This window comes from the organism of the source record quoted next, unplaced genomic scaffold (genome assembly GCF_019419815.1).
Source record: "Pyrus x bretschneideri cultivar Hongxiangsu unplaced genomic scaffold, Pyrus_bretschneideri_v1 Contig21, whole genome shotgun sequence".
Taxonomy (NCBI): domain Eukaryota; kingdom Viridiplantae; phylum Streptophyta; class Magnoliopsida; order Rosales; family Rosaceae; genus Pyrus; species Pyrus x bretschneideri.
Window position 1 is genome coordinate 6,836,457 of NW_025999513.1, and position 269,298 is coordinate 7,105,754.

Here is a 269,298-nt window from a genome sequence, read left to right on the forward strand (position 1 = left end):
GGGTGCTTTCTAATCGGAACGAGTTCATCGTCATTATCTACTATTCTAATCTAATAAAGCATTGTACGTGGATGGAAAGTATAAACAATAATACCTTATTAAATTGAGATATCTCATGACGGTGAACTCATTCCGTAAAATATTTATCAAGCCTGAGAACAATAAGAGCTCTGATGCATTTGCTTTGTCAGTCATATGCTCGTGACACTGATAAATCGAAAGACACTTGATAATTTGGAAATCTGAAAAACTATATGCTTGCTTGCATGTGGATGTCTTTTCCATGAAAATATTCGTTATGTACGCGATAAGCTAAAATGTTCATTGCTTCAACCTTCTTTAGGGCAATTAGGGCCCTTTGTTCACCTGAAGAAACACCTATATGCTAAACACGGTGACAAGTTTAGTCTAATCAGGCAGAAATCTATGAAGGAGAAATTCTTTTATTCTCTCATGTCGCCCTATCACCATGTGATAATTGTTCTAGACAAGTAGCGCATGTTTCAAGCACATGACAGATGTTTATTGAAGTGAGACATGACAAAAGCTAAAATTTAATTGCATGAGAAAATATCTCCAGAAAAAAATCCTGACATGTTCCGGCAACCTATAAAGAGGCGAACTAAACAACCTATCACTAAATCGTTTTGCGACTTTACAGCATAAAACAGAGGAAATGAAAGGCAAGAATCACACCCAAGTGCCTAACTAGAAATCATATACATACAACAACAAAGCCTTGCTTCATTAAGTGGATCGGCTCTATGAATCATAAAACGGCAGTTGCTAGGTTTTGCGCCAAGGCTTCCATTAGTAGTACCTAAAGCACATTGCATCTACCTACAAATTCCTGAACACTCTGCTGTGTGTGTGTGTGTGAGAGAGAGAGAGAGAGAGAGAGAGAGAGAGAGAGAGAGAGAGAGAGAGAGAGATGGAGATTAAACATCAAAGAGTTCATTTGAAAAAATGGGATAATTCATGACAAAATCTAGTAAAATTAAACACCTAGAATTCAAGGTGTAATACATGTCTTTCCCAATTTCTCACACAAGACACCAATAATCCGACGAGTGAACGTCCTCTCCAATACTCAAATTCAACTGTTGATGATCAAAATATTAGGCCGTGCATAAAGAGTTTTCTAGAGCCACCCTAACACATCCATCGTCCAGAACTATCGCCAATTACCCGACATGACCTTCCACCACCAGCAGAAGCAGTAGAGCACTCAGCAAGTATTCTCAGGAAAACCGACGTAAATGCACCACACAAGGAAGCCCAGCCCCAACTTACTGTAAGTATTCTCACACTAGAAAGCCAGCTTCGCAGATTGGATAAGCGAGCCACTTGACTCACAAAAATCGACATAAATGCACCACATAAGGACTGGAAAGAAAGACTCCGTCGACCGCTCTCAGGTTAAATCAATGAGTGATGGGAAGAGTCTCCTCCGCCCTGTGTATCCACTAGCCCCGTTTGCTCAACCACTGGCAGTTCCCCCACGGGCTTGGTGTCTGGATATACATTGACTTGTGTGTCTAGGGACGTAGGAACCATCTCTGGTACAGGTGGAACCACAGATTCGGAACAGGATCCTTCATATCAAATTTTGACACGCGTGGCGGCCTCTCATATCTTTCATAACTGGGGCTCCGACTACGGTTGCGACTATGACTTCGGCTACGACTGTAGCTGCGGCTCCGGCCACGGGACCAGCTCCGGCTACGACTCCGACTCCTACTCCTACTCCAGCTACGGCTGCGGCTTCGACTCCGGCTTCTGCTTCTGTTAATATCCCATGTTCGAACTCTGTCAGGGCTACGGCTATAGTTCCTGCCTCTGCTCCTGTCAGGAAAATCAACTCTATTATCAAATCGTCCCCGTCCACGTCCCCCACGGCCAGCCATACTGTTGTACCGATCTTGCAGGCCACTGCCACTTCTACCCCAACCAACATTACCACCACCAGGACCACCAAATCCTCGGCCCCTGTTTCCAGGCCCAGAAAAGAAATCGCCTCTCCCACCTCGGCCGCTACCAGCACCATCCCTAGGGCCCTCACGACCGCCAAAGTTGCCATCTCGCATGCTGCCACGACCTCCAAAGTTGCCATCTCGCATGCCGCCACGACCACCAAAACCACCATCCCTCATGCCACCACGACCTCCAAAGCCCCCATCCCTCATACGTGCCACGACCACCAAAACCCCCATCCCTCATTCCATCACGGCTACCGGAATCCCAACGTCCAGCAGGACCATTAACAGGCCCACCAGAATCAAAACGGTTCATCAGATTCCTATCCTTGCCAAAACCAGGCCCACCACGTAGAGCAATCTCTCGCACCTCTGGAGGCACTTGCTGGTTAGCTCCCTCCAGAACTTTAATCAAATCAGCTGCAGTATTTCCAGTCTTGCTCAGAGAAAAAGGTGTATGACACCCCAGTTGCGCCAGCCCTCCCAGTTCTTCCAATTCGGTGAACATAGTCTTCAACACCAGTAGGGAAATCATAGTTTACCACCACCCTATAACATGTGAAACTCAACTCTAAGTACAATGTCTTTGAACCAAAGCCAAGGTCTAAATTCTAAGCTCAATCATGATCTTTGTCCCAATGATCGTCGTTATTTTTTCATTCATAAACTGAACATGTTAAATTGGAAATAAAGAAAGTGCATTGAAATGAGATAACCTTATATCTTTGATGTCAAGCCCACGAGCAGCAACGTCAGTGGCAACTAATATTGGGGATTTTCCACTCCGGAACTGATTTAAAACCCAGTCTCGCTCACCTTGAGACTTGTCCCCGTGAATTGCAGCAGCCCCAAAAGTGCGTCCAATACTACGTGCAATCTGATCACACAACCTCTTGGTGGAACAAAAGACAATGATCTTAGAACCTCGTTCTTGGGATCTCAGGATCTGCTCCAAACGCCTTTGCTTCTCCATTTGTGGGACAACTTCAACGTACTGCAGATTTATAAACAAATAATTTTGCGAAGTGAAGCAATAAAAACTAAAAAGGTTCCTACTTCTTTTTTAACATATAAAAAGGTTCCCACTTCACAAACAAGTTAATAGTACAAATGCATTCCACCCTATGTGTGCTTTTGAAAAACCCTCTGCACCAGATGCACATAAAAAAAGGAGATCGACCATCACACTGACCAGTTGTATATAATTATTCCGTGTGGAAGCTTATAGTTGTGAGCCAGAACTGAAGTATACGACAAAGCTTATGGTTCTGTGTTATAATTAGATTTAAGTTTAATAGAAAATATTTTGCATAAGTAAGATTTCTTATGTGAGTACTGTACTGATCAAAACTGAAAATATAAAGCACCTGGTATGAAAATTGTAGTTTCTATGATCATAGCACATTAATATACTAAATTACCTAACTGTTCATCATTGCTTCCATAAATCATAGACATTCTCATCAACTTCATCCCTACTTTCACTAGATAATCCCGCTCACACTAAACTAGTCCTAGCCTACCATCCATGATGCATGTACTAGAAAACCTATGACAAAGCTAGGACTATTTTGCAGGCTAAGTGGCATATGTCCCATATATTAACCATATAAGACAAAGTTCCTCAGATGCAAGGTCTATGAGACTAGCTTTAAATTTATACTTTTTATCATTATCCTAGACTGTGCAATACACAAAGTGATAGACCTTTCTAAAAGTTTCTAATTGGAATTTTAACTAGTTACATTATCCCAGAGTCCGTGCACTAGTCAAAACACAAAAAAAAAAAAAAAAAAAAAAAAAGGAAAAAAGAAAGAAAGAATTACCTGTGTGATAGCCTTGTTTGCAGCAAGCTCATTAACGCTGCCAATATTCACTTGTACAGGATTAACAAGAAGATCACTTGCTATTTTTCTTACTTCTTTGGGCCATGTTGCTGTGTACATAAGAGTTTGTCTGTGCGGGGGTATTTGATCCACGATTTTATGGATTTGAGGTTCAAAACCCATGTCAAGCATTCGATCTGCTTCATCAAGTACAAGTAGAGAAACTTGCCGAAAATCAATTTTCTTCATTTCCAGTATGTCATTAAGACGACCAGGAGTTGCCACAACTATGTCTGCTCCACGATCTAACTCTTTTAGCTGAGGGCCCTTCGGAGCTCCACCATACAAGCACTGGAATCATGACGTTCAATCACAGTGAATAAAACATACAAACCAAAATGAACTGAAAAAATGAAGCTATCGTATCAATAAAGTCAAGCAATGAGCACCCACCGTGCAAGACTACCCTAGAAGCTCGCCCAAATTTCAAAACCTCATCTTGTATCTGTGTTGCAAGCTCCCGTGTTGGGGCCAAAACCAGGACTGTTGGGCCATTCTGAGAATTATTATGGCGTTGTCTAAGAAGAATGAATGCAGGCATCAAATAGCCCAAAGTTTTTCCAGAACCAGTTTTTGCAATTGCAACTATATCCCTACTTTGAAGAGCAATTGGCCATGTTTGTGCCTGAATTGGCGTGGGAGATGCGAAGCCAGCAGCATGAATCTGAACCAATAACATAGGTCTAAGTGATCAGAAAAAAGTTTTAGAATGTCTCGCATAAAGATAGACTACAACCAAACAAATATCAATAAAATTTTGTATTGATAGAAGAGTAAGATGACAAAAAAGCCCATGGGTATATGGTTGCTTACACAAGCAACTTGAGGCAACAAAAGAGGGCATAAAGACATAACAGGTGGAGCCATTAAGCAAGAAATCCCAGTCACATAAGGTGTGATTTGGATGAAGGGCCAACCACCCTTTTAGAAGATGCACAAGAAAGGCTCCAACAGTTCATTTTGCAGCCTCCAAAAATCAGAATAGTTGTTGCATGTGTAAGTGTGCCAATAGCAGTGCAGCGTACGACATATGCTCCTCCTCCGGAGCAAATATCGCACCTGCGATAAGTGAGAACTCATGAGTTCAAAAGTAGAAGACAAATACTAATACAAAAATGGAATGGCATGGATCTCATATTGGATATTTTATATTCAGAGAAAGAACAAGTCTAGGGGAATGTAACTTACCTCTCTCAATATCTCTGGAGGAAAACCAGTGTCTTCAAATGTCATAAATGGTGCAGGTACATTGTCACCCTATGCAATTAAATGCAAAAATTGAGGTCATAAAGAATTAACATTAGTTTAACATACTATTGTGTCTATAATAACTATAAACAATAGAGCACCATCTCTTATCAAAACCAATATCATATCGTACCCATCTCCTCAAAACCATTTTCTGTGCTGTATAAACTAAAATTTACGAGCATTCCTAGATTCCCACAAATAGATCAGAAGCAAACAGAAATACAGACCGATGCAGTAACTTCATGTTGTTGACGATAAACTTCAACAGGTGAGAGACTAGTGAGACTTGTAGGTCTGACATAAGGGGGCTTCACCAAAGAGTTATTTGGGAATGGTGGAGCACCTGTTGCATGACTGTACACGTTATGCATGGAATGACCAGGCATGGTATTCAGGGCATTGGAATGACCAGGTGTAGCATTTTGAAATGGAGGGCCACCACTCATCTCCTGAAAAAAAAATGACATGATGTAATGAGAAATCAGTTAACTTTTGAAGAATGGATTTAAAGTTAAATAACTTACATGGAAACCTAACAGAACATGACAGTGATATAAATTAAGAGATACCTGCTGGCTTTTTGCAATCGGAATAGATGCAAGCTTGGGCTGCTGAGGACCTGTCGTCCCTTCATTGTTACTATTGAAGTAATAGTCATTTCCACCTTGACCGTGGAAATTATTTTCATGACCCATTCTTAATCCAGCAGGAGGCCCATTTGACTGCTGACCGTGTATCATTGCTGGGTCCATTTGACTTTGGAACCTAGAACTATGTTGATGGTGAGCCAAATCAGCCCCTGGTTGCTGCAAGTGACCAAAAGAGGAAGGATGTTGCATGTTTCCCAAAGGGCCGCCAAATTGTTGAGTTGGGCCTTGATGAACAGACCTCTGTGGCATTTGTACTAGATTGGTCCCAGTAGGAAGATTCTGCACAGATGAGGCTCCCGCTTGTTGAAACCGGGATGGAGAAACACCAATTTGATTTCTTTGTTGAAAATCATCTTCCTCCCTCTGGGGGAATGCAGCTTTATATTCTTGTTGATTTGCCAGTGGTTGCGCTTGTGCATTATGCAGAGTTTGCGGTTGTGAACTCTGTTGCCCTTGGGGAGGAATGCTTTGCTGATAAGGCCTATAATGCATCTGCTGATGTGCAAACGGATGCATTTGTGACCCATGACTCTGTGGTGTGTGTTGTCCCAGTTGTTGAAGCCTTTGCTGCCCTTGTGACCCATGACCCTGTGGTGTGTGTTGTCCCAGTTGTTGAGGCATTTGCTGCCCTTGATGCACTTGTGCCTGGGGCATTTGCTGACCCGGATGCTGCATCATTTGCCCATGCTGTTGCATGGGCTGTCCCAATTGTGAACTCTGTTGATGTCCAGGTTGAGCCATTTGTGAACCCTGCTGTTGAGCATATGATGTCAGATTCATCTGTTGTGCCATTAGATGTCCATGCTGTTGAGAAAACTGGCTCACTTGCGACCCGTGCTGTTGTGGAGCTTGCATTATCTGCTGCCCATCCTGAGGCATCACTCCCTTCGGTTGCACTGAATGAGCAACAGGAATTGCAGCCAGCTGTGGCGTGGCAGTAGCAGGAGGCGGGCCTGCTGGCAAGGGCGGAGGCAAAGAAGCCGGTTTTTCATACTGGGTAACGTTAGTTTCAGGATTCCAGTAGTATAACAAACCTGTGCTACCATCAATCAAACCCTTCCACGGATTTGGAAGTGTAGGATCATCTGGCGCATACCGTGGACCAGCCGGCTCCTCTGTTGCCATGCCTAACACTTATCTACAATCAGATATAACCATTCCATCAGTGCATTGACATTATAAACTCTAAATCAAATAGATTCAATCGTCTTGCATATCCCATGGACTAATAAATTGTAAAAGATAACTGTTAACAACCTCAGATCATCCCACAGTTCACTCTCTCCAGCAAATAAAAATATAATTACTTAGTCTTCTGAAACTAAATTAATCTAATTTAGTCTTCAAATTTCTGTTCTTACTTTAGCAACAGTTTCTCACTTCTCATAACCTAAATTTCTAGCATCATAACAAAATTTGAAATTAACAAAACATCATCCTAAACGTTCAACGACCAAGCATATTAAAACTAAGCAAAATTTTAAATACCCAAAATTAAAAAACGAGGACAAATCAAGCAGATAATTCCCAATTCGTAAACCCTAAAAAAATCACGTACCTCCTCGAATATATTGAACAACAGCTTCGAAAAACTTCAATTTCGTTTGCGTAATGATCAATCAGAAAGCGACGCGAGAAAAACAAAAGAGAAATTCCGGGAAAATGTTTGGGGTTTGCTTCTCGTCCTCTGTGGGTCGGACTTCGGAGGACTTGTAGAACTTCCCGAAAACCGAAAGAGAAATTTTCCGGGAAAAAGCGCTAATTATATGAGTTGGGAGGTAAGAGGGCGTGAAATTTTATTGTAGGGTTACGGGGATAAATATCAGCTGCACCTACAGTCCAGAATCAGCGGTGAACCCTGAATCAGACGGCTGTGATTTAATTAGCAATGCTCGTTGTTTTTGGTCGGCGATTTTACCAGATTAGGTTTTTGGTTTGTTTAGGCTTGTTACTATTAATTTTTATTTAGTTTAAATATACATAAGGCCATAATTGGAACATCACGAAAACTAGTTAACTTACACCATTCTCTAAAGTAATAGTGTTTTATACCAACAAGAAAAAGCAAAGTATAAATAAATAAAGAGGTGTGACATCCACATATACTTTTTTAACTTTTGAATGTCAGATCAGATAAATTGAAAAAAAGCAATTGACATAACTTAACAAAGAGTGTGAATAGTACACTCCTATATAAATATAAACCGACATTACCTTAGTTGTCATTGGTCAAAAAAATGTAGTCATTAACGTTTAAATTTAATAATAACGCATTGTTAACAAATGTGTGCACGTCCTATGGCTCCACATTTGATGTGCATTATCCTCTTAAGGTCGAATGCCTTGTGACAGTCATTACACATTGGGCATCCGAACATCATTGCATTCCAAGATGCCAGATTGAATTTAAGTCTATAGCATCAATCTGAGCCGTCAAGGACTTGGCCGGGCATTTTATCAAACAGGCAGCGTACGGATAAAACCGACCCGCATTTGCAATACACGGTGATGTGGTTGTTGGTCAAAAAATGATCTGGCAAGAGGCTAGTGCCTTATGAAACTCGTTCCAATGCTTTTGTAAAAGCACTAGAATATGTGACAAAAGCGTTTATGAACATAAATGTTTTCCGTTGATGCACTGCCTAATGAGCCCGTGTTCCGGTTCTAATAAATTGAGTTTCTAGGCACCGATTGATGACAGGGCAGAAGAAGAGCCCAAGAAACTCAAATATGGATTTCCTCATTGGCCCCCGTTATAAGCAACCGAAGCTCCCCACAAAATAATAGGTAGACCACATACACCAGATCGAAGTTCAAAACCGTGAATGTCTTTTACCACAAACACTTTAGATCACATTTTACAAATGACTTCCCAATAAATTTACCTGAGTTTACGACGCAAAGAAAAATTATCAGTCATTTTCAGGGAAAACAAGGGTCAATAAAATTTACCAAACTTATTGCTGGAAGAACGACCTACATTGAGGGAAAACTTCTAGGAAACTCGAAATCAGCTCCGGTGGAAATGCCTGTCCTTGTATGACTACAGGATGGTATCTCTCCAGAAGTGACGATATAACTCTTTTCAGATCAATTTCCTCTAAGCAGCCTGCAAAAATCAAAATTTCAGCAAACGAATGCAACGAGAAAGAAGACAACTAACTGTAATCAGCTCATATGCTGTCATGATGATGGCAAACTGTACAGCTATAACAAAACATGGACCTTGCTCAAAATCCATTTCCTGGTCTTCATCTTCTAGATCCCCCTCTTCGATAACTGTACCGTTTTCCAAAGCAAGAGCTGCTTCGGCATACCTATTCAGAAACTCTTCCTCAGTCTCTTCATATTCATCATCCTCCGAATCCTGCAAGTAAAAATGCAAGTTTGCTAATATCAGATGCATGAGAGAAAATTCAAGGATAAAAAGCCCAAATCAAATATTATCCATTAACTTTTCAGATGATAAAAGTAAATTTTCATAAAGGGAATAATAACAAAAATTATGTAATATTAGCCAGAGTAACCTATGAAAAAAATAGCCTAAATTTATTGCACATAGCCTTCTGTCATTAATAGGCGGTCCAAAAATGTAGAGAACTTTTAAAAGATGAATCCCGAAACTTGACGATAAACAAAAAACTTGCAAGTTCAAACCTCATCATCATCGTCATCATCATCTTCAATTTCATCATCATCCTCGGTCTCTTCTTCTCCACCTGCTTCCTCTTCTTCCTGCAGTTCTTTCCATCGTATAGATGCTTCCATCAGAGAGGTAAAGCATTCCCGTAACAAAGCACTAGATGACTTTCCAACCACCACCACCCGTTCAACCACTTTTGCCAGTGCCAGCACTGAGATTCATTAACTGTTAGTCATGTCCCAAGTTATCCAATTCATAGGGTTTCAGGAATTTATGCAAAGCAAAAGTAACTAAAATATCATGTCAATCTGTTAGAGGCTGAAACACAATTTCATTTCCCCCATTTTAGTGACCAAGTACTTACCAATCAACTTTATCTCTGACTCTGTAGGTAGCCCCGGTTTGAAAGAGCTAGAGGAAACAGATCCAAGTGCAGACATCCAGGTTTGAAATCCTCCATCTCCATCCTTCTCCAATATACCCTCTACAACTTCGGGACAGCATAAATAGCATGATGATATAGCGAGCAGCAAAGGCTTCCAGAGAGGACCAGGCTTGCTTTTAATTTCTCTGAAACGGGTATATGTTGCCTGACAAAATGCAACTGCCAACGACTGCTTCACGCCTTCTGTCTCAGATGAGTAAATTGGGGCATGTAGTAGTATATGGACACAAGAGCAAATCTTCCACATTGCAGATGGATATTGTAAGGCAGCCTCACTTATAAAAGTACCAATGCCTTGTATTATGGAATGCTGAGGAACAGGTGGAGCTGGAGGAGATGGCATTTGTCCTACAATAAAATTCTTCAACCCATATTTTTTGTGTAGACTGACCGCTTCCTTAATGCACTCAAAGATTGACATATCCTCTGATTCTTCCCAAGCATGCCAGTTGGCAATCAGATCAGCCCAAACTAATAATAACTCTGATACTTTAAGCTCTAGAATTGCATTACTTTCAGTAACAGACAGCATGATGGATCGGAGCAATGTTGATGCATAATCTAAGCAAGAAGAAGGGGGCAAAACCTCGTCTTCCCGTCCCTGATTAAAAACAGAGAAAATAGCACAATGTAACAACCTGAATTCCATATGTATATTGTGAAAATGATTAAAAATGAGTACAGAGGTATTTGTTGTCTAAAGTACAGACGCACAAGAAGTTGGGAGTTTTAAGAACCTAGTATTTAATGGCTCCAATTAAAGACACTAACTTCGGATAGCATATTAAATATGAAATAGTTTATCACAAAAAATAAATGTATATGCATTCTTTGTCTGGAAAGTTTACTAGAAAATAAAAACTAACCATGTGATGTGCTGGTGCAAGCCAAGCCTGTTGCAAGAGAGAAGAGAAAGCTCTACCAATGGTAGCTCGGCTTGATACCCACTTTTCACTCGATTCATTCTCCTCAGATTGTTCAGCCGTAAAACTTTCCCAAGATTGATCTATTGCTGCTAATGCTTCAAAGCCCTTTTCAACCATCTAATATAAACAATGCCAGTTCATCAGTCTTAACACCCTTCCCTTCAGTCATATTCCACTAATAGTTGAAACTGGAAGAAATTTACATTCCAAAAAGAAATCGGTGATTATTTAGAGATTACTTAGAGATCAGTGGAAGAAATTTTCATGCACTGTGGATCAGGTAAACACAAAATATACAGTGAGCGTACAGAACGCAAAAAAAAATCGCAGGGGAAAAAATCTCCATGAATAAACAGTACTAATTTTGGGGCAATCTGATTTCATGGGTCCAAATTGGTCAAGCACACAATGATTCAATTTAGTAAAGCTTATTGGATGAGAAGCCATATACTGTATTATATACACAGCAGTTTCCCTCTCTTTTAGCAGCAGGTGCATCAACCCCTAACTGCTAAACATGATATCCAAAAGGATAGACAAACTACCAGCCTAGCAATAGAAATCTACATATACCTGAGGCCATGGCTCCAGATCAGTGGGAATGCATTTTGAGATTCCAACAACCAATGTTGAAACAATGTAAGGGATATGAACTACAACATTTTCATGTCCTGCCTCCACCACAGAACTGAGAAGATGAAATAAAATTGAGCTTTCTTCCTCATTATTGCCAATCCTACCAATCACAACTTGAAGGAGAGGAAGCCACTCAGGTGGTGGGTAGTCATTCTGGAGACAGAACATCAGATCAGAAAGATTAATAATGTCACTGAAGAAATCACAAGGGATCAACTAAAAGATTGAGTTTGTGACCCACGTCAAGAAGTCCCACAATTGCCGCAGCAGCAGAAACCCGCACAGGATAACAAGAAATATCCCCGTTATCAGGCATAACCAATGCCTTGAGCAATGAGGTATACACATCTGCACTCATCTCCTGAAAACGCGACAAAATTTTTTAATAGTGGGCCTAAAGAAAAGCATGCAGTTTTCAAGGAAGTATAAAATAAAATCAAGCTAACAAAACATCAGATAGCAAGTGATGTGTGGATAAACTTTTCTCATTTTAATTAAATTACAAGAGTAGGAGCTGGTATGGTAAGAAACAGCCTCACTTCAGGTAGGCAGGAAGCAAGCTCTCCAAGAACCCAGTTTGCAGTGGCAACTAAGTACGGTAAGAAGACTGATAATTTATACAATGGTAGCAACCGAGTTTGAACCAGAGTTGTCGCATATGCAGGTTGCTGCTCTCTTAGAAACTGTATTGCATTAAAATAATTATAAATACTCCCTTGCAGGCTCTTAATATACCATAGTAAATCAAATTATGACGGAACTGGAGAAAAAGTCCTTACATCTAACAAGCCACCATATGCCATCAAAACACCAAAATAACTGTGATTGTCACAGTAAGAGAGTCAGGAATAAATTAAAGTATACAAATCAACATGAAAGAAGCATCTACACATGAAAAATTGAAAATGTTGGTGAGTAGGAGGAACAGTTCAACAGTTAACAAGCTGCATAAGGGGAACTATATAAACAAAGAGATAAAAGAAAGAATTACCAGCACAAGAAAATAATCAAATGTTGGACACCACATATATATACATATAGCTACACAGGGCATACCAATTCAATATCAGATAATTTATACAAAGATATGTTTATGTGCTCACTCGTTCTGAATTCTAGTTTGGGATGTATTAGCATCAGAAGGAATTGGAAACTTCGACAGAAATGGAAGCACCAATAGTTCTCCAACTGAAGGATGTTGATTTCTTCTCTTGTTCCTTTCAATCTTTTTACGTTTTGATGATGCTGATATTAGTAGAAGTTCCTACTAGAGGTCCCTGTAGGCATAGAACACCAGCTAAAAAAATATGCTCTTTGGAATACATGTATAGAAATAGTTCACCAAGGACCACAAAAGAGCAACCTTTAACACTGACATAACACCAATTAAATTGATAGCACTTTTTCTGGCCGTAAATAGATCTTCCCTCCAGCCAGAAATTTCTTCCTGTATAAAAACAAGAGGTGATGTTAAAGGTAATTGAGAAGGTAAAAGAATCACATATACGACCATTATAAGCTTTCCATACAATGTCAGATGGAAGATTCTTTCGTATGTACTCATCTGCATCTTCATCCCACTCTACGATATCCTACTTGAAAAATTGCCAGAAAAACAAGAGTTAGTTCAACTTATAACTTCAGATTTCAAAAATATGTGTTTCCCATTTTTTTCTGATAATAAAATTTACCTTTTCGTTCATTACCAATGCTTGAAAGATTGCAGAGTCCAACAGAGATGAAAAATGTGGAGATGAAAAATGTGGAGAAACTATTCTCCATCCCTGATTTACAATTAAGGAAAAAAAAAACAATTAAGGGGAGTGGATTGAATAAGTAACAAATTGTGCAACATCCAAAGTTCCACTTCCTAATGAATGAAGTTGGCAGAATTTTGGTGATCTTTATTCAGTAAAACTTACAAATCAGGAAACTTACAGGCCCTGTTTCAAGAACACGTGAAATCACATCAAAAGCTAATGAAAGAATCCTCTCCGATAAAAAATCAAGCCTCTGCATGTATAATATTACTTTTCAGTTATAAAATGACAACAAAATGAGCAAATGATCAGATTCAGGGAATTAAAGTTTAAATTCTATGTATAGAATCACAAATAAACAAACTGAACATCAACATAAAATAATAATTACAATAAGAAAAATAAAAGTCAGAAGGCTGGAATAAGAATGCAAGTCAAAACTTGGATTCAAGATGCAGACTTAGCAGTCAGACAATTTGGAAAACACAGGCATCACCACTCTAAATGTTGACTGAAATGATTAATAAGTAAGAAATTTTAATACAGAACTTACACCAACATTTTTGGTATATTTTACTATGTTCAGAACGCATTTTATCATGTCCGGCATCAACCTGCAAAAATACATGAATGCAAAACATAAAGAATTTACCACAATAACTCTACTCTAATCAAATTTAATACAAGCATTGTGTTATTACTTATCAGAATGCTTCCGGTGTCGAGTAATGAGAGTACAGAAAATGAGCAAACTTCTTTTCCCAGTCTTCAATCTCATCAGGTACCCATTTTGTGGAGTAACCACGGAATCAAAACTCAAAGAACTAAGAATGGCAATTAGATCATGACAAAATGAAGGTAGAAGAGGAACTAAAGCAGATGGCATATGCGACCTCACCTACAAAAATAGCAATGCCACAAAAACATTGAAAAAAGCAGGGGGAGGGTGGGAGATAAAAGGGACTGAGCATGATACATTTTTATGAATATTCCATAATCATAAACAAGATTGTTACTTACAGTAAAATACATGCATTTGCTGACAACCAGAAGGATATTCTCTGCTTCCACATCTGTTGTACCATGAGCACCCAAAGCCTATTTGATAATCATATAGAATCCATTATTGTAAAAGCTCATAAAAGACTACCTAGGGAAGAAAATGAGCAATGAAGTGTAAAGAAAACAACCTTTTCGACAAATTGATGGAAAACAATTAACAAGGGCACAAGAATGTCTTTCGCAATTAGCTCTAGCTGTGGCGGTATTGGCTCCTTGGCAACTTTAGGATTCAAAAAATACTGCCAGAAACAATTTGAGCCCATTAGTGATACTATTTGAGCAAGGTTTGCAGCACAAGCAATTACATGCCAATATGAGGACTGGAAACAAAATATACAGACAACCGGACACATGTAACCACATGATGAAAGGAAACTTAAAAAATTAAAAACCAATCCTAGGAAAGGGTAAAATTTGGATAGAGATATCATAAACTAGTTTCGCAACAAACAAATTAATTATGCACCGTACACTACTAAGTACCTGAAAGGGCCTAAGGAGAGCGTGAAGAATCATAAGGGCATTGGCTGTGGTCCATTGAGAATTTGCACCATGGCTAATAAGGTTGCTATTTTGAATAGCTGATCGCAAATCAGGTACAAGTTCCGGCCACGAGTTCTGCTTAACAAACTCGGCAACAACAATGATCCGGAACTGCCAGCCAATACATTAAAACAATTATATATCAAAAGCTCGCACCTTTCACTAATGTACTAAAAATTAGGATATTGAACTCCGAAATATGCATACCACTTCAACCAAAATTTTGACAACCGATTGTTCGGCTTGCAGCAATGCCCGCAAAAGCTGGTCCTTGAACTCCTTGCTAACGTTTGATTTCGAATTCGGATTCTCGCAGTCCACATTTCGCCTGGTAAAGTTTTTAAGGTACGCCGCCGCAGCGACTTTCTGACCTCGATCTTCACCTCCTGGTATCGAATTAACACACAAATCGACACAATTTTCCACTAAGAAACCATAAATCGTGTAAAATTAGCATATAATCATGAGTTGCAAGCTTAATTACCGGTGGAGATGGAGAGGAGATAGTAAGGGAATTGGGGGAGCTGCGAGAGACGATCAAGTGCTTCCGTCGCCGTGTGGACGGCGGCGCAGTCTGGGTTGAGAGTCTCGTTCAGCAGCTGAGCTATTTGAGCTGCGACCTCCATAGTTGGTTTCTTGACACCAGAAACCCTAATTTTGAGTGAGCTCAGCCGCGGAGTAAGTAAAGAAAGTGATAGATATTGCGCGGGAACGGAAAGCAATAAAAGCGAAAATAAAATGTAAATTACCAAAAAATTAAAATTAAAAATAAAGGTGAAAATTAAAAAATATTGTTGACTAATTTGCAAATAAATGGAGATACGGGTATCGAACCCCGTACCTCTCGCGTGCAAAGCGAGCGCTCTACCATGTGAGCTACATACCCAACGACTGGGATTCGAATTTGTAAAATAAAAATAATAAAAATTCAACAGATTGTTTTGTTATTAATCCACAAACCAAAGGCCACGTTGGATATAATTAATAGTACGGACCTAGTCGTTTGTACACTTCTGTATTATTAGTACTCGGACTAATTTGTCCGGCCCCACCTGTTTAGTGTAACTCATACCGCCTTCCTTATCCCAAGATCAAATCTTCTGCACTCAAAATGAGTGTGGTCTCTCTGTGGCCCAATGTCTGACACGTATTCATTACCTTAAATTTTCTTAATTTTGTTGTTATAAATTTAAAGGAAAACTAATGAAAAGAGTTTAAAAACTTTGAGTTTTAATGATAATGACAAAATAAAAGTAAAACGAATAGTATTAGGATTGATTTTTTAATGTAAAAATATAATTTTTAATTAAAATAAATATTACCGTAAAATTTTCGTTAAAATCCTTTATTATTTAATATTTTTTGAGCCAATAGTAGGAATAGTCCAGTTTATTAAAATAAGTCCAATTTGTTATATTTAATTATCAATAGTTATCTGTTCAATGATAAGATTTATTATAAAAATCAAATTTCTTCCCAATTATCTCTTTGCTTATTTCTTTTTATTTATCTTTTTGTTATTTCTCGTTCTTCCTCCTACTTTAAACCCCATTTATAGATTTTATTTTTAATTTTTATAATCAACCTATAACACAGGTTAATTATATTTATCTACCTATATGACAGATTTTTTTTTTATAATCAACCTGTCACAGATTAATGTGTCTTACTTGTAGGTATGTTATGTTTTTTCTACATTTTAATTAGGTTTCATATCTCACGTATAGGTATTATATACATTCATATATTTGTTACTTGAGTTAGGGTAGAATGTTTTGTAGATAAATTTATGTTAGTATATTAGTTTTTTTGTTATAAGATATTAAATATATTCTTTTGGAGTTGGAAAATGCATAATATAATAACCACATAGACCACGTCCACTTGGGATGCAGAAGATTTGATCTCCCTTATCCCACCCAAAACCTCGGTATAATTAATCGTGTGAAAAGCTATCAAAACACGGTCATCGTTGGGTTTCGCGAATTTCCTTCGGCTTCAGCAGTTGTCTCGTCTAGGGATTTCCCTCAACCTCCATAGCATGTTCTGCATTCTCCGTCATGCCCGCGATGATGATTTCCTCGGTATCTATGGCGATGGCAGCAGAATCAGAACTCTTTCGTGTTCAAGATTTCAACGATTTTGATTGGTTTTAATCTCTTTTTCAAAATTTCACGAATTTAAGTTTTGGTTGGTTTCAAGAATTGGGTTTTCGTTGGTTTCATCCGGGTTGCACGTTTGACCATTTTCTCCGAAACTAGTTGACTTCCCTTTTTTTCCTAGTTTTCAGTCTGGGTTGCTGAGCATCAGATGAACCAGGAATTGCCGTTGCATTTTTGTTAATTATAACATGTTGAGATGCCATTTGTTTACACAATCCTTGATGCTCGTTAATTTTACCAGATTATGTAGGAAGGTTTCTACAGAAATCAAATTAAATCTAAATTGTTTGCAGACTTAACAGAAGTTTTTAACTTTAAACCATAAATCCTAAGGTAATCCAGTATTTATATGGTTTGAAGTTAATATTTCTTTTATTTTTCATAATCATTAATTTTCTCTTAAAAAATAATAATAGCTTGAAGTTTTCTTATCTGATACTGTATCAAACATATTATAAATAATACGATCAGTACTGTCTAACGATTATTTATCCTATCTGACTAAAATAATTCAGTACAGTTCGAGCGCCAAACGAGACCTACATGTCTCCTTCGTCTTTCCACAATATACAGAGAGTTGCAGTGCAGTTTCAGTTAGCGTCCGTTACCGTTACTACTTGAGAAGATGCCAGGACTCACCATTGGAGACACGATCCCAAACCTTGAAGCTGAAAGCACGCATGGAAAGATCAAGCTCTACGACCAGTTCGGTGACAGCTGGGCCATCATTTTCTCTCACCCCTGGTAATTACAAATTAGTGCCTTAATTAATCATGGAATGTTTCTTCTTAATTTGGTTGAAGATGTCGCAATTATTTGGTTTGCTTATGTATGCACGTATGTATGTATGTGTAGGTGATTTCACGCCGTTTGCACGACCGAGCTCGGGAAGATGGCCGAGTACTCCTGGAAGTTTCCAGAAAAGGGAGTGAAGCTTGTGGTCTATCATGCGACGATTTGCCTTCGCATCTTGAGTGGATTAAGGACATCGAAACCTACAAGCTACAACGTATGTTCTGACTTATATTTTTACTTAACACGATAATTGGGATTAGTGATTTCAGTACTTGTTTTTAGTATTGTGTGCTGACAAGAAAGAACGTTGAATTCGCTATATGCATGAGATGTACACTTTCAAATATGTTGTGTTATGTAGTCCGCGTGCAAGGTGGATTACCCGATTTTGGTACTTTGACATATTTTAATGTTTCGCTCTTTACCTGATATGTTAAATTAAACTATTGTTTTATTACATTATTTTGTGTTCTTAATTTTTGTTTTATATTTTATATTTTACACGTATAAATCATTCATGATAATTGAAACCCAACAAATAACTTCTTTTTTCTGGTTGAACACTAATAAGGACATGATCCTCATCTTTGTTGAACGAATAACTTTTTTCTTGCTTCCAGACGCTGAATCAGAATATGGGTCGGAAAAAATTCGAGGCATGTTCATTGTATGAAGTTCTTTGTTGAACCCAGCACCACGAATGACTTTTTTCTTGCTTCCAGACAACAAAATCTCGTCAGTTTGAACACTGAGCTCTCTCTCTCAGATCAAAAGAAGATCTATCTTTTTTATTCATGTGATCAGAGATGAATTGTCTTCAGAATCTCACAGGGTTTCTCATCTATTCCGTACACACATGTTCCATAAACATTCACCAATTTTCTTTACCAATTAATTAATCTTTTTTCATTTCATTTTTTTTTTTTTCCAAATCTCATATCCTCTATTTTGCCTCTCCCGAGCGTCGGGAGCTAATCCCAGGAGGCCTTCGTTCTCTAATCTCTATTCGCAACTCTATCATTAATTAAAAAAAAGAAAGAAAGAGGCAGGATATGAACAGACTGCACGTTCATTTCAACAATCAACATTTATTATAATAAATGATTAAATTAATTAAAAAACATTTAATAATTAATTAAAAAATATTTGAAGCTGCAATCAAATTTGACAGCAGCCCCCTTTTGGTGTCATTCCATGTCATGCCACATAGGATTTGACATTTCGGTTGAAAACAATTAGTGGCTGTCTTTTTTTACTGTTATAACTTATGTGGACATTTTGACATCTCTATTAGAGATACTCTTAACATGATTGAGTCGGATGTGAAGGACTCTTCGAGAAACCAAGTTCCCTCTCACTCTCTTCATATTGTGGGCCCTGATACGAAGGTACTTTTTAATTTTTTAAAATGATATTATTTACACTAAGCAACTTAACTTTATGATTTAAGGCGTACTGATATGTGTTTTTCTTTTATTATTAAGGAGTTTGGAATATGTGGATTAGGTCTAAATTATGGAAATGATTAACGTGTTTGGTTATAGGTGAAGCTAAGTTTTCTGTACCGGCGAGCACCGGGCGAAACATGGATGAGGTGGTGACGGTGTTGGAGTCGCTGCAGAAGGCGAACAAGCACAAGGTTGCAACCTCGGCGAACTGGAAGTCGGGGGATCCCATGATCATTTCACCCTTGGTGTCTCAGGACAAGGCCAAGAAGATGTTCCCTCAGGGCTACAAGACCATGGACCTCGCATCCAAGAAGGAGTACCTTCGCTTCACAGATGTTTGATATAGTGTTGAACATTGTGGAGAAATATGAAAGAATGAAGCAGTTATGTGTCTTTTGTTTATGACTAGTGTCCATGAATGCTACCCTTTGTGTAATTAAGTACTGCAGTATATGATCAATATATCATGCGTGGATCGATTATTTGTTAAGAATTTTATTTAATAACTATGGATTTTTTATATCAAGTTTAGAGGTGGGCATCGATTAGGTTGGTTGGGTTTGAACGTTATTCCGTTTGATCAACCTTGAGCTAAAATAGTTCAATCTCATTTTCACCAAGAAAATGTGGAAACCAATCCATCCAAACCATTTTTCAAGCGGGTTGGGTGAGTGTCATTGCGGTAAGGAGTAAAAGTGCATTAGCCGGGCCAAGCTCAGAGCCAAGTTAAAATGGAGATTTGATTAAATGATTGTGACGACTTTTGATAAGTAACTTTATATCGAAGTAGCATGAAGCGGGGATAGCTCAGTTGGGAGAGCGTCAGACTGAAGATCTGAAGGTCAGGTGTTCGATCCACCTTCACCGCATTTCTGCTTTTTGTTTTATTTGAGGCGTTGCTTATTTGAGGCTCAAGTGGATTTAAAATTTTCAACATTCTAAAACCCCTAGGCATTCGATTCAGTTAAGGTGGTTTCAATCAAACAAAACCAATCAAATTACATTTTTATTTGATTTGGCTCAAGATTACACGTTTGTAGTGTTAACATTAAAATTAAACCAAATCATTCATATGGATTTGATTTGTCGTTTTGTGTTATGAATGAATCTCTCACTGATGATAAAATAGATATTGCATACGAAAACCAATCAAATTACATTTTTATTCGATTTGGCTCAAGATTACATGTTTCAAGTGTTAAAATTAAAATTGAACCAATCATTCATACGGATTGGATTTGTCGGTTTGTGCTATGAATGAATCTCACATTAATGAGAGAAATGGATCTTGCATAAGCTTATGAGTAGTGGGGTTACTTTTTATATTATCAATTGGTTTTATAGATGAAATTCAACTTCATTAGTTTGAATAGTTCTTATAACACCCTACACGTTGCGCCTTAACCTAAAAGATTTTCATTGTACCAGAAACACAGCTAGATGCATAAGTGTCATAAGTCATAACAAGTGGTTGAATTTTTTTTTTCAAGTTGGGAATAACAACTCTGTTATGAAAGAGCAGGCAGACTACGCCCATTCCTTTTGAGTGGTTTTAGGAGATTAAGGTCCCCCCTTATATTATCCCTCCATTTGCAGAGGTGGGCTACCGACGTCTTCGTAGGGATATCCAGATCATAAGACATTATTACCTTCGCACTACTGGACTATAGTTCTGTTATTTTCAGAGAGTGCGTTAAATAATATCGAAATACTTGAGAAGTCTGTTTTAAATTGGCGAGTTGCAAATATTTAGTTAGAAACCTAATTATGAGTTATTAAATGGTAAAATGAATAAAAACTATAAATTTGAAAGCTGTTCCTAAAGGGCCTAATGAATTATTAATTAGAATTAGAGATCTCTTTTAATTGATTATTTTATCCCATTGTAATACTTTAGATTGTTGAATGTATCCAACTATTTATACAATGACACTTGATTTACCTGACTGACATATTGATCTATCTAAAGAATCAAGGGCCAAACTCAACCTTTCAATATAACCAATCATTATGTTGGTGTACTTAGTTATAAACTGTATCTTAGAAATGGACAAGGATTGTCTGCCCTCCTACTTCTGGTGCCCTCCTGTGCCCTTCTGTTTGTGTGGTCACGGTTAAACCATGTTAACATTTTATATTACTATTCATTATTGTTTTATTATCTCTATAAAAAAAACTATATAAAATGTTGACGTGGCTTAACCGTGACCACACAAAACAGGAGGGCACGGAAGGCGGACAATCCTTGTCCCTTAGAAATATAGTTTAAATGATGGTATAAATAGAGGATAGTGTTATAGAGACTAAAATTTTAAATCAAATTTGCAAACCAAATAATATGTCATCAATAAGAAATAAGAATGTTAATAAATGCTTAAATAATAATTTAATCATCAACAATCATATTATTTAGTTTGTAAATTTAGTTTAAAAAATTTAATCTATTTCGTTTGTAAATTTAATTTAAAAAATTTAGTTTTTTCTACATTACGCATAAATAGATAATAAAGGTAACATTTTGCATTAAAAATCACAACACCTCGGGGAATCCCAAGACTGATATATCACTGGAGCCACTGATTTCTTCCCTGTTTTTCAACTTGTGGATCCCATCACAGCCTGTCTAAAGATCCAAAAGGTGTCCTAAATTATGGAGTAAATTCCGCCCAGTTTATCAATCTCTTTACACATTAGGCCTTCTTACACTGCCACAGTAACTAATTTTTCAGTTCTCACACACAAACATGTGGTGGTCTCAGTCAAAACCACTGATCACCACCGTCAACCTCCTCCTCCTATCTCTCCACCTCCACCTCCTCCCCACCCCCACTCTCTCCCAATGCCGCACCTCCTGCGGCCCCATCCCCATACACTACCCTTTCGCCCTCGATGACGGCTGTGGCGCGCCCCAGTTCCGCCACATGTTCAACTGCTCCACCGACCTCTTCTTCGCCACCCCATCCGGAAACTACAAAGTCCAGTCCATAAACTACGACAAGAAAACCATGGTCGTCTACGACCCCGCCATGTCCACCTGCTCCATCCTCCAGCCCCACCACGACTTCCTCATGACCCCAATCCAGTCCGCCATTATCCCGCCGACCTCCGACACCGTCTTCGCCCTCCTCAACTGCTCCGTCGACTCCCCTGTCCTCAACCACTACAAGTACCTCTGCTTCAACTTCTCCGGCCACTCCTGTGACGAGCTCTACGACTCCTGCAACGCTTTTCGGATTTTCCGTACCGGTTCCGGATTGGCCACTCCTACCCCCAGTCCCGGAGGATTTTTAAGCAACGGTACTACCCCCAGTCCCGGAGGATTTTTAAGCAACGGTACTACCCCCAGTCCCGGAGGATTTCTAACCAACGGTACTCCTCCTCCTCCTGCTACTACGACTACTTCTCCGCCGTGTTGTTTTACGGGGTACGATTCGGTGAAGTTCATGAGCATGAATATATTGGACTGCACGCATTATACTAGCGTGACGAATACGGACGGATTGAAAGGGTTAGGACCGCCGGATTGGGTTTACGGGATTAAGCTGAGCTTCGCGGTGCCGGATACCGGGTGTGAGAGGTGTGCGCAGTCCGGTGGGACTTGTGGGTTTGATACCGAGACTGAAGGGTCTCTCTGCCTCTGCTCAACTTCCTCTAATTTCACTAGACAATGTGATATCAACTTTTATAAATCTCGATATGTTTATATTATTAGACTCTGGATTTGGATCGCTTATTTAGTTAATAATTAATTAGTTGCATGAATTTTTCTTCTTGCGGCTAATTTTGGCTTGATTTTTCAGGTGCAGGCAGTTTTTCAGCGGTAGGACGGGACTGTTCTCCCAATATACTATTCCAAGCATTCTTTGTGATTTTGGGGGCGTTGTTAGTCATTTTTGCATGAGTTTAGGATGCTGAATTTGTGATGGTGTTAGTGTTAATCTTTTGCTTAATTATCTTTGAGATATGTGAACATTTCCTCTTCTTATCTATCTTCATTTGCATGCATGATGCAGCTCATGACCCTTTTGAGGGTTTGTCGACAATGTTCTCCATGCAATCTCTAAATTTTGTGACAAAAGTTAGTCTCCAATTCCAACCTAGTAGTAGTTTGTAATTCTATTTGTTAATTACAAAGTACGACATTTTGTAAGTTGATATAAGAAATCTTTGGTGAAAATATTTAAAGACATCTTAAGCTCGAATATCATTTTTCTTATAAATTAATTGTTTACTCTGACAAAAGAAGAGGCTCACACGGACTCGTATTTGGTTCACATGCATGCAGAAACGACTTTGAAACTTTCTTCTATGTGACACGTAATGAGTTTCAAAATCTTTTAAGCACCGAAGCAAGACATTCATTTTTCAACGCAAGATACTCTTGAGTACAACTCAAATTCACAACCCTAGTAGTCATATGCTTGAATGAAGTTGGATTACTTTGTCATTTGATGGTGAAGGATAAGATGTAAAACAACTAATTTAACGTCAAATTCTAGCTTTTCGAAAACAAAAGAAAAATGAATTGCCTTTGTTTAGTCTTTAGTGCAGAACTGAACATTGAGAATGAGAGATGCTAAGAGTAAGAGGATTTATAAAATATGCTAAGAGGATTTATACTAAGAGCTGAGTGAGATTCTTCATGAGCTAAGAGCTGAGCTAATATTATAAAATATTATGTTAAAAACATAAGGTGGTAGAGAGCCTAAAAACAACCCTACTTTTTGAAAAAGTCACTTTAGCATGTCTCTTGTACATTTCCAAAGGAATTTCTCACATTTGAGTAGCCTTAAACCTCATCGAGACAACAAAATGAGTATGTAATTATAAAATTGCAATACTAATTACACAAAATCCAACATATATATATATATATATATATATATTCTAAGGATTAAGGTGCCATTTCAGGCCGCTCCTCCACTAATCCACTTTCTCTTTTGAGTTTTGATCATCAGACGTTGTTGCTGTTTGAATTCAAATTCCCACCCTAAACTCTTTTCTCTTTAATCATCGTTTTGGCCATAGCTGAATCCCCATCATCATTATGTTCAAATCAAGTCTCAACATCCTTTTTCTACGGACCATCATATTTGGGCACACTTTTTTTGTTACAAACTTCCATGATTTTCCTTAAATTAATTATAGGTTACAAGATAACGCACGACTAATTTACAAGTCAAGTGAACGTTCAAGTTGGGTTATGCCTATTAGTTCTTACAACAAAACTTGGGTTAAACCGTCTAACCAACTAGGTGATTCGATCATTTAATACGAATGAGCAATTCGATAAGTTGTCATTGTAACTTTGTTATTTAATTATTCTATTTAAAAAAACAATGTGACTTCATTTTATTAGCCAATTGGTTAGGCATACTGAACCATGTTTCTCTCAGCTCTTAGTATATTATGGGTATTTATTTTCCTAATGCTAAGAGAGATTTCAAATTCGAATCCTCCATCCTCGTTGGTAAAAAAAAAAAAAAAAAGAAATTAGGGTAATAATTGACTTATAATTCAAAAAAATATAATTCAACATGCATAACTATAACTAAGTTGGCTAGAATAATGTCTTCTTCTTCCAACCAAGTTTGAATAACTTTTGTGACAATATAAATTAGATTAGAATATTTGGTTTATTTAAAAAGATATATATAAGAAAATTTTAAGGGAATGGATACCCATTTTTTTTTTATAAAAATGGGGATTAGTTGTAGGGTCCACACTACATTGAACTTTAACGATCTGAACCGTCTATTTTTCAAGTTACATCTCATATATCATCCTTGCAAAATATTAGCCAAATCGGAAATGTTTAAGATATCTAATTGAGTTCAAAGAAATTAACGAATACTTTGTTATATAAGAAACAATGAAATTTTATCTTGATAATTAAATAAACAAATGATTTCGGATTGAATTGAATTTTTGTAAGGATGATATATAAATCGAGATTTATAAAATAGACTGTTCAGATCATTATAGTTTGATGTGAATTGGAAAAAAATGAGAATTTCTTTACAAAAGCGGCCTGTGTATGTGTGTGTATATATATATTTGGGTTCAATTGAAAAAGACAAAAAGAGATGGAGCGTCCCGTTAACAATTCAAACGGGCGGGGTAATCACTGAGCTTTACCAATTTCAAATTCCCACCACTCTGACACTTTCCACTCAAATCTCAACCCACTTCTCTCCTTCCCACCCCAACGGCCAAAAGCAAACCCAAAACCCCCCCAAAACGTCACCGTATTCTGCGTCTTCTCCGTCGAATCATGGATTCAAAACTCCGTTTCTAATACGGAAACAAACACAACAATCCAACTTGTTTCACTGAAGCTCCGAGCTCCCTCAGCATGTCGAAGGAGAGCTCAACTGTTCGATTCCCAGCCCGAAACGTCGCGAGGAACTCGCAATCCGAACCGAACGAGAACGAATTCGAAACCGCGTCAAATCCAATCCACTTTCCGCCTCCAAGAACGCCTCTTAACAGCATTGCAGATCCAGCCCAGCTGCAGAAGGAACTCCATGAGTTTGATTTCGATTCGCAACCGAAGTTCGAGGCGATTCGATCCGGTCGGTATTCGTTATCGTCGGATAGGAAGATCGAAGCTCAGGAGAAAGCTGGACATGGCGGAGGTCTCAGCTTTGGAACACCCAGGGTTTCGTCAGGTCGCGGAGGGAAGGCGCACTCGGAGCCAAACTCGGCTCAAAGCACCCCGGCGAGGACCGGTAGAGCTTCGATTGGTGGAGCAATGGGAGGTTGTACCGGAAGCAAAGCTCTGCAGTACAATGGAGGCAGAGCAGGGAGTTGTTCTAGAATCTCCCGGGAGGTTTCTGTGGTGAATTCCGCAGTTTTAGCTCAAGTTCCGCATTTTGAGCTAGCGGAGGACTCTTCGTTCTGGACCGATCACAATGTGCAGGTTCGGAGATTGGTTTGGGTTTGGTAATTGGTGCCAAAGTTTTCTGGAGTTTGATTGGTTTGATTGGTTTTGAGTTCAGGTGCTGATTCGAATTCGGCCATTGAGTAGTATGGAGAGAGCTTTGCAAGGGCAAGGCCGGTGTTTGAAGCAGGAAAGCGCGAAAACTCTGGTTTGGCATGGTCATCCGGAAACCAGATTCACATTCGATCACATTGCATGCGAGACAATATCACAGGTAGCTAGGGTTATGTAAAATAATACCTAAAATTTTTCTGTTTTAGTTTTTACTGCTATCTTTAAAGTAATGCTATGTCAAAAAATGGACCTTGATGTTTTATTATTTGGCTTCAATCCATTGGAAACTCATTGAGTGTGTTGATTGAGTTTGTCATAGGAAAAGCTGTTCAGGGTTGCTGGGTTGCCCATGGTGGAGAATTGCTTGTCTGGTTATAATAGCTGCATGTTTGCTTACGGTCAGGTATTTCTTCGGAGAAGTTAATAGTTCGGTGCATGGTGTGGTTTATTTATTTTTGCTGGATAAGTTACACTCTAAGTTTCTTGTTTGCAGACGGGTAGTGGCAAAACATACACAATGATGGGTGAAATATATGAGGTTGAAGGGCAGCTCAATGAAGATTGTGGGCTTACTCCACGCATTTTTGAGTATTTGTTTAAAAGGATCAGACTGGTACGCTGTTTATTGATATCTTAATCTATAGCTAAAATTTATCTTTTATTTGGGTTTGATGTCTTACTATAATTTATTCATGCAGGAAGAGGAAAGCAGGCGGGAGGAACAGCTGAAGTACAGCTGCAAATGTTCCTTTCTCGAGATTTACAATGAGCAGATAACAGATCTCTTGGAACCTACATCAACTAATCTACAAGTAATTAACATCTTTTCAAATGTTCATGTTGCAATTGCCATTTAGCATTGTTTTGTTGAGCAATAAGTAAAAGCATCTTCCATATTGTAGCTCAGGGAGGACTTGAAGAAAGGGGTATATGTTGAAAACCTTACAGAATGCAATGCGAGGAATGTTAATGATGTTGTCAAGCTCCTGTTACAGGTGGGACTTTATGATAAATGTTATCTAATGAATCACTAACTACACATTCGGGTGTGAGTATGATGCTATATATTTGTTTTCTTAGGGTGCTTCAAACAGAAAAATGGCAGCAACGCACATGAACAGTGAGAGCAGCCGATCGCACAGTGTTTTCACATGTATCATAGAAAGCCGTTGGGAAAAGGATTCCATGACCCATTTTAGATTCGCTAGGTTGAACTTAGTAGATCTAGCTGGCTCAGAAAGGTAACTACCATCTTCATAATTTATTCTTTTTTTTGTTTAATATTTTATTCAAGGCTTATCTGCTGGCTGACTTGCTTATTCATTTAGGCAGAAAAGCTCTGGTGCAGAGGGAGATCGTTTGAAAGAAGCAGCAAATATCAACAAATCATTATCAACTCTTGGGTAATTATTTCAAGGACCTGTTTGGTTTTCTATTATACTTTTAAATATTTCCTTCCGTTTTCTGCTTTCACAAGGCCAAATTCAAATGCCAACTTGGTGATTAGTGTAATTTCCAGAAATACATAAAACATGGTGTTTGTTTGCACATGGTTGAATTAGTCGTATATGCCTTTATTGCTAGGCAGACTTTAGTTTGGTTTCAGTTGGTTAACCTATATTACTTTGTGGTTTTAGCTTGGTGATAATGTCTTTGGTCGACTTAGCACATGGGAAACATAGACATGTTCCCTATAGAGATTCAAGGCTTACATTTCTTCTTCAGGTTAGATGCCAAATGCTCTGGAACCTAAGATATTTTACGTCATTTTGTAACACTATGCATACTTGTTCATTTTAGTGCATCTTCATACATAATTGGTCTATGACTTTGGGATGCAGGATTCTCTGGGTGGGAACTCAAAAACAACTATAATATCGAATGTCAGCCCATCAATTTGGTATGTGTTGATTCTTTCATAGTTCTAGATTACTTTATGTTCTTATTCTTCTTTTTGGTTTCCTTAAACTGACCTTGTCTTTCCTTGTAGTTCTGCAAATGAGACACTTAGTACTTTGAAGTTTGCCCAGCGTGCCAAACTCATCCAGAACAATGTACTTACCTCGTGCACTGACACACACACACTTTCATTCTCTTTTTAGTTCTTGACTTTCTTTTCCATATTTTTCCAGGCTAAAGTGAATGAAGATGCTTCAGGTGACACAACTGCACTTCAGCGACAAATCCAACAGCTGAAGGCATGAGTTATATTTGCAATTTTGTGAAAATTTTAACCTTGAACATCTAACAGATGGTATAACTGAAGTATTGAACTGTTACAGGGCCAGTTGTCCATCCTAATGATGCACCATAACCTCTCGAGGTCTTCAACAAGTTGCGTGCCAAGTAGTGAAGAACCTAGATTCAGTGACTTGCCTGAGAAATATGATGACTCTCAAGAAGAAAACATGGCAACTAATAAGTTACCAATCATGCGAAACAAGAAGGTAATTTGATTTTCCACATAGAAGTCATTTCCTTCTAAAGAACAATTGTATGATGCAATGCCACTATGGAAATGCATTCTAACACAAATTTAACAGATGAAAAGCATGGAGACTGTTTTAGTTGGTGCCCTAAGAAGGGAAAAGATGGCAGAACATGAAGTCCAGAAGTTGGTGGCTGAAATTGAACACATGAACAACTTGGTGTGTTTTGCTACAAGTAGTTATATATAGTTTCCTATCTCTGTTAAGTTCTTCACTATTCTGTGTAAAGGTTTTTCATGATTATTAATATCTAAATAGCAGTATGTGATGCGATTTATTAGTGACATGGTATTTCTGCAGGTTTGCCAAAGAGAGGAGGATGTTGGACATACTAAAGTGATGCTAAGGTTTCGGGAGGACAAAATTAAACGACTTGAACTGTTGACGGATGGAATGTTGTCTGCTGAGAATTATCTGATGGAGGAGAACAAGGCTTTACTGGAAGAGATTCAGCTGCTTCAAGCAAGAATTGATAGCAATCCAGAATTGACCCGATATGCTGCGGAGAACTTTAGACTTCTCGAGCAACTTAAATTGTAATTTGTATATTGCTCAATTTTGTAGATGGTTGCTCTTTGTCTTCTTTTTGGGTGGCAATGACTCATTTTGCATTATTCTTCATGCCAGGTACCAAAACTTTCACGAGCATGGAGAGCGAGAAACATTGCTAGCTGAAGTATCAGAATTACGCAATCAGGTCCATAAAATTCTCCTCCTTCCAAAACTGCCTCATGCACTCTAAGGTGGCTATCTAAAACATGTTTTATGTGCAGCTTCTGGATACACTTCAAGGAAAGCTTCCATGCTCGAATGAAAATCAGGTTGGAAAACACCTTTTGGTTAATAATAATACATATGACCTTTTAGAAACTTCCAATTCTTAATGTGCTTTCTTTGAAGAGTGCAGAATAGTGATACCATAAGGGAACTGGAAGATTGCAGGATCATGAATTCTAAACTGATTAGGTATTTTTCTTCATCAAAATACACTTTTTAATGCATTTTGGATCTGCTTTGTTTCTTTTTAATCGATTAATTTCATTGTGTTCTCTAAGTTTCCACTATAATCCTGCTCCTCTCCCTGGCTACCAAAAACATACGGCAGAAAGGAATCTTATCCTTCCTCCACATGATAAACACTGGTCCTGTCACTACTTGACAGCCATATATGTGGACATTCTATTACCATAATTTGTCTAGTTACTTTCTGCTGCTGTTGACACAATTTAAACCTTTCATATTAACCATGTGAAGGCAAATGTCTTTCGCTGTTTTGGTTAAAAATGACATGTCGGCATTGCTCATTATCCTCTTATGATTTTGCGTCCGCAGGGAAGTAGATGAATTACAACTAGAACTGCAAAAGCATATGAACTCCAGTCAGGCTACCTCGGGCTCTGTAAGGATAGCCTATAAATAGTTGGAAAGAAACTGTTGTTTAAACGACGTTATAACCTTTGCATATGTAGTTGATTGACAATCTTTGCATATATGCAGGTCAGATATTCTTTCTCCAAGGAAACTGAGGAATTCAGGCAATCAGATAAATATTCAATGGTAAGTGAGATATATCAATTTGTTTCCAGCCTAGTATCCAATTAGTTTACATCGGTGACCATTCTTCAAATACTGGAGTCATTTTCAATTTTACATGATTTTTTATCTTTGTTGCTATATCCCAGTTCATTTTCTGTGCATTTAAAATTTTAAACAAAAGCTATCCATGCCATGATATCACGTTGTGTTTCACTGTTCTAGCTTGTGCATGGTAAATTTGCCACTTCCATTCTTGCGTACTTCATTTTACTCAAAAGAAAACAGAAAGACTCACTCACGGCAGCGAGAAGAAATTCTGTGGCATGTTATTCATTTTAAATGAGCTAGAAAGCAACTAGTTCTAGACAGATTATAACCTACATAGACATCACGTTGTGTTGCACTTTGCCTTCTTCTCGGAATCAAATTTATGATTGGCAACCACTTTTCAGATTGAAAGCTTGTCTATAAGAAGTGACTCTGGAGATGAAATAGCATCTTACACTCAGGTATGTGATGAGGTTGTACAAAACCATGTGATTCATGTAGGTCTAAATGTAGGTGATGCTACTCAAAAAAGAGTAAATGGATGCTAGATTGTTGCGGTTTCATTTAATAATTATGTTACATCATGTGCAGGAGGAAAGCTGCAGATACATGGAAGTTTCATGCAACAAGGACAGATTAGAAATCCAATCTGAGCTGAAATGTGAAAGTCATTTTCTGAAATCAGGTGATTTACATAAAGAAAACAAGGGCATGATAATGACGATCACTGAAGATGTTGAGAGGAAGGCTTTGCAAGCTAAGCTGGACAAAATGGCTAAGGACCTTGAGGAGGTGAGGTTACTTAATAGCCACTTTCAAGAGGATCAGCTGTTACAGTTGTCTCACCAGAAACAAACCGAAACAGTCTGTGAACAGGTTGAGATGGAGACAGCGAGAACGATTCTTCATTTACAGGAAGAGGTTGCTGCCCTTCAGTTTGAACTTGATGAGAGATTACAGTGCATGATTCAGGAAAATACAATACTGAAAAACACAATTGCAGCAAAAGAGGATCAAATAAGAATACTGAGTGGGGTAGTGGGAAAAGGCAACCTTAGAACTAACAAGATTCCTCCTAGATGGTTCTAGATCCCTCAGAAATGCCTCCAGCCAAATAGAAACTATTGCTTGTTCATTTCCTCAAGCTAACGTTTGTGTCAGTGAAGATGTCCAGAGGGCTGCCAAAGTTTGCATGGAAAAAGAAGAAACAATTGAACTTCTACAGAAGAGTTTGGAAGATGCGCGAATGATGGTAATGGAAATGGAACAGAAGTTAAGTTCCTTGAAAGGAGCAACAATGGCTTTAAGTGAACTCCAGCATTTGGATAATGATGAAAGCACCAAAGAGGCAATTCCCTTCTGCATGCTGTCAGATGAGCAGACCAACATGGTTGAGATGCTAGAGAGAAAAATCATATATAAGGAAAGTAAGTTCAAAGAAGCAGAAAAATGTGCCAATGCTGCGTTCCTTGTAATAAAATGGCTTATGGATCGCAATGCTAGTTATGCAACGGAGAGAAAGATTCCCATCTCAGTTCTAGCTATACCAGCCAGAATGCCCAACCACATAACTAGTGGCACAAATGAAAATGCTTTAAGAGAGCCTTGCAAAATTTCTCAGTCTTGTATGGTTGAACCGCTATCATTAGAAGCATATAAGTATTTGAAATCTGAAAGTCTTTATCACATGCTGCATGAAATAAAGAATCAGCTCAGTGTAGCAAATGGTAGATTGAAAACTACTGAAGATTTCATTTACACAATAAATGAAGATGAAGATAAATGGAGTACTGATAGTTTGACGTCCAGCTGTGATACTTCAACAGAAGGTTCTTGTTCTGTTAACCAATTTTGGGCACTTGAAGGGAAAACGGGGGAACTAAGAGTTGAAGAAGGCTCAGTGCTTCAGTCTGCTGATCATGATCCAGATGAGTCAAAGAAGCTCTTCAAACATTTCATTCACTCTGAAGGAGAATCATTCTGCTTGAAAAAAGAATTAGAGATGACACGTGATGCTTTCCACAAACTCTCTGTTAGGCTAACCGCACTTGTTAGTGAGTTGGACATTGGAGGTAGTTCTCAACCAGCAGGTATATTCTTCAGTGAGTTTAAGTTTTTAAAATAATGACCAGAAGCATATATTGATCGATCAGGGGACTTAATCAGCTCTTATTATTATATGCAGAGTTGAAAGAAATTGTTCCATCGTTTGACTTGAGGATGGAGAATGCTGATGCAGGGTGTCGTATTACAGAAAAGGTACATTAAAAATTCTCTCGATAGTATCCGAAAATAATTGTGATGTGAACTTGTGAGGCAACTATATGTTAAAATGGGTTGTATAATAGCACTTTCATAATCAATATTTTATTAAGAAAAATGCTAGTGAGTAAGATCATTGTGCTGTGATGTGCAGGTAGCTGCTGATAAGAAGAGTGATTTTGCTGGTAGCTTCTTAAGCAAATTTGAAGAAGCGCATGCAATGATAAAAGAAGCCGATGTTATGTTAAATGCCTTGGTGGAAGCAAATGAAAATGCAAAAGAATTGACTGGGCTGTGGAAGCAAGCTGGTGAGGATCTGATGTTAGAAAGAGCAAGCTTTACTGAAGAAGTTGAACATCTCAAATCATCAGTACGTCTAATAGAAAGAGAGAACGAACTACTGCAGGATCAATCTCATTATAATTTGGTGGAGATAGCAAAATCATTGTCTTTGCTTGAAGAGTGTTTTATGCAATTAAAAAGTGATGTGGAGGACAAGTTCAAGGTAATATATGCTGATACTTCATCCATGGGAAGGGAGATACACTGCTTTATTAGCAATTCAAGATCATTGCTTGAAGAACTATGCTCTGAGAGATTGGAGAAAGACTTTTCCACATCTGTCCTTCATCAGTGTCTAATAGGAGAGCTTATCTCCAGAATATCATGTTCTAATGTTGAAATCAGTTTGCATCCATTCAGACAGCAAGAAGGCTGCTCAACAACAAATAAACTGCAAACGATATCGTCAAGTTGTGAGGATGGCATAGTGCGTACTAGTAACATCTCCAAAGATGATGCACATCAAAGAGGAGTCACAAATTTGAAAGCCGGTGACTTCAATTTATCCTGTGATACTTTGATTGATGAGAATTTAGCACTGAAGGAAGAATTGCAACGGAAAGAGATTCTACTAGAGGGCTTGCATTTTGATTTTAGAATGTTGCAGGAATCAGCATCCAGCACAAAGGATATAAAGGATGAAACTGAAAGGCTGATGAAATCTTTGAGCCAAATACAGAATGAACTAGAATTAAAAACATGCCAACTTGATGATATGTTGGCTCAGCATGAAAATCTCGGGGGTCGTCTGACTGACACTGAAAAGGCTCTGCTTGAATCAAATTTTAATCTCGAGCAGGCCACAGAAACAATCAACACTCTTTCAGACCAAAACTGTGAGTTGAAAGAGCTTCTAAAAGATCTCTATCTCAAAAATTCTGAAGCCGAAGAACAACTGGAAGAGCAGAAGGAAGTGGTGAAAGGTTTGGAAGAGGAAATTATTCATTTGACGTCTTCAATGGAAAAAAACTTACTCTGCTCAGTTGAAGGCTTTGAGGATGATTTGAGAAGAGTCATCAGCGAGAGAGACCAACTCCTAGATGAGGTCCATTCCCTGAATGATAAACTTGAGATGTCATATGCAATGGCCGATGAACATGAAGCTATATCTGTCGAAGCTCGCCAGGTATGTGTTTCATGTTTATTCCTATGTCATATATCAAAGTTTGGATGGCAGGTGGATTTATCATGTATTGAACCAATATTGTAGGAATCTGAGGCAAGTAAGATGTATGCCGAACAAAAGGAAGAGGAGGTTAAGATTTTAGAATGCTCTGTTGAGGAGCTTGAATGTACCATCAATGTATTGGAAAAAAAGGTTAGCTCCCTCGGCATTTTTGTCTCTTTATTTAATATGTGAACATCAATGGAGTGCTAGTATCAACAAGTCTTGCTGTCTTACGATTACATTTCTTACAAACATCTGGCCATCTATCAGCTCCGTGCTGTTTGAGGTATTGACATGTTTTGGTTATTGGTTTCAATTCCAAAATTTGTCCCTTCTTTTAGGTATATGAGATGAATGATGAGGTAGAAAGACATCGGTTAATCAGAGATGCACTAGAACTGGAACTCCAAGCTTTAAGACACAGATTGTCTACTGTTGAAAATTTCAGTGAACATATGGATTCAGAAAACATAAACGCTGAACAAGCTGAAGATTTGATATCTAGGTATTGCTTGAATTCTCTGTTAAATTCTAGTTTTTGCCTTAAATTACCTTAAACATGATAAATCGTTTTGATACAGGCAACTGCAGAGTAGGCTACTGGAACTTCATGAGGCTCACAACAAGATAAAGCTTCTTGAAGAGGAAAGGGCAGAGCAGGATAAAGAGGTGAGGTCCCCCTTCTTTGCTGGTGTTTAATTATCTTGTATGTGTGCAATGAATTTTAATTATCTTGTATTTGTTTTCTAAGAACCAAATTTTGACAAATTTTGCATATCATGAAGATCAAACAATGCAAAGAATACATCTCTGAAATCGTGTTGCATGCTGAAGCCCAGACGTCACAGTACCAACAGAAGGTACAAGGACTAAAATTTCTCTCATCATTCAATATATCCTTGAACACATCTTCCAGCACATTCAAAATTCAGATAACTGAATTCTTTTCTGTCAAATAGAGAGAATGAGATGTTTATAATTAACCAAATTTTGACATTAAATAACCTTTTGAACAGTACAAGACTCTTGAGGCCATGGTTTGTGAAGTGAAAGAAGATAACAGAAACTCAACATCAACAGCTGTGGCATCAGACAAATCAGAGAAAATCAGGACGAGGGGTTCCAGCTCGCCATTCAGATGCATTTCAAGTTTGGTTCAGCAGATGAATACGGAGAAGGAACAAGAATTGTCTTTGGCCAGGCTTCAGATTAAGGAACTAGAGAATCTGGCAGCTAGCCGGCAGAAGGAGGTTAAGCACCCCCTTTGCTTAGTTTCCCTTTCTCAAACACTTTTGTAGGCAAAACCGCTAAAATTTGACACAACCGCTAACCATCAGAAGAGTATTGATTTGATTGAAATATGATCTCAGGTATGTTTGCTGAATACTAGGCTGACTGCAGCAGAGAGCATGACACATGATGTCATTCGGGATTTACTTGGTGTCAAATTGGACATGACTAACTATGCAGTAAGTCTCCGTCACTTGTAAGTGTTAAAACTTCATAGCGGCAATTCTCATTTGTTTTGTTTCTTTTGGTATCATCTAGAACTTGATAGACCAGTATCACGTTCAAAAACTAGTAGAAGAGGCTCATCAGCAAACAGAAGAATTCCAAGCAAAGGTGACCATAACTGATTTTGTTTTATTTATTTTACTTTTGTCTTCCTTTTCCCTATTGTCTTGCCTGTAGACCTAGCTAACTGATTTTGGCATCATCTCAGGAGCAAGAAATTCTCAACCTAAGGAAGCAGATAGATGATCTAATGGAGGAAAGACAGAGGTTAGACCCATTTCGATATACCACTTTCAAGTTGCGACCATAATTTTTATCCAATTTTTATAAGTTTCTCTCCTTGTGATTACAACTTCTGTAACCTCCAAAAACCGAACTTATGATTGAATCATTGATGTAATTGCTGTAGGGTTGATCTTTTAACAGAAACTGAAAAAAACCAATAAGCAAACAACAACCTGCAAATGAGTACCGTAGCGGAAAATTGTTCAAATCACTTAAAAATTTCATTTCATTACTGAAATGCCCACATCTGGAACAAGAAAAACAAGAATTATTGTAGTATTCTTGTTTGTCTTTGCTCAAGTTAAAAGCAAAACTTCGTGTTACGACACGAATTCATGCCGCTACGTTCTTCATATTTTCTTATTTGAAATTTTGCTATTGCAGATGCATATCCGAAATAGATAAAAAGGAAGAAGATATGATGACTGCCCGGACGACATTACAACAACTCCAAGACAGAGATCAAATGCTTTCTGCACAGAATGAGATGTTGAAGGTGGATAAGACCAATCTGAAGCGGAGGGTGGCGGAGCTGGATGAGATGGTAAGAACAATTCTTGGAACACCAAAAACACAGCAGCAGCAGCCGCCAATTCACCGAACATCCAAGACCAAGGCATGTTTTTCTCCACGTAAGTGAGTTCTTTACGGCAACGGTAACTTTCAACTAACGTGCCATGGCTTTTCTTGATCAAGCAGAACAGTAGCTCGTTGAAGTTGCATGAGGTTGATTTCGCCAGGAGACTGGAACACTCCGAGAAGCATCTTTCTCGCGTGAATGGTGAACTTGCTCAATACATCAAATCTGGCAGCAGCAGTGGCACCGGTGGTGGACATTCAAGAGACAAGCGTTTCGGACACACGTCGGAAACAGGACTATAGGTGAGTGTTTTGCTGTGCAACAAAAATTAATTCGACTCTTATCATTCTTCAATTTGGTAAAATCCATAATGTTGCTGGCCAACAGAAAGCAGAAGAATTGAGTCTGGATGAAGTCAAATGCCGCAGAATTCACATCATCTGTAAAAGTACATATTTTTGGACAATTGGTGGTGAATTTAAAGGTAAACATTAAAAAAGAAAGAAAAACTCAAATACTTGTTATGTGTGACCATAATTTTCTCTTGGATTATAAATTCACTTTTTAACGGTTAGATATATTTTGTAGATTATTTCAACAGCACATGCGAACAAGTCCCACGCAACCCAGCTTGTGTTTCTTCATTGCTTTATATATGTACATGTATATTTAATTGTGCTACTTAGCAAGTGTGGATAATAAATAAATAAAATTGTTTGATGTGGCATTCTAAGATTCATACAGCTGACTCTACTTAGTAAGACAAGACTTGGTTGTTTGATAGTTCTAAGATTGAAATATTGTTCGATTATTTGTTAACTGAATGCGGATAATGGAAAAAGAATTGAAGTGTAGGCCTAACCTTGAGCTAGGCCGAGTTAGGTAAAGCAGTGTGCTCTCTATAATTTAGAACTGAAGCAGGTGGACGTAATTATACAAAAACTAATGGAAAACCCCTAGGTAACTGTAAAATATATCACCATTGGCAACTGTAAACTTGTCAACTACTATGGTGTTTTGACTATCAACCCTAGAAACTAGGTCACATAAAACTTGACTACTGGTCAAGTAAGGAAAAAGTAAAGTGTGAGCCATATACAATTCTGCCTTCTCCCATTTCTCCTATCCTTCTTGCAATTGACACAATTTCCCAAACAGAAAAAAAACCACGACGGTCGTTACATACAGGCGAAATAATTACGGGTAGGGCAAAGAAATGTCATACAGCCTTTGGTTTACTCCATTCAGTTACTTGACATGGTGGAAGTTGATCATTGACCTTCGTTGCGTGAACGCAGAATTTCATCTATGACTTTTTGGTCGGAACTTTCATTTTGATTCGAGGCCTGGTTCTTCCCGTCAGCCATCTGTTGATAATACAGATATATATGAACTTCGATTAATAGCGAATCACATAAGCAAACAAAAATACCTATAACTCAAAGCAGACGGAAGCTCTTCTAGTTGGATAAATTATTCCTGCAAAAACGGGAGGAAGCTCTTCTAGTTGCCATGAAAATTGTTGATTTATCTATAATTGTGCACGTGCGTGTATATTTATAAATGCATATACGATGAAAAATTACCTCAAGTTTCTCAAAGTTTGAAATTAACCTCGTATACTGTTCACGAGCTTCAGGCTGACGAGCCATGGACTGTACCCTTGCAAGAGCTTTCTCAACCCCAGCAAATTTCTGCTTCCGACCGACACTAAGAAATTCATAGTCATCATTTTTTTTAACCTCTGAGGATGCATCTTCAGTAGGCTTTTCCACCCGAAATCCTCGCAGACCAGTTCCTCTTCGCCTCCAACGCAGTATAACCTTTTCCAATACACCAACAGACCACAAAACCTTTTTGTAATTCTTCCGGACCTGATGTCCCCTCACATGAGCCTAAAAGTTACAAGCAGAATCAACGATAATTTAGAGCATCGACAAAACTCCAGATAAAGTACACCCAAGTCCCACAAACACGAACATTTATATGGTCAAAGTTTTTCAAAGGAAGGACAACTGTGACACGTTGTACTGTTTGTACTGTGAACATGGAGGGCCAAAAGACACATTGTACAGTCCATGCATGTCCACAATTCCACAACATTTGGAAGATAATAAAGTTAGCAATGACATACACATCAAGACTTAAGTATAAAAAAGATTGAGGATACCTGAATTTTAACAATTCGGTCACGAATCTTCAGATAATCCTTTCTTCCCTTCCATCCACGATAGTTTTTTTGAATCTTCAGAGCTGCTGCAACATGCAGATAATCTTCATAATGAGTGAACTTCTGTACTCTCTTCAAGGAACGACGTGCAACAAGGTCCTGAGACTGAACTTCAGAAACATCTGTTCTACTTTTGGTTAACTGTCTCTGACGGAATGAACGAGCACGGAAAGCTTCTTGAATTAGAGCAGCCGCATGAGCTGATTTCCTAACAGCTGCTATAGGGTTTTTGAGAGAATCTTGCTCATCTACTGGATCAGATGCAGCAACTTCTGCAGTCTGATTGGCGTTCTCAGCTGCAATAGTTGTGGTAACATTGTTCATTATGTTCGCATTCATGGTCAACAACACTAGGTGACTGGTTAAATCTGCTTCTGCCAAATATCCAGCAATCCCTTTATGCTCCCTACTCGATGCTAGATCAGCAGCAGTTTGTCCGCCAGGAAATATTGACGTTGGGTCCTCGACGGCTCCTGGAGCGGCACCTAGTTGAAGTAACGTGATGACAGTTTCCTCTCTATAAACGGGTTGAAAAAAACAAGAGACTAGTGTTACATACAAATCCATACATGTTGCATAAATAAAGTATTAAGATGGTGCAGCTGACCCTTTTACTCATCCTCAGAAATGGTAAGATAACATGCACTTAACCTTATATACTAAAGCAACATTAAGAGAAGAATGAGCCTACACATACAGTATTTGAATTTAATACTAATCACTCCGTATAAAGTGCATGCAGATGATGAATATGATTGGATATAAAAGAGAAGAATCTATAACAGCAACCCTACCTTCCAAAATATGATGCCCAGTGAAGCCCTGTTCTGCCGCGAGCATCTCTGAAATTGGGACTGACGCCTGCAGCAATTATAGGACCTATGGCCCACTCGTAACCAAGAGCAGCCGTCAAATGTAGAACACCTTGGCCTTCATTATCCAGAACATGTGGTCCTTTTCCTCCTCCATGAATTTTACAGACTAGCCATTCACAAAGTCTATCCTTCAACAAATTCTGAATCAAGGCATCCCTACGGCTCAAGTGATCACTTTTGCATGACACAGAAGCCCCATCAATTGTTACCCAATCACTTTCACTGTTGCCTCGCATTGAAAATATGGAACTTTTGAGCTTACACTTATCACAATCTGGAACAGCACATATCAACCACTTCCTCTCTGAGCCCAAGCTCAACAATTTTGCTAGTCGTATCTGAAAGCGCAATTCATCATCTTGTAAGTTGTTGATAGCTATTCCAATGGGTTTTTCGCGGTATTCAAACTCCCTGATCTCACTGCAGGCTAACCTATTTCTGCCGGTCACATAGAATGGAACACGCCCAGGAGCATGCAAAGGAGTTTGACATCTAATGGCATTGTTAGATAGAATTTCAGCAGAAACTTCTATTTCACCAAACATGCATCCCCAGTTAGTGTCACCAGAATCCTTCTTGCTTCCCAGAAAACTACCAACTATTAAAACCTGAGAAGGACGAGAGGAAAAAACTGAACAATGTCTACGTATAGCGTACATTTTTCTAGAAAAATAAAATAAAAATAAAAATACAAACTCTATCAGCATGTACACATACCTTGGTTTCAGTTCCTGAATAAGCCCAATCTGGCGAAAAATCAGAAATACTAAATAGTTGTTCTTGGGAAAGAAAGGGGCCCAGTGAATCTATATCCAACTGCATATGGTGTGATAAACTGGATACTTCCTTATCACCACTCTCAGCATCAAATGTACTCCAGTAATTACCAGAGTCAGAAGCCATCAAGGAATCATCACAATCCACAGCAATTTCTTTATCCATCCATCTCCCAAAGCTGTCTAGTTTCTTCAGTTCCACATGCACACCACCATCTCTATAATTCTCTCCGACTTGGTTGGAAGGAGTTACTACAGTCTGAGGATCAGTATAATCTTGAACCTGAGGATGAAACACATCGAAGACATGCTCCTTTGGCACCTGCAAGAAGGTTCAAGTATCGCTAAGGAAATTCCCACTACAAGAAACACTAACGTTAAAAAATGAAGTGCAAAACTTGAATAGAAAAATAAAACAAGAAGAAAAGAAATTCAGACAATCGGATACCTGAGTTTCAAACGTAACAGATTAGTATGGTCAATGTTGAAGAAAGCCTAGGGTCCACCATAAAACCAATTGTCAATATGAGGAGTACCCCAACTCCTTATAAGGTCCCTTCTTTCCCGATCCGGGATTCATACTCTCAACATGAAAATAAATGTTTATACACATATCACTGCATAAAGAGATGGAAAGGAAAAGTGTGGTTGACTGAACTTGTCATCAACGTCATGGACATTCCATAATGCACAAAATAGCATTATATAACAATTTTCCTCATGCATGGATAAGTATGATCTGTGGAATAGGGACAAGTACTCCACTTAGCCGTTAGCCCTGACCATGAACAATCCTGGTAGGCTTAAATCAATTCTCATAACTTCCTTTATTAAAAGTTTTAAGTTCAATAAGATATCTAAATGAAATGATTGGTCACGTTTATCTTCAACAGTGTAGTAGTGTATTGTGGTAACTTATAACACTAAAGGGGGTTCTGAGCATGTGAGTGTCACATTCATATGCACTACCGTTGAAATTTGAATTCTACTCATCAATCTCAAAAATAAAGATGCATATGCATACAGTCTACATCAGAGCACTACCTCATAAAATGAAATATAACTTTTTATAGGAAACTACATAAAATTAGATATGGACAGTGGGAAGGAAAATGTGACTGTAGAAAACAGACCTGATCTTCTCTTTGAGAAGGTGCTGAGACAATTTGGACATCTATGTTAGTGGTCAACCTATCTTCGCAAGTTACATCGTTGACTCCACTACGAACATCCACTCTAGAATCTGTTAGCTTATTAGTTATGAAGTCAACTCTGTTAGGTTCTTCAACAAAAAGGTTTTGGGCATGCATGCTGTGCTTATTTCTCGTTGAGCTATCCACTCCGTGCCAGGCAGATAATCCAGCACCATGATCAAATTTAGGTCCACCATACCACGTACTAGAGGGATCCCTGAATGACTCAGGAAATCCTGAAAAGCACCAGAGACACCTGGTCACATATTTCATTTTTGGAAACTTATTATCGCAAAAGATAAATTAAAATCATTGAAACAAATGACTTTTATATGCGTAAAAAAAGATTACTCTATAAGTTCCGTCTATATAATGGGGAAAAAAAAAATCATAAAATAGGACCTGATAGAGGTCTAGAAGCAGAGTTCAATACAATGGATGATGCATATTACTGTTCAAAGACCAGAGACAGTAAAATGTGCCCAGGGAGCAGAAGGGAAAAATATGTGAAGATATTCTTTTCTTTAAGAGAATGGAACCATGGAATGTCCAGCCGTTCCAGGTAAAAGTAGAAACAAAAAGAGAAATTGCAAGACTTCAAAAACTGTGAAAAACTGATTCAATGAACCAAACACAAATGAAAAGGCATCTGCAGCTATGCATTTTACCTCCAATTTTTTGTGGAAGCAGAGAAGCATTATGAAAAATGGAACCAAGCATCAGTTGCTCAATAGATGAAATTCCTGCATCTCTCCGAGAATCCACATCCTCAAATTCTGTCGATAATGTTTGTCCACTCAAGTCAACTCTGCTTGGACTTGAAGCAAAGGATGTTCGAACTGGACTTGAAGCAAAGGATGTTTGAACTGGACTTGAAGCAAAGGATGTTTGACACATACGGGCAGCGGAATTTGCCTGTGAAGAGCAAGGAAGGACAGCGAGTCTTATTTTTAAACCAAAAGTAATAATAATAATAATAATAACTGTAGGAGCATCTGTATCCTACTGCAACATATGCACAGATCATGTACACACATTTTTAAACCAAAAAAAAAAAAAAAAAAAAACTGGGGTACCTCTTCCACATTTCTGTAATGCACAAGAACGATGTGCTGTAAATGCCTGCAAGCAAAGAAAACAGAGTCTTATATGACTTGTTGATATACAGAGAATGCAGAAATTTTAAACATCAGTTCTTGGGCATGGATGAGTTCTTTTTTCCTGGACAGGTGGTAAACGGAATTTATGCAACCAAATTGAAACCTAATTTATAGCTTCGAACAGAAAATTCACGTGTCAAGCATCCAATAACTCCGCCGTTGAAAATTCGCATTGTCCTCCCCATGGGCATAGTAACAATGAAGTACGTCTACACTGCCAGCCTAAAAAATGTCAAAAACCAACAGAGAGCTAAATATCAAACAATACCAACGGCCATTCCAGCCAAAATAATTGAAGCAACTAACCTCACTAGAGAAAAAAAATTTACCATTTTTCCAATGCACATAAATGGAAAAGGTCAAATCATTGCAAACAATAAAGCCTTGAACTTAAATATTTGGGCACCAGAAGAAACTAATAATCTCTTACATAATCCTATTAAAAGAAGAAATGAAAACAAAAAGGAATGTTTAAACACGCGGATAAAATAACCTAAATGACCATCAGCTTCCAAAGTAGATAAATTAAGAAGTTACCATTTGTGTAACATTTGCAACACCCAGCGCCGGATTTCAGAAAAAAACTGTACTCTTTATAAGTTTTATTTACTTAAAAACTGGATGTTCAAGTAACCCAAAATTAATGTCTATCATAGAGACATTCAATGCTCAAAGAACTCTGGACAGCTGAAAGCAATAATCATAGCATATGACCCATGGATTCTCTGCTTACTTTGATCTTTACAATTACAAACTAGAATGATGAATCACGTCTTAAAACTACAAATAGTCTATTAAAGTGACTAACATTGTTGTACCCACAAAATGTACGATGACACCTACGTATTGATCCATCACAAACTATGACCACCTAAAGACAGAGGATCCAAGTACGGACGACAACAACCAAACAACGACTCACTCTACCTCTTAGAACCAACCCTATAGGTGTACTTACTAATAATAGATTGAACAGCACACCTTCAACTTTTCATGGGCTTCTTTTACAGCCTTTCCATCTTTTTTCTTCCTCCAGCGATGACCGTCTTTACGAAAATATCGAAGTGCTTTTCGATCAAACAGGTACAGAGAACCACCTGGAAAAATGAACATCACTTAGCTTCCCTTTGCATATACCAAGTAAGAATGTCAGTGATCCATCTGAAGTAACAAATGCCCAAATGACCAAAGATCATTTTGGATGATTCTATGCATGGAATGGGAATGGAAGAATCAGATAATTAAATGAAGCAAGTTAAGATACATGTGTGTGTGTGCCTACATTATGTATATGAGAAATAGAAAATACCAGCCCAACTGTTTCACATCTTAACCCGTATTAAATAGTAATAATAATGATAATTAAGCAATTAGTGAGTACTTTAAACATAACTTGGAATTCCTTGTAGAGGGTTTCTTAGGACCCTAACTTTCAAAAGAAAATAACAGAATGGGCAACCCCAGGGAAAACAAAAGGAGAAATGTTTCATCAACCAAAAATGGTTCTTATGGCAGTATCTGGCCTTCTCATAATCTACAAGTAAATGAAGGTCACCTCCCAAGAATTAATAGCACGGTTTTCCAATTTTAGTTAGAAATTAGTAAATCCAAAGAAAAACTATAATAGCCCAACAAACTAAAGTAGAACTTAACAAATTCAGACTTAACACATCGTCATCAAGAAAAACTATCCAAATGTAGCCATTCAGAAAAAGATGCAAGGGCCAACCTGGAGGCCTGACGGGCGGATCTGTGGTCAACTCAAAATTCTGATAGTTGCCAAGTATTTCACAAATTTCAGCTGGACGAAGCCAACGGTTCTTTGATTCTTGCAATATCAGGGAAAGGTCTGTCAAATTCCCAAGGTACCAACAGAATAAAAGATATTAGAAACAAAAATAATATATACGAATACAGGGTCCGATTTAAATTCGGAACAAATACATAGACATAAATTAACACTTTCAGCATCCCCATTCTGTAAATAAACACACTAGATGCACCAGAGTAAATTTGTCACAGAGACGACACAACTCAACGCACTTACAATGCATTACAAGATTACTTCCGGCTTTCAAAATAGCATTCCATCACAAAATTACTGACTCAGTTAGTCCATGCAAACTAACCCTTTCACCAAAGGTGCACTTAGTACTATGGTCTAGTGGTATTCCTCTTCATTTGTAAGCGAGAGGTATTCGGTTTGATTCTCGTGAAAGGCGAATTTGAACCATATTAGCTCATTACGAGGCTAAGACCACCTCCCTCCTCCTCTTTAGTGTAGATATATCATTTGTTCAATTTTTTTTTTTTTTTTTCACCAAATGTGAAAATTTGAGAGTTTTACACGCATGCATGAAGTGTTAATCAATGATCACGCCCAATAATTATTTCAATCACCAAAAAAATCACAGCCATTCTTGAAAATAATTATTATCGAGTGAAAAATTGCAAACAAAATTTGAAAAATCCAAATTTTAATCTAACAAAATAAAGAAAAATGACAGAACAAAACGAGAAATGAAGAAAGAGAAGAGGGAGAGAAAGCTGACCTAGGTGTTGATTGGGGAGGCATCTCCAGGTATCAGCCATGGGCTACCTAATGAGCTCGCATAAACCCTTGATTTCATGTGCGAGAGAAAGAGAGAGAGAGAGAGAGTGTGAGGGACTGTGATTACCACCACCAATCCACACAGAGAACAAAACGCCAACAAAAATACATGTCCAGAAATCGCAGAAACCAATTTTTGCTCTGCTCGCAAACAAAACGGTAACAAAATCGAAAAAGCAAATGCTTTCAGGCAGCCAGTCTCCAGAGAGAGAGAGAGTGGGGAATGAGGTTTGGGTTGAAGGAACGTCCCTTGGCCTTGAGAGTCGAGACACAGAGGGGGGGAAGCGAAGAGTGAAAAGAATTGGAGAGAGAGAGAGGGATTGGAAGTTGATGTGGAATGGCTTTTGCGTTTGCACTAATCCGATGTGTCATATATGGTTCTCATTCCTTTTATGTCCAGCTGGTCTTGACAGCGCGCGTCCCATTTACTTTCGAAACTGATGTCACAGCATTCATTTTTTATTTTTGGTCATCGGTCAAACATAAAGAATGTATCCAAGTATCGACCCCCTCTGTTGGAAAAGGATCCTCCCTGAATTTTTTTTTTTTTTTTTTTACTGATTCGGAGAATTTTGTAATTATATTCGTTCATCGTACAACGTACGATCAGAAATTTTTTAAAATATAAATAGTATTTAAGGAAGCCAACAACTATGTCTCTCGCCCGTAGGCAGAACAATGATCACTAGATGAGCACAAAACATTGAATATACTATTTCCAAACATAAGTACATATATCTCAAAAACATATTCATAGCATATAGTCATCCATCATATATACTATAAAGAGGTGTGTAAAAACATGTTCATAAATAGTATATAGTCATCCATCATATATACTACAAAGAACATTAGTTCAGTAAAATATAGTATTCCAAAATATTCGTGGTAAGCATGATAATCATAAAGTGTAAATCTAATTTACTCCTAAAACGTTTCGTAAAACATAACCATTAAATCATGCTTTTCATGTATGCATTTCTACTATTAAAACATGCATTTTAGAAGGGATCCACTTACAGATACTCCGTCGTTGAAGAACCGTATGAAATAGGAATGACGGAATTGCCGCTAATAATTGCACCTAAGCACATAAAGGGTCCAATTAATAAAGCTCTAATCACTTTAGAAGGAGTCAGCTTCGGCACTCCTTCAGGCGGCCCTTCCTGCTTTTTAAATGTGTCGCCTTCCTATTGGTCCGGGTCTGCTTCTAACGAACTGTGTAGAGGGATGTCGTGTACTAGTTGTCACAAGTTTGTATTTGGGACAATCTTTGACAACATTCCAACATTCTCATTTGGTGAATGATTTGTTTTTGTTGTTCGCATTGTACCACGCTTGTGCTTGAAGTGTATAAAATGTGGGATAAGACATTATTATAAAATGCGGGTGTAATACAAATAAATCAATTAAAATATTGATGTGGGTGGAATACAAATAAATAAATAAAAATATTGTCACTTGATTTGCTAAACTTCTGCCACTACTCATATTAGAGGAAGCTTGAGAGGACTTTTTTCCAACTAGTAAGCGAGTTGTTGAGTTTTTTCCAACGACCTTGAAGACCTTGACTACTTCTTGCGTCTTCTCCAAGCCTCTTGCAAAACACTGTAGTAATTCAACTCCAAAATTCACGCAACGGCATCTCATTATCCGTATGCGGGTCATGAGTAATTTGAATCCAATATTCACACAACGTAACATCTTCGATGACTGTTCAAGTAGCCATTTTTTGCACACAAAATTATATGAAAGCTTTGGTTCAAAGTGTTGAAAATATTGAAATGTGGTGTAAGGTGGAAGATGATGGTTAGGTATTTATTGAAAATAATAATAAATTTTGTTTTATTTTTTTCTGTATTTTAAAATAATTTTTAATAAATTTTTGATAATCTCTACTAATTAATGAAACCCTCTTTGTCAACCAAAAGAGGGTGAAAAGACAAATTAGTCTTCTATCACACAAAAAAAATGATGGGCAATAATGTAATTTCACATGGCCAAATTTTATTGTCTTTTATCGAAGCCTCACTTACAAGTGATGTTAAAATACCTCCAATATTTAAAAAAAAAAAAAAACCAAAAACAAAAACCTCCCACTACCCCACTTTCTCTCTCTCTCTCTCTCTCTCTCTCTCTCATTTTCTAAAAAAATGTGTTCATACACACAAAATGTGTAGGCAAATGCTAGTATTTATTAAGTTAATTAATTTGGATCGTTGGATTTGAAAAAGATTGAAATCCAACGGCCCAGAATTGGACACGTGGCCAACGGTAAGAATTCTGACATTTTATCTTTTTTTTTTAAAGTTTTTTGGCTGAAAATCCTGGACCGTTGATCTAGGAATCAGACGGCCCAGATGTTGCCACATCACTAACCGTTGGGTTTGAAATTCAAAATCTTTTTACCGTTGAAAATCTAACTGTTCAAAAAAATAGTTGTTGAAAATCCAACGGCCAAAGACGTGCCACATGGCCATGTCCCGCGCCCTTTTAGTGCACCTGCATCGGCGGGGCCCACCATTTGGTTGCTATCAGGAATGCAAGTGTGTTTCCCACGCGCTTGATGTAAAAAAAAAAAAAATCTGGCATTCGCTGACATCATGTTGATGCTAGTATGACGTTAGATAGGCCGATTCCTCACTCAATCCATTTTGGGCCGGCCTACAAATTGACTTGGACTTTGGGCTGACCTATTTTTAGGGGTCGAGGGTTTTACACGGTGCCAACCTATTTTGTTAGACTTGGGCCGAGCATATTTTTGTCGGCTGGAGTTGCTCCAAAGCAAAAAACAAACCAACAAGTCACTCTCAATTCCACAAGAAGCTGAAAATTCAACTGCTATTGAAGAAAAGAACAAGCAAAAATACAAGCCCCTGAAAATGCTCTTATCACAAGCTGCGACTGCAAGTTGTAGCAGTTATAGATTAGCTAGGGCCGTCCTAGCTCTGTCCTGGAAACCTCGGCTAAATTTTGAGCATTCCGTTTACTACTGAGCCGGCTCCTCTTTTGTTAACCGACTAGTAAGTACAAAAAGTCATCTCAAGTAAGAAATGAAACTAGCACATAGTATAGCAGGTATAATTATCGGTTTGAAGTTTCAACCCATGCAACAATACAGGTACGGGGAATGATGAACCGTACGAGGTTGAAGATACTTATCTTCCTCAATCGACCGAGGGTTCACGCTTAACGCCTGGCTTTAAAGAATTATCCTGACCAAAAGAAAGGAACTATATGTAATCAAATTGTAGTCAACTTACACACCTCACTCCTATCTGATAAACATGCACTAAATTGCCAAGATAGGAAATTTGTTTCACCAACCTTGGTACAAATGTAAATATAATGAACATCAGGGTTGTTTCCTAGCAATTCCTCCGCTGAGCTTCTTCCATCACCATGCAGCGGAACAGGATTTGTCAGATCCCATATTGGAGGTTCTGGTTTATCTTCACGGGAAAGTTTCCCTGCATACATGGTGATGGCACAGACAGAAATCAACACATATATAACAAAAAAGATCAAATGCCACGAAAAATACGACTCAACCAACCTATCACATGGAGTTTTATCATCCACGAGCTTGACTCTCTCAACAAGCGCAAACGATACAATGGGGCACCATATGTGACCTACAGCAGCATGCAGCATGTTTGGGACAAGTTATGGATACACAAACTGCAAAACAAGAATACGAAAAAAGAGGGCGGGCTGGGCGGGGGAAGGGAGGGTATATCGAAATCATAGGCGGAGAACAAAAGAATCAGCAACATTACCAGAAAGTAGACTCCTTTATCCTTGAGGACCCTACAGGTTGTTATTAACCGCTTTAATATATGGTGGGTGAACAAAATCAAGAAAATAAGCAAAACCAAAAGTTTAGGACAACTGCATTTACTTATTAAAACAGATTTATACCTCCAAACTTCCTCAAGCATCTCGGTAGCATTTTGCCGCGAATTACTTCCACACTAAGCATGAAAAATCGCACAACAAAAGAATCGTAAATAACAAAACGACATAAAAACAAGCACAAGAACATAGCACAAGGGTTATCAGCACTTACCAAAAGAGAATCTAGGGTTCCTGAAAAATAAAAATTCACAATATGAAGTGCATTCCGCAGTTTAGTTTTAGTTGTGCCGGAGAATATAATTAAATAATTACGACGATAATTAAAAATGAAGTACCTTTGTCAACAACAGCATCAAAGGAAGCAGTTTCGAAAGCACTCATATCTCGAACATCCATTTGCAAATCTAATTAATTATTAATAAACAAAATTAGAGCTAATTAACCAAAATACAAATAAATAACTCATAAAAATATCAAATTTAAAATATAAAAAAACATACATTTGAGGTGTGGACGATTCGAGTACTTGCTCTGCATAGTTTGGATGACCACAGATGAAATGTCAATACTAACTACATCCTCGTACCCATCATCAACCATTCCCTCGCTGAACGCTGCGTTTTAGAAACCAATTCCTTTTGAGTTTTGAGTGTGAATCAAATGGGAGATCTGAATCATCTGATCGGGTGAGTGCGGGTGCAGGGAGAAGGCAGAGTACGTACCTGAGTTGCCGCAGCCGACGACAAGGATGCGGTTGTGTTGGTTGGGATGGCGAGGGACGTAGAGATTGATCAGCGGAGCCAAAGATTGGTACTTTTGGTACCAATCGAACGATCCTAATTCGTTGGCGTAGCGGTTGTCCCAGTACCGCGACTCGCCGTACGCCTGCGTCGTCGTTCCCATCGTCATCTCTCTCTCTCTCAGAGTCTTCACCTTCCTTCGTTCTTCAGTCGGTTTCGTTTTTGGGTTTGTCGTTGTTGCGCTCGCCCGTGATGCTATAGTGGCATATGGGCATTAATGTCATTTTGCATGAGTAGATTCCTAGATTGCCACCTGCTGGCGTGTTAAGGCACTTGAATGTGTCTTGCCATATTCTTTTAAGTATCCTTCTGTTTACATATAATTTAAAAAATTTATCTTTTAGAATATCTTTGAACTTTTTAACGTAACAATATGCGATTAATTACGTTGGTGTTGCAAATGTGTGTCTTTCTTTTGAAATAAAATTACAAGGCCAAATCATGATGATATAGTTGTTGGCTCTATGATTGTAATTTCAAAATCCAGAACTTGGAAATACTTTACGAATAAGCACATGACCGAAATAAGATGTTTTTGCTAGCAATTGCTTGCATGACCATACTCACTTTCAGTTTTTTTATTTATTTTACATTACCAAACAATATCAGAAAATCTTTTTGATTTGCAAAAGTTGCTTATTCTCTTAACCATTTTTTCAAACATAACTAGCACTAAGGGTACCCTTAGCAATAATTAGACTTTTTAAGGTGCTGCACATGCCTCTCTAGTGCTAATTCCATTAAAAGAACGGCAAAATTAAACGATTAGGCTTACTATATATTTGTATCATATTTTAATATTATATAATGTACATGTCTAAAAGACACATCAGTGAACAATTTTATTTCATTATATATTGATCGAATGTATGGCATGGCACACTAATTATTTTTATTAAATGTAATACACTCGGTCAAATTTAGTAGGATAGATGTGTAATTAAGGATTCGTTTGTTAAAATGAATAAACATGTATTTGTTGAGATTGATTTTAAATTCCAAAAATAGTTTAAATGTTCTTTAAAAAAAACATCAAATAAGCACTTAAAGTACATTTTCAAAATTTCCTAAACATTAGTATTAAAAATATTTTCACAAAAAAGTATTTTCGATTATTTTAAAAGCATTTTCAAATCATACTTTTTAAAATGATTAAAGATAATAGTTGTACGAATGTAATACACGTAGGAAGCCTACCAATGCCTCTCGAAATTGGACAAAAGGGGGAACGAACCCAGTACGACGTCGTACTAGTTGATATTCTCCTTCAAGCGTTGCTGCTTCCTGTGTTTTGGGGACAAACAGTAGAGTGATGGACGCAATCAGCCAGTTGCAAGAAAAGGTGAACACGATCGCGACAATTGCTTTCACCACCATCGGGACGCTACAACGGGATGCGCCTCCCGTCCGAATCTCCCCAAATTACCCGGAAGCCGGATCCGCACCGACCCCCAATCCCAATCCGAATCCCAACCCGAATCCGACTCCGGAAAGTGACACGGAGTTCGCGAAGCAACCCAAGCTGATGAGTGCTGATCTAGTGAAAGCAGCAAAGCAGGTGGGCTTTGAGTTGGTTGACGTGGCATCTAATTTGTTTTTTTTTTTTTATCAATTAATTTTAATTCCACGATTGCACTTGTGCAGTTTGATGCATTGGTGGCGGCGCTGCCGTTGTCGGAGGGAGGCGAGGAAGCTCAGCTGAGGAGGATTGCTCAGCTTCAGGCCGAGAACGACGCCGTCGGCCAACAACTTGAGAAACAACTGGAAGCTGCAGGTCAGTCAGTGCGTTCAGTCAACTTAACCAGTCACATTTGACCAATAATACGCTAATAGAACCGGTTACAAAATTTTAGTAAAAAATATAAGCCGAGAACATTGAAAATACAGTAATTTGGAACCGAATTATGGTTTATATTCGGCTTATTGTTTGTTCGGTATCTCCTTAATTCTATTTTTATCAAAAGTTTATAGGTACAGTTTCATTTATGTTTCATTTGTTTGCCTGAGTGGTTTTTGATGGTGGCAGAGAGAGAATTGCAAGAGGTCAGAGAGTTGTTTGGAGAAGCAGCGGATCACTGTTTGAACATGAAGAAATCAGATTGAAAAACTAGAGTTGCTTCTTGTTTCTTAGGAAATTTACCACTGTAATTTACGTGTTCTTTTTAAACCGGTTACTGAGAGACTATGGATCTTGTGTAATTGTGGTGCCAGTATTTTAGAGGTTATGCTTTTAATTTTGAGAACTTTAACGAAAAGCTTCAGGTACTGTTCATTTTAATGAAGAATCACATTTTTACACTAAAAAATCAATCATGATACTATTCACTTTACATTTTATTTGTCTTTACCGTTAAAACTCAAAGTTTTCAAGTTATTTTCATTAAATTTTCTTTTAATTTTTTATACGAGCGATATTAGAGAAGAATCAAACTTAGGACATCAAGTTATTGGGAGAGAAGATTCAAACTCAGACATCAGATGTAAGAGAGATGGTAAATCCTAAAGTTATGAGCCTCTAGAGCTAGGGTTCCTTACATGTCAATGAAATGAAAGACAATTCTCCAATCGAAGGGGCGTCTAGCAAAACCTTGAAGAATCCGGCACTACGGACTTTTACTAACCGGTTCACGATGGATACCGTACGGAGAACCGCCGTTTATATCTGGCCGGAGAATGAGACATCATTCGCAACAGATTTGGCAGTCAAGTCACTTCGTTTGTTTTTTGTTTCCATGAATACCAACGGACACGAAAAATGATCTCCAACTTTCCAAAAGGAAAATGTTCTAACAAAACCAAATAAATCATCCTAATCAAACCAAATAAATCATCGTCAAACATGATGGTTGATATTGTCCTGTGTATGCATTCGCAAACTTAAATAAGGTGTACAACAAGAAATGTCTAAGCTGACAATGAGTTACGACAGATTGAAAACTAGGATCCTATTCAACGGGAGCGTGCGGTTTCTGGTAGAGTTCAATGCCAAAGAAAAAGTATGACAATTTGTGAGACTGCAGCGGCAGAGCTATCTCTTTTTCTTTCCATGTTTCCCAGATTTGGCAGGTCCAGCACTTGAAGTGGATGCAGCGGGCTCCTGCTTCTTAGTCCTACCAGGATGCCTAGGAACCATCTCTGCAACTTTCAGCATCAGCTGTTTTCCTGCAATTTAGTCAAAATAAAAACCAAATAATTATATACATGTATTAATCAACAGGCACACGAAAAACAAGGACAAATCTTCATTTTATGTTTAACTAAATAACGCAAACAGTTGAGTTGTAGAATGTGGCGACGCCCTCATAGGATTAATGAGACAACCAGACAAAGGAATCGCTTGCAAACGCTCACTGAAAAAACTTCGAAAACAAAGTCCAGTTGGTAAGACTTATTCTGGCTTTAACTATCTTCGTAAAGGTTGACAATGTTATACATCCGTGGTTCAAAGACGAGAATGGCGAAGAGTGCATATGTCCCACTGTTACAAACAAGGATCTCTGTACCCTTATCTTATTCATTCCCTGTTACCCACCCCAACCCACAGCTTGAGTCACAGATTAGGAGCCTATGATATAAGGTGAGATTAAACTGGGGGGGACTCTAACAGCTAGAAACTGCCAAATATCACAATAGCTTTTGCTTTAGCTATATAGAGAGAGAGTAATTTGACAGGATACCTTTGCTAACACAGTAAGTTTTATCTCAATACCATGGATTACAATAAGCAATAATTAAAGGCCACTGTTTAATGTCCCATCCCGAAATCTTGCATTAACTGATACATTACTTTTGAGAATGTCATAAAATTAAGGGTAAGTGCAATAGTAATAGAGCAATACTTACTGGAAGTAATGTCTGGATTATATGGAGTTCCATCTTCCTTTTTGAGCAAGACCCTCACTCTCCCAATTTGCATGAAATCACGTGGATAAGCCTTGTCTATCTACAAGAGTCAAACACGCCGCATATATTAGTACAAATCACACCCACTACTGGAACTAAACATGCACAAACCTTATGACACAGATGGTGCAAATGTAGCAAAACAAACCTCGATTGCAAATGGGAGTTTAAAATAGCTGCAGCAATCACCAATCTCAGCACAAGTAGGACCCTCGCACGCTTTTGCGACACTGATTCGCCTCCCTTCAGCCACAGTTTTCTTCGAGTTAATATAGACTGGATAAAGAACAACCCACTTCTTTATATTGGGGGTCTCCTTATCCATGTCTCAGCTAATGAATACCTACACGATAAAATTATTTAATTACAACACAAACCCATCACATTTCTTTCCTTCCTAGACACAAATGCACAAAAAAACATTGAAATGTTAAATGGAAAAAGAATATACATTTCAATCAATATGCTCTAAGCAAGACGAAGATCAATCAGAAATCCCAATTACAGCTAAATACTCAATGGCTCAAGATTTCTATATATATATGTATGTATAAACAATACACACACATATATATTCAAGAAAAGCCTGATGATGCAGATCAAAATCAAAGTAATTTAGTACACTATTCTTAATCCCTGACCAACAATCACCCACACAAAAATCAAAGCAAGCACACGCAGATGTAAAAATGCACCAGATCACAGAAACCCTAAAATTCCAGCGACAGAAAGAAAATTCAAGTGGGATTGAATCAATGAACTAACCCAACAAAATAGCAATTGAAGTTTGAGAAATGAGGAGGGGGACGGTGGAAACAAAATGTTCGAGCAATTGAATCGAATCGAAAACGTGATCTGAAGAACTTACCAGAAATTGAAACACAAGCAATGGAGAGTTTGAAGAGCAAGCCGTGATATGCGAGAGACTGAGACTGCAACGGAGATTCGACGACGAAGACCGTCCGCGCGGAAGAAAACATGAGTTTTTACTTTTAACGCCCAATAATTTGGGCTTCACACACTCTTCAAGATTTGAGGCCCGTTTATATTTTTCGGGTTGGGCTTGGCTTTGATCAGCTATAACCCAGCGCATATTCAATAAGGTAGTGCTGTTCATTCATTATTTTTTGCCTCCACCAATATATGACTGTTAAAAAATTAATTCTATTCAAGTAGTCCAATAGCTTAGCAAATATGGTATTGAATTTTTACTCATGCCCAAGTTCACCTTTTTATTATTTTTTAAAAAAATTTATTCAATTATGAGATTCAACAATAAGACCTCTTCTAATTATTGACAAATACTTATATTTTTTTTAATAAACGATATCATTTGCACTAAAGGAAATGATGTGGGTTTAACTTCACAATAGACTAGCAATAATGTAGTTCAAATTCATCTTTGATAAGAATCAAATTTAAAACCTCTAATGTACAAGAAAGAAGGAATATCACTATAAGCGACAAATACAGTTTTTAATTGTGAAAAGGAGAATAGAGTGCTACAATTGATGAAAATCATGAAATTGGTTGTTGAAAATCGTTGGACAAATGAAGAAACTTCCAAAAGTGTGACATAATCAGCCTTGAAGTACCCGTCAAGCTTCCCACAGTTCGCTAACGACCATGTCTAAAGAACACAAGTGGCGAGAAGTGGCACGTGGCAGGCACACTTCAGCAATCTGATTCTTAACCAATCCACTGGCGCGTGTATGTGGTAGGACTATTTCCACGCGTGTGACTTTACAATCTTACCCAACTGTACACACTCATCAGCCGCACCTGCCAACTGCGCACTTCCCGTTCGCAACACAACATCATTTGCCACTCCACTCCACTCCACCGCACCATACCAGACCCGACCCGATTGTTCGTATCCGGCGACGCCAGCGTGATCCGAGAAAATCCGACCCAATGGCCCGGAAGAAGATCAGAGAATACGACTCCAAGAGGCTGCTCAAGCAGCACCTGAAACGACTCACCGGAATCGACCTCCAGATCAACTCAGCTCAGGTGACCGAGTCAACGGACTTCACCGAGTTGGCGAACGAGCTGCCATGGCTGTCGTCGACGCGGCTGGTGGTGAAGCCCGACATGCTTTTCGGAAAGCGCGGAAAGAGCGGCCTCGTCGCCCTAAACTTGGACATGGCGCAGGTCGCCGAGTTCGTCAAGCAGCGACTCGGTAAGGAGGTAATTGAATCCGATTTCGTATAATTTGAATCGTCTTTTGGAAACCCGAGATTTTGAATTAGGATTTTTGGATTTTTTTGTTTGATGGGTTTTGTGTAAATTTTGGAAAAGGTTGAGATGGGAGGATGTAAGGCGCCGATTACGACGTTTATAGTGGAGCCATTCATGCCTCATGATCAAGAATTTTACCTCTCGATTGTGTCTGAAAGGCTCGGATCAACCGTGAGCTTTTCAGAGTGTGGAGGGATCGAAATTGAAGAGAACTGGGACAAGGTAATGAAAATTTGTGTTTGTTTCGAGTGTTTGGAATTAGGATGGTGTTTTCTGCTTGGTTTTGAGGTTGTTAATTTGCTGTGGTGTTTGGTTTTTATGTTGCATAGGTTAAGACTATATTTCTTCCGACCGAGAAGCCTATGACGAATGACGCTTGTGCTCCATTGATTGCCACTCTTCCATTGGAGGTGTGTGTCATAGATCATACTGTTCTTTTTGACGTTTCTCCATGTTAAGCTCGAACTTCAGATCTCGCAAGCAAATGCGTTGTTATAACAATAAACATGAGCATATACATGAGGCTCGCGACATTGACATGGACTGCTCGCGACATGGACTGTTAAACTTTTTTGGCTATATTTCTTGTGAATCCGTTTGATTATCATCATTTTATTATTACTACTATGCTCTGTGTATTCAACTTTTTGGTTGGTTTTGGGACATATGCTTAATGTATTCTGCTGTTACAGGTCAGAGACAAAATTGGGGATTTCATAAAGGGCGTATTTTCTGTATTCCAGGGTACGAACATCCAATATGGATTACTAAAGTATAGAACTGTGTAAAACTGTGATTAGCTATGTAATGATTAGTTAGGTACATGCTCTTGTTGCTGAGGAAGTTTGCATTCCTGATTTTCTTTTGCAGATTTGGATTTTAGTTTCCTGGAAATGAACCCATTTACCTTGGTTGACGGTGAACCTTATCCATTAGATATGAGGGGGGAGCTGGATGACACTGCTGCCTTCAAGAACTTCAATACGTATATTTCTCTTGATGATTTTCCAAACTTTAGTTCTACCTGTTTCTAGTTAACTACTTTTGGTTTGATTTTTCCTTTTGACAATATTTGTAATACTATTCAGATGGGGCAGTGTGGAGTTTCCACTGCCTTTCGGCAGAGTCTTAAGTCCTACAGAAACGTTTATTCATTCTCTGGATGAAAAGGTAAAAACCGAACTGTTCCTTGCGCGGAAAGAAATTTATGATAAGTTTCAATTTACTTTAAGGATCAGCACTTTTTAAGAGTTGTTCAAACTAAGGTTAAACATATATATTGCAGACAAGTGCATCCTTAAAATTCACTGTGTTGAACCCAAAAGGACGCATCTGGACCATGGTAGCTGGAGGGGGTGCAAGTGTTATTTACGCTGATACTGTGAGTAGCCTGAATGCCTGATGTATTGCAACCATATAGCTATACTGTCCCTGTAGCAGCCCTTTCAAAATTTTGGGTCTCCATTTTTGGCTTTAATTCATCATTTCTGATTGAATGTGCACCCATTGCTATTTCTCCCCTCTGTTTCTTTGAACGTTGGGAACCTTTAAATTCCTACCATGGCCTGTTGTAATATTCTGGCATCGTTATGGGATTAGGTTGGAGATTTGGGTTATGCTTCAGAACTTGGAAATTATGCAGAGTATAGTGGAGCTCCTAATGAGGAAGAGGTGTTGCAATATGCAAGAGTTGTTGTCGATGTAAGAAGCTTTTCTTATCTTATGAAAATCTCTTTCTTCTCTCTTGCTCACACACACTTCCACTCGTATTTACTTCGTCTGACTACTCAAGTTGCAACCATTACATGTAGCACACTAACTGCCAATAAAATTCTCATATATTGCAGTGTGCAACGGCTGATCCAGATGGTCGTAAAAGAGCTCTAATAATTGGAGGTGGTATAGCTAATTTCACAGACGTAGCTGCTACATTCAGTGGAATTATTAGAGCCCTAAGGGAGAAGGTACCACCACATTTTGACATTCATATCATATAGATAGATTGGCCTAGTTGGTTTATTTTGTTTTGTATGCTCAAACCGTTTCTCTTTTGCGACATCAAAGGAATCCAAGCTAAAAGCGGCAAGAATGCATATATTTGTGAGAAGGGGCGGTCCAAATTATCAAACTGGTTTGGCAAAGATGCGTGCTTTGGGGGAAGAACTCGGAGTTCCTCTTGAGGTATGCGATGACTTTCTGGTTTTGACATTTGATATCAGTTGTTAACAAGCCTTACTCTTGAAGAACGTTAAAGGGTGAGGTAAAACACAAATAGATTATAAGTCACGGCCTGCAAGCCTGACTGTCATTTCTCTATGCAGGTTTATGGCCCTGAGGCAACAATGACCGGAATATGCAAGCAAGCAATTGAGTGCATCGTGGATGAAGCTTAAGAGTTTCTTATTCGTGGTTCTTTGTATGAGTTTTCAAGCCTCGAAGTGTGTATTATGATTTGGCCAAAAAGGCAAAAAGTGTGAATTGTGAGTTTATCTTGGCAAGATGAGACCGCATAATTTCTTCAGTTTTCCAATCTTTTCAACTATTGTGACTTATTGTGATGAACCATGTTTAAGTGTGTTCTTGTTTTGAAAGGAAATGGTTGCATTGTGTTCTTGTTTTGAAAGTAAATTGTCGCATTACTTTCCTTCCTATCCTTCCGTTTTCTGCCCCTTTGAGTATTTCAAGTTTAAACAAGTAAGAGGTAATAAGCAAAAGAAAATATTTGTCACAAAAATTATACAAATCTTTAAGGAATGAGGAAGTGAGTAATTTTTATTTTTAAACAACGATATTCTACATGTAAGGGGACGGCGATAGTCTACTATGAGGGGAGGGGGTGGATTGGGCTAAAAGAAAATCTAAGATCCATGTGTTTGTTAATTTGAATCTAAGATGTTCGAGTTTATGACTTGTTATCGTTCAATAGAGATTAGAGAATTTGAAATGTCATCATCCAGTTCTGAATGAATGTGTTTTAATTTTTTCATATTTATTACTTTACGACTTTATGGAATTAATTTTCATATCCTTATTTTTCTCCTACACTCTACTTTTAATCTCTCACCTTGTGTTGGATAAATAAAAATAAAGAATCAAATGACAAAGTTGCATTACAAGTTTTTCCTGGCAAATATATATAAAGGTAATTTAGCCAAAGGTGAATAAAAACTTTACTATTAAGCCATATATCAATGACATATTTTTATTTTGGACTTAATCAATGATATATTTTTATTAATTTGGTAAAGGTCAATGATGAATGCCACATAAGTTTTAAGTCATTATAAAATCCATGAAAACACCAAAATACCCTCTGAAGAAAAAGAAAGGAAGAAGAAGACGCTGCTGATTTTTACTTACAATGAGCGAACGACAGAGAGAAAGAGAGAGAGTGATGATGGAGAAAAGAGAGGGATAGGCAAAACCAGAACATAAGGAGAGGAGGAGCAGGTAATGAATCCATGGATAGTGTCGGCCAAAGGTGGCAGGAAAATGGAAGCTGCTAAAGAATCAACTAGTCACTTGTTGACCGCATCCACCACCTCACTGGCCGTCCTCCCCACGTCTTCCTCTGCCGCAGTGTCTTATTTGCCCACAGGTCATTGAATTGTCGAGGAAGGACTCGATTTTGGGCTGCCAGGGTTTGGAATCGGAGGCGGGGCAGGGGGATTTAAAAGGGGTGTTGAGGATCTTGATGACGGAGTCGGGTGACGTAGACATGCTTGAGACGGCAAGGACGTTAGAGTTATTGATGGATCAAACGTTCTGGACGTCGGAGGGAGTGGGGCACGTGGTAGCAAATACGTGAGGAAGACTTTGACGCCGTAAAAGCACATTAACGTAAAAGCACAACATGACATAGACACTACAATGAAGTGTCTAAATTCACAAAACAAGAAACAAATACCGCGTTGCAGTGTCTGAATCCACAAATCTATTTGAATCTCAATGCATAATCACAGAACATGAAACAGACACTGCAACGAAGTGTCTAAATCCACAGAACCAGAAACAGACATTGCGTTGCAGTGTCCGAAAAATGGAGATTGAAGATGGTGGGAGGCTGGGGAGGTTACAGTAATGGAGGTTGAAGGTGGTAGGAGGCGGGGTGGTTGAAGTCTGAAGGTGGTGGGAGGCGCGATTTACAATGAAGGAGATGGAAAAGTTTAGTGTTTTAAATGGTAATGGCATCATTTGTAATTTTAATTTGATTGAGGTGTTTAAATGTATCTTAAAATCTCATTGACCTATGTATAATTCCAATAAATTTGATTGACCTATTGTTAATATCATAACTTTTAATTGATTTTATACAAAATCACCTTATATATAAAATAGGCTTTTTAGCCAAAATAGTCCCTGAGATTTGCATAACTCTTCACTTTGGTCCTTGAGATTTCAAATCAATAGAAGTGATCCCTGAGATTATCCATCATCCATCATTTTGGTCATTTCGTTAAAAACTCTGTTAAGTGTCCCAGAGCTCTTGGCCGGAAGTTTGGGTAATTTTCAAAGCTTCGTAACTCAATCGTATCTTAACCAAATTCAACCCATAATTTATCAAAATGAAGATAGAAAGTGTAGAATAAGATTATACCTATTTGGAAGCCCAATGGTTGCTAGAGATGGTCGGAAAATAGCCTCAAAGTTGACTGGTCTAAAGGAAAACTGGAAAACTTGCCGGAAACTGGGTAAACTTTAGAAGCCCAATGGTTGTCGGAGATGGTCGGAAAATAGCCTCAAAGTTGACTGGTTCGAGGGAAAACTGGAAAACTCGCCAGAAACTGGGTAAACTTTAAACGTTCATAACTTCTTCAATACTCAACGAAATCAAGTGATTCGAAAACGAAAATCATACTTCTCGATGAGACGAAGAGAATGGTACTCATCTTTTGATAATTAATTATATATTAATTAGTACACCCCAAAGCCTAACCCCAAGGGGGAGTCCAATTGTCTCCAAGGCCTATCTCTCCAATTACTTTTTATAAGGGATAAAACCTTCTAAAGTGAGGAAACCTTTTGGGAATGGCCAATGTGGGACAAAGAAATTTCTACTCAAAATTTCCAACATCCCATACTCTGGGGCACCGTAGAAAATCCTTTTTTTTTGTTGATCTTCAATTTGGTAGTTTACGGTGGAAATGTATTGGGACAAGAAAGAAAAATGAGACAATACTGAATTGGTAAATGTTGCATTTATTAAAAGTTGCGAACTTTACAGAATTCACAATGAATCAAATATACAAAGAACATGATAATGGAGAGTGAAGCAAGCCTCACAGGTCCGTTCTGATTGAGAACAAGTTAACAATGAATACTTACAAGTCACTGATATGGACGAGGCGATTAGATAATTAGGGGAGGAGATGGCAAGATTAGCCAAAAGTTTTCTCGCTGCTTGTAACACATATACAGGAAACCGTCATCCTCCTTGTAAGTTTCATAGATGGAATCCAAGCGACTGGCTGTAAATAAATACACACAACAAACTGTTAAAATGGTTCCGAAAACATGATGCAGGCGCTGAAATGTACTGGTGAAATGAATAATAAGCAGCTCTTTACCTGTTTAAGGTAAAGTGTTCTTCACAAAAACAAAAAGAGCTTTCCTTGGGGTCAAGTGAAGCCTGCTGCTTAAGATATGGATAAACTGCCCTGACAGACATATCTCTAGGAACTAGGAATCTAGAAGATACAAGGAAACACGAAATAGAGGTTATTCTCCTCAAAGTGAGAATGCATAAACAGTTAGCTAAAATTGTCAAGGAAGTAAACCAACTAATTTCTACTAATTTTTTGAACTAAACATTCGGATTATACAAAACTGCAGATAAAGGAAATTCATCCAAGCAAAAAAGATTCTCAGAACACAGAGCGAGTTACAGAAGCCAAGCTCTCTGTTATTCAAGAACGAAGAGTTATATAGTCAGGATTCCTATAAGTTGATAAAGTTTGTATCTTGGTGTGTTTTGATTCACTGTTTTGATTAGTTTTCTAGGGATTTGAAATGACAAATGGAATAAGGAATGTTGCAGGTTTTGACGACTACAAGGCTATGCAAGTACATCAGCCATATTTTGATTTGTATAGAGAATGTTGTAGGGTTTTGGTACATTGCCAACTCACAAACTTATTTCTAAATTGTGCTAGGGGATAAACATGTACTATGAGTTACGCCTATTCTTCTCCATATTTAATCCTAGCCTTCATTGGGGTTTTAAGTGCTTTAATCTAGAGTGTACACTTGTCACTCACTTACACAAACAAAAGCTTTTAAATAAAACTAGCTGTTAGAGTCTAAAACCCTTGTTTTCTTCTTTCTTCTTCGATTCAGCAGCAACTCATCCATTGGAGCTTCACTTGTTGCCTTCGATGCTTGGAACCAGAAGCAATTTAGGTTCCAACACTCCCCTCTAAATTGGTTCTGGTTGTCAGGCCAAGCAATCCCCTTAGGTAATTGAAATCTTTCCTTTGGAAGAGCCTTTTTGTTGAAAATGTTCATGCGATTTGATCTTCTGTCTTGTAGTAGTTAATTTGAGGTGGTGGTGTTCCTTTTGCAATGTTTTTTCTCTGATTAAGGTATCTCTCTTTATGTGTTTTGGTTCTCTAATAAAAAAACTAGTTGTTTTTAGTCTGGGCGAGTGTGAGGTGTTTGTCAACACAATGGGTGGGGGCATCAACGTGAAAATTGTGAGTAGTTTATGTAAGTAGGGAATCGTTCTAGACAGGATTACATGGAATGCGAATCACACAAATTAAATACTCAAAAATACTAAACTAGACTCTATAGCTTTAAAGTAACTTAACCCACGTAAAACAGCAACCAACAATAAAAAAGACTCAATTTTAGACTCAACAAGTGTTTTGGACGAAAATAGGACTTGACTTGACTCAAAAGACTCAAGGAAAACAGATTTTGACTCAAATATGAAGACTAAATGAAAGGGGGATTGTTTTTGACGAATTTAAAACTTAAAACAAAAACTTTGTAGAAAACACTTTGTAAAAACGAAATTAGGTGAATTAAATGGGTGAAAGGCTAGTTAGAGGGTCCTTCTCGACACATGATATATGCATATAAACTAATTTCCAGTTATTTTTCCTTTAGACTATGAATGACAACTCCCCAAGTTAGTTGCATCGCACAACTAACCCTCAAGTTTCCTTATTTCATTGAATTGAAGGAAAACGCATTGCAACCAAATTATCTTTTTTAAGTTCTTTATATGAAACGCATAACAAAGATACATATCAAAAGTCATTAAGTTTTGTGAAAACTATAAGCATTGACAAGACATTCATCACTATGAAACGCATGAGACTCATACCAAGGATTTACTTAACGCGATTGTGACTAGCAACCTCCACTACTCGTGAATATAAGGGAATAACAATTACGTGAAACCCCTTATATTCTAGCATCAAATTCATGCATGCAAATTAAGTGTCGACACCCAACCCACATACATAAACCAGTTTTAATAACTTAGATAAGCAAATCACATTCATGCCTTAAGAAACAATAACCGGACGTAATCAATTCATATAAAACATATAATCATGGCTTCGAATTCATCTCCAACTAAAAAGAAATTAGTTCCTCATGTTCATCATAATTGAAAACCAAATTAACATAAACATTAAACTAAGACTAAGGATAGAAAGAACCAAGAAAATGCTCCACACTCCAATGGCATGCACGGCACTCCCTTGGATGGCAGATTGCACAAGTCCTCCTCTCTTCCTTCCTTGCTTGCGGCACTAAGGTGGTGTAGGGTGAATTGTGGTGTTTGATGGCTGAAAGTATGAATGAATGAATGAGTGAGTGGATGAATTGAATGGTGCGGCATAGGGCTGTATTTATAGGCTAATTATGCACACTTAGTGAAGGAAAAGGATTGCACAATTCCATGGGAAAGCTTTAAGTCTAGGCAGAAACCAAAGGGGAATGAGATAGGTAGTGCACGGCTAGATTTAAGGGTCTTGTAGAAGGATAGGTGCGGCACACATGTAGGGAGAAGATAAGGTGTTCTAGAAAGAGTGTTTAGAGCAGATTCCTAAACCTAAAGGGACAAGGACATATGATATAGGTGTAGATGAAGGATTGCAACTCCTAAACCTACAAGGAATGGTCCACATGCGGCAAACAAATGGATAAAGCTTCTAGAAACTGAAATAGGTGTTTAAATGTGTAATTAATCCCTTCTAATTAGCTAAATTTAAGTCCTAACCTGATTTGGATAGGATAGGATAGGATAATGTTAGAGTTAGGAAATGATAAGGTTGGTTAGGATAGGATAAGATAAGGTTGGATAAGATTCTTTATTTCTTGCTACTTCCTTATCTTCTTTGCATTTGGACTTCTTCTCCAGATTTTTAGCCTTTCCTAGCCCTTCTTGACTTCAATTTCGTCCATCCTCTTTGCTCCATGGTTAAGCTATCCAATCCATACCCAAAACTGCTCCATTTAGCTTCAAAATGCCCTTTCTTGCTCCTTTTGCCATTATGGACCTAAAAACATACGAAAATAGCTTAAACGACTAAAATAAATAGTAATTAACTCACTAAATGCAAGGAAACAACATAACTAAGTAGCATAAATATGCTCCTATCAGTGTCTCCTCTGTATTCTTGTTGTAAAACCTCCCAAGCACTCTTTGCAGTTTTTTGATCTGCTATCCTTGGAAAGATGACATTTGAGACAACTCCTTGGATGATTCCAAGTGCTCTAGCATCATCCATTCGATTTTGCTTCAAGATTGCAGTTTGTTTTTCTGTGAGGTCCTCCTCTAAAGCATCAACCTCCACCTCAGGTAGCTCATACCTATACTAGACCATATCCCAGAAGTCATAAGACTTGAAGTTGGTAGTCATCCTTATTCTCCAAAAATCATAGTTTTCCTTATCAAAGACATGAGCTTTTAGCTCATTGCTATTGGATCCCTTCATTTGTAGGCTTAATGTTTGATTCTTATGGTTTGAAACACCATCTGAGTGTTCCCAAAGATATCAAAATCCATAGAAAACGCCTAGAAAATAGAAAGATCAACAACTAGGCTATGAGGCCATGATAAAGTTTGTATCTTGGTGTGTTGTGATCACTGTTTTGATTAGTTTTCTAGGGATTTGAAATGAAAAATGGAATAAGGAATGTTGCAGGTTTTGATGGCAACAAGGCTATGCAAATGCATCAGCCATATTTTGATTTATATAGAGAATGTTTGTAGGGTTTTGGTACATTGCCAACTCACAAACTTATCTCTAAATTGTGCTGGGGAACAAACATGTAGTATGAGTTACACCTATTCTTCTCCAGATTTAATCCTAGCCATTCATTGGGGTTTTAAGTGATCTAATCTAGAGTGTGCATTTGTCACTCACTTACACAAACAGATTAAATAAAACTAGCCATTAGAGTCTAAAACCCTTGTTTTCTTCTTTCTTCTTCGATTCAGCAGCAACTCATCCATTGGAGCTTCACCTACTGCCTTCGATGCTTGGAACCAGAAGCAATTTAGGTTCCAACATAAATATGTCACAGAAACCAGGAAGAAGGACCTAGAGATGGAAACTTTACTGACCAATAAGAATATCGAAATCCTTGATCCTAGAAAGTGTTATTTACAAGTTTCGATCTAAAATTATACAACTCTGATGTCATATGGCATTTAAGTTTGTTCTTGACGAAAGAAACATTGACCTTGTAGAAAATGAAGAGAACTGTGACAAGTAAAACATACTTTTTCTTTTCCATTTCAGGCAGGTGGCCTATCCTGGAATATCTTTCAATGATCACCTGCAGAAAAACATAAAATGAACACCCTAATCAGTTTTGACATCTTATCCGCCCTCGCAACAATGCTTCCAATAAAGTCTAACCGTGTCGCTTGTACTTAAATTAAGCCACTTTAAGATTGCACATGCTTGTGAGGTTTTACGATAAATCTTCCTAAAATAATCACTTCTTCCCGATTGTGTCAGATCTATACAAGCAATGCAATGAAAAAAACATCGATCAACGATACACAACTCTTGCAGATGACAGTGGGAACCATCATGTTAAAACTCAAATTTACTTCTGTGTTTCGAAAGTTTTGAACAAAAAACAAAAATTGCCTGAAAGTGAATCTAAAATCACATGACATAATATCAACTTCATAAAGAAAATGCCAGAGATTCTTCACATACGTAATCGACATGAATTAAAAGTTGTCCTTTTTTCAACACTACAAACCAAAAATTTTCCATTTCAAAGCATGCATCCATCAAAATCTTTCATCCACTTAAACGCTATGATCTCTAAATCGGGTCAATGTCAAATTGTAATAAAATAATAATTAAATCCTTCACAAATATTAAGCAACAAAAACGCGTAAATAAATTAAACAAAGGTAAATCTCAATTTATCACCCTTATGTTTCGTGGTTTTAATATTTAGTACATCAAGTTTTTTTTTGTCGCAGAAGTCATATCTAAAGTATAAATTTTGGGACAGTCTCATACATACGTTAGTCAAATTGTTAAGTCTCTCGTTAACTGATGATGTGGCGCCTACATCAATTGTTTGGGGGGGGGGACTTGAATATTAAAAAAAATTAAATTAAAAAAAAAAATACAAAAAAAAAAATCCCCCCCGGCGTCTCCTACCTTCCCATTCTCCTCCCTCCCTTCCATCTCTCCTCTGCAACCCGCAAAACCTCTACCATTCCTCTCCACACCACCACCTCCTCCACCATTTTTCTCCTAACCCCCACCCTCTTCTTCCTCCTCCTTCTCCTACACCCCAACCCTCGTCGTTGGCGGTCCACCGCCGACCCGTCCCCAAGTCCCGCGAGACCAGAATCTCCCCGACCCTGGAGACAATGCCATTTTCCGTTTTCGTCCAACAATTTCACAAACCCGAGACCCATAATTTTTCTTCTCTCTCTGAGGCCCTCTGCTCGAACCCTAACCCTCAAATTTCTCAGCAAAACCTTCAAATTTCTTCTCTCTCTGAAGCAGTAGCAGTAACAAGCTTTGATGCAGCAGACTTTTCTCCAGCAGCATTCTCGTGTTTTGGAAGTACCGATTCCGTAAGATGGGATTTTCGGGAAATTTCCTTTTGTGGGAAAGTTTTGAATTTTATTGTTTCGGTTTTTGATTGCTTCTGAATCGAAGCACGACTTTCATCCAAAACAACAATAGGAGCACTCCAAGTACTGTAAGAATAGTGCCAATTCATATTCAGATTGCAGGTGACCCCAGAATCAATAACTGCGATTCCGTTGTCTCCCAGCTCGAAATGCAACGAACCCACATCGATTTCATAGATTGTAACGTTGGAGAGCACCATATTAACATTTCCCAGAAATGGGATTCGCTTGGATTTTGAAATTTTGGGGAGCTGGTATGGAATTATGGAGGAAACGGCCAGAGTTACAAGCAAGTCCTTTAGTAAATCGAAACCCTTTTTTTTTTTTTTTTTTTTTTGAAGATGATGACGGATGCGAAGGCTTGGTTGGTGGCTTGGACTTGCAGGTAGGTCGGCGGTGAAAGGAAGAAGGAAGATATGAGATTTTTTTTTTTTTTTTCGGGGGCGATTCTGTTCTCGCGGGGCTTGGGAGAGGAATGGTGGAGGTGTTGTGGGTTGCAGAGGAGAGATGGAAGGGAGGGAGGTGCGGGTTGCAGAGGAAGGAAGGATGGGAGGGGGATGGGGGAGGTAGGAGACCGAGGAGGGGGATTTTTTTTATTTTTTGTATTTTTAAAATTTAAATTTAAAATTTTTTATTTTTTTAATATTCAAGTGGACCCTCTATTAACACGTGGCGCCTGTTGACTTTGTATTTTAGGTAGATCTCTAATTGATATATAATCCCATGTATTCTCTTGTAATTACTTGTAATTAGTTTTCTTTCCATTTATGTTAGGGTTGTACACCTATAAGTACCTCTTATTGAGAAGAATATACACCAATTCAAAGCATTTTCTTCTTAGCACCAGAGCCAGGTTAAGGAAAATTGAAAGAAAAAAAATATTATTTTCGCAAAATTATTCACAATTCTGACGCCGTGCAGCCAGTTGTGCTGCACACCGTGAAATCGGCGAGCGACGCCGTTGTTACTGATTCGAGTCAATTGACAACCACACCAACCACATAGCCAGTTGTGTAGAGTGTCCGTCCGACCAGCGAGCGATGCCGTCGTTGCTGACCGAAGTTCATCGAACCGATCCTTGCATCCACTCGCCACGATCCACTGCTGCATCACGTACCCACGAATTGAAACCCAACTTAGAAATTTTGCTGCTGCAAGAGACGAAACTCTCGAATCCGTCTGCGAACCAACCCAGTTTTTTGACCCATTGTTGTTAAGCCGCTCCTGTTGAAATGTTCTCAGCAACACTAGGTTTGCGATCATCGCCGATTCCTGTCGGTCGAAATCCCGTAGTCCCCGTCTACTAGAAAACCCGATTTCGTTGAACTTGGTTGAAGCGTATCTCCGAGGACTCTTTGCATATTCCTCGTCGCTACTATTGCGGCTGCATAATTGATATCTTTTCTGCAATGCAAGTATGCAACCCTGCACCTTGTTTTTATTATAAAAAAAAAAAAAATAAAAAAAAAAAGAGAGAAGAAAACGAGAAAAAAAAAAAGAAAAGAAAAGAAGAAAAGAAAAATAAAAACGTCGTTTGTTGGGTTTTGGCTACTATTCTTTTTTAGCCCAAGTTACATATTTTTTGTCGGCCTGGGAATTTGGGCCATATCTTTTCCCACTCAAATTACTTGGAGCCGTGGCACTTTGGGCTCATACCACTATGCATCGATCTGATCAAACCGAACAGGAAAGTAGGACCGATCGTGACCGGTTCAAGTCACGTGCATTGGTTGCTGAAGCTCAGGTAGATTCTGACCATACAGGTACTAATTGTACGACTTTCAAAGTTTCTGCATCTGTTATGAATAGTTCATGGATAATTAATTCTAGTTCTAGTGAATATATGAGTTGTGATTCTAGATAGGTACAAACCCTAAAACCATCTACCAATACTATAGTTAGTGTTGCCAATGGTAATGTTGTCCCCATTATTGGGGAAGGTGATATCTCTCTCTGATACCCTGAATCTTAACTCCGTACTTGTTGTTCCTTCCTTTGACTATAATTTATTATCTGTTGCTCAAATAACTGTAACCCTACATTACCTTGTTATTTTTTTTGGCCTTCTTTTTTGTGTTTTTAAGGACATTCAGGACTCGTAAGACGATTGGTTATGGTATTCGGAGGGAAAACTCTACTACTTGGAGCTGACATTGGACAGTTCTCAAAATTTGACTCAAGCTCTTGCCGTGGAAGGATCTCATAGGGAGAGGGATAAAGCTTCAGAGGTTTGGTTGTGGCATTGTCAACTTGGACATGCTTCTTTCGGCTATTTACGAAGGTTGTTTCCTAGCCTATTTGTTAAGCATGACATTTCTAGCTTTAAATGTGGTGTTTGTGAAATGGCTAAAAGTCATTGTACTTTGTTTCCACCAAGTTTGTATAAAAGTTCAATCCCGTTTATGATAATTCATTCTAATGTTTGGAGGACATCTAAAATTGTTACACTTGGTGGTGCTCATTGGTTTGTTACTTTTATTAATGACTGCACACGTATGACTTGGGTTTGTTTGATGAAGTCCAAAAGTGAAGTTACATCTTTGTTTCAACGGTTTTACAAAATGGTACAAGTATAATATAAGTCACAAATACAGGTTCTTAGGAGTGACAATGGCGGCGAATATGTAAACTCTGAACTTCGTGCCTTTCTTGATCATCATGGTATTGTTCATCAGACTACATGTCCATATACTCCACAACAAAATGGTGTTGGAGAACGCTAGAATTGTCAGCTTCTAGAGGTTGTTCGTGCCTCTTTGCTCAAGGCACGTCTCTCGTTATCTTTTTGGGGATAACCTCTCACCTCAGCTGCGTATCTCATGAATCGTGTTCCATCTTGATCAGTCGACTTTCAAACACCGCTCTAGACTCTTTCTTCATATATTGATGCTTCGACAGTTCCTAATCTTCCACCTCAGGTGTTTGGCTGTGTGACATTCTTTCATCTTTATAAACAGCAGCGAAGTAAGCATGAACCTCGGGCCTTACAGTGTGTGTTTGTGGGGTATGCCTCAAATCAAAAGGGGTATCGTTGTTATCACCCTTCGACGAAAAAATTGTTTGTCACTGTGGATGTTGCATTTCATGAGAATGATATGTACATTGCCAATCCCGAGTCCTCACTTCAGGGGGAGAATCAAACCTGAAGTTCAAACTCTTGATTATACTATTCCAGATATAGATAGTGTGAATGATTTGGATTTAAGTGGTGATGTCTTGGAAATAAGTGGTGATCATTCACACAAAAACAATGAAGTGAATGAATTGGAACTAAGTGGTAATGTCTTGGAGACAAGTGGTGATCATTCACATGGAAACAATGTTGAAAACCTTGAAAGGGACGAGTCGACATCGCCAGATAACTCATTGCTTGATAGCTCATTAACAGGTTCCTCACCACCGAACAATCCTATGTCGCCAGCTATCTCGCAGTCGATCTCAAGTCCCAATAACCATAATCAATCATCTTTGATCCCGGATGCACCACCACCACGTCGTCTCCTTGATCACGTCAATCGAGGTATTCCTAAACTTATGAAGCTGACCCTAAATGCAAAACTAGGTATCCGATGAGTAAGCCCAACCCTGAGTCTAATGTGTTATACCCGTTAAGTAATTATGTGTTTACCAGTCACTTGTCAGAATCAAATAGGTCATTTGTGCATCTATTATCTACTGTATCTATTCCTAACTGTGTGCAGGAGGCTTTAGTTGATTCACGTTGGCAAGCAGCAATGAATGAAAAGTTGAAGTCTTTGAAGAAGAATGCTACCTGGGAGATCATAGACTTACCAACAGGCAAGAAACCTAGGGGATGTAAATGGGTTTATACCGTGAAGTATAAAGCTGATGGGACGGTGGATCGCTTCAAGGCAAAACCGGTAGCAAAAGGATACACTAAAAAAAATGGAATTGACTATACATATACATTTGCTCCTGTGGCCAAGATCAACACAGTTCGTGTTTTGTTGTCCTTGGCTGCAAATCTTGATTGGCCGTTACAACAGTTTGATGTGAAGAATGCCTTCTTGCATAGAGATTTGACATAAGAGATTTATATGAATCTTCCACCGAGATGTAATGCTCCAGATAAATACAAAAAGAAAGGTGTGCAAATTGAAGAAATCCTTGGCTTGAAGCAGTCCCCTCGAGCATGGTTTGGAAGATTCACAAAATCTATGGGAGCATTTGGTTACAGACAAAGTAACTTTGATCATACTTTGTTCCTAAAAAGACAAAATGGGAAGCTTACTGCACTTATTGTGTATGTAGATGATATGGTGGTAACAGGTAATGATCCAGAAGAACGTGCGGCCTTGCAAAGATACCTGTCTACAGAATTTGAAATGAAGGACCTTGGATCCCTGAAATATTTTTTAGGGATTAAGGTGTTGAGAAGCAGTTCTAGAATTTTCTTGTCTCAGAAGAAATATATTATTAATTTGTTGCACGAAACTGGCATGTCAGCTTGTCAGCCAGTAGCTACACCATTAGAAGAAGGATTGAAGCTTAGTGTTGATCTTAATCAAGTACCAGTTGACAAAGGAAGATACCAAAGGTTAGTAGGCCGTTTGATGTATTTGGCACACACAAGACTGGACCTTGCTTATGTCTTGAGTGTAGTGAGTCAATACATGCATGATCCTGGAGAACAACATATGAATGCCGTGATGAGAATATTGCGATATTTGAAGGGAAGTTCGGGCAAAGGAATTTTGTTTAAAAGGAATAATCACTTTAGTGTTAAAGGCTATACTGATGCAGACTGAGCAGGTTCCATTGATGATAAGCGCTCAACATCAGGTTACTTTACGTTTGTTGGGGGTAACTTGGTTACAGGGAGAAGTAAGAAACATAATGTGGTTGCTTGTTCCAGTGCAGAAGCCGAATACAGAGGTATGACTTTGGGGATTTGTGAAATTTTGCGGCTTAAGCTTCTGTTAAGCGATTTGGGTATACAACATGATCAGCCCATGAAATTATTTTATGGTAATAAAGCTGCTCGTGACATTGCACATAATCTGATACAACATGATAAAACAAAGCATGTTGAAATTGACTGGTTCTTCATCAAAGAAAAATTAGAAGGAAAAATAATTGAAGTAACGATGATAAGAACAAAAGATCAGTTGGTAGATATCCTCACAAAAACTGTTTCAAGTCACAAAGTTTTCAAGTTTCTTACACAAGTTGGGCATAAGCGATATATATGCACCAACTTGAGGGGGAGTGTTGACTTTGTATTTTAGGTATGATCCCTAATTGATATGGAATCCCATGTATTCTCTTGTAATTACTTGTAATTAGTTCTCTTTCCATTTATGTTAGGGTTGTACACCTATAAGTACCTCTTATTGAGAAGAATATACACCAATTCAAAGCATTTTCTTCTGCGCCCTGTCAATGTCCACATGGGCGCCACGTTATCAGTTAACAGGAGACTTAACAGTTTGACTTACAGATGTATGAAACTGTCCCAAAATTTACACTTTAGGTATGACTCTGGAACGAAAAAAATTTAATGTACCAAATGTTGAAAATTACGAAACATGCGGATAGTAAATTGAGATTTACCCATTAAACAAATTAAGAAATTCTAATCAACCAAAAGATCATAAACAAGGATAGGTTTTCATATTTCCAAATTCCAAGTGCATTATTACCCAGTATCTTGGCATTTCCAAAAACAAAAATCACTGAAAAAAAAAAATTAAAAAACTCACCGCAACTCGATCTGGGTATTTTTCAATTATATTTTTATTTGGTACAGAAGGCCAAAGTCACTGTCATCGGAGCTGCAAAAGCACTGCAGTCTGCTTGTCTTCAGTTTCAATGTTGCTAAAATGATGTTAACTGACTTTCGAATATAAATGAAAGTTCTGCGTCACGATATGGTTTGTACTGAATGTGGCGCTTCAATAGAACTCTAGAGCAGCAATCCTTTCCCACCAAATGACTTGTGGCTGAAAGGCATTTTTATCTTTGAATTTGGGCTCAAGTTTGTGCTTTTGTTTCAAAAATGATTGAAATGCATTTTTCTTTCAAAAATATGGTTGAGCGCCAAATATATTGAGTCCTGACCAGTAATGTCATACGACTAACATCACTTGTGTATAGCTGAAACTTTGTTTTGCTTGTGTAATCTTAACTTCCCTGACAATGCTAAACCGTAACCATTCTACAGTTTAAAAAGAAATAAAATTGCAGAATATGTGTTTTGAAGCACCTAAAATCAGGTGATGGATACCTTTTCAATGAAAAAAAGGCAACCTTTTGAAGCAAAGCATACCTTTCAAAGCAAAGCAAGACGGTTCTATTGTTTTTTTTTTTTTCTTGACAAACAATAGCGTTGCTAGGTTCAATTGTTAGTGTTCAGGGGGAGGGATCGGCCGGTAGAGATCGAACCTGCACTAAGGTGCATAGGCATGATTGCTTTTTGCCACTGCAGTAAAGCGTTATATGCAACATTTATATCCTTTATTTTTCCTTACAAGCAGGTGGTGGATACCTTTCAAATGAAACAATGGCAACACTTTTGAAGCAAAGCATAACATTTCTATCCTTAAAAGCTTTCAAGTTAGGAATAATACACCTTTAACTTTTCCTTATAAGCAGGAAAACATATTTGGTTCTAGAACAGAAAACCGGGTTGAATCCTTTGTAACTTGTATTGAATTATCGGAAAATCAAGTTTGTTGATATGACGAGTCTCAACTTCGATGACCAAGATGGTAAGATACTTTATCTGTTTGCTTGAGTGTGTTGAAGTTGGAAATTAGTAGCTATTGTACACGTTTATTTTCAGGGATACTGAGGACAATTTCGGATGCACCACCAACCCATTACACACTAAAAGTACAATCGATTTCGTTGCTCACCAAACATAACTTGGAGAAATATGAATCTGGGGATTTTGAAGCCGGAGGATACAAATGGTACAATCTTTTCTCTCTATTTCTGAGAACAAGTTCTTACTGTTCCTTTTCTCATAAGCTTTGCGTTAATTGCTATTGTTTCTTCTTTTTTCGGAGCTGCGTTAGAGTACTACAAATTGCTGTTTTGCTGCAGGAAACTGGTTTTCTATCCAAATGGAAACAAGAAGAGGAATGTGAAAGATCACATCTCTCTCTACTTGGTAATGTCTGGAGCAACTGCTCCCCAGATTTCTTCGGAAGTGTATGCTGTTTTCAGGTTGTTTATACTCGATCAGAACAACGGCAATTACTTCGTTCTTCAAGGTACCATTTCTTTCTTTTAACTCACCGAATAAAAAAGGCTTATAGTTCTCATATTTGTGAAGCGTCGTCTCATATCTTTTTAAAATATGCATTGCTCAGAACCAAAGGAAAGGAGGTTTTATGGGATGAAACTCGATTGGGGATTCGATCAATTTCTCTCCCACAAAGATTTCACTGAAGCTTCAAATGGATTTCTCATAGATGACACGTGTGTGTTGGGAGCAGAGGTTTTCCTTTCTAAAGAGAGAAGCAAAGGCAAAGGAGAGCGTCTATCAATGGTAAAGGATCCTGTTATGTACAAGAATACTTGGAGGATTGACAACGTATCAAAGCTAGATGCGGAATCCTACGACTCAAAAACATTCATTGCTGGAGACCAGAAATGGTATATATAACACTAACTTGTTAGATTTCGCTCTTAGTATAAAGAAATTTCTCTCGAAGATATCAAAAACTTAAGCACTGTTTATCTGAAAGTGTTGTAAACGTGTTGGTGGTTGTTGCAGGAAGATGCAGCTCTATCCCAATGGAAAAGGCAATGGAGTTGGAACCCATCTGGCTTTTTATCTGGCGTTAGCCGAACCGAAATCTCTTCCTCCTGGCTGTCAAATATATGCAGAGTTTACCCTACGGATCCTAGACCAGCTGAATGGAAGGCATGACTATGGTAAAGGTAAAGATTTTGCCTAATCCTACTGCTACATAATCATACGAGCAAACAAGGATTAGAACATCTAACAAACATTCCATTAAGGGTGGTTTTATTGCCGCCATCATGCTAAAATTCCCACCATGAACGACGATGAGACTCTAGTTCTTGGAGGTGTTTCAGTCGAGATGGCTTACCATGTTGGTCATACCTATATAGTATTGAACCTGCGTTCAGTGGAAAGCCAATATCGAGAATTTCCGACGGCAACCTACTAAAATTGTTCACAATTTTTGGTTGCTCGTAGAGAAAGATTTTAGGGTTTTAAAATTGTTCACAATTTTTGGTTGCTCGTAGCGAAAGATTTTAGGGTTTAATTCGTTTTGGGATTCGGGTAGCCCAATCAGTTGTCCTCACGGTCCATTTTCTGAAAACATTCGAGTGTTTCTTCAAGAATGTGCTGCAATTTGAAGACTACAGTGTCCGGGGCATGCCCATTTGGTGCACTCTTGAAATGTTGAAACTCATGTTGAACTTCTAGCATTTAGCAGAAAGCAACTGAATGTTTTCAGCAACAGGACAATAAACCGTATATAGTCAACAATTTAATTTGTTTAGTGTCATCCAATTCTATCTTTTACTAAAAGTTCGTAACCAACTCTATTTGCATGTTTTACCCTTGTGGAAATAAATTTTTTACAACGTAAGAGTAAAGCTGCTTACGATAGATGTTCCTTCCCAAGGAGTCCTGTTAGTTTGGATTCACCCTTTAACCCTTTTTTCCAATATACTATTGAACTGAGAATCATTTTTGATGATTGCAGCTAATTACTGGTTTAGTGCCTCAAATTCGGTGAGGGGATGGATGAGATTTATTACTCTAGGATTATTCAAGCAGGCAAACATGGGGTTTGTGTTGAAGGATACTTGCATTGTGGAGGCAGACGTCACTGTCCATGGAATTACTGATGCACTGTAGTCAAATGGTAAAATAGTACAAAATTCTTGCTATATGAAACTGTGGGGGTGTAAAATAGTAAAAATAGTCGAATAATGTGTTAAAAACACATTCATTTCACTTGTGAATACCAATATTGTATCGTTTGTGACTACATGGTGGATGTATTTGCTCTTCATATACCTTTCCTTGTTTTCGGTTTCATTTTTCCTTCTATGGTGCTTGAGAGCATAGAATACTTCGGACTTTTTAATCATTAAATTTTGATTTCTTTATTTTTAAACAAATATCTAAACGGTTAAAGCATCTATAGTATCCCATAAAAATTGCCTGAAAGTGAATCTCAAAACACATAATATAATATCAACTTTTGAACAAAAATGCATTCTTCAAATATGTAATCCACATGAATTAAAATTTGTCACACAAACCAAAAATTTGCCATTTTAGAGCATGCATCCATCAAGATCTGTCAGCTACTAAAACGTCATCATCTCTCAATCGGGTCAATATCTAATTCTAATAAAATAATAATTAAATCTTTAACAAATATTAAGCAACAAAAACACGTAAATAAATTAAACGAATTAGAAATTCTAATTAATTAAGGGTGCGTTTGTTGCACCGGATATTTCAGACTGGACTAAGCTTCAAGGACTAAGCTGGACTAGCGTAGAATAGACTAAGCTGGACTGATTTAGTGAAGCGTTTGGTGCAGTGTCGGACTAAAAACTAGGATAATGAAAAATAGTGAAATTACAAATTTTAACGATAGAATTACATCCAACTCAACTGCAAAATACCCACAGTCAAATCAAATGATAATTACATTAAACTCAACGCAATTGCTTGGAAACGAAAGAAAATATTGAGTTTTTGTGTATTGTAGCATTGCAATTTGCAAAAACAAACAGCGCTTTCCTACAACATAGGAATTCAGAATCAGTACATCAAACTTACTCACTTTTTGGTCTAAAATCCTTCTAATCCTCTAAAATTCAGAAATCTATAAACATTCAGCAACCCAAATGTCCCAAAATTGTTAAAAACTCTAACTTATCAGACCACAAATTTGGAGGAAGAAAATTTCGATTTCTTCTTCACAACCTCCCAAAATCCATGAATAATACCATATTCATTCATCCTAATTTAACATACAATTGTAACATCATTGTATGACTTTTCTATATTTGATAAAGAGACATCCTTTGCACCTTGAGCGTAGCTTTCCATACAAAACAATTGAATTTTACAACTCTTGTTTAACGATTTCGTCCAAAGAATAACTTACAACAATTGAATCAAACAACGGCTACGATATAATATGAACAAGACATTCACGGCACAACCAACACAACAATTACCCCAAAGAAGCAACTCCAAGAATTGTGCTTCTTTGTACACTTACTGAGGATGCTAATTGAAACGTCACCAATGCTACTGCTTTTCTCGAACTTGGTGTATTAGTATAGTCCGCAGACTCCGCACTTCATTCTGGTGCATTTCCTCATCAATGGCAACAAAACATCAGCCCAAAACAAAAGCTAATAAAGGTGAATACCTTCCATTTCTTCGTTGTGGTTCAGCAGGAAGTGTATCTTTCACACAAGTCTTTGTGTCAACTAATATTGGGTTTCGGTTAGTTTCCGTAACAGGCATTTTAATATCATCAATCATGCCCACCATCCATACCCTTCTACAAAACCTATTTTGATATCATAAGAAAGTATAGCCAATCATTAAAGGAAATGAGGTTAAGGAGATCAATGCTCCGATATCATCAATTCTATCAGAGAGAAACAGAGAATTGGCTGTAAAAATAAAGCAAAAGAAAGAGTGTGCTTATTTGACGCACCGATATATAAAGGTAGGATGTTTTTCTAAGACTTTCTCAATAATGTTTCATTTTCAGTACCGATGTTTCAGGTATCTAAAGCATTGTCTCATTAGGTCCCAAAAACTACATTGGATCACCATCAGCAACCAGTTGTGCTTATTTCATATTATTTCAATCAAATACATGACAAGCTTTAGTTAAAGGGCACGATAATCTTACAATCTAGGATTCATGCTTACATCCAACCCATACAAAACTGCCAAACAAAGGAACAGAGCTGCAAACTTAATCCAGACATCACTCCTTACAGATGATATTGATAACCAATTAACTACTTTATGCAACAATTATGATCCATATGACCCATTTATTAATTGATTATAATGCTAAATAAGCCCAAGAAAGCCCTTATCTAACTCATTATGACAAAATTCCCCCAAAGATAAATTAGTAAATAGAAAGATAAACCTTGTACATCGCATAGATTAACAGATACAATATCAAGTAGCTCCATGCAGGAGGTTAAAAGTCACCTAAACAATGTAGTCAAAGACTTAATCAAGAGAAACAGATGAATTAACTTACAGTGGCAACAAATGGAACTTGCAATTTCACAGAAGCAGAAATCAAATCCGTAAAACTACATCATAAAATACCCAGAAGCAGAAATCATTGAAGAACAAGCAATTTCACAGCATAAGACCAACCCAGATTTCACAGAATCAAAGCAATCCGGATTTCACATAATCAAAACAACAAATGAATTTGTAAATGATGAGTGAGAGAGAGACTGACGATTTCTTGGCTGCTCGAGCGAGCGAGCATGGCCGATGAAGTTACTCCAGCGATCAGGATGAGATCGATTAGGACGATCAAGATGAGCATGACAAGTAGGGTGAGCACGACGAACACGAAAAGGCGAGCGAGCAGGAGGATGATGACGGTCTTAGCTAGTCTGCTCGTATTTGAGGGGTCTCGCTAGGACCACCTAACGAAGGAGTTAGTAAAAACGAGTCCCACTTAATACCAGTTAAACTTAGTCCTGGTAGCCAACAAAGAGAGGATTACACTAAAAATTAGTCCAGTCCAGTCCAGGTTAGTGAAGCCAAACAAACGTGCCCCAAAAGATCGTAAACAAGGATAAATTTCCATATTTCCAAATTCCAAGTGCATTATTTCCCGGTATCTTGGCATTTCCAAAAACAAAAAATTACTACAAAAAAAAAATTAATAAAACTCACCGGAACTCGATCTGGTTATTTTGCAATTATATTTTTCGATTCTTCAAGTCGTTCATCAATACCAAAAAAAAAAACAATATTTTGCAATTATATTTTTGTTTGGTCACAGGAAACTAGTGCTCTACCCAAATGGAAACAAGACGAGGAATGTGGCAGGCCAAATCTCTCCCTACTTGGAAATGGCGGATGCTGGTTCCCTACAGACTGGTTGGGAAGTTTATGTTGATTTCGGTTCTTTTTGCTTGATCAGAAGAAAGGGATGTACTTGGTTTTTCAAGGTATTGCATCATCAAGTTTATTTCATCAAGTAGATGTGACGAGTCATTCTTTTTCATATTTTCTTAGTCTTACTTTTAATTTGGTGATCCATTTTTATGTTGCATTTCTTAACTAGATGTCAATGAAAAGGGAAAGTGTTTTCATGGGATTATGCCTTATTCGGGTTTTGATCAATTCATCCCTCTTAAAGCGTTTACTAATGCTTCCAATGGATAGCTCATGGAAGTGTATTTGGAGCGGACGTTTTTGTTTGTAAAGGAAGAAGAATAGGAAAGGGAGAGCGTCTATCAATGATCAAGGATGCTGTTAAGTGCAAGCATGTTTTATTTGGAAGGTTGAGAACTTTTCAATGTTAGATGCTGAGAGTTACTACTCACAACTCTTAATTGCTGAAGACCTGAAATCGTATCTCCAATAGGCTTTCAATTTACTATCTTATCAATACCCACTAGTACAAAAAAAAAAAAACAGTTGCGCGATGTAAGTACTTTCGTCGCGCAAAATAAAAAAAAACGTAGCCTGAAAATTAGGCCAATGAAATCTTCGTCGAAAGCAGGGTTTTCGCAACGAAGAGACAACCTGCATCGCACAAAATGTCTTTGCGCGACGACAATACGTATCTACATCTGTAGGTGACAAAATGGAAAGGTTCAAAGCCATCAAACAATTCTGATCCTCCCAGATTCTGGAGGGGTATGTGTATCTCTTAGAACATCTGTAGGTGACAAAATAGAAAGTTGCAAAGCCATCAAACAATTATGTATACCTAAAAAATTGTCTGAAAATAAGCTAACTTATATAGGTGTTATAGTTTAATTCAGTTTACATCATGTTCAACACAATTTAATAATTATATATGTTAAAGTAATCGATATTAACATGTTAAAGTAATAATTATTCATTTAAATTTTATTTTAACATGCTTACGTGCTTACTGTAGACTGTATCTTTGTAGTTTCAAAATGAACAAGCTTAGAGACTTACCAAAAGTCTTGCCATCGCCGATTTCTCCAGTCCTGGCTTGCAAGGGAGGGATTGCATGATGAAGAGAGATGAAATATTTGTATGATAACTTTAAGAGCAAGGGAGGGATTGGAGAAGGTTTTGAAGAGAGATGGGGGAGGGAGGTAGCTGCTGCAACTAGGTTTGCAGTTTCTGCCTCCCAAACTGCTTTAGTGAAGATGAAAAAGTCGTTGACTTTGCAGCGGCGGAGGTACACTCCCTTCGCGCAAAACAGTTTTGCACAACGGCAATCTTCATTGCGCAAAACAGTTTTGCGCGACGAAGGTGTACCTCTATTGCACAAAACAGTTTTGAGCAACGAATGTATACCTTCGTCACGCAATGTTGGGAAAAAAAAAAAAGCGGTTGAAGTATTGGTTTGGAGCAAAAACTTGTACGACGACGCATATACCGCGCTGCGCAAATAGTCTTTGCGCAATGGTGAAACAAAACGTTGCGCAAAGGACGTTTGCGCGACACTGTCTATGTGTCACGCAAGTTTTTGCCACCAAACCAAGACTTTTACCACTTTTTTTTTCCAACATTGCGCGACGAAGGTACACCTTTGTTGCGCGAAGATGTTTTGTGCGACACACATCTTTATCGCGCAAAGTTGATTTGCACAAAATGTCCATGTGTGACACTTTGTTGTCACCATTGCGCAACACAATTTGCTCCGTTGCGCAAGTTGCTGTCGCGCAAATATGTTTTTGTACTAGTGACCTTTTCTTTGCTGAAGTCAATTTTCATCTAACATAAAAGAGATGGATACACTTTCAGAGGTTTGAACTACACATGCAATTTGCACGTACATAATGTTTACATTATCCCTTAAGGTGTCAAGTTGTAGTTTTGCTTCTAATGTAAAAAACTGCGCCTTTTATTTAAACTTGAAAGGTTAATGGAATCTTGAAATGTTCTCATATACCTCTTGTGATGGTCGCTGGAGGAAGATTCAGCTTTGTCCGAAAGGAAATTATGATGGGAAGGGTACTCATATTTCACTTTACTTGGAATTGGATGGTTCAGAAGACCTTCATGATTCTAAAGTGTTTGCTGAGCTTTCCCTGCGCATTGTAGATAAATCCCTTCCTTGAACAAGTGTTCTGAAGGTAAATTTGGTCGCCTTCAATGTTAAATTATGTATATAGTCCCATATAACATGAGGATTTATTCCGTGTAGCTAATCGCTGGTTCAGTGTCTCGGATTAAAGTGTTGGTTGGCCTTGTTTCATTCCACTGGACACTTTCAAACATGCATAGTGGAGGCCAATGTCACTTTCCTCGGAGCTGCAAAAGCACTGCAGTCTGCTAGTCTTCAGTTTCAATGTTGCTAAAATGATATTAACTGACTTGCGAATATGAATGAAAGTTCTGCGTCTACGATAGGGTTTGTACTAAATGTGGCGCTTCAATAGAACTCTAGAGCAGCAATCCTTTCCCACCAAATGACTTGTGGTTGAAACGCATTTTTATCTTTGAATTTATGTTGGGCTCAAGTTTGTGCTTTTGTTTCAAAAATGATTGAAATGCATTTTTTGTTCAAAAATATGGTTGAGCGCCAAATATATCGAGTCTTGACCAGTAATGTCATACGACTAACATCTCTTGTGTATAGCTGAAACTTTGTTTTGCTTGTGCAATCTTAACTTCCTTGACAATGCTAAACCGTAAAAATTGTTCAGTTGAATAAGAAAGAAAATTGCAGAATATGTGTTTCGAAGCACCTAAAACCAGGTGATGGATACCATTTCAATGAAAAAAAGCCAACCTTTTGAAGCAAAGCATGACGGTTCTATCCTTTCTTTTTCTTGACAAACAATAGCATTGCTAGGATCAATTGTTAGTGTTCGGGGGGAGAGGATCGGTAGAGATCGAACCCGCTCTAAGGTGCATAGGCATGATTACTTTCCACCACTGTCGGTAAAGAGTCATCTGCAACATTTATATCCTTTAAAGCTTTCTAGTTAGGAATAACTCCTATATTTTTCCTTACAAGCAGGTGATGGATACCTTTCAAATGAAACAATGGCAACTCTTTTGAAGCAAAGCACAACATTTCTATATATCCTTAAAAGCTTTCAAGTTAGGAATAATACACTTTAATTTTTCCTTATAAGCAGGAAAACATATTTAGTTCTAGAACAGAAAACCCGGTTGAATTCATTGTAACTTGTATTAAATTATCGGAAAATCAAGTTTGTTGATAAGACGAGTCTCAACTTCGATGACCAAGATGGTAAGATACTTTATCTGTTTGCTTGAGTGTGTTGAAGTTGGAAATTAGTAGCTAATGTACACGTTTCTCTTCAGGGATCCTGAGAACGATTTCGGATGCACCACCAACTCATTACACAGTAAAAATACATTACAATTAATTCCGTTGCTCACCAAACATAACTTGGAGAAATATGAATCTGGCGACTTTGAAGCCAGAGGATACAAATAGTACAATCCTTTCTCTCTATTTCTGAGAACAAGTTCTTACTGTTCCTTTTCTCATAAGCTTTGCAGTTAATTGCTAGTGTCTTCTTCTTTTTTTGGAGCTGCGTTAGAGTACTATAAATTGCTGTTTTGCTGCAGGAAACTGGTTTTCTATCCAAATGGAAACAAGAACAGGAATGTGAAAGGCCACATCTCTCTCTACTTGGTAATGTCTGGAGCAACTGCTCCGGAGATTTCTTTAGAAGTTTATGCCGTTTTCAGGTTGTCTATACTCGATCAGAACAATGGCAATTACTTCGTTCTTCAAGGTACCATTTCTTTCTTTTAACTCAACGATTAAAAAAGGCTTATAGTTCTCGTATTTGGGAAGCTTTGTCTCATTTTCAGATCTTTTTAAATATGCATTGCTCAGAACCAAAGGAAAGGCGGTTTCATGGGATGAAACTCGATTGGGATTTGATCAATTTCTCTCCTACAAAGCTTTCACTCAAGCTTCGAATGGATTTCTTATAGATGACACATGTGTTGGGAGCAGAGGTCTTCGTTTCTAAAGAAAGAAGCACAGGCAAAGGAGAGTGTCTATCATTGGTAAAGGATCCTACTATGTACAAGAATACTTGGAGGATTGACAAATTATCAAAGCTAGACGCGGAATCCTACGACTCAAAAACATTCATTGCTGGAGACCAGAAATGGTATAAACACTAAACTTGTTAGACTTCACTCTTAGTATAAGAAATTTCTCTCGAAGATAATGAAAAACTTAAGCACAGTTTATCTGAAAGTGTTGTAAATGTGGTGGTGGTTGTTACAGGAAGATGCAGCTCTATCCCAAGGGAAAAGACAACGGAGTTGGAACCCATCTGGCTTTTTATCTGACGTTAGCCGAACCGAAATCTCTTCCTCCTGGCTGTCAATTATATGCAGAGTTTACCCTATGAATCCTAGACCAGCTGATTGACAGGCATGACTATGGTAAGGGTAAAGCTTTTGGGATTAGGAAATCTAAAAAACGTTCAATTAACGTTCAATTAAGGGTGGTTTTATTGCCGCCATCATGCTAAAATTCCCACCATGAACGGCGATGAGACTCTAGTTCTTGGAGGTGTTTGAGTCATGATGGCGTACCATGTTGGTGTTACTTACTATTGAACCTGCGTTCAGTGGAAATCCAATATCGAGAATTTCTGATTGCAACCTACTGAAGATGTTCAAAATTTTCGGTTGGTCGTAGAGAAAGATTTTAGGGTTTAATTCGTTTTGTGATTCGGGTGGCTAATCAGTCGTCCTTGCGGTCCATTTTCTGAAAACATTCGAGTGCTTCTTCAAGAATGTGCTGAACTTGAAGACTGCAGTGTCCGGGGCATGCCCATTTGGTGCACTCTTGAAATGTTGAACTCATGTTGAACTTCTAGTATTTAGCAGAAGGCAACTGAATATTTTCAGCAACAGGACAATAAACCGTATATAGACAACAATTTAATTTGTCTAGTGTCATCCAATTCTATATTTTATTAAAACTTCGTAACCAACTCTATTTGCATGTTTTACCCTTGTGGAAACACTCTTTGCAACGTAAGAGTAAAACTGTTTACGATAGATATTCCTACTCGGAGAGTCTTGTTAGCTTGGAGTCACCCTTTTACCCTTTTTTCCAATATACTATTGAATTGAGAATCCTTTTTGGTGATTGCAGCGAATCACTGGTTCAGTGCCTCAAATTCAGTTAGGGGATGGATGAGATTTATTACTCTGGGATTATTCAACCAGGCAAACATGGGGTTTGTGTTGAAGGATACTTGCATTGTGGAGGCAGACTTCACTGTCCATGAAATTACTGATGCACTATAGCCAAATAGTAAAATAGTACAAAATTCTTGCTGCGTGAAACATTGGAATGTAAAATTGTAAAGATAGTCGTATAAGGTGTTAAAAATACATTCATTTCATTTGTGTATATCATTATACCGTTTGTGACTACATGGTGAATAAACACATCATTGTCTGCTCTTCATATACCTTTCTTTGTTTTTTGGTAGAGATCGAACCTGCACCAAGATGCATAAGCATGATTGCTTTCCGCCACTGCTGTAAAGTATCATCTGCGACATTTATATCCTTTAAAGCTTTCCAGTTAGGAATAACACCTATATTTTTCCTTACAAGCAGGTGATGGATACCTTCAAATGAAACAATGGCAACCCTTTCGAAGCAAAGTATAACATTTCTATCCTTAAAAGCTTTCAAGTTAGGAATAATACACCTTTAATTTTTCCTTATAAGCAGGAAAACATATTTGGTTCTAGAACAGAAAACCCGGTTGAATCCTTTGTAACTTGTATTGACTTATCGGAAAATCAAGTTTGTTGATATGAAGAGTCTCAACTTCGATGACCAAGATGGTAAGATACTTTATCTGTTTGCTTGAGTGTGTTGAAGTTGAAAATTAGTAGCTAATGTACACGTTTATTTTCAGGGATACTGAGAACAATTTCGGATGCACCACCAACCCATTACACAGTAAAAGTACAATCGATTTCGTTGCTCACCAAACATAACTTGGAGAAATATGAATCTGGGGACTTTGAAGCTGGAGGATACAAATGGTACAATCCTTTCTATTTCTGAAAACAAGTTCTTACTGTTCCTTTTCTCATAAGCTTTGCACTTATTGCTAGTGTTTTCTTCTGTTTTTGGAGCTGTGTTAGAGTACTATAAATTGCTGTTTTGCTGCAGGAAACTGGTTTTCTATCCGAATGGAAACAAGAACAGGAATGTGAAAGAGCACGTCTCTCTCTACTTGGTAATGTCTGGAGCAACTGCTCCCCAGATTTCTTCGGAAGTGTATGCTGTTTTCAGGTTGTTTATACTCGATCAGAATAACGGCAACTACTTCGTTCTTCAAGGTACCATTTCTTCTTTTAACTCAACGAATAAAAAAGGCTTATAGTTCTCATATTTGTAAAGTGTCGTCTCATTTTCCAATCTTTTTAAAATATGCATTGCTCAGAACCAAAGGAAAGGCGGTTTCATAGGATGAAACTCGATTGGGGATTCGATCAATTTCTTTCCCACAAGTCTTCACTGAAGCTTCAAATGGATTTCTCATAGATGACACTTGTGTGTTGGGAGCAGAGGTCTTCGTTTCTAAGGAGACAAGCAAAGGCAAAGGAGAGCGTCTATCAATGGTAAAGGATCCTGTTATGTACAAGAATACTTGGAGGATTGACAACGTATCAAAGCTAGATGCGGAATCCTATGACTCAGAAACATTCATTGCTGGAGACCAGAAATGGTATATAACACTATACTTGTTAGACTTCGCTCTTGGTATAAGAAATTTCTCTCGAAGATATCGAAAACTTAAGCGCGGTTTATCTGAAAGTGTTGTAAATGTGTTGGTGGTTGTTGCAGGAAGATGCAGCTCTATCCCAAGGGAAAAGACAACGGAGTTGGAACCCATCTGGCTTTTTATCTGACGTTAGCCGAACCGAAATCTCTTCCTCCTGGCTGTCAAATATATGCAAAGTTTACCCTACGGATCCTAGACCGGCTGAATGCCCGGCATTGGGATGATAAAGGTAAAGATTTTGCCTAATCCTACTGCTACATAATCATACCAGCAAACAAGGATTAGAACATCTAACAAACATTCAATTAAGGGTGGTTTTATTACCGCCATCATGCTGAAATTCCCACCATGAACGACGATGAGACTCTAGTTCTTGGAGGTGTTTGAGTCGTGATGGCGTACCATGTTGGTGATACTTACTATTGAACCTGCGTTCAGTGGAAAGCCAATATCGAGATTTCTGATTGCAACCTACTGAAAATGTTCAAAATTTCGGTTGGTCGTAGCGAAAGATTTTAGGGTTTAATTTGTTTTGGGATTCGGGCAGCCCAGTCAGTCGTCCTCACGGTCCATTTTCTGAAAACATTCTAGTGTTTCTTCAAGAATGTAGAACTTGAAGACTGCAGTGTCCGGGGCATGCCCATTTGGTGCACTCTTGAAATGTTGAAACTCATATTGAACTTCTAGTATTTAGCAGAAAGCAACTGAATGCTTTCAGCAACTGGACAATAAACCCGTATATAGACAACAATTTAATTTGTTTAGTGTCATCCAGTTCTATATTTTATTAAAAGTTCGAAACCAACTCTATTTGCATGTTTTACCCTTGTGGAAACAGACTCTTTGCAACGTAAGAGTAAAGCTGTTTACAATAGATGGTCTTATTAGCTTGGAGTCACCTTTTACCCTTTTTTTTCCAATATACTATTGAATTGAGAATTGTTGTTGGTGATTGCAGCAAATCACTGGTTCAGTGCCACAAATTCGGTGAGGGGATGGATAGGATTTATTACTCTAGGATATTTCAACAAGGAAAACAGGGGGTTAGTGTTGAAGGATACTTGCATTGTGGAGGCAGAAGTCACTGTCCATGGAATTACTGTTGCAGTGTAGCCAAATAGTAAAATAGTACAAAATTCCTGCTGTGTGAAATTTTAGAGGTGTAAAATAGTAAAGATAGCCGAATATGGTGTTAAAAACACATTCATTTCACTAGTGAATACCATCGTATCGTTTGTGACTACATGATGAATAAATACATCAATCTGCTCTTCATATACCTTTCTTTGTTTTCGGTTTCATTTTTCCTTCTATGGTGGCTCAAGAGCATAATACTCCAAACTTTTTAATCGTTAAATTTTGATTTCTTTATTTTTAAACAAAGATCTAAACGGTTAAAGCAACCGGAGTATCCTACACTCTGGGGCACCGTAGAAAATCCTCTTTTTTTTTGTTGGAACTTCAATTTGATAGTTTACGGAGGCAAAGTCAGGAAATACATTGGGATTGGAAAGAAAAATGAGACAATACTGAATAGGTAAATGTTGCATTTATTAAAAGTTGCGAACTTTACAGAATTCACAAAGAATCAAATATACAAAGAACATGATAATGGAGAGTGAAGCAAGCCTCACAGGTCCGTTCTGATTGAGAACAAGTTAACAATGAATACTTACAAGTCACTGATATGGACGAGGCGATTAGATAATTAGGGGAGGAGATGGCAAGATTAGCCAAAGGTTTTCTCGCTGCTGTAACACATATACAGGAAACCGTCATCCTCCTTGTAAGTTTCATAGATGGAATCCAAGCGACTGGCTGTAAATGAAATACACATAATAAAGTGTTAAAGTGGCTCCGAAAACATGATGCAAGCGCTAAATTGTACTGGTCGAACGGATGACAACACGCTCTTTACCTGTTTGAGGTAAAGTGTTCTTCACAAAAACAAAAAGAGCTTTCCCCGGGGTCAAGTGAAGCCTGCTGCTTAAGATATGGATGAACTGCCCGACAGACATATCTCTAGGAACCAGGAATCTAGAAGAAACAAGGAAACACGGAATAGAGGTTATTCCCCTTAAAGTGAGAACGGATAAACAATTAGCTAAAATTGTCGGGGAAGTAAACCAACCAATTTCTACTAACTTTTTGAACTAATTATCTATACTCGGATTATACAAAACTGCAGATAAAGGAAATTCATCCAAGTACACATCTGTTACTTAAGGGCAGAAAAGGAAGCAACAAAGATTCTCAGAACACAGAGCATGTAACAGATGCCAAGCTCTCTGTTTTCAAGAACGAAGAGTTATATAGTCAGGATTACTACACGTCTGCCAAAGAAACCGGGAAGAAGGACCTAGAGATGGAAATAAGAATATCGAAATTCCTAGATCCTTGAAAGTGTTATTTACAAGTTTCGATCTGGAATTATAAAACTCGAATGTCATATGGCATTTAAGTTTGTTCTTGACGAAAGAAACATTGACCTTGTAGAAAATGAAGACAACTTTGACAACTTAAACATACTTTTTCTTTTCCATTTCAGGCAGGTCTGTCCTGGAATATCTTTCAATGATCACCTGCAGAAAAACATAAAAAGAACACCCTAATCAGTTTTGACAACTTATCCGACCTCGCAAAGATGCTTCCAATAAAGTCTAACCGTGTCGCTTCTCAGCGGCTTTATGATTGTAATGTGCGGTTATAATATAAAATCTTCCTAAAAAAATCACTTCCTCCGAACATTGTTAGATCCATTCACGAAATGCAATGAAAAAAACACCGATCAACGATACACAACTCTCGGAGGTAACAATGGGAACCATCATGTTAAAACTCAAATTTACTTCTGTGTTTCGAAAGTTTTGAACAAAAGAAAAAAGCCTGAAAGCGAATCCTAAACCACATAACATAATGAAAACAACTTCAGGCCGGAGATTCTTCACATACGTAATCGACGTGAATTAAAATTTGTACTTTCTTCAACACACAAACCAAAAATTTGCCATTTCAAAGCATGCATCTCTCACAATCTTTCAGCCACTAAAACGTTATGATCTCTCAATCGGGTCAATGTCAAATTGTAATAAAATAATAATTAAATCTTTAACAAATATTAATCACCAAAAACGCGGAAACAAAGTAAGAAAACCTAATCAACCAAAAGATCATCAACAAGAACAAATTTCAGTATTTCCAAATTCCAAGTGCGTTATTTCCCAGGATCTTGGCATTTCCAATTCACAATTTCACACACAATTTTACGAAAATAAAATATAAAAACTCACCGGAACTCGATCCGGGTACTTTGCAATTATACTTTTTGATTCTTCAAGTCGTTCATCTATACAAAAATAAAATAAAATAAAAATTAGCACCCAAAAACATCCCAATATTCACCCTTTCCGTAACTTATGAAATTATAAAAAGGAGGGAAAATCAAACCGAATGAGAACTCCTGCTTGAAAGATTGGATCTTCCCCATAAAGCTTGAACCTTTTTCCTTTTCGATTTAGAGAGAAAGAAGAGAGAGAGAGAGAGTCTAAAAAAAGTCTGAAACGAAACCAATCAAAGGAAAAATGAGGAGCTTTTTTTCTTCCAAATTTATAGAAAAAGTTTGTTTTGGGGGGTGGGAGAGAGAGAGAGAGAGAGAGAGAGAGAGAGAGAGAGAAAGACGTGTCGAGGAGGAGAAAGCTACGGGTGTTACGTAGACCGCTCACATACGCACCTCACAAGTCGTTTTCTGTTGCTTTAAGCATCGACGTTCCTTTTCTCAACCACCGACACGTTGCTGGGTCGCTTTTAGGCCGAGATTTTTGGGCTTTTTCTGCTATTTGTGGGATTTATTGGGTCGGATTCAGCCCAATCAGAAAGGATATGGTATCTTTCAACAGGATATTTCCTATATACCTTTAACAAAAACGAGAAATTGTGGAAGAAGTTGAAGGTATATCCGGTTATTCTTTTGGTTCGGTTAGTAGAAGATAGGAGAAGGATCCTGCAGAAGTTGAAACCCTAGTCCGCTTTCAAGTATTTGTTGCCACGTTCTTTGATCGAGAAATATTGTTCACGACATTTAAACTCAGAATCTCCTTGACCAGAATTTAAATGTTCTTAACTGGGTCAACATTTGAATGGGCTTAATCCATGAGAAGGCAAGGGGCATAGAAAGCCTAACCTGTCAACGAGCAACTGGAGCAAGGCCATAGGTCCCCCGCGTATAAAGGGTGTATTAAAATAGGCGTATTAAAGGCACTTAGTACTATGACTTAGTGGTATTTTTTTCATTTGTAAGCAAGAAGTCTTAGGTTCGATTCTCACAAACGGTGAATTTGAACCATATTATTGGTAGCCTATTGCAGGCCTATCAAATATCGGTCAACTTCATATCTTCAAGGATCTAATGAGGGGTTCATGTTGAGGCACCCCTGCCAAAGCACAAGAGTTTCCCTCCAACCAAGAGGCCAATCACAGCACGACACATGTTAACTTCAGAATAAAGCTCAGAGTCCCACATCAACCACGGACAAAAGCTGGAGACTCTCCTCAACTATAAAAGAAAATCATTCTCCTACAGTGAATCTCTAATGTCATTATTGTACTTAAACTAGTCATTAGAACTCACTAATGATGATTATGCATGAACCTATGTATTTGTGTAAACCCTTCACTATTAACGAGAACTCCTCTACTCCGTGCATGTAGCTAACTTAGGATGAATCACGTAAATCTTGTGTTTGCTTCCCTATCTTTATCTCTTTACATATTTATCCTCACTAGTGATTGGAGCAATTGAGCAAAGGTCACAAACTTGACACTTTACGTTGTTCCAAAGTTTTCACTGATTTTGTGCATCAACAATTTTAATTTATTTATTTTTTGTTGTGCAATTTGTAGATTTTTTTTTCTCGAACTATAGATTTTGTTGTAGATTTAATAAAGCATGTTCTACAAGTGGTATTTTACCACAATGGTGGAAAGATGTTATGTTCTTGCATGAAGGTATGAATTTGAACCTTGTCGGTAGTTAATTAACATTTAACTTATTAACGGTATTGCTCGACTCATAAAAAAAATAAAAACAAAAAAAATAAAAAATAAAAAGAGCACGTTCTATATATTTAATATTTTCTTAAGTTGGGGGGTTGGTGGTGGTACCATAAAAAATTCAAGAAGATTGTAGAAAAGGATGGAAAACCAAATCACAAACTCACCAACCCCACCCAACCCATAGAGAGTGATACAAATCCAAATAAGCCAAAGCATTTGCCTTGTGGTGGGAAAGACCCAACTCAACTTTAAACCTTACCACATAAGTTCATAGTTCTTACCAAACTATTCAAAAAATATGACCCAAAAAACACCAAACTTCACACGAAAGGGTAAATAAAGCTTTTCATGTATGTCCGGCGTTTATATTCAATGTTCTTATACCACACATTACGTGATGCGAAGTATACATACATATAGTATATCTCAATTATTCTTTTAATGGAATAACTTAGAGTTCGGGTAAGCCTAACAGTTAAAGGTCAAACTTCAAATTTAAACTAAGGCTAGTTTGGGGTTGAGATGGTGTTTTTTTTTTTTTTTTTTTTTTTTAAATTATTTTTGCTGTACTATGAAAATAAATAATTATGAAAAAAAGTATGGTAAACTATAAAGCCAAAAAGTGTTTTTATCAAAAAAAGATGGGGTAAGATTGTCAAATAAAAGTTTCATTAATTGGTATCCTCTCTCCATGCTTTTTTGAGAAACATGTGTAAAGCTGCTTATGTTTTTTGCTATTTTAGACCTATAACTTTCATTTACCAAATACAATTCAAGCCCCAACTTTTTTTAAGAAGCTGTTTTTAAAAAAAATTGAGCAATCCCAAACCAATCCTTAGACTATTAAATTTTGGCTTTTTGAAATAAAACCTCACACTTCAATAAGACCAATTAACTCAGACGACAAGTTAGTGACATATATTATATCGTGCTGAACGGAACTTAATAGTGACATATGCTATATCATATTTTTTATCTTTTACTAGGTTTGAACTCAATAGGTTAAATACGACATAATAGTAACACGACATAATACAAGGAGAGTTATTAACAATGTCATACCCAACACGGCAGAACAGAAAATATAATTAACACAAAATTTCAAACCAAAGACATCGGTCAGTTACGATTATCTCCAGCTAAATTGTGCTCGTGCGGTTGGTACAACTCTGATTTTGCTTGGGTTGATTAGTCAATTGACTTAAAAAAAAGGGAGTGATTAGTCAAAACCGTAGACTAATCAATACAGGCTGGGGGTTGGTGGGATTACTGGTAATTCCCGCGGTAAACGCGTCCTCCGTCCATCTAAAACCCCCCTCATTTTTTAATCATTCACCCACCGATTCACCCCCACCGACGGCCGAGATTAAATTTGATCCCCCTGATTCCCATGCCACGTGACCGAGATGAATCTAACCCATATTATGCAGCTTTGGGAGGGTGGGGCGGGCCACCCCCGTTTCCCTATAAATTGGGACCTCAAAGCCCCAAAATTCCTCGAACCGCTTGAGGAGGAAAACACACTACAACCCATTATTTCCTCTACTCAAGCAACTCTCTCTCCCCCTTTCTATCTCTCTCTCGATTCATAGGTGCGTTTCTGCTCCCTTCTGGGTTTTCGATATCTGGGTTCGTCTCGTTTTGTTTGAATTCTGCCTTTAGATCTGTTGTTTTTGAGTTGGTGGTTGTGGACTTGGAGTCATTTTGTTAACTTGAGCGGATCTATTGGAAATTTGCTGCTTTTTTCGAACTGTCGCCGTTGGATATTATTAGATGTGAACTCTGACTTTGCAGATTGAATTTTTGGGGAAATATGGAAAATTTTGGATCTGGGTTTTTGTTAATTTTAGTAGATCTATTGGAAAGTAGTTAGTTTTGTGGAATTGTGACCGTCGGACTTTGAGGTTTTAGGAGGGGGACTCTGACATTGCTGATTGAGATTTTTGGTGAAATCTGGCAAATTTTGGATCTGGGTATTTGTTATTTTTAGTAGATCTATTGAAAAGTAGTTGCTTTTGTGGAATTGTGATAGTTGGACATTAAGGTTTTAGAATGTGGACTCTGACATTGCTGATTGAATTTTTGGTGAAATCTGGTAAAATTTGACTCTGGGTTTTTATAATTTTAGTAGATCTATTGGAAAGTAGTGGTTTTTTTTCGAATTGTCACCGTTGGCCATTAAGATTGTAGAAATGGACACTGACATTGCAGATCTGGTAGCGATTTATGCATGCATTTGTTTTGGTAATTCTTGCCGTGTATGGGATTTTGAATCTGTATGCGTGTGTTGAAGTTTAGATTTTGATTGCAGAAGGATTGGCAGTTAAGGCCTTATAGTTTGCATGTTCTTATTGTGTGCTATGCTAATTTTTCTTTTTTCAGATTGTAAGAAATGGAGACCTTCTTGTACACATCCGAGTCAGTCAATGAGGGTCACCCAGACAAGCTCTGTGACCAGATCTCCGACGCGGTGCTCGATGCCTGCCTTGCACAAGACCCTGACAGCAAGGTTGCCTGCGAGACCTGTACCAAGACCAACATGGTCATGGTTTTCGGAGAAATCACCACCAAGGCCAATGTGGACTACGAGAAAATCGTTCGTCACACATGCCGCACAATCGGTTTCGTATCAGACGATGTGGGTCTTGATGCAGACAACTGCAAGGTTCTTGTGAACATTGAGCAGCAGAGCCCTGACATTGCTCAAGGTGTCCATGGTCATTTCTCCAAGAGGCCTGAGGAAATTGGAGCTGGTGACCAAGGCCACATGTTTGGTTATGCTACTGATGAGACCCCCGAGCTCATGCCACTCACCCACGTCCTTGCAACCAAGCTCGGTGCCAAGCTCACTGAGGTTCGCAAGAACGGGACTTGTGCTTGGTTGAGGCCTGATGGCAAGACCCAAGTTACTATTGAGTATGTCAATGACAAGGGTGCCATGGTCCCAATTCGTGTCCACACTGTCCTGATTTCAACCCAGCACGATGAGACCGTGACGAACGATGAGATTGCCGCTGATCTCAAGGAGCATGTGATCAAGCCTGTGATCCCCGAGAAGTACCTTGATGAGAAGACCATCTTCCATCTCAACCCATCTGGCAGATTCGTGATTGGAGGCCCTCATGGTGACGCTGGTCTCACCGGCCGCAAGATCATCATCGACACCTATGGAGGATGGGGTGCTCACGGAGGTGGTGCCTTTTCAGGCAAGGACCCAACCAAGGTGGACAGGAGTGGTGCCTACATCGTGAGGCAGGCCGCAAAGAGCATTGTGGCCAATGGACTTGCAAGGAGGTGCATTGTCCAGGTGTCCTATGCCATCGGTGTGCCCGAGCCTCTGTCGGTGTTCGTCGACTCTTATGGCACCGGGAAGATCCCCGACAAGGAGATCCTGAAGATTGTGAAGGAGAGCTTCGATTTCAGGCCAGGCATGATCTCCATCAACCTGGATCTCAAGAGGGGTGGCAATGATAGGTTTTTGAAGACCGCGGCCTACGGACATTTCGGCAGGGATGACCCCGACTTCACCTGGGAGGTTGTGAAGCCACTCAAGTGGGAGAAGCCCCAAGCTTGAAGGCTTTAATGGTGGCTTTTCAGTCAACATTGAATTGAATTGAGCAGCATGTGCTGCTGTTGCTCTATCATATATACCGGCATTTTGCCATTTGGGTTTTTTTTTAAAGTATTTTTTTTATGATTTTTATGTTTTCGTGTTCTTTGAAGAATGTGTCATTAGTAGTTTGTTATTATGAGGGGTTAATGGAGGTGTTAAAAAAATTGGAGGTATTAAAAAAGCATATGGAAATTTGTTTTTTTTTTTCAAGGTTGTTTTGGTACCGCTGCACAGGGAGATTAATGAGATTTGAAAGACAGGGAGGGGTGGGTTTGCGGTGGTGTAGCAACAATGTTAATTTGTAGTTGGTGCGCGTCAGGTAGCATTTCTAATACAATTGATACTATTTTTCCTCGTTGTCTTGTAACTTATCTCATCCCCACTGAAGTGTCTTTCCATCCCAATTTATTCAAATGTTTTCTAGTATTTCCACAGAGAACTTAGCCGTTACAATTCAATCTTAAAGCGTCTCCAACAACACAAGTTAAATTTTTGAGTAAATTACAAAAAAAAACCTCAATTGTGGGTCGAACCATAATCTTATGGATTCGTTGCAATGTTATATTTTTTTTAATTTGGTTGTTCAATGATGATATGGTGGGAGTGGGCCCACTATTCCGTCAATTGAAATAAAAATTAATTAATAATTTATTTATTTATTTATTAATAAAAATTAATAATTAATAATCAAAATTAAACACAATGATGATATTCCAAAATAGTTATGTACATATGCTCTACATTGTGGTGATAATGGAGTAGGATTCTCTTCCTTCTTTTTTTTCTCTTTCTTTCCTTTCCCTCCTATTCGAACGGTCATGGTTATGCCACGTCAACATATTAGATTAATTTTATATATAAAGAAAAAGATAAAATAGAGAATGTGAGAAAGAGGAAAGGGAAGGGGATGGAAAGAAAAAAGAGAGAATCCTAGTCTGGTGATAATAATTCAAAACGATCACGTAAAACATGTAGTGTCACGTGTCAGATATAAACACATGGCCGGACGAGATTCGTTTATGATACCGCCATCGCGGAATCCCAATTGTGGGTAAGTCGTTTTCGAGAAGAGCTGGCGTTGGGCTTTTTGTCATACCAGTTACTTCACTTCCCTCTGCTAGGCCCCTTGATTTGCATCTCAAGAGAGCAATGGGGCCTTGGTTGCCTACAATTTCTTCCTATTGATTTAACAACTATGGGACCAATCAAACCCAATAGTAAAGCACAAGAGGAAGGTGAAGTAGATCTCCTTGCTGTATTTGACTATCTATCCCCACTATGCAATGCAACGAAGAATGGGGTTTCGAGTTCTACTGGATGGACAAAAAAGTAAACACAAATTGCAAAATTCAATATCAAATAGTTGTTTAATATTCTTTGACAGTTCACCACCTACATTAATTTTTTGAACAAATAAGATTATCTATATTAAAAAGTGAAGGAGTTATCTATATAACTTCAACGCTCTTTTATAAGAACCCTAAATTTAGTAATTTACATACGTTCTTTGGTGTTTTGTTTAGTTTAGTTTAATTTTAACTTTAGCTGAAAAGTGCATTGGCAGTTTTGGTTTTGGTAATCATTTAGACCCATATAAGGGCATACTGCAATAAGCAAGATTGGTTCATCTCCGTCTTCCATTTTCTCTCCCTCTCTTTCTTCCATGTGAACATCAAGTATTTATGGGCTAATTTCTATGTCACATTCACTTGCTGATGTTGAACAGAAAACTAAACACGTGAAAGTAAAATATAAAAGTATAGAAATTTTTCTTTAGGGGTATTAGGAGAAGGGAATAGAACTCGAGAATTCAAATAGATGAGTGAATACTGTTAACCAATTAAGTCACAAACCACTTGCATAAGTAATTATACATATATTTAGCTCAAATCTATCAACATGAAAGATTCTTATATAATCGGATATATTACCTTGTTCTACGGCTCTCATCTCGTAACGGGTTCATAAAAAACATAAAAAAATTCTCGCTTTATAATTCTCATCACGTAACTAGTGCGTAAAAAGAGATGTAGACATAAATGATCTATCCCGTTACTTACGAAAACCAATGAACAAGGAAACATATAATTGATTAATATCCATTTGAAGTTAAACTTCACAAATTAAAGTTAAACAACTTGGAAATTAAATTTGGACACATGCATGCTGCAGGCTTCGTTATAATTTCTCTTTGTTTTTTTTTTTTCCTTCTCTAAGAGCACTTCCACCGTGGGAAACCCTCTCCCAGGCTATTCACTATTTAATCCACCCAGTGAACAGTAACTGTCCTTAATGAACAGTAACTGCCTTTTGCATCTCTACCGTTGCACTTTAATAACCCTGGCAATAGGCAATAAAATATTAGTTTTTTTTTAAAATAATACAAAATAATTTTATTTGTAATGTTGGATATGATTTTTAATCGATCTCATTGTACTATTTTCTATTAAAATTTTATTTTTACTTTTTCCTTTCACAAGATGTGGCACACCATTCCAAAACCTCTTTTTTTAATTATTTGTTTTCTTCTTTTCACATGGTGCCAACGCACCATTATTTTTCTTTTTTTCACATGGTGCCAACGCACCATTATTTTTCTTCTTTTCACATCCAAAAACAACCAAACCCCTACGATTCCCTAGAAATGCAGAGGGAGAGAAAAAGGATGACAACAAATCAAAACCCCCTCCGATTCGACCTCTCTCACTCCGATTCCTTGTGGGTTTTTTCCTACTTCCCTCACAACCCCGCCGATCGATCTGCTCCTAGAGAAAAATCAGCTGCCGCCATGTTTCTGTTCGACTGGTTCTACAGCGTCCTCGCCTTCCTCGGGTTGTAGGCAGGAGGCCAAGATTCTGTTTCTGGGCCTCGACAATTCTGGCAAGACAACCCTCCTCCACATGCTGAAGGACGAGGTTTGACTCTCTTTCTCTCCTTCCTCAAATCGAATAGTACCTGGAAGAGTTCGAGAAATGCAGAGGAGATTATGGCTGACATCACCCAAATGTCAGCCTTGCGTCACATGCCCTTCGGGCTCTCGGGCTGGCAACTCCTGCCGAGCCTTTCCCCTCGGGCTCGCTCGGGCTCCATCGCCAGCACACGCTGGACCAAGTTGCTCGGGCTTCTGGCACTGTTTGAGAGCCAGTCCACCAGGCTATTGCCCACAGTGGAACTGCTCTAAAGTAGAAATAAGCTTAGATAGGGGTCCAAAAATAACCTCACCTTCATGTGAAAGCTTACTTAGTATAGCTCCATTATAGTAATATCTGCTAAACCCTAAGCATCCATGACACACGCATGGTGATCCAAATTAAGCTTGAAAAATACTTTAAACGAATTCTATAAATATGCCTACACATTTTGCGTGTGTGAATATTTTTTTATTTTTGTTTTTTAATTGAGAAGGAGAAAGAGAGAGAGAGAGGACGTGGGAGTAGGAGTGTGAAGAGAGGTTTTTGTTTTGTTATTTTTTATTTTTTTAATATTAGATAATGTCAAAATCACCTACATTTGAGGCTTCAATAAAAAAACAGCAAAATCTAATTTTTGTGAACTTACATTATTACCCATTATTTTTTCTATGATATAAGACTACATAGTCTTTTCATTACTTTTTAGTTGATAAAAAAGGTTTATTAATAGATAATTTAGATTATTTAATAAAACCTTCTTTTTCAATCAAAAGATAGTTAAACAAACTATTCTAACACTATCAACAAAACTCAAGAAAAATAATCACAATAAAAGTTATGTGCAATATAGAAATTACACACAAAATAATTTGTTGTCTCAAAGCCAGATAATCCCCATTTTTCCTCCCACCTCCCTCTCTTTCACATTTTTCTCCCATTAAAAAAAAATCACTACCTTCATAATAATAACCAAAAAATATATTTCTCACGTAAACAGACTGTGGACCTTTGCTAATCATCGTTAGTTTTTCTTTGAACTCCTTGCGGGTTGAGATAGGGTTCAATGTGTACAGTACAGTTTCTTTACTCAATTTAGTGTCACGAGGTTAAGAACTCATCCGTTAAGATATTTATAATGCAAATTTATAATAATTCTGTGAATTAGATTTTTTCAATTTATTATTTTGGAATTTGGAGGACGTGGTCCAATATTGGGGGTAGAGCAAACAATGTTAATGCTAATGCTAGTGATAGAAAATTTTCCAATTTTTCAAAATTACCATTTACCATGGCAATTGTTCACCTTGTACTTGCTATGATCATGAAATGTGGAGTATCTGTTGTGACCAAAATCTGGATTATAATTTATGAAATTGGGATTATAATTCATCCCCAATTTATCGATCATTAGTTTAGTTTGAACCCATTTTGTTATAAATAATCACGAAGGCATTCAATATATAAACTCCCACAAATAAAAAAAACAAGTAAATCTTTATTATTAAAGGGAAAAAAAATCCCAAAATTATTATTTCATTTTTCTTAAATCTTCCATTACAACGGAAGAAATGAGATAAGTGGCGGTAGTTACAGCAGCGGATCATCCATCCTTCACCGGTCTAAACCTTAACCGCATTCCCCGTCAACTGCATGCAAATTAACAAAACATGCATGAGTAATTAGTACTATGATATCATGTCATTATATAATTAATCAAATTAATTACGTGATCTAACTAATTAAAGTATATAATTACATGGGTTTTGATAGACAATAAGACCACTGCCCATGAAATAACAGGCACTGGGCTGCTGATGATTGGCCTGGTAGTATAAGTTCATGACCACTGAGGCATGTGAGCATTTGTGATCAGGGTTATAGCATCGACCGCCGGGTTGGATGAGGCCGCAGTCGACGCCGGGTTGTGTGCAGCAATTGTATGTTAGCATCGAGCCTTTGGTCGTCGGTAGTAGGCTTAGTAATGCACCAAGTGCTGGTGTTCCTCTTGGTCAGCTGCATGCCACATAATTAATTACATATTAGCAAAATAAAAATCAATCAACAAGAATACAGAACCAATTAATTAGTTAACTGCATGCTATGGACAAGACTTGGAGTCACAGGCTCACTGTTTGTGCCATGGATAAGACTTGGAGTTACAGGCTCACTGTTTGTGCTATAGATATGATTTGAATGCTCAATATGCTCTGCAAAACAGTCTCAGTCAGTCATCAGATCATGATCATGAGATATTCTTAAATATAATTGAGAATCTATCTGCTTATGTTTACATTTTTCGTTCACGTAATGAGTTCACGTACCGTTTGCGCCATGGATAAGAGTCGGAGGTTCAGGCTCCTTGTTCGTATCATGCTTAAGACTTCGAGTCACAGGCTCATTGTTTGTGCTATAGATATGATTTGAATGCTCAATAGGCTCTGCAAAACAGTCCCAGTCAGTTGTTCTGATCATGATCATAAGAGATTCTTAAATATAATCAAGAATATATCCGCTTGTGTTTACATCTTTCATTTACGTTATGAGTGCACGTGATGAGAGATCACGTGCAAGAGATGTACTAGACACAAAAGATATATCCTTCCATGCATAATATGAACAGGGAAACACAATTAGTTAATGTTCACTTGAAGATATGATCAATGAATGTTATTACATATAATAAATATATATATGTGTGTGTGTGTGTGGCCATAATATATAAAACAAACAATGAAATGTAAAATGAATGTATTGCACCTGGGTTCACAAAGAAACACATGCCAAAAGAAACAAAAATAGGCAGGACAATGCAAGCAAGAGACTGCTTTCCTATCGCCATTTTTCTTGACAGATGAATTAAAAGAAAACAAAGAAGGATGAGGAAGGAAACAGGAAGTGGTCCTTTAAATAGGGGAAAATTAACTCAGTGATCATGGTAATTAGAGGGAAATTAACCCACAGTTCACAGACGATCACAGTGAAATATGAAGGGCGACAAAAGTTGCAACACAAAAACTAGGATCGACAAGAATATTAATGTATAAATATAACAAAATATGAAACTTGGAACTTAGTTAATTAAGCTTTCAAATTTGTTCACTGTCTATAATTTGGGGATTCGTCTGTTCGGCACTAATGCATAAAAGGAAACTTAACAAATTAAAGTTGAAACAACTGGAAAATAATGGAGACATGCATCCATGTACTCAACTACTACCTCCATTTATAATCTCTACCATGTCTCTACTTCATGTGAAAATCTATTTTTGCACCATTATTTATGAATTTTTTTTATTTAAACTCATATAACCATTTCATACCCCTTATTTCTCTATACCTATATTATTTTTAATTAAACCATCAATATCTTTTTAAACCAAAATTTACCAGCTAAACTACCCTCACAAACGCAATTCAATTTGTAAATTTATCTTTACACCTATGTATAAAATTAAAACTCAAAATCAATGCTCTGCAACTCATTCAAGGAGTAAAGAGAGCCGTCAAATGAATGATGTTTTCAAAATATTTGAGTGATCATTCAGAAAGGGTAATTGGCTTGTTGCCTTATTTGGCTAATTCATAACTCATATATCATAGTCTCTGTCTCTCCAATGACATTTCACCTATGAATGTTCTACAACTTATTCAATCTTAAATATGTTCGCTAGAACAAGACATCAATAAATGAATGTTGTTAATTCTTCAATGTAGAAGTTTAGTATTATTAATGTCGATGCAAATCTCTGCCATCTTTAGTCTTGTCGAAAATGCACCTGCAAAACAATCAACACCCTTGATCAGAGACTTAAGCCTCATGCGCCCATGAGGTGGGGGCTTTTTTAGTTTCTTTGAGAGAGTAAAGTGTTTCGGGCTTTTTTAGGGTTGCAAAAGCTCTGAAAAATTGGTAGAATATGGGGTATTTATAGGGATAGGGCCGGCCATAGTGTTTAATGGAGAGATATTCTCTAAATATTCCCAAGATATTAAATAGGAAATAATATCTTGAGATGATGGTGTAATAATCCTTAATTTATTTAAATTAGGATTACTTACTTGATTGGAGTCAATCTTCAATTGGGAATGTATTAAAGATAGGATTTGGGTAATTAATCCTTATCTTTATTTCATTGCCAAGGGCAAGTGAGTTGTGGGCAGTCGTATTCAGCTGCAGAGACATCCAGAGGTATGAGCTACTCGTGGGAGCATCTAAAGAGCTTGCCCATTTATTGAAGGCAATCTTATCTTTCTTGAATAAAAGTCCACGTGTCGCCTTTAGAATTTTTGGGATTATTTTAGGCTCCACAAGTTATTATACTCTGGTGCAAAACCATTTCAAAATAAGCTACTCGACTGATTTTGTACGGACCTTCCCATATGGGAGCCATCTTTTCTGAGGACTAAGTCTCATGACTGGAATTGCCGGATTTTTGCCCTCTTGTTGTAGCTGGAGAGGAGCTGTTGCTGATAGGCTGCAATGCGGTGACAACCTTCTCGCACTCTTCCTCTGTCAGGTCTAAGTTGGTGGCCATTTCCTTCTCGTTCTGCTCGAAGTTTGGTAGTACAATGCTGATACTTAGCACCATGACGTTGGGATGAATTATTGCCTTAGAACAATACGCCAGGGAGAATGGAGTTTCGCTCGTTGCTCGTCTTTTGGTAGTGCGATATGCTCATAGAACACTGGGGAGCTCGTCTGGCCACTTGGCCTTCTTGTCTGAGAGGGTCTTCTTAAGGTAGTTAAGGATGGTCTTATTTGATGCCTCGGCCTGCTAGTTGCCTTGCGGATACTGGGGCGTGGACATGTGTTACTTGATGCCATATTTTTCGAAGAACTTTGCCAAGTCTTTGCTCACGAATTGCAGACCACTGTCGGTGACGATGAAGTGTGGGATGCCGAAGTAGCAGATGAGGTTCTTCCATATGAAGCACTCTATGTCCGTCTGGGTAGTTGTTGTCATGGGTTCCGCTTCGACCTATTTTGTGAAATAGTCGGTTGCTACGATCATCATGCCTCTGTGCCCAATAGCAAGCGGCATAGGTCCTACCAGGTTAATCGTCCACTGCATGAATGGCCAAGGGCTCATCTGAGGGTGCAGTTCACTGACAGGTAGTGCAAGCACGAGCTTGAAGCACTGGCAGCTGTCGCATATTTGTACATACTCCTTGGCATCTTGATGCATGGTCGACCAATTATAGCCAGCGTTGAGAGCCTTTTGTGCCAATTAGCGGTCTCCAGAGTGGTTTCCACAGACGCCTTCGTGGATTGACTTAAGAATCTTCAGGTCGTTGGGAGGCGATAGGCAACAAAGATGTGGTCCTAAAAATAATCTTCGAACGAGCATGCCGTTCCACATATAGTAGTATGTTGTATTCATCTGGAGCTTCCTGGACTTCAGTCTGTCTACGGGGAGTGTTCCATTGACTATGCAGTCGATAATGGGATTTTGCTAACTCGGGGTTGTGCTGATCTGTGCCACCTTGATTGATGGTTCCTCATCTATGCTTGGCTTTTCCAAGTACTCGACTGGGATGAAACGCCTAAGCTGATGGTCTAGCGCAGAGCCTAAGATTGCTAGTACATTTGCGTAGGCATTTTCTACTCGTGGAACCTGAGTGAGTGTGTATGCCTGGAACGTTGCTAGCTGCTCTCGTACCTTCTTGAGGTATCGGGTCATCCTTGGATGCTTTACTGTGTACTCCTCTAAGGTTTGGTTATGATCAGCTGGGAATCGGAATATATCACGAGCTTCTTCACCGCTAGGTCTTTTGCCAATTGGAGACCTGCTAGTATGGCTTCATACTCTGCTTCATTGTTTGATGCCTTGAAGCTTAAAGTGACAGTCTGTTCGAGCATCAAGTCGTCTGGGGTAGTAAGAACTAGGCCTACCCTCGATCCTTGGTAGTTGGATGATCCATCAATGTGCAAACGCCAAAAATATCCTCAGGTATGGCTGGTATGGCTATGGCGTGCTCAGTTACCTCTGAGGCTCTTTCGAGCTGTATTGCTGCATCCTTTATGCTTGGGGTGAATTCTACTATGAAGTCCGCCAACGTCTGGGCTTTTATCTCCGTGCGAGGTTGGTATGCTAAATCGTATTGGCCAAGTCCGAATGCCCACTTCATCACTCGTTGAGAAACGTCTGGACTATGCAAAACTGATCGTAGTGGGTACTGGGCTATGACGATAACCGGATGCCCTTGAAAGTAAGGTATAAGCTTTCGAGCTACAACAACTAGTGCCAAAAATTATCTTTTCAATCTTTAGGTATATCTGGTTTTCGCATCGAGGAGAGCTTTGGATGTATATAATATAGGCAGTTGGGTTCCTAGCTCTTTTCATATGAGGGCAGAGCTTACTGCTACTTCCGATACCATCAGATAGATGTACAAGTTCTCCGTTGCTTCCGGCTTGGATAGTAATGGAGGTGATGTTAGGTATTGCTTCAGGTCTTGAAATGTTTTCTCGCACTCATCGTCCCACTTGTCCTTCTGCGCATTTTTTATTGCCTTGAAGAAGGGCTTGCATCGGTTGATGGATTGCGAAAGGAAACGATTGAGTGCGGCGGCTCATTCGGTTAGACCTTGGATCTCTTTTAGAGTAATAAGGGACTTCATATCCGGAATCGCTCAGATCTTCTTTGGATATGTGTTTAGCATGGTTTGACCACTGCTTAAGGTCAAGGAAGATGTGCTCAACGTCTTCTTCGGGCTTCCATCCTGATTCATCTTCTAGGGCATTGTCGACCTTGACGCCATCTTCTTGACCTGTTTGCTGTAATTGCTATTTGGCGGAAGTAGAGTCATCTTTCTGCATTGCAGCTAATATTACTGGGGCGAAAGACTTCTTTTTTTATTCCTTCAGAACTAGTACAGTGCATCGCCTTGACATGGCCTGGTCGCCTTTGATCTCTCCGACTGCTCCTCCTGAGATGCAAAAATCAGATTTTCTGATATTTGATCGAGGTTACAACTCCAATCTTTACTAGCTAGGGTCGGCCCAATATCCCATTATAGGGAGATGGGTCGCTGACGATCATGAAGGTTTGCGATGAGACAATTGGTGGGCTGGTTACATCGAGTGTGATAGTGCCAATGGCAGTTGAGGTAAGTCTGTTGAATCCGATGAAGACCTCTGCTATGCGTTGGATCGTGCTTTCCAGGCCCATCTTTTAGATGAATGATAGTTGTAGGATGTTGAATGAGCTGTCATTGTCCACCATGATTATGTCAACGATGGCATAGGCCAGTTGTACAGAAATCACCAGGACGTAGTCATGGGGAAAGTCTACTACCTCAGCGTCCTACTCGGTGAAGCCGACGATTAGTCCACGTACAACATCTATGGCTTGAACTTGATAAACCAATCTCGCCTGTTGGATTTTCCTTCTCTTGGAGTTATTGGTGGCCCCAGATGCTCGGATTCGGTAAATATTCTGTTGATTCAGATTATCTTGGTTGGGGGTTCGGTATCGACGTTTGCTTCTCGCCTTGGCCGAGCAGCTGGTCTGTTGACATATTAGTCGTACTTGCCTTCCTTCACGAGCTGCTCAAGGTACGTTTTCCACATGGTGCAATCGTTGGTTGTGTGCCTAGGACCTCTATAGAATGAGCAATATTTTGTCTGGCTTTTCTTAAAGGTGTCTCCCTTCATGGGTGTCGGCAGGTTGAACCACGGTTTATCCTTGGGGTCACGAATGATCTGGTTGATTGGGACTGGGAACTTAGTGTACGTCTTGGGCGCCGTGCCTTCCTTCGCAGGGGACCAGTCCCTGCTTCTGTCTCTTGGCTTGCTTTTGTTGTTGAGCGGTTTATCGCTCGCCTTCTTCTGAGTTAGGTTCGCAGCTTTGTGCGGATGCTCAGGTGGCTTCTTGGAGCGTTTTTCCCATCCTAGAAGGAGTGCTTTTCTGCCAAAGCATAAGAGTTTGCCAGGGACAGGTTCTCGCCATAATCAATTCTTCAAAAATTGGGTGGTCTACTAGGAGCCATTTTCGGAAAGCTAAGCATGAGATGCTATCATTGCATCTGACAATCTTCGCATTCTCCGCCTTGAATCTCTTGACGTAAGTGCGAAGTCACTTAATCAAATCCTATTTCATGTTAAAGAGGTGGTCAGACTTCTTTTTGATCAAGTGGTAGGATACATATTCCTTAGTGAAAACCAAGGAAAGTTCGTTAAAGTTCCAGATTGAACGTGGCAGCAGGATGTGGAACCAGTCTTACGCCTCGCCTTGGAGTGTCATGGTAAAGATCTTGCACATGAGAGCGTCATTATTGGCATAGAGGATTATGACACTTCAGTAGTGCATTAAGTGCATGTCTGGATCTTTATCTCCCTTGAACGAGGTGAAATGTGGAGGGTTGAATTTTCGCGGTGGCTCCGTTTGCTCGATCTCATCTGAAACTGGTGACCTGCTCAGGTTGGCCATGTCTCTACGGAAGGCTTCATCGATAGTGTCAATGCGCTGGAATCCGCGCAGTTGCTCTGCTACAAGTCTTTGAACTTCCTCCTGGTGTTGACCTGCCGGTCCATGTTGCTTTTCGGCTCGTCCTACTTGTCCGTGCTGCGGTTGCGGTGCATGTGGTTCGCCCTGTGCTACTCGCTGCCGTTTTGGGCGGGGGCTGCCAGTGGAACTTGAGCTAGACTGCTCACATGCTCTTCTCTGGGCGTCAAGCGGCTACCTACTCCGTTACCTCATATGAGGATTTCCTTGTGGGTCTAGCCTCGTATGGATGCTTCTCCCGGAATGTCCTCAGTGCTCGTCGGAGTACAGACTCAACCTCGAATGCACACTGACTCGTGAGCTGAGCCGAGAATAAACGCTTCTCTGTGCATATAGGCAGGAGAAGATGTTTCCTTGAGGGCCCAAACAATAGTCCACATTACCCAAACGCACGGTTCGTGGTGGGCTGAGTGACTTTTTGTTGGGACATCGCTGGAATGAGTCATATTCTTCCGCCTTTGTCTTGCTTCGGGACACCTCGTCTGGGGCGCATTGCATCTTGATGGGCTCGAGGAGTTGGTTCACCAAGTTGGTTTGCTGCGCGATGGCGTTTACCAAATTGGTTACCTACTGGGGCAGGTGGTGCTCGCCATTTGGATTAGAAGAGTCTGGAAAATGGGCGCCTCTATATGTAGTGCAAGTATAGTGGACTGCAGGTACAAAACTTGAGCCTAAAGTGGGCATTCCTGTAGAAAATTGGGGTGAAAGTAACCTTGAATCGATTGCAGGATATATGGTCGGAATCTAGATTGCTGGAGGTGGCCTCGAAATGGATTAGGCTGCGAGCTGGGTTGTTGAAGCGGGTCGCTGGGCGCGTTGAGCCGGCACTTGCTTGCCTTGGGCCTGCATAGCCGTTGGGTTACCATATCATGGCCTGCTAGTTGTATGGCTTGGGCTTGTTGAGCTGTCTAGCTGGCAGCAGCTACTGCGTTTTTGGCTCGGGTTTGGGCTTGCTATACAGTTAAGCCAGCTGTTGCAATGGGCTGGGCCTCCTGCCCTGGGTCTGCTATGACAGCTGCCAAGTTTTGGGCCTTCTACCCATGGGCTTGGAAGTGGACCTCGGCCTTCTGCCTAGGGTTTGGTTGGGTACAGCACTGCAAGGGCAATGGCGGTGGAAGTGGTGCCGTAGCTTAGTGGCCCTGCCGTGGCTGCTGGGTCACAGTGGTGGTGGTAATGGCGCAACTTTAAGGCGGTGGGGCTCATCCTGCCATCGCATTGAGCTTTAAGGATTGCTTTCATAGGGCTATGTCCTTGTCTCCACTCTCCGGTCCAAATCCTTGTTCGTATGGGGTTTTGTTCGTCGTTGTTTTTGAATTTCCTACCATTATATCCTTTCTCCAGGGATTGACCAAGAAACTTTTCTAAGAAAAATTAATTGATACGACGTGTGAGAAATTCAACGTAACAATAATTCAAGAAACAAATGCGAGAGGCTTCTTTAAGTATTTTGAATCAGCTCTCAATGAAAGCACCAATTTGTCAATGCAAATTTCCGCCATCTTCAGTCTTGTCGAAAATGCACCTGCAAAACAATCAATACCTTTGATCAGAGACCTAAGCCTCATGCGCCCACGAGGTGAGGGGGGTTAGGTCAACGGATCTCAAATGCCTAAGTTAGAGTCTCTGAGAGAGTAAAGTGTTTAGGGCTTTTTTAGGGTTGTAAAAGCTCTGAACAATTGGTAGAATATGAGGTATTTATAAAGATACGGCCGACCATAGTGTTTAATGAAGAGATATTCTCAAATATTCCGAATATATTAAATAGGAAATAATATCTTGAGATAATGGTGTAATAATCCTTAATTTATTTAAATTATGATTACCTACTTGATTGGAGTCAATCTTCAAATGGAAATGTATTAAAGATAGGATTTGGGTAATTAATCCTTATCTTTAATTCCTTGCCAAGGGCAGGTGAGCTGTGGGCAGTCGTATTCAGCTGCTGAGACCTCCAGGGATGTGAGCTGCTTGTGGAAACATCTAAGAAGCCTGCCCATTTATTAAGGGCAATCTTGTCTTTCTAGAATAAAAGTTCACGTGTTGCCTCTAGAACTTTTGGGATTATTTAAGGCTCCACAAGTTATTATACTTTGGTGCAAAACCATCTTCAAAATAACCAAGTGCTGATTCAAAGTTATTATCCTTATAGTGCTTAATACCGCTTATCTACACACACACACACACACACACACATATATATATATGTATGTAAACAAATCAAACAAAAAGAAAAAGAATTTTTTGTTTTTGATTTATGTGAAGTCTTCCAATTCATTGGAGTCGTTGAAGAAATTGGAGAATAATAAGCAAATGTAAATAGACAAAAAAATGGAAAAAAACATTTTCAAGGAAAGTTAAATCTCAGCATATGTATATCATAGCATTTTTAATCATCTCTCATAGCCATTATGTTATTAGTGGGTTTATTAAATCAATTTTTTTTTTATTATTTTTATCTTGTACTTAATGATAATTATGTAATAAGGTAAAAAGACAATTCACATTTAAATTTAAGTTTGGCGCAGACTAAAATTACATGCGTTCGAATAAAAATTTTCTTGTGTAGATTATATGCATTTGAATAAAAATTTCCTTGTGTATTAATATTTATCTGCGAAACCCTTTCAACCAATAATAAATAAATAAAAAACCTGCGAAACCCTAAGTATGTAGGGTTTTATATTTTCTTTATAAAAGAAAATATTAAGGGAGGGAGAGTTCACACAAGGTCTCGAGGACATGGTCACACAAGTGAATTATCTTAACCAATTAGGCTAAACTGCCTCACATCATGTAATGTGACAACCCGTCTCTAATTTTACGTTTTTATTTATTTTAATCAAGGGAATTGACGAAAATGCCCTTGAGGTGAAGGTGTTGACTTTTGTTGACCAACGTATAGTGAGACGTACAAATTATTTCTCTAGCGTATTCCTGAAGTACTCAATAATACAGGCGCGTAGGCGAAAGCAGAAGCGGATTTGGAATAATGGTATTACCATTTATTATTTTATATATTTCTTAAGTACAATTATATTATTTAAAGATTATCTTTGGTAAAAAAAAAAAAAAAAGGGAGAGAAGGAGAAGAAGGAACGGGGGGAAGAGGGGAGAAAGAAAAAAGGGTATTGGTTGCCTAATAAGAGAAAAGAGGGACGGACCAATTGGGAAGAGAGAATGATGGGAGTGACCAACCAGAAACAAAAGAAAGGTGGAGAAAGGAGAGAAGAAGAAGGGGGAGACACGGGTTGGCCCGTGCAAGCCTTCGGACTCAACTCGTTCTGCCAACTTCTCGACGGCGGACTAACAATGTCATTCTAAATCCTATTAGATGCCCGAGATCCATATGATGTGAATTGATTATTGTGAACCTAGTGGTTAAGGTACATCATTTGATTATTAGAGCAATCGACGATCCAACCGTTGGATCGTCATCAAACTTTAATACATAATATTTGAGGACCATAGAAACTTACGGATCTAGAATCCGATGTACGGATCTTCCCAAATTAGATTTGTAAGTTCATAAAACAAAATGTTGACCACCACTTGAATTGGCAATTGGCGGAGATCTAACCGTTGAATCGTAATGAAACTTTAGTATTATGTTTTAGAAGTTAAATGTGGATCTTTAGAAGTTTCGGATCGGGAATTCGAGATGTGGATCTTCCGGATTGATTTACGTAGGGTTGTGGACCCTACCGTTGATCTTTGACCGAAGGTTGACTTTTGGTCAATGGATCTCAAATCATTCTAGAACGTCCTTGGGATATGTTTTATATAAACTATGGGTTTTATGGATAAGAGTTCTGAGACGTGACTGAATAATTGTTCTAGGTGAGGATCGTTCGTGACATCTCGATATTCGTGTTTGGGAGTTGTAGCGGGGACCTAAGGCGAGTGGGTCTTTTCCCTTCTATCGTATATATATATATATAAGATTGACATCTCCACAAATGTTTATAAATTGAATATCTCATATAATTTCTATGAATGCTTTGGAGGACTAGTATGAACTACGAATGGCTTGATCCCTGTTTAGGGTACGTAGGCAGTCTAACGAGACGTTAGATGCAGCCATATAATAAATGAGACTAAATAATTGAGACAATAGCCTTGTTTGGGGAATTGAGCAATGTGAGGGACATTGGTGGAAAATGTGAGATTTAACCTTATGATTTGGTGGTTAAATGTTGGTCATAAATCAATGTGTGAAGAATCAAGAAATTTAAAGTAAGGAAACGTAAGTAATGACAGTTTATTAAACTTGTGTCTCCAGTTGGGCTTATCACCTATAATTATTTTAGAAAATAAATAGTTTGGAAGTGGGGCGTTATAGATTATGCATTTCACGCCGTGTTGTGTGTGTGTGTGTGTGTATATATATATATATATTTGGAAACACTATGTTATGGTTGAGTATTAGATTGCATCATGGCATATCCATATGTATATTATCTACACATAATTATTGTGAATGCTTTGAAGTGCAAAGGTGAACGCAGAACACACAGGTAAGTTCATGTGAGTTTATGGTATTAGTTGAAATGATGGAGTTATGGCATGACTACATTTATGTTTTAGGCAACTCCGACATTGTCGTACAAGTTGCAATAATAGGCAGCTCCAACCTTGTCGTACAGATTGCCCATGAGTCGTGCATGTTATATTAGATGCAGTTAGAGCTCAGAAACCTGCACCTTGGTGTTAATGTTCCCGCCCATGGCCAGGGCATAGTCCTTCATGTGATGTTCACCTCTCACACCTTACGCTCACCTTGGATCTAAGGTAGGTGCACAGTCCTGTCGTACAGACCACAATATGTGGTTCTGACTAGTAGGTGACCCGCGATTATTCGCACAGTCTTCACGTGATCGTAGCACTTGAGCGTATTTATTTACACTTAGTCCACTTTAAGTGGTTCCGATTCATGTGCAGGTATACTTATTGAGCTTTTGGCTAGCATGTTGATGAGCTATTGGCTAGCATGTTATTGAGCTATTGGCTAACATGCTATTAAGCTATGGGCTAGCATGTTATTAAGCTATTAACTAGCATTTGATGAGTTATTTGCTAGCATGTTATTGAGCTATTGGCTAGCATGTTGACTAGCATGTTATTGAGCTATTGGCTAGCATGTTATTGAGCTATTGGCTAACATGTTGATGAGCTATTGGCTAGCTTGTTATTGAGTTATTGGCTAGCATGTTGATGAGTTATTGACTAGCATGTTGATGAGCTATTGGTTAGCATGTTGATGAACTACTGACTAGCATGTTGATGAGCTATTGGCTAGCATGTTATTGAATTATTGACTAGCATGTTGATGAACTATTAGCTAGCCTGTTGATGAGCTATTGACTAACATGTTGATGAGCTATTGACTAGGATGTTATTGAGTTATTGACTAACATGTTGATGATCTATTGGCTAACATGTTATTGAGTTATTGGCTAGCATGTTGATGAACTATTGATTCAGCCGTACAGGTCACGTAAGGTGACTCCGGTTAGCACGTTGATGGGCTATTGGTTGGCATGTTGATGAGCTATTAGTTCAGCCGTACATGCCACAATAGGTGGATTCGGCTGACATACCATTTCATATTGATTTATTTCACCTGGGTTACTTATTCTTGTTGAGATATTTGACACAGCATAGTTGTGAGACTGTTATTTTGGTTATGGTTTTGAGTTATAGTCACGCCTGTTATTTTCTGAGAAATTATATAAGTGTTACGGCGAGGGGTTACTGCCTTTGGTAATTGAAATTGATTTGAAAAGTTTTGTTTCACTCACTCACATTTTTTATTTTTGCACCCCTTCAGGTTCTAGCAGCAGAGTTCCGTATCGACGAAGATTCGTGGCACTTTTTAGTACAAATGTCTTCTTATGATGGTATAATCATTATCTTACCTTACTGTGCTATACCTATGCTTTGTATCACGTGTGAAATGGGTACAGACCCGCTCATCGCGCACTCGTGTACATAAGCACTTTTAGGTTTTAATTTATTGACATTTTATACACTATCACACTTTATGGCTTCGTCACCTTCCTGGTGTCGGCCAGCACAGCTCGATTCGGGGTCCTAGTGGACATTCCGGGTCGGGGTGTGTTAGTTTGGTATCAGAGCATAAGTTAGGCAGTATTGTGTTCATCACACGTGTGATGTGAGCATTCTTGGTTTTGTGTCTAATGTTCAAATCTTGCCACCTCATCGAATACGAAAAAATATGTTTGATTTTCTTCAGTTTTGGGCAGTTTTGTGGTCTTGACAACTTTTAAGTAAATCATTTTGGCGTTTGTCCTTAGAATTAAAACGAAGTTATTCCTTATGGAAGAAATGTGTAGATTTTAGGCAAGTCGATGGCCTAAGTTAATGTATTGATAACCGTGTATCATCGGAGATTTTACCAACCTGCAAAGTCTACTTTTGTTAAGACTCTAGAAATGTCTCATGTGGCAATGTGGTGCTAAAGTGGTAACACTCAGCAGAAGAACGTGTTGGGAAATTACTTTTGGTCCCTGGTAGTTTAATATTTTGTGATGTTACTTCTTGTTCATCAAGAAATCTTATTAGATTATTCTTAAATTTTATCTCTCTATTTTTGGCTTGGGACAACGTCAGAATTGTTTAGTATTTTTTTTTTAATCATAATTCATCACTTTTGAAATTGTTCGACTTTTTGATACAAGTCTGCATCAGCTCTGTTCGTACCCTCAACTTCATCTCCTGATATTAAAGGTAATTGGGTTGATTTAGAGTCACTAGTTTGTTTCCCATATCATTTCGGATAGGGACAAACCGTCCAGGAGGACCACTTAGTCATTGAAATTGTACATTTAGTCCAGATATCCTGTACTCTAGATTTCATGAACTTGTTTTGACCCTCAAATTCTTGAGTGTTCTTTTAACCTTCTCGACATCGTTTCTCGCTCGATTAGTGAGGAATTCATGATAGATCGACTTGGCGGGTGCTTGCGCCACTTTCATATCGATGCTAGCAGGAACCATTGAAATATAATCTTATTGCGAGTTTACCAAACTTACCAAAAAGAATTCTAAACAACTTTGAGTTGTGGGAACGTGAACGGCGAAACACTTTTTGCAATCGAATTGGTGCACCTTGGGATAGTACGGTATCGTGATTGAGTTATAAGTCAGACAATTTAGGCATATTCGCACAGGAGGAACAAAATGATATTTTGGTATCCTCGAGAACTTCTCACTAGTTGTTGAGATGACGATAAGTTATCGGTGTTACGGGCTGCAAATTTTGACGACTTTGCCACCCATACACCGCCGTGGACCACCGCCTTTATTGGGTCCTCTGAATCCTACTTTTTCCCTCTATCTGTTCATGCTCTTCTTTGCTTTCTCTTTGTATGCTCTCTCTCTGTGTATGTATATGTATGTATTTTGATTCTTGGGTGAGTTTAGAGGATTGGGTTTGGGGGGAATTGGGGTTTTCTGTTTGAAATTGGGGAATTAGGGTTAGGGTTTAGGTTGAAGATCTTCGAAAGGAAGGGGGTTCTATAACAAAAAGAGGGACAAAGGTAGGGGACGGGAAAAGGCAGGGGATGGGGGTGGGTCCCACAATTTCGTGACGAGGCTCGCCGTCACAACACCACCCACTCCTACCACTTTTTTACTCGCTACATCATCTTCAACTCCAACCCTTATTCCCTCTTTGCCGCCACCGAGTCCTACTCGGTCTATCCTTAGCAAGAAATTCAATATATGTTAACAAAATTAGTATACAAATTCCAGTGGAAAAACTTAACACGTACCAGCTTAAGATGATGTATTTGTATTTGTATTCATGCCATAATGTCACCAAAAGATAATTGATAACAAGTTTCAATCTTCGTAATTTCAATTCTAATTTTTAATAAACCTAAAGATGAGGATAGTGATTTTCACATTTTTCAGTTTCTCATTTTGTACTTCTCATGTTTTTGCGTATTAATCTCTTTCAATTATTATGTCCCAAGACTATAAACTAGAAGACGCAGAAAGGGAAAGGGAGTGCAAAGAATCACTCCTCATGAATACAAAGAAAGAGCAACGTAATAGTTGTATGATGTTGGGGCCATGTATCCATGAAGAAGGGGAGTGATTTTTGGTCGGATCAGATCAGAAACAAGCATTCCAATGCTAATTCAAAAAGGTTTCGGAATCAAATATTAGTTCTAATTTTAAAATTTTGGATTATCGGAAATTTTAGAATCGGTTTTATTTCGGAGTTTTCGGAATGTAATTAGAATCTCCTATATTTTTGCAAGACTATTGAAAATTTTCAAACTTATATGTATCTACCATTCAACATTTTCTTTTCTTCTGAATTTGTGATATTTGTAAGCTCTTACGTGTGTGTATGATATAAAATCATATTAGACAAAATAATATAGTACATATAATTATACTCTTCATTTTCCACATATAATAGTATTATTAAATATACAAAGTACAAAATAAAGCATATCTAAATACAACAATAAGCATCAAATAACGCTTTATCGCAATAATAAAAAACAATAATATCTATGCATTTTGATACCGATTCGATCCCTTTCAATCTCCTTCTTTCCACACCTAACACTTAAATTGTCTAAAAATAAGAATATGCATGATTTTTTTGTTATAGTTTTAAGTTCGAGAAATTTCAATCAGAATTTCGAATCGAATATATACATTTCAACTCCCATCCAAAATTTTCAGAATCATGACTTGACTCAAGACTTGACTGTAGTGAGCCGCCCAAATAGTATATAGACTATACATTAAAATCAGAACAGTCCGATAGTATCTCTCATGTCCCCTCCTCCTTATTAGGAAAAGAATCCTCGTCGGGATCTTTTTCTGGTAGTCTTGGAGGTTTCGTGATCGTGATCGTTCAACGTACATAGTGTGATTAATTTATATTAGATACTATTTATATTTAATTTTAAATTTTAAATTTTGAAATGATTTCTGACCGTACGATATACGATGAACAGTTACGATCACGGGATTCTCGGATTCCCAAGATTAAGGGATCAAATTCGACGTATCGATCTGATTTTTGTCCCATCCTAATGTGTAAGTTTCTTTTATCTAAGTAGACTTGTACGCAAGACTTGATTCCTAACTAAGTAGAAACGTAGTTATTTAATTAAGCTAATCTTTCTTGAGGTTGTCTCTGTTTTCATGAAGTTTCAATTGATTAATTTCCCATCCAACAATTGCTACTGCCATTTCAAACTTTCTCCAAAGGATAAGATTAAATTAGAAATACAACCCTAAGGTATATATGTATTTTCACATAACCCCTCAAGTTTTATAAAGTTTTTTCACACATAAACTATACGTGAAAAGAACAATTAAAAAGAAACATTAGACAATTATTAAAATACATGGTTTTAACTCCATGTTAAAATTTTGGGATCTCGCACTAGATGGTTTACAACGTCAGGGATGTTATGTGAAAAAAAAATGTAACTCTAAGGGGTTATATAAGCATAATGAATCTCTAAGTGGTGTTCATGCAAATTGTTTTTGACAGGAAATGATAGACTGATATTTCATTGATCATTCCAAACGGATACAAAAATGTCAATTGAATACTATGCTTCAATAATAAAGAAACCCTCTTGCAATTAACTCCAAGTGTTTCGTATAATTTTTGAAACTCTAGAAAGTTTTCTAAAAGCACAAAAAACCTTGTGAGGTATTTGTGTAAATAACTCCAACTTTTTAGTAAAAATCGTCTTTGAGATTGACATAACTCTTCACTTTAGTTTCTGAAATTTGAAAAATAAAAGTAATTTCTCAGTTTGTCCACCGTCAATCATTTTGGTCATTTCATAAAAATCTCTGTTAAATCAGAATCGTAATGACAAAAATACCCTTAATTAAATAAACAGTGAGCCAAAATAAATTTGACAAAATTTGTGGGTATTTTTATCATTTTATTTCTTATTTAACGAAATTTTTTTACGAAATAACCAAAATAATTGATGGTGAACAAACTCAGAAACTAGTTAAATAATTTTAATCTGAATGATCAAAGTTAAAAATTATGCCAATCTCAATTAAAACTACATATACATGGCCAACAACAGCTAAAATTGCTTTGGCCTTGTTGGAATGGAAAAAGGTTGGTGGGAGTTGGGTCATTCACACCTTTATATCTTTCTCTTGCGATGTTCACACTTCGTTTTCATTCCTTATTAAATAAAATTTTTGAGAAAAATTATTAAAGTTTTAAGGCCTAGCATAAAATAAAAAGTTGAGGCCCTCATGTGGAATATCATACTCCAACTATATCCTAATTATGTACTGATATATTTCTGCAATGAATCAAGGGGGACAACAGGGACACAAACTTGAAACTTGACTAGTAGGTCCCTCAACAATAAACAAGTACATAATTACCTCAACTACTTAAGCAAGAAAAATCTTAGCTGGATCGGAGGGGCAGTTTTTAAGTTGACTGGAAGATTCATGATCTATTATTTCTGAGAGCATATATTTTGTGTGTGTGAATAATTTCTTTAATAAGTGAATATTTTTTTAATATTACATAATTACTGTTTTGTCCTTCTTATGTAAATATTATGTATAAAAAATGAGGGTAAAATTGAAAAAATAAGTATTAAAAAAGGGTAAAATAGGGATATGATTGTTATTTTGTCAAAAGGTACAAAATTATTATTTTACCCTCCATTTGTCAATAGTGTGTGTATCATAAGTGAAGATAAAATAGAAAGAAAAAGGAAAAAAAAGTTGACAAGAGTTTTCTTAATAATAGTATAGATAAACAACTAGTCAGACAACAGGAACAACAGTAGGGCACATGATCCATCTCGGAAGATCAAGAGATTCAGAAAACGAAATGAAAGCTATTGGGGTGCACTTTTAATGTTTTGTTAAAGGTTTGATCTTTCCTAGAAATCGTTCACACAAGCTAAAAGTTATTTCTTGATACTATTTCTTACTTGTTCACATTTGGAAATACCTGTGCACTTGTGCAGTACTTGAAGAGTGATTTTCACTCGCAGAGGTGTGTTAAGCTAATTGGATAATTTAGTATACTCGCTATCTTACACCAAAATTCGGTTCTTTTTGCTATAAATTAGAATAGTTTATAATATCGTCTTGTCCATACTTCCTCTCAGTTAAGACTATATATATAAGTCAAGAGGGGACGCTTGGAGCACAGACAAGCATATCAATTTTTTAAATGGAGCTAACACCAGTTGAAAGAAAGGAGCATTTAGTTATAGAGGAGGAGGATGAGGAAGTTCGGTTGCCGTGGGCTGCAATTGAGAGGCTGCCTACATATAAACGGTGCAGAACCGCGCTTTTTGACTTCGATGGTGGCGTAGGCGGCGGGGGGGAAGAGCATGCAGGGAAGAGGGTGGTTGATGTTACGAAGTTAAAAGCAGATGAGAGGCACCTGTTCATCGAGAAACTCATAAAGCACATAGAGCATGACAATCTCCGACTTCTGCAGAAACTTAGAGAAAGGATAGACAGGTACGTGTGTATTACAAATTTGACTTAAGGCTACTTAGAGAATCAAGGTTTATATCTAGTTTTAACTAACTAGAAGTTTTCTTCTAGAGTGAATGTGAAGTTGCCGACGGTGGAGGTGCGGTACAAGAAGTTGTTTGTGGAAGCGGAGTGTGATGTAGTCCAAGGAAAGCCACTCCCAACGCTATGGAACTCTCTTCAGAGCTTCTTATCAGTAAGTATGATTTAGACCTCTGTGACGGATTCAGAAGTTTTTCTTTCTTGCGGTCGAGATGAAGAAGCTCTCGGATATTGTTTTCCAATCCTCTGAGGCATTTTAAGAAAACATTTTGCCCCTCATTTTAACCAATTGGGCAAATCAATGATGAATGAATTTGTTGAGCGGGCGCAACGTCCCCTCTCGTCCCTCCCTAGAAGTATATGACATTATCTGATAAGTTTGATGAATTTTGAACAGGTTTTTACAAAGGCAATTTGGTGCAAATCTTCCGGAGCGAAGATGAGCATTCTATCAGATGTCAGTGGCATCATCAAACCATCGAGGTACCTGCTTCTATGCATGCTGAGTACCTAGAATTTATATTTCCAATTTTTACTTTTTGGAGAATTATGTACATACATAAAGCTGAGGACAAATGGCTGAAGCAAGAGTAAGCTAGCTTGAACTAGGAGTTGCATATTTGTATATTGCAGACCGAGACAGGAAAGTGAACTGGAAGTTGGTTTTGATTCAATAGTAGTCAATCGAGTTCTGTTTACTAGGATGTATTGAAATCCAAGTTATAATTAATCAGCATTTCAAGCCTTACTAGTTTCTGTAACACGAAATTTTTTACTCATAAAGATGGTTTTAAATGCAGGCTTACTCTCCTTCTTGGTCCCCCTGGCTGCGGGAAAACCACCTTGTTATTGGCCCTTGCCGGAAAACTCGATAAATCTCTCAAGGCGAGTATTGCAAACCACGAAATTTACACAACTTCATTAGTATTCAGATGTTAATCTTAAAATAAATATATAATAGAGTGTAAACCGTGTTACAATCGTCATAAAAAACCTCATGTTTTTATTTTCTTCAGGTTGCAGGGGAGGTTTCTTATAATGGTTACAAGCTAGATGAGTTTGTTCCTCAAAAAACGTCAGCTTACATAAGCGAATACGACCTTCACATACCTGAGATGACTGTGAGGGAAACAATCGACTTTTCAGCCCGCTGTCAGGGCGTTGGCAGTAGAGCTGGTGAATTCCTTATCTCCTTTACTTTTGCATTTACTATCGGAAATAGTTGTTTACATCTATTGATATATGAAGTTCAATATCGAGTATGCACAGATACGATGATGGAAGTGATCAGAAGGGAAAAAGAAGCTGGAATAGTACCTGATCCAGACATTGACACCTACATGAAGGTAGATGTGAAATCTTATGACATCCCCTCTAATGTATTTTAAACCATGTTACATAATGTTTAGAGATTAACACAATACTTTCAGGCAATTTCAGTTGAAAGACAAAAGCGAAATCTGCAAACCGATTATGTTTTGAAGGTAAATTTTCTCCAACCAGTGTTGGCATTAAGTACTTAATTAAAAACTAGATGTCTCTACTCAATTTGAAGTGAAAATTGAATTATAATGTTTTCGCCTCTTAGATCCTCGGACTGGATACCTGTAGTGACACAATGGTTGGTGATGCATTACAAAGAGGGATTTCAGGTGGCCAGAAGAAAAGGCTGACAACAGGTAGTAAATCTTGCAGTCGAGCGAAGCTGGAATTTCATTAATTCCCATGTTGGAATATTTCAAACATGACATTCCCTTTCTGTTCAATATTCAGGAGAAATGATTGTAGGTCCTACAAAAACTCTGTTTATGGATGAAATATCAACTGGATTAGACAGCTCGACGACCTTTCAGATAGTTACCTATCTTCAGCAGTTGGTGCACATCACAGATGCAACTGCATTGGTTTCACTCCTTCAACCAGCCCCTGAGACCTTTGATCTATTTGATGATGTAATATTAATGACAGAGGGGAAGATAGTTTACCACGGTCCTCGTAGCCAGGCACTTCAGTTTTTCGAAGATTGTGGTTTCAAATGCCCAGCAAGAAAGGGTGCTGCAGATTTCCTTCAAGAGGTGCCAAAACATGTTTTACTTGTCATTTCTCTTTTCGTCCAATACTTCATACCGAAGAAAAAAGGGAAAAATTATGTATTTCGAACCCTTTACAGGTAATCTCAAGAAGGATCAAGCACAATACTGGAAGCATACCAACATTCCCTACGATTTTGTTTCAGTGGATCAATTTTCTCAACTTTTCAGAGCAAGTTACCTGGGGAAGAAGTTAAATGATGAGCTTTCGGAACCATATGATAAATCACAGTGCCATGAAAAGGCCCTATCATTTACCACTTACTCAGTGAGAAAATGGGAATTGTTCAAAGCTTGTATGGGCCGAGAGCTGCTTCTTATGAAACGAAATTCCTTTGTATATGTATTCAAAACAGTGCAGGTTAAGTGTCTACTGTTCCACTATTCGTAGTTGTACTTCTGTGGCTTGACTCGAATCACTAACATCTTTTCAATCTCCTTTTTACACAGCTTACCATCATTGCATTTATTACAATGACGGTATTTATACGAACTCAAATGGCTGTGGATCTGACAAGTGCAAATTTTTTGATGGGCTCATTGTTTTATACCCTCGTTCGACATATGACCAATGGAGTTGCAGAGCTGTCCTTGACTGTTACTAGACTTCCAGTTGTTTACAAGCAAAGGGGATTCTGTCTGTACCCGGCATGGGCGTATTGTATTCCAGCTTCTCTCGTGAAGGTTCCATTTTCGCTACTTGATTCAGCACTATGGACAGCCATAACTTACTACGTTATTGGGTTTAGCCCGGAAATAACAAGGTAAAAGCAGTTCATACTGACAACAGAACAAGAAATTCCAGACCAATAAATAACAATCCCTCATATATGGTTTTTAGGTTCTTCCGTCAGTTTCTTGTGCTATTTGCTCTGCATCAATCATCAACATCAATGTGTCGTTTGGTCGCTGTAATCTTCCGAACTATGGTTCTTGCATCAACTTGTGGTACTTTCATGTTAGTGGTAATGTTTTTATGTGGAGGCTTCATTTTGCCACAACGTAAGTCCATTTACCAGTTTTTTCCCCCTTTCATTACACGCAATAACGACTAGACTAATAAGGTGTGAAATTGCAGCCTCTTTACCTTCTTGGTTGAGGTGGGGATTCTGGTGTTCTCCTATGACTTATGCAGAAATAGGTACAACTCTAAACGAATTCCTTGCTCCTCGATGGCAAAAGGTAAAACTCGAGATGATATGAATTCTTTCAGTCCCAAACCAAGTTACATAACGTTACCAATAGCTTTACTTCATTCTTACTTTAGGTTACAAATGGAAACACAACCTTAGGAAATGAAGTTCTAACCAGACATGGATTGAATTTTGATGGCTATTTCTTTTGGATATCGGTTGGAGCACTGTTTGCGTTCACAGTACTTTTCGATCTTGGATTTGTTTTAGCCTTGACTTACCAAAATCGTAAGTTCATTTTAATTGACAGATCATATTTTTTGGTATTACAATACACTCTGTCACTTTAATTCTAAGCTTTTCCTATATGCAGCTACAAAGATGTCTCGCGCAATTATTTCGGGAAAAAGGTTATCCAAATTACAAGGAAAGGATGCTTGCAACACCAGTGAACAGTCGGAAAATGAAGCAACTCCAGCTTATTCTTCCCAAACTGTGCGAGGAAAATTCAACTGCGGTGAGAAGTTCATGCTCGATTTCATATCTTTTATTCAAAACATTGACCAAAGAATGTTTATAACTGAATTATTGAAGCGTGTTGGTCGGTTATACAGGGAGGATGGTCCTGCCATTTGAGCGACTGACAATCTCATTCAAGGATATGCAGTATTACGTTGCAACCACGCCGGTAAATCATACTAAATTTTTGGATATGGTTGAGAGACAGTTATTGTTATTTGATGTATGCTAATCTCATTTTTTTCCCTAAAGGAAATGAGAGAGCATGGATTCAAGCAGAAAAAGCTTCAGCTGCTTAAAGACATTACTGGAGCATTCAGACCGGGAATTCTCACAGCACTGATGGGTGTGAGTGGGGCTGGAAAAACAACTCTTATGGATGTTCTTTCGGGAAGGAAAACCGGAGGTACCATTGAGGGAGATATAAGAATAGGAGGGTATCCGAAGGTCCAGAAGACATTTGCAAGAATATCGGGTTACTGCGAGCAGACTGACATACATTCTCCACTTATCACAGTAGAAGAATCGGTTAGGTACTCGGCTTGGTTGCGGTTGCCACCCGAAACTAATCAAGACTCAAAAGCTGTAAGAAGATTCTCTCAATTTATCAACTATATTACAATTTCCGACAATTTAAAGGAAACGGAATTGAGTTAGAACTAGAGTTCACAATATCTTATAGGAGGTTTTTATCCATGCAGAGATTTGTGGAAGAAGTAATCGAAACAATTGAACTGGAGGATATAAGAGATTCTTTAGTTGGCATTCCTGGACAAAGTGGCCTATCAACCGAGCAGCGTAAAAGGCTGACAATTGCAGTGGAGCTTGTTTCCAATCCATCAATAATATTCATGGATGAACCTACATCAGGTTTAGATGCTAGAGCAGCTGCGATTGTCATGCGTGCAGTGAAGAACGTCGTTGCTACAGGAAGAACAACTGTGTGCACAATTCACCAACCAAGCATTGATATCTTCGAGTCTTTCGATGAGGTAGTAAAAGAAGCGCTTTCTTTCCAAAAAAAAGAAATCAAATGATAAAAGCCAATCACTAAAGGAAGACATTGATTTTTGCAGTTAATTTTGATGAAAACGGGTGGACAAATCATCTATTCGGGAGCTCTTGGTCATAACTCGAGTGAACTCATCGAATATTTTGAGGTATGCACATAATTCTAGCTCCATATTCTTCTACTATTCTTAAAATTTCTTAAGCATATATATTAATTAACTCTTATATTCCACCATCCAACAGCGGATTCCTAATGTACCGAAGATCAAAGACAATTACAACCCGGCCACATGGATGTTAGAGGTTACTTCTGCTTCGGTAGAGGCAGAACTCGGTTTGGATTTTGCCAGCATCTATAAAAATTCTACTAAGTATAGGTAAACTTGATCTGCCAAACATGTCATACATGAGCTTCGTTTTTATTTCAGTTTTAACTAATAAGTCAATCTAACACATAAATTGGGGTTTTTTTTTTTCATTTGTAGAGACACAATTGAGTTGGTAAAACAGTTGAGTGAAGCAAAGCCAGGTTCAAAAGACTTGCACTTTCCCACTCATTTTCCCCAAAATAGTTGGGTGCAGTTCAAGGCCTGCCTTTGGAAACAACACTTGTCCTATTGGAGAAGTACCGAATACAATCTAGCGCGTTTCATGTTCATGATCGCTGTATCAGTCATGTTTGGGGTAATATTCTGGCAGAAAGGGACGGAAATGTAGGTCCTGTTTTCGAGAAACCTGCCCTATCATCATAAATAAATCAAAACGACAAACCTACTAACCTCTAAATCCTCTGTTTTTCATTTTCCTGCAGAAATAATGAGCAGGATTTGTTGAACATACTTGGGTCCATGTACATTGCCGTAATATTCCTAGGAATAATCAATTGCTCAGGAGTTCTGCCTTATATCGCAACTGAGCGCACTGTTTTGTACCGTGAAAGGTTTGCCGGGATGTACTCGTCAAAGGCTTATTCATTTGCACAGGTTCATACATTTCAAGTACTTATTTCGTTGCAGAGGAAAAATTAAAAATCTTCACACTTTAAGCTAAATTGCTAAATGTTGCAGGTTGCCGTTGAAATACCTTACACAATGTTGCAAGCAATTTTGTATGTGGCTATTACATATCCTACCATAGGGTTCTTTTGGTCACCTACTAAGGTTTTCTGGTACTTATATGCAACATTTTGCACATTTCTATACTTTGTATATCTTGGGATGCTGATAGCTTCTTTGAGCACAAACCTCGACGTAGCTTCCATTCTGGCGACCGCAGTCTACACCTTACTGAATCTTTTTGCCGGCTTCCTCATGCCCGGACCGGTAACTGAATCCAACCCTTTCTAAATTTTGATGGTTTTGTGTTAACTGCATTAGCATTTTAGCACTTGGAAATACTGTAACCATGTACATACATGTAAAATGAGCCTAGCTGACGCAGTATAGCTAATTCATGTGTTAATAAAGGACAATTGGCCTAAATAATCAAATTTCAAATCTCAACTACTTAAATAATCCCTTTTTCAGTATGTCGTTGATATTTGATTTTGATCGATTTCGTAAGCAGAGTTTGATATCTAATCACTTAGTAAATATACAGATTATAATATGAGTAGATTAGGAAAGCGTTACATTGTGTCGGGGAGATGACCTAGCTGACCATTATGTTATATGTGCAGAAAATTCCAAAGTGGTGGGTTTGGTGCTATTGGATATGTCCTACATCATGGTCCCTAAATGGCCTACTGACTTCACAATATGGAGACATGAGCAAAGAAATAGTGATCTTTGAGGAGCATAAAACCGTTGGTTTCTTCCTACAAGATTACTTTGGTTTCCACCATGATCGTTTAGGCCTTGTGGCTCTTGCTCTCATTGCTTTCCCAATTGTTTTTGCTTCCCTATTTGCCTATTGCATTGGGAAATTAAATTTCCAAAGAAGATAGGGAAAAAAAATATATTATATGTCCTATCTTTAATGTTGAGCTGTGGAAATGTATTAGTGAATAAAAAACTTAATAGAAATTTGTAATGTTAAATTGGTGGTTAAGATGGAATACGAATGTTGGAATTACTTCAGTGGTAGTTCAACGATATATGTACGCTGATAAATTTAATTTCGTATTTCATGGTTAAATCATTTATGAAAAAACCTTGATAATTTTAATTTCGTAACCAACTTGTTATTCACGAAATTCAAATGCAAGATATTCCTTATATTAGTAAAGATAAATAGTACTAAACCGTACAAATTTTGATAAATATATCTTAGCCGTTCGATACTTGTCGAAACCCGTCCTATTTTCGACTGGAAAGTTAGTACAAATTTTGTAAATGGTGATTCCAATGAAATATGATTGAAATAATTTATTGACAAGTATACATTATTCATACATATATCTGCAAGATCCAGACAAAAATCCTCAACTTCTCTACCTCCTCTGGAAGTTTAACTTTCCAATGAAGTATGCGAAAAGAGAAGCAAACGCAATGGGGAGGAGAATAGAAACAGCAGCAACAAGGCCTAAAAGGTTGTAGTCAAACCCGAAGTAATCTTCTAGGAAGGCAGCGACAGTTTTAGTCTCTCCGAACGCCTGGATTTCCTTCTGCATATCTCCATACTGCGAGGTAAGCATTCCGTTTAGGGCCCATGATGTAGGGGTTAAATAATACAACCAGAGCCACCACTTCGGTATGTGCTGCATCAAGCAAATAATAGGCTCCAGTTAGTTTTCTGCGTGTAATTATTTCTCCGAAGTGTAAATGTTAAGCTAAATGATTCGCAAACTTACCGGCCTTGGAAGGACAAACCCGGAAAACAAGTTCAGCATTGCGTACGAAGCTGAAGCCACGATCGCGGCCACCTGAACATTTGGTGTCAACGACACTATCAGCATTCCTAGGTAATTGAAGCTTAGTAGTATGCAGAACATGCTATAGAATGACCAAAATATCTTGTAGGCAGACCACTGGTAGCCGATCATTGGGTATGTGATCGCAACATAAATAACTGCTTGAGTGACCAAGTAAGGAACCTCAACCAGTAACCTACAAAATGTTGATGAATGTCTTTAATTAGACTTGGATGACTCACAAGTTGTTGATGAATTTATTAAAGTTGCGCTAAAAAGAACTAAAACCTGTGCGAACGAGTAGGCCCATGAAGAGAACATTCCTGCAAATCTTTCTCGGTATAGAACATTCCGCTCTGTGGCAACGTATGGTAGAACTGTTGAGCAATTGTTTATGCCAAAGAATATTACTGCACAGAACATTGAACCATACATATTGAAGAGGTCTTGCTGGCTATTTCTGTGAAACACGAAAGTTATGGTCAATAAATCATCTTTAAATGAAAATCATGAAGTTTTGTGGTTTATACGAGCATAAACAAAACTTTGCAGACTAACATTTTATTTCCTTGATCCCAGAACAGTATTCCAAACAGCAGAGATGCGCAAAACATAAATATTATGCGTGTCAGATTATATGAAGGACTTCTCCAATAAGACAAGTTCTGTTTCCACAGGCAAGCTTTGAACTGCCCCCAACCGTTCTGTGGAAAACGAGTAGCAAAATGCATTTCGTTTGAACCAGGAGATGGTGAACACAATTGCTTGGCTAAATCCTTGTTCGTCCTAAAGTCAGAGAGCGAGAGTCGTGAGTAACCAAGTTGACATGTGGATGCAAATGATAAATAATAACAATATGAATGTAAACAATTTGGATGTAGTCTTCGTGTTTACTAGCGTTTGCACAAATGAAGGGGAAGAGAGGTGAGGGATCACATTATGCTTACCCATACAAGGCGGATTCCCTATATATTTGCGCAAAATCTATACCGAGCTCAGATTCCACAGATTTTGAAGTAACTTCTAACATCCATGTCGCTGGATTATAATTGTCTTTAATTGAGGGCACCCCGGGAATACTCTAGCGAAATCAAGAAAAGTGGATCAGGACTAAACGATTATATGTTTTCCAGAGACAAGTTAATGCTATGTAAAATAGCAGTTGTTCAACTACCTCGAAGTACTCAATGACCTTGCTTGAGTTCTGCCCCAGTGGACCGCAATAGATTATGCGTCCCCCGCTTTTCATCAGAATCAACTGCAGTGAAGGTGTGAACCATTGTTATTCAAAGGACATTTAAGTGATGTATCATGTCAATGAAAGAAAAAACTGATCAAACACAATATTTCCGAGTTCAAGTGCGAAAAAAGCATAAAGTCATGATGAAACTTTTGAGATCAATTACTTTAAACTTCAGAAAATCACTTTTACCTCATCAAATGCCTCGAAAATATCAATGCTTGGTTGATGGATGGTGCAAACAACCGTTCTTCCCGTTGCAGCAACATTTTTCACTGCTCTCATGACAATAGCAGCTGCCCGTGCATCTAAACCTGAAGTTGGTTCATCCATGAACATGATCGATGGATTGGCAACAAATTCCACAGCTATGGTAAGCCGTTTACGCTGCTCAGTTGATAAACCACTTACTCCTGCCATCCCCACTAAGCAATCTTTAATCCCGTCTAGCTCAATAGTTTCGAGGACCTCCTTTACAAATTCCTGGGGAAGGAAGGAAAAAAAAATTATCATGCAATTTAATTCAAATGTTCAAGTCAAGCACCATTGAAATACTCATGTTCTTGAAAAGATAGCATACGGCTTTAGTATTAGAATCGATATGAGAAGGGAGGCGCAGCCAAGCAGAATATACGACTGATTCTTCGACAGTTATTTGTGGAGAATGTATGTCATTTTGCTCACAGTAGCCTGATACCCTAGCAAATGTATCTTGAACCTTAGGGTACCCTCCAATTCTTATCTCCCCTTCAATGGTACCACCAGTTTTCCTTCCACAAAGAACATCCATGAGAGTTGTTTTCCCAGCCCCGCTGACTCCCATTAATGCCGTTAGAATACCTGGCCCGAAAGAACCTGTAATATCAGATAGGAGCTGAAGCCTTCTCTGCGTAAAGCCCCGCCTTCTCATTTCCTGCAACGTAAATAAAGATAGCAGAACTAGCCATATGAGCTGACATTATTCATTCCTTGCATTTCTGATCTCCTCAGAATTGAGAGAGAGAGAAAGAGAGAGAGAGAGAGAGAGGGGTTCTGAATGATTACCAAGGAGTGTCAACATAGTATTGTACATCCTGAAATGCTACTGCTAGGGGCTCAAATGGTAAAACCATCCTCCCTGGAAAACAGAGAAAAGAGAAGCAGAATAAGATCCATTATGTATCCTTTTCCTTTTTTGATACAAGCGGTATTCTACTTCAAACTAATACAAACCGTGGGGAAGGGGATTAGAACTCGGGTGCATATGGGGAAGAACATAGCGAAGTGGCTACACTTGGTATGCATCTAAATATAAAAGAAGCCCACCCAATTTACTATATAATTAAATAAGCAAAGATGAAGAACGAAAATTCTCCTCACCCTTCTTGGCTTCTGCAGTCGTGTTAGGTGCACTAGTGGGTTTCTGCTCTGTATCTGTATCGGTTTTTCTGTCTCCTTTTCCTTGCAGTTCATGATACTTGTCGTAAGAAATAATAGCAGGCGGCCTTCCGGGAGCTGAACAGAAGACGAGGGCTACTTAACAAAACCAGATAGAAAATATTGCTGCTTAAAGTGGTGAAGTGATGGATGGAGAAGAAACTTACACTTCAAGAAAGTCAAAGCTAAGGTGAAACCAACATTGAATAATACCGTGAACCCTACTAACGCGCCAAGTGATATCCAATAGAAATAGCCTTCAAAGTTTAATCCACGGCTTTCGAGTACTTGTTGACCGAGAGTTGTGTTTCCATAAACCTATTGAGTACAAGTAAAGAGCAAAGTCACTACTGGATGGAGGAATAGCTCTACCATTGCTTTTATGTGCTGTGTTTAGTGATAGTACAACGCTGGATGGTAATTTTCTCACCTTTTCCCATCGGGGCGCTAGGAATTCGTTAACTGTTAATCCTATCTCCCCATAGGTCAAGGGAGAAACCCAAAATCCCCACTTCATCCAAGCCGGCATATATGCTGCAACAAAACATCGTCTAAGTATGACTTAGAGTAGCAGAATTTGTAGGTATACAAAAGTGGGAAAAAGCTAATGAAATATCTTACATTTTGGTATAACAAAACCACCAAATAGTAAAACAGACAGTATTGCTGAAGTACCAGCTGTCATAGCAGCACCCACAGTTTGAAAAACCGAAGCAATAAATCGAAACATGGATATTGATGTTAGGTGCATAGCGAAGAGTAGAAGGAACTGGCGAAAGAACCTGCAAAACATGTGCAAGAGCTACAATTATATTCCGGACATCTAACCAGAGCGTTTATATTTATTCGTCACAAGTTCAGGCAAAGCTATAGACACGACTGAAGCATAACAACTCTTTCAAACATGTGACAGCCTATTACTTAACCATCTTACTAAAATCTGAATATTCGACCGCTGACTCACCTTCCAACCTCAGGGGTGTAACCGATAACATAGTATGTAAGAGCAGTCCAAACAAAAGCCTCCAAGCACGATAGCGGAACCTTTAGGATGGCAGCTGGGATTGCATAAGCCCAAGCAGGATAAAAACACAACTCCTTCTGTTTGTAGAAAACCACAATTCTTGAGACAGTCATTGACAATTCCGGGAATCCATCAGCGAGAAGTATGATGAGTCCGTAGAATAAAGAGCCCATATAATAATTTGCGTGGATCATGTCGATAGCCATTCGAGTCCGGAGGAAAACGGTCATTGTTATTGAAGAAATAATGACTAGCTGCAGGAAGAAAGAACACAAAAATTCTTCTAAATAACAAAGTGGATCAGATAGAAAAATGTTATAAACTAAGCCGAGGAATCTTCAATAGGGCAACTTGACCATGTGGCTGGCCAGCTACTCTCACAAGGGAACTAGCTCCCCCGTGTTTAGGTAACATCCGGCCCCACATACGTTAAAACCCAATGCATGGGTCCCACTCCTCGTGAGAGTGCCTGAGGAGCCACATTCTATCCTACTGAAGTTTTTCTCAAACTAAAACACGTAAATATGAGGGAAAAGGAAAGGAAAAAAAAGAAGCTACCTGAACTGATTTGAAAACATAAATAAAAGAATTTCTTTTCATCAGAAGAAATTCCCTCCTTGTGCAGGACTTAAAAAGTTCCCATTTAGGTAATGAGTATTTTCTAAAGGATAGAGCATCCTTGTGGCTTTGAGACTTATCGAATGGCTTCGAGAGCTCCTCGTTTAACTGCCTGCCTAGATGTCCATCCTTGAACTTCTTAATGAACTGATCGACCGAAACGTAGCTGTAAGGTTGAGGGCTGTCCCAATACTGCACTTGATCTTTTCTAGACATAACCTGAAGCAAAACAAGACCGTTTTTCTCTATTCAATGGTATAGAAAATAAGCCAATTCAATTAAGATATGAGTACGACAATAACCTACCTCCTGAAGGAAGTCAGCAACACCTTCCTTTCTGGGCACTTAAACCCACACTCCTCGAAAAATTGACAATTGAAGTTCTTGGCCCGTGAAACACAATCTTCCCTTCTGCCATTAAGACAATATCATCGAAGAGATCAAATGTCTCCGGTGCAGGCTGAAGAAGTGAAATCAACGCGGTAGCATCTGAGATATGCACGAAATGCTGAAGGCAAGATACGAGTTGGAAAGTGGTGGAACTATCTAAGCCGTTAGATATTTCATCCATGAACAGAGCTTTTGCAGGTCCAATGATCATCTCCCCTGCATAATACAAAAGTAAGTCGAATCTTATTTGATTTGACTCCGGGAGCTGAAATGCGCGTGTGCAACATTTAGTGTTATGTCAACACTACCTGTAGTCAACCGCTTCTTCTGGCCACCGGATATTCCTCTTCTTATGGGATCTCCTACCGATGTGTCAGCGCAAAAATCAAGACCAAGTATCTGCAAGACATTAGACAGTGAACAAGTCAGCAGCTTACAACAATCCAATTGAAACACACTTAGTGGGGAATTCAAATACCTTAAGAATATAATCAGTTTGAAGTGTATTTTTCAGTCCCTTAACAGATGTAGCCTGCAGCAGACAATTTCGATCACAGTTAGACCGATGAATTTATGAAGAACACAATGATCAGGGCATCGTAGGTACCTTCATGTAAGCATCTACGTCCGGATCTGGGACTATTCCTGCCTGCTTTTCCCTTCTACTGACTTCCATCATAATCTCTATTTGCACAAAATCACAAAAAATGATAACCAATGTGATAGGTTATAATATTCGAACTTGCTATTCTATTGCAGGCAAGGCAAGAATGCTTACCAGGTCGGCTTCCTACACCTTGACAACAGGCAGAGAAATCGAGTGTTTCCCTCACGGTGATCTCTGGAATATGCACATCCTGTTGGCTTACATAAGCTGAGGTTTTCTGAGGAACAAACTCTTCTAGTCCATGACCATTGTAACATAGTTCACCGGAAACCTATAAAAACAAAATGAATACTAAAATAGTCCGAAGCGTACACTCTTGTGCAAATGTAGCGTATTCATAGGATTCATTACAAATCATGATCAACTCAGGAACCAATCTCTTGAGGCGTTACATAACCAACTGATACTGAATCAACTTCATTAAGTACATTAGTTAAAACACAGGTTCGTCTTTCTCCGATTCTGTGAAGAATTCTAAAGCTTTTTCAATTTTGTTGTGATCCCTTATTCAAAACAATGCAGTGCCTTTTAGCGATTGTACGCACCTTGAGAGAATGGCTTAGCTTCCCTGCGAGTGCCATCAAAAACGTGGTTTTTCCAGAACCCGGAGGGCCAAGCAATAAGGTCATCCTGCAATGAAAAGAAGCCAAAGTTGGTTAACTCTAAGTTGCTTTGCTTATTCACTTTCTAATATCCTTCTAAAATTGTTCTAAAAATCTTAAAAAAACAGGTGAAATTTACTAAATTCTGCAACAGCCACAAATTGTTAAGCTAGAAACCAAGATTAAAGAAACTAACCTTCCCGGCTTAATAATTCCACTGACATCTTCAAGGATGCTTATCTTGGCATTGCGTGTTTTTGAACCTGGCAGTTCTGCGATGCCCTGTCATAAACAGAGCTCAAATGACTAATTTACCAGTTGATTCACTCGGAGATTATAATAATAAAACATAAAACTCATAACTTTAGATAGCGGAGCCAAAAATCTTTGTGAGTGAGGGCCTTTCGTATATGTATTGAGAAAAATTTCGAACTCATAACATGAGCAATTGAAGTAAGCTTCACCAAACTGAAAGACCCACTAAATTTAATACAGAGAATCAAAAGAAGTGTAGAATACACTAAGTGGGAGGTAGTAGAGCAAAGTACTAGTAAAAATTTGGAATTAAGGGTAGAAAGTACAAAGAAATTTGGTTTGAATCGTTTGACAAAAAAAGGAGGGCAGCAAGGAAGGTTGCAACTAATAGTTGATTAGGTTGCATTGAAAGTTGATTTTAAAATTTCATCCCGAGTTTCACTAAACCACAAAGACAATAAACAAAACTGTTAGAAAAATCTAAGACACAACATCTTCTTCACGAGGACAATTCATTTTTTTCGTCAGTGTCTCACAGTTCTACAACTGTAGGCTTGACGGTTGCTAGAAATTTCTTCTTACACAGTGGTCAGGATGGGCCTGATGTTAAGGATAGTATATCTTGATTTTCTGTTGTAATTAGTCATTGGACAGTTAGTTTGTTATTGGACAGTTATAGGTTAGTTTTTGATGAGCTGTCAAAATATAGCTCACTGTATAAATATCTCTGTACTCTAATTATTCAAGGTAATGAAAATACTTTCCTAATACCTGAAACCACTCTGGTCCCTTAGTGGCTCCGCCCATGTTAGGTATCATAGCAGGCGGTAAATCAATCGAGGTTTTAAGTTAAGGTGAAGAAAGTGGAGGTTCCACAATAAAACCAATTGACAATATGAGGAATATACCAATTATATATAAGCACGTGCAAGGTCCCTCATTTCTCTAACATGGGATTTACTCTCAGCATAGGCAGATAGTTTCCAATTTAGAAGATCCGGAGTCATATGAATTAGGATACTTACCAAAATCATACCCTTTAGAGCATTCCATAGAGTGGGCAGGGGCTTGCCATGAACTACCTTACACTCTGCTTCCACACAGAGATTCTCATATCTCACTTCCACCGTGGGCAACTTCACCCCAACCCTGCAAGGCCAAGACGAATATTAATATTTTACCGGAGTTACTGTGTGACGTTTAATTTCCAGAATAAGTAAAAACTTGCAATACAAGTAACCGTGTGCATTTGTGCTCAAAAGTATATATTTAGAAACCCGAAAAGAAGAAGAAAGAAGCTTACTTGTCGATTCTCTGTTTAATCTTCTGCAGTAGTTGAAGGTTATCATTCTCAATGTGTCTGATGAGCTTCTCTATGAAAACACGCCGTTCTTGCCCTCCAAGCGTGGTAACATCGACCACCCGTCTCCCCTTGGCATCTCCTTTCGCTGACTCGCCATCATAATCATCGAAAAGAGCGGTCGTAATCCTCTCAAAAGTGGGCAGTCTCTCAACTGCAGCCCAATGCAAGTCATGTTCTTCATCACCAACACAACCTTCATCATTGTCTCCTTCGGCATTGACAGTGGTGGTGCTTCGCAAACTCGAGGCGTGGCTTCGAAACGAGGATCTTATGCCCCTCCCAATCTCCGCTAACTCGAGCCGGAAAGACTCTATTTCATCTGCCCCTGCCAACTGAGCCATTGTCAGATAGAACTAGAGATGGATGAACTCAGACAGATATAAGTAACCATCGGAAGCCAGAAAACATGGCGGTCAACGATGTATCGCCATGCGTCATGGTTTGATAAGGCAAGGAAGAGGCAGTTCAACCAACTTAATTTAATCGTTAACAAAGACTTAAACCAATTAACAATAATTAAAACAGTAGCATAATTTTGAACACTCAACTTAAACAAAGGCGCATGGTTCTCACTGTTCAATATAAAACTCACTAATTTACATATACGAATCATAAAAGATTCCCTTGACTTTCTTTAATACGCGAAAAACTCGAGTTGGGCTGCATGATAGGGGCTGTTTTCACGCCGAGTTGAATTATAGTGGGGTCGGATCTGATGAAAATGTAGGGGTTACGTGTTTTTGTGAGTTTAAAAATTCCTTTGACTTTATTTGATACGAAAGAAACTTGTTTAGGGTTCTTAACTAGGTTAGCTATTTCAACGAGTGAAACTAGTTTGAGGTGACTGCAACCAAAATATAAGAGTTTTATGCTTTTGTGAAAGGTTCTCTATGAATAACGTGATTTAGATGCTATTATTATCTAAACGTGAGGTATGGTGGGACCAAAAGACAACCATTACTAAATGATTACAAGTCTTTTCTTCTTACACAAGAAAGAGTAAACAAATCATTATTTTATTTAAACCACAAAGCACCTTATTTGTCGAAAGGGATCATTCTCCGGATCCCTTCCTCCTAATCCACCAAATCAAGAGATCCGTGCTGTTGAAATTTAATCCAACGGCTACAAACAAGGGCCCACTTTAAAAGTTATAATAACTTCAACCGTTGGATCAAATTTCAATAGCATGGATCTCCTGATTTGGTGGATTAGGAGGAAAGGATCCGGAGAAGATCCCTTTCTCTTCTTTGCATGCCTTTTTTTTTTTTTTTTTTTTTAATTGTGAATATTGAAGAAGAAAAAATAAAGTTACCATAAGTGTGAGAAAACCGGACATGCATGGAAGAAAGAATGGTACAACAATTCGCCCAATTCAACTGAAAAAAGCCAAGGCACCTGAGAAGATCTTATAAACATAGCAATGCCAAAAGATCTTGCAAAGCATCCAAGACAATGACCAAAATGATCATAGAAAATACCACCAAACCAGCCATGCCCAGCAAAATACCACCAAAACCAGCCATGCGCGAAACATTCCACCAAAACCAGTCATGCATCTTTACAAGTTTACATGTAAAGTAACTTCAATGTTGCCAGATGTATATCCAATTCTCTTTTATCTCTCTCACCGGTGATAAAGTCATCTCATTGACATACCAGCATCTCGTCAAATGTATATCCATTTCTCTTTCTCTCTCTTATCACATGATAAAAATTGTGCAGGACACACCACAAAACAGTGGATCCTTCCACAAACATAATACATTTTCCTTTTTGGTTGGACATTACATTGAATAAAAATTAACATCTTGGATCAATTACCCCAAGGTATTGTTGTGTTGGACCCTTAAATTTTGGGAAAATTCAGATCAATTGTCTACCTCAAGGGACAACAGCAGTCTTAGCATGAAACCACAAGAGCATTCTACCAGTGCAGATTTGCTTCAAATGAATTAAAACGGCAACACAATATGTAACGAAAGAGTGATTAATTTCAAAAACTACGTGTTTACAGACCACCTTCTATAATTCTCCGGCTGCAGCTGCTGCAAACAATATATATGAGGCAATAACAAAAAGGAAGTCCTCTGTTGAAGACAGTTAGCACTCTTACAAATCTTCTTACAAGTTTGCAGCTTGTTTAGAGATCACATCAAGTTTGGAGAGAGGCACTTATCGACTCTGTATATACAACCATTTTCGATAAAGTTAAGCCCGGGATATCAGCCTATCAGATCAATTCTTACAGCCCTTCACCAGAAACATAAAACTGGAGGAAGCAGCATTGCTAACACCCATCCCACAATGGAAAAAGTTTGATTACCTGATCGATCGGCAATTTCACAATAAGAGCATGCTGCTGCATTAGAAGAACTGCGGAGAATGGAGATGCCCAGTGCGAGACTAGGGGATTCTTGGAGCGTACTGTTGCCTTCAAAGATCTCAATCAGACAACAACGCCAGACTCAGCTCCAGAAGCCTGATCACTTTGACTATCTTCAACACTAATCTGATCATTTTGATTGCCTTCAGCACTAATCTGATCAATCTGATTACCATCAGCACCAATCTCCTGCTCCAAGTAGTAGATCTTGTCGCTCATACCTTCCTTACTATACGCCTCAACCATGAGAGAGTATGTTGTGGAATCCGGTTGACATTGCTTATCTTTCATCCGGTTGAAAACTCTCTCCATCTCCATCAAATCCTCTGCCTTTGCACATGCAGCTATCACCGCATTATAAAATGTGGTATTCTCAGGTATCTCAAACTTTCCAGCCAATTGAACACTGCTAACCACCTTATGAAAGAGGCCTGCTTTGGCATACCCATTAATAAGGCAGCAGAATGTTTTGGTGTCTGCTTTCATGCCCTCAGCACGCATCTGTTCAAATGTGTATTCCATGTTTTTTGCATCTCCTACGTCCGCAAAAGCCTCAATCACATTGTTGTAAGTTGCGGTTGTCCATGGGAATTGAAGCTTGCGCATGTACTCCATCACAGTTGACATCTTATCATACAACCTCTTCTTCCCGTAAGCACCAATCAGAATGTTAAAAGTGCGAGTTTCCGGCTCAATCCCAAAATCACGAATTTCTCATACCACCTCTCCATCATATCTATCTGACCCTTGTTTCCAAACACACTAAGGATAACATTCATTGTCCAGACATCTGGCTTGCAACTTGTACCCTCCAGCATCCCCGACAACACCTTTTCCATCTGGTCATACTTCCCAGCCTTACCATATCCACTCAACACGATGTTTTGGGTAACCGTGTTTGGAATTATCAACCGCTCAGCCATTTCCTCATACAAGGACTCAACTAAGTCAAACTTCAAATGATCAATGCAAACCTTAATCAAGGTACTATAGGTAAAAACGTCAGGCTGGCATTGTGGGAGGGTCTTCATCAGGTTGAGAACAGAAAAGGCCTCATCAATCAGATTGTTCCGACAATAAGCCGTGAGCAAGGCTGTGTAAAGTTCAAGAGTTGGTTCACAGCCCTCTTCAACCATTGTATCGAAAAGCTGGCGGGCACGATTGGGTTGGCTGCACCTTCCAAGCAGCCCAATGAGTTTCATGTAAGTCCCTTCTTTCGGTTGATAAAATGGTTGCTCTCTAAGCATGTCAAACACCTGAACAGTCCATAGTACACAATTTCATCATACATTTTCCAAACAAAAACACCCAATTAATTCTAATTCCATTAAAATCATTCAGATAAAAAATTACATTTTTCAAGAACATGGTTCTAAAAACTAAATTGGGTAAGCATTAAAACACCATTTAAAAAAAAAAAAAAAAATTGAAGCAATTTGCATTCATCAAACTAAAAACCCAGAGGAAAAGGATGAAAAATTTGTTTAACTTTTGTTTAGATTAAGGGCAAAAACCTCAAGAGCTTGGAGCCACTGCTTCTTGTCAATGGCATCGGAGAGGGCTTCGGTGACGGTGTTCACCCATGCCTTGGCATTGTTCTTCCGGTCCAGCTTCTTCTTCACATTTTTCAAAGGGGGTTTTCTGTAAACCGCCGGAATCGACGTCTCCGAGACCCCCGGGAACTCCCCTTGCTTCCAGTGCTTCTTTCTGGTCTCCAAAGACGGATAGGAAGTGGAACGAGCGGGGGGCTTTCTGTAAGTCGCCGGAGTCGACGTCTCTGAGACGCCAGGGAATTCGCCTCGCTTCCAGTGCTTCTTTCTGGTGTCGGAAGACGGAGATGAAGTGGAGCGACCGGGGGCTTTCCTGTAATTCGCCGAGGTCGACGTCTCAGAGACGCCTGGGTACTCACCTTTCTTCCAGTGCCTCTTTCTGCTGTCGGAAGACGGAGATGAAGTGGAGCGACGGCTTACAGCTGGGGTGGTGAATGCACGGAGAAGCAGCTTAAAGTTGGGGTATTGGGGTTTCTGGGCGGCCGTGGAGTTTTTGTTGAGAGGGAGAGGATGAGGGAGGAGAGAGGAAGAGAAGGAGAGAGAGATTGAAGAAGCCATGGATGGATGGCTTCGGCCTGCGAATTTACTAAGGCAGTGGGTAGCGAGCATTGAGTAGCGAGGCGGGTTTTAGAAGCAGGGCTGCAGGGCGTTTAAATGACTTCTTTACCCTTTATTTTCTTATCCTCAAAGTACACTTTTTTATTTAGATTCTTTTTTAATTATTTTTTACTTGAAATTGAGACAATTTAAAAAAATAAGTTAGAAGGGTGAAATTCCCCATAGCTTTTTCAGATCTGAAAATAATAGATAACCGTAACTTGCTATCAGTTGTTGTCTTTTAAAAAAAAATAAAAAAAATTAGAAAACTTAAAGTAAACAGAAGACAACTTATCGCAGCAAGTAGGAGAGAACTTGGCTCGGGCAGTAGGGAAGCAAGCCACTCTCATAAAGGGCTGATATCGTGACGGTCGTACCTACATAAAGTCGGATAATACTCAAATACGGTGAAAATTGTTCATTTGAGAGAGTATCTGATCAGCTAGTTATCGTATTCAAATTTCTCTTAACAAGTAATGAGAAATTACAGTGGGACTACCTGTTTAGATCATCTCTTAAAGAAACTAACATGAAGTCGTTTTAGACCAAAATATAAGATCCTAAGTTTTTATGAGAGATGTCTAACGAATGACGTTGTAAACCCCTCTAACAATAATCTTCAATTACAAAGTTCTTCCACCATTCTAACCTGGTTAGTATGCTTATGCTTATATGAGCTCAAATAATGAACGAGGTTATGGTAATTGGATACAACGAGTTCGATTTCCTTCAATGTAACCCAGAAAATAATAATAATAATAAATAAAAATTTGACGAACACCTCAAAATTAAAATTTAATTTACACGTAAAATAGTAATCTACTGCCTCTCCAAAATCAAAATTTAAATTTAATTTACACAGAAAAATCAAACACAAATTATTTGCCATCCAGTTTGTAACACTGTTATACAAATACAAATACAATCAAAGAGTTGCTTTCTCGTCTATTTAGTCGGTCAATAAATATACTCCTATGTACTTGAAAAGAAATGGTCAATAACCAGTCACTATAGATTAATACACGTAAACTATACCTTAGCTTGAACCAAACTTCAAGTGTTCCCACCGGAATGGCTCGAACACAAAAAGAACTTCCGGCGTGCTTTTAAAGAGCAAGGCCACACAAACGCAGACAGCAGCAACAATCACCATTGACAGCATTGCCGGCCTGTACACAAGTGACCGTGTGGTGCTGTGAGCTGGTTTCTGTTCACATAACCTGCAGTGTCGCAAGATTGCTTTTATTTCGTTCTTTTCAGTTTCCAAGCTGGCTACTCTTGATGATTTATCTGCATCGGACTGCTTCTGCTTTCCGTTTCTGTCTAACGTGAGGCCAGGGATGTCAAGCACCACATGCCCGCTTTCTAGTGTCTTGCTGATTTTCCGCTGGACAATTTGGACGTAGGAGTAGTGGCTTCGAAGGCATGCATAATCGTATGGTGTCAATCCTGTGCTGTCTCGAGCGTTTTTCCATGCTTTAATTCCCACCTAAAGAAAGTACACCCGTATCAACATGATGAATGGATTATCCAACAATAAAGAAATTTCATAATAGCAGTCCTAAACACATCGTTGAAACTAGAACGGTGAATAGAATCAAATTTCATTTATCATCATTGGTATACAATATATGCTAGACTATTGGGATCAAAATTTTAACAGCAGTCCTATTTGATTTCAAGTTGAATGCAGAATTTGGGTGTTTGATTTCAGCTGTGACAGAGTTAGCATGCATTTAGATGGAGGTTGTAGCCAGCGAAAAGTGATTTCTACGTAGATTTAGAAGAAAAGATTATGTTGCAATTCTGATCAGGGAGATATAAGGCCATCTCCAACCGAAGGGTCCAGAGGGCCAAAGGGTAAAAAATAACCCTAAAACTGTCTCCAACCGAGGACTAGGCCAAAGAGCTTGTGAGCCCCACTGGACAAAAAAGGACCAAAGGGCCAACTAGACAAAAAAAAGGGCCAAAGGGGCCCCACTGAACAAAAAAGACCCAAATGAACCAGCCAGCCCAGGGGCGGGCTGGAATTCAAAAAGCAACGATCAACTAGCCGTTATTTTTTATTTTTTATTTTTTTTTTCAAAATTTGTTTAATTATAGGCCCAGAAAGTATGTTTGGTTGAATGTTTGGGTGTTCTTTTTATAGGCTTTAGAGCTTGCTCAAATCCCTCCCACAGCCAATGTAGGACTCCCACCCACTTCCATGTTTTTTTTGTTTTTTTTTTTTATACAATTCCTCTCCTACAGCCGATGTGTGACTCTCCCACCCACTTCTTTTTTTATTTTTTTTTAATACTCAAAATAAAACCTCTCACATTTGACTTGAAATATATAAGTTGTAGTTTTTTAATTTAAGTTATATTTTTAAAATTTTAGTTGTAGTTTTTTAATTTAAGTTGTAGTTTTTAAATTTAAGTTGTTGTAGTTTTTAAATTTAAATAATAAATTATGTTTAGCCTTATTGCCCTCGGTTGAAGATGGTTTTTAGTGACAGGGCTAAAACAAGCCCTATGGCCCCTTGACCCTCGTTGGAGATGGTAAGAAATATGGCCATGCACTATTCATTAAAATATTAGTTTCTTGGAAAGCCAGAGGGCTAAAATGAGCCCTCTAGCCAGCCTTCGGTTGGAGATGGCCTTACCTTTCCAGGATCATCCGTTAAGGCATCCAATACTTGCTCACAGCCATCGGTACTGGCGGCAATATGAAGAGGAGTCAACCCCATGGGCCCAACAACATCAGGTTTAAACAAGAAACTGTTGCCGTCCTTGTCAACTTGTTTGTTCTGCTCAGATCCTGTCAAACCTGGGACAAATCTTAATAAAAATTCCACCATATGTCTGCCATTTCTTCGAACAGCTCTGTGGAGGAGACCCATATCCAGTAATGCAGACTCAACAGAAGGATGTTTTCCAGCATCGACAGTACCATCAAACAGAATGCCCAAGAGTTTTTTCACTACAGCACACCAATCATGGTCAATGGAGAACTCCATGAGCAACCTGAACCGTCCAAAGGGAAATAGATCCAGATTGGGATCCAATTGACCCAGTCTAAACTTAACGCGACTTCTATGGAGGAGCCAACCCAATTCATGTATAAAGTCCAAGGCTTGGTTCTTGGCTTCCACTTTTTCAGGTCCAGACTGGATGTCATCATCACTCTCAGCCGCCTCAATCACATCTTCCAGCATACAAATCTCGGAGCATACTTCCTGCTCTGCAACTATAAATGGAAAGAAGCTACTACTGAGACCATGATCTTCAACCTGACATAAAAAATTTGACCAAAAAAATGAGAACCATAGAATTCATGTGTCGTTCAGAAAGAGAAACAAATGCTATATGGAGAGGATTGTGTTAAGGCGCTGTCTAGAAACAAATCCTATACACAGCGCATTCACAAGAAAGATGTATGACACTTGGCTCGTTCCAAATGTACATTACAAATGGAGGAAGGGGGAAGGGACAATTAGGAATACGACAGCACCTCAATGAATCCTCGCCCAGTAATATTTGGTATAGAGCAGGAGAATCTGAGGCATTGCTGTTCATCATCCTCAACAGAGCTATCCGCATCATCCATCAAGTCATAACAAGTTTCTTGCACCAGATACTTCCCTTCTAGAGCACAGAGTAACCTGTCAAGACTCAAGATCTAGAATTTAGTAGTTGCGGGAATATCAAAAACAAAGTAATGAAGCATGAATGAACGATGAAAGAACCTTGTGGTGGAACGAGAAAGGTTAAGGCCTTTTACTACAAATTCAGCTCTCTCAGATAAGGAGATCGCAATTGGTTTGATGCATGATATCCTGCAACTTTTATCCGTTTTAAGAGGCAAGGGTGTGTCTAACACAACTTCACCTGCAGGACAGACATAGCTAATCAAAATGTCTCTCTTACAAGATAATTGTTTTTGGTCAACCTCATTATGACTAGAAAATAAAAAAAGAAAGCATGACCAAAATCAATAAAGCATAATGGAAAACCAAAACTGCAAGAAAGATGTGTACAGACACACAGATGAGAGAGAGAGAAAGAGAGAGAGCACAAACCATTGTGTGTAAATGCTACAAAATGTTGCACCCTTGTATACACCCATCCTGTTCTCCAAAAAGGATGCATCCGCAGCATCTAGAAGTGTTTTCAAACTGGATCCCAGATGACAACAGAACTGTATGCAAAAATAATTTAATGACATAAATCCATAATAATTAAGGACATGAAGAAAAAGTTTTCCTCATACAAAGATCAGCCAACTACGTTCAAGCATCCAGAAGCATACCTCCTCCCACGTGGATTTTTCAAGACGAAGGTAAATTGTCAAAATGATACAGCCCGGCCTTATGTAGCTTTCAATGTTCGTAGGACTGTGGGATAGCCAGTCGAGGATCTGGATATTCAGATAATTTATAAAAATCATGTTGTCTGTGGAATGAAACACCAAAATACATTGAAAAGTAGCAAAATCAAGGGAAAAATAATACCTGTGATCGCAGAGCAAACGGAAGTTCACTTGGGTCTTTTCCAAATAGTTTAAAAACAATTCGGTCTGTGCGACTCTGATATGTGGCAGAAAAAGAGCGGTTAAGAAACGTAAAATTGCAGATACATTCTACATACTGGCCTTTTACATAAATAATGCATGTTCCATAGGATTGCTATAACCACCTAGTAACCTTAGCCTCAATTCTATTAACAGTATCAAGCAGATGCGTACACAATGAGTGTGCTTGTGTGTGCGTGCGCTTGCGCTTGTAAACTGCCATATTGGTTTGACTGAAGAGGATAACTGATCTCAAATTTTATGTCACAATTGAAGCATTTCTTAGATATATGCCATAACCAAGTGGCGAGGCGCACTTCACCTCACCATTGTTTGGACGATCAATGGGAAAGATACCCAGATAAGTTCAGAACAGAAAACATGACTTCCTAACTACTCTCAAGGATAGAACAAAGCTATTCTACTATCCAAACAAAAGGATAAGTTATATGCGTATAATGATTAATGACCATTGACAGATTAATCCCTAGTCTCAGGGGGAAAAAAAGATGACTCCAGTTCTGTACACAATGAAATGAAAGACTAAACTGTTGAGGTCCTTCAATATAATCTGATGAACATGAGCAGTGGGCTAAGCATCATCCATGACAAAGGCATTTTTAAGCATTACATTACCAAGCAATTATATAGGGAATAGATGCAACTACAACAAGGATATACCTGAGCCTCTCCACTAGAACTTGATGGTGACTGAGTAGAAGTTAAGTCTGAATTTCCGCTTGTCTGAGGTGGGCTTGACTTGTGAGAATCGCGCTGCATCCATGAAGGAAAACCAGGAGATGCAGTGCCTGGACTTGCAGGAACATGAGTATTCCCTAAGTTCTCTACAAAGTCCTGTGAATCATCATATGTACTATTTAAATCAATGTCATTCAACTGGAACCTTCTGCTTGTAGGTTCAGGGTGTAACTGATTTGGATTCCGAACTGTCTCTTGATGCTGGTAATATTGAACAATGTCCTTTAGGCCTTAATGGGTCCTCAGGATTAACACCATCATCCATATCTAGCACCTTTCGTGCAGTCTGGACAGATGTCCCACTGTTAAATAAACCTTGAGATCCCTGCAGCAATTTAGATACGTTTCTTCCATCAGCCATACCAGCAACATTGGCTAAGCTCCTCAACAAATGAGATACGACATCCTGGTCCTTTGTTTGATCAGAACTACTAGCTGCAATTTATAAATGGCATAATATGTGGATTTAAATAAGTCTAAGATACAATGTCTCAGTAAGACAGAATAATTGAATGTGCAAAGAATAAGGCAAGTACTTACAGTGCATATTCGAGAGTATTCTCAGCAAGCTAATCAATAGATAACTGCTTCCGCTTTCATTATTTAAAGAGCCTCCATTAACTGCAGTATCAGGATTTGTTTTTCTTCTCCTCCTATTATGGCCAGCCAAACGCCTACGACAACTTCTCTTCCCTTCATCAAACTCTTGAAGAGCATGAAACCTGTCCATGAGTGTTAACCATGTTACATTTCATTCAAACAAAGAAAACTCTGCAGAACTCACAATACTAAAAAAAAAAAGATTGATGAACAGCCATGGACAACAAACGCATAACAAGAAACTTACACAACCAAACTCTGTATTTCATCTTAATTCAAAGAAAATTGTGGAAATGTTTCGACAACCAAGAAATAACAATAGAATGGTACCAACCTGCTACACTGTTGACAGAATCGCTGCATAACATTTCCAACCAGTGCTTTAGTTGCCTTTGAATGCATATCACAGACCTTATGCCGCCGGTGGTAATCCTTGGCACTGCTAAGATCAGCCTTACAGTCCTCCACCTGACAAACTGCGCGGTTTGAAGTAGTCCCAATTATCTTTGTTTTCTTCCCAGTTTGTACTTCTTCTTCCATAACGGGGTAAGTTTGCCCACCGAGCTTAAGATTAAGAGATGCAGCTTCATCATTCAACTCTCCGTTTTCCACAAAAACATCCCTTCTCCGTTTCTCCAATTCTCTTGTACCTTTCGCATTCCCCGGACCGATATTATCCGAACCAGAAGAACTGTTGGACAAACCAGCATCAAACAGAGTTTCTGGCCTGACCGGAAAAAACTGCCTACTCCTACCATCAGATGGTGTAGAATTCAATGGACTAGCAGTAAAAAGATCACCATCCCATTTCCAACCATTCAAATCCCATTCCATACTCCTTTTCCCAACGCCCGTCAAATCCGGCACCATCACACCACCCATTCCTCCGAATTCAGACTCCATAGATCAAGATACAAAAAACCCCGAAATATTACAGCGCACCAATTCAAACTCCACCAAATACAAACACCCAATTGAACCAAAAAAAAAAAAAAAAAAAAAATCAAGAGATAAAACTATAAATTTCACCCCAAAACAAAGAACCAATAACACTACAGCCCCAGAAGTTTCTTGAAATTGTTCTTTCCAACAACCCCAGAAAACCAACAACAGCAACCCAGCATATGAAAGGAGCTGAACTACAGCTGCCCAGAACCCAAAATCCACCAATTAGCCACTTATTCTCTCAACATCTCAGTACAAAACACCATACCTGTAAGCCCACAATTACATCCTGGCAATTCTTCCAACTCCATGGAAAGAAACTTGAGCTGAAAGAACTTCAAGAACTAATCCTTTTTTTTTTGGAAGAACTAATCTTTTTATGTGGAAATAAAGAGGAGAGAGAGTGATGAGAGAGAAACTTGCCGGCAGGTTGGTGAATTGTTGGGAGGTGAGCTGAGAGCTGACGAAGAAGTGGCTGAGATCGCAGGATGAGGCAGAGAGAATATAGGACCCCGAGGCAAAACTAATCAGCTTCGGCACATGAAAATTAGGGAAAGGTTGGCAAAAAGGCACCCTCTCTCTGTATAAATGCGGTTTCAGTGGGAAGAGAGAGAGTGAGGAAAGAGGAGACAGGTGTGGTGGTGGTCACTTGTCTTTTAGAAGCTAGGGCACTCAAATGACATGTTTCTCCCTTTCATTTCAACATGAAACTAAATTAACGCTACAAGTCACGAAATGTATTATTTTATTATTATAACAGAAAAGTATGCGATATGATTAATAATATTAATATGTTTCAGTTCTATGATACGTTAATAAATAGTATATTCACGTAGAATGAATAGTAAAACTACTTAATTATGATCGCAGCACACCGAAAAATTATTCCTCCCATCAAATAACTCTCTCACTTGTCCACTACACTTCCATTTGAACTGATTGTGTTGTTAGCTCAAGATCAAGATTTAATGATTGAATCATTGGCAATTAAAACCAAAGAGTAGTTCAAATAAAACGACATAATAATTGGAAAAAATAGTATTTATTGTCAAAATTGATAATATAGTTGAAAAAGTTAAACAAAATTATGCTTGTGTTTTGTATAGTGTGTAGAAACGATGAATCAGACACATCGTAGCGGACAACAATTTCAAATTAAAATATGAGTCAATATGTCTCTGTGACTGGATCTCTTTCCTATTATTTTAGGGATATGATGCTCACACGTTTTTTTTACTTCTGACGCGTATTTTTAATTTTCGATCATCAAATCGGATGAATTGAAAGAGATCAAAGAACAAACTTAATAAAAACTGTGTGAAAAGTAAAATAAAATGGATTGATAGCACACCTCTTATTTTATTGTCCACTAAATTCCATTTTTCAGTTTTTTTTTTTTTTTTTTGCTAGTTAAAATAAATAAATTGGAGAAAAGCAACAAATTGCAAGTGGATAAGCTAGACAATTTGACAATTCCAAAAAACGAGACTATTTTATTTAGAGTAGTACTATATTTACCATCTAACTGTACCATCATTTATGTCATCTCTCTAATGGAGATAGACCCACCAATACATATAAATCCCGCCTTGTATTTAGATACCATTTGACCCTACGTGAGTACGAACTTCCAAAGCACATAAATAGCCTCAACCTTTCTGAGTCGATCATACACTCTCATGAAGGAATGTGATTCATTATATTTTGGGACCACCCAGCTTTACGTAAATAGTAAATACAACTCCCAACGCACCAATTCTAGTGAGAGTGGTCTAAACAACTTCGTGGACAAGCTGCCCTACTAAATATTACCTCGTGTTTAAGAGAGTTGTTTATAAGCGAAAGAGATTCCAAGTCCGAATCTTCTATCTCGTCGAAACCAATGTTTGCAGGTGTTCTATCAACATTTTATATTACTATTCATTTTTGTCTTATTATCTCTATAAAAAAAAAACAATATAAAATGTTAACGTGACTTAACCGTGATCACACAAAATAAAAAGGCACGGGAAGGGCATCGAAGTGGAGGGCAGACAATCCCTGTCCCTCGACAATACAACCTGGTGAGGAATCCTCAAAAGACCATATAGATAAACATACAAAAACAACCCAAAAGGCCGTTTTCATGTCCATTTAAATCGGTCAATAATTCCATTTACTTCAATCTTTCCCCATACATACTTTATATGAACTATCATTAATACATACCGTGCAACACGTCTCGTCGAAATCTTAACGGATACGAAAACCGGTACATTATTTGCCCTACAGAGTTATAGGTTCATATATATGATTAACAGAAACGGCCTAAAGCAAGATTTGAGAAGCGTAAACTGCCCTTAGCTAGTTCCATACTTCAAGCGTTCCCACATGACAGGTGAGCTTTTGAATAGCAAGGCCGCGCAAACACAGACAGCAGCAATGGCTACCATTGACAGCATTGCCGGCCTGTACACAAGCGACTTAGTGTTGCCATAAGCTAGTTTCATTTCACATAGCTTGCAATGTGCCTGCATTGCTTTAATATCAATCCTTTCGGTCTCCAAGCTGGAGACTTTTGAGGACTTATGCCCGTCTAATTGTTTCTTCTTGCTGCTGCTGTCTAGGATAACGCCAGGGATATCAAGCACCACGTGCCTGCTTTCATGTTTCTTGCTGATTTTCCTCCGGACAATTTGGATGTAGGTGTAGCAGCTTCGTTGACATGCATAATCATTTGGTGTCAATCCTGTACTGTCTCGAGCATTTCCCCAAGCTTTAATTCCCACCTAAAGAAGGCAGAAATATCAACATTTGTATGCTTGAAAATAGGCGATTTGAAGTATCAAATTTCATGTGCGACACAGAATGAGCTGACACCAGTCAATTGTATGAGCAAATAGTCAAAGATGTAAGAGAAAAATGTATGCTGATGCAGACCTGTTGTCGGTTTTACCTCCAGTTAAAAAGAAAACTGTGTCAAAGAAGATCAATGAGAAATTACCTTTCCAGGATCATCAGTTAAGGCATCCAATATGTTCTCACATCCATCAGTACTGGCTGCAACATGAAGAGGAGTCAATCCCATCAGCCCAACTGCGTCAGGCTTAAATAAGAATTTATTGCCGTCCCCGCCAACCTGTTGCCCGTCCTCCGATCCTGTTTTGCCTAACTCTTTATCTAGGACAAAACTTAACAAGAGTTCCACCATAGGCCTGCACTTTCTTCGCACAGCTCTGTGAAGGAGGCTCATATCCAACAATGCAATCTCAATAGAAGGATGTTCTCCAGCGTCAACGGTACCCTCAAGCAGAATGCCTAAGAGTTTCTTCACTACAGCACACCAATCATGGTCCATGGAGAACTCCAAAAGCAGCCTGAACCGTCTAAAAGGAAATAGATCTAGGTTGGGATCCATGTGACCGAGTCTAAATTTAGTGTGACCTCTATGAAGGAGCCAACCCAATTCATTTATAAAGTCCATCGCTTGGTTCTTGGCTTCCAATTTTTCAGGTTCTGCTAGGATGCCATCGGCAGTCTCAGCCCCCTCAATCGCACCCTCCAGCATACAAATCTCTGAACATACTTCCTGCTCGGCAACTATAAATGGAAAGAAGCTGCTGCTGAGACCATGATCTTCAACCTGAGATAAAAATAAACAAAATAACAATAATATAAAGAAAAATTTATTAAAAAGTCAGAAGATTCAGAACTCCCAGATTTCATATATTCTTCATGCACAAGTAGTTGTTCAAGACACAAGTCGTCCAATTTACTATGTCAAATCACAACACTGAAGAACTTTTGACAATTCGAAAAGAAATATCACTGGTAAGTATTTGTTAATCACAACACTGAAGGGTGGCCCCAACAGAGTTAAATATTTGTTACTGATCTTGCTCTGCTTAAAAATTTCATTAGTCTGTCATACACAGATCTCAATTAACTATCAATTGGCAAGCTCACTTCAAGGGAAATGTAAAAATATATCAGGCAAATGACAGCACCTCAATGAATCCTCGGCCAGTAACATTTGGTATAGAGCAGGAGAATCTGAGGCACTGTAGCTGATCATTTTCAATGGTTGTATCAGCACCATCCACCAAGTCATAACAAGTTTCTTGGACTAGATACTTCCCTTCCAGAGCACAGAGCAACCTGTGATGAGCTAGGACTAAGTATTTTCCCAGTTATCCTGATAATTATTAATTCGTAAATAGCATCTAAAACTAGAGAGGTCCACACAATCATTGCAATTACTGAAAAAAGGTAATGGAGCTTTAATAAAAAATGATGAAGGATACCTTGTGGTGGCACAAGAAAGGTTAAACCCCTTTACTGCAATCTCAGTTCTTTGTGATAAAGAAACAGCAATTGGTTTGATGCATGATATCCTGCAGTTTTTATTGTTTTTCAGAAGTAAGGGTGTGTCTAAGACAACGTGACCTGCAGGACAGACATAACTAATCAAAAAGACTATTCTTTCGTAAGACCATTATTTTGGTAAATCCCTAAATGCGTTAGTAGATATGTGAACGAATAACAAAATAAAGCAAGACATACATACATGGACCCGTGTGTATGTGCATGCACACATGTCACAGACATATGCATAAAAAATAGATGTTTGTGTATGCGCACGCACATATCACAGACATACGAATAAAAAATAGGTGTGTGTGTGTGTGCGTGAGAGAGAGAGAGAGAGAGAGAGAGAGAGAGAGAGAGAGAGAGCAAACCATTGTACGTAAATGCTACAAAATGTTGCACCCTAGTATATACCCATCCTGTTGTCCAGAAAGGATCATTGGCAGCATGTAAAAGTCGTTTCAAAATGGATCCCAGATTACGGCACAGCTGTATGCAAACATAATAATTAAGGACATGGAAAGAGATCTTCCTGATACAAAGATAGCAATCTACATTCTGGCATCTGCACAGAAGCATACCTCCTCCCACGTGGATTTTTCTAGACGGAGGTAAACTGTCAAAATGACACATCCCGGCCTTATGTAACTTTCAATGTCTGTGGGACTGTGGGACAACCAGTCGAGAATCTGGATATTCAAAATATATCATAATACTGTTGCACGTGCGATGAAACACAATTTACATTGTGAAGAACTAAAATCAAGGCACCAAATATTACCTGTGATCGTAGAACAATTGGAAGATCATTTGGATCTTTTCCAAAGAGTTTAAAAACAATACGATCCGTGCGACTCTGAAACAGGCAGAAAAGGAGTGGTTAAGAGGCGTAACAGTGCAGAAACATTTTACACACTGGCCTTTCATACTAAAAAATATTAAAAAAACGGATACTCGACTCTAATTGCTATAGCCTACAAACCTCCCATAGTTCAACTACAATTCTATTAACCTTATTATTAAGCAGAAGCATCCGCACACATTTATATATACAAAGCACTATACAAAAGAAGACAATCCAGCTCAAGTTTTACGTCACAACAGAATTATTTATTAGGTTAGGTAAGCCGTAACCAAGTACTTCATGTTTTTTCAATCAATTGACTAGGCAAATGGACAAGTCAAGAATGCAAAGCATTGCCACCTAAATGCTGAATTAAAGTGAGAACAGAGCTATTTTTCTATCCAACAGAAAGGGACAGGTTATGGCATATACAAGCATTAGTATACCCAGCAATAACTAGGAATGAAATGCAATTACAACAAGAATATACCTGAACCTCTCCACTAGAACTTGATGAAGTTGAGTAAGAAGTCCCACTTGTCTGAGGTGGGCTAGACTTTTGCAAATCCTGCCGCATCCATAAGGGAAAACCATGAGGCACTGTCCCTGAATTTACAGGGAATTGAGATTTCCCTAGGCTGGCCAAATAGTCCTGGGAATCGTCATATGTATTATTTAAATCAATGCCATTTAACTGGATCCTCCCTGTTGTAGCTTCTGGTGCAACTGATGTGGATGGAACTCTGTCTATTGAGGGAAATGGCTTGGTGGCATTTACACCCGAAACAACTTGCAGACCTCCATGATCGGCATCAACTGAAGATATTCTCCTGAAATCTGATGCAGGTACTGTAGAACACTGTTGCATAGGTCTTGAAGGGTCCTCACGATTAACATAGTCATTCATCTTAGAGGCTGAAACAGAAGGCTTACTTGGTTCACAGCCATTGGAAACTGTATCTAGGACCTTTTGTGCAGTCTGAGTTGATGTCCCACCATTTAGTAAACCTTGAGATGCCGTAAGCAATGCAGACATGTTCCTTCCATCAACTGTACCCGAAAGATTGGCTAGACTTTTCAAAAGATGAGAAAGCAAATCCTGATCCTTTGTTTGATCTGAACTATTAGCTGCATTTTATAGAAGGCATAAAAAAATGGAGTCGAATAAGCCACTTATGACAAGAAAAACTAACATAATCAATAAAATACTATAATAACATGATCGCTGAGACATATTCCTAAATAATTGTTTCTAGGGAATTAGAATTCAATTTAATAGGCCCATCGTTCATGCATCCTAGAATGTGAAATACGGACAGTCCAACAATCAGAGCAAGAAAGTGCAACAAACAATGGTGCATAGGATGAAATTCAAGCATACAAGGAGTGCTCTGGTATATAAAACTTGAAATAGTGAGTCATCAATTATTTTGGATAGGTATCTACATTGAATTTATATTATTAAAAAAATTTAACTCTAAAAATAGAAAACTTTTGAATATTTTGACATGAATATCTGCACAAAATTTTAACTTTCTATTGAATTAACCTCAGAAAAACTGAAAACTTTCCATGACTAGGCATCAATATTCAAATTTTCATCAAATTAACCTCAGAAAAACTAGCACTTTGTCATTCGTACAGAAAAAACAGTGCGCCTTAAGCAGTTAGGGACTCATCAAGTAATATGTCATATCTCCACATGAAACAAATGAGTTGTTTATTGATATAGTCATTTTCCTACAAGCCTCAATCAAATAATGACAAAACCCAAGACCACAAGAACTTTGACATCAGCAGATGGCAATCAGCACACAATTCTATAACCAATTAACATATCAATTTATTGTCCAGGTAAAGCAGCCGGAAATTGAATGCCAATAAGATAAGATTTACAGTGGATGTTGGAGAGTATTCTCAGCAAACTAATCAATAGATAACTGCTTCCTCTTTCATCATTCAATGAGCCTTCATTAACTACAGCATCAGGATGTGTTTTTCTTCTCCTCCTATTGTGGCCAGCCAAACGCCTACGACAACTTCTCCTTCCTTCATCAAACTCTTGAAGAACATGAAACCTGCCCATGAGTATAACCACATTGCAAATTCAACAAAAAAATATGCAAACTTCGAGTATATCTAACACAGTGACGAACAGCTGTGGACCCAAATCATGAGAACAACAAACTCTGTATTTCATCTTCTAGAAACAATGTCTATAACTTACACAATCAAACTCTGTATTTCATCTTTTAGAAACGTCTACAAGAAATCAACAAATAAATGTCCTGGACCTTAATTAAAGAAAATTTTGAAATGTTTCTCACCATACAAGGACAACCATAGAATTGAACCAACCTGCTACACTGCTGACAGAACCGCTGCAAAACATTTCCCACCGAAGCTTTAGTTGCCTTAGAATGCATATCACAGACCTTATGTCGTCGGTGGTAATCCTTGGCATTGCTAAGATCAGCCTTACAGTCCTCCACCTGACAAACTGCCCGGTTTAAAGTAGTCCCAACTATCTTCGTCTTCTTCCCAGTTTGTACGTCTCCTTCCATGATTGGGTAAGCTTGCTCGCCAAGCTTGAGATTAAGACACCCAACTTCATTGTTTAACTCTTCATTTTCTACAATACTATCCCTTCTTCTTTTCTCCAGCTCTCTCTTACCTTTCTCATTCCCCGGACAGATGTCATCCGAACCAGAAGAAGAAGTGTTGGACAAACCAGCAGTGGAGGGAGTTTCCGGCGGCCCAAGCGGAAACAACTGCCTACTCCTACAATCAGATGGTGCAGCGTTCAAAGGACTAGCAGTAAAAAGATCACCATCCCATTTCCAATCATTTAAATCCCATTCCAAACTCTTTTTCCCAACCGCCTTCAAATCCGACACCGTCGGACTATAGAACTTCCGAGATCCGCCTCCGAAAGCCTCCATAAATCAAAATTCCTACAAAAACCCAAAATTTTTATAATGGCAAAGTCCAATTCCACCAGATATAAATACCCAATTCAACAAGTAAAAACAAGCCCAAATATGTAACCTTATATTTCAACCAGAAATCAGTAACTTTACACTACAAGACCATAAATTTCTGGCAATTATTCTCTCTAGGCTCACCAGAAATCCAAAAGCAGTACACCACATAGCAACAGAGCTAAAACAGCAGCTGCCCATCTGCCCAAAATCCACAAATTACCCACTTATGCCCTCAAAATCCACACTAAAAACCCATCAATTCCATCAAGCAAAGATTCCAACCTTCACAAACAAACAGCTTCAAGAGCATAAAATTCTGCAGAAACGAATCGCAAAAACAAACAGAGAAACTTGCCGGCGAGAGCTGAGCTGGTAAATCCCAGCAAGAGCGGCGGAAGACGGATGAGATCGCCAGAGACGGAGGAGTCAGAGAGAATATAGCAATACAAAGCAGCAATTGAAAATTAGGAAAAGGTTAGGAAAAGACTCTGTATAAATGCGGTTTCAGTGGGGAAAGAGACAGCATTATGGGATTAATTTATTGATTAACAAATTAAATTATATGACGCAGTGGGAGCAAAGGAATCTACGCCTCCCGCTGTAAAAAAATACCAACACGGCTCTCCTGCTCTCTCTCTGTAGTGAGAGAAAGAGGAGAGAGAGAGAGACGTCTGTACTGACGTGGCCAATGGAAGTTGAAGATCTGATTGGAAATGATAAGGATTGTCTATACTTTCACTTTCGATGCCCTTTCGTAGTTACGGTCAAACCATATTAATATTTTATATTATTTTTTATAAAGATAATAAGATAAAAATAAATAGTAATATAAAATATTGACGTAACTTAATCGTGATCATATCAAACAGGAGAACACCGAAAATGAGAAAGCAGACAATCTCGCCCGATTGAAAATTCAGAAACACTTTTTTTTGTTTTTTGTTTTTTTTTTTTTTTTTTTTAACTTTGCATTAATCCGAGTAAAAATCCCACGCGTTTCGGGGAGAAAACGAGCAGAAGTGACTGCGTGCAGGCCCGGCTGACGGTGCCTTCGGGTGTTTGTTTTGGATTTTACCGCGACTTTTAAAAAAATAAATAAACAGCCTCCACCAAATAGACCCTTTTTTTAATTTTGTTTAAGAGAAGCACGTTGGAAAAAAATTAATTTTTATCTAATGGATTTAACTAACTTCCAAAATAAATGGACCCCAAAATTAAAACCAAACTAACCCACCGAAAGCTATGTTACCAATTATTTTCAGATCAAAATCTTAAATAAAAAAAAGAGGTATAATTAGAATTCCCTGTAATTTTTTACCAATTTTTAAATCAAACATTTGTTTCTTTTTAAAATTTGATCAAGATACTTTAATTAACAATCACGTCAGCATTTGTTATTTATTTAAATTACATGATTTTTTAAGCTAAAATTCTAATTATTGGTTTCCAAATATGTTCTTTTACGCGGTTTTTTTATTTTTTATTTTATGTGACCTCTTTTTTGGGGAATATTTTCTACTTGTTGATAATGTTTGGAAATTAATCTTCACGTTTGAAAGTTGTGCTCTCCCATGTTTGACATTAGAATGGAATTTTTCGTTTTAATCAGTGGTTGTTTTTACAAATTTATCTTGTTCCCGTTGGGCAACAAGAGAGGATATTGTGTTTGCTTGGCTTCACATCGGTGTTATTGGAGCTTGATTTAAAGAGTGTAGTTAATATGACTAATGCGCATGGAGAATGTTTTTCTGTAGCAAGCTGTATTTTGGAAGAGATTGGTTTCGAAGTTTTAATTGTGCTTGGCAGCGATTAGATAGCAACCAAGCAACTCATCAGGTTGTGAAGAAAAGGAACTGTGACTTTCTTTCATGGAGTGAGGATCCTCCAATATGGCTGGTATATTTTCTTGATACATATATGGTTTTTCCTAAATGATTGTTTGAGAATGGAGTGCGAAGTTGGTTCGTGTGCTACAAAAAACACAAACAATATTTGGTATGTTCCAAACTCACATTGCACAAACAATATTTAGTACGTTTTTAATTACAATAACAAACACGTTTGTTACCGTAATTATTTTACGTACCAAATAACTGGTACGTTCAAAATTAAATATTACTTTACGTACCAAAACGTTTTGTTTTCTTTCTCCTTTGTAGTTATCATTACTACTCTTTTATTAAATTCAGATCAATTTTATAAGATATTAAATTATATCATGATTGACCATAGAAAGGCATATATTATAAGAGGCATATTGTCTGCCCTCTTTTTACCATGCTTTTTCCATCCCCTTATATTTGTACGGTCACGGTTAAGCCATGTCAATATTTTTTATTCCTATGGTAATGGGAGGACAGACAATCTACCTCCTATATTATACGGATATACCGTGATTATGATATTATGTGTCAATATGTGTGTAAATTTTGAATTCATATGCCGCTGTAACATTTTCAAAAGGTATCACAATACTTGTGTATTCGGCCGAATTATGTAAATTACTTTCTTGATCGACCAAATGATTGGAAACCCACATTCTTGTGGAGCATATTAATTCACTGTTGTAGCTAGGACTCTTCTTTTGCCTTTGGGGACAACCATGTGATAGGAACCTATCCACCGTATCCAACGTACGAGTACGCGAGGTTATTGTGACTTGTGAGTTATATAGACACCTCAAAAATTTTAAACTAATTACAATTTTTACATGTATTTAATACAATTGTCATTAAACGGTTAGATATAATTGTGTGAATAGATACAACCACAATCTGACAGTCGAAATATTAATTATATTAAATACATATAAGTATTGTCATCGCATCTCAAATTTTTGGCGTTAGTTAACTCCAAAGAAAACTAAAGACCTTATATGTCTATTCATATTCAAAAGGTTGCTTTCGATATTGCCCACAAACACGGTACTATTGTATGCCAATTATACATTTGTCAATTAGAGTGAAACTCACATGAATTAACAGTTTACAACTAACACCTAATGCCTAACAATCACTCGTCCGTACTTAATTTATTATAAATTTTTTTTACAAATAATAGATTCTTAATTGCTTTCCACAACTACGAGAAAACGTCATTGGCTAATTTATTATAAATTGAGACCGTAGAACCTGTAAGCAACCTAAAAACATAATAATTGTAGACTCAAGGTGAAACACAATTTGTGGAACATATTATGTTTATGATTTAACATAATTTCTATTTTGGACCAAACAAAGCTTAGGAACAAGATGACTAGTCCTCTTAATGCCCAATTTTTCAGCCTCTTAGATATAAACTGAGAGAATTATAAATTGAAACAAAAGAGCATTAGGGAGGGAGAGCTTTGCATATTTCAAAGAAAAATAAAGACATTATGTCTATTCATATCTAGAGGGTTGCTTTGCATATCTTCATACAAACACGCGTGCATGAACGATTGATTATTCATCAATTGTACGTTCATACTGAATAGAGTGAATGCATCACCAACTGACAATTATCTCATGCAACCTTATGTTTATGATTTAATGAAGAAGTTGAGGTTCCATCAGAAAACAAATTGGCAAGATCAACGAGAAATAACCTAATTACTTATAAGCACATGCAAAGTCTTTTTTTTTTCTCAATTCAATACTCTCAACATTTCACCAAATTTGTACTTTGGACCAAACAATGGTTATGAACAAGATAACTAGCCCTCCTCCTCCCAATGCCCCACTTGGCAGTGAATCAATTGAAACAAAAAGGCCATTAAGTGCGATAAGACTATTACTACTGCTATTGTTGGTGTTGGAAGTATAAGAATAAGGAAGCTTAAGGCTTTTGTTACACGAATTGGTATTTCAAAAGAGAGAGATGAATGTTTACAATCGTTGATTATGTTTAAAATTTAAAATTAGTATTATATGTTAGAAACTTGTTATGCTCACGTATAATAAATGACTATGAGATAATTACAGATGCATCAACAGTTTACCGTCTTTTGACGCGGTTGGGCGATGGACTACCCTAATACTTCTCTTGGTTGGTGTTGGGTTTGCAAAACCAATGGGGATGGAGAGCAGCAGAAGATAATAGTATACAAGGTCTCATGGGTTCACAGTTCACACTCATCACCATACAAACCTCTCTCTCTCTCTCTCTCTCTCTCTCTCTTCTGAATTGTATGAGAATCCAAAAAACTGTTCATATATGAGTATGATGCGGTCCCAGAGAGAGCAAATGGTTGGCGGCTCATGTGCATGTTATGGAGGACGAAGCCTGTTCCGGAACGTGGGCCAAATGCCACTGTCATGCATCCAATTAGGAGAGATCTTCCTTTTTAATTACTTAACTTAATCATAATTATTTAATTTAATGAAAAATTTAGTAATTTTAAGCTCTTTTGTGAGTGTGCATGTTATAATATTCAAAACCCTAAATCTTATTTAATATGAAAATTCCTAAGTTTTCGAATTTTGATTACATTGAGATCGAGGAGAAATGTGTTCTGCACATGGGTAGGGTTAGGGTCAACAATTGTGGATGCAAATTTCTTCTTCCTTAATCTTGGATAAAATTGCACTTACAAAACAATTAACACATTTGGTCAAGGCCAAGAGCCTCACGTGCCCACGATAAATGGGGGGGAGGGGGGCTTTGGCCGAAGAACCTCCGATACCAAAGTTAGAATTTAGAGAGAAAGTGTGTGAGAATTTTTAGAGAATTTTAGCAAGAGAGTTGGAAGTGTCTTCTGGAGAAAATATGAGCCTTTTTATAGGAGAATGGCCAGCCTCTTTGGGTGAGAGAGGACCGGCCACCTAGCTCCTTTTGTGGGCTAGGTTCTTGATTTAGGTTGAATTTAGGAGTTATGGGAATAATTGACTAGTTAATTTAGCAAATAGAATTATTGCCAAATTAACTAGCTAATTAGTATGATAAAATAGGTAAATATGATGAGATCAACAAGGGTGCCCAGCCTTTTGGGATTTTGGGGTATATTTTGTGGTTAATTGGGTGACTTAATTGACATTTAATGGATTAATTGGGTAATTAATCCATTAATTAGCCAATTAACATATTTTTGAAATGAATATTTTGAAGGTTATGTAATGATAGCTAATTGATTAGCTAAAAGAGGGAAAAAGAGGTAAGAAATATATGGAATGAAATAGGTTTTGAATTGTTACCTATTTTGGGCATTTCTGACTTGGTTGAGGATGATTGCCTGCTACTCTGTGTAGGAATCCTGATACACCCAAGGGTATTTTTGTCTTCTTCGTCCAAAAATCCACGTGTCGCTTCTTCGTCCAAAAATCCACATGTCGCCTAGTGATTATTTTTGGCTTCACAAATGCCCCCACACCTGTTGGGCTGCCCGTAGAAAAGGGGCAATAGGTGTAGAGATTTTCTTGTCTTGGGAAACTTTGAATTGTTTCCTATTTTAACTGGTGATTCTCTCTTTTAATAGGAAATTAGATCCTTCTAGGAAAAGGAAACAAATTCCTCTCAAAACTTATTCAAGTCCACCTTAAGTGGATTATTAAATAAACTTTTAGAAAGAAACTTATTCTACCCTACAAGAGAGAAAGCTTAGAGGATATTTGTTCCCCCTTCTCTAGCAATCTTCTACATCTTGTCCGTGCAAATGATCGTCTTTCGTTGCTTACTTCATCTTCTCATTGCTTCTAGGTAAGAAAAAATAAAACTTTCTTGTCTTCTTGATTCTTTTGGACGCCTCAGGGCTTGAGAATCGACTCGACGGGGGTCGAGGTATCTTGGAAAAGTCGTGACAGCTCCCTGCCGTGGGTGTCCTGGTGATTGAACTTGTCGTGGGCCAAGAGGGAAACCGTGGGAATGGAGTAAAAAAAAAAAAAAATCAGGCCGTGGGGCCTGGCAAGTTGGTTGGGTCCTTGCGGTTTGAAACTTTTGCTTTTTTTTTTTTTTTTTTTGCTTGGGCCCGTGCCCTAGGGAAAAACTGTAAGAGGGAAACCGTGGGAATGGAGGGAAAAAAAAAAATCAGGCCGTGGGGCCTGGCAAGTTGGTTGGGTCCTTACGGTTTGAAACTTTTGCTTTTTTTTTTTTTGGTTTTTTTTTGCTTGGGCCCGTGCCCTAGGGAAAAACTAAGGGTTTTGTGCCCTTTTGGATTTTTGCGGCTAAGCTTTATGCCACGTTTTTTTTTTTTTGAACAACCCTATAATGAATCTTCTTTGTATTTTTTGCAGACCTTCAAGTATATCTTCCTTGAGCCACAAGAATGATGATGGTGTACCGCCTGTCAGGGTGGGTTCGTTGAGCAAGGTTGGCTACTTCAAAGCTGCTCACTTCAAGATATGCTCCGATGATTTGTTTAGAAACTTTCTTGAGGCATACTAGCATGCCATTCCGTCAGGAGTACGTGTGAAGCGAGTTAAGGATGGTAGCAGTCGGGAACCATGTAGTGGGATTCGGAGAGCCATCAAGTTCCACCCATACTATTTTGTGTTAAGGTTTACTTTTCCTATGTCGCGTTTCTTCCAAGAAGTGCTCTGCTCCATGAAATGTGCCCATGCGCAATGTTCACTGAACGCGGTCCGTGTGATGGTGGGATTCCACAATCTAAGCCAATTCTTTGACTTAGATCTAACCATCAATAAATTTTGGTAGTTCTTTGACATAGGTCACATTGATGGAGTCGGGCAGCTGCGATCTCGCCATAGGCTTTTTGATAACTCGAGCAAGGGAGATCATGACTGGGCCAAGGAAACTTTGGAGATAAGTGGATAATGGGAGTCTGATTCTTCCCCCGAGTTGCGTGTACCAACGGTCTTCATATCTGGTAAGCAAGCTGCTTAATCTTTTCAGCTGCTTTGCTTTAGTACCAAACTACTCTTCAATTTTCTAATTGTCTTCCGTTACTTTTGTAGATTCGGAATTGGTTCCACTCCTAAGATTTCTCCAATCTTGAGAAAAGTGCATGTTGCTTTGGGTATCCTTTCCGAGTACCGTAAATGGCATTGGCTACTTAGTCCTTTTCGTAGTGAAAAAGATGGGTTGCTCCCAAGAGAGGAGATAAAAGGAATCAAAGCTGAAGCGTTGACTCGTCTTATCACCGTGGTAGAGCTTGCTACAAATGAAGGTGGGAAAAAGAGACTTTCCTCGTCTGCCCAGGAGACGCTTGCTGAGAAAAAAGTAAAGGTTTCCCTCATTGCGCGTGAAGGTTCACCAACTGCTCCCAAGCTTGTGATTAACTTGACTTCCTTTAAGGGTAAGAAAGAAAGAACTGCTAGATTTGTGCCGGTAACGCCTATTGTTTCGAAGGCTGCTAGCTCGATTGCTGAAATGATTGCGCAGCACAGAAGTTCTTTCGTACCTTCAGTGTCGAAGTTTGTGCCAAAAGCGCTCGTCTGGAGTTAAGTCTGGCTCACATTTGGAGAGGCTTGCTACCATAAAGAGTGATAAGGTGCCCCTGCCTGCTAAAGTAGCACCAAAATCTGCCTCCTTCGCTGCTGCGACCAACTCGTCTGCTGAGAAAAAGGTAACTGCTCGTGCGGACAAGTTTGAAGAATCCACCGAGACTGTTTCTGGGGAAGTTGCTAAAGTTAGCTCACTTTGAAGCCAGATCTACTTGAAGACATGGATATATGTGTCAAGTTTGTTGATGGCGTCAAAGAGATTGTTGGTCTGAGTCTTTTCGCGAAGCACACATCCGAGTATAGGAAGACTGCCCTGCTAGCCATGATGCAGAAAACAACGATTCTGGCAACTGAGTCTATGTTCCTTGACCAAGAAGATACCAAGGCTGCTAAAGAGATGGCAAAAACCATGGCTGCCGAAGCTTACTCCTCAGTCGAAAAAGTCAAGAAATTGGAATCTGAGCTTCCTGCTTTGAAGAGATCTAACATTTTTAACCCCACTTCTCTACAGCTTGAGACCGTTCGCCAAGAGATCACGAATTTGAAGACTAGGCTTGATGCGATCCAAGTAAAGTATGAAAGTGCAGAGAAGGAAATTGAGTGTTACATACCTCAGATTCAAGATTTTGAACGTTCCATCTCTGAATTCCGCTCCACTGTTTACGCAAAGGATGAAGAACTGATCGCTACTCACAACTAAGTGATCCACTTCAAAAAGGTTGTTGATAGGCTTGAGCCTCAAGTGTTGGAGCTTCAAAATGCTTTGAAGATCAACAACAATCTGAAAAAGGAAGTTGAGGGGTTGCAGCGGGTTCGTGCTTGCCTGCTTGAGGAAAATGAGCAGTTGAAGGGTGAGAAAGTCGGGTTTGAGGCTTCACTTACTCAGAGCCAAGTCGACTTCTACAAGCTGGGTTATGTAAATCATCTCTATGGGTGACCGTCTGACTTTGAGTTTTCCGGTAAAGACTTTAAGACCTTCTCTATTTCTCTAGAAGACTTACTCGCCTTTACTTTTGAGTCTTCTATCGGTGAAGTAGTTGGAGAAGTTGGTGCCCAGGCTGGGGCAGCCGAGGGTAAAGCATCGGATGATGCTGCTGCTGAGAAAATCAAGGTTGTTGAAGGTGTGGCGACCGAGTAATCGTGAGATGTCCAAACTATTAAAGAGTGGTCTTTTAGCTAGCCTTTAGGATTTTCTTTGTTTTCCTTTGTTGCTTTTTGCTTGAACTTCTTTAGTCTTTACTAGTTGTTTATCAGTTTTGCTAGAAAATTTAATAAACTTGTTTCCTTCGTTCTTCTCCATCTTCACTTCTTTGGTTCACGCCCTAACCTTTAGACTTTATAGACCATTAGCAGGTGCGCTACTTTTTTATAAGTAGACAGGCCCGCGTAGCCTACGTAGCCATAGGTGTTAGTCTAGAACTTTTTGCAAAGTTGTTAACCATAGGGTTGGCAGCCGGATCTCTTACTTACAGAAGTAGACAAGTCTGCGTAACCACTAAGATGTTAACCTCGGCTTCCTTCAATTCCATAGGTTGTGTAACAAGTATCACAACACTTTAAGATTTGGTGTAAATTGTTCCGCACTTGGCAGAGGTGAAGTTTATTGACTACGTAGCATGTTGGTAGTGTATGTGCACACTAGCTTGTTTAACCTTTCACAAGGATGCGTAGTTGTACAAGTCTAACGTGGCTTCATTGCTTGAAGGGCAAGCCATAGGCAGTCTTCCGAAAAACCATAGGCTACCTTAATGCACTCGGTATCAGCTTTAGGTTTCCAGGGCAGCCGCCCGTAGGGTGTACTGCGTAATGTGCCCCTTCCGTCTCTAGGGCCCAGTTCCCCACGGATTAGGCCAAGAAACCCAAAATCCTTTAGTTAGCTAAGCCTTGAAAAAGACCATTGTGGGTACTTCTATGAATCCTGGCGCAAGCCATCATGCATTTAGTTATACTAGGGTAGCCAGGCTCATCCACGTTTAGACATTCGGAGTGTTAAGTTTATCCTCCCGCTTTGGAGAGCATAGTCGGTCCCTCGGGGGATGCAATTTCTGCGGTGATTCCCAAAAAGGGGTGCGATCTTCTTTTGAAATGCAGGAGATATAAGTTGTTGTAGACATGTAGTCGAGCCAAGTTGCAAATTACTTTTAACTTCTTTATTGAAAAGTGAATGAAATGGACGAATAACTTAGCTGTAAAAACCATGACAACTGGATAGTCCTTGGTTTACGAGGTGGTGCCCGTTAAGTTGCTTAAGTCTTTGGGCCTTGATATAGTGGGAAGTCACACATGGTATTTCCTTAAATTGTAGGCGTCTCATTGGTTCTCGATCTCTTTGTCATTCACGGTGGCGAGGGTGTAGTTACCCTTGCTGCCTACTCTGATGATCTTGTACGGACCTTCCCATATGAGATCCATCTTTTTTTAGCCTTCTTTGCGGGCAGTGATGAAGACCTTTCTTATGACTAGATCTCCAGGTTGGAACTGCCAGATCTTAGCCCTTTTATTGTATCTGGAAATGAGCTGCTGCTGGTAGGCTGCAATGCGGGTGATTGTTTGCTCATGCCTCTTCTCTGCTAGATCTAAGTTTGTGGCCATCTCTTTGTTGTTCTGCTCAATGTTTGGCAACAGAGTGTTGATGCTTGGCACGATGATGTTGGGAGGAATGATTGCTTCCGAACTAAATGCTAAAGAGAAAGGAGTCTCACTGGTTGCTCGTCTTTTGATGGTGTGATATGCCCATAAACATCTGGGGAGTTCATCTGGCCATTTTCCCTTTTTGTCGATAAGGGATTTCTTGAGGCAGTCGAGGATCGTCTTGTTGAATGTTTCAGCCTGCCTATTACCTTGAGGATACCTTGGCGTGGACATGTGTTGCTTGATGCTATACTTTTGGAAGAACTTCACCAAATCTTTTCCCACAAATTGCGAGCTATTGTTAGTGACGATGGACTTAGGGATGCCAAATCTGCAAATGATGTTCCTCCATATTAAGCGCTCTATGTTCGTCTGAGTCGTGGTCGTCATGGGCTCTGCTTCTACCCATTTGGTGAAGTAGTCAGTTGCCACAATCATCATGCATTTGCCCCCAGTAGCAGGCGGCATAGGCCCTACCAGGTCAATCGCCCACTGCATGAATGGCCAAGGACTTGTCTGCTAGTGTAGCTCGCTGGCAGGTAGTGCTGGTACCGGTTTGTAGCGTTGGCAACAATCGCACTTTTGTACTAACTTCTTAGCATCTTGGTGCATGGTAGGCCAGTAGTAGCCTGCTTTAAGAGCCTTTTGTGCTAAGGATCGGCCTCCAGAGTGATTCCCACAAACGCCTTTGTGGATTGAGCTTAGGACCTTCAAGTCATCGGGAGGTGCTAAGCAACGGAGATGTGGTTCGGTGTAGGATTTTTGGACGAGAATGTCGTTCCACATATAGTAGCGTGCTACCTTGATTTAGAGCTTCCTTTACTCCAATCTTTCGATGGGTAGTGTATCGTTGACCAAGTAGTCTATGATAGAACTTTTCCAGTTAGAAGTTACACTAACCTATGACACTTCGGCTGTCGACTCCATTTCTATGCTTGGCTTGTCAAGATATTCCATCGGAATGGAGCATTTAAATTGGTGGTCGAGAGCAGAGCCTAAACCTGCTAGCGCATCTACATGGGCGTTGTTTGCCCGCGGAACTTGGGTGAAAGTGTAAGTCTAAAATGCCTCAAGCTGATGGCGTACTTTCTCTAGGTATTGCGCCATCATTGGATGTTGCCATGTATTCCCCAGTAGCCTGGCTGGTGATTAGTTGGGAATCAAAATGAATTGCGAGTTTTTTCACCGCTAAGTCTTTCGCCATTCGGAGGCCTGATAGTAGGGCCTCATATTCTGCTTCGTTGTTGGATGTTTTGAGCCCTAGAGTGATCACCTGCTTAAGTATTGAGCCGTCTAAAACAAGGACCACGCCTGCCCACGAGCCTTTGTAGTTGGATGTGCTATCAACATGCAAATGCCAGAAATCTTCGCTTGGGGATGCAAGCATGGCTAAGGCATGTTCGACTGCTTTTGGAATATTGCTAGGCTGCTTTGTTGCATCGCCTAGGCTAAGTGCGAATTCTGCTATGAAGTCCACTAAGGCTTGGGCCTTTATCATTGTGCGAGGTCGGAAAACTAAACCATATTGGCCAAGTTCTAATGCCCATTTCATCACTCGTTGGGAAGCGTCTGGACCATGTAAGATTGATTGTAGAGGATACTAAGTTATGACAATGATTGTATGAGCTTGAAAGTATAGTCTGAGATTCCGAGCCGCAACAACTAATGCCAAAATCAATTTTTTGATCTTCAGATATCTTGTTTCCACATCGAGAAGAGCTTTAGAAGTGTAGAATATCGGCAGTTCCCAGCTCTTCTCGTATGAGGGCAGAGCTCACTGCTACTTCGGAAACTGCCAGATAAATGTATAAATCTTCCGCTGCTTCTGGTTTGGATAGTAAGGGAGGTGACGTGAGATACTTCTTCAAGTCTTGGAAAGCTTTTTCGCACTCTTCATCCCATTTGTCTCGTTTTGCCCTCTTGATAGCTTTGAAAAAAGGCTTGCATCGATTGGTGGACCATGAGAGGAAGCGGTTGAGGGTAGCTACTCGTCCGATCAAGCTTTGGATCTCCTTCAAGGTAGTTGGAGACTTCATCTCTAAGATTGCTCGGATTTGCTTGGGATGTGCTTCAATTCCTCGTTGAGTTACTAAGTACCCTAGGAATCAGCCTGAAGATACTTCAAACGTGCATTTGGTAAAGTTGAGCTTCATTTTGTACTTTCTAAGGATATTGAAAGTTTCTGCCAAGTTACGAATGTGGTCTGACCGCTACTTACCCTTTATCATGATATCATCGACATAGACCTCTATGGTTACCCCAATTTGTTTCTTAAACATCATATTTACTAACCTTTGGTAAGTGGCTCCTGCGTTTTTTAGGCCAAAAGGCATGACCTTGTGGCAGTAAGTGCCCCCCTCTATCATGAACGCAGTTTTCTCCTTGTTAGGCTCGTACATGGCTATTTGGTCATAACTGAAGTATGCGTCCAAAAAGCTGAGCAGCTGGTTCCCAGAAGTTAAATCTACTAATAGATTGATCTTAGGGACAGGATAAGGGTCTTTTGGGCATGCTTTATTGAGGTCGGTGTAGTCTACGCAAACCCTCTATTTGCCTTTCTTTTTCTTCATGACTAGTACGACATTGGCAAGCCATGCTGATTGTGCTACCTCTTCTATGAATTCGGGCTCCAATAGCTTGTCAATTTCTGCCTCGATGATCACCTACTCGCTCAGGTGCAAAATGTCTTCCCTTTTGGATTACCGGTTTGGCAGTGGGGTTGCAGTGCAGCTTGTGGCAGGCCACCTCAGGGTCAATGCCGAGCATGTAGGATGATGACCATGCGAAGATGTCTTGGTTTTCTCTAAGGAAAGTTGTGATTTCTTCTTTCTCAACTGGTCTTAGACATGAGTCAATTTTAGCCGTCTTTTCCGACTGCTGGGGATCAAGAATGATGTCTTCGGCGTCCTCTTTGGGTTTCCATCCTATCTCGTCTGTTTGGGCGCCATCTTCTTGATCCACCTGCTGTAATTGCTATTTGGTAGCTTATTCGCCTTTTTGGACTTCAGTAGCCTCTACGCACGCGTGCCGGGGGGGGAGGTAAAGGTCTTCTGTTTTGTTTATTTCAACATTTTCACAGTGCATTGTCGTGATGAGGCCTGGTCAGACTTGATCACTTCTCCTCCTCCTCCCGGGATACGGAATCGAATTTTTCGATATTTGACTGAAGTGACGGCATCTAGCTTGATTAACCAAGGTCTCCCAAGAATCCCATTGTAGGGAGATGGGTCGGTTATGATCGTGAACATTTGTTTTGAGACGACTGACGGTGTTTTCACGTCAAGTGTGATGTGGCTAATGGCAGTTGAGGTATGTCCGTTGAATCTGGTAAGTACTTCTGCTTGGCGTATGATTGTGCTTTCCAGGCCCATCTTTTGAATGACTGAAAGTTGTAGTAGGTTGACTGCACTTCCATTGTCAACCATCATCTTGTCAATTATAGCATGGGCTAGTTGGACATATACTACTAGTGCATCATCATGCGGGAAATCGACGTCTTCTGCATCCTGCTCAGTAAAACCAATAATAGGTCCAAGTTGGATATCGCCAGCTTGGATTTGTGAGATTAGTAAAGCCTGCTGGATCTTCCTTTTTTTAGAGTTATTGGTGGCCTTCGGATTCGGCGAAAATGCCATTGATTCGAATCATCTTGGTTGGCAGCTCCTCATTCTCGTCTGCATTCCTTCTTGGCTGCACAGCCAGCTTGTCCAAGTATCTATCGACTTTGCTTTCTTTCACGAGCTTCTCTAGGTAGTTCTTCCAAGTGTAGCAGTCGTCGGTTGTGTGATTGGGACCCCAGTGGAATGCGTAATATTTGGTATGGTCTAACTTGGAAGTATCTCATTTTGATTGTTTCGACAGCTTGAACCACAACTCTTTCTTGATATCACAAAGGATTTAATGGATCGGAATTGAGAACTTAGAATAGTTTTTGGTTATCGAGCCTTCTTTAATTATGGGTTAGACCCTGCGCTTGGCCTCCTGCTTGCCTTTGCTAGGCGGTTTCTTGTCCTCCTTCCTTTGAACAATTGTCGACTCTTTTTTAGTCTGCTCGGGTGCCTTCTCTGCTCGTCGAGCCTTGTCCCAAAATGCATGTTTCTCTGCCAGGGCGAAGGAATCTGCTAAAGTTAGGTCTTCTTTCATGATCATTTCTCCGAACAGTGAGTGGTCTGCTGGGAGTTCTTTTTGGAAGGCTGCACTTGCTATCGAGTCATCACATCTGACGGTCTTCGCCTTCTCCAATTTGAACCTCTTCACGTAGTCGCGGAGTGACTCCTTTGGGTTTTTCTTTATGTTGAACAGTGATCAGACTTTCTCTTGATCGAGCGATAAGATGAGTATTCTTTGGTGAAAACCAAAGAAAGATCATCAAAATTCTGGATGGATCGTGGTGGCAAGGTGTGAAACCAATCTTGTGCCTCACCTTGTAGAGTGGTGGCGAATATTTTGCATATAAGGGCATCATTGTTCCGATAAAGGACTATCGCGCTTCGGTAGTGCTTCAAGTGCCTCTTTGGATCTCCATCTCCTTTGAAAGATGTGAAGTGCGGCATGCTAAACTTGTGTGGAGGTTCTGCCTGCTCAATCTCGTCTATGAAGGGTGACTTGCTTATGTTGGCCATATCTCGCCTTAGTGCTTCATCAACCATTTCGTTGCATTGAAAATCACGCAATCGTTCATTGAAAAGTCTTTCTACCTCTTCTTGGATCTACCTTTCTTGGGGGTAGCAGAGCTCTTGGCTGCCTCAAGTCTTGATCTGCTGGTCCAGGCTGCCCTTCTACACGCTCGGCTTGTCTATGTCGCGACTATTGTATATAAGATAGATTCCTAGCAGGTGAGGGATTTTTTCGCAAGCTGTTGGTTAAACTTGAACCGGATTGAATAACCGCTTATCTCCGGTTGTCATGCTGTATGCTCCGATGTGATGTGGATAATGCTCATTGTGGACCTAACCGCGAATGAACGTTTTGCCTAAAAGGCTGCTCATGTTGATTATCGGAGTGTGGCCCTAACCATGAATGTATACTTGTCTATGGGCCTAGTCAAAAGCGCGCGCTCCTCCGCCCGCTAAGACGTTAATATACGCTATTTTGGGGGCCCAATCGGGAGTGTACACTGCCCGAATGCTCGACCTGTGGTTGGTTGAGTGGCTGCTTGAGAGGTTCCTCGTTTGCCATTATCCTATTTCGAGACACCTCATCTAGGGCACATTGGATCTCAGTGCATTGCAAAAGTTAATTTACCAAGGCCGTCTGTTGTGCAAGGGCGCTTGTTAATTCTATGACTTGTCGGGACAAGTTTTGTTCACCATTCGGATCGAAAAAGCTTGGATAGAATGTGCCTCCTTAAGCAGCGGGAAGATGGTGGGCCCCGAGCTCGAGATTTGAGTTGGGAAATGTCAAATCCGTGGAAAAACGTGGTGAAAATACCTCTGGCTCAATGATTGGTCTGAATGGTTGAGATAGTCTCGGTGCGACTTGGGCTGCTTGGGAAGCCATGATAGTAAGCTGGGTTGCATGAGCATGCTGTGTTATGGGAGTAGGCTGGATCATAGGGGCAGGCTGAGCTACGAGAGCAGGCTAGATCACGGGAGCAGGCTAGGCTATGGAAGCAAGTTGCTCAGTGCGTGATGCATGCGAATGCGAGGCTTGGGCTCGAGCCCGTGTAAGCTTGGATGGCACGGCTTGGGCCATGATGGAACCTCGTAGTGGTGGTGCCACTCCGCTTACGACTGCATTTTGCCTCGTGGATCTCCGTGGTCCCATTTCTTGAGTATTGGAATTTTTTCTTGTGGAATTTTCTAAATGTCGAGCCATTATATTTTTCTTATACGTTTTATCAAAGAACCTTTGCAAATAAAAAATTCTAATAATAAGAACGTATGAAAAATATTCAAATGGACTAGAAAATAAAGAAAAACATTTTTATGCGAGAGTCTTCTATGAGTATGGATCTCAACTCTCAATGAAAGCACCAATTTGTGGATGCAAATTTCTTCCTCCTTGATCTTGGACAAAATTGCACCTACAAAACAATTAACACCTTTGGTCAAGGCCAAGAGCCTCACGCACCCACGATGAATTGGGGGGGGCTTTGGCCGAAGCACCCACGATGAATTGGGGGGGGCTTTGGCCGAAGAACCTCCGATGCCAAAGTCAAATTTAGAGAGAAAGTAGTTGAGAATTTTTAGAGAATTTTAGTAAGAGAGTTAGAAGTGTCTTTTGGAAAAAATATGAGCATTTTTATAGGAGAATGGCCGGCCTTTTTGGGTGAGAGAGGACCTACCACCTAGCTCCTTTTGTGGGCTAGGTTCTTGATTTAGGTTGAATTTAGGAGTTATGGGAATAATTGACTAGTTAATTTAGCAAATATAATTATTGTCAAATTAACTAGCTAATTAGTATGATAAAATAGGTAAATATGATGAGATCAACAAGGGTGCCCGGCCTTTTGGGATTTTGGGGTATATTTTGTGGTTAATTGGGTGACTTAATTGACATTTAATGGATTAATTGGGTAATTAATCCATTAATTAGCCAATTAACATATTTTTGGAATGAATATTTTGAAGGTTATGTAATGATAGCTAATTGATTAGCTAAAAGAGGGAAAAAGAGGTAAGAAATATATGGAATGAAATAGGTTTTGAATTGTTACCTATTTTGGGCATTTCTGACTTGGTTGATGATGATTGCCTGCTACTCGCGTGTAGGAATCCTAATACACCTCAAGGGTATTTTTGTCTTCTTCGTCCAAAAAATCCACGTGTCGCCTTGTGATTATTTTTGGCTCCACAACAATCACATGAGGAACGCAGGATGGGTACGTACTTTGTCGATATTTGTTTTAGGCGTTCGTTAATTTTTAATCTTTCAAATACTGATGGAATAGTCTTCAAATGCTCATTGAATTACGTCGTGATCAATTGAATTCTGGCTGTGAAAACTGAATGGCCGGATCCATGCATGCATTGCACTGGTGTCCCCCCAGGATGTTGGATATTTCCATCATATGAAAAAAGCTTTTGTCGATTTGGCAATTTGCACGATGTCAAAAGCACAAAGGGAAGGGTAGATCGGGTCATCAGGTTATCTTCATTCTTCATGCACACCAGAACCCTAGCTTCCCATCTTGACTCCATGTTAAAACCATTACAGATTATGTACAGTGTAACGCCTTCCAATTATAATGTTTTGAGTCTGGCTGAATAGCTTTCATTTATATGTCTACAAGGAATAAGATGATATACTAGTTTAGGAGTGACTTTACACGGAAAGTAATAAATGAAAACATGTAATTAGCAGTGTGGATGCAAATTTCTGCCTTCTTCTTCTTAGACGAAAATGCACCTGCAAAACAATTAACACATTAGGTCAAGGCCAAGAGCCTCACGCACCCATGATGAATTGGGGGGAGGGGGGTGGCTTTGGCCAAAGAACCTCCGATGCCAAATGTAGAATTTGAGGGAAAAGTGTTTAGAGAAATTTGAAGAATTTTAGAAGAGAATTGGACTTTGGTTTTTGGAGAAATGAGGACTATTTATAGGTTTTGAATGAATACCTAATTTGAATGAATAATTGGGGCTACCTTGTGGGGAGGATTTGATGAGGATTGATGAAATAGGTTTTGAATAAATACCTATCTTAATCACCTTTGACCTTGATTGAGCTGCGATTGTCCGCTGCTTACGCATGGGAGTTCTAGTGTGCCTCGAGAGTAATTTTGTCTTTTTCATCCAAAAATCCACATGTCGCCTCAATATTTTTCTTGATTATTTTTGGCTCCACAAATGCCCCCACACTTGTTAGGTTGCTCATAGGAAAAGATAACAGGTGTAGAGATCTTCTTGCTTTAGGAAACATAGGATTGTTTCCTGTTTTGATGTAGATTCCCTCTTTAATTGGAAATTAGATCTTTCTATGAAAGGGAAATAAAATACTTCTAAAGTCTATTTAAGTCTACCTTCAATAGATTATTAAATTAACTTTAGAGAGCAATTTATTCTACTCTATAAGATAGAGAAAGCTAGAGGATATTTATTCCCCCTCCCCTAACAATCTTCTACAATTGCCCATGCAAATGACTGTATTTCGTTGCCTTCTTCGTCTTTATGCCACACCAGGGTAAGAAAAAAAATTAATTTTTCCTTGTCTTCGTAATTTTCGGGAGCCACGTGTCTTGAAATTTGGCTCGACGGGGGTCGAGGATGTGTGCAAGTTGGTTGGAGAAGGCCACAACATGGCTTGCCGTGGGGTTGTTTGGCGTGGTGATGGCTGGCTGGGCTAAGAACAACTCGGCCCAATATGGTCTTCGCATTTAAGAGCAATTAAGTTTATCATGGAGGTCTTCAAAGGAAATAGGGCTGTCACAGGCACGAACAACAGTTGCAAGTTCTTTGAACTCAAATTCAACACCATTTAAGATGTGTATGACGAGGTCATCATCACTAATGGGAGCATCAATAAAAGCAAGTCCATCGACAATGGCTTTGACAACTTGGAGATATTCAGAAACATGCTTGGAGTCATGACGTATAAGAGTAATGTGTTCTTTGAGACTCATGACACGAGATCGAGCTCAATTGGCATAGAGTTGTTTGAGTTTGTCCCATGCAACCTTGAAGTTTAGGGCAGAGGCAATAAGAGAGACAACTTGTTCGGAAATGGATGTGAGGATGGCATGGAGCAGTAGCTGATCTTAACATAGCCAAAGATTATACGCTGGATGACAAGGTGTTTGATTTTTCTGGGCAGGGATACGTTCCATCGACATATCTCAGGAGATCATACCCTATGAGGAGGGCAATAAATTGAGCACGCCAAGAAAGATAGTTCATGGGCATGAGTTTAACAGGCAGTTGGGCAGCAGCATTGATCATAATCAACGATTTGGAGTTATCAACTGAAAGCAAAGAGTTGGATGGGTGGGCAACGGAACCGGAGTTGGTTGATTGCTCGTCTGACATTATGAGTGCACAAGGAAAAAAATTAAGAAACTGCTCGTTAAAGCTTAGGGATCGTTGATACCATATAATGTTTTGAGTCAGGTAGAATAGCTTTCATTTATATGTTTACAAGGAATAATACAAGATGATATACTAGTCCAGGAGTGACTTTACACGGTAAGTAATAAATGAAAACATGTAATTAGCAGCAGCTACATGTACAAATTAACAATTAGAAATTATGTAAAAGACAATGGTTGATTTGCCTAGCTGCGATGCTTGATATCTAGATGAGATGGTGTCGTCATGGCTAGTGTGAGAGTGATAGATGGAGATGATGAGACTTCCCTTTTACCAATCCCTTTCGTTTTTAAGCATTCTTTTTCGTCACTTTCTTAAACTATTTAAGAAATTTAGGTGTGTATTGCCTCGCATCGCATCACCTAATAAGGTACGTACTGAGAAAGGTAAATACACAACGAAGATAACTCTTGTAATTCAAGGTATTCAGTTTATTGAGGCTGAAACCGATGATCGATATTTTTGTATTTGTAAAGTAGAACTATTAGCAACATAAAGGGGAGACAAACTTCGTTTGCAAGTCTAAGTTTGGACGGTCACCATATTGAAGCGGCCTCTTGTAGTGAAGAAATTTTTAGTTTTGAAGACACATGCTCGGTGTTATTTAGTTGTTAGTTTAGTGATACATCTCTTTTCATTGTTGGAAGAGATTTTAAATTTGAATCTCATCTCCTTGATCAAAAAAGAAACGAAATGACTTCCACACATAATTTTCTCCCTATACACGACCCCTACTTATTTCTAGCCTTTGCATTGAATAAAACAAAGAAGAATTAAAAAGCCAAAAAATAAGAAAGAAGGGTATACAAGACAAGTCAAGACTACAGTTGTGTAATTTTTGGCTTCGGATCTAAAAAGGTTGGACTGCCCTTTGTGCATCAAGTCTAAAACTTGACCACGGAATTCAGTCGGACCTTTTCTTTGGACCCGAAGGTGAAACATGGGTCAAAATTGTTCCATGTGCAATGGACAGATTAGACTTGGGCCTTTATTTAATTATTTATGTATAATAACACAAATGTAAAAGAAACAGATATTTATACGCCCTTTTAAGGAAAGATAAAAAGTATTGTCTATTTTTTAAGTCTAGATTCATAAATTATATTTGTAAATGTTCGATTTAATTTGAAATAATTTGTCTATTTAATTATTACGATAAAATTTTAATATTTCTTAAAACATAATGTTCGTCAATTTCTTTAAACTCACATAAATGCTTCAAATATTTCTGATTAGAGTATAATTCTCGTCCCTCTTTTTTTCCTTCTCCTCTTATTTGAACGGTCATGGCTAAGTCATGTGAATATTTTATATTAATTTTTTTTATAAAAATAAAAATATAAAATAAAGAATGTGAAATGACGGGAAGGAAAGAAAAGGAAGACAATCCTAATCCTTCAACGTAACACAAGTCAAAAGCCAGAACAGGGAGACATACCGATATCCCAGCCCTCCCCATTTGCATGCCTTCTACTAACCGCTGACGTGCGCCGCCTTCCCTTCTCCCTCTCCTGCAGACCTCCATAGCCGCCCTGATCACACTCATCACTCCAATTCCAACACTTCACTCAAAACTGAGAAAACCCAATTGCCAGAAGAACCATTCAAACGTACCAAAGGCGAGCCTTCTTTCCCCCACAATTTTGCTACTTTTCAAATTTTCATTGATTTTTTTTTTGTGACTTCTTTTTCTTTTGATTTAGTGTATCTGTTTGTTTTTTTTAGACAATTCCCAAGAGAAACATGTAGAAATTGAAAGCTTTGAATTTTATTTGCTGTTGTAAATATGAATCTCTCCTTGTTGATGGATTTTAAGTGACAATCTTGAGATTTTGAATTGATGTAGTTTATTTGTTAATTGAATAAATTGATGGATTTAACCTTTGAATTTGATGCATATTTTTGTTTGTGTTTTTTAATTTTTTGGGTGATATCCAAGTGCTTCTTCTTCATTTATCTTGTTTGACATGTAGAGAATAAACTGGGGAATTGGAACAAAGCATGTTGGTTCGTTGAGGTTTTAGTCTACTTAATTAAGCCGACTCTATAATTATCCTGAAAGCATTGATCTTTGTTAGATGAACTTTATCGCGCACGGTTTGTCTATGCAAGATTGCTTAAGATGTTTTTTCCTTCAGGAAAAAAGATTATGAGCTGCTTCAGTTGTTGTGTACAAGATGACACCCGTAGAGCTTCTGAGAATGGACCACATGTAACAAATCACTCAGCAGGTACCCTGTGTGTGTTTATATTTATGGTATTCTTATCAAGAGCGTTGAAGATAATAACTTGTATGCCATTTGGTTTTGGATGTCCATCGTTTTATGGCTTCTTGTTTGATTGATGCAAACCTCGACATTTGAAATGTAGGCAATAGTGGAGGTTACTATCACGAAGAAGCTGCACCCGTGGATACTCAGACTGTAAATATCCTTCCCATTGCTGTCGCTGCCATTCCAGTGGATGAATTGAAAGATTTGACAGATAACTTTGGCACAAAATCTTTAATCGGTGAGGGTTCATATGGAAAAGTATATCATGGTGTTCTGAAAAGTGGGCCTGCTGCAGCTATTAAGAAGTTAGATTCCAGTAAACAACTGGAGCGAGAATTTTTATCGCAGGTTTAGTCTACGGAATGTTTTGTGTTTTCTGCTTAACGTTGTATGTGATTTGGTGCTGAAATTTATTTAATGCTTGGAGCATAATTTTACAGGTCTCCGTGGTTTCAAGACTAAAACATGAAAATGTTGTGGAGCTTGTTGGTTATTGTGTTGATGGCCCTCTCCGTCTCCTTGCCTATGAGTATGCTCCAAATGGGTCTCTTCACGATATTATCCACGGTAAGTAACATTTCCAAATTTCTGTCGTGTGGTGTTATTTAGAACCTCCAAAAATTATAATCAAGGACCACATAGTTGTTTTTTGAGCGAAGCTTTATGCACACAGAATTTCTTTTGTTTACAAATTTAGAATGAGGCTTAATAACTATTAGGTTGAAAGTCAAGTAGTTGATGGTTGTTTGTGTCTAATGACGCCTGGGATTTCTCCTAATCTGCTAAACGAGCGGGTTGGCCTCCAAACAATAGAAAATAGCTCTTCTGCTGCAAATTTTTGAGCTGTATCTCTTTGATAATTAGTAAGATCGCCTTCACCTCTATGCTAATAGAATTTTGTTTCACTTTGTGTGGCTACAGGAAAGAAAGGTGTTAAGGGAGCACAGCCAGGTCCGGTTTTGTCATGGGTACAAAGGGTTAAAATTGCTGTAGGAGCAGCTAGAGGACTTGAATATCTACATGAAAAGGCTCAGCCTCGTATAGTCCATCGTGATATTAAGTCCTGCAATATACTGCTTTTTGATGATGATGTTGCAAAGATTGCTGATTTTGATCTGTCAAATCAAGCACCTGATATGGCAGCACGTCTTCATTCTACTCGTGTTCTTGGGACTTTTGGTTATCATGCTCCAGAGTAAGTTCTTCCTTGATGTACTGTATAAATCACGTTATGATGTACACTCAAAATTTTGAGTTGGCATATACATCGTTCCCCTTGTAATTCTTATGTGTGATTCCAAATGGCAGATATGCAATGACCGGAGAGCTGAGTTCAAAAAGTGATGTTTACAGCTTTGGTGTAGTGTTGCTTGAACTCTTGACTGGGCGTAAACCTGTTGATCACACATTGCCGCGTGGGCAGCAGAGCCTTGTGACATGGGTACTAATTTCAACCTAGTTCTTGTCTACTTGTAACTCATGCTTGGTTCTTGCATCTTTTTTTTTTTATTCATTCTGGAGGGGTGGAAGCTGAGAATTTTACTTTTTACTGGTTTTCATCTTTCATTTAGCTGAGTTTGTTTCTCGAATATATGGTTCTATTAGGCAACGCCTAAACTCAGTGAGGATAAGGTGAAGCAGTGTGTTGATGCTAGACTCAATGGAGAATACCCTTCCAAGGCAGTTGCAAAGGTAATGGGGAACACTTTTGAGTAATTATTCACCACCGGTTTCTTGATTCCGAGAAATACTTGCCGAAGCTATTTTTCCTTAATAGGTTTACACACATATACAATTATGTTATGTTTAAATTGTTGACTGGATGGACAAGAACACGACATACTTTTCGTTCGACCAGTTATAGACTAATTGAAAAGGCAGGTAGCTGGTTTACTCCAAATCCACTGATCACAATTTGTACGTGCTTGAAACAGTTTGCTGCTGTTGCCGCCTTGTGCGTCCAATATGAAGCTAATTTCCGGCCAAATATGAGCATTGTTGTCAACGCTCTACAACCTCTATTGCATGCTCGGTCCACTCCGCGCCATTGAAACAACAAACTTCTGGATTCCCGACATGTCACTCGTTCGTGCAGACAACTTCACTGAGATTTGTTTGGTAACCACAGTTTCTGTAGATCGTATGCCATTGTTCGGTTCCTTTTAGTCATCAAAATCTTAATGACCCCCTATGTAATTCACACTAACTCTTGCAAGTTCCAAAAGTTGGAGCCTTGGATTATTTGACCATTCTACAGCAAGAACCTTTTTCTTGGGTGTCTGTTGAGTCTCCTGGAACTGTACATATATTTGCAGAGAATAAGATTCCAAACATGGTAATATGGTTTTTTTATTTTGTTTGAACAATGGTAACAAGCTGTTTTTATTCTGTGCTGGTCTGGAAACATGTTATTTATGTTTTTATTTTTGCGCAACTATATTCTAAACTATTGTAATTTATAGGGAGGCAATTTGAACTTGGATGCTCTGAGTTAGACACATTATCCTGACCAACTGATCTAATCTATATATGTGTTTTTGTTTAGTACATATGTTTGACTGAACAAACCATCCCATAATGGTTGCGACTTGCGACCCTTTTTGGTGGGTGGATAACATGCTTTATTCAAACACGATCGGATTGTATATAGGCTCAATGTCTATGCAAAATCCAAGGTGAATGTCAGGAAAAAAAAAGATGTTCGCATAGCGCAACAAATATTTGACAGTTTTAATTGATCCAATGGTGAAAACCAAATGACCGAGGATCGTTAGATCAAATCTAATAAAAAATGTACGGGGCTGAACACGCATGCGTTTACTCAAAAAAGTTGAGAGAATGGTGCTTCATCGCAGAAACGAAAAATAATGATGCTTATGCACCTTGATGCGGGTACAATCCACCTCCCCTAATAACTAACAATGCAACCCTTATATTGAACTTAGCAATTATATGACTGCGTTTCTTTGTGCTGAGTTTCAACATCTCACATTTTGCTTCAAATGTACGGGAACATGGCTTGACATGTCAACCAAGCTCCCGTTGCTGTTGCTGTTGCGGTTGCAGTCGCGGTCGTAAACCTAACACAATGCTTGTAGAAACACTCAATGCAAGCCAAAAACGTTTCTTCCTGTAAACTTTAGCATGTCCTCAGGAAAAATCTCATGAACTACAATCACCTAAACAAAAGGGAAAAGAAAAAAACCGATAACTGTACACAACCGGTGGCAAAGGCATCCCCTTCCAATGCCACTCCACACACAATAACAATCTCTCAACACCTATATGTAGGTTTATATATTCAAAAGGAAAAGAAAAGAAAAAGTTGCTTCTCATTTTCGTCCTTCATCTCGTTTCAATTCCTTCCCTTGATCTCAACTATGGCAGGCTGAAGGATATGAAAGCCTTAAACGAGTGCAAAATGTCCCCTTTGACTTGTGTTTGTGCATCAACAACTTGTACTCCTTGCATTTGTATGATTGATTCGCCCACGTGCCTATGTTCGATGGTTCCTTCTGCTATCTGTCTTTGCATCTGGATTCTCACCCTTATCTGTATCAGAATTCAGAGACTCGGATTCTGTATTCCCTGCTTGATTTCTTCGGCGTCTTCGGTCCTAAATTCCAACCAAGTTACAATAGATAGATCAACTTATGAACTCCTCAGGGTATAAGGATGAGACCAATTGAAAAAAAAAAAAAAAAAAAAAAAAACCACGCAAGCCAGAAATTTGAATGAATCTATATATTTGTGTCAAAAATGGATGTAAGGTATTTTTAGCATTCTTATTTCAAGATTATTTCAGAGACATACCTCTCGCGGTATGGGATACTCCTCCGATTCAAGCATGCGAACCACTTGCCCCATTTTAGGCCTTTTATCAGAATCTGGATCTACACACCTCAGTGCAGTCAAAAGGGCTCGTTTAAGGGCGCTCGTAGATGGCCTGGTCTCAATGTTCGGATCTACCACCTCTTCTGAACGCCTGCTTCCAACCATCATCTTGAGCCAATCTACCAAATTTACCTGCAAGAACCACGCAGCAGGTGTAAGGACAACTGTTACTACACTGGTATCATTCCTTTTTCTTCTTTTTTCTTCCCCTAATGGAAGCAGATAAATATAAAGATAGATTGCTGTCACAGAACATATCAAACAACTCCAAGGTTTTTGTGGGTATGCTTCTGTTCGGAAGCAAGAATTTCCAGCTAAAATTTACATTTTCCCGTGTAAATTATGAATTTAAAAGCAGATTATCGAATATGACATGCAACCTTAATATAAGAACGCAGAACTAAAATGCATATTTGATCTCAAAATTCTCACTTCAAAATAGGAACAATTTTGTCATACCTCTTGTTCTGGCCGACCATAATCCACTGGATCTCTTCCAGTGATTGCTTCCAAAATCACAACCCCAAAGCTATAAACATCACTCTTCTCATTTAGAAGGCCAGAGTTGGCATATTCTGGGGCCACATATCTGAAAAAGAATGATGAAAGGAGCTGATAAGAAAGGATTACTCTAAAATAACGATATAGTGTTCTTCTATCAACACAAGAATCTTCATACAAATATTTGCAGCTGTTCCTAACGGAAAAAAGGTACTCACCCAAAGGTACCCATAACTCTAGTCGTAATATGACTCTTCCCGGCACCTAGCAACTTTGCCAGACCAAAGTCGGAAATCTTAGCATTGAAGTCATCATCAAGCAAGATATTGCTCGACTTAATGTCTCGATGCACAACTTTTGGTTCAATGGCCTCATGCAAATAAGCCAACCTGAAAAACATGAAAAAGAGTCGGAGGAGATAAACCACAAGGGTAAACAACTCAAACTAAGGTATAGGAAGACTAACGCTTTAGCGGTGCCAAGAAGAACTTTCATGCGTGCCTCCCATGTGAGATATCCATGATGGCACATAGCTCCATGTAGCCATTGTTCCAAATTTCCATTGTTGACGTACTCATAAACCAGCAACCTGTACAAAACTCTTTCGCTTAAGAATATAATTAAGGATGTGACAGTGGTACTCTTTACTTTATCCAAACCAAAACAAGATGCTCAGCTAATACATTACTGCTTTATTTTACCATGTGGAAGCCATTACAGTAAAACTAAAGGGTATGGTACCTGTGGGTGCCTTCGATGCAGTATCCCAAAAGTCGAACCAAGTTTTTGTGTCGTACATGCCCAATAGCCTCAACTTCTACTCTGAATTCCTTCTCTGCTTGTCCTCTATGAGATGATTGAAAATATATAATGTTATAAACCCAAACAATTGAATTGTAAGGAAAAGAGAAAATACAAAAAACAGAAGGCCATAAAGCTATGGAAATAAGATGCATCTTACAGGTTGTTGAGTAGCTTCTTCACAGCCACAGGAGATCCATTAATCAGATTACCCCGATAAACAACTCCATATCCACCCTCACCAATGACATTTTCCTTTGAAAACCGACTTGTTGCAAATTCGAGGTCCCTTAATGTAAACCAGTGACCCCAACCAAGGCGAGAAAATTCAGGTAGACCAGATAGAGGTGAAGAGGCAGTTATAGGCTGTGAAGAAGGCTTGTACATATTAGCTGCACCACTCTCATCTCCAGATTGAGAACCAACAGTTTCCTTCTCCGCATTGTTAAATGAGCCTGATCGACTGCTACTATCTCCATTCTTATGGATCAACACGTTCTCTGACTCTCTGTCACTGAATTTATCACCAAGGGTGAGAGAAGAAATATTACGGGGTATATAGTTATTTGCTGAAGCTTGATCAACCCTGATCTCTTTGATTTCCTTTGAATCATTTGGAATTCGGCCCAGAGGAAGCACGTCATTAGTCTTTCTTGATCTCTTTCGCGAAGTAAGACAAATTGATAGCACCGCAAGAATCATCACTATAAAAACTCCCACAATGATCCCTGTTAATACCCAAACCTTTAAACCGAAGACAAATGTCTTCTTGGCTAATACAGTATCAAGACCGGATGCCATGCTCTCTTGATACAAAGGACCCTGTAGAGTTCAAAACAAAGAAATGAGAACTCCAATTCCATGCATTAAAAAACTCAACCTTTTGCATATGTAGCATTTTGTTACTGAATTTAACTGCTTATATCGCCAAAATTTCACCTCTTTCAATGGCCATCAATTTTTTTCTTTTCAAAGACAAAAACACACATTCACAAATTGGGAACATAATAAAAGTAAAGAACGCGGTAGACCATAATGCGTTACTGAAACAAATATGTAGTGCGAGAGAGAGAGAGCGGAAAACCAACGTGGTCAAGAAAACAGACTCAACCACAATCCACAATCTCACAAAGAAGATGCAGAGCACAGAACACCAAAGTGAACAGGGAAATAAACTCAGCCCAATAGGCAACTTGGCAAATATGAAGCATAAACCAAAAAAGGAGCAGGATAAATAAAATGCACAAAGATTTCTCCTTCCAATTCCACTCACTTTCAAACTGTGAAAACATATTAACAGCATAACCAACTAATGCATTCCCACATCATTCCATATCCAATACAAAAACAATCGATAAAGACTAAGACTTTAATCATTTTTCACCCTACCCAATTAAACCAATAACTGCAGAAACCCACTAAGCCTAATACAACAAACACTTGGCACTTGGCTTACCTAAGTCCAATTCTACATTACCCACAAAAGTTGAAACGAGTTTGAACTTTTAACATCTATGGTAATAACAACAAGAACAGTAAAATCTTCAAAAAAAACCCCATTTAATATTTTCTACATTTAGCCCAGCAAACAAACAGGGAATATATATATACATATATAATGTACATATAAATGCAGCAAGAAATAACCATATAGAGAGGTTCTGTATACCGAAAGTTTCAGAATTGGTACCTTTTTCTTCAATTCAATTTGAAAATTTTCTTCAACTCAATCTTCTAGATCTCTTATTTAAGGAACCCAGAAAAACCCAACTTGGAAATGGGGCTGCTGTCACAGAACCAAATCAATCCCATTATCTGTAATGTAAATATTGGTGGGTTTCCTTTCTGGGGTTTCTCAATTGGGCAAATGGGTTTTTGTATCCAAGCTCAGATAGTGAGACAGGAGGCAGAGAAGCACTCTTCCCCAGAAGCACTTGCCCCTTTTGAAAAACTCCAAACAAAAATGGGGGGTCACAACTCACAAGCACAGAGGCTAATGTGTGTGTGTGCAGTCCAAGGGGAATGGAGAAGAGAAGAGAGGCACATGGAATTCTGGGGAGAGCAAATGGAGGTGGTGGGGTTAATAAGAAGGGTTGGAGTTGTCAGTGTTAGGTGATGAGGAGAGAGACTGCGTTTCAACGTTACATACGGTAAAAGAGAAGCATGAAAAAAATCGAAGCTTTCTTTTGCTGTTTCTTCAAATTTCTCTCTTTTCCTTTCTTTGTATTTGTTTACTCCTATGGCGATGTCTAAATGCGTGCCGACTGCTGAGGGTGATAGATAATCCGAAACTTAAATCAGGTTTTGCAGAACATAAAACCCTCCTTTTTTGGGTCTTTTTATTCTCTCTAAAGAATTTACAATTGTTTTTATATATTTTTTTTAACAAACGATATTTTTACACCAAATGGTTGGGGGTAGGCTAAGCTCATTGTGTAATAATGTAGTTTAAATTCGTCTTTGTGAAGAATCGCATTAAAGATTTCTCACTTACAAGTAAACAGAAATATGATTAAATCGTAGTACTTAGTGGCTTTACAATTTTCTTTTTTAACAAGACTATGAAAGGGGATATAAAAACAATTAACATATCTTACATATACAAACAGTTAATAATTTCAGATTTTATGTAAGGGATCTCTTGTATATTTAAAGAGAAGTATTTTGTTAGTCAAACATCAATTTTTAAATAAAATAAATGTTTTATAATAAGGAGGGATTATGATTACATGGGGGACAAGTAATCAGTGTGACCTTGAAGAAATGTTGAGCACCAATTGTGAAGGAAATAAAAGGGGGAATAGTCAAGGAAACAGGCTGGAACTCCGTACCAAATTTTATAGACTCATGACCCCAAGATACCCCTGGTAAATTGGTAATATTTCATATTTTCGAGAAGAAAAATATATTAGGGTAAGCTAGTGGTTGAAGATGAATTTCAAGTTTTTATTTCACACAGCACGTCTTGAGTTCAATTTCAGGCGCTGATGAATCGTATGGTGGCCATAAGATGCTAAAATGTCTATGTGAGTCTTCCCAGTTTCTTAAAAAATGGACTTCGTGACGAAATTACTGGCTAGTCTCTCTTTGATAAAAAGAAAATTCAATCTGGGATCCTATACAATCCACAAGTTCATAACCCACCAGGAAAAAAACTATTCTGGAATCCAGATGAACAGAATCAACCTAGAAACAGTCGACAACAATATTTCATAATTCATGAAATGATGAAATTTGTGGCAGATTTAGGATCTGAGATATCATTGCTGTATGGAGAGAGTAACACATTACAGATCGATGATGATCGACGAGCGGCTCTTTTGTTTTTGAACGCTATTTCGTAACCATCACTCAATGCCTGTTTCTTCAAAAGTGTTAGCTAAAATTGACTTTTAGTTTCGTAACCGTTGTTGCTTTAGTATCTCCATAAAATCTCGTCCACAAGATTGTTGACGTGTAATTTATTGCATGTTATTTACTTATTATAAATCTGTACGCATGAATCATTCTAATTCCCGACTTCTCAACATGTACTAGGTATGGTATGTGGATCTTACTTTGTAATTTGTAATCCAATACCGTTAAAATCAATAGTTAAATAAACTCGGAAAAGTAATTTGAATCTCATTCTCATTCCTTACTTCTGCTATTCATAAGTTTCTTATTCTTTACTTTCCATCATTGATAAGTAAATATCTCATTAGGGTTTCACAATACAATAACCAAAAAGCTACTGAGGTGAAAGATCGAGCAATATGTCAGCTTGGAGTTTCAGCATTTGCAACTTAATATCTTTAGCTAGAGCAGGATCAATCATGTTTCGTAGCTGTAGGTTGGTCCAGTAAGTGCCGGAGGCTGAGGACTCGATTATATACCTAGCTAGGTTCAAGTGTCAGATTGCTTCACATTTCAGATACATAGACTACATAATACGTCTGCTTCTGTATTATTAACTGCTCACTGCTATGCATGAACAGTCCATCTCCATCTGCATGACTTCACATGGTATTCACGTTCATCATTTATTGTTTTGTTTTGTGAACCTGTATTTGAAGCAATACACTACATATTCATGCCTTACTCCAAATTATATATCTCAATGTTTAATAACTATATAGAGCTAAGTTACCAATCAACTATTCGTTCAGCGGTACTTTTCTTCTTGACGTTAAAAATCATCCTAAATTTGAGGTACAAGTGAGCCGTTGGTAAAAATACAATAATAGAAATGCTCGTATCTAAAATTTACTGACTTTTGAATTAGTTCATCCATCATTCATCTCGTAAACGCGCTTGTATATATAGTACTCTTTAAAATGAATATTATATTCATAGTTAGGAGTAGAAGTACAAAACATTATGATTGGACAATTCGATTGTCATGAAATGCTCTATTTAAATAATTAGTGTTTTTATTTCAATAGCACATGATGAAGTCTCCATGGTGAGAAGAAATGAGTACATATATTTGTTAATAATAATTGAGACATTGCCTATTGGGTTATACATATTTATTTTTCGAATTCCATATACTTTTTTACTTGGTTTTTGAGCATTGCACAAGGCTTCGGTTATAAGGAAAAATATAGAATAAGACAATAGTGCTTTGGAGTTTAGAAGATAAGCCTTTGTTTTTGACCTTAAGATTACTTTTAAAAGTAAAAAGAGTTCAGATTAGCCAACCAAGCATGGAATATGACTAAATAGAATCCAATGAGATTTAGGAAAACCTTAACAATTACTAAAATTAAACCCCTAAATAAATTCAATAAACTGTAAAAATCTCATAAGGGGAATATGATCAAATCGAATCCAATGTGTTTTATCTTAGCAAATTGGCCATATAAATCAATGTTATAATTGGTCATCGCCCTATATTAAAAATGCACAAGAACTATACGTACATTTGCTTGGTGTAGGTATGAATAATTGTTCTTAACCACGTAAGTTAGAAATTTTATGTGAAACAAAAATATTGAAAAAATCAATATTTCAGTTTAGTTTGGTCATAATACATTCAAAGTGATTTTATTAATGCACACGTTAAGTTTAACCCGCATGCGATATATAACTTATAAAGAGAAAAAACCTTCGTTGCCGACCTTGTTTTTGGTCTTGAGAGGTTGGCGACAATCTCTTTTGATCTCTTCCTTTCCTTCCTCTCTATGTTTCTCCTATCTTTTGGCTATATTCATATGTTGGTAGCGCTGGTCCTTCCGCTCTGGCGGTTAGTCTTCATGGTTGTGGTTGCTATGATTTATTACCTTTTGAACTATTGATCGTGGTGGTTGATAAAATCTTTATATCAGCTATGATTACTACTCAAGCTCGAATCTTTGAGAAGTGGCTATTGTTGTGTTATTATCTTGATTATGTTTAACATGTTTACTAATGAACTAATTGATCGTTGTTAATAAAATTTCATTTAATCTCTAAAACGAAACTACTTTGTTGTGCTATTGTCTTTATGAAAAATTGATCATATGGGGCCAGCTCCGTCAAGATTGAGTATGCTAATAAAGGGTTGCCATATTTCTTCCCCACACGCAAATATTGTTGACTTTTCACAAAAGTGTGTTAAATTTCATGCTTAATCGAGGAAAAGTACATAAATATCTAACAGTCAAAATGTTAAAGTCGAATGATGCAACATTGTTATCGAGCAAGGATACTTGTCGGATTTTTTTGTGAGAATTCCGGTGATTCTTAAATCACATTCGTTAATCGTACATCATGCATAAGAAATCATTACAAATTTTTTATGTAAAATTGAATATAAACAGTACTTGATGAAAACTAACCGCACGATTCATGATGAACGAATATGAGAATCCGCGCGAGGATCCTCTCTCATTGTTATCTAGTAAGTAGTAACCTAGTATGTGTCCGTTACTTGTTTAATATGATATAATCATCCAATTAAGACACTGATTAGGGTTTCTAAAACTAAACAACCAAATTTAATAACTATTTCCTCAACATGGAGAGATTTTTCAATTCCGATATACCAAGAGCAATAATATAATTAGTTGAAAACTTAATGAGCTAGTCATAATAAATTGATATTGAACTCATCTTCTACAAAATTCAAACTTAAGACTTTCTGCTTACAAATGAAAGAATTACTATTAAAATGTACTACTAAATGACTTAAGACTCAAGTTTCTTCAGTCGTTTTTTTTTTTTTCTTTTCCTTGATGCAGACTAAAAATATATAAAGTCAGGTTTGTTGTGGTTTGTCTTTTTCGTCGGCAGTATATTTCGGTATTGAATTTTATAGCAGCAAGGGAAACGAAGGTCAACTTTGGTCTGGCATTTTGCCTTGTATTTTAATGGAAAGGTATGAAAAAGAATGTGCTGTTCAAATTCCTCAAGGGACCTCCATGTCCTATGTTTTAAGGGCAAGCGTGAAGTATAAACAGGGTAATATATTTTATGGACCCAAATCTTAAAGTTCAATAGGTTTTTAGGGTCTCATACAGATCGCATAGACAAAGGTCAAAATTAAATCTTCTACTTGTCTCTCAACCTAAAGCATGCAAAAGATACAATCTGGACTGGATTACAACAATCCTATATACACTACCAGCCGCCTGACATATATAATATATATGATCAGTTCATTTCTGGACAAGATGTTAATTCTTTACTAAATGATGAACTGTTAATATAATTTGTGATGATAAGTTCTTGATAGCATTAATAGATAACATACCAATAAAAAATTGTAGACGTGTATTGTTACGTTTTTGTTATAATTGAGATATAAATAATAACATTATTGAAATAGAATATAAATATGTTCTTTAATAGAAAGACAGACGTAATGAACAAATAATATATATGCTTGTGTATATGACGCACCACGTGATTGACATGTTGATATATGTATCAATTTATTTAAAAGTATAACTCGTGCATTATAAACTATATCATAAACGCTAAAATTATGAGCTCAAAACTCATTACGTGTTTTATAATTTTCCTATATATTTAATTCCCAATATATTAAACCAAACTTGATCAACTAAGAAGGAATCTTTGATGTTGGTAGTTAGGGCAAGGGTTGGAGAGGATGAGAGGAAGAAGCCCATGTCAAACCCTAATTCATGCTCATGATCCCCATGCAGACATGCTGCTGCTGCTGGGAATTTTCATGGAAGAAGAATGTTTAAATTAGCATGCTCATGCACTTAGACATTTTAATTAATTATTAACGTTAATCTTTGGGTGCAAGTGCAACATTTGTGCGGCTGATGACAAATTGCGTCAGTTGTTGAAACAGCAACATCTGTTTTCTGTTTAGATATTGTATGGTTGTTAGGGGAGGTATCACCTTGTGTTTTGGATTTGATTAATGTATAAATAATGCATTCTTAATGCAATAATTTAACTAAGTCATTTTTTCCCTAATTATATTATTTGGTATTTTCTGTTAACCTCCAATCTCCAATGTTGATCATCACTGGGTGGCTCAGTGGTTGGGAATGAATTACAAGCTCGTATTTCACACGACATATCCTGAATTCGATTCCTGACACTGGTGAATTGCACAATGATGGCTAAGGAGAGGCTGAAATACCTCTGTGAGTCTTTTCAACCCTTGAAAAAGTGAACTGTCATGGTGAAGCCACCATCTGATTCCCTTTTTAAAGAAAAAAAAAGTTCTCCAATGTTGTTGATGTGGCTCATTCCTTTCGATTCCATTGAATTTTTGACACCATAATTGCAAATTGAAAAGAATTTATTTTGCCTAAATACGACCTAATCACTTATTATTTTTTGTTAATTGAGGATGAAGTTCTTCTGTATAGAAAGCTACAGAGGAACTACTTTGGACCCCAGAATAATTGTTCTTGCGTTGGGAAAGACACACATGAATCATGCCCGTTGGATGTGTTTGTGAAGTTATTGAGGCCCAAAATTTGAAAGGAGTTGAGTCTGCCCAAAATTAAAAAGGCCCAAATCAAATAAAGGATTCAAATTTTGTTTTTGGGTAATGCTTTCCACATATCCATTCTTACTTTTCACACACCTCTTAATTTTTAACCGTCGAATCGAATGAGTTGAAGACGATCAAATGATAGAAATTCACAGGAAGTGTATGAGAGGTAAAAATAGGTGTGTAAATAACATCACTCTTCTTTTTTATATACGTTTAACATCTGTCGTTCATAAAATTGGAACTTAGACTTCCTCCAATAAAGTGAATATGCGGTGCCATTAGATTAACTAGTCATGGATACAAAGGACTCAAAAACCGATAATGTTATTTAGACATGTAAAAATAACTATGTTGACAACCACCTTTCTTAGAGCAATACTAAAGAGACTCTTAAAAATGAGATTGTTTATGGACTCTCGCCACTTCATGTTTTTGACACAATTCTTGTGCCAACATTATAAAATATTGAGCAAAAAATATAAGGTGGCAGAGAGTCTATGGAAAGTCCCACTTTGAGAGAATCTCCTTGGCATTTCTGCCTTTCTTATAGAGGTAGACTAACTGTTGTGTGCGTGGAACTCACCTGTATTAAAGTGGTTAGCAGTGATATCAATTATGTGTGTCTAGGTAGCATTTTTAGTACAATTTTCATTCAAATTGTTAAACGGATATGTCTTGCAAGAGGTTTGTAACTCAAACAATTAAGTCTATTTACATTATATTCGATGTCCCATTGTTCAGTTTGGGATTTCCCCTCCCTCTTATGTCAAGAATTATATAAACACCAGCATCCAACAGGACATGTGAATGAATTGAATCAATCTTAATCCATATACAAATCCATTTACTAGGATTATCATATTCTTCGAATTATTGAACTAAAAGTCTCAATTTATATCCAATAGTTACATCGAATCGAGTTCCAATCCAAATCAAATTTTTGCTCCATTGACAATAATCTACGTTGATAGAGATTAGACATTGGTGATGAGGAATCAACAAGAAGATAGAGATTAGAGACTCAAGGTTAGAAGCCAAAAATGGTGCTTCTTCTTGCAGCATTAATTATGATGTCTCCGTAAGAAGGGATTAGGATGAGATTAGAGAAATAATGTGACCTGCAAATGATTTAAAATAGTAATTATGCAGCTTTACTAAAGTTGGCCGGTGCGATAATTCCAATCAACTGTGATGCGTGTGATGTTAATTTAATTTGTTTTAGTTGTGGTCCAAACCCTAGATTCTGAATTTCTAAAGTCCTATCCACTTTATGACCATTCATTTGTTGATACAAAATGTGCATATCCCATCACCTTGTCTTTTGCCATGAATTTTATGAAAAAAAGGACCCTACGAACTACAAATTGCAAGAGTTTTGGGCAGGAATCTCAAATTTGATTTGACTCATTCCTGCTGCAAGGCGGGCTAATTATTGTGTCACACTAAGACCAATTAAAGTTAGGAGCCTAGAAGGGAGGGGCTCATGATTATTTAAATTTTAGGTAAGGCTTATATTTTTTGTTGATCATTGGGTTCAGCGTGTGAATAATTTGTTCTGATATCATATTAGAATGTAAGCATTCATTTTAAATCATGAGGCAATATGAGAGAGAATCTCAGGATTTATTTAAACTAGTAGGCAAGACTTTCATTTTCAAACCTGGGATGTATACTCTCAGGAATACATTGATGTCAAATATTTTCACGTACCTAGCTTAAGATAGAATCTCGTAAAAGATGAGTTCAATATCAACCTATTATCCATCCTTTAGTGTAAATATGTTGTTATGCTTTAACATATCGGACGTTCTTTCATATTCCCGATTACAATTAAGTTTGTGCCCATCAAATCAACCCAATTTTCTGAAAAGTGGAGGATCAAAATGACCAACAGGATTTGCTTTTCTATAATTAGGAGCAGAGGGGAAAGACCTCTAAGGTTGATAGTTTGACTAATTAATTTAGTTAGTTGTAGTTGGAATGTCATTATATCAGAATCCAGATGCAGCCAGGGAAAAACTAAAAATATCAACCAACCAACCACTATATTATTTCTAGGACAAAGGAAAGTCCAAACCCCAGCCAACTAGCCATTCCAACTTGGCAACTTTGGAGGTAGCTATCCTAGTACTCAATTGAGAAGTAATTGAAAATAATTTTGCTTACCATCCTTAGTATGTGTGTCACACGTTGTTTTTTTTTTTTTAAATTAGGGTTACGATTTGACATATGATGATGATTTAGTACCATAACAAAGAGAATTAGGGGTTGTCTCTAGTGAGTGCACGTAATGTATGAACTTTTTATATGATATGCATATATCTACGATAATGAATCACTTACACGCGCATGAGCAAGCGGCCATTTGAGGACATTGGTAACACTAATGTAAAGTGCATAACTCTATACAGTTGCAATATGATTTATTCTTTAATTATGGGATTGACAATTTGACATGCATACTCGATTCGACAATGAGTGAGTGACTGATTTAAGAGAAGTCTTGAGAACGAGAGCAACTTGTATGGAATAAGTTTATCGTCGTGTTGCGTCTTGGTCTAATAACAAAATAATATACGGAGATAAATTTACACATTATTATTTTCTTTTTTTTTTAGTACATTGATATTTTTATACTAGGGGAGGGAGAGTTCAACTAAGCCTCATAATGGGCAGCCTAATTTGGTACCAAATTCGTCATTCACGAGAATCGAACCTAAGATCTCTTACTTCTAAATGAAGAGGAATACCACTAGATCGTTGTACTGATTAACTAAATTTACACATTATTAATTTAAAACGTTACGATAATAATGAATTTGTTTTATGCAAGTCATGAAGACACAAATAAGTGCAATGTTGGCCCAATGGATCCAAATTTACAATCTCAATTAAACAATCAAACTAAAATTAAATTATTACTAATTTATTATGAGACTAGACTTCTTTTAAAGAAAATAATATCATTTATTAAAAAAAAAAAAAAAAAAAAAAAAAACAAACGAACACGTTTAAAATAGTAGAGAGCAAAAACGCATATTTGCTTCTTCACTCTCTCTCTCCTCTGTCTCTTCTGTCTGTTGCAACCAAAGCCAGTAAGTCGCAAACAGACATAGTGAGCGAGGCCGATAACGCTCGGTCTTTCTTCGGCCTCAGATGCTGTTGGATTGTCTCTCTCTCATTGGGTAAGAGAAGGAAGGCAAAGCAGGCCCCTTTCTTTCTTTCTTGCTTTCTTTGCTTGTTTACTTGTTATTAGTTGTAAATTTCCCTTCTTTCTTCTGATTCAGGCAACCCCACGTTCTTTATCTCTCTGTGATTTATCGATAACCCCACGTTCTTCCCTCTCTTAGCTTTCCCAGGCTTATTTATTATACTCATTCACCCACCCACTGTCACCAACTATTTCCCGCAGTCCCTGATCCCATTTCTCTCTCCCTCTTTCTCTCACTCTGTCTCTTTCTCTTCTTTCCCAAGTGGATAGATCTCTGAAATTAAGCGGGGTTTTTCAGATTCGAAGCCAGTTTCAGTTGATTTCGACTGTCGGGTAAGCTCCTTCGTCTTGAATTCGACATGGGTTTTCTGTTTTGGATCAGAATCTGAATTGGGTTCTTCTCAGTTTTTTTGTTTTGGGTCCGTTTCAGATCTGCCCGTTTCGGTTTTCAATTGGGAAATGTTGGTTTTGTTAGTTCTTGAAGAAGCCACTGATTGATTTTTGGTTGAAAGCTTGTTGCTAATTGTTTTGGATCAGATTTTGTGCTTGCCCATTTGCCCAATTTGGTTTCAGCTTCCACTTTTAATACTGATTCTATACCAGTTCATGCTATTTTAATAAACAAACGTTTGATGCTTTCCTTGTTGTTTGGTTATGGTTTATGCTACTGTAGTACGTTCTTCTCACTGTGCCTTCACTTTCAGGATTTAAGCATTCGAATCAGTGCAGCCATTGCGATATCTGATCCTCACACGAATCTGTGATTGTGGGCATGAGGAGGTCCTCTTCTGGGTTTAGGACTGCATTACATTTGTGGCTAATTTTGCCGTTTTCGGTGTGAAAAATGTTACATAAGATGGTCTAAAGGCCAGAAAACCATACATAAGGTCGTTTGATAAAAGAAAAAATGCCCAAGATGATCAGCAAACCGCTGTTGCTGACTTATTTTTACCTATTCATCTACATTCTGCTCTCGTCCGGTGTTATATTGTACAACAAGGTACTTCCTCCTCAGTACTTCATTTGTATATTTTGCCCATTACTGATTTGCCTGAATATATCTACATTGTGGTCATCGATAGTCTATATGGTTAAACTGAAACTCAAGCTATAATTTTCCTTCTTGTTTTACTGATGATTTTCTGTGTGAATTTCCTTGCAGTGGGTTCTGTCTCCAAAATACTTCAATTTTCCATTACCCATAACACTTACGATGATTCATATGGGATTTTCTGGACTAGTAGCTTTTTTTCTTGTCCGTGTTTTCAAGGTATGACTATTTACTTTTGGATATGCTTTTTATATATGTTAATTACTTTTGACATCAGTGCTGGTATCCGTGTCAAGCCAGTTGATCATGTAGACAGGTCGTGGATTTTCTTTTAGTCGATAGTCGAAGTGATAGCACATAATTTCTCCGACATAATACTTCTTGCGATTGACTTTATATGACTGGAAGTCTTCTATGATTCACATCACTTTGGTTACCTCAAGCTCTTGGCGGAGTCGGTGTCTGCTGTCTGTGTCCATTAGGATTCTTACATCCACTTTTGCTTTTCCTTAATTTACTTTTATCAGTAGCTAATACACGAATGATTTTGAAACTCATGCTACCCATATCTGAATGAGAAGGGTGACTGCCAAAAAGATAGTGGGATAAATTAGTCTATAGTGGGACAAGGCATGTAACTGATGCCCTATATGGTCAGAGTGAAGTAAGATTTATTTGGAGGTCTCTGTAACTGGAGCTATAGAAGCCAATCTTGAAATTTTATAGAACTTCAAAATTTATAGTTTTTCATAATTGTGCAGATTACGGTAGTTCTAGTTTCTTTATTTTTTTTCTTTTTGTCTGCATCATATGCAAGTATCAGTTTTCTGTTGCGCATTTGTTGAAAATTGCATCAATACTCCATATTTTTGTTTCTGTTGTATTCATTTATTGCTTTTGTTCTCTTTATTTATTTCTCTGTAAATCTGCAGGTTGTAGCTCCCGTCAAAATGACATTTGAAATGTAAGAATGTAGGCTGTATTTTGGGTTCCAACTTGTTATTACTCTTTTTGTCCAAATTGTTTTGCTAATTTCTTTTCTTTATGTGGCAGATATGCAACTTGTGTAATTCCAATCAGTGCCTTCTTTGCATCGAGTCTTTGGTAAGCACTGAAATGTAAATGTAGTTGGGTTTTGTTTTGGCTAATAATGCTACCAATTAGGGCATGGATATGCATCATGTATCTGGTCTTCTGTCACTGTTCAAACTCAGGAGAGAGCTTAGATCGTTCTTGTCATATTTGATGAAAAGGTTACGGTCAATTTTTCAGATTTGACTGTAACCAGTTACCAGGCTCTTGCCACTCAACAATGAAAGTACTAAAATGCCTAGAGACCTCTTGTTACTTGTGCCAATCTGTTCTCTAACTATTTCTCATTTTGTGGTAAAAAATGAACGTATGCTTAGATTCCCTGGTGTAGAATGTCCGAACTTCCTTCAAGAACTGGTGTCCCTTGTACGGTTGAGTTGTCCAGATTTGGGCTCAAATGCAATGCCCACATTTAGGAATTGTATGCTTGTCAAGTTTTGCTTTGTTGTAAATTGTACTTATCAAGAGTCAAGACGAGAATTCAAGCTTTTTAGTTATTAACTTTTCTTTTTCTGTATTACAGGTTTGGAAACACTGCTTACTTGCATATTTCAGTGGCGTTCATCCAAATGCTCAAAGCTCTAAGTATGTGTGCTGATGCACAGACAGAGACTCATGATATCTATTTTACTACAATAATTACACTTTAAAACACTAATAAAAGACTGCTTATATCTATCTACATTCAATACTGCAGTGCCAGTGGCTACTTTTATCATGGCTGTATTGTGTGGCGCTGATAAAGCAAGGTGCGACGTGTTCACAAACATGTTGCTGGTCAGTGTTGGAGTTGTCATTTCCTCATACGGGGAGATTCATTTTAATGTAGTTGGTACAGTTTACCAGGTTACGGGCATCTTTGCAGAAGCTCTCAGGCTGGTCTTGACACAAGTCCTTCTACAGAAGAAGGGCTTGACTCTAAATCCGATCACCAGCTTGTACTATATTGCCCCATGCAGGTATTATACTGTGATGCTTGGACTTATATGCATTATAGGAGTTAGAATTTAGGCAAACACTATTTTTTCCAATCGCAAAGTATGAATAAGTAGTATATTAGTTCTTTGTCATCCATAACAATCTTGATAGAGAATAGTGACTCATTTTCAGAATTTAGTTCTGATGGTGAATGAAACTAGTCTTTACTTATTATTTATTGTAAATGTTGAGTATCCGAATCTGTAACTTATATTATATGGCTGAGATTCATAATTTAGTGGACGAAAATAGTAAATTTACAATGAGTGTATGAACAATCCATCTGTACCATGGGAAATCTCCGCTCCTTTTTACATCCTTATTCTGACGAAGTTCTACATTTTATTGATGGATGCGTGCGATTTAAACACAGTTTTGTACTCAATAGATTTTTCCCTTGATGCTTGTGCATGCCATCGCTTCAGCTTCTCACCATTATTGTTTCATTTATTTTTGCAGTTTTGTCTTCCTGTTTGTGCCTTGGTTGTTACTTGAGAAGTCTGCAATAGAGTATTCACAGTTTCAGTTCAACTTCTGGATCTTTTTCTCCAATGCTCTTTGTGCTTTGGCGTTGAACTTCTCCATATTCTTAGTAATTGGTAGAACCGGAGCAGTTACCATCCGGGTTGCTGGTGTTCTGAAAGACTGGATATTGATTGCCCTTTCAACTGTTATATTTCCAGAGTCTATTATAACCAGGCTGAACATAATCGGTTATGCCATAGGTAGCTCTCCGTATATATTAACTTGAAAGTTTCAAAGTTACAACTGCATTTTATACATGTTTAAATGTGAAGCTTTAGCTGACCAGTCAAGTTGGCCTGCAGCATTGTGTGGTGTTGTCATGTACAATTACATAAAGGTCAAGGATGTTCGTGCATCTCAGCTACCTTCAGAAAGCATTCCCGAGAGAGTTTCAAAGGTTTTCTTCTGCAGATTTGATTTCTTTTTGGAGTCCTTGATCCCCTTATATTTTTTGTGACACATGCTTTCTGTGCCGGCCAATACAGGATTGGAAGTTGGAGAAAAAGTCCTCTGATATTTTTGTCCCTGGAGGGACTGGTTCAGCCTCCGATAATGTTGATGAAGAAACACCCTTAACTCAATCAACAAGATTGTCTCACATTGGACGAACACAGGCTGGCAACTATGCTGCATGATTCTCGAACTCGTGTATGATGTTTGGAAAAGGAAGGTCCAGAAACGGAGTATGCAGATTCTTTTCAAACTCTAGAGCCTTATTCTTTCCAGGGAACAGATTTAACGCGCCGAACCACGGGGGCAATTCATTGTATTACTTTCAGTTTTAGGAAGTGAATGCATGATTTGCCGGTTGAAATTTGTAGACGGTAGCTTAGAACCCATAGTTGTCGGGTGAAGAAGCTCCCCATTAATTTGTCAAGGCTCGTGATAAGAAAACCACGTTTTTATCTTGACAAGTTATGCAGTTCCCCTTGTTACGGTACGGGCGGTAATGTAGAAACTGAAAGTTTATCATACGGCACATTTCTGTTCTCTCTGTTTTCTGTTGCCGGAGTTCGGTGGTTAGAACATGAGCTCTGTTTCATGAGTAGTCTTAGCTGTTACGGGTTGTGTATAAATTATGTGAGTTAATATTGTTCTGGAAAAAGGTAGAGAAATTGCAACAAGCCGCTCCGACATTCACTAGAAATTGAAAGAAAATAGCGTGCATACAAGATTGAAAGGCAATACATCTCCATGGTGAGTACAAATAGAACAAAGTACTTCTCTCAACTAAAACAATCTTGGAAATATTACAGAAACCGTGGCTGGCCATTAAACCAAAGCGAAAAAAAAGACTCGCGTGATTTACATAGAGAATCACAAACTTTATGCACAACTCGGGCAAGAATGTGTATAGAAAAAAACCAATCACCGCAACTATTCCTCTGAGCTTCCTCTGCATTCCCCAGAACTTGAATCATGGTAACTATATCGGAAAATTTGAATCTTGTAAGGGAAGAGGAAACTATTCGAACTGTTGCGGAGGACTCAGTGACAAAAGCCTCCTTGCGGCAGGCGGTGCCAATCCAGGGATATCCCTGATGTTTTTATTGCCAGGGTTCACAATCTGAAATGTAAACAGACATTACAGTTAGCAACAGATGTAGTCGTTTCTAAACTTTTAATTTTTTTTCCAGGACGATTTTGAACACAAGTCTGAGAAGGAAAGCATGAATTTTCCATACATTACTAACTACTTAGAGGGAGAGGAAAATAGATAGCATGGTTCACAATCCATCAGAAATCACTTTCCAAACTCATAAACAAATTTCCTCCACAAAAAGTTCCTAAAATACAACTCTGCGGATATCTTTGTAACTTAACGTGCGACTTCCAAGTATTATAAAAAATGCGTAAAATGGGTAGAAAACTAATAGATAAATGAATCAAAGAGCATACCTTCACAACAATAATTGCTATTACACCAATTACAATAAGCAAAAGAAAAAGCATGATGCATTTATCTGTTGCCACCTGAAAATATTGGAGAGAAAAATTAGTTTTTGTTAAAAAAATATACAAGTTGAGTATTTAGGGGGCGAGATCTCAACTAACCTGTCTACCAATCTCCTTTACAAGCTGAGAGGCCTTCTTAATTGAAAACTGAATTGTGTCCAGCTCATTCACAATGCGGCCCATTTGGTCAGTCTGCAAGTTTTGGAGTCAAACAATGTTTAGTCTAAACTCTTGAAATGAGAGATAATGGAGACAACAGGTGAACACACTCACTTGGCCCTTTAAGGTAACAGCAGTTTGAGTTCCCACTTCAACTGTTTGCTCAACAACCTATCAACAAACTAAAGAGTTAAAATTGTTGGCAAAAGAAAATACACAAACTTAAAATTGAAGTTTTTTTTTTTTTATAGCTGTTCACCTTTTTAGAGCGTTCAATGACCTGATCAGTCTCATCCATTGTTTTCATCCCAGAATTGATTAGTTCTTGATTTGACATAGCTATCATAAATAAATGCCGATTCGAAAGGTGGTCAGACATATCTTTTCTTCAAATCAGGCACAAAACAAGCACAGACATAGATATAAAGTTCCAAGCAGTTTGATTTTTCAAAGTTTGATAAACCTTTACTTTGTACTATCATTAAAAGACCGCATGTGGATTAGCATAGCATGATTAACCCCTAAAAGCTTGAAAGATTTATAGGAAAAAGCTCATTCCTACAAATCCAAACTAAGCTCATAGATATGCAGAATGACAAGAACTACCTGAAGCCATTTGGACATTCTCATCAGCAGTGGGTTCACTAACTCCTGCTCCCATATCAAAGAGTTCGACTTTCTTGTTACCAAGGCTATTCATATACCTGCAGTTCGGCTAGAGTATGAAAAATCATTTAAAAAAATCACAGATACCCAGAGCACGAAGAGTGACAGGGTTTTAGAATTCAAGAACTGTAATATACAATATTTTGTTGTGTTTGTGGGTTAACTTATTTGTCCCAGAATATAAAGCCTGAAGGCAACATACTAAACATTAGACTCCATAATTATGAGCAACTAATTGACAATAGTGCAGAATGCATAGCTGGACTTACGTTTTTCTCAATTGTACATATGAATTCAGCTCTTTGATCTGGAAAATGAAGCATTATAATTAGATGGAGTTGTTACAGTAGCAGGCACTAATAGACCTTGTGTACCCCAAAAGGTCTTGTGCACTAATACACCGATCAAAAGTAGTAACAGAGTTTGTAAGCCAGCAAGTGGTACAGCATACATGTGTACATCTATGTGATAGAAAAAGACAAAAGCTCATAACAACTTACCATAGATTGCTTCTCATCATTAAGCTGTTTATTCACGTCAGGAGGATTTCGGCTCTCCTCGTCCTTGATTTCACGATCAAACTCTTTAATTAATCTGAAACAAAGAATTAACAAAATCATACTCTGATTTATCCAAAACAGAAAACCTGAAGAACTGAGATTCTGTTTCTTTTTGTGGCTTTTTATTTCTTTCACTACCATAACAACAATTATCGCATACCTCAATTCTTCCAACATCCCCAAAAAAATTACAAATGAAGAGATGCATGGGAGTTCAGGAACAGTATGCGGGACTTCTATATAAGCATGACTTAAAGACACTTACATCATGATCCTAGTTATACTTGAGGAAACTTTTATGGCTCCAACCTAACTGTCTTTGTTAATAAGTTACTAATTCTTCAAAATTCCAAAGTAACCTAATGGAGTCGTTGATGCAAGAATCATTAAATTTTGAACATTGCATTGGATGTGGCAACATTTTATCTCTCTGTATTTTCTCTCTTCCAAGAAAGTGAAAATTAAGATTGTCTAAGGTCCCCAGTTACTAAAAATATCAGATAAATGATCGGAGAGTAAAAACTAAATCCCATATGTGGCATACCTTTTACATTCCCTCATCTTTCCTGTAAGTTCCTCCAGCTGTTTACTTTGTCTGTTGGAGTCTTTGATCTTGTCCAGCTTCTGGAAGCCATTTCTGAAAACAAAAAGGAAGTCACCGTGGTTATAACGTGATCACTTTATTATTGAAAGTGGAATACATGTATCTACTACACAACCCCACCACTCCCCCCAACAAATGAAACAAAGAAATAGTCTGCAAAGAAATGAATTATTCTTTCATTAAGTGACTACACCCTGTAGAAGAAATATAAACAAACAATTAACATGTAAGATGGTGCACAACAAGAAGGACCATGTGCTTAACAAAGTGCATGGCACAATCACAACGGTTAGTGATAATACACTGGGTCAGACGGAAGCAGAGAAGAACTGTGATAAAACAATGGCAGCTGGTTTCAGTAACCACCTAATGAGGGGAAGCTAAATGAGACTGTATCAAAGAATAAATGCTCACAACGGCTACTATTTGACTAATATCTCCCTCATTATCCATCCGTTTCCAGAGTACATCATGATTGTTGCTTCCATGGGGTTCCACGTACAGATGTCAAAATAATTTTACGTGGTTGTGGAAGCAATAACACTATTGCCCTCTAGGTAGCACGGGAGTAGTAATGAACCATCAAGAGCATGGCCAAAATATTATTCACTTCAGATTTGGTTCCCCCACAAACAATGCCAAAGGTTTATTGAGCAATGTGCAAAATCAATAGAGCAACTCAGAGCCTTGAAACCTAGGAAATTTATCTGTGTTATCTAAAAGACACCCGCTTTAAGTTTGTTTGTAAAGAGCAACCAATGTTACTCACCACTCCACGAAAACATTGCAAAGAGGTAAAATACTGCAGGAACAGCTGAACAAGAACATACACTCTTCGGATCGCCCTGGTGACTCTTTCTCCGGTAAGTTAATAATGCTTAACTACAGTTTATGAACATCAAGCTAACTTAATTGTGAACGAATACGCAATCGAATTACGAAACAAACAAATTATTCTCACATTCCTCTAATTGAACCATAGGATTCTGAGAGATCACTCAATCATCGAATTCACAATCAATAAACAATGCGCACAACAATTCAAACACTTAGAGAAAAATCAAAGCTCTGAAATTTATTCAGTAACGATGCAAATTGAAATGCAGAAACTGAAATTACAGAGACATACGCGAGGGCTCGAAAATTATCGTGTATTTCGCCATGGATCTGCTCCAACTGAGGACTCATCGGCAAGTTGCTGGCCATTGTCGCCAGAGACTAACCCCTCCCAGATCGGATCCGCAAGAAAACCCTAACTTTTCCCCTTTCTACGCTTCTGCAACACTCCACACCTTCTGTCGCCTGAAGACGATATTTGCAGGAGCTTTAACGACGAAACCCTAACTGCAATCCTCCATGGTCTTACTCCTTCATTCACAAAATTTACAGAAATTGAAAAAAAAAAATTGCAGAAAAATTAAGGAATTTTGGGGGAAATCGTGACAGGATGGAAACTGGGCGTGGAAGAAAGAGAGGGGGGGAGAAAGAATCGCTGTCTGGTAATGATTTGTTGTACCAAAAAAATGTGTTTATGTTTTCTTTATTTCTTTGTGATTAGGCGAAAATTGTGATTAGGCGAAAATTAATTAATTAGGTAATTAATTAATTGGGACGTTGGACCGTGAGATAACGAAAGATTTCACGACAAATTGGTTGCAAAGCTTAAGAAACATCTAAAAATGTTGTTAAGAATCCAAGATCGTTGTGTTTCTCCGCTTGCGAGTTGGTTTTTTCTTTTACTAAAATGATATATTTCTTAACGTAAGATTCTCTATCAGCAACATACATATCTAACGAATTCGATATTAAATTATATTGTTTATTATATGGCATAACTAATCTCTCATTTTTTTAATGTAAAATATATCATTGTATTTGAAAAAAAAAACAATACAAATTTCAATTGTGATTATGAAAGTTTTCAATTAGAATTTTTTTAAGGAAATGTTATTGGCATTTCAAAAATCTCATTATACACTCCTCACAATTGTATTTTTTTATTTAAATATAGAAAGTTTGGAGTGAAGAATGAGAAATTTGGATTGCCAATAACAATTCCTTTTTTTATATACAATTGTATATTTATATTTAAGGGGTGGGAAAAAAAATTAACCGTGAATTTGTGATTTGAATTTAAAACATTTATTTTGCAAGGAAAAAGAAAAACCACAAAACTGTCCATTAAAAACATCACTAAATCGTAAAAATTCAAGCGTATTCAACATGATTTAAATGAATTTATGAAGTCCATAAAAATTTGGGTATTCACCTTGACTTGGAGTCTATAATGGTGTGTTTGATTCACTGAACTGTCTTATGTTAAACTAACCTTAGAAACTAAATTAAACTAATTTAAAATAGACTAAACTAGATTATTTTGGTAAAATAATTAATTCAGTATCGAGCATGATTTGGTTTTGAATGCCTTTATTTTCCAGCCTCAAGTTAGTCGGTCGTATTGGGTATTGGCTTAACCTTTGGTTCCATTATCGAGTTTGCCCTCTTCTCTATTTATTGGGTTGAAATTGCGAGTTGGTGCTGTTTTTAATCTTTGAGGTATACTTCTAGTGTAGTTACGGCAACGTGGTTCAAATATGCTTCACATCACATAAATATTTATCGGTTAAAACACAAAGATCCATGATATATTTCAATTCATAATCCATTATCTATTTATCGCCCGCGGTGGCATCCAAAAGAAAATGATTCTCGTCGGATCTTTTTCCTGGGGATCCTGGGGATTCTGTGATTGTGACCGTTCATCGTAGATCGTACGATCAGTTTTCATTAGGTACTATTTATATTTAATTTTAAATTTTAAATTTTGAAATGATTTTTGACTGTACGATATACGATGAATGGCCACGATCACAGAATCCCCATGACCAAATCCTTTTTCGCATCCAAAAACATCATTTGATAGTAAAAAATGATTGTTGCAATTTATGTGGCCTTTGCACAAAACATAGCTTCACTTGTAGAAATTAATTTTGAACTTGTAAATATTTTAAAATGTTGTCCTTTAATTTTGTTATATGTGGAGAAATTTTTCGTTATGTCCAGAATACGAATGATACATCTCGTGTCGTTACAAGTGGAGGAAAATTTTATTTTTTAAGTTGTTACACAAGTACATCCCGTATCCAAATACATTGAAAAGTCGTTCTCATGTGGGGAGCATCAAAGTTAAAAGAGTATCATTAGTTGGGTGGTGTTGCGTTGCCACCCGCCACTAGGGATTGAGAAACAAAATTGGATTAACCCATTGATGATATTATATGTATCACAAGTAGGGGTGGCTTGAAAAACTAAAAGCCCGAAAATAATCAAACCATTCATCTAATAGAAATTGAAAAGGTTGAACTAAGATAATCGAATCAAATTTAAAAAACCGAACCAAATCGGAAGTAGTTGGTTTGCTTTCGGATTCCGAACTGTTTCAGTAGTTTGGAAACCGAATTGAATCGGAATACATGGACGGTGTTTCTTAAGTGTTCTGTAAGATTGTTCGGGTACTGGCAAACCATCCTTTGAGTAGTCAATAGGGTCAGTGACGCATCCAGTCTCCCTAGGTAGTTTTTCTTATGATTAATGTGTTTTCTCTAAGGTTCAAATACTTCAATTAAGATAAGATTAGCATTGTGTGTTTGTAGGATCTACCAAATGTATAAAAAATTCAAACCAAACTGATAAATCCAAACCCAAGTCAAAACGAACCAAACAAAACGGAAAGAAAAAACGATCCGAAATGATAGAAATTCCGTTTTGACAAAAAACGGAACTCACCACTAATTAGAAAAATAAAATATAGAAAATTTCGACACGAGCGATGCTAAGGCGAAAGCTTGCTATAATTAGCCTAATACAGGATGAGAGAAACAGATTAAAATCTACTTTTCTCCAACGAAATTTCACTTGTGTTTCGCTTCTTTTAATTTCCTTTAATATCTTAACGAACCTTTTCACTTATAAGTTCATGTGCCTTAAATTTTGAACATTTTTTTCCCCTTCCTCCATTATATATAACCATGACATACATTTTACATGTTATTTGAAAATGATTTATTCGAGAGTTGGTTCATGGCTTCTTCATTGTTGTGTGAAATGCAAACTAATGCTATTGTTAATTGCTCACTCGTGTGATAATAATTGTTAAGTTGTTTTACGAGACTGGATGAGATGGGAGTGGGATATATCGTGAGATTATGAACCCCAGCTATGCAGCTTACGTTAGCAGAGACAGCAAAGGAACACTGCGCTGTCAGGGACTGTGCGTTGGGTCCTCTATTTTCCATACAACTGGATTTCGAATTCTTCCCCTGTCTCAACTCCTTATGTGCAATTGTTTAAGGAACAATGATAACGTTACCTACCCTGCTACCATGTCCACTTGTTTTATGACCCGCCTAGCCAGTGAAGTGACACTTGGCAACAATTTCATTCTATTTTATTTTGGGTTTCGAACTCTATGAACCGGATCGCCTCTAAGTTTACAAGGCTAAGCTTCTTGAGCAAATCATATGGACCGTTAAAATTTGATCCAACTGCTATAAGCAGAGTCCTCTAAAAGTTATAATAATTACAACCGTTAGATCAAATTTTAATGGCTTATGTGCTTTGCTTCAGGAAAGGATCCGATTCTGGAACTCTGAAGCCAAGTTTGCTAACGAAGGAGGTGACATTTGTGTAATACATGATTTGTTGATTGATGCATATAATTATGATAAACTCAAGTGGGATTGCTCATCTAGCTAACTAATCCGATCGTTTAATATTAACAAGTGTTTAATATCGACACGTTACAGACTACTAATATCTTATTTATATTAGCGATATTACATAATTATAAATATCATTGTCGGTATATTTTTTAATAAAAGTTTATGTGTCAGTTAATTAATGATGCGACATGTTCCTATTGGTTACTAAGTTTCTCTCAACACTGAGAACAAAAGCCCAAGTAATGCTAAAAAATGTGTTAAAAAATCTGACATCCATTATTCATATGGAATGAGAATCCTATAGGATTCTCAAATCGTGTCCATTCATCGTACATCGTACGGTCAAAAAATATTTTAAATATTTTTATTTAAAATTAAACATGAACAATATTTGACGAAAATTGATCGCACGATGTAAAATAAACGGACGCAATTTAAGAATTTATAGAATTCAAATAAAGAGGATCCTCGTTCATCCAGTGTGTGTTTCCCCTTGAGTTTGACACCCAACTTGTCATTTGTTGTTTTGACTTTTGGCCTCATTTCTCACTAAGGAAACGGGCAGAACGATAGCTTCATTTTCTTAAAAAATCATTGGCTTTTGATCGAATATTTTTGCAAGAGCTAATAACAATTATTGGTAGTAACCACCTCCGCAGGTTGGACTTGGAAGCATGATTTGCTACCAATAGGGAGTGATAAGAGAGAGCTTATCAAATTGAACACGAGGGGTGTTGTTGGGCCTTCTTTTAACGTAGAGCAATTTTGTCAAACATTTTAATACGGTGTGTTATAATGAATAGAAAAATTATCGGAATACATTAAACTAGAATTCACTAGAAAACTAAAATTCGTCAATAATTGAGAAAACTTCAAAATTTGTCATCGATTTGATTTGTCAATGAGGAATTAGGCCAAAAATGCATATATGTCAAGACAAAGCGACGTCTCTTGTTCGCCTTACTGTTTTCTTCAAAACAACAAATCATGGGCCTAAATCGAGCGCCAAAACCAAATCTCTAATGATTGGGCCTTACTACTAATTTTACGTCTTTCCAACCATCCTTTGATCAATTCAGTCTATTCTAAATCACATCTTACCAAAAAAAATTGTAAACAATTTACGTATGAAACCAAATCAATGGAATAAAAGCAAAAATTTAAAAGTGCGTTGGGTCCTATGTATATTGCCTCTCCATTGTGCCTTTGCCGGTTCATCACCTAATTGAATGTCAACAAAATTGAATGGGAGCTCAAATCTCCACAATAGCGACTAAAACATAAGATATTTGTATCATTAGCTCTTTGTGGGTCCCTAAGAATATGTCATTTGTATTAGTAGAGAGTTTACAACCACTTAACACCATGATCAAGGAACTAATTGTAATCCCAACTCGCACGCAAGGATTTAGGATTATACACATACTTTTGGGTTAAACTTAATTATTTCATTAATTAAATACTAATTTGATATGAGGAGGTTGTTCTCAAATCCAAACATTCGACAAACTGATCTGGTGTTTTTGTTCTTATGCAACAAGTGGACGATTGCTTAAATCAGTTGATATCATTTGCTAATTTGATTTAACTTTTTTATTCTTTTACTTTTGTAGAAGGATATTCTACGTTAAAGGGTGGTATCTAGTAAGCAAATAACCATCAAAATTTGTACGATATAAGCATAAAATCAACACCAAAAGCCAACATGATCCTCTCCAGATCTTTTTGGTGAGAATCCTAGGGATCATTGAATCTTATTCATTCATTGTACATCATGCGATCTGTTTTTATCAAGTATTGTTTATGTTTATTTTTAAATAAAAATATTTAAAATAATTTATGATTGGACGATGTACAATGAACGGACACGATTCAAGGATTCCCAGAATCCTCACAAAGAGGATCCGACGAGAATTCAAAATCCACCAAAAGTATTAAGCAGAGAATCCTATTCACGAGGAATGTTAAATAGACTAAAAAAAAAAAAAAGGACTCTTTATAAACTTTCTACCACTTCATGTTTTTTGCATAATATCTTATAATATTGACACGAAAATGAACATTAAACTGTGAAATGACATATAATCTAAAAATTTTCATTTTAAGAGAATTCACTTCACATTTCTCTTATAAAGTTGAATAACTCTCCTACTTGTTTGAGTGAGCCGTGGCCCCTGGTACAAATATAAGAGGACCATTGGACCACCTCCACTTCCACCCCCACACCCGCAGACCCACTCACAGCCCTGTACTTTTTCCACCCAATCCATTCAGCCCCAATGAATGGCTCAAAAATATTTGGGTGCCGGAGAATGTTTGTATATTTTAACCGTTAGATATTAATTTTTTATATTTTTAAATAAAAATTTAACAGTTAAAATAAATAGAGTATGAAATCCTTTCCAAAAAAAGTCCCATGAAGGAATTTATCGCAAACCCAAATGATGAAACACTGAAACTTCACATGTAAGATGAGCAATTTCTCGACATACTAATAGTCATGTGATAATATTATTCAACTAAAATCATAAACATGAAATTTTCTTTTAATATTCCATAGAAATATAACATATCGGTTTTTATCATCTTATTCTTTATGTGAAAGGAATACTATAGCTTTCACTGATACTTTAAAGTTTTGTAGGAAGATGCATAACATGAGGAGAATCTTCGAACTAAACTGGAGGAAAAAAATTTAATAAATATACTTAACTTGTAAGTGGCGTATTGATTTGGTGGTTAGGACCTTCAACTTATTGCTTTCCAAATTCAAACCGTCCATTCTATTAATGTAACTTACAATGGTAATATCATTTATAATAGAAAAAAAGTAGCACAACTAAACTTCATAAGACAAGAAAAAAGACTCGAAGAAGATATAGAATTGGGGACAACATACTGAGAGATTTTTCAATGTGATCAGTTGTTGACCCTAAAAATTACAAAGCCTATGTGGCGCGCAGGCCAAGTAACTAATGAGCTAACTATGTCCTTCGGTTGATAAGGGGCGTGCCAACTCGTCAGCCGAGGAGTAAAATTGGTTGATGTTACGTTGAGCGCGTTGCTGACTTCTTGATCTTGCGATTGCGGCCGAGGAAAGAACAAGTCTCGGCCTTCGGGTTCTCAAGCTTGAAGACAAGGCCGCTAGTTCTGCGAAGTTCATGAATCGTTGGCGTCGGATTCGATCACAGTGATTATATTCGTAAGAGTATAAGCACGTCGAATCGACACCAGATTATATGGACACAAGTACTCAAAGGAAATGTATGTCTTGATGGTAAATGTAGTCGGTCGTCAGAATGCCGAACTCTGAAACTTACTTGTGAGTATCCAATCATAAAATCACTCAGCGTTCAATGCGCCGAATGTCGTAATCAAAGAATTGTTTTCATATAAGATAAATGGGATGCAAACTATATCTCAAGCTTTGAGACTCTTATTTGGTTAAGCAACAATTTGCGTGCAAATTAAGTGTTGGTCAGATAAAGATTATGAGGAGATACAGATGAGATTGAATGGGTGATTGACTGATGCCATGCAAGAATTGGATGCCATGCGTTTGATGGAATATGGTCTTTAAAGTATCAGATAATAAGGCATGCATGATGGGATTATATTCCATTTTATTATGCATACATGGGATAAAGGCTACTAATGGAGTTTTGGTGATGAGGTAAAAGCCTAGGTGGGCTAGGTTTCTGATGTGATGTGATAAGCCTAGGATTTGATGGTAATGGAGTTATGATAAGAAGCCTAGGTAGGCTAGGTCTTTGGTCATGATAGGATAAACCTAGATGGGTTTATATTTGAAAAGTCAGCCACAGAGATCATATTTCATTCTGCAAGTTAGAATTGCAGTCGAACGCCACAATTATCTAGCCGTGTCAAGCAAATATCAACCCTATAAATACAAGGCGCTATGCAACGTAAAGGCAGAGGAAGAAAACTGAGTATTTTGATATGCTTTGTTAAAGATGCATTCTCGGAGATGAGGAAAAGTTAAGTATTCTTACAAGTCTTCCTTGTTATAGAGAACGAAGGTCGACATATATAGAGATTTTTCAATAGCAAGTAGTGGTGTTGCGCCTTTACTCTTGTCAGCAAATGTGGTGTAATTAGAAACAGTAAGATTTACGCGTTTTCAACTTTATCAGAGATCTTTGATAAAGTTGCACGTGATATCCAAAAGCTGAGATTACATCTGAGAAATGTTAAAGAACTTTATCCTGAAAATCTGGCTTTTGAAATTCGGCGAGCGGTGCCTCTTCGATCTTTGAACAAGTGGCTATGTTGTCTCTTATTTCATAGAGACATTAATTGTGTTCAAGAGTATGCTCAGAAAGTTGTTGCCTGTAGAAAATTTCCCCTTCTTGTACTTCTGAGATTTTATTTGACCTCATTTTCCCTTCACCATTTCTGAAAATGGCTTGCCCATCTAACATCTGCTTAGATTTGAGCCTTAAGAGTGATACAGCCCAGCAGCGTCAGGATAATATATGGCGCCCGTCCTTCTTATCTTCTAATGATCCTCTTATGGTTGGGGACTCTGTGATGAAGAATAACCTAACCGCTATTGTGGTAGTTAGGATTCTTCTCACTCCAAATGATAACAGAATCTTTTCAAAACGGTCTGATGAGTCGGCCGTTCAAGACTCCTTGGCTCTTAGTGTTCTATGTGCGGACTCTGTATCCAATATGGGCCAACGCCTACTTGCTCAAACTCGCCTACTTGCTCGAACTCACCAAGTTGAATCATTGATGGCTGATGTGGCAAGTCTTAAACAAGATATGAGAAGGCTCAAGCACGAGAATAGAGTGTTACACGTGCTTGCAAATAATTACTTGACGAGCATGAAAAGAAAGCTTGACCAGCTATAGGAATCCGAAAGTCGGATTCAAAGTGATCACCAAAGGTTCCTTGCTAGATTCCAAAGGCAACTGATGCTTTCCCCTTCTGATGTTTTGCCAAGTACTGGGGTGCCACATGATCAATCTCCAGTGCCTTCCTCTTCTGGGGTATTACCGAGTATTGAGGCTTCACATGAGCAACCTTTGTGAAGGCTTCATCCTGTTTGTTTGTTTTAACTCATGTGTATGCACATATCTGTAATTTCTCAAAGATATTAATAGATAAGCTTTATTTCATTTAATTTATTGTGCCAAATACAATAAAACATATACTTCACTAAGATGTGGTACTTCTGGACCAAATATCAATTTATCTGTACCCTCTCGAAGATAAATGATCATTCTTAGTGTCTACATCATTTGAGTAATCAACTCATAATCTTCAATCCATATGATTCTTTAATATCATAAACATCATGGATAAGATTCGTGTTGGCATATTGTTCGATCTGCAGTTCGAGACAATATTTCTCTCAACACTTTATAATCTTTTTAGACTCTTCAGGAGTCCCAATTTAATATCATCAACTCTTGCAAGAGATTTTAGTATGTTGCAACAATATCATAATGAAAGTACTCACTAAGGCAATTTATATCATCTATTGGTATTGAGTAAATATTTTATGCTTTACCCTTCGGGGCTTACGTCAAGTAATTTGAATCCTTCAGGGATTTTCTACCCTTCATGACATATTTTCCTTTGGAATTTATACAGAGCAATTTGCTTCCATGTATATTTGAGGGATTTACTTATGGAGATATGATATGGGCGACTCATAACCCTTCGTATATAATTCTCTATTCATATGAACTTGTTTATAAGAGTATAATTTCAGGTTTCAATTAGTAACCTTGTATCATATCATGTGAGTGTATTCCACTGTATTACAAATGCCTAATGTAACCTTCTTGGTTCAACATCCTTTGGCTATTTGTATTGTATTCAAGTATATAGGTCTATTTTCCACGTTCTTACAAAATTGTAATGGAATTGCCTTCCTCCATTTTAGCCAATAGTTTTGTTGACGGAAAAAGAATGGGACTCAATATCAACACAGCTCATTGATGAATTTAGTAGCTACTGGTAAAAACCAAAATTACCATTGGTTATCATCAATCTGTGATCCCATATTCTCATGTGCATGCGCATGCATAAAAGCTTTTCATTTCTCTTGGATATCTATTGCCTCTTCAAGGGCATTACACTATCTCTTCAAAGATAGTCATAATTTAGAGAATGCGGATCATAACCTCCTCTTGAGCGTTATGGAGTTTGGATTGTATGAAGGAAAATTTGTGAAAAACATGTTCATTTAAGCAACATCAATAGCATGCAATTAACAATTAAAGGCGGAATCATGCTTGTATGCACTTAAAACAAAACATTTACCCATGAAATTCAAAGCCTAGTAGATAGGTGAATCAAGACTCAACTCAAAACAAAGTGAGTTGAGAAATCAATACCTTTGTAGATTCCTCTTTGCATAAGCAAAGGCTAATCACCCAAAGAGAGGGCCTTCATTCCTTGCATCTTGGATCCATGGATTTGGATGGATGAAAAGGTTTCTCCAAGTTCCCAAAATTGAGAACCTCTAAGTCTCCACACCAAGGTATATTGAAGAAGAAATGAGTGACCTAGAGGAAGTAAGATTGCTAGATTTTCCCCTCTAGATTGGCCAAAATTTTAGAGAGAAAGGAGAGCTTGTGTTCTCATCCTTTCCCCCAAAAATAACCCTTAGTAAATTTTAGGCTATAAAGTCCTTTATATAGTCCCTTCAAATAAGTGACCTAATGGACCAAAAGCCCTATTCTTTTACACATGGCTAGCCTATAGGTTTATTGGGCTTTCAAGCCCTTTGTTTTATTCAAGTTGTCATACAACTTGAGTTAATGGGCTTGACATTCAAATCCCATTGGGCCTTGCGGCCCAAAACTAACCCGAGGTCTTTAACGAACTTATTCGTTTGATTAATTAACATATTAATTAATCCTAGCCTTAGATAAATAATTAAACCATTTAATTATTCTTACTCATCTCCGTTGAATCTTCAAACTCTACCTTACACGGTGTACGATCCATTAGGTTCCTTTTAGCGAGGCAGTGGGCGATTCAAACTCTTTCAAATCGATTGTGAATTGAAACTTACTTTCAATTCTCCCGTTAGTGATAATACACTTTTAGGGCTTCCACAAACCATGAGTGACACCTAGCAGCATATCATGGTTACCCAAGCTAATCAGAAGAGGTGGAGAACCTATTCAGTTTAGGATTACAAATGCAATACGGTCTTTCTCTAATACAATACTCTTGACCACATTGTTTGGTTTGATAGTTTATTCATGTCTACTATCCAATGTGAATCTTGTGCTTATATGATTACCTTGAATGTGATCTGGAACGCATTCCAACATTTCATTCATACTCTGGCCAGAGATTCCAAATCATATCATAGAGTATTCTCCCTCAAACAGTTTGAAGGTTAGAGATCCCTTGTTGCGCATTCACTTGCCTCCATGGCTAAGTGGCTTAACCCCGACGATGCCGTGGACACCCTGATAGAGTGACTTTGACATAATCAAAGATTAAGGACCTAACCACAAGACAACTGTGATGCCTCAGGTCAAAAGACTAATTTGCATTATCCCAACCATGAGTTCTCATGTGACATGAATATGAGAACTCTTCGTTGATCGTGTTCAGTGAACTCATTCTCTATTGAGCACCTACGTACTTGTCTTGATGTCACACACACCAATGACTCGAGACTAGTCACTCTCCCTGAGAGAAGACATAGCACGTACTGATCTTAACGGACTGTTAATGCCCAATTGACAATCCTATGATCAGGAACGTTTAGGATGTGTCAACGAAAGAATGGTCTCATGAATCTAACTTCTTTAGATCGCATTCTTCCAATCACATATTCCTTGGACTTATCGTTTAAGCATATAACATTTATATGAGACGGCTCAAACAATAATGTTTGCCCTTTAAACTACATTAGTTTGAAATGTCCGTAAAGTATCATCATATGATTGGTTTTAGGGCACATTTCCAACAATCTCCCACTTGCACTAGAGCCAATCAGCTTAGTCATCATTGATGATACCTCTTCTGTAATTCATTTCATAAATGGCTGAGTAGTAGGCCTAGACAATGGATATCTATATGTTATCCATAGAAGCAACTTTGAGAATAACGACGTCACCATTATACATGATTCTCAATCATGTGGTTCAGTCTCTCATTTGAGTTCGGACCTTGATGAGACCTTGATTCCCTGGCTTGAGCTATCGCCCCATTAGTGTCATACACTTTCTGGTTGGAACCGAATGAAGAGTTCATGAATGAACTTTCCCATCCAAACAACAATGTTGTAAGCTTCTATATGGCAATATATTTTGCATACATGATGGAACACATTAAAGTCATTTACTTTTAACGTTTCCACCCAAATATCTCTTTAGTCATAATGAAGAGATATTCTATGATGGATTAGATTCATAATCTAATACATTTACGCTTCCATTACGTTACTCTAATTCTTCCTCATTCTTAAGGAATCCATCCTTAGTATTTCTTAAATACCTAAGGATTCACTTGACAGTTGCCATGGTTCTGATCCTGGGCTTGCATTGATATCATCTTGTACCGTTCTAGGTACGACTTATATCAATGTTTTCATACAATATGAAATACATAAATCACCTTTCTGCGTATGCATAAAGGATTCTATTTACGCATTATTTCTTTGGGAGTCAAAGGGTACATTCCCTTTGAGAAGAACAACTTCCTAGTCTCACTAGAATTGTCATTCTAATTGAAGTTTATCATCATATGAGAAACTTCCTAGCATCTCTTGTCTATTTTAGGGATTGATATAATCCAATTATATCTTGAAATCTATCATTATAGATTTCCATCCCATGTATATAGACTATGTCTCCCATATACATTCTATCATTATAGAATGTTTAAAGTCATAACTTTAACGATGAAGAATTCCTTTCATTTTCAAAATTAATATATATCATGTATATATATTCAATTTAGGAATATAATCAACTCCCACTAATCTTTTGTAAACCTAGTAAACAAAAGATTCATTTACATCTTTATGAGAAATCAAACAATTGATCTTTTCTCATAAGACGCTTATAGCTCCCACTAGCTTGCTAAGATCCATGATGGATGGATCTTCTTACAACTAACATGTCTTAGAAGTATATATCATATATATATGGGTAATTGATAATGTCCAACGAACTAAATCTTATTTATGTTCATTCTTCTCTTAATGGAGAAATTCATTATCTTATGATGCTACTTTCCTTGATATTTTTCAAGGAAATTAATCTAAAGTGTTACTTTTTCCTTGGATCAAATCTAAGGAGGTAAATACTTTAGACGTCTTACTCATCTACTTACATTTCTTGAATTCTTTGAAACCTTTTGCAAAGTATTCGGACTTGTGTTTATTCAAAATAAACTATAGTCCAACCGAGAGTGATCTTCGGTGAATGTCATACAACATGAGTAGTATTATGTTGTGGACAAGTGCCACTAACATCTAAGTGAATCAACCTCAACAACTTTGTGATTCTTTCTTCTTTCCAAAAAAAATAAAGATTCGAACATTTCGCCTTTATACAATTTTAACAAGAAGGTATTGGATCCGGATCTAACGATCCAAAGCATCCATCTATGACCAACTCGTAACTTATGTTTTAGAGGTATCACAACTCAGTTGGGATTAGTCACTACCTTGCAACCTTTTGGGTTTTAAGCATCATCGTATTCTAAACAGTTTAAACTACCACATCATCTCTACTATAGAGATAACCAATTAAATTACAATAATCTAATTATTGATTAATAAAGAACAATGTTTTGTCAAACAAAACATTCATCCATCTCTACTATAGTGACGGATTTAAGTTCCTTAAAATTGGAATGTAAAGACAATCTTTAGTATTTTCCAATATCTTTGGTAGTTCATATGAGGAAGTAAGTACAATCCGCTTTCGCAGAGATCTATATTTTATTCACTTTCCGAATGTGAAGTACTTTCTCTTCTCTCATTTAATCTTCTACTTCTTATTAGCACACTTTTACAACAATTGTAAAACATAGTTACTAATACGGAATCAAGCATTCAAGTAGAAGAACCAACTGTTTTGAACTATTTCAAGAACATATTACAACACCTTCGAAAGGTGTGTTCTTGACACTTGCAAGACATTTCTTGCAAATACCCCTTCCAATGTCCATCCTTTCATAAAGAAAGTTTGTTCCTTTGGAGTTATTTTGCCTTCTTCATTTGACTTCCCTTTTGATTACAATAGTCATGGTCCCTAAACTCCCACTATCTCTCTTGAAACTTATTTCAAATGTGTTATACACATCAAACGATTTGGAGAGCGTGCGGTTATTGTTCACTATATAGTTTACAATAAACTTAGTGAACCATTAGGATAGGGACACAAAGGTGAAGTCCTTGCCTAGTTTCCATCTCGTTAAGTGGTTTAACACTTCAACACTCAATGATTCAAAATCATCATAAGTCCATATAAATGGACTATTTTTGTCAACCAACCATTATGTTCTAAACATAATAACAAACTCTTAAGAGTTGTTCAAGGCAACTCTCATTTCTTCATACAACAATTTGTAAGTGAAGAATCATGGCACATAAAGTGTCCATGCCCTTGTGCTTACTTCTCAAGTTCCTTGTTCGTGTAACAAAGAGACAAGCACTAGAGTTTGCATTGTCCTCTTCATGGTAGACTTATCTAACATGTTCTTCTATTGATACATTATCAATAGGAAGATTGTGAGGACGAGACTACTTAGGTACTTTTACAATCCATTCAAGACAATCTATGGGATTGTGGTACCAAGTTCGGAAACTAAAGCGTTCGGTTTTTCTTTGTCAAGTTTTGGATAGCGTTTGCAAATATATTGGTAAACAAATACATAACGAATATAAATTGATTGATTTTAAGCTATTTGATCCGGGTCTTTAAATCAAATAGCACCACCCACTATTTTTGGCAAATTCCATATCCCTCATCGGAATTCGAGAGTTTTGGAGGAAACTCTTAGTAGGGTATGGGAGGCTCACTATTACCAAGCCCACCTCACGATGATACGATGTTGGTTAGCAAAAATAATGATGAGAGAATAACGCTTTACTCATTTACAACGTTTGTAATTACCCATCTTGTTTGGCCTCTAGAGAATGTTGCCTCACGATGATACGATGTTGGCACTATTGCACTTAGTTAAGTTATTCCCACCATGCTTAGTTCATGAAGGGGTTCAAGAATAGCCTCACAATGATATGATGTTGGCCATCCTCGTTGCCTACACTCACCTCATCATATGCGTATAGACTCCTCCTGAATGTAAGCATGCACTTTGTACTCCCCCATGATAGGGTGAAGCCGGTGTACAAGTCACAAACGATTGGAGCCTACCACGGTGGAAGGCCACGAAGAGATATTCAAAGCATCTCTCGCTTATCAACTTAATATTGATTTGGTTGAGGGTTTTTAGGTCTCATCACATATAAACATACATTTTAATCCAATTAAAACATTTTGGTCCTATTACAACTATTGGTCCATTTGATTGATTTAGTTGTATATAATACTCCCACTAAGCTTTTAAAACGGTTTTTAAAGCAAGAGTATATGATACTACTAACATAAGGTTTGCATTCATTGATGGACTATATAGTTGCCTTAGGGCCTTAGGATGACTATGAACCTTTGATTCGATTCAAACACGAGCCTAGTGTTGAATCTCGGTCTAGGGATGGTGATTGATTTTAGTTACGCGTTTAATCACATTAAGGCGTGTTGTCTTATTGGGCGTTGGACCCAACTACTCCAATTTCATGCATATCGAATAAAACAAGAAAGGAGTACTTCAAAGTAAATAAGAGCTTATGCTCTTTTACAACAATTGATCAAATCAAATTACTTTAAAGTAAAGAAGAGCTTATGCTCTTTTACAACAATTGATCATATCAAATTACAACCAAAATTTAATCTACACATTCCCATGGTTCAAACAAATTTGAAACGGCCTTTCACATAGCTCAATTATCGTAGGCTAAGGTTCATAATCACCCTTTCTTTAATTAATTAACGCTTTAACTAATTAAACTTGAATGCAACATTTTCATTTGGTTTTTGTATCCATAGAATTGATTTAAATGGAGCTAAATGAAATGAAAATCCAATTCTCATTTAAAGAAACAAAACAATTTTGTTCTCTACCTAATTTGGGCCAAAATGCTATGACCTCAACTTGTTTGGGCCATAGTGCAATTAACCTCAACTTTTGGGCTATTTTGCAAAAACTTAAACTTTTGGGGTCACTTTGTAAAAACACAAAAGTCCACTACTTCATGTAATTACAACTAGAACCCAAAATTTTCAACAAAAAATAAAACTTCATTAAAGGAGCAAAACAATTTGTCCTTTTAGTGATTTTGGACCTTTACGTAAAAACGTAAACTTTTGGGTCAAAATGCAAATACACAAAAGTATCAAAACTTTATATAATTGCATGAAAGCCCCACAAGGACCCTAATTGATTAGGGTGGCTGATTTTGAAGCAAAGTAATAAAAAAAAAATTTCAAAGTTTTTGTAAGTGGGGTGTGTGTAATGGAATAAATCATTACACACCAAACCCACTATAATTTCTTTAATTTTTCAAAATAAATATCTAATATATTTAAACATAAGAAATATTTCAAAACAAAAACTTTATGAAATAAATCAAAACTTTGAATCAAAACACCAAACCTTTTGTTCTTGGCAAGAACATATCAAGAACAATGAAGAACATTCATGAAAACCCATAAGAGCTCCATGAACATTCTTCACCCAAAAACATACCAAAACCACTCAAACTTAAGGGAAATAACATACAACCATACTAGGGTACATAGGGGTTCCAAAAGTCACTTTAAAACAATTTTAACAAGTCAAACAAGAACCCAAAATTCCACCCTTTGGATTTGGCCGAATTTCCCAAAAAACATGGCACCAAATTTTAGCTCCAAAATTCATGCTCATATGAACTACATCTACAACATTTGAGATGGCAAATTTTCTAACAAAATTTACATTCAAAGAAGCAAGAATAAAGCTTGTAACAATTACAACATTCAAATCACAAACTATGAACTACAAAACCCAAAAGGATTCACCAACTACTAGACTTAGGCTCTTGATACCACTTGAAGGAAAATTTGTGAAAAACATGTTCATTTAAGCAACATCAATAGCATGCAATTAACAATTAAAGGCGGAATCATGCTTGTATGCACTTAAAACAAAACATTTACCCATGAAATTCAAAGCCTAGTAGATAGGTGAATCAAGACTCAACTCAAAACAAAGTGAGTTGAGAAATCAATACCTTTGTAGATTCCTCTTTGCATAAGCAAAGGCTAATCACCCAAAGAGAGGGCCTTCATTCCTTGCATCTTGGATCCATGGATTTGGATGGATGAAAAGGTTTCTCCAAGTTCCCAAAATTGAGAACCTCTAAGTCTCCACACCAAGGTATATTGAAGAAGAAATGAGTGACCTAGAGGAAGTAAGATTGCTAGATTTTCCCCTCTAGATTGGCCAAAATTTTAGAGAGAAAGGAGAGCTTGTGTTCTCATCCTTTCCCCCAAAAATAACCCTTAGTAAATTTTAGGCTATAAAGTCCTTTATATAGTCCCTTCAAATAAGTGACCTAATGGACCAAAAGCCCTATTCTTTTACACATGGCTAGCCTATAGGTTTATTGGGCTTTCAAGCCCTTTGTTTTATTCAAGTTGTCATACAACTTGAGTTAATGGGCTTGACATTCAAATCCCATTGGGCCTTGCGGCCCAAAACTAACCCGAGGTCTTTAACGAACTTATTCGTTTGATTAATTAACATATTAATTAATCCTAGCCTTAGATAAATAATTAAACCATTTAATTATTCTTACTCATCTCCGTTGAATCTTCAAACTCTACCTTACACGGTGTACGATCCATTAGGTTCCTTTTAGCGAGGCAGTGGGCGATTCAAACTCTTTCAAATCGATTGTGAATTGAAACTTACTTTCAATTCTCCCGTTAGTGATAATACACTTTTAGGGCTTCCACAAACCATGAGTGACACCTAGCAGCATATCATGGTTACCCAAGCTAATCAGAAGAGGTGGAGAACCTATTCAGTTTAGGATTACAAATGCAATACGGTCTTTCTCTAATACAATACTCTTGACCACATTGTTTGGTTTGATAGTTTATTCATGTCTACTATCCAATGTGAATCTTGTGCTTATATGATTACCTTGAATGTGATCTGGAACGCATTCCAACATTTCATTCATACTCTGGCCAGAGATTCCAAATCATATCATAGAGTATTCTCCCTCAAACAGTTTGAAGGTTAGAGATCCCTTGTTGCGCATTCACTTGCCTCCATGGCTAAGTGGCTTAACCCCGACGATGCCGTGGACACCCTGATAGAGTGACTTTGACATAATCAAAGATTAAGGACCTAACCACAAGACAACTGTGATGCCTCAGGTCAAAAGACTAATTTGCATTATCCCAACCATGAGTTCTCATGTGACATGAATATGAGAACTCTTCGTTGATCGTGTTCAGTGAACTCATTCTCTATTGAGCACCTACGTACTTGTCTTGATGTCACACACACCAATGACTCGAGACTAGTCACTCTCCCTGAGAGAAGACATAGCACGTACTGATCTTAACGGACTGTTAATGCCCAATTGACAATCCTATGATCAGGAACGTTTAGGATGTGTCAACGAAAGAATGGTCTCATGAATCTAACTTCTTTAGATCGCATTCTTCCAATCACATATTCCTTGGACTTATCGTTTAAGCATATAACATTTATATGAGACGGCTCAAACAATAATGTTTGCCCTTTAAACTACATTAGTTTGAAATGTCCGTAAAGTATCATCATATGATTGGTTTTAGGGCACATTTCCAACATTGTAATCTCCACTTCCGGGAGTTGAGTCATTGGAACTTATATTTCTATCATACTTCATGCATGAGACATCAACATTCCCATGTGTTGACCCTAAAAATTACAAAGCCTACGTGGCGCGCAGACCGAGTAACTAATGAGTTAACTACGTCATTTGGTTCATGTGGGGCGTGCCAACTCATCAGCCAACCTCGGCCGAGGAGTAAAATTTGTTATTGTTGTATTGAGCCCATTGCTAACTTCTTGATCTTGCGATTGCGGCCGAGGAAGGAATAAGTCTCAGCCTTCGGGTTCTCAAGCCTGAAGACAAGGCTACTAGTTCTGCGAAGTTCACGAATTGTTGGCACCGGATTCGGATATAGTGATTATATTCATAAGAGTATAAGCACGTCGAATCGACACCAGATTATAAGGACATAAGTACTCAAAGGAGATGTATGTCTTGATGGTAAATGTAGTTCGGCCGTCAGAATGCTAAACTCTGAAACTCACTTGTGAGTATCCAATCATAAAATCACTTGGCGTTCAATGCACCAAATGTCGTAACTCGTAACTCGTAACACCTTATTTTGTCGAGAAGGCTAATAAGATGACCTCTGCCAATAAGGATTCGGAAACCCTTCTTGACCGAAACTTGGATAGGTACACAGTCGGCCTCGACGCAGTGCTGTTTATCCAAACTCAAGGTGCTTCTCGGTCGACTGATTCTTCGGCAACAATGTTGTTTATCCAAACTGAAGATGTTTGCCGGTTGTCTTCACAGTGTTGTTTATTCAAATTGAAGATGTGTCAGCGGAAAAAGAAAATAAAAAATCTCAAGATGTTTGAGAGGTTTGCGCAGGGGCAATTGTGTGTTGAATTGGAGAAGCCTTTATGTTGCACAACGCCTTGTATTTATAGGGTTGATATTTGCTTGACACGGCTAGATAATTGTGGAGTCCGACTACAAATCTAACTTGTAGAATGAAATATGATCCGTGTGGCTAACTTTTCAAATAAAAACCCATCTAGGTTTATCCCATCATGACCAAAGACCTATCCTTCCTAGGCTTCTTATCATAACTCTATAACCATCAAATCCTAAGCTTATCACATCACATCAGAAGCCTAGCCCACCTAAGCTTCTTACCTCATCACCAAAACTTTGTCAGTAGACTTTATCCCATGCATGCATAATAAAATGGAATATAATCTCATCATGCATGCCTTATTATCTGATACTTTAAAGACCATTTTCCATTAAACGCATGGCATGCAATTCTTGCACGGCATCAGTCAATCACCTATTCAATCTCATCTGTATCTCCTCATAGTCTTTATCTGACCAACATTTAATTTGCACGCAAATTGTTGCTTAACCAGATAAGAGTCTCAAAGCTTGAGATATAGTTTGCATCCCATTTATCTTCTATAAAAACAATTCTTTACTAAAAGATAATTATTATGACAAAACCATAATATTATCTTCACATTTCCATCCGTCGATCTAGAACTATGCTCAATCAACGGTCTCGATTGCACGGACCGATGGTGTAAATCTGGGTCCAAACACCATGTCCGCGGATTGTCCTTTTTGGGATGTATATCCATGCGGCGACTTTCATGCTTCTGGCATGTAACAGTTATGCTTCGGGAATGCAAAAGTTCAGTAGTGCCATATTCTTCTTCTTTCGAAGGATTGAACATTTTGAGTCTGAGGGTCTGCCATGTTTCAGGCGTGCAACAGATAAATCGTTTACTGCCTCATTATATTGTCCAACAGGGACATTAATTCTTGTAGGCACATTTGCAGTAAGTATTTGTGATTTCATCACTTTCATTGCATCATTAAACGCAGCTGGCATTTGATTTGCATATCGTTGCATCATTCAATTATTCTCACTTCATTTTTATATTGATTGCTTCATGAATCAAAATAAGACAAATTCTCTTCGTTCTTCTGGAATGGTCTTTTCTCATCATTCTTCTGGAATGATATTTTCTCATCATTCTTCTGGAACGATGTTATTTTCTCCCCCTAAAGGTGGGAAAATTGTCTTCTCAAAATGACAGCTCGCAAACCACGCGATAAACATATCCCCGATCAAGGGTTCTAAATATTGAATGATAGATGATGAATCAAATCCAGCATAAATTTCCAATTTGTGTTGATGTCTCATTTTAATATATTGTGGCAGTACAATAGGCACATAGATAACACAACCAAAAACTCATAAATGTATAATGTTTGGCTGGTTCCTAAACACGAGTTGCATTGAGAAGTATTGATGGTTGGAGACAGGTCCTAACCAAACTAATAATGCATCATGACATGTCACCATTTAGAAAACTTAACAATTTTGTTTTCATGAGCAAAGCACAGGTAATCAATTTCATCTGCTAAATAAATGCTTCTGCTAAACCATTTTGAGTATGGACATGAAGAACTTCTGGTCTTTATTTAATAGTCTGTAGACTGAGACTCTTATGACTTTTATTGCAATTAAGTTGTGGCACTTTAGCTCTTCAAACTTAAGGTACTCATCAAGGAACTTCATGTCCTGATCTTGAGGATCTAGGGACTTCATGCCTGATCTTAAGGATCTAGGGACTTCATGCCTGATCTTTTTACATGATGGAACTTCGGGTCCAATCATTTTTATAGTTGTTCACCTTTTTCTTAAAAAATCATTTTCTATAGTTGATAGGTTTGTTGCTTCATTTTCTTAAAAAATCATTGGCTTTTGGTCGAATATTTTTGCAAGAGGTAATAACAATCATTGGCAGTAACCACCTTCGTAGGTTAGACTTGGAAGCATGATTTGCTACCAATAGGGAGTGATAAGAGAGAACTTATCAAATTGAACACGAGGGGTGTTGTTAGGCCTTCTTTTAACTTAGAGCGATTTTGTCAAACATTTTAACGTGGCGTGTTATAATGAATAGAAAAATTATCAAAATACATTAAGCTAGAATTCACTAGCAAATTGAAATTCGCCAATAATTGAGAAAATGTCAAAATTTGTCATTGATTTGATATGTCAATGAGGAATTAGGCCAAAAATGCATATATGTCAAGACAAAGTGACGTCTCTTATTCGTCTTACTGTTCTCTTCAAAACAACAAGTCATGAGCCTAAATCGAACGTCAAAACCAAATCTCTAATGATTGGGCCTTGCTACTAATTTTACGTCTTTCCAACCTTCCTTTAATCAATTTAGCCTTCTATTCTACATCACATCTTACCAAAAAAAAAATGTAAACGATTTACGTATGAAACCAAATCAATGGAATAAAAACAAAAAATTAAAAGTTTGTTGGGTCCTATGTATATTGCCTCCATTGTGTCTTTGCTGGTGTTCATCACCTAATTGAATGTCAAGAAAATTGAATGGGAGCTCAAATCTCTACAATAGCAACTAAAACATAGGATATTAGTATCATTAGCTCTAATTGGGTCTCTAAGAATATGATATTTTGTATTAGTACAGAGTTTACAACCACTTAACACCATGATCAAGGAACTAATTATAATCCCAACTCGAACGCAAGGATTTAGGATTATACACATACTATTGGGTTAAACTTAATTATTTCATTAATTAAATACTAATTTGATATGAGGAAGTTGTTCTCAAATCCAAACATTCGACAAACTGATCTGGTGTTTTTGTTCTTATGCAACAAGTGGACGATTGCTAAATCAGTTGATATCATTTGCTAATTTGATTTAACTTTTTTATTCTTTTACTGTTGTAGAAGTATATTCTCCGTTAAAGGATGGTATCTAAGCAAATAATCATCAAAATTTGTACGATATAAGCATAAAATCAACACCAAAAGCCAACACGATCATCTTCAGATTTTTTTGGTGAGAATCATGGGGATCATTAAATCTTGTTTATTCATCGTATATCATACGGTCTATTTTTATCAAGTATTGTTTATATTTATTTTTAAATAAAAATATTTAAAATGATTGCTGACCGGACGATATACAATGAACGAACACGATTCAAGGATCCTCGAAATCCTCACAAAGAGGATCTTACGAGAGTCCGGACTCCACCAAAAGTATAAGCAGAGAATCCTATTCACGAGGAATGTTAAAGAGACTTTAAAAAAAAAAAAAAAAAAAAAAAAAAAAACTCTTCATAAACTCTCTACCACTTCATGTTTTTTGTATAATATTTTATAATGTTGGTAAAAAAATTAACTGTGATATGATAAAAAATCTAAAAAATCTCATTTTAAGAGAATTCCCTACACATTTCTGTTTTAAAGTTGAATAACTCTCCTACTTGTTTGAGTGAGCCGTGGCCCCTGGTACAAATATAAGAGGACCTGGTACAAATACAAGAGGACCATTGGACCCCCCCCACCCCCACAGACCCACTCACAGCCCTGTACTTTTTCCACCCAATCCATTCAGCCCCAATGAATGGCTCAAAAATATTTGGGTGCCAGAGAGTGTCTATGTATTTTAACAGTTAGATATTATTTTTTTTAATATTTTTAAATAAAGATTTAACAGTTAAAATAAATAGAGTATGGAGTCTTTTCCAAAAAAGTCCCATGAAGGAATTTATCACAAACCCAAATGATGAAACACCGAAACTTCACATGTAAGATAAGCAATTTCTCGACGTACTAATTAGTCATGTGTAATATTATTCAACTAAAATCATACATGAAATTTTCTTTTAATATTCCATAGAAATATAACGTATCGGTTTTTATCATCTTATTCTTTATGTGAAAGGAATACTATAGCTTTCCCTGATACTTTAAAGTTTTATATGAAGATGTATAACATGAGGAGAATCTTCGAGCTAAACTGGAGGGAAAAAAATTAATAAATATACTTAACTTGTAAGTGGCGTATTGATTGGGTGGTTAGAACCTTCAACTTATTGCTTTTCAAATTTATACCGTCCATTTTATTAATGTAACTTACAATCGTAATATCGTTTATGGTATAAAAAAAGTAGCACAACTAAACTTCACAAGACAAGAAAAAAGACTCGAAGAAGATATAGAATTGGAGACAACATTGTGAGAAATTTTTCAATATGATCAGTACACATAATGATACATCACGTGTTACTATATAAATATTAAAACACGTGATGTACCACTCATGTTTCGATTACAAAAAAATTTCTCCTGCATGCCCACCGTCACAGAGTTGGGATGAGGGCTCGAATCCACGTGTCAAAAAACCCGCATGCCAGTCCAAAATCCGGCTGGACCTCACAGGCTTGCAGCCTCACCAGCACCCGTAGATACCAAAAAACCAAGAGAGAATCCAAAAACCAGGCCCCCAAAACGGAAAAAAAAAAAAAAATCTGCCCTCGATGGGGGAATCGATTCCTCTGGTTAAATTCTAACCCTAGGGTTCCAAAAATCTCAAGACAACCAACTTATCGTCTTTATAAATTCCCCATGTGTGGACTGAGCTCCTTGTAATTCACGACAAAATTTACGGGGCTTCGCTTTTGGCTGCGTGTGAAATCTTCTATGTCAGTGTCGCATTGTGAGAGTGGGAACACAGGGTTGCATGCGGGTGGTTGTGGGTCTGCAAGGTCGTACTGGCTTCTGGGCTCGGCGACGGAGCCATGGCGATTAAGAAGGCGTGCGAGTCGTTCTCAAAGAGCTTGATCGACGAGGTGCAGAGATGGGGCTGTATGAAGCAGACGGGGGTGAGCCTCAGGTACATGATGGACTTCGGGTCCCGGCCCACGCAGCGGAATTTCATAATCTCGGCGCAGTTTCTGCACAAGGAGCTCCCCATTCGGATTGCCAGGCGGGCGACTGAGCTCGAGAGCCTCCCTTACGGCTTGTCTGAGAAACCTGCCGTCTTGAAGGTGCTTTCTTTTTTTTTGTTTTTGTTAAATTATGCATTTTTTTGGCTCTTGGAATCGAATTGTGAGAAATGGGATTTGGGTTTTAGTTAGTTTGTGGAACAGAATAAAGGGTTAAAATCTGTATTAATTGTTATATTATTATTTATTTGAATGTACCATAAAAGGGTTGTGAAAAGTTGGGCTGCATATCCACTTTAAGTTAATTTTTAATTTCAATTTTATTTTTAATTTTCAGAATGTGGTTCTGGTAGCTTGGTTTAAAGTTTTAGTTCATTGCATATAGAATGTGAAGGATGGATCTTTCTGCAAATTGCTATGTGGGTTTTTGTCGAATATTCATTGACTACTTTGTTTATGAATATGTGGAGTTTTGTTCTCTGACTATGTAAGTTAAATTTTTTTTCCATTGATCAAGGTACAGTTACTTAGTGAGGACAATGTGAAAAACTTTGCTAGTAGGTCTATGCGATTTTCGAGTTGTCTGCAACATCAATATTCAGTGTAACCGCGAGCGAATTGCTTGCGGTTGATTGTTCTTGTTGCAGCCTGCTATAATATTAGTTCATCTGAGCACTTGTTTTTTAGCCTTTTAAATTTTGGACGGTGAACTATGCCGGAACTATATTTTAAATGCAAGTGTTTAAGAATCAGATATTACAAGGATGTAATTTTGCTTTATTTTGTTTTCAGGTACGGGACTGGTATTTGGATTCCTTCCGTGATCTTAGAACCTTTCCTGATATCAAGGATGCTAAAGATGAGAAGGATTTTACACAAATGATTAAGGCGATTAAGGTGAGACACAACAATGTTGTCCCGATGATGGCTTTGGGTGTTCAGCAGTTGAAGAAAGAGAAGATTCTACATGACGGTCTTGATGAGATTCACCAATTTTTGGATCGCTTCTACTTGTCAAGAATTGGGATTCGCATGCTTATTGGTCAGATTGCCTTCTTACTGTGATTTTTTTAGCTGGCCGGCTTTGCAAGTTATGTCACTTTTCTTTCAGCGGGTTCTAACATCTCTAAAACTCAGGCCAGCATGTTGAGTTGCACAATCCTAATCCCCCTCCTCATTGCGTGGGTTATATCGATACAAAGACATCTCCCATGGAGGTAGCACAAAATGCCACTGAGGATGCCCGCTCAATCTGCCTACGTGAGTATGGCAGCGCACCTAATGTTACTATCTATGGGGATCCCGATTTTACATTCCCGTAAGTATATTTTGTTCTCACTCAATTGGGTCTGCTTCTAATTGAATCGGTTTTACGTTTCCACAAGTATATTGTTCTTTATACTATCCTGATATCTATGTGACTCTTTACTTTGAACCCAATAGTGGTGGCTAGTGATATATTATTATCAGACAAAAAAAGTCCTGTTTGTTTTCATAACAGGTATGTTCCAACACACTTGCATACTATGGTCTTTGAGTTGGTTAAGAACTCCTTACGTGCTGTCCAAGAGCGTTTCATGGACTCCGATAAAGTTGCACCTCCTGTTAGAATAATAGTGGCTGATGGAATTGAGGATGTCACTATCAAGGTATTATTTTGTTTGATTCAGAGAATTTCATTTGTTTATTAAACCAATTTCTGTGAAATGCTTGTCAATGAAGTGCTTATCAAATTGGTACGGCTGACTTAATAGGTCTCGGATGAGGGGGGTGGCATACCAAGAAGTGGTCTCCCCAAGATTTTTACGTATCTTTACAGCACTGCCCGTAACCCTTTGGATGAGCATTCAGATCTGTCGGACGCTGATGCAGTTACAATGGCTGGATATGGATATGGGCTTCCTATTAGCCGCTTGTATGCTATGTACTTTGGAGGGGATTTACAAATGATCTCTATGGAAGGATATGGTAAGTTGTCTGAGTTCTCGTACATGTTCCATTTAGTTACACACAATATGTGGGGCGTCGCAACCACAGTCATACTGTTTGTTGCACCTTTGTTTCTTCGTATGAGTTATGAAAAAGGGGTATATTCTGACAATAGCCTTAAGCTATTGTAATTAAACACAATACTTGTCCATGTCAATGCCTAGTCATCAGCACGTTTCACGCACCGAAAATTGTACAAGTGATCCACATTGTTGCATTCAGAATATTACACATTATTAGCAAGGCTTTACAATCGAAGTCTTACAATTTGTTTGCAAGGGCTAAAGACCGTCGATGTCATTAGTTCATCATCTTATTGTTTTCACTTACCTCGTTAGAGTCGGCTGTCTTTGTCTTTTTGCCTCATTTGCACTGCGCTTCATCCACATTTTCCAAGCCCGTTGTGTTTAGAATACTTGTACATGATTGTGGAGGACTTTCCCTTCTGAGAGTCGAAGGGTTAGTTCTTATACACTTCGATTACACCATATTCTATAATTTCAAATTTTAACTGAAAAAACACGTGCATCTTGATCTCTCTTTAACATCACCTGTCATTTTCTTTCACTTCATCCGCCGATATCTTCTCACGTATAGCCGTCATGTATGTACAGGGACCGACGCGTATCTGCATCTGTCTCGCTTGGGAGATTCTCAGGAGCCATTGCCATGATGTGATCTTGTGTTTCAACGTTGATGACTACGATACAGTTGAATTCTTAAATTAATTCTGGGAGTGTTGCAAGTAAAAGGTGCCATGTATACACGTTTATTGTCAAATTGCTGTCATTTTTTTTATATTTTTTCTAATAGAAGTTGGCAGTCATTCTTCTGTATCTTCTGTGTGGTCTTGCCTCACCAGGTCGGAAAATGATAAACACACAACCTTTTTAGCATCTCGTATACCCCTATCTGATTTTGTTTATAGTTTTTGATTGATTTATTCAATCCGACATTTATTACTTCATTTCATGTAAGTAAACATGTCGTGAAAAGCAACGCACCCGCCACCAAAGGAGACAAATAAGTTGAAGCAAAAATCAAAAGGAAACCAGAAGCCTCCTTAAGCAAATGACCATGGCCGCTACCGCATGCTGGTGGAAATCATATCCAGAGGCTACAGGGCTACAAATCATCAATAATACCTTTCTTTGATTGTCTGTATAACAGAAACCAATCTCTCTCCAGCGTTTCAAAAATTTGGTAAACGACGTGAAGTGAAGAAGTGAAGATATATCAGTGCCTTCTTTGCTTTGCACGCTGATACGACCCTTTCCCTTTTATCTTCCATTTTTCATTTCCACCGGGCTGGTTTTTCTCTTCTATCTCGCGAACCTTCCGCTTTCTGTAAGGTGGACCGAGGAAATAAGTAAGGGCATGATAGGAATAAAACTCGTGAAAGTAAGCATAAGTAATCATTTTTCGCACACAAACAAAAGGTTTTCTTCACTAATTGTATTTCTTTCATTTTAACTTATCCTCAGATCTTTAAAGTGACAAACAAAATTTCAAAACATTTTGTCAAGATTCCTTGTACTGTTCCATCACGGTCTTCCACTAGGCATGACCGTGCCATGATCGTCCATGAACTGCCTTTTTTCAGAAAAAAATATAAGTTTTAACTTTTTCGGATGCCAAAAGAATCATCCTTAAACATATGGTTTCAGAATTTGGAAAACAGTAGATGTCTCTGGCTGTCTTATTACCTGTAGTTCCCAAGGTTACGATCAGAAAGCACTTCCTCTGCAAGGGATACCTTCCTTTCCTTCTTTGTCAGTCTGCTCGAGAAGAAATCTAATGGGGACTCTATCACTGTCCCTACCTGATAAACAACCAAAAGGCAGATAACCTCGTCAAATATACTAATACATCCTATGAATGGCTTCTTGTAATGTTATTGTGGTACCATATTCTAACCTGGAAATACTTGTTCGGTTGTGCATCCCCCTTTTTGTAATGTCTCTTTGGATCCATAACATTCCTTAACTGCAATTAGAAAATTGAATCAGCCAACTATACTTCCTTTTAACAACAACGAAAGCATAAGATTACACCAAAAGATAAACGAAACAATAAAACGCAGAAGTTATAGTTATAGTAATCCTTGCAAATGGATAAACCCTATATCAATAAGCCAGCAAAATGGTGCATGATCAGGCATACATCCCACTAGGTTCAAATAAATGTCAATTGATACGCTTTAGAATGGTAATGGTCTGAATGATACAGGAATCATGGAAGCATGCAAAATTACTGAATGTCGGAAGGGGTTCCAGATTCCAAAGAATTACCATCTTGTTTAATGTTTCGACGAACATATGGTTTCCAGATGGACAAGAAAAACAACTTACTATTGAATGTGCTAGCATCTAGATGGTTCATTTTCGTTAAAACCAATTTGACAAGGACTCGGAATCATACCAAAGTAAGTGTACCATCAAATGTAAACTTCCAAGTGAGATTCGCTTTTATTACATTCTCTATACTAGAGATTGGAGTTGAAAGACTGTCCCGTGTTTATTACTTCCAAGGTTGATGCAAAAACATGGTAACAACAACTATAACCACAAAAACTTCTAAAAACACAGATTACTATGAGTAAAATCCATACCGAGGCAAGAGCAAAACCGAGAAAACAAGGAATGCACATGACTACAACATTGTGCCAATGAAAGATAACAGAAACACAAGTTGCCATACCTTGAGTAATTGGAGATCTTTCTGCAACTCCGGGGTCATGGTTGGTGCAGACATGTCAAACCTAAATCAGAAAACACATTACCAAACACCGAAAACAATATAGTTTCAATCGACGGCCAATTATATAGGGGACTCTAACAAAACCCAAGACTAAAGGGAAACATAGTGAATTGAGCTGATGACATACTAGCTTGTTCCAGCAGTGTCTTTGATCTGCTTCTTGGCCAGTTTGTTCCGCTTTATAGGGTCATTCGGCGGAACGAAGATGCCATCGACAAGCTGCGTGCTGGGTTTCCAAAGCGGATTGGCTTCGGGGCGAGGTTTGGAGCCAGACCCACCTCCATTTTTTAAAGTAGATGAAAAAGCCGGCAACTTTGGCTCCCACCAGAGCCCAATCGCCGCCTTGGTTTCCGCCATTCCAGAACGCAATTTACGGAATCGAAACTCGAAACAGCACCTATGGAAATTACACCCATAAGCTAATAGCATAAAGCAGCTTTAATTCCTCGAAAATTTTTGAGAAGAGAAGAAGATAACGTACTGGCGGTGGGTAGCTGCGTTGCTTCACCGACAAGGGAGAGCTTGGCGGCTGAGAAGGGAGGGAGACTGAAAAACCAGGCTTCGTGAGGATGCAGCGTCGGAGAGAGAGGAAGAGTTGAGAAGGGAGAGAGAGAGTTGAGTGATCAGTCAAACGGGTCGGCCCAGACTAAATGCAGCAACCCAACAGGGCAGTGAAAGGCTATTTCCAATTAGAGGAATGCTATACAGGCCAATGTGTGTTTCAATTAAATGACGTGAAAATTAATGGTTAAATTATTTGATTAGTGTGCTTATTTTTTATTTGTGACAAATCATTTAATTTGTAAATTTGGTCTATAATATTAGTCTACTTAGAATTATCTTTCCAATTATGCCCTTTGCGTGTAGGGATATTAAATGTGTTTTTTATTTTTCACAATGGATTGTTTTCATGTCGAGTTATTTTTACTCACCAAGTACTGCTATTGCTCACTACCCTAATTTTTAGGTTTGACACTTTATTAAAATAATGTAAGGGAGTGGGGAGTTTCAAACCCGAGACGCATAAGTGGAAATACGGCATCCTACCACTAGGATTTTGGCGTTGATAAGGCTTTGGAATTCTGATGAAAAAAGCGGTTGAATGAGCAACATTACAGGAAAAAGGCTGAAGAATATTGCACGTAAGGACGCCCTGTTTTACTTCAATAAGATAAGTAACTTGCGGAACAAGTAAGCTGGAATATAATCACACAGCTAAGGCAGAGCTTCCTCACCACCATTACTTTTTGCGTTAGCTGAAGGTCCACATCTTGCTAATCACTCATGTCAATATGGAAAAAGTTCACATCGCCATCCGCCTCCTCCTCCTCCTCCTCCTCCTCCTCCTCATCATCATCATCGGTGGCAACACCAGCATTGGCTGGATTGACATCTCCATCGGCCAAGGTTACCAGCTCAATGGATCCATTCCTCGTCTCTCCATTTGCCATTCCACATTTGTAATCAACAAGATCATTCTCGTATTCATCAACCTGTTCGATTTCGTTGTAAAGGACCTCCTAACAGAGAAAAGATAAAGAATTTGATTTCAGACAAAATGTAATTTCCTGTTACTTAATGAACAAGCTTCCAGAGTCATTTGCACATAACTAAACCACTGTGCCGAATAACAGAATCTAAGCTTGAAATACCTCATTTTCTAGCAAGTCATTTTCCGCAGCATCTACAATCCAGTCATCTAGCAACCGATCTATCACCACATTGTCGAGGGAGATTGAATTTTCCGGCCTTCTTCGTAATTGCTGTTCTCTAAGACGCAAATTGTAATGAACATAGATGAGCTCTTTTAATCTTTTTTGAGCTAAACGATTACTTCTTAGACTGTACAATTGATCGTATGTACTCCAGTTATGCTCACACCCAAAAGAAGAGCATGTCTGACTCAATATACGCACAGCTATACGCTGCAGCTCTAAGCAACTTATCCCATGTTGCTGCCACCATGCAGCTAATAGGAAACAAGAAAAGGAGAAATGTATCAGCAAGTGGAATAATGCCCAGAGATTCAACACATGGGAATGCATATACCAGAACTCTAAAACGTGTAGCATGACAGTCTAATGCTATACCTGGATCAAGCTCTGTTCTTGTACTGATTGCCAATTCGGTTCCAAAATCAGCTTTAGCAGAATTGTAATCAGAAATCTGAGGTGTTGGGATACAGAATGGGAGAATACAATAAGACGTCATCTCAAGATATAAAACCATTCAGCATCCAAATAATCCATTCCAGTAAGAAAAAACTATTACCTGCATAGATGCAGAAATCCTATTTGAATGGTCTGGCTCCAGCCGAACAATGCATTCGTTAAGTCCACGCATCACCTCAGTGTGCTACACAAATTACCATCTGGATTAGGAAAGAACTTAACATCATGAATAAAAAACACAAACAACCATTGTTTCTCTTACCGCCATAAAATCAGGTTGATATCTGTATGATGGATTTAAGTAGTAAGCAGCTACATATACGGGGTGGTAGAACAGCGAGTTCCAATGACTTTCTATAACGCTCCAAAATGGTTCATACTTACGGACCTTATTACCATGAATGGCTTTTATTGCAATCTTTGCCCTGCACATGTCATTGTATATAGATGACATTGGCAAGCAGTCACCACTCTCAACCTTTTGAAGAATTTGCATTATCGGGTTCACTGAATTCCTAACAAACTGTAACTTCTTCCAAAATGCAGCATTTAAGACGATATTTTCCACCTGTTTTCCCTCAAATGATTTGGAGCACTGTGATGAAATCCATTTGTTTGATTGAAACATTCTTTTAAGACCAGTCTTGTGGTCCAACAAGCTTTGTAAGGTAGCAAAGCTAGAAGCAAACCGGGTAATAGATGGTCTCAAAAGTTCCTTCCCCTGTGTAAAATCACTCTTCATAAAATTTAACAACCAAACATGGTTGTAAATGAGCTTCGTAACTTTTTGGCCTGTCTCCATGCACTCCGCTACACTTCTTATCCTCAAAAAATCTTCAAGCATTTGATCGATACAGCTGGTGGCACATGGGGTCCAGAATAAATTCTTTCTCTTCTCCTCAAGCATCTTTCCAGCAGCTTTATAACTAGGAGTATTTGGAGTGATTACCTGGGGATTAGACGCAAAACAAAGTTAGTAGCTAGCGGATCACAGTTTGAGATGAGCAACTACATAAGAAACAAATAAAATCAAATACCTGAACTACATTTTCCTCCCCCATCTCTTCAACGACTTTGTCCAGCAACACAAACAAATTCAAAGCATCTTCAACTATTTCAGTGGCATCAACTGAAGAAACAAAGTACACACCATTTGGACCGGAAGCCAAAAAGTTTATCAATATTCTACCCTCTGTGTCTCTCCAACTGTCAGCCATGATAGAACAGCCAGTGGTTGCCCAAGATGCCTTATACTCAGCCAGGTAGTTTCTAATGGTTGCAATTTCCTCTTGTAGAAACCGACCAGATATTAATTGACTTGGAGGTGCTACCAAACCCTGCCCATATTGGCCAACCAATTCCAGCATCTTATGAAAGTATAAGGAGTCTGCTGCTTGTTGAGGAACTCCTGCATGGTAAAAGAATTTGCAAATTCCAGAAATAACTTCCTTGTGGGAAATTTTATTTGACATTGTTCTGACCCTTCCTTGCTTGTAAGATTGTGGTGGCAAACTCTTAGAAGCTGTCACGAACAGGGAATCGAGCCTTGATCTTTTAAATAATGGTTCAGAACCAATACTGGGCAGCGACAAGAATGTATTTCTCACATTTTGGCCCAATCTCCTATCACCATCGATCAATCTTTCCTGGTTCATATGTGGCAGAACAGCTTCCATTTGGTCATCGTCTTGGTCTTCATTATCTGACAGAGGATCAAAATTTGACGTGTCCTTGGAATCTGGTTGTCTCTGTCTCCTTCCAGTACGATGCCATTTCATATTCTCTTTTATTTTAACATAGACATTGTCAGGAGCATGTTTACAAGGTGCTACTTCTCCAGGAATTCTAGCTAAATGTTGTTTAAACCGATTGATACCACCACTAACTATTTTCTCGCAATAATTGCATTTCACCTTTTTCTTTTTCTCATCCTGAGCAACGCCGTGTTCCCACCCAGGGTCAACATACCCTAACGATCGAAGAGGAGTCAATTTCATAGATAAATTCCTCTCACCCACCAATTGTTTTCCTTTGCTTCTATAGCCAACATGCACATCTTCTTCATCATTAGATTGAAAATTCAAATATGCTTGGCCAATATCATCGGAAAGCCTAGGTTTCTTATGAGAACGACTTCCTTCCATATTTGTTTTCATACTCGAGTATACATCGTCCGGAGCTTTATCACAATAAGTAACTTCTCCAGAAACTCGGGCTAAATGTTGCTTCAATCTGTATATTCCACCACTAACTATTTTTCCACAGTAATTGCATTTAACCTTTTTCTTCCTCTCATCTTGAGCAACACCATGGTCCCATCCAGGGTCAACAAGCCCACAGGAGCGCATTGTAGCTACCAATTCAATCCATTTAAGAATTTATTCAAGAAACTACCCTTATCTGATTCACTCACTGTATTCTCGACACTAACACAAGTCAACATCTTTGATCATGCGATGTTGTATGGTCCAATGACACTCGTAAAAGAGGATGTTGGTGTTTACCACAGTGAGAGTCAAGCAAAAGTAAATAGGAACCTGCAGCAGATGTATGAAAAATAAAGTTATATACTCGTTGATTAGTTTAACGGCAACATATAGGTCAATAAGAAAGCATAGCTGTCACGACTCTGAAACGTGCTTGCTACATCAGTACAACATCAGAAATAAACTTGTTACTAATGGAACTCTTGACCTAGCAATCAAAAGAATTTGGGGTTTTACAAACGTATAACAGGTGGTATTAAAATTTCACTCAACTGTTCAAATGAAAACTTCAACAGAATAAGTTCCAAAAAAAAGCTTCTGAAGCAACCAATCCAACACTTAATGTAAATTTGTTTTTTTTTTTTTAGCATTTGAAGCAGCAGAACAATACTTGGAACAACAAAAAACCTCAACAACTGTAGCAATTTATCAGGGTTCAGAAAGCAAAACATTGTACATAGGTAGCAAGCTGAGACCAAACCAGAATCATCATAAAACAAAAACCACATAAAAAGTTACCAACTTTGTTACAAATTTACAATAAATCAGCACCTACAAATACAGCTTAAATTTTCTAACACCAAAAATTCAAGGTTTCAATTTCTAACAGATTAATATGAAAAGGGGATAATCTGATTTCATAAACCAGGAAAATATAATACGCATTTCTCTGAAAAGTAAAATCTTGCTCAAATTTTGCGTACCTGAGTCAGAAATTTCGACAAATCTGGAAGCTTTTGGATTTGGGGATGATTGATACGTAAGAAAGAGGGGAAAGTTGAGGGAAAGCTAGGGTTTCTGAGGGCCGGATTGGTGGGAAAAATTAAAAATTGGGGGGAAGGAGGAAGAACGATCCGGGATCGTTCGGAATCGTGAGTCGCGAGTGGAATAGGTTCGACTCGATTGCTCGACCCGCCGATTTTTAGGGTTTCTGTTCTTTATGGTAAACATATTAATTCTGTATTTTATGTTTCACTATTTAATACAAATAATTGATTTGAGAAAAAAGAAAAAGAAAAAAAGATCAAATAATTGATAGCTTTTATTTTCTTTTAAAATTTTAAAAGTTCAATAAGTGAGTGTTGAGTTTGACTCAGTGAGTGCATAATTATTCGCTCAATCGTGGCTAAAGGTCTTTTGCGGCAGTTAATTGTCCTTTTGCTTAATCAGGTTTTATAATGACACGTTGTGTGCTTTAACATTCAAATCCAATTTGTACGTTAATTGCAAATAAAATTTGTGTGCTAAAAAACAGAAAATTTGATTAAACTAATGAGACAATTACGTGGGAAATTTATTTGATTTTATGATACGTTTGGAGTGGAGGATTCATGAATTTTTTTTGGGTTGCTGCAAGGGCGCCAGAGGGATTAAGGAATGAAGTTAAGATAGAGAAATTTAAATGAAATGGAGGAATAAACCAAAAATGGTTGTTGGTATAGGGAAGTAAAAGAGATTTGCAGTTATGCACCACCCTACCTTGCCGAGCTGTTAAATAAACAAAATTTCGTTTGGGAGGGGGATTTTTCGAGATATGTGGGCAGCTCTTACCGTGAATGGGTCTACCCTTGTGTTTACTTAATAAGAATAAACAGGCCATGAATCGAGGAAACCATAAATGGAAGAGGAAAAATTGTACGTGGGATCATAATCTATCAAATTCACCAAGAGCTTTACTAAGAGAGGGCATTTCATATAATTCAAATCTAAATGCACAAATTGCCTTAAAAGTTGATAACATATACAATAAAATAAAATCTGCAATTTATACGGGGTATGTGTGTATCAGTCCCCTTCTGTTGAGAGATTCCTGTAAGTTTATTTAAGAGATCTTTTGTAGGACCTACTATACACCGTATTTTAACGATTCAACTGTTCATCTATTATGTATTCTTTCAAAGATCACATCTACCAAAAAACACTTAAGTTCAAAATCATTGGACCGTTGGATTAAATAGTAGTCATAATAGTTTTTCTTTAAAAACCATATAAGTCTATTTTCTTCATTACAATTGGATGTCTATAATAATTTTGGATTTGTCTAATTTCTTTTGCAAAGTTGATCTACGAATAATGTTCTAGAATATGAACGGTTTCGATCGTTGAAAAATGTTACGGAATATGCACCACACTGTCACCAGTGTGTATGTATATGTATATTCTATCAGTATATCAGTAAGAAGAACATTATGTAGGTTGTGATATAATCTTTCCTCAAGTAAGTTGTGATGTATTTTCTTGAGAACCAGATAGCATTCCCACTTACCAGTAATCTTTACAAGAACATTCTCCCCCTTTAAAATGGTGGAAGCGATTTCTATCCCTCACGATTATTTCACGGTCGAAAACCTTCGAGATTAGCTTGCTTGCCTGGTGGCAGTCTTTGCAGACTCGTAAATTCTTCGATATACGAAGAGTTTCCCTGGGTTTTGTCTTCAACAGGCCAAATGCAATTGCAAGTTTCTCACTGTGATAGTATAAAGGGTTCTCCCTTTCCTCCTCGTCGAGATCATGCAACACTCCCTCTGTGTCCGGAACATATCCTGCAGATCTTATACATTTCAACATTTCATCCACTTTCAAGTATATCTCTTTTGTCTGAGGATGAGACCCTCCGCCGGCAATGAATTCACTGACAGTGCCTTCCAATTCAATCATGGAAAATCCAGGAACCTTCTTCACTCCTCTGTCATTCATCAACCTCCTCACATTGGCAACGTCGTCCCATCTGCCCGCTTTTGCGTATAGATTGGCTAACAACACATAGCGCCCGCTATTTTCTGGTTCCAGTTCGATTACCCTCCTCCCTATTTCGTCTCCCAGTTCAACATTTCCATGGATCTTACAAGCTCCGAGGAGAGCACCCAAGACACCTACATCGGGGCTCCTAGGCATCTCGTTTATTAGCTTTCTTGCTTCCTCCAGCCTCCCGGCTCTTCCAAGAAGATCAACCATGCAGCCAAAATGCTCTGTTCTGGGCTCAATACCGTGGACTTCAACCATGCTGCGGAAGTACTGCTGCCCCTTTTCTACTAACCCCGAGTGAGCACATGCACTAAGAACATTAACAAAAGTAATGTTGTCGGGAGCTACCATGTCCCTTTGCATCTGCTCGAAAAGCTCAATGGCTGCCTCACCTTTCCCGTGCATTGCTAGCCCTCCAATCATGCAATTCCATGAAGAAATCCCTTTACGGGGCAAACCATTGAAAACTTCAAAAGCCTTCTCCAGGCAGCCACATTTGCAATACATGTCAATGATCGTTGTTGCAAGTTTCGAGTCCAATTCAATCCCACTTTTCTCAATATATCCATGTATCCACTTCCCTTGTTCTAGAGCACCTAAACCTGTACAAGCTGATAACATACTAGCCGCCATGAACTTATCCAATTCTACGTTTTCCACGCGCATTCTTTGAAACAAAGCAAACGCCTCATGAAAACGACCACTCTGGACATAAGAGGAAATCATTGCATTCCAAGATACAGAATTCTTCTCGGGCATCAACTTGAACATTTCAAAAGCCTCATCGACAAAGCCCCACTGGGAGTACCCAGTAATCAAAGTCGTCCAAGACACGACATCCACCCGGGGCATCTTGTCAAACACCCTTCTAGCTTCCTCTAAAGACTGAAACTTCACATACATGTGAATCAAATTGTTCTGACAAAACCCATCATCTCCAAACCCGAGTTTAATGACATGGGCATGGACTTGTTTCCCTTCTGCAACAGCACCATCAGCGCAACAAGCTCGTACAACAGACGGAAACGTGAACCTATTTGGAGTCACAAAGTCCTGCAACATCTGCGAGTACAAAACAATGCAATCTCTCGGCAATTGGCACTGCAAGTAACCTCTCATTACGGTGTTGTAAATAAATGCGTCCGGTTGAGGCATTGCGTCGAACACCTGGAGGGCATAACCCAAATCGCCATTTTTGGAGAGGGCGCAGAACTTGATGACCCGGCCCATAGCGTCGTTGTCGGTGGCGAGGCCGAGCCTGATGACTTGGGAGTGCAACTGCTTGAGCTCCGCCATGGTAGAGCATGATTCCAGGCCGCGTAACGGTGAAATGTGGGTCCTGGGCGAACTTAGGGAGGGTGGGGTGGGCCCGGTGGGTTGAAGGACTTGCAGCGAAGTCATTTGTATGTGGAGTGTGTGAGTTCTAGCTCGTCGGCACCTTGTACTTTGTGTGTGCGCATCAGAGATTCAGAGATAAGATATTGCGGGGCCCAGAAATATTTTTCTTTTTCTACATAAAATTAGTCACAAGTACGACTAACAATATAACTAGAAAAAAAAAATACAATTAATAATTTAACTCAATAGTATTGGAAGAGAATCTTCTCCGAGTCTACTTTGCAGGGATCCTAGCGATCCTTATATTTTAACTGTTTATCGTATATTGTATGGTCAGTTTTTGTCAGGTACTATTTGTGTTTAATTTTAAATAAAAATAATCAAATAATTTTTTACCGTACAATACACGATGAATAATTAAAATGTGAGTATTTCCACAATTTGAATCCGGATATAATCCAATTCCATTAGTCTTATCATTTGTAAAAAAGAATTAGCTACAAGTAGACATAATACTCATGAGCATTATTTTCTATTTATAGGAGGTAATTTCAATAAAAAGAATTCTAATTTATTATAACACGACATATATATTTCTTTGACTAACCAACCTAAATCACACTTATATAAAACGAATAATTATATTAGCATGCCAAGAATTTTGTTTTTTGAGTATAACGATATATTTTACATTAAGGGGAGGAGAATTCAGCTAAGTCATACAATGACAACCTATTTAGGAATTGTTAATTTTGGAACTGTTTGAAAAACTTCGAAGACAAGAAAAAAGGGCAAAGATGTTTGGTAGGGTTAAACAGTCCTCACAACAAATGGAGACTACATGTGATCAGATGAGATCAAAATATATAGGATCCTATATTTTTTGAAAAATACTCTACAAATAACGTGATCAGTGCACCCATGCAAGTGTTTCTCCCGAGGAAGTTTCAACTTCTAAAAGTCTCGCATACGTAGATTTTGACTTGGAGGTCAACTAATACTGGATATATATCTACCTCTAAATATATGGTGCATGCTATATTAAAGGGGGAGTAAGATAGTGATCTCATTTTTGTATTTTTTGATATCTCATGAAGATTGACGTCCTCCAACAAAGCAGGAACTCCTTCCGGACCAACTAATTTAACTGCCTCTTAACCACCATCCCATATCATGAGAATTCTTGTCCTGAGGCCTTAAAAGTCACCCCCTAAATTTGGGCACTCCACAATGCATGCACATATAAGAGCTCCATCTCCATGCTTTCAAAGCTTCATCTTCTCCATCCCCATCACCCAAATTTTGATCTTTTCTCGTCGAAAATCGCGTGTCATAAACCCAATCTATGGAGAAGAGAGGAAAGCTGGTGGTAGGAGGAGTTTCCATCATCCTTATCGTCGGCGTAGTGATCGGACTTGTAGCTGTTGTTTGCACAAAAAAGAGTAACAAGGACCAACTTTCCACAAGTTCTAAGGCCGTTGCTGCTATTTGTGATCCTACGGATTACAAAGAGGCGTGCATCGACAGCCTTGGATCCGTCGCGAAAAATGATAGCGCTACGCCCAAAGACCTCATCCAGGCCGCCATTGATTCCACAATTAAAACCATGAAGTCTGCGATAGAGAACTCTAGCAGCATTGCCAAATCCTTTAAAGCGATCAACTCGACGGGTAAAATGGCGATGGACGATTGCAAGGACTTGTTGGAATCGGCAATTGCCGATCTCCAAGCCTCTTTTTCGTTCGTTGGGGATAGCAACATGCACACAATGCACGACAGAGAGGAAGAGCTGCGGAATTGGTTCAGTGCGGTGATATCGTTCCAACAATCGTGCCTCGACGGCATTCCTCAGGAGGAGCTCCAAAAGCTCATGAAAGATAGCCTTCTCAACGCCACGCAGCTGACCAGCAATGCCTTGGCAATTGCCTCATCAATTGCACAAATCTTAGAGAACTTCAACATCACATTGAACAAAGACTTAAGGCCAACGAGCAGCTCGCGGAGACTTCTCGAGCAAGAAAACGACGGGCATGACCAGTACCCTAGTTGGTTTCCAGCCGCGGACAGACGGTTGTTGGCAAAACAAGACAATGGAGGGGTTAAACCTAATGCCGTAGTGGCGAAGGACGGGAGTGGACAGTTTAAGACTATTGGTGCTGCCCTTGCTGCATATCCAAAGGGGCTTCAAGGAAGATATATCATATATGTGAAGGCTGGGGTTTACAATGAGTATGTTACTGTCACCAAAAATCAGATCAATGTGTTCATGTACGGAGACGGACCCCGGAACACAATGGTCACAGGAAGTAAAAGCTTTGCCGATGGCATCACCACTCAGAACACCGCCACATTCGGTGAGTCATCTGTTAGATATTATCGCTACTACTAGGGTTACCAAATGTGCTCACTAAATAACGCGACATATGTACTTACGATAGAGAAAGGCTTGTAATAATTTTTTTAATGTAATCACAGCTGCAATTGGAAACGGATTTCTAGCAAAGGGGATGGGATTTCAGAACACGGCAGGCGCCCAGAAGCATCAGGCTGTGGCACTGCGAGTCCAGTCGGAGATGTCAGCCTTCTTCAACTGCAGAATGGACGCCTACCAAGACACGTTGTACGCGCAAACACATCGCCAATTCTATCGAAACTGTGTCATTTCTGGCACAGTTGACTTCATCTTTGGTGACTCGCCAACGCTGATCCAAAATTCTTTGATCATAGTGAGGAAGCCTATGGACAACCAAAAGAACACAGTGACGGCTCAGGGAAGAGAGGACAGGAGGGAAAACACCGCCATTGTCATCCAGAACTGCAGAATAGTCCCTGAGGAGGTTCTGTTCCCATTAAGGTTCAAGATTCCATCATACTTAGGCAGGCCATGGAAGACGTATGCAAGGACGGTGATCATGGAGTCGGAGCTCGGAGACTTCATACAACCAGCAGGGTGGCTACCCTGGAGTGGCAACTTTGCACTCGATACTCTATATTACGCAGAGTATGGGAATCGGGGTCCAGGGGCTGCGACCAACCAAAGGGTGCGATGGAAGGGATATCATGTGATTAACAGAAATGACGCTCTCCAGTTCACCGCCGGTCCATTTCTATTGGCGGATCGGTGGTTGAAAACCAGCGGCATACCGTACTTTGCCGGTTTGAAAACCTAGCTCTCTCACGAGATCTCACTTCAAACTAACATCTGTTTGATTTAAATTGATGGAAGGATGGCGCTGTTGATTGTCACCCCACCTAGTGATAACAGGTAGCAGAAAAGAAGCCCTTTTGTCTCTGCATTTTTTTTCTTCGCATTTTACTGTATGTATTTGAACAGTTTTTTTATTAACTTTTGTATAGAATTTAATCTCACAGTAAAATCCCCTCTTACAGTTTTCTTCCCCACTCTTAAGAAATTTCATGATCCTTTTCAATTGCTATAGGCAGAGTACATTGTGTTTTTTTAGTACAACGATTTATTTTACACTAAGAGGAGGGGGAGTTCGGCTAAGTCACACAATTAGCGACCTAAGTTGATATCGAATTTGCCATTCACGAGATTCGAATTTAAGCCTCTCACTTACAAGTGAAGAGGAATACTATCAGACCAGAGTACATTGTGTTTGTTTCCCTTTCTTTCTATCTTTTGGTGAAAAGAAAGCCAAAAGGGAAGAGAGATTTTCACTCTTACCTTGGAAGCGAAAAAGATTTACCTACCGGTACATCACCGCGGCATCTAGGACAAATACAGCTATGTCTTGTGCTTGAAAAAGACTTGCCTACACCACTGGTACGTCACCGTGAGTTGCTTTTTTGTTTGAGTCAAAGTATTTTATGTTAAATTTTTATAGTAAGAGAAAGACAAAATAAGAGAATGTCAGAAGAGATAATGGAAAGGGATGGAAAGAAGAGGAGAGAGAACCCTAGTCCGTTCAAGAAACGAAAAATGTGGTGTGAAAGTACAAGCATTTCAGTAAAAAATGATTGCCCCTTATTTTGTATGTCATCAAACCCCACCAAAATTAAAAGCCGGCCGCATTCATGGGCATCTTTTCTCGTTTCTTTTTCTTCTCAAAATATTGGCATGAAGAAATGCATTTCCTTTCCCCGACCGAAAATTTATGCAAGTAAACTTGACATCTCAACAAAAAAACCATTTTCTTTTTCGATTTCTTGTACCGTTGTTTTGGTGGTGCCGTGAAGGCCGAATACACGAAACAGAAAAGTGATCGGAAGATGAGCACGGTATTCCGAGGAGCAGATGACAGAGGAACATACAATACGATGGATACTGGGGAAGAAAATAGTTTATAGCACAACAAATACGAGAGAAGGTTAAATAAACTTGAATTTCGGACAATCAGATGCGTAAAAACGACCATTAGGTCAAGTCAACGAGGAACGACACTGAATTACAAGGTAATTTTGCGCTTTTACAAGACAAATGGGTTTTGTTTTTGAGCTTCATGCAAGCACCAACAAAATGAAGAAGAAAAAATAAAAGAATTTTTCGATATCAAAACGACTCTGAAGAATCAATTCAAACCATGGCAGAATTACTCTGAAAACAACCCGACGTCCTAAAACAACCTGATGTCTTTCGGGAAATCACACACCATGTCAAATGACACTCGTAACGAACAGCTTGGCTAGACAAAACATTAGAAAGAAAGCAGCAAAACCGGCAAGGATGTAAGGAACAAGAAAAGGACACATTTTTAGCCAGTGAATTTGATGAAACACCGGTTCTGAAGTCCTAAGAAACATGTCAACTTTCTAGCATCTCCTTAAAAAGCGTCGAAAATCCGGACACAATACATTAGCACACAGCAAGCAAGGTCATCACACAAATTGGAGTGGATAAAGCTTAATGAACCACAAAATTTCGCTTTTGAAATTGGAAAAATGCAATTTCTGAGCATGAAAAGGAGGAACAGTGTAGATACAGAGAGGCACAGAGAACCGTCACCACATCGAAATTCAGCTACACAAAACTGTATGGAAAAGTAAATATGAGTACACAACCACAATCTGATCTACAATGTCTCCCTAAAAGTTCCCAGGCCGCCGTGCATAAATTACGAAAAAGAACCAACTGCAACTAACAGAGAGACTCACAGGTTGACAGAGGCTGTGTAGCAGCTCAAGCGGAAGCCGAAGAGCTGAAAGGAAACCCAGGAACTCATCAAGCTCAAAATCCTTCCTTTGATTCGAGATCATTCTTCCATGGCGTCAACATTACCCATTTTTAATCGATCACCAACCAACCCATTACTTCCCTCAGCCTTAACAATCTTGGGCGCCGCTGGAATTCCATCAGAACTCTCTAATTTCGGCTTCCCGTTGAGGCTCTCAGGCCCCGAAACAACATCTCCGGCCTTCGAATCCTGCTGCTTCTGCTTGTTAACCAGAGAACTGAGTTTCTCCAATGCCTCCCTCGCCTTCTTCTTCGCCAACACGGCCTCCCTGACGCGGCGCTCGGAGTCGGTCCTGGCCAAGACGGCGGCTTTCGCCATTGAAGCCGCCGCAATTTTGGCGGCGGCGACGAGGGCCTTGGCGTTGGCCTTGTCGATGAGACATGCCGTTTTGGCGTCGTTGGCATCGTTTTGGGGGCGATTGAGGGTGAAGAAGAGGTAGCCCTGTGGGCAGCTATGGCACTCGAAGCCATGGAAGGAGGAATTAGCGACGAGGACGCAGGCGGGGTGAGAAACGGAAGGGCACTTGACGCACATGACCCGGTCACGTGCCGGAAGGGGTTGGTCGAAGTAGTCGAGACAGAGAGGGCAGTAGAGGCCTCGGTAGTTTTGGAGGACGCAGTTGGTGCAGAGCCTCTGAAACGCCCCTTTGTGGTGGATGTAGTGGAGGAACCACCGTTCGGAGGAGCCGCAGACGCCGCAGAGTCGCCTCTCAAGTTCGGGTTCGTCTCGCCTCATTGCCATTGGACTCGCATTTGCGGGTGGGGGATTGGATTGGACTGGATTTTTGGTTAACGGTAACCCTAGGGTTAGAGGAAGAGGAAGAGGGGGTGGATTTTAGGGTTTTCTGGGGGTGCGAATTAGGGTTTGGTGGTGAGGAGATTGTTCATAGTCGAGTGTTTGACAAGTCTACGAGCGTTTGACGCTTGACGGTTTGCGTTTGAATTGAAAGCAAATTTTGGCAAAACGCCAAAAAGCCGAACTCCTTTCTGTTTTCCTCTCTTTCTTTAAAGCCCACAGCAAAATCAATTTTTCCGATTTTGGACTCGATCGCAATCACATTGACTAGAGCGAATGTAATCAGTTGCACACTTGAGTTTCACTAATTTTCACGCAATATAAATTAATTTAAAGTAGAATATCGCTCAACCAAGCTACCACTTTGAACGAGCAATGTATAAGTCCGACAATGTGAAAGTGCATTCGCACTAAATGCAACACCGCCGCGTTGAATAAAAACCGATCTATAGGGGAATGGAATGCAAAATTTTCAAGTTGCCACATTTATTTGAAAACATGGTTCCAACATCAAAAACATTTGTGGGTCACTACTCAATTCTGAGGTTGAAATGAACACAATTATGGTATTACAACCTCTGCGCCTGCATATTCCTATACCAAAAATCAACTTCAAACGAAACAAATCAACGGCCTCTAATAGGTCACTATAGCAATGTAGTCGATTGGGCATAACTCAACAACCTAGTACCTTGTGCGATTTCAAGTTCAGCTACTGGTTAATCTGCCACCATGAACGGATCTACTTCTCCGAGATCAGCAACTAGTGGTTCTAACTTGGATGGATCCTCATCCTCTGAAGCAAAGTAAGTTGGAAATGGTAGCGAGGAAACATCAGGTTTCTTGTAGAAAGCATCTCTTATGAAAACAAAGTTTCCTTCAGCGCCCGGAACCTGTGAGAATAGTCAACATCTAATTGAGTAATGTGAAACCGGAATTAACAAAAGAACACACAGACTCCACAAGAGGATTAGGACCAATTACTGTATCGATTTTAAACTGTGCAGTTGCGAATGTGTATCAGCACATTTATTAAACCAGCAAATATCAACTAGCGGTTCATTATACATTTCCTCCTCAACATTCTGAACATTTCGGGAAGGTATTAAGTTCAGGAAACTATTGTCGTCACAAAACTACTGTTGAATAAGGTTCAAAACGCAAGAACTTAAGAAAAGAAATGTGTGAGGAATCATACTTGGCCTTTCACCCACATCAAATTCCTTGCAGGATCAATTTTGTAGACCCATACATTTTTCACCGTTCTCTGTTTCCCACCCATGCGCCCCGGCATTTTTCTGCCTTTAAAGACCTGTTCATACAACAAATGATTGTCACAGTTGCAATTTATAATTATTGGAAACCATATGCATTTTACAGATAGAGAGAAAATATAAACAGGTAAACCAATATATATATTACATATATAGCATGTCCACGAATAAACAAAAAGTCATGTTATTTAGACACAAAACTAACACACTTGCTGACACGTTCTCTAATATAAGGTGGGTCCCGCGTACAATGTAGGGCGCCCGTCTATTAGAAAGCGTGTTGCTTGTGTGTGCTCAAATAGAATTATGGATTAAACAAATAAGCAACAGATTATTTGACTAAATCAAGTCATCTTCATTAGAAGCAAAGAGAAAAGTTTGGTTATAGAGATCCCAAAAGCGCTTGTCAGAATAGTTTATGGAGAATTGTAAGCCATACAAACCTTTCCAGCATCATCTCTCTGACCTGTAGAACCAATACTTCGGTGTGACAGAGATGCACCATGGGATGCTGGCATACCACTAAAACCGTGCCTTTTCATTCCACCCTAGGCACAGAAAATAAAAATGATACATAATGTTTCATAACCTCACAAAAGTTTTCCTGTTATCACCATCATAAAAAAAAATTTGAGGAACACAGTTGCATAATTCGTTGATTAATCCAATTAAAGAGACTTCCATTTTTTTTTTCTTGAAACAGCATACACAACCACAGGGTGAAGATAAAGAAATTAGTTCACCTGGAAACCTTTCCCTCGCGTGATTCCTGTGACATCAACATATTGGCCTGGTACAAAATGGCGAACACCAATTTCCATACCAATAGGGAGAAGCGCATCATTTGATACAGGAAACTCGTGCAATTTCCTCTTAAGTGGAACACCCTGAGCTCGGAAATGACCCACTTCTGGCTTTGTCAAATGTTTTGCTTTCTTCTGTCCGCAACCAACCTAACTAGCACCACAACAGAATACCATCCCATAATTAAACCCGTGACCTTGGAATTTTTTCAAAAAATAATGTTACCCTCTGTTTAGCGGCCAAGAAAAATCAATGTGATCAATGTTGGACAAACCAAACAAAACCCAGATGCAAGTACCAAACTTACCCCTTGTTCAGTTCCACTTAATCTAATTAACAAATAACAGCAGGAAACAAATCACAAATGATGTTCTCACGGACTCACGGTGACAAAAAAATATCGGAACTTATCAGTTTCCCATTCATCTAAACCCCTACTAACAAGACCTTTCATGCCCAGCAAGCAACGCATATGGTTTCAACTGTAAATCGCAACTGAAGCCACCCGATACTAAGGCCAAGTTGATCTATTTAAGGTTAAATTGCCTAGTAGTCCAGCCGCAAGACAGACTTTTGCAGATATTAAACAGCAAAACGCAACTTCTATTGGTTCAATTGTATACACTGTAACGAAATTATAAACGCACTACCATATTCGTCTCTCAAAAATTCCAGAAAAAAAGTCTAAACTTCGGAAATTTCATAACCAAACAAAATCGAATCGAATTCGCGACGAACAGAGCCAAATGAAGAGAAAAAAGGTTACCTGGAGAGCAGGGAAGCCTTCCTTCTCGGGGGTCTTGACCTGAGAGACGATATTATCATCGACCCAGAGCACAGTTATCGGAACCCTAGCGCCCCATTTGTCCCAGAGGGCAGTCATCCCGCACTTGACCGCTATGAGCCCGGTCCTCTTCGAACCCGGGCTCATCGGCCCTGGCTTCGCTTCGATAACCGGTCTCCTGTCCGCGACGGCCTCCGTCGCATCCACCGTGGCCTCAGAGCTGAACCATCTGAAGAAATGGCACTGAGTGTGCGTAAACGACGTCGTAGCATTAGCGGCAGCAGTAGGAGGAGAAGCAGAAGAGGAGGGGTTGAGTGAGAGAAAGCGGAGACGGGAAATGAGGCCTCTCGATGGCGCCAACATCGCCGCCGTGAAATCTGACGAGTGTTTAATGGAGTAAAGGGTTTGATGGCATGGCGGTGTAAAACCCCGGAAGGAGGTTGCAGCGATCGCAATGGGGATTTGGCGCAGTAGGGTTTAGGACTTTAGGAAGAGAGAGAGATGATGTTTCTGCTCGGTGTTCCATCACTCTGTTAAACGGTGTCGTCTAGGTCAAAATAGAATATATATAAATTAGCAGTTATGAAAATATTTATAATGAATTCAAAATAATGATTCAGATATAATTTGAAAATAAGTTTTATTGTAAAACTTACATTGAGATTTACATTTGAAAATTAAATGTGTTTACAATTTTGATTTCTTTGGGTACAGTGTGAACTCAAAGAAATTTTTGATTGAGAAATGATGTAGAAATTAACTTGGAAGTCTTCTCCAACTGAGTCTTCTTCATATAGACTTGGAAAAGAGACTTGAATGATTGTTTGCTTTACTATGGAAGCACATGATGGATGGTGACTTGCTTTTACTATTGATGAATAGTGGTCTTGTTGGAATAATTGCTACTTTTATTGTGGAATGTGCAGATGACTGAGTAATTCCTTGCTTTGTCGGAATTACTGATGGAACTTTGTCTGAAAACTTCACATGATGACTTTGGCTTCGTACAGTGACTTTGAAAAGATGGCAATTGACTTGATGACTTTAATTTTCACATGGTGATTAACTGTGTTCATATGGTTTTATGCAAAAAGGCCTTGGGAGTCTTGTTAGTCGGCCCACTTGGCTGACTGCGTTTTTTGGCTTGCTGAGTTGGCTGGTTGCTGTGAGGATGCGTCTGAAGATTCAGAGTCTGAGGCTTTTTCTTCTTTAATATGGAGCATCGCTGCTTCTGCAAGTAATTGTTGAGCTAGGTCTTTGAGTTGGGTGGCTTTTTCTTTGCTTTTTGAGCTAGTTGACTTGGATGACTTGGATGCTCCTTTAAGTGGTGATGATGGACTAATGTCCAATAATGATTGTTACGGGATGGCTGGCAGAGATGGTTATGCTGGAATTGATAGAGTAATGGGAAATTCTATGAGAACCTGATTGATGGTCGTTTGATGGTTGAATTTATCTCACCACTTAACTGATCTGATTCTATTGACTTCACCAGTTTCGACTTCATAATTCCACTTCGTGATCCATGGGATTTTGTATTTGGTTATGAAAATTGGGAGAAGTGTAATTCTTTAGTTGAATCGGCTTCCGTCAAATTTGTGTTGGAAGCTGGTAGAGAGGACCATCATAAGCTTTTCTGATAAGAAACTGACTGTTGGGCTGTGATTTGACCACCATTTAGAGAACCATGCAGAAAAATTTTATCTGAAACTCTTGTCAAAATTAATGAACCATAAATGACTAAAATCTTCTGTTTGATGAAGAAAGATGTTAGTCTATGCATCAATGTAATCAAAGTAATTGCAATGGTTATTGGGAATTTGAACATATTGGGTGTGAAAATGTTTGCTTTTGTGAAGGGAAATTCCCCAATCTGATTCGGTTAAAAAATTTTCAATGTAAAGAGAATGGTAGAGGATTTTGTTTTCATGGGTTTTGCTGTAGAGAGGTTTGATTGAAATGGACTTGGTTTTACTAAAGATGGCTTGATAGTATTTCAGTGTTTTATGTGGTGCTTGTAGGATGATAATGAAAATTGGGTGGAAATACTGTTTTGGCTAATTTTTCTAGTGTTTGTTCTTGATTGAGGTTGAAAGGGATACCGAAAAGATATTCATTGGGATTCTTCTTGACGTATGGTAATGTTTTGGTATAACTAACTAGTTGGGATGATGATGATTGGAATGTTGGGGTTGAATAAGGATTATATTGACTGACTAATACCGTTTGGTAATTGGGACGTGGTGACTGATAATTAGGCCTAAGGTTTCCTATTGTGGAACCTAAGGGAGTGAAACGGTTAGTAATGGCTAAGGCTGATGAAGAATTTGGGCTTGATTCTTGTTTTACTAGTGGTGGTGGTAGAGTGGATGGAAGTCTCCTTTGATTAGGTCTTCTTGCTGTCATTCTTCCCCTGTAGAAATTCTCTGGTTAGGAAATCAGGGATGCAATTTTGATTACCCTTGATGTATTCGATTTCAAAATAAAAAAAATACTTAATATAGATTGTCATCGTGCTAAAATCTATTTTGATGCAATGTTTTGAACATCTTTTTGTAAAACTTGTTTTGCAGATTTGCAATTGACTTTGACTAAAACTTAGATTTAATAAATCATCTTGAAAATTACTAATACATAATACTATAAATAATATTTCTTTCTTAATATTACTATAGTTATTTTGTGCTAGATTTCATACTCCTGAATGGAAATGAACAATTTGTTCAGGAGATTCGAAGGAAATTGACTATTTGAGAATACATCTGTAACCAATTTCATAGGCATCAGTTTCAACAATTTTGAATGAATTGAGAGTTGGAATGCCAAAACAAGGCAAAGTGTTAACATGTGATTTAATTTGTTTGACAATGGAAGTATGAGTATTGGACCAAGGTAAAGGATTTTCTTTTAGACGATCAAACAAGGGTTTGCATTGTTGCCTAAGATGAGGATAAAATTCTACAACATAATTTAAAGATCCTAGAAATCTCTATAATTGGGTTTTGTCAGTGATTTCATTTAGGAAGTTATCTATAAATTGAATTACTCTATTTATTAGTTGAATGGTTGACTAGTGGATATTGTATCCTAAAAACCTAATTTTGGTTTGGAATAACTTAATTTTGGTTGCTGAGACAACTAACCCATTTGACTTAATTATCCTAACCAACATATTTAAGTGTTTCTAATGCTCATCTATCGATTTGGAATAAATGAGAACATCATCAATATAAACAATTGAGAAATGACTGTATTGATTAAATATTTCATTCATGATGTTCTAAAATTTGTTAGGTGCATTTTTAAGACCGAATGACATTACATTTCATTCATAATGACCAAAGGGAGTGACAAATGCAGTTTTGTATTTATCATCCTTATGAATTTGAATCTGCCAAAATCCAGACTTCATGTCGAATTTTGAGAAGATTACAGCTTGACTAAATCTCTTAATCAAACCTCTTTTGTTAAGAATTAAATACTGCATCCATTCCAAGACTTCATTACGAGGTTTGTAATTAATGATTAACCTAGGAGTTTCTCTTTCTAATTCTGCGTTCTTTTGGACATAGAAAGCAGCATAAGAGCAGAGTGATTTGCTTTTCCTAATGATTCATTTATTGAGAAGTTCTTGGATTTCCGTTTTGCAGAATTCCATAACTTCTTGACTCATTTGAATTGGTTTGGCTTTTGTTGGAATTTTCTTTTCATTAAATTCCTTATTGTAAGGAAGTTTAACAATGTGTTATTTTCTGTGCCAAAAAGCATTGGGAATGTCAGAACAAATTTCGTTAACAAGTTTCTTTTGAAAATTGTCAATGGTTTGTAACAAAGATTTGTTTGTTAATTGTTCTTCAATTCTTTTGTAATTAATTTCTTCTTTTAAGAAATTAATTTGTTGTGATTTTTTGGTGACTATATTGATGGTTTTAAAGATACTATCTTTTTCTAATTGTCTTAATTTTTTGAGATATGTTTTCGTGCAGAACTCAAATGTGATTTTTTGACCTATTTTTGTGGTTATGCAATTGTGGTGTACTTTGAAAGGATATGAAAGAATTATGAAAGGGAGGCCTAAAATGACTGGGTTTAATCAAAACAAATGGAGTTTTAAAACAAACATTGTTTTGATAAATATGGGTTTTCGAGATTTCATATTTTAACTGCATTGGTAACTGATTTGCTGCACTAAGAATTTTTGTTGATTTATGAAAATACTTAGTGGGAATTAAACCTTGTTGAATACAATTCAAGTCTACACCTGAGTCAATTAAGGCAATTGTTTCTAACTTGAAGTCTTCAATTATTATTTTTATTTTAGAATACCATTTTTGGATCCTAATTTTTTGAAGTAATCATAAAAGTAGGCTTTTTGTTGGATTTTTCATGGACTTGGATTCTGATTCTTGGTCGGAGCAAGAATTACTGTGTTTTTCATCATTATTGCTAAGCAAAACTTGTATTTGGATGCTACTGAGATGTGAGTAGATTTCTATGTTTTCTAATTTTAAGGACTTAATTTCTTCCTTAATTTTATTGACTTCTCTTTGTAGATCTTTGACCAAAATTTCTTTCCTAGCCTTATTAAACATTTTCAAGGTTGTGCTAATACAGATTTTTGGGGCCACTTGGGGTTGACTAGTACTGACTTCTTCAAAGGAGATTAACTTCTTAAGTTTCCTTTCTTTAAAAAAAAATGACTTTAATTCAGGGTCATCTACTTTGTTAATTAACTCGATAAGAAGATCTTCTTGTTCTTCTTATTTATTGAGGACTAAAATCTTTTTACAAAAAGTATATGTGCATCATATCTTAATGTTGGGGGGATGAAAGACTACTTAAGGAATTACTTGAAGAAGATGAATTAGAACCTAAATCATCTTCGGATTAACTATGGTCTGTGTCTTTTAATTCTAAGACTTGGATTAACTAGGTTTTCTCTTTATTAGAGATTTTCAACTGATTGATTGTTTTCTTGACTCTACATTTGTTTGCAAAATGATTGAATTTGCCACACTTGTAGCAGTTTCCTTTTTGTTCTTGGTTTTTGGAGTGGAATTTTCTTGAGGGTTTCCTCTTCCCCTTGCTGGACTTGGGTTTCTCGTAAAATTTATTTGTTTCAAAATTCTTATTTTTGAATTTGTTATATTTGGGGTCTCTTCTACTGGAGTACCTATTTGGATACCTATTGTAGGATTCTGATTTTTTTCTTTTTGTTGGATGGAGCAATATGAGGTAATCCGTATTATTTACAAAATGTTCCTAATTCGTATTTGGCTATTGACTTGTCTTTGTTGACTTGTTTTGTAATTTTCATATCAATACACATTTTCAATCATTCTTTTTGGATAATATTAATAATATTTCTGTAAGTAAGGGTATGATATGGTATGATACCTTCTTCATTAAGTAAAATGTCTCTAATTTTATAGGCAAATAGATTTGGTAATCCGTTAATGAATTTTTCTTTTCAAAATGGTTGATTACTATCTTCTCTAAGCATAACTCTGGACATGCAAACATCTTTGTACCACCTAAAATCACTTAGGGTTGGACATCTTAAGTTACTAAGTTGATCATGAATTCTGAAGGTGACATTACTGAGTGTCCCTATGAAATGTTCTATAATGGTGAAAAGTAATGTGTTGAATGCATCTGGGACTCCTCGTCCTATATGCACATCAAAGATGGGTGTTCCATCTTTGTCTCTTTTTGCATTTCTAATTTCATTTTTTGATTGTTCAATGAGATGTTTTTTCCACCAAGAATGAATCATTCCTGTACTTCCAATGACTAAAAGGTCAACAACTTGTGTTTGACTGAGGTTATGATTGGTAATATAACTATTAGCAACCATGGAGATGTGCTGTAATTTGTTCAAAAGTTCTTGTTCTGATAATTCATCTATGTTTATATATATATTGGCCCCTGTGGTCGGGATGAATTTCAGTTTGGTCTCATAGTTTCAATTGTCGCAATTAAAATTCTAGAATTTTATGATCGTCACCAATTTAAAAATAATGAATTAAGTCTTGAGTTGATCTTCTCTTTTTCGCGAAATTAGGAATTGAGAAATATATACAGAGATCGATGGAGATTTAGCTCCATCGCTGTATTAGTGGATTTATCTTTCTAATGCATTAGCGATAAGAAATTGTTATATTGACAATTAAATATACCCTTTAAACTTTTTTGACATGTTTGACAAGAATGGAGATGGCAGGATAAATATTGAGGAACTTATGGAGGTGATGGAAGAGCTTGGTGCCCCAGGGGAAGATGCACGTGAGATGATGCAGCTCCTTGATGCAAATAGTGATGGTTCACTTGTCTCAGATGAGTTTGATTTGTTGCGGACGATCAGGTACAAACCTTTTCTTTTTCTATCTGTGGACCTTCAGTTTCTTGTTTCGCAAGAAAAACTGACAGTTTCAGTGAATTTGATAGTTGTAGATGGTGCAATTTCCATATTTGAATGCATGTAATGACACACCATTTACTCTTTCTATAAATCCTAGGCTTACGTATGTGATCGGCTGCTAGTGACTGAACCGGTTTATTGAAGAGAATTCGGAGGAGAATTTTGAAAGCCGACAACGTCGTTAAGGTAAAGCTGAGGAAGGTGAACCGCCATGCAATTTTGTTTCTTCCTTTCTGGGTCACGCCTGCCAACAACGATGTGAGGGTTAACGTGTCAAAGTGCAAGAAAAATGCATGTCATGGCTTGTATTGATACGGTAACCCTCGCATCGTGGCATGTCAAAACATCAATATTAGCCACGACATGACGAGCGTTCAAATTGTCGGCACAATGCACGTCATGACACTCGCATGCATTCTGTCGACAATTTGCAAGACTTGTTACGGCACACCACGGTGAAGGGTTAACGTGTGAAGACAAGTCATTACATGCCATGCACTTTCCTAACACTTTACCTACCATTTCAGAAATGTAGGAAATATATGAAGCGTTCTTACTGGTAAGAACCTTCGCAAATATTCAGCTTCAATTATGAATGTGTTCTTCTGGGTAAGAAGTTGTATAAATATTCAGCTCGGATATTGAACTTGTTCTTACTGGTAATAAGCTGTGTAAATATTCAGCTCAGACACAATGAGGCATCTCGATTACCTGCTGCGGCCTCAAAAGAAATTGGTCTATAGAGAAGCCATGAAGATTTACGCGCCTTTAGTTCATGCTGTCGGGACCAAATTGTTGTCATTGTAGCTGCAGGATCTCTCGTTTCAACAATTGTCTCCACATTTCCCACGCACATTACTTGTTAAAGACATCAATTTTATGATCCAAATCTTCATTATTTTTCTCAACAGATTGAATTTATGCGTAATTCGAAGAACAGAGACGAGCGGTACAAGACTGTGTGAATGAGAAGCTTCAAACTGCAGACAACAGCAGACAAATGCAGCAGCTTGATCCAGGTACACGTTGAAGATCTTGGCAGCAGCCTTGCAAGTTAGATTTCTTGCATCTGGCTGAAGACTTGTAGTAACCCTATCATTCACGACAGAAATAGATTATTTCAACAGTACGTAAAGTTATCTTTTTTTACCCAGGTTAAAGGGCTTGGAGCATATGAAACGAAGCTGCAAGTGCTAGAGTTAAGGGTGGCGAGTGACTAGTGAATTTCACACTCCGTTTTCTCCTTCTGAACTCCTCCCCTTGTTTATGTCGCTTGATGTTCTTGATTCTTCAATCCAAATCATAGAAGAAAGAACAAAAAAAAAAAAAAAACTAGTGCGTGGAGTAAAAAAAAGGAGTGCGGAAATCACTTCGTGAGGCTTAAACTACATAGCTGGACAAGGATGTTTTTCTTGCAATCTGAATCATATTTCACATTAATTTACTTGAGTCTTACAAAGTAACACTAAACATTACATCCAAAAATGAAAACCTACATGAAAATGTAATATATGGATTCTATATCTACATATATACTAATATATATCCACACACACACATTTCTAATCACTCAGCTAGTCAGCAACTCTTGGCTTGGGGGAACACCTAAATCATTTGAAAGCTTTTTACACAACTGCACATACCCAAAAACTGGATTTAATGCCTGAGATACAAGAGATCGAAGGGGCGTAATGTAAATTTATGCGAGAGAGAGAGAGAGAGAGAGAGAGAGAGAGAGAGAGAGAGTACATACCTGTCTATATGCAGAAGAATCACCACATGATTTTCTCAACTCTACTACAAACAAAGATGGGCTTATCTCAAACACCTGATACAATTAAGGAGACAATTGTCAGTTAATTTTCACGTAAAAATGTAAATTTTTGTGATTAGATATTAATTAAGAATTTCAAATGCATGCCGGGTAAAAATATTGTTTGAGGAAGAAGTTCCTCCAAAAGTTTGGAAATGAAATTTACCTCTGCTGCAACTGATAGACTGCCCAGACTTCTCTCCCCTTTGTGTTCTTGCATCATTTTCAACTGAAATATCAGACAAAACATATAACGATATTTCAGTAGATATTTCACAATGAAACCGACAAAATTTGTAGCGGTTTATATAATTGAAACAAAAGTAGTTTCAGACTTGTGTAGAACAAGAGGGTATACACAATACTAACCATTCCATTTTTCTTCTGGACACAATATCCCATCTCCAATACAATTTCTTCGATTTTCTCAAGCAAATCTTTAGCAGAGTGGTTCGACGTAAATCTAATCTTCCTCTCAGACGCATCCTAAATTAACTCATGCAGAATGCAGATATCGCAATCAGATATAATCTAGAACTTTCATCTTCAGTAGAAAATCGATACATTCAGTGCCAAACAAGAAGATAAAATCATTTTCTCCTCACCTCTTTCTCAAAGAAGCCGGAGAGGTCTAGACATGCGGACATTCCGATCAACTGAAAGGCATTGATATGCGTGTACGGGTGCTGGGCGTCTGGACTCGTCTCCCCCTCAGATGGCTATACCAAAAGAAATAACTCTCAGTTATAGCACAGAGAAAAACAGATAGTTGTACCAAGAAGAGTAGACAACGGACATGTATTGCGAATTCATACCACTTCATGTATTGAGAAAGCTTCATCGTCGATGTTTTTATCTTCTTCTTCTTCATCAGGATTTACGGGAGAGTAGTCCTGCTTGAACCATTCGTCTGACTTGATGCCGGTCATTGTTATTCTGGTAGCGGGGTTGGGATCGAGAATCCTCTTAATCAAGTTTTTTGCACCGGGTGATAACCATTTCGGTATCAAAGTTTCCCCCTTCAAGATCTGTAATCCCTCTAAAAATCTTAGGAACAAAGCGAAGGAGTGCGAATAATAAAAGCTCCTCACTCAACAGAAGAAAGATTCGAAGAGAGTTTGTCGATACCTTCTGATAGAGAACTGCAAGATTTCTATCATCGAAAGGGAGAAATCCGGTGAGAATGACGTATAAGATGACACCACATGACCATACATCGGAGGTGGCACCATCATAACCTTTGTTAGCAAGAATCTCGGGGGCAACATAGTTGGGGCTTCCACAGGTTGTATGAAGCAAACCATCTTCCTGATATTTCAGAAACAATCAAAGGGTTAAATCACTCATACTCGACTCGGAATTCAACAGTTCAAAGTTCGGTTTGGAAGAGTAATGTACCCGAAAATCCTGGGGCAAAGCGCTAAGGCCAAAGTCCGATATCTTTATGTTCCCCTTAGCATCGACAAGAACATTCTCCAGCTGCAACCAGAACATACAATGTTTGAAACGTGCGCGCAAACTGGAACACACAATGCAGTTTGTTCGAGCACCTTATCATAAAAATTAATGTTTGGAAAATGCAGGATGTACCTTAAGATCCCGATGGGAGACGCCTTTGTTGTGACAGTAGCTCACACCGTCGATTAATTGTTGGAAAAGCTTCCTGCCTTCGGTCTCTGTAAGTTTTCCGTTGTTTGCCTGCAGCACAGAGTGACATATTAGTATAATCACAACATACAAAGGAACTCATATGTTTTCCATTAAGTGCACGTTTGATAACCATTTTGTCTTCGTTAAAGGCTGCTTAAAGTAAGAGATCCTTACAATTTTGTCAAACAATTCGCCGCCGATAACATATTCGAGGACCATGTAAATCTTGGTTTTGCTTGCTACAACCTGCATGATAAACATGATTTCATGTGAGGAGTCATTCCTTTTTGCAGACAAATCACAGTGCGATATATGTGGACAAAAAAAATTATTTTAGTGATTTTAATGAGTTACTTTTGCATACATGTCAGACCGCATTTCCTCTTTTCTAAAAGGCAAAGCGAGTGGTTGTGTAATTGTATAAGAACCAATACTACATATAAACTATTAGTCTAGCGGCAGTGTTGGACGAGGTTCAAGAGTTCAAATTACTCCTTCCCAATCATAAAGGAAAATGGAACAATTCTACTTTGTCAAATTACTCCCTTCATTTATAGTCGTGTGTGAGACACCTACGTTTTCTCCGAAGGCCAATTCTGCCCTCATACAGTCATCACCATCACGCTAAAAATTCTCACCTTCCATTCTTTTTCTTATTAAAAATCATTTATTTATTCTAATTTACTTTATCATTTCCGTCTTGATTAGTCTTAAGCTAAACATGAAGACAGTTTTCCTAAACAATTGCATAAGATGATTATTACACATCCTAAGATTAATTTACAAAAACCCTAGCGGATACTGAAAATTTTTTTTAAGGTACTTAATGAATATACCCAAGTTACTTGATCCAATCATTTTCGTTTGAGTTTTAAGAGAAAACTAATAAAAAGTCTTCCACAAAACATTTTTTCATCAAAAAACACTTTGTATTAAGTATACTTTTCGTGTTATAATGACAAAAAACAAGAAGTGACAGAAAATTTTGTAAAAATATCTTTCATAATAAAAAAAATTATACTGAATGATGAACAAAATTGTCTACTTTTGAATAAAAAATGTTTTGCGAGAAGTTTTTATTAATTTTGTATAATTAGAAGGGTGACAAATAATAAAAAGGTGTGGCGTACCATCGAGTGGGTTTACGGATGGACCTTATCCACCAAAATGCTTTCATGTGGGACCGCAATCTAACACTCTGACAAGGGATTTGGACCCTAGCCGGATTTCCTATCTAGAGATCTTAGGGATCAACGAATACAAACTATTGATAAAAAATCATACGATCACAATTTTTTTCTTTTTTGTATTTTTCATGCAAAACAATTGTACTTTACTTTTAAAAATATAAAAAACATTTAATTGGAACTGCACGATTTTTTTTATCAAATGTCCTTGTTCATTGATCCCTACGATTCTCAAGAAAGGGATCTGGTGAGGATCCAAATCCCTCTGACAAGCTAACAATATAGACACGTGGCTTGAATGGAGGGGTTGGGGGTTTCAGGTCGGATTTGGATATCATCCAGATCATCGTGAAAATTTTAGAGATCTTTACATCTTAACAGTTTATTGTACCTTCATACATTATTTAAAATTTATTTATTTAAAATTAAGTACAAATAATACCTAACAAAAACTGACTATACGATATACAATAAACAATCATAATATGAGAATCTCTAAAATGTCTACAAACACAATCCAAAGAGGATCCTCATCCTTCCAGGTCAGTCCATGCAAAAACTGCCGCAGCGAAGTGGGGATGATATTTTGAAAAGAAAACAAAAAAGTGGGGATGATATCAGTGGACACGTGGCTTAAATGGACTGGTTGATGAAGACTTGTATGTGAGAAATATCCCAACCGTCCAACTTTTCATTTCAGCCAAGAAAATGTTTCACGGCTGATGTGCACTCAGGTTTCAATACTCTCCTAATTAACACTAATTAATGTTTCTTAGTACTACGATCTTGTGATATTTCTCTTCATTTATAAATAAAAAGTCTTAAATTTTGATTTTCGCAAAGACAAATTTGAACTATATTATTACTAATATATTGTGAGGCTAAATCCTTCCTTTTTCCTTAATATAGATAATATCGTTTGTTCAAAAAATCTAATTACTATTTGAATTCTAACAATTAACAAATTCTTTGATGACAATTATTGCAATTAGAACAAACAAAATACTATGTGTTAGCAGAACATATAAACATGTACAATGTGTGATTTAAATTGTCAGTCCAAAAAAATAGCATACTAAAAACGATAATCTTAAAATGAATGATACATGTTATTTGGAATGCAGTCCCTTTGGTTAGCTACTAATACTATTTTAAAGGCGTATTAGCAGGGTCAGCTAAAGTAAAACCAATAATCCTCCTACACATGGACTCATGATTTGGTGCGACTATTAAAGCATTAGTGCGCTGTAAATCCCAAATTATGGAGGACTAGAGATTATGTTAATAATAATTAAGGATCAATCATTGATCAGATAGTAATAATTCCAACAAGATGCGAGGATCCTAAGAATCTATAAATCGTGTTCATTCATCATATATTTGTCAAGTATTATTTGTGTTTAATTTAAAATAAAAATATTTAAAATAATTACTGACCGTAATCATGAACGGATAGAATCTTTCAGATCCTCACAAAGAAAATCGGACGAGGATCCGGATTCGTAATAATTGACATAGAACAGAAGAACATTGTCATACCTCATGTAATCTGACAACGTTTGGATGCTTCAGTAGTTTCAATGTTCCAATCTCATTCTTTATCTGCAAATTTTCAGTTGTGTTAAATTGTTAATGTGTTGTTCAAATTTGAAACAAACCAACCGCGGAAATAAAACGCAGTTAGATCAGAGTAGTTTGAAATTTATGAGCACAACCCAGAAATCCCATAAACGAAAAGATTGGCACTTGGAACAAAAATTAAGATTAAAAGGAAAAAACAAGAACCTGGTCGGTGAATTTAAGGTCAATAATTTTGGTCTTCTCCAGAATCTTAACAGCAAAGGACTGGCCGGACTCTACGTTCTTAGCAAATTTGACTTTCCCGAAATTACCCTCGCCAAGTGTCCGTCCAAGCTCGTATTTCCCCAGTCGCATTCCCTTGTTACCGTAATTTCGACTGTTGCTCGTGTTCTTGTCCTCCTCTCCTTTTCTCACGATCACCATGTAATCACACGCCTCCTCTGTTTTTTCTGCGCAGAGGAGTTGCAGAAAAATCTCCTCAGAAAACAAAAAACGAGTTTCCGAAACCTGTTTCGAGAAACGATCGATTCAAAAACGCAAGGCGGAGAAGAAGCTAAAACGAAGCAGAAGTCCGAAATCCCAGAAACAGACGCGTATTTGGAAACGATCTCTCTCTGCGTTGGAGTTGTATGCTTGCTTTATATAAAATGGGGGATGAATTATGAGAAAGGAACTTCAGTTTCTAAATAATTGGAGGAGTCTTGTATTTATGCAGATTGGCAGTTTATACAACGCATTATTTGTGGGATAAAAAAGCCAGAGGGGTAGGGGAGCTGAACCGTAATTATGATGGAGACCGTGGTAAACCTATGTAAAACTAGTTGTAATGTCCCATATAAAACACATTTTGACATTGAGAAATCTTCCAATTGTTCGGTAGTCAAGCGGGTATTTCACGTGTTAAAAAATAAATAGAGGGACGTGAAAAAAATATCATTTCCTCTACTTATATTCTAACATGATATAAAATACCGTTTAAATATTCGTTACTTGAAAAAATCTCTCATTCACAAGAGAAAATATTATTTAAGAGTGACACATCAACCATATATAGAAAACAAAGGTGGACAAGAGAGTTTTTTTTACTCTAATATTTTTATCATTTATTTTATTGTATGAATCTAACACCAAAATCTATATAGTAGTAGTATCATTTGGTGATATCTTTTTTATTTAAGTGTGATGTTTTAAATTTGACACTTATAAATGATGACGTTGATACCAAATTATTTGTGTTAATCATCTTTCTCATAATTGCACGTTCCATCCATGAAAAATACTTTCATAGCATAAGTACATCGTCAAAGTAATATCACGTGTCATTATTACAATCACATGTAATCATATTCACCCATACAGGGAAATGTATTTCTCTAGCCAAATCTAGAAATTGCCAATGTAAGTAAGCAATATAAAGCCATCAATTAATGCTTCATTTTAAGACTAAAATAACTTTTGAGGTTGACGATTCAATTTCGTGTCATAATCTTCACTTTATTAAAAAATATGCTCTATTCAAACTAACAAATCGTGAACGAGAGAGTTTGATATCTTACTGAATAACACAAAAATTAGTTTCAATAACGTTTTCGACCTTTCCACAAAGGGAATCGAAATTAAAATAAAAAAATCGTATACCTTTCATTTATGAGAACACAATGAAGAAATTATAAGATTCAGAAGTACATGATGAATATTTCGCAATTTCAATAACAATTTTTACTCTCTATCTTTTAATGATCTTTTATATGAAACTTTACCTAATCCTAGTACAGATAATCAAAATTATAAGATGTTTAATTGGTTTGGATTGCCACCAATAGGATCTGGAGATTCTTAAATCGTGTTCGTTTATCGTACATTGTGCGGTCAGTTTTTGTCAGGTAATGCTTATGTTTAATTTTAAATAAAAATATTTAAAATAATTTATAACCGCACGATATACGATGAACAGACACGATTCATAAATTCTTGAAATCTTCATAAAGAGGATCCAATGAAGGTCCAAATTTGGATTACACGGATAAAATATAAAGCGTGTTGTTGGTTGGATGACGGGGTTCACGGCAGCCTTGCGGGACTTGGACAACACGAAGACCAAGATTGTATTAAAGTGTTAGCCACGTTTTTCTTCTGTTTTTTACTTGCCAATCACCATCTTCTCCTCACCCACAAAACCCCCCCAATGCACTCTCAACCCTACACCCCTCCAAATGCTTTAATTTTCGACCATAATTTCAACTGTATATTATAATTATATTCCAACTTATCATGAGATAAAATGGTGTTAGCATACTTATTATTTCATTAAAGTAATTTTTTTGAAGAGTCTTAATAAAAATGGTGTTAGCATACTTATTAGCTCTGCATCTCTTTCTCTATCTTCTTTTACCTTGTAATACATATTTGTTATTTCTCCTTTGAAAATTTGAGGCTTCCAGTATGGCTGATGACTGAGTTTTATCTTACTGTAAATATGCATTTCTTCTTCTTCTTCTGCTACTAGTATCATATTATACCTAAAATCTTCAAACTCATCTAAGGCTAGCATTTGGATCCCTTGAAATCTTATAATATTTTTGTATGAAGGAGTCCACTTATGTGGGCAGATAGAGGATATTCTAAATGACTCTTCATTAATCATGGCTATATGCCTAACTTTCTCTTTATGCATAAGTTCATACCAATATGGAGGACTGCTAGTAAAACTTATGCAAATTTGTTTCCGCTGTTCTAGATAATTTTCTACTACTTTTATAAGTTTTCCAGGAAATGATTCTAATTGGAAAATATGATTAATGAATATTTTATCAAGATAGCCAAAATCTAATAGTAATGTTGGGGTAACTTCTACTACATTATGATTTTTCTGATACTCATAACTAAAATATCATAGTTTAAAATCTCTCATATTAATCCTGACCACAATTATGCTAACCTCTGGTTTACAAATACAACTCTTTGTACTATCACAAAGAAATGGTGGATACATCTTTGTAATAATATCCATCTCTGGTTTTGAATCAAAGATGGACTGATACAAAGCACATTGTAACTCTTTCATGGACTGTGATGCTCTGCTCAATATCTCATTTTGCATATCTAGTGGCATTATCCTTAATTTTGCTTTTGAATTTTCTTCTAATACGATATCATTTATTATTAAGTCTAAATATATATTTCTAAAAAACTTTCATATCTTTCTTGTTTTTCTTTGTCACTCAGATGCTGATGCTACTCATTATTTTGATGTTGCTCCATTTCAATGTTTTCTTCTAAGAGCTCAATCTTAATCTCTTCTATGGGTTCATTAGCCTTTTGTTCTATGAGTTCAATAACCTCTTTTTCTTTATTCTTATGTTGATCAGCTTCCAAACCTATTTTTAATTCTCTTTTTAAGGTGTCACTTACCTTGTGTTGCATTCTAAGAGATTGGAGTTCTTGGCTCATTTTGATAAACTTACTAAGTAATAACTTATGTTCTCTAGAAATGACTTGAAAGTTGTGCTCAAAAGAATGAATATGATATTGGCTTTGATAGAAATTAAAATTAAAACTATCAAACTCTTGTTCTAAGGCTCTAATTAGTTTTTCATGACCTAACCTTATGCTTGGCTGTTTGATTTGGATATTCCAAAAATTATCTAAGATAACTTGTTGCTTATTAGAGAGTTTTGATACCCTTGGCCTATATCTCAGAGTTGGATTTCTGATTCATTCAACAAGAGTGTCATTAAAGGTGAAAATGGGTATTGATGGTGGTGTTGGTCTGCTTATGCTATTTTGGAATCCATTGAATGATGGAGGTTTGTGGTGCATCATTATGCTATTGAAATGTGCTCTTGAATGATGGAGGTCCGTGGTGCATTATTATGATATTGAAATGTGCTCTTCTGCCTTGTGGTCTTGTGTTATTTGAGGATGATGGTCCACGATATTCCATTCCTATTCAACGAATTAATCTTGATAAGATATCAGTTAATGTATTATCGCTACATTTTATATGTTCAAAAATTAGTTTAAAACCATTTCCTATAATTGAATCAATAAAATTAACCTATCATCGGGCTGCCTGTTTATTAGCATGTATCTTGTTATAATGAGAAACTATATTTTGACAATCTGTTCTAATTGTAAATACTTCATTATGTAAAAGTAAAGAAAATGATTCAAATGAGTTAATTATTCCTAAAATTTCTAAATCTGTTGATGGTAATCTTAACTGTATATCATTAAATTTTCATGATGAATATCTACAAACTTGTTCGTCAGACTTTGATGACTCCTTATGCTTTTTCTGGTATAATATATATGCCCATCCTAATGATAAAGCATTTGTTTCAACTATTTTGTGACTATCATGTAATGGTAATGTTAATGGCTTAAATTAAGTAATTTTTTCCTTTATATTTTGAACTAATTTAATATCTTCACTATTAAAACATTTTTGTCCTGTTTTGCTAATTTTACTATGTAATACTGCTATTTTTCTTCCTAAATCAGGGATAAAATTTCTTGCATAATTTAACAATCCTAAAAATGCTTGTAATTGTTTTTGGTCTTTTAATTTATCTGGAAATTCTAAGACTTTTTTAGCTATAGGATATTGTAATTGTATTGTACCTGATTTGATAAACATTCCTAAAAATAAAAGAAAAATTAACAAAAATGTGCAAACTATAATATTCATGTTCTTTGAAAAGGTGTTAGGAATGTACTTAATGTTCTTAATATGTTGCCAAATCTTCGGGTCAAAAGATAATTTCCACAAATCATGGCTTAATTGTTCAGAAAATACTAATGCTCAAACTAGAAATGATATTGTGAATGTTTTACATATTCAACATAAAACTAACATCCGCAAATATTTGGGCATTCATAATATTTTGTTTTGGAAAGATCCAATGAATGAATGTGAATTAATCAAAAGAGTTAAGCAAAAGCTTGCTTGGTGGAAGACTAATACTCTCTCTAAGGCAGGAAGACTAACCCTTATTAAGTTCAACTTATCTAGTATGTTGAACCATATCATGTCTTGCTTTAAATGTCCTACTCGAGTAACTAAGAACTTAAACAATGAGTGTGGGGACTTCTTTTGGGGGAGAGATAGGAAGTTAAAACCTATGGCTTGGAAAAAAGTGTGTACTTCTATGGATCAGGGGGGTTAAGTGTAAGAAGAGTGGATCATTTCAATAATGCATGTTTGGCTAAGTTTGGATGGAAAGTTTTAAAGGATGAAAATAATTGGTGGGTGCAAATTGTTAAAAGAAAGTACTTAAAGAAGGATGATTTTTTTTTAGTTGCAAAGTCAAGCATAACCACTCTTTGGTCTGGAAAGGGATTTTGAATAGTAGACATGTTATTTACAGGGGAATTAGATGGGTTATGGGTAATGGTGAGTATATCCTTTTTTGAACCCATCATTGGATTTTTCCTTATCCATTGTTCCAACTAATTCTTGAAAATCAATGATAAAACATAAATTGGGACACTAAAGTGAGTGAGTTTATTGATAATAAAAGTTGGGATAGAGTTCATCTCTTCCAAGTGTTGGACCTGGATGTTGTGAGGAAAATTTGTATGGTGCCTATTTCCCTTCAAAATAAAAGTGACAATTTCGTGTAGGAACACTCCTCTACTGGTAAGTTCTCAATCAAGTCAGGGACTTGGATTCAGAGTAATAATAATCAAGAAGTTAAAAGGCAGAAGCTCCTTAAAAAGAAATGGAAATTAATGATACCTCCGAAGGTAAAAAATTTCGCATGGCTTTTTACTTATGAAAAACTTCATAATAGGATGAGATTGAGCAAATTTATTTAAAATATTGACAAATTGTGCCCCATGTGTGGCAATGAGAATGAGACTCAAAATCACATTTTTCTTATTGTGAGTATGCTAAAGAAATGTGGAACCTTTATCCGGTAAGTCCTTGGAAGAATAGCTTGACTCAATTTAATAATGTGTTAGATTGGATGGAACTAATTGGCAATGTTAAATGCAAGGATTTGAGTGATCTTAGTAAAGCTATTTTGAATTGTTGGCAAATGTGGAATGATAGAAATAATAAAATTTTTAGAAGTATTATTCCTAATCCAGCTAAGAGTATCTCCATTGTCGCAAGTATAGGCTTATCTTTTTTCAAGGTTAATTATAAGAAGATCTCTAGGGGTGATCCTTGCCACCAACACCCCGTTTGCTGGCGTCCTCCTCCCCATGGTTATGTGAAATTAAACTTTGATGGGTCGGTTAGTTTGAATCGTTCTGCAGCTGCTTTTGTTCTTAGAAATGAGGAGGGGCAACCTGTTGGTGCTAGGGCATTGAACCTTGCTAGCGCCACCATTTAAATTGCGGAGGTCGTTGCTTTGAAGGAAGGGCTTTTGTTCGCTAGGCACAAAGGTGTGAAGCAGCTGATGGTGGAAGAGGTTGTCATCCAGGTGGTGCAAGATGTTTGGATGCCCCCCTGACATCTTAAACCTATCATAAATGACATCAAATGGTTGGCTTCTAAATTTCAGCATATCAGTTGGAAACATATTTATAGGGAGACTAATTTCATGGCGGATGCATTAGCTCATGTGGGCCGCAATGTTGCCAACCCACATTTTTGGAATTTTTGTCTTCCGATTTCGGCTATGGAGGCTTTTATTTTTGATTGGATGAGAAACGGTTGTATTAGAGGTTTTAAGCTTTAACAAATTTCTTCTTCATAAAAAAAAAATATATATATATATATATTATTTCCTTGCAAAATCGATTATAATTCGTATTTAAACAATTATAATCAACGATTTAAAATTTAAACTTAAAGATATTTGAACCTTTTTGTTTTTTGTTAATTTTTCTTTTATCTAAATCTAAACCACATATTAATAGAACTATTTTTATCAACAGAAAAAGGGTGAAAAATTATTTAACAAAACAAAATTTTACTATTTTTTGTTTAAGCCTCACTTATAGGTGATTTTAACATCTAAATTTAAAATTAAAAAAATACACTAAATATATATTTTAACATCTCTATATTGTTCACTTATTTTTTTTACTCTTCGGCTTAAATATTGACACACCTCGACCTGGGATGTCCACTTGAACTCTGAATCGAGCTGTGCTGGCCAACACCTGGAAGGTGACAAAGCTATAAAGTGTAGTGATGTGGAAATTGTGAATAAATTTAAACCTAAAAGTGCCTAAATACAAGAGTGCACAGTGAGTGGGAATGAACTCATTGCACACGTGATGACAGAGCATAAGTACATTACAATAAAATAGGGTGAGAATTATACCATCAGTGGTAATCGTCTACCCCAAGATTTGCCAATAATCCTCGTCGGTACGAAAACTTTGCTACTAGAACCTGGAATGGCGAAAAATAAGGGTGAGTGGGCCTGAAAATAAAGTTTTAATAAAAACCTTTGGAAAACGTTATAACCTCTCGCTGTAAAACCTGTATAGTTTCCAAAATATCATATTACGTATAAGTATGAAAACCAAATGCATAAAAGCACTGACAACAAAAGCATGCCATGTCATAATATCTCAACAAAAATAAATGTAAGGCAGGTGTGAATAAATCAACTAGCGTGCTAGTCGGAGTCACCTAATGTAACATGTATGACAGGCTAGGTGTAATAATAAACGCTCTATTGCTACGATCACGTGAAACTGGCGTTATGTGCGGGTCATCTACGAGTCGTAACTGCCTAATGCAGTTTGTATGACAGGCTAGCAGTCACTTGGATCCAAGGCAAGCGTGCGGTGCGGGAGGTGAACATATACGTGAAGGCTGTGCCCTGGCCCTGGGCGGGTGCACTAACACTGAGGTGTAGCAATGATGAGCACTATATGAACATATGCATGCCTAATTGATTCAACCATTTTCAATCCACCACATAACCTTACCTGGACTTACCTGTGCGCCCCGCATTCACCTTAACATTCCAAATCATTTTAGAACGTCCTTGGGGATGTGTATTATGTAAGTTCCATGTTCTATCGATAAGAATTCTAAGAGATGATTTGATAATTGTTCTAGGCGGCGATCATTCGTGACGCCTCGATATTCATGCTAGGGAGTTATAGCGCGGATTCCAGGTGAGTGGATTGCTTGGGAGTTCTCAGAAACAAAACCGTGAGGGAATGGTAAGCCCAAAGCGGACAATATCGTGCTATGGCAGAGTTGAGACTGGGATGTGACAAATATTCTATTGAATATACACTTGTTGCTCAATAAATCGTAAATACAATATAAAGATTTCCGTAATGCTCACCGAAAATATTTCGAGAAAATAAAAATTTTGCCTTTTTTTACAAAAAAAAATGTGTATTAACACTCACGGTTTTCAGTCAGTTTTGCAAATTCGTACATAAATCACTGTTCAATCTATTTATTTTCACCTTCGCCTCACTGTGAAGTTTTGAAAATTAAGGTGAAACTTTCCGTTGAGATTCTTGAGTGTAGAACCCTATTTGACAATGTTTTGGGCTTCACTGCTATGTTTTTTCACTTATTTTTTTAGTTTTTGGCTCGAATATTCTACTAAATAAATACATTTGTTGCTCAATAAACAGTAAAACTGCTTCCAAATTCCTTAAAAAGGTTAACTTAATGCTCAGGAAAACTATTTTACGAAAATAAAAAGCTTGTATTTTTGTCAAAAAAACATGGGTGTTAGCGGGCTTGACGCACATAAAACAAGATGGACTCAGCTCACGCAGAACAAAGCGAACCATGGCATGCAAAACAAGGTAGGCTCCTATCATAGAAAATAAGGCAGACTTTTGGCACAAAAAACAAGGCAAGCTTTGCACATAAAAACGAGGCGGAAGACGTCATGCAAAACGAGGCCAGCCTTGAGCACGGAAAACGAGGTTAGCTATGTGTATACTAAAATAACGCGGGCTCCGCGGGCTTTTGACATGTAAAACGATGTAGACACCTCACATGCAGAATGAAGCGAACCCAGGCATGCAAGACGAGGTAGGCTCCGTGCACCCCCGGATGCTTAGAAAACGGGGTGGACTCATTCATGCAAAACGAGGCGAACCATGGCAGGCAAAACAAGGCAAGCTTCGAACACAGAAAACAGGGCGAGTTTTTGGCACGTAAAATGAGGGTAGCTTCGCGCATCGAAACTAGGCAGGATACATAGCCCAAAACGTTGTCACCTATGCGCACAAAAACCGAGGTTGGCTCCGTGCACGCCAAAATTATGCGGGCTCCGTGGATGCAAAAAAGGACGGGCTTTTAGCATGCAAAACGATGCGGACATCTCACATGCAGAACGAAGCGAACCCAAGAACACAAGATGAGGTGAGCTCCCCACACGCAGAACAAGGCAAATTCTCGAGTGCTCAGAAAACGAGTTGGGCTCCACACACGAAAAAATATATTTTGAAGAACATGAATATGATAGTTTGTTGTATTATGTACGAGAAATAAAAGAAAAATTAATAAAAATGTGCAACAATGATTCAAATTGACTTTCTGGCACCCAAAGAATTTGAATCTTGAATCATTTTTATTTTTTTATTTTTTTATTTTCTTACCACTACAACAAACTATCATATTCATGTTCTTCAAAATATATTTTTCTATGCAAAATCTATTATAATTCATAATTCCCTCTTTCAATTTGACCAATTATAATTTAGTCGTCGACATTCATAATAAGGCATGATGCTATCGTTTTACTTGAAAATATAGTATGTACCATAAATAACATACATCATATATAATCATCCGTTTGACATTGCACAATTTATGTGTACATCAAAGATTTCTTCATAGCATTGGTACACATGCCTTTTCAGAGGCTTTCGTTATTTTCTAATTGACTTTCGTCTTTTGTAAGAAATTCATATATATGTCACTACTCAAGCGTACATCATAAAAATAATCTGATACTACTTTAACTTGTTTAACGGGGACATTAATTTTTATTGACATGTAATAATGATCACGCATTTTAATTTTTTCGAGTAATGTTAGGAAAATTAAATTTTTTTTAAACCAAATTGCAAATCAAATGATGTGTTACTAATAAGAAACAAACAAATTAATCGATACTTAATTAATAAACTACATCATTTAGTTTGAAAAATTTGATCTACCTAACAATACTCAGTTTTTTTCAGTAAACATATATTGCCATTGAAATTGCGATTTTCTAGATTGCATTATAACGTATATTGCCATTGAAATTGCGATCTTTTGGATTGCATTAACTTCAATATCTTATTTTGGCATCTTGACCAGACAATAGTAAACATTCCATAATTATTCACATCGTTCTTTAAGAACAACCTCTCTCCCACCAACAGGGAAAACTGTTCTCACGAATCTAATACAATTTGATCAACACTTTTTCAAGTATTCATTTTCAGCGACTCAAATACGTTTGATAAAAAACATGATAGCGAAATAATAATGCAGAATCTTTATGCTCGCTTAATGAAGGTCCATATGAGCTCTTATTTATATATAGCAATGGAAAAAAAAATACCGAAACAAAACGAAACTGTGCCAAAACCAAACAGAAAATACGGTAATAATCAGTATCTGAAACGAAACCGAACTAAAGTTGAAGCATTCGGTCTGGGAAACGGTGTGTGTGTGTGTGTATTCTAAATTATTATAGCCATCGAATTGGTTGAGTTAAAATTAATTGTTTGAATTATATATACTAGCATATGGCCAACCACTTGTGTGTGGGTGGAAATTTTTTTATTTTTTGTTTTTAAAATGAGTAGGGAGTTTTTGTTTTTATTTTTATTTTTTTAAAATGAGAGATTTGTTAGGATCACATGTAGGTAATGTTTAAACAAAAAAATATGTAAAATTTAGTTTGTACAACATTACTTTATTGTTCATAATTTTATTTTGTGATAAAAGACAAAAATGTATTTTCACCCTCTTTTGGTTGACAAAAAAAGGTTTCATGTAGTTTAGATGTAATATATAATTTTAGTCGTTATAGTAAATATCGAAGAAGTCAGAAATGAAAAATCAGAAAAAAAAAAAAAATCATTTCATTCCAAGCATATAAGAGCATCTCCAAAG

The 269,298-nt window shown here is 37.9% G+C and overlaps 29 protein-coding genes, 1 non-coding gene and 4 pseudogenes across 44 annotated transcripts; 15 read left to right on the forward strand and 19 right to left on the reverse strand.

Moving 5' to 3' along the window:
• Window positions 1-934: 934 nt before the first annotated feature.
• On the reverse strand, window positions 935-7,464 carry LOC103940757 (DEAD-box ATP-dependent RNA helicase 46). The gene is given in 12 exon segments (XM_009350933.3): window positions 935-1,583; window positions 1,586-2,186; window positions 2,188-2,400; window positions 2,402-2,525; window positions 2,693-2,970; window positions 3,803-4,153; window positions 4,256-4,264; window positions 4,266-4,526; window positions 5,051-5,119; window positions 5,341-5,562; window positions 5,683-6,901; window positions 7,322-7,464. Coding segments are annotated over 11 exon segments (3,498 nt in total). The 5' UTR covers window positions 6,889-6,901; window positions 7,322-7,464; the 3' UTR covers window positions 935-1,419.
• A 1,107-nt stretch (window positions 7,465-8,571) lies between these two features.
• On the reverse strand, window positions 8,572-15,476 carry LOC103940758. The gene is given in 22 exon segments (XM_009350936.3): window positions 8,572-8,872; window positions 8,989-9,130; window positions 9,421-9,617; window positions 9,771-10,452; window positions 10,718-10,894; window positions 11,351-11,566; window positions 11,655-11,774; window positions 11,953-12,096; window positions 12,193-12,232; window positions 12,517-12,663; window positions 12,665-12,690; window positions 12,777-12,860; window positions 12,943-13,005; window positions 13,105-13,197; window positions 13,352-13,426; window positions 13,727-13,787; window positions 13,875-14,071; window positions 14,194-14,271; window positions 14,364-14,474; window positions 14,719-14,889; window positions 14,986-15,164; window positions 15,263-15,476. Coding segments are annotated over 22 exon segments (3,297 nt in total). The 5' UTR covers window positions 15,405-15,476; the 3' UTR covers window positions 8,572-8,720.
• A 2,089-nt stretch (window positions 15,477-17,565) lies between these two features.
• LOC103940767 (1-Cys peroxiredoxin PER1-like) lies at window positions 17,566-19,524 on the forward strand. The gene is made up of 2 exons (XM_048584421.1): window positions 17,566-17,650; window positions 19,280-19,524. Exons 1-2 carry the CDS (start codon window positions 17,566-17,568, stop codon window positions 19,522-19,524), a joined length of 330 nt encoding a protein of 109 aa, XP_048440378.1.
• A 455-nt stretch (window positions 19,525-19,979) lies between these two features.
• On the forward strand, window positions 19,980-20,052 carry TRNAF-GAA. The gene has a single exon. It is a non-coding gene; the product is annotated as a tRNA-Phe (tRNA).
• Window positions 20,053-21,927: 1,875 nt separating this feature from the next.
• On the forward strand, window positions 21,928-23,188 carry LOC103940759. Its single transcript, XM_009350937.3, has 2 exons — window positions 21,928-22,855; window positions 22,984-23,188. The coding sequence occupies exons 1-2, from the start codon at window positions 21,928-21,930 to the stop codon at window positions 23,082-23,084; spliced, it is 1,029 nt and encodes a 342-aa protein (XP_009349212.2). The 3' UTR covers window positions 23,085-23,188.
• Window positions 23,189-25,285: 2,097 nt separating this feature from the next.
• LOC103940760 (kinesin-like protein KIN-12C) lies at window positions 25,286-37,188 on the forward strand. Its single transcript, XM_048584324.1, is given in 36 exon segments — window positions 25,286-26,105; window positions 26,185-26,340; window positions 26,500-26,583; window positions 26,674-26,793; window positions 26,879-26,992; window positions 27,083-27,175; window positions 27,261-27,421; window positions 27,509-27,583; window positions 27,818-27,905; window positions 28,022-28,080; window positions 28,171-28,234; window positions 28,313-28,378; window positions 28,463-28,627; window positions 28,724-28,828; window positions 28,970-29,205; window positions 29,297-29,366; window positions 29,443-29,490; window positions 29,577-29,635; window positions 30,002-30,068; window positions 30,167-30,226; window positions 30,658-30,714; window positions 30,845-31,291; window positions 31,293-32,343; window positions 32,439-32,512; window positions 32,670-33,983; window positions 34,068-34,175; window positions 34,367-34,530; window positions 34,607-34,694; window positions 34,811-34,885; window positions 35,042-35,275; window positions 35,396-35,494; window positions 35,574-35,648; window positions 35,749-35,807; window positions 36,210-36,441; window positions 36,525-36,707; window positions 36,793-37,188. Coding segments are annotated over 35 exon segments (6,717 nt in total). The 5' UTR covers window positions 25,286-25,538; the 3' UTR covers window positions 36,793-37,188.
• Window positions 37,189-37,366: 178 nt separating this feature from the next.
• Window positions 37,367-45,800, reverse strand: LOC103940768 (calmodulin-binding transcription activator 2). Of its 11 annotated transcripts, XM_048584326.1 has the most exons (13): window positions 45,500-45,798; window positions 45,192-45,258; window positions 44,369-44,488; window positions 43,621-43,736; window positions 42,773-42,861; window positions 42,556-42,601; window positions 42,148-42,394; window positions 41,420-41,715; window positions 40,228-40,608; window positions 39,430-40,118; window positions 38,576-39,152; window positions 37,992-38,300; window positions 37,367-37,772 (listed from the first exon to the last, which is right to left on the reverse strand). In XM_048584326.1, the coding sequence occupies exons 2-13, from the start codon at window positions 45,229-45,231 to the stop codon at window positions 37,677-37,679; spliced, it is 3,006 nt and encodes a 1,001-aa protein (XP_048440283.1). In that variant the 5' UTR covers window positions 45,232-45,258; window positions 45,500-45,798; the 3' UTR covers window positions 37,367-37,676. The 11 variants fall into 11 exon arrangements, with proteins under 11 accessions (XP_048440283.1, XP_048440285.1, XP_048440284.1 ...); XM_048584328.1 differs by having other exon boundaries at window positions 38,020-38,300; window positions 45,192-45,800; XM_048584327.1 differs by having other exon boundaries at window positions 40,228-40,569; window positions 45,192-45,799.
• Window positions 45,801-48,064: 2,264 nt separating this feature from the next.
• Window positions 48,065-50,084, reverse strand: LOC103950302 (EEF1A lysine methyltransferase 4). The gene is made up of 9 exons (XM_009361491.3): window positions 49,831-50,084; window positions 49,609-49,722; window positions 49,444-49,512; window positions 49,320-49,339; window positions 49,172-49,224; window positions 49,030-49,060; window positions 48,807-48,885; window positions 48,578-48,720; window positions 48,065-48,465 (listed from the first exon to the last, which is right to left on the reverse strand). Exons 1-9 carry the CDS (start codon window positions 50,015-50,017, stop codon window positions 48,418-48,420), a joined length of 744 nt encoding a protein of 247 aa, XP_009359766.2. The 5' UTR covers window positions 50,018-50,084; the 3' UTR covers window positions 48,065-48,417.
• Window positions 50,085-51,162: 1,078 nt separating this feature from the next.
• LOC103940763 (mediator of RNA polymerase II transcription subunit 21) lies at window positions 51,163-52,163 on the forward strand. The gene is made up of 3 exons (XM_009350940.3): window positions 51,163-51,466; window positions 51,553-51,682; window positions 51,935-52,163. Exons 1-3 carry the CDS (start codon window positions 51,221-51,223, stop codon window positions 52,009-52,011), a joined length of 453 nt encoding a protein of 150 aa, XP_009349215.2. The 5' UTR covers window positions 51,163-51,220; the 3' UTR covers window positions 52,012-52,163.
• A 490-nt stretch (window positions 52,164-52,653) lies between these two features.
• Window positions 52,654-54,834, reverse strand: LOC103950304 (signal recognition particle 19 kDa protein). The gene is made up of 4 exons (XM_009361493.3): window positions 54,680-54,834; window positions 53,960-54,154; window positions 53,752-53,851; window positions 52,654-53,070 (listed from the first exon to the last, which is right to left on the reverse strand). The coding sequence occupies exons 2-4, from the start codon at window positions 54,134-54,136 to the stop codon at window positions 52,937-52,939; spliced, it is 411 nt and encodes a 136-aa protein (XP_009359768.1). The 5' UTR covers window positions 54,137-54,154; window positions 54,680-54,834; the 3' UTR covers window positions 52,654-52,936.
• Window positions 54,835-55,589: 755 nt separating this feature from the next.
• On the forward strand, window positions 55,590-58,666 carry LOC103950305 (ATP-citrate synthase alpha chain protein 2). Its single transcript, XM_009361495.2, has 11 exons — window positions 55,590-56,001; window positions 56,113-56,274; window positions 56,382-56,462; window positions 56,745-56,796; window positions 56,923-57,037; window positions 57,141-57,222; window positions 57,338-57,433; window positions 57,652-57,753; window positions 57,900-58,016; window positions 58,117-58,233; window positions 58,374-58,666. The coding sequence occupies exons 1-11, from the start codon at window positions 55,726-55,728 to the stop codon at window positions 58,443-58,445; spliced, it is 1,272 nt and encodes a 423-aa protein (XP_009359770.2). The 5' UTR covers window positions 55,590-55,725; the 3' UTR covers window positions 58,446-58,666.
• Window positions 58,667-61,237: 2,571 nt separating this feature from the next.
• LOC125477392 lies at window positions 61,238-79,175 on the reverse strand (annotated as a pseudogene).
• On the forward strand, window positions 73,772-76,209 carry LOC103950421 (BTB/POZ and MATH domain-containing protein 3). Its single transcript, XM_048584544.1, has 6 exons — window positions 73,772-73,917; window positions 73,992-74,121; window positions 74,255-74,424; window positions 74,524-74,809; window positions 74,931-75,097; window positions 75,898-76,209. Exons 1-6 carry the CDS (start codon window positions 73,887-73,889, stop codon window positions 76,050-76,052), a joined length of 939 nt encoding a protein of 312 aa, XP_048440501.1. The 5' UTR covers window positions 73,772-73,886; the 3' UTR covers window positions 76,053-76,209.
• A 113-nt stretch (window positions 79,176-79,288) lies between the features above and the next one.
• Window positions 79,289-85,177, forward strand: LOC125477393 (annotated as a pseudogene).
• LOC103950426 lies at window positions 84,904-86,913 on the forward strand (annotated as a pseudogene).
• Window positions 86,914-87,717: 804 nt separating this feature from the next.
• LOC103950306 (autophagy-related protein 8i) lies at window positions 87,718-89,801 on the reverse strand. Its single transcript, XM_009361496.3, has 5 exons — window positions 89,635-89,801; window positions 89,478-89,533; window positions 88,717-88,769; window positions 88,106-88,224; window positions 87,718-88,005 (listed from the first exon to the last, which is right to left on the reverse strand). Exons 1-5 carry the CDS (start codon window positions 89,672-89,674, stop codon window positions 87,917-87,919), a joined length of 357 nt encoding a protein of 118 aa, XP_009359771.2. The 5' UTR covers window positions 89,675-89,801; the 3' UTR covers window positions 87,718-87,916.
• Window positions 89,802-92,676: 2,875 nt separating this feature from the next.
• On the forward strand, window positions 92,677-95,062 carry LOC103950307 (S-adenosylmethionine synthase 2). 2 transcript variants are annotated; one of them, XM_009361497.3, is made up of 2 exons: window positions 92,677-92,831; window positions 93,622-95,062. In XM_009361497.3, exon 2 carries the CDS (start codon window positions 93,632-93,634, stop codon window positions 94,811-94,813), a length of 1,182 nt encoding a protein of 393 aa, XP_009359772.2. In that variant the 5' UTR covers window positions 92,677-92,831; window positions 93,622-93,631; the 3' UTR covers window positions 94,814-95,062. The 2 variants fall into 2 exon arrangements, with proteins under 2 accessions (XP_009359772.2, XP_048440382.1); XM_048584425.1 differs by having other exon boundaries at window positions 92,722-92,868.
• Window positions 95,063-117,130: 22,068 nt separating this feature from the next.
• LOC103950308 (pleiotropic drug resistance protein 3) lies at window positions 117,131-124,679 on the forward strand. The gene is made up of 25 exons (XM_048584491.1): window positions 117,131-117,315; window positions 117,431-117,791; window positions 117,879-118,002; window positions 118,246-118,331; window positions 118,649-118,733; window positions 118,865-119,024; window positions 119,118-119,194; window positions 119,279-119,332; window positions 119,437-119,527; window positions 119,622-119,935; window positions 120,030-120,299; window positions 120,389-120,702; window positions 120,780-120,940; window positions 121,017-121,120; window positions 121,206-121,359; window positions 121,445-121,588; window positions 121,686-121,759; window positions 121,843-122,175; window positions 122,292-122,582; window positions 122,667-122,750; window positions 122,845-122,978; window positions 123,087-123,314; window positions 123,413-123,584; window positions 123,669-123,923; window positions 124,280-124,679. The coding sequence occupies exons 2-25, from the start codon at window positions 117,496-117,498 to the stop codon at window positions 124,544-124,546; spliced, it is 4,272 nt and encodes a 1,423-aa protein (XP_048440448.1). The 5' UTR covers window positions 117,131-117,315; window positions 117,431-117,495; the 3' UTR covers window positions 124,547-124,679.
• Window positions 124,680-124,833: 154 nt separating this feature from the next.
• Window positions 124,834-133,368, reverse strand: LOC103950309 (pleiotropic drug resistance protein 3-like). Its single transcript, XM_048584568.1, is given in 26 exon segments — window positions 124,834-125,299; window positions 125,393-125,646; window positions 125,740-125,912; window positions 126,011-126,238; window positions 126,400-126,533; window positions 126,627-126,710; window positions 126,885-127,175; window positions 127,273-127,609; window positions 127,740-127,809; window positions 128,052-128,186; window positions 128,276-128,426; window positions 128,539-128,642; window positions 128,730-128,890; window positions 129,073-129,386; window positions 129,691-129,969; window positions 130,057-130,082; window positions 130,085-130,120; window positions 130,123-130,356; window positions 130,449-130,539; window positions 130,619-130,672; window positions 130,748-130,824; window positions 130,919-131,078; window positions 131,353-131,437; window positions 131,606-131,691; window positions 132,690-132,813; window positions 132,968-133,368. Coding segments are annotated over 26 exon segments (4,356 nt in total). The 3' UTR covers window positions 124,834-125,032.
• Window positions 133,369-135,001: 1,633 nt separating this feature from the next.
• Window positions 135,002-137,575, reverse strand: LOC103950310 (pentatricopeptide repeat-containing protein At3g06430, chloroplastic). Its single transcript, XM_009361501.3, is given in 3 exon segments — window positions 135,002-136,120; window positions 136,123-136,669; window positions 136,928-137,575. Coding segments are annotated over 3 exon segments (1,836 nt in total). The 5' UTR covers window positions 137,573-137,575; the 3' UTR covers window positions 135,002-135,476.
• Window positions 137,576-138,393: 818 nt separating this feature from the next.
• Window positions 138,394-152,686, reverse strand: LOC103950312. The gene is given in 22 exon segments (XM_048584338.1): window positions 138,394-139,049; window positions 140,205-140,831; window positions 141,053-141,203; window positions 141,288-141,429; window positions 141,621-141,687; window positions 141,689-141,739; window positions 141,851-141,958; window positions 142,053-142,127; window positions 142,793-143,029; window positions 143,031-143,305; window positions 143,411-143,592; window positions 143,805-144,367; window positions 146,791-147,183; window positions 147,399-148,037; window positions 148,402-148,552; window positions 148,699-148,840; window positions 149,134-149,251; window positions 149,344-149,451; window positions 149,544-149,618; window positions 150,097-150,734; window positions 151,503-151,684; window positions 151,965-152,686. Coding segments are annotated over 22 exon segments (5,961 nt in total). The 5' UTR covers window positions 152,549-152,686; the 3' UTR covers window positions 138,394-138,596.
• Window positions 152,687-166,557: 13,871 nt separating this feature from the next.
• On the reverse strand, window positions 166,558-167,246 carry LOC125477394. The gene is made up of 2 exons (XM_048584422.1): window positions 166,953-167,246; window positions 166,558-166,884 (listed from the first exon to the last, which is right to left on the reverse strand). Exons 1-2 carry the CDS (start codon window positions 167,244-167,246, stop codon window positions 166,558-166,560), a joined length of 621 nt encoding a protein of 206 aa, XP_048440379.1.
• A 5,761-nt stretch (window positions 167,247-173,007) lies between these two features.
• On the forward strand, window positions 173,008-176,284 carry LOC103950314 (pto-interacting protein 1). Of its 2 annotated transcripts, none has more exons than XM_048584593.1 (8): window positions 173,008-173,242; window positions 173,770-173,854; window positions 173,994-174,244; window positions 174,337-174,463; window positions 174,818-175,091; window positions 175,205-175,337; window positions 175,502-175,588; window positions 175,831-176,284. In XM_048584593.1, exons 2-8 carry the CDS (start codon window positions 173,773-173,775, stop codon window positions 175,945-175,947), a joined length of 1,071 nt encoding a protein of 356 aa, XP_048440550.1. In that variant the 5' UTR covers window positions 173,008-173,242; window positions 173,770-173,772; the 3' UTR covers window positions 175,948-176,284. The 2 variants fall into 2 exon arrangements, with proteins under 2 accessions (XP_048440550.1, XP_009359779.2); XM_009361504.3 differs by having other exon boundaries at window positions 173,010-173,242; window positions 173,762-173,854.
• A 720-nt stretch (window positions 176,285-177,004) lies between these two features.
• LOC103959095 (probable receptor-like protein kinase At5g18500) lies at window positions 177,005-181,349 on the reverse strand. Its single transcript, XM_009371438.3, has 8 exons — window positions 180,783-181,349; window positions 179,253-179,914; window positions 179,033-179,137; window positions 178,758-178,880; window positions 178,510-178,680; window positions 178,250-178,379; window positions 177,710-177,922; window positions 177,005-177,512 (listed from the first exon to the last, which is right to left on the reverse strand). Exons 2-8 carry the CDS (start codon window positions 179,891-179,893, stop codon window positions 177,393-177,395), a joined length of 1,503 nt encoding a protein of 500 aa, XP_009369713.2. The 5' UTR covers window positions 179,894-179,914; window positions 180,783-181,349; the 3' UTR covers window positions 177,005-177,392.
• Window positions 181,350-190,077: 8,728 nt separating this feature from the next.
• LOC103950316 (probable sugar phosphate/phosphate translocator At3g17430) lies at window positions 190,078-194,884 on the forward strand. 2 transcript variants are annotated; one of them, XM_009361508.3, is made up of 10 exons: window positions 190,078-190,222; window positions 190,953-191,248; window positions 191,411-191,518; window positions 192,232-192,263; window positions 192,353-192,403; window positions 192,915-192,976; window positions 193,089-193,350; window positions 193,829-194,094; window positions 194,197-194,291; window positions 194,380-194,884. In XM_009361508.3, exons 2-10 carry the CDS (start codon window positions 191,156-191,158, stop codon window positions 194,527-194,529), a joined length of 1,119 nt encoding a protein of 372 aa, XP_009359783.2. In that variant the 5' UTR covers window positions 190,078-190,222; window positions 190,953-191,155; the 3' UTR covers window positions 194,530-194,884. The 2 variants fall into 2 exon arrangements, with proteins under 2 accessions (XP_009359783.2, XP_018503729.2); XM_018648213.2 differs by having other exon boundaries at window positions 190,207-190,581.
• A 125-nt stretch (window positions 194,885-195,009) lies between these two features.
• Window positions 195,010-199,361, reverse strand: LOC103950317 (novel plant SNARE 13-like). Its single transcript, XM_009361509.3, has 10 exons — window positions 198,969-199,361; window positions 197,780-197,872; window positions 197,176-197,269; window positions 196,945-196,982; window positions 196,616-196,713; window positions 196,269-196,348; window positions 196,124-196,180; window positions 195,950-196,042; window positions 195,794-195,868; window positions 195,010-195,461 (listed from the first exon to the last, which is right to left on the reverse strand). The coding sequence occupies exons 1-10, from the start codon at window positions 199,043-199,045 to the stop codon at window positions 195,360-195,362; spliced, it is 807 nt and encodes a 268-aa protein (XP_009359784.1). The 5' UTR covers window positions 199,046-199,361; the 3' UTR covers window positions 195,010-195,359.
• A 23,693-nt stretch (window positions 199,362-223,054) lies between these two features.
• Window positions 223,055-226,131, forward strand: LOC103950319 (pyruvate dehydrogenase (acetyl-transferring) kinase, mitochondrial-like). The gene is made up of 6 exons (XM_009361511.3): window positions 223,055-223,348; window positions 224,039-224,288; window positions 224,384-224,564; window positions 224,748-224,895; window positions 225,001-225,214; window positions 225,850-226,131. Exons 1-6 carry the CDS (start codon window positions 223,100-223,102, stop codon window positions 225,906-225,908), a joined length of 1,101 nt encoding a protein of 366 aa, XP_009359786.2. The 5' UTR covers window positions 223,055-223,099; the 3' UTR covers window positions 225,909-226,131.
• A 167-nt stretch (window positions 226,132-226,298) lies between these two features.
• On the reverse strand, window positions 226,299-228,984 carry LOC103950318 (annotated as a pseudogene).
• A 147-nt stretch (window positions 228,985-229,131) lies between these two features.
• Window positions 229,132-233,613, reverse strand: LOC103959089. The gene is made up of 7 exons (XM_009371432.3): window positions 233,357-233,613; window positions 231,204-232,703; window positions 230,429-231,115; window positions 230,267-230,350; window positions 230,086-230,161; window positions 229,648-229,964; window positions 229,132-229,515 (listed from the first exon to the last, which is right to left on the reverse strand). Exons 2-7 carry the CDS (start codon window positions 232,512-232,514, stop codon window positions 229,270-229,272), a joined length of 2,721 nt encoding a protein of 906 aa, XP_009369707.2. The 5' UTR covers window positions 232,515-232,703; window positions 233,357-233,613; the 3' UTR covers window positions 229,132-229,269.
• Window positions 233,614-234,753: 1,140 nt separating this feature from the next.
• LOC103959088 (pentatricopeptide repeat-containing protein At5g66520-like) lies at window positions 234,754-236,890 on the reverse strand. The gene has a single exon (XM_009371431.3). It carries the CDS (start codon window positions 236,796-236,798, stop codon window positions 234,915-234,917), a length of 1,884 nt encoding a protein of 627 aa, XP_009369706.2. The 5' UTR covers window positions 236,799-236,890; the 3' UTR covers window positions 234,754-234,914.
• A 1,190-nt stretch (window positions 236,891-238,080) lies between these two features.
• On the forward strand, window positions 238,081-240,116 carry LOC103950325 (pectinesterase-like). Its single transcript, XM_009361517.3, has 2 exons — window positions 238,081-239,089; window positions 239,211-240,116. The coding sequence occupies exons 1-2, from the start codon at window positions 238,081-238,083 to the stop codon at window positions 239,903-239,905; spliced, it is 1,704 nt and encodes a 567-aa protein (XP_009359792.2). The 3' UTR covers window positions 239,906-240,116.
• A 1,832-nt stretch (window positions 240,117-241,948) lies between these two features.
• LOC103959086 lies at window positions 241,949-242,671 on the reverse strand. Its single transcript, XM_009371429.3, has one exon. The coding sequence runs from the start codon at window positions 242,669-242,671 to the stop codon at window positions 241,949-241,951; it is 723 nt and encodes a 240-aa protein (XP_009369704.2).
• A 516-nt stretch (window positions 242,672-243,187) lies between these two features.
• On the reverse strand, window positions 243,188-245,971 carry LOC103950323 (50S ribosomal protein L3-2, mitochondrial). The gene is made up of 5 exons (XM_009361514.3): window positions 245,570-245,971; window positions 244,743-244,952; window positions 244,443-244,547; window positions 243,924-244,037; window positions 243,188-243,618 (listed from the first exon to the last, which is right to left on the reverse strand). The coding sequence occupies exons 1-5, from the start codon at window positions 245,948-245,950 to the stop codon at window positions 243,445-243,447; spliced, it is 984 nt and encodes a 327-aa protein (XP_009359789.2). The 5' UTR covers window positions 245,951-245,971; the 3' UTR covers window positions 243,188-243,444.
• Window positions 245,972-252,549: 6,578 nt separating this feature from the next.
• LOC103950326 (CBL-interacting serine/threonine-protein kinase 1) lies at window positions 252,550-258,682 on the reverse strand. Of its 2 annotated transcripts, none has more exons than XM_048584572.1 (12): window positions 258,444-258,682; window positions 258,198-258,260; window positions 255,646-255,717; window positions 255,412-255,519; window positions 255,220-255,300; window positions 254,950-255,129; window positions 254,637-254,849; window positions 254,427-254,540; window positions 254,191-254,307; window positions 253,988-254,050; window positions 253,762-253,836; window positions 252,550-253,100 (listed from the first exon to the last, which is right to left on the reverse strand). In XM_048584572.1, exons 1-12 carry the CDS (start codon window positions 258,660-258,662, stop codon window positions 252,984-252,986), a joined length of 1,422 nt encoding a protein of 473 aa, XP_048440529.1. In that variant the 5' UTR covers window positions 258,663-258,682; the 3' UTR covers window positions 252,550-252,983. The 2 variants fall into 2 exon arrangements, with proteins under 2 accessions (XP_048440529.1, XP_009359793.2); XM_009361518.3 differs by lacking the exon at window positions 252,550-253,100 and adding an exon at window positions 253,415-253,641.
• Window positions 258,683-269,298: the final 10,616 nt, after the last annotated feature.

Coding starts and splice junctions, on each gene's coding strand:
- LOC103940763 (XM_009350940.3), top strand. CDS start 51,221: ATGGACGCAATCAGCCAGTTGCAAGAAAAGGTGAACACGATCGCGACA. Junction 51,467..51,552: donor TAGTGAAAGCAGCAAAGCAG/GTGGGCTTTGAG, acceptor GCACTTGTGCAG/TTTGATGCATTGGTGGCGGC. Junction 51,683..51,934: donor GAAACAACTGGAAGCTGCAG/GTCAGTCAGTGC, acceptor TGATGGTGGCAG/AGAGAGAATTGCAAGAGGTC.
- LOC103950314 (XM_048584593.1), top strand. CDS start 173,773: ATGAGCTGCTTCAGTTGTTGTGTACAAGATGACACCCGTAGAGCTTCT. Junction 174,245..174,336: donor AGCGAGAATTTTTATCGCAG/GTTTAGTCTACG, acceptor ATAATTTTACAG/GTCTCCGTGGTTTCAAGACT. Junction 175,589..175,830: donor CTTCCAAGGCAGTTGCAAAG/GTAATGGGGAAC, acceptor TGCTTGAAACAG/TTTGCTGCTGTTGCCGCCTT.
- LOC103940768 (XM_048584326.1), bottom strand. CDS start 45,231: ATGGCTGATACCTGGAGATGCCTCCCCAATCAACACCTAG. Junction 38,301..38,575: donor ACCGAATTGTTAAAATTCAG/GTATCCTCAATC, acceptor TGTAACTTTTAG/GCTCATGTGAGGGGACATCA. Junction 37,773..37,991: donor CAAACTTTGAGAAACTTGAG/GTAATTTTTCAT, acceptor TATTATCAACAG/ATGGCTGACGGGAAGAACCA.
- LOC125477394 (XM_048584422.1), bottom strand. CDS start 167,246: ATGGTTGATGAAGCACTAAGGCGAGATATGGCCAACATAAGCAAGTCA. Junction 166,885..166,952: donor ATTTTGATGATCTTTCTTTG/GTTTTCACCAAA, acceptor TTCAACATAAAG/AAAAACCCAAAGGAGTCACT.
- LOC103950304 (XM_009361493.3), bottom strand. CDS start 54,136: ATGGATAAGGAGACCCCCAATATAAAGAAGTGGGTTGTTCTTTATCCA. Junction 53,852..53,959: donor AACTCCCATTTGCAATCGAG/GTTTGTTTTGCT, acceptor TGACTCTTGTAG/ATAGACAAGGCTTATCCACG. Junction 53,071..53,751: donor TAATCCAGACATTACTTCCA/GTAAGTATTGCT, acceptor ACTAAATTGCAG/GAAAACAGCTGATGCTGAAA.
- LOC103950306 (XM_009361496.3), bottom strand. CDS start 89,674: ATGGGGAAGATCCAATCTTTCAAGCAGGAGTTCTCATTCG. Junction 88,225..88,716: donor CCTGAAATGGAAAAGAAAAA/GTATGTTTAAGT, acceptor TGTTTCTTCTAG/ATTCCTGGTTCCTAGAGATA. Junction 88,006..88,105: donor GAACACTTTACCTCAAACAG/GTAAAGAGCGTG, acceptor TTTCATTTACAG/CCAGTCGCTTGGATTCCATC.
- LOC103950302 (XM_009361491.3), bottom strand. CDS start 50,017: ATGACGATGGGAACGACGACGCAGGCGTACGGCGAGTCGCGGTACTGG. Junction 49,340..49,443: donor TGATGCTGTTGTTGACAAAG/GTACTTCATTTT, acceptor TTTATTTTTCAG/GAACCCTAGATTCTCTTTTG. Junction 48,466..48,577: donor ATATTTACATTTGTACCAAG/GTTGGTGAAACA, acceptor TCTTTTGGTCAG/GATAATTCTTTAAAGCCAGG.
- LOC103950305 (XM_009361495.2), top strand. CDS start 55,726: ATGGCCCGGAAGAAGATCAGAGAATACGACTCCAAGAGGCTGCTCAAG. Junction 57,038..57,140: donor GCCTTCAAGAACTTCAATAC/GTATATTTCTCT, acceptor AATACTATTCAG/ATGGGGCAGTGTGGAGTTTC. Junction 58,017..58,116: donor TTAGAGCCCTAAGGGAGAAG/GTACCACCACAT, acceptor GCGACATCAAAG/GAATCCAAGCTAAAAGCGGC.
- LOC103959089 (XM_009371432.3), bottom strand. CDS start 232,514: ATGCGCTCCTGTGGGCTTGTTGACCCTGGATGGGACCATGGTGTTGCT. Junction 229,965..230,085: donor AAGAACAGAGCTTGATCCAG/GTATAGCATTAG, acceptor GTTTCCTATTAG/CTGCATGGTGGCAGCAACAT. Junction 229,516..229,647: donor ATGACTTGCTAGAAAATGAG/GTATTTCAAGCT, acceptor TTTCTCTGTTAG/GAGGTCCTTTACAACGAAAT.
- LOC103950421 (XM_048584544.1), top strand. CDS start 73,887: ATGACGAGTCTCAACTTCGATGACCAAGATG. Junction 73,918..73,991: donor CAACTTCGATGACCAAGATG/GTAAGATACTTT, acceptor GTTTATTTTCAG/GGATACTGAGGACAATTTCG. Junction 74,122..74,254: donor GAAGCCGGAGGATACAAATG/GTACAATCTTTT, acceptor GTTTTGCTGCAG/GAAACTGGTTTTCTATCCAA.
- LOC103940767 (XM_048584421.1), top strand. CDS start 17,566: ATGCCAGGACTCACCATTGGAGACACGATCCCAAACCTTGAAGCTGAA. Junction 17,651..19,279: donor CAAGCTCTACGACCAGTTCG/GTGACAGCTGGG, acceptor GTTTGGTTATAG/GTGAAGCTAAGTTTTCTGTA.
- LOC103959088 (XM_009371431.3), bottom strand. CDS start 236,798: ATGACTTCGCTGCAAGTCCTTCAACCCACCGGGCCCACCCCACCCTCC.
- LOC103950308 (XM_048584491.1), top strand. CDS start 117,496: ATGGAGCTAACACCAGTTGAAAGAAAGGAGCATTTAGTTATAGAGGAG. Junction 117,792..117,878: donor CTTAGAGAAAGGATAGACAG/GTACGTGTGTAT, acceptor GTTTTCTTCTAG/AGTGAATGTGAAGTTGCCGA. Junction 122,751..122,844: donor AACTCATCGAATATTTTGAG/GTATGCACATAA, acceptor ACCATCCAACAG/CGGATTCCTAATGTACCGAA.
- LOC103940759 (XM_009350937.3), top strand. CDS start 21,928: ATGTGGTGGTCTCAGTCAAAACCACTGATCACCACCGTCAACCTCCTC. Junction 22,856..22,983: donor TAATTTCACTAGACAATGTG/ATATCAACTTTT, acceptor TTGATTTTTCAG/GTGCAGGCAGTTTTTCAGCG.
- LOC103959095 (XM_009371438.3), bottom strand. CDS start 179,893: ATGGCATCCGGTCTTGATACTGTATTAGCCAAGAAGACATTTGTCTTC. Junction 178,881..179,032: donor TGCATCGAAGGCACCCACAG/GTACCATACCCT, acceptor AGTTTTGTACAG/GTTGCTGGTTTATGAGTACG. Junction 177,513..177,709: donor AGTATCCCATACCGCGAGAG/GTATGTCTCTGA, acceptor GTTGGAATTTAG/GACCGAAGACGCCGAAGAAA.
- LOC103950323 (XM_009361514.3), bottom strand. CDS start 245,950: ATGTTGGCGCCATCGAGAGGCCTCATTTCCCGTCTCCGCTTTCTCTCA. Junction 244,953..245,569: donor AAGGCTTCCCTGCTCTCCAG/GTAACCTTTTTT, acceptor GGTGCTAGTTAG/GTTGGTTGCGGACAGAAGAA. Junction 243,619..243,923: donor TGATGTGGGTGAAAGGCCAA/GTATGATTCCTC, acceptor CTATTCTCACAG/GTTCCGGGCGCTGAAGGAAA.
- LOC103950316 (XM_009361508.3), top strand. CDS start 191,156: ATGCCCAAGATGATCAGCAAACCGCTGTTGCTGACTTATTTTTACCTA. Junction 191,249..191,410: donor GTGTTATATTGTACAACAAG/GTACTTCCTCCT, acceptor ATTTCCTTGCAG/TGGGTTCTGTCTCCAAAATA. Junction 193,351..193,828: donor TACTATATTGCCCCATGCAG/GTATTATACTGT, acceptor TTATTTTTGCAG/TTTTGTCTTCCTGTTTGTGC.
- LOC103950317 (XM_009361509.3), bottom strand. CDS start 199,045: ATGGCCAGCAACTTGCCGATGAGTCCTCAGTTGGAGCAGATCCATGGC. Junction 196,983..197,175: donor ATGATGAGAAGCAATCTATG/GTAAGTTGTTAT, acceptor TTCATTTTCCAG/ATCAAAGAGCTGAATTCATA. Junction 196,181..196,268: donor TCATTGAACGCTCTAAAAAG/GTGAACAGCTAT, acceptor GTTTGTTGATAG/GTTGTTGAGCAAACAGTTGA.
- LOC103950325 (XM_009361517.3), top strand. CDS start 238,081: ATGGAGAAGAGAGGAAAGCTGGTGGTAGGAGGAGTTTCCATCATCCTT. Junction 239,090..239,210: donor TCAGAACACCGCCACATTCG/GTGAGTCATCTG, acceptor ATGTAATCACAG/CTGCAATTGGAAACGGATTT.
- LOC103950319 (XM_009361511.3), top strand. CDS start 223,100: ATGGCGATTAAGAAGGCGTGCGAGTCGTTCTCAAAGAGCTTGATCGAC. Junction 224,289..224,383: donor TGGGATTCGCATGCTTATTG/GTCAGATTGCCT, acceptor TCTAAAACTCAG/GCCAGCATGTTGAGTTGCAC. Junction 225,215..225,849: donor GATCTCTATGGAAGGATATG/GTAAGTTGTCTG, acceptor ATGTATGTACAG/GGACCGACGCGTATCTGCAT.
- LOC103950307 (XM_009361497.3), top strand. CDS start 93,632: ATGGAGACCTTCTTGTACACATCCGAGTCAGTCAATGAGGGTCACCCA.
- LOC103950326 (XM_048584572.1), bottom strand. CDS start 258,662: ATGGTGATCGTGAGAAAAGGAGAGGAGGACAAGAACACGAGCAACAGT. Junction 254,541..254,636: donor CTTTCTCAATACATGAAGTG/GTATGAATTCGC, acceptor CTTTTGGTATAG/CCATCTGAGGGGGAGACGAG. Junction 254,308..254,426: donor CCGGCTTCTTTGAGAAAGAG/GTGAGGAGAAAA, acceptor GAGTTAATTTAG/GATGCGTCTGAGAGGAAGAT.
- LOC103959086 (XM_009371429.3), bottom strand. CDS start 242,671: ATGGCAATGAGGCGAGACGAACCCGAACTTGAGAGGCGACTCTGCGGC.